Source organism: Sus scrofa, chromosome 14 (genome assembly GCF_000003025.6).
Source record: "Sus scrofa isolate TJ Tabasco breed Duroc chromosome 14, Sscrofa11.1, whole genome shotgun sequence".
Classification (NCBI taxonomy): Eukaryota; Metazoa; Chordata; class Mammalia; order Artiodactyla; family Suidae; genus Sus; species Sus scrofa.
The window spans coordinates 3,294,032-3,582,389 of NC_010456.5; the positions used below are offsets into that span (position 1 = coordinate 3,294,032).

The 288,358-nt window shown below is 40.1% G+C and overlaps 1 protein-coding gene across 4 annotated transcripts; it reads left to right on the forward strand.

The window, feature by feature from the left end:
• On the forward strand, positions 1,299–206,789 carry LOC102166958 (contactin-associated protein-like 3). Of its 4 annotated transcripts, none has more exons than XM_021072822.1 (24): positions 1,303–1,560; positions 37,186–37,296; positions 55,125–55,318; positions 95,544–95,691; positions 109,411–109,614; positions 110,286–110,461; positions 111,985–112,128; positions 116,396–116,657; positions 123,186–123,332; positions 131,374–131,545; positions 142,531–142,637; positions 146,371–146,490; positions 161,162–161,359; positions 164,780–164,936; positions 171,163–171,290; positions 179,551–179,721; positions 180,964–181,182; positions 184,093–184,332; positions 185,336–185,566; positions 187,163–187,296; positions 188,701–188,788; positions 200,027–200,260; positions 200,500–200,571; positions 204,019–206,789. In XM_021072822.1, exons 1-24 carry the CDS (start codon positions 1,476–1,478, stop codon positions 204,210–204,212), a joined length of 3,936 nt encoding a protein of 1,311 aa, XP_020928481.1. In that variant the 5' UTR covers positions 1,303–1,475; the 3' UTR covers positions 204,213–206,789. The 4 variants fall into 4 exon arrangements, with proteins under 4 accessions (XP_020928483.1, XP_020928481.1, XP_020928482.1 ...); XM_021072823.1 differs by having other exon boundaries at positions 1,304–1,560; positions 200,030–200,260; XM_021072824.1 differs by lacking the exon at positions 200,500–200,571 and having other exon boundaries at positions 1,299–1,560.

Consider the following 288,358-nt stretch of genomic DNA (forward strand, 5'->3'; position numbering starts at 1 on the left):
TGTAATCTCTGAGACCTTAGTAAACTATTCCTTTTTTTTTTTTTTTTCCCCTAGACTTGTAGAATAGAATTAAAAACACCTTTTCTGATTTGTTCTCAGGCAGGTGGGGCCCTGCTAAAGGTTAAAGTTCCTTTAATATTCTGATTACTTTGGATGGTGCCAGAATGCCTGAAGCCTGTTCCCAAGTCTCAGCATATTTGTCATGGGTCTGGTCACAGTTTTAGGAGAATATTGAATCCTAGTGATGCCATGTTCATTACTCCTTCATTGACATCTGCTGGTAGACTCTTTAGGAAATAGAGGGCGCCACCAAACTGGCAACTTATTTCAAAGTCATGGATCTTGAAATCCTTCCTCCATATACCATCAAACTTCTATCTGAAAACATGCTCTGAAAACTTTCCTTTCGTTATTTATTTGAGAGGGCTTTTCTTTTATATTCCATCATTTTTCAATAAGTCCCTTTTGGGAATCGCCTTTAAAGAATTTGAATGGAAAGCAACACACATACCATACACAGACATTGATTCAAACTCTTCATCAATTAAATGCATTCCATTTACCTACTTAACCTTAGGTGACTTCTCCTGTGATGATATTTGGAGAAATATTCCTTCTCCCAGGATGCCAGTGTATAATTTTATGTATCTGCTGACAATAACTCTCAAATCTCTTATTATGTAGAAATATACATAAGAAAATGCTGGCATTATAGCAGAAGTGTGGTTGGTTTTTTCAATTAATTTCTTAATTTTTAAATTTTTTCCACTTTTATTGATACATAGTTTGACATATAATACTGTGTAAGTTTAGGATGTGCAATGTGATGATTTAATACACACATATTTTGAAGTGAATTGCATCATAATGTTCTTTAGGGTGTTTTTTTTTTTTAATGTGAATCATTAAACGGGTTGAGAAAACAGAAACAGTCTTTTTAACAATAGTTTTCAATGCATGCAAATATTTTCTTCAAACCTAACTAGTTACTTGGTCTAATTTCTTTTCAACTAAAAAAAAAAAAATGATCACACTTTTCCTAGCATCAGTGCTAATGCCCAAGCATCATCACCGCGGTAAAGCTCGGTCTCCTCACCCGAAAGTTCACTAAACGGCTCATCTGTCGAGAGTGGGAAAACTGCAGGTGAAGGAACTAGGACCGCGGATCCAGAGCGTCCTCCCAGCAACTGCAGGAGCGCAGGGTGACCGCCTTCCCCGATCTGACTCGTACTTCCGCCCGCCACCGCCAGAGGCGCCCGGGCCGCGCGGAGCTCTTAGCGCGGGAACGGGTGGGCGGTTGGTGTGGGGGTGTGGCTGCAGGTTGGGGCTCCCGCCCTGCCGGTTGCGCGGGTTCGCAGAGCGAGGAGGAGGGAGCGCTGGCGACCCTGAGAGGGAGGGATCGGGCAGCCTCCAGCTCGGAGCAGCTGCCTGGACACCTTGGGTTTTGGGGTGGGGGAGCCCAGGAGACTGTGAACATGGACCCTGTCGCGGGAGCCTTTCTCAGGATGCTCGCTCTTTTGTCTGCTCAGCCCTGGAGCACATTAGCAGCAGGCAATACTTGTGAGTACAGCAAATCTTTTAAAACTTACACTAACGACATAGAATTTCGGGGTGTGTGTGTGTTTAATAACTGATTTTTTACAAATGGAATCGCTGGCATGTTTCTGAAAATGAGGCATTTTAAAAACATCGGAAAGTCCCAACGCTTGGGTAGGATGGTTTGGAATGGTTTTTCCACTTGTCAAGTCTAGAATACACAAAGCCTGTTTTGACTTTTTTTTTTTTCCTTTTTGTCTGTGAGCTGAATCCTATGTTGTTTTGAATAGTCATTGAGAAAGCTCAAGTTCTAGTAAAACCTAAAATTAGCATGAGAATATTGATATAGAGACCTGAGAGAGAATAACGTGGGATGAGGAGAGAGGAGCATGCCAATGTGGTCATTTATTTTTTTTTTTTAGTGTAAATGTATTTTGTAGGAATTATGTCAGAAAGGAAGTCGCTGGCTGACCTGGCCGGGTCCTGCATTAGCGTAGATGTTTGCAGTTGGCGCTCTGCGGAATCGCGTACCCAGAACTCAGGCGCTGCCAGCGCGGGCTCGGCAGCAGACCCCAGACGGGTAATCTGGATAGTCCCCAAAATTACGGTGAAGAATAGACCCCTCCAAAGTAGAGAGGGCTTTTGGGAGTTTGGGATTTGCAAATGCAAACTATATATAAAATGGATAAATAATAAGGTCCCACTGTATAGCACAGGGAACTATATTCAATACTCAGTAATAAACCATAATGGAAAATAATATGATAAAGAATATATAGAGCATATATTATATATATCGGAATCACTTTGCTGTAGAGCAGAAAGTAACACAACATTGTTAAATCAACTATCCCTCAATAAAATAAATGTTTAAAAAAGTAGATGGGTTTTGCTTAAAGGAAAAACATAACTTGCCATTCAGATTTATTTGCAAGTGTACCTGCTTGTCTTTTCTGATATGCTGTTGTTTCTGATTTTGTTGGTTCAGTGAGGACAGAATAACCTCTCAATTCTGGGCTAGCACTATGAGTCTGATCTAAAGACGCTAGCCAAGTGGATTAAGCAGACCTCAGGGCATTTTAATTTGGAAATCAGAAAAAAAGTTTTCCCAGTGTTATTTAGATTGAAATCTCCATCACAAGGCTTTTCTTTCCTTGCAGGGTTTTATGAACGTCCCGCCCCCTGCCCCCCTTGCACTCCCTTCCCACTCCATCCCCTTTACGAATTTTTGAAAAATCAGGTTGTAGGGAGTAGGGCAAGCTGGTATGCATTTCAAGAAAGTGTTAGTAGGCATGATTAGGAACTCACCTTGCTGCTGGGTATCCAGATTTGGCTGGTGCAGGGGTGGGGGTGGGGGTGGGAGTAGGTCGGTGGGGGGGACTCTGCCATCACCAGGAAGTTTGTGCTCGAGTGAAAAGCATTTCATACAAATGAAGTAACCCTTTCACACATTCATCCATATATGCCCTGAGGCTGTGATGATTTTGTGTGGTCATAACTTAGTATTAGCTCATTTATTGTGTGAGTGTCACTCCTAAAAATGAGCCTGAGTCTCCTCTAAGCTCATACTGCCCTGTGTTTCAGACACAATTTTTAATTTAGCTTTGTGCACAACTTCCATGAATTAATTGAAATGGGGCATTTACATAAAATCCTTAGGTCCTGCAGTAGAGCATTTGTCACTTTGCTCAGAAGCTAAAAATGGCTAGTACTAAATGGTTTGGTAGTATAAAAGAATTGGAGAATAATTTAACATAGTACACTGAGGTGCAACTGAAAAGTCACTGGAGGTCACTCTTACTTAAAGGAAACGTAGCTCTGAAAATCCTTCCCGTATAAGGGAAGCAGAGTGTTATGCTGCCTTTTTTGTTTCCTTAGTTGTGATTACAGAATATTATCAAGGTAAGTTGTTTTGATATTTCTTTATTTTCTGTTTGTATTTTATTTCCTGAAGTGCCCAGAGCTATCAGGTCCTACACACTGACCGTCCTTTGTAAGAGTCACATGCTCTGAGATGCTCTGTGTCTGAATATCCATGCAGATATTCTTGTCTGAATTGGATGTGTCTTTAAGCTCAGTCAGTCTGGGTCTCTGGCTGACTCTTCAAATGACAATGCTAGTTTTCACTTTTCAGCCTCTATTTAGATCCATTTAGTACTCCTATTAAAAGTTCAGTAAGTTAAAAGTACCTGTGTAGGTATGCATTGCTAAGAACATTTTAGATGCTAGAGTCGAGTCCAAGATCTCCACTAAGATGGCTCTTACAGTTGTCCAAGTGTCAAGTATGTATTTAAATGACTTTGCAGACTGGATGCATAGATGCCACACAAAATGCATTTGAAAATTTCTGGGCAATCTCCTTTGACAGTATCGTTTGCAGCAGTAGAGGTAATGGTGAATGAATCTCATTATGGGCTACATTAGCTAATTTGATCAATTGGGTTTTTCCTTAACTCTTGGCTATTTGGGAGGTGTTTGTTTACATGTGTCTCTGTCTATATAATCAAGGTATTTCAAAGATATATTTGAAACTTATTACTTACGTCAAGGTAGAAGGATTTTTTTTTTTTTTTAGTCCTGCCTCATCATTTGAGAAATTCTAAAGAGGAATTTTGCCAGCAGGATGGATTCAAGGCTATGAGCAAGAAATCATGAATATCAGCATTAATCAACTTTTCTCTGGCTCACCATTTTTTTCCTAAGGAGTATTTTAAGAATTCAAATGATCCTTTCAGATTAGACTTTAAAACTAACAAATATGAAATATTCTTAAGCCCCAATAAGAAAACAATGAGAACTGCACGTAACTTTTAAAAAGATAAAGATCTTTCCCCTCAAAGGATCCAGTGACATTTTTACTAGATTTACAGTTAGTTTTCAATAGTCAATCAGTCAGATGGGGGTTGAGGGGTCCGCCTGGGTGAGGTTCTGACATAAGACATCCTCTCAAGATACAGGACTTGTGTGAACCATTTAACATCTCAGAGATCACACTGGTTTTGACATGAATCTTTGTAATTAATGGAAAATTTTGAGTCTGGAGGCCTCTGCACAAGGAGAGTCATGTTTCTAAATGGCCAAAAGCATAGGCTTTTTTTTTTTTTTTTCTTCTTCTTCTCTATATTCTCTGTCTTTCTGAAGATAAAGCAAGTTGAATGGCCTAGGACCAAAATATGGCCTAGGACCTGATATTGAAAGATTGTGAACCACCACTTGGTTCTCCCTTCTAGAACCCTTTGTATTTAGTCAAGGTGAGAGTGTAATTCTAATGGAGCTGTTCTCTTCGGTGGAACTCAAGAGGAAAGTTAGAATATAGATCCCAGGCTAGTGTCCTGTTGTCTAGAAGTTGTGGAGACAGTGGATGGCTTGCTTACTTGCTACCATGAACCACAAATGAAAGAAGCCAGTAGCTTTCTGCTCTAGGATAATCCCTGTGAACTTACTATTTCTTTACAAAAGTTTCAGGTCTTTGAGGAGGAAGAAGAGATATAATTTGTATAAGAAGTTTTTTTTGTTTGTTTGGTTGGTTTGTTTTAGGGCTGCACCTCTGGCATATAGAGGTTCCCAGGCTAGGGGTTGAGTTGGAGCTGCAGCTGCCGGCCTATGCCACGCCACGGCAACATTGGATCTGAGCCATGTCTGCAACCTATGCCTCAGCCCACAGCAGTGCTGGATCCTTAACCCACTGAACGAGGCCAGGGATGGAATCCCGCTTCCTCATGGATACTAGTTTGGTTCATGACCGGCCAAGCCACAATGGGAACTCCCAAGAGATGTCAGGATTTTGATTGCATATTTAGTGTTGTAAATCTGTCTCCTGGATTGCATGTTCACTCTTTCTTGGTTTAGGAACAACACAATTGGAAGTTAATTTTCCGCTGAATTGTTTTCCTCATATGAGTAAAGTGCAGGCTATGGCTAGTAGCTGCTGTCCTCCCCATCCCCACTCGCCACTGAAAAGAAGGACTGAAGCCTGTGTTAGACATTTCAGCCATCGATGGTGATTATTTGATATAAATGATGACATTTGTAGACCCAGGGATTCAACTGAGTGAGTATGACCCACTCATTCCCACTTGGTTAAATCTCAATACTTGTAATTTTCTCTAGATGCTTCCTTTTGTTTCCTTCCTCTGTCAAAAGTGCAATTCATGTTGCAAGAAAAAAAAAAAAAGATATTTCTGGCCCATGACAGGTGGGGCATAGAGTTTGAATCACTGTTCTAGGAGTGATAGGTCTCTGCCCGTGGTTTGGGGTGCAGATCAAACTCCTTTTATTGACCAACAATGGAAACAAACCCATAACCTCATTTAATACATAATGCTTGATCTAGGCAATACATACCTTACCAGCTCAATTTGAAGATCTGTATTAGATTTGAACCTTCTTTTTCATTGGAGCACTGACTTCCTTATGTGCTAAAGTGTTACTCTGTCATTTTTAATGAAAGCTTATTAGTGTAGTCCTCTACGAGAAATTATCACACAATATTATTCTTCTAAAATAAAAATTATATGCATAGTATTGTATAATAGTGAAACACTTGTGGTATATAAATTATCCTAACCCAATAACATGATTAACCTTAAGGATTTAGTATAAAAATATATGCATGCAAAATGGAGGAACTGAACATTAATGTTACAACCTCTAAGAAGCATAAAATCACATGAATTTATTTAAGTGAATGTCTAATAGTGTGTTTATTATATGTCTCTTCTCAAGTATTTTGTTTTTCAAAAAATCTTGTCATTTCGTTAAGTGGTGTGGTGATCATTTCATAGTATATACTGATATCAAATCATGTTACATAAATGAAACTAGTATAGTGTTATATGTCAATTAGATGTCAATAAAAATTAATAGAAAAAAAATATTGTCATTTCAATGGACACAGATTTTGTAATTGTTTGCTAAGTATCATTAGTATACTTTATTGCTAAGTGAGCACATAATCAAACTCAAGTAATGCCATTTGAGCTAAGACAATATGGTCCATAAAGAATTTTTCACTTTGGTTAATATGGACTAAAATCCTGCTGATGTTTTCATTGATTCAGGCTTCTCTTTGCCTCAATAGTGTGTTTTGTGTTTGTCTAGAGTAAGTTCTGTCCTCAGGATTGTCCCCGTGAATCTGTTATTTCTTTATGAATTTTCAGATCTTTGGAGGTGAATAAGGGATATATAATCTGAATAAGAAAATGTCAGAAAAAAAAATGAAACTCCCTTTGTAGCTTAGCGGGTTAAGGACTCAGCAATGTCCCTGTGAGGATGAAGATTCAACCCCTGGCCTTACACAGTGGCATTGGTACCAGCTGTGGTGTAGGTTGCAGGTGTGGCTTGGATCTGGTGTTGCTGTGGCTGTGGTGTAGGCTGCAGCTGCAGCTCCTATTTGACCCCTAGCCTGGGACCTTCCATATGTCATGGATGTGTCTGTAGAAAGAAAAAAAGAAAAGAAAAAAGAAAATGTCAGTATTTCGGTTGCATATGTAGGTTGAATTATTTATGTCTGCCTATTTCTGAAAGGCATTAGACCATATGTAATATGTTCCTGGTTTAGGAAGGAAGCCTGTCAGAGGATGTGCCCCTGGAGCAGGTGCACGAACCGGGGAATCCATTCGTGATGCAGGGAAATGTGTTGGAGAAAAAATGAGCATAGAACATAGAGAGAAGTGCTTTAATAAGCACTGGAACTTGGACTTTCTGGAAAGACCCTTCAACAGACTAGTAAACAGACCTTTTAAAAAAGTCATATTTGAAATCACCTATATGTTAATAAAACACAAATAAATTAATTAAAAGTCTATTTTTAAAAATTTTGAGAACAGTTAAACCTCAAAAAAATCATATCTGAATAAACTTCCCAGCAATACTGAGGTCAGAGTATTTTTGAAAACTTAGAGAAAATGACATTTCTTTGTCCAAAAAAACTTATAAAGTCCAAGTGACTACCAACACACAGTGACAGGCAAGGATAGAGCTGGGTTTTGGGGGCCCTGAAACGTGTGCAATTTGGGGAGACTCTTTATGCAAATAGATAAACAAAATGATTCTAAAGACACATTATCGGTGACCCTCCCAACCCTGAAAGTGTGTTCTGGGGAGAAGACTGGAGCTCAACAAAATATGCTTCTTGGAGCTTATTTGGGGGAAAAATAATCATTCAAAAGTACTAAATAAAAGGACATGTTCACTAACCACAATCTCAATTAACTGAGCAAATTTTAAGTTGAATTTTTTCCATTAAATCAAAATCAGAATTTGAATATAACAGTATAAACGAACTCAAACAATTTGGAATGAATAGAGCCTGGGTGTACCTGTAATTCTAATTCTAATCCTGAAAAAACAAATATGAACTTAACCTCTGGATCCTCTCCCCATTTTCTTAGAGCCTTTGAAGGCTTGGCTTCAACATGCAAAGTTCTTTGGAATAGCTCCTGAAATTCCCTCACTCCACCTGCCACCTGTGGCCTGCCGGGATGCTGATCACTTTAGGCGCCTGTTGCTTCACATTGAATAACTTTTAAAAACTATATTATTTAGGTTTGCCTGTTTCTGAAAGGTATTAGACCATATGTAACATGTTCCTTCCAAATATCATACCTGTTTTTTCCAGTTCGAGTTCTATGGCGTAAGGCTAAATTCTATGTGCTAAGACAACTCGTAAGTACTGCAAAACAAGGGTATGACAGTGTGACCTTTTGACACTGGGCAGGAACATTGATGACTTGGCCCATATGATCTAGAATACGCCCAAGTCTGACTTGGTCTTTAACTATTTTATTAGCGTTTAGACACTGAAATTGACCTTTTTTTTTTTTTTTTTTCCCAGATTGCCTGGTAGGACATTGGTCAGTTTTTATGTGAAGTAGCAATCTCCTTCTAATGTTCTTTTATAAATGCTTGTCAATTCCTGGTTTCTCAAAATGCTCTTTTACTAGGTCAGCATTAATGAGTTTATAAATCTTTGGCATGCATTTGTTCCATATGTGTATTTTGTTTTCCACTTTTTGAAAATAATGCTTTGAAACAAAGATTGCACCTAACTGGTAGGAATACACATAAGGTTGTGTGATAATGTAAGTGCTTAGTTTGGTTGTTGCTTTACAGTAAATTTCCTTTCTGGCTCACTGGAAACTTTACTTTTCAACAAAACAGGGAGTCTGGTTCTCATTCAAAAGGAAAAATATCCCCCTTAGTTTCTACAAATGGGTATTTTCCATGTACTGGTATGAAGTATAATTGAAGCATAAAACATTTGATGTTTTAAGTAGTTTAAAATTAGAAATTGTATACTTTTTATTTAAACACATACCTATTTGATGGATTGATTAAAAAAGAAGCTCCTTCCAAGATTGTTAATTACAAATAAAAAAATGATATTTCTTATTTGGATTACAGCTTTTTTTTTTTTTTTTTTGTCTTTTTAGGGCTGCACCTGCAGCATATGGAAGTTCCAAGGCTAGAGGTTGAATCGGAGCTGCAGCTGCCTGCCAATGCCTCAGCCACAGCAAGGTCAGATCTGAGCTGCTTCTTCGACCTATACCTCAGTTCACGGCAACGCTGGATCCTTAACCCACTGAGCGAGACCAGGGTTTGTGCCGGCATCCTCATGGATACTGGTCAGGATCTTAACCTGCTGAGCCGCAACCAGAACTCTTGCAGTTTTTATTGTTTTTTACTCCATAGTACTTCAGGATAAGATACTTCTGGAGGGTGTGTCCGTTATAGGTGACTCGTAGAAAGAAACATAAACAAAGTTTGTTTTTTTTAAACTGGCAATTGTGGTATTTTCAGATGGTTCATTTTAGGGTTATGGTAAATGGTAAATCAGATATTTACATTTACATGTTCCTAAGTTTTATTAAGATGTGCCTTTCAGGTACCGTATCACTTGTGGTTCCTTTGCTTGCATTAGTGGTTGTCCCCTGTGGAGAAGGAGTTTTTATGTCCCATGTACGCTGGACCGCTGTGGAAGGACAGGGCTGGTGAGCCTTGTTTAGAATCTGTGGCAGTTTCAATAGCCTCGGTAGCCACTTAACGCTGTGGCTTAGACCTAAGGGACATGCTGCATTCAGTATCAGTTCATTACTTGGGGTGTTCAAGACCCAGTGGAAGATTTCTCCGGAGCTTAGGAACAAGCAGTGAATTTACTGCTTGGATGAGTGCAAGAATGCCTTGATGTCTTGAGACATAAAATCAGGTACCTCCTGCAGTTCTCAAGGTTGTAATTCGTTGTTTACTTTCACGTATACAAATCCTCAGGCAACCAAAGGGCTTGATAAAGTTAAGCTCAATGTACTATTTTGAGGAGTTTGAGGAGGGGTGAATTGGTAGGAGAGGTGGCAGAATCATCATTGTTTGTGTGCACATATGTTGTGTCCCTGGCTGGTTGGGCATCGAGAGTCGCTGAATGAATGAAAAACCATTGTCTACAGTTAGAAGAGAGGCATGTACTGGATTAGGTGACAATCCAGTTATGTGGGATTGAGCTTTTTCGTCTTTGCTACTATGCAAAATGGATATTCTCTAGTTTGGATTTCTGGGCATTTGAGCAATCAAGAAATACAAGGACACCTGCGCTGACCCCAGTTGAACCCCAGTGGAAACTCCTGCCGTGGCAGGCCTGAGGTGATTTTTTGTTCTAGGGTATTGGTATGCAGCCACCATCAGAACCGGCAACACTTAACCTGCCTCTGAGGCCTTTCCAGGTTCTGGTTCCTGTTAATATAGTACTTAGGAATGGCTGGTAGGATTTTGATTTAAAGGTCAGTAGATATAATAAAGGGAATCCAATTAGCATGAGAAAATAATTCAGTAATTTGATTCAGGTCAAGGAAACCATTTTAATCAAAACTTCTATTATGGAAGAAAATATTTTAAGAACTGTTAACTGTTTTAAGGTCTCAGATTTGGCTGACTTAATAAAAACAATATGTCTATAGACATCTGTTCAAATCTTTGGAGATTATCGAAATTAAGTATCTGTCATATAGCTTTATATTTGCTGTGTCTTTGATGTTTAGACACTTGAGAACAAGGACATTGCTATATTAAAAGTATTCCCATCGTGACGCAGTGGAAACGAATCTGACTAGGAACCATGAGGTTGCGGGTTCGATCCCTGGCCTCGCTCATTGGGTTAAGGATGGAGCGTTGCCGTGAGCTGTGGTGTAGGTCGCAGGTGCAGCTTGGATCCTGCGTTGCTATGGCTGTAGCGTAGGCTGGCGGCAGTAGCTCCGATTCCACCCCTAGCCTAGGAACCTCTGTATACCATGGGCACGGCCCTAAAAAGCAAAAAACAAAAGCAAAAAAGTAATACAACATACAGAGAAAATATAAATAGCTTTGTAATGTCACCGAGCTAGTGAGCTGCTCCATGTGTTTCTTGGGCTTCTCTGCAATGTTGTTTGTGTTGATTCATGGAAGTTCTGATGAGAAAATCTGTGAGCCTTGACATTTCAGAGCACATCCTTTTCTATCGTGTGCAAGGGGTTAAAAAGGGGGGGGGTGCTGAAGGAGGATGTGTTGAATAGAATTGAGTTGAAGTATATTTAAGAGAGTTTAAAGGAGCAAACACCAAATTACTCTTTGCTTTCTTAAAGTTACAAGGAACATTTCTGAAAACATTATTTTCAGGCATAGAACACAGTAGCATGGACAGATCTCAGTCACATACCTATTAAAGAAAGTCAAATGGTCTATTTTGAACAAGGTTAAGAAACACATTATTGATTTTCCAGATTGTGAGAATGTTTTCGATCATAATAATTTATTATTCTTTGTTATGATGAACTACGGATCTACTGTCAGAAACCCATAAACCTGATCTTTGGGAGATTTGCATCACTGTGGTGTGGCAGCCCTTGTTCTTCTTATAGGTGATAGGATTCACTTGTTGGAAGACAGGCTGCGTGTTTGGCGAGAAAAGGATCCTTTTCCTCATGAATATTGTTGCAAGGTGAAGCAAGCAGAGTGGGAAGGCGAGCGTCATTTTAATATGAGAAGGACATGTGTGACTATTCATCATACTCCCAGTTCTCGAGGGATGAAGCTGGGTTGCTCCGCCACCCAAGCCTTCCCTCCCCAACCCTCCAGCATCCACAGACCCAGAAAATCCATGAGCATCTTCCTCCGTTTTCTTGACTGGACGATGACTTGACTGTGATGCTGGTTTTTTTTTGTTTTTGTCTTTTTAGGGCTGCACCCGTGGCATATGGAGATCCCCAGGCTAGGGGTCGAATCAGAGCTGTAGCCACTGGCCTGCACGACAGCCACAGCAATGCAGGATCTGAGCCGTGTCTGCAACCTGCACCACAGCTCATGGTAACGGCAGATCCTTGACCCACTAAGCGAGGCCAGGGATCGAACCTGCGTCCTCATGGATGCCAGTCAGATTTGTTTCCGTTGAGTCACGATGGGAACTCCTTGACTGTGATGCTGAATGACCGCAAGGATTTGGCCGACCAGGGAGGTGCCCTTCCTCCTTCTCTGTGTCCTGCGGGCTCCATCCCCTCTGAGGTCTTCCACTGTCAGTCCCTTTCCCAGGTGTAGGAGGGATGAAGTGGGAGGATGGCAGTGAGAATGAAGAAAGGACCCTGCACCCAAAGAACAGGACTTAATGGTTCTTTGAGTATATGTGGAGTAATAAGAAATGTTTTATTTTTTATTTATTTATTTATTTGTCTTTTTGCCATTTCTAGGGCTGCTCCCGCGCACATGGAGGTTCCCAGGCTAGGGGTCAAAGTGGAGCTGTAGCCACCTGCCTGCGCCAGAGCCACAGCAACCCGGGATCCGAGCCTCGTCTGCAACCTACACCACAGCTCACGGCAACGCCGGATCCTCAACTCACTGAGCAAGGCCAGGGATCGAACCCACAACCTCATGGTTCCCAGTCGGATTCGTTAACCACTGCGCCACGACGGGAACTCCTGGAATAACAAATGTTAAAGAGTGTCAATGATTGGAGTGTTGGCAAGGGACTTAAATAAAAGGAGAAATTGTCGGTTCACAGCATTTCATTTCAGGCAAGGTTGGATCCAGTGAGGCAACGCCATCCGGGTCAGCTTCTCTTCATCATTCAGCTCTGTCTTCCTTGCGTTGGCTTAATGCCCTGATAACAATCTGCCTGGCAGCTCCATGACCAAGGTCAACCTGTCCAGTCACAGTAACAGAGAAAATGCTTTCCTCTGTTTGGACTTTGGCTTTTATCAACCTGAAGCATGAAGCACAACCTTATTTGTTTATTCCCTCATGCTGAGCTCTAAGAAAGCAGACATTTCCTTTTTCTTTTTTCTTGTTTTTCCAACCCTTAATCCCCAGGGCACAGGTGTGGTTCTGGCAGATGCTGTATTCTAATTTTTAAAATTTTTTTCTTGGTTTTAGGGCAGCACCGTCAGGATATGGAGGTTCCCAGGCTAGGGGTCCAATCAGAGCTACAGCTGCCGGCCTACACCACAGCTACAGCAATGCAGGATCTGAGCCATGTCTGTGAACTACACCACAGCTCACAGCAACGCTGGATCCTTAACCCACTGAGGGATGCAAGGGATCGAACCCGCCACCTCATGGCTCCTAGCCGGATTCGTTTCCACTGTACCACGACGGGAACTCCCAGGTGGTGTGTTCTTAAGACATATTTGTTGGGTAAGAAAAAAAGTGGATGATTCTCTTTCCCAAAACATCCAGCAAGATCCCCAGATCTGACTTTCACTATGTCAGCTGTGTTGTGACTGTTCTTACCCAGCAACTGTGATGGGGGTAGGGTGTGGCCTTCTCCAGACCAGGGGTGGAGCCAGGAAGTGATTGCAGCTTGATCCTTGACTGGGTGCTCCGTCTGCATCACGTGGACAAGAAAGCAAGATGCACCATCCACTTAGGTAATTAGTTTAACATCTATTATGAAAAGTACTAGCTTTCAGGCTCTCATCTGCTTCATATAACAGATGGTTGGTTACGTGTCTTTCTCCTTAATTAGATTTTAAACTTCCTGAAAACAGAATCATGCTTCTTTGTCCCTGCAGTGCTCTGTCGATGGTACTTAGTAAATACCAAATAAATGAAGGAATTAATATATTTGAAATACGTTATCTTGAAAGTATTTGGAGGACCTGTGGTGTCCCACTGGGCATTTTATAATCATTTTTTTAGGTGGCCTAATAAAAAGGGTTTTCACGTGAGTGTCCTTCCTTGAACTCTCTCCCAGCCAGCTGATTTGTTCGTGGAAGGATCTATTGACTGATTTGGAATGTTTTATTTTACTTCAGTAACAAAACACCTGACATCATTTCTGTCCCAAGGCTTTAATAAAAATCATGGTGCCTATTCTAAAGAATTGCTAGGAAGCTGTGAGGGAGAGGTTGAAAACACTAGGTGTCATAGGACTAACAAAGACCAACAAACTGCAAAGAGGAGGCCTTCCTGTAGGTGTTATTAGATAAGATGACCGTATCTGGGGAGATCTCAATCAAGTTTGATCTGAGCCAGGCTCCACATTCAGGGTCCGAAATAGAGGTGCCTGGAACCAGGATGTAATTGACATTTTCCACAAGCCAGTTGATGCTTGAAGCAACATCTAGTCCAGGTGGGGAAGGCTGGCTGCACCTCCGGGCAGAGGATATGCAGGTGGACAAGTGGCCATTGCACACTGGCGCAGGTGTCCAGTTCTTTCTCTGGACCCATGAGGCTAAATTCATTTGGGTCAGAGCCCCCTCTGGGAGTGGTAGCCATGGACTCTGTGTCTAGGAACCTGCAAGGTCAAGACGAAACTCCTGTTGTGCCCTCAGACCTGACTGCCTCTGCCTCCCTCCCTGCCCCCGTCTCCCCAGGCTGGGGGATTTGTGAGTCTGTTTGTGGTTGGTCATAATTGTCAACCAAACCCATCATCATCTTTGGGAATTTTTCTGACTAACTCGCTCAAGGGCATGACAACATGCACATGCTATCACTTAAAGAATATCTCTATTTTCAAATGAAATTTTTTTTCTCTTTTAGAATTATGCAGAAGGGACCCAGTGGAGGTACATATATGAAGATGATTCCAACAGCACTCTTTCAAATAGCATAAAGCCATAAAATTCAACTAAATGTGCTAATGTAATGAATCACACTTTCAGACAGGCAGTGGAGTGGCTGTGAGAGGGGTGTTTGGGTTGGAATTCTGCTTCTATAGTTAGTGCCGGCTGTGTGATCTGGGGTAATTTCCTTAACTTTTTGTGTCTCAGGTTCCTCATCTCTAAAAATATAAATAATAACCACAACCCATCTCACAGACCTGTTATGAAGATTAATTCATATATGTAAATAATGCCTGGAATATAGTAAGTCCTCAGTGAATTTTAGCCAATATCATTACTCCTGTTAACCTCAAGTGTAAAATCAGAAATGCCACTTTGGTCCATGACTTTGGGGCAGACTAACCAGATAAGCAATTTTAGGGAAAGGCATTTATACTGGCTATTTCCAATATCCAAAGTGTCATTTCTAATAGTGTGAGATTAAGACAGTATTACAAAATAAGAACATTAAAAGAAGCCTGTGGTGCAGGATGGATACTCTAACAGTACATTGACGTGTTTTGGCTTTCTGTAATATCGTATGTTCTGAATTATAAAGATTTTCAGATTTAGGTGTTTGGATTAACTTGTGATCAGCACCTTTAAGTTCTTTCAGTTTTATATACTTTTCCATTAACTGAGAAGGACTCCCCAGATCAAGACCATATGCCTCTGAAACATATATTTCTTGTTATCTGGCTGTTTTTTTATGGAGTCTTCTAAGACGTATAGTATCTGACCATCAATACAGATTGTCAGATATTTTTGTTTGTTTTTTGTTTTGCCCTTTTTTTAGGGCCACAGTGGTGGCATGTGGAAGTTCCCAGGCTAGGGGTCTAATTGGAGCTGCAGCTGCCAGCCTACACTACAACCACAACAATGCAGGATCAGAGCCACATCTGCAACCTACACCACAGCTCATGGCAATGCTGGATCCTTAACCCACTGAGCGGGGCCAGGATTGAACCTGCGTCTTCGTGGATACTAGTCAGATTCATAAGGTGACACAAATATGAAAGCTCATGTGCTGAATTAAATGAATGGAAAACAATAATCAAAAAAAAAAGCCACACCTAGAAATATGGGCACATTTTAAACCACCAAAAATAATGATATTAACTGATTTGCTGTAAAGAAATGGAAATAGTTTGACTTCAGCAGAGCAGTAATACGAGAAGTAAAAAGAAATGTAGGAATCAAGTTCTGAAGGAAAATAACTTTTTAACTAGAAACTATTATCTAAATCTAAATAACACCTGTGTGGAGAGGATCAAGAGGGAGCATAAAACCCCTCTTTGAGAAATAAGTAAAATTTAACCTTAGACATTGTTTAAAAATTGAGATTAAGTATTGTGTTACAAATAGGATGATCAGTAGAAGATAAATGTGTTATTTGGTATGCTGTTCAAAAATCATGAAACTAATTTTCCTCTTCAAAAAAAAGTCATCTTTTCTATTTCATGTTTTAATATGATTGCATATTTATTTATTCAGTGCTTTTTCATCTGATATTGAGAGTATTCTTGGTTAAACAAAGAAAGTATGTTTGTACTTTAGAATGGGTGAATGAGTTTATTTATGCATGTGGATTTTTTTTTTTTTTTAGCGTAATCTACTTTTTTTTTATGGTCTGCGGGACCTTATCCATCGTAGCTGTAAATCATGATGAATAGGCCCTGGGTGGATTGCTGTGGCACAATTTAATTCATGCTTTTAACATCTTACTAATATACTTAGAATGTTTCAACCATTATCGTTGCTGATTGATAACTGAAACCAGCATTTTTCTGTGAGTGATTAAACATTTGGCTATTTCTCAGATTTTTAAATAGAATGCAATTGGATTTTATAATGCATTTTCCATAAAAATAGAAATTCCTTTGAGATTAGCAGATTTGTATCTTTTTTTTTTTTTTTTTGGCTGCACTAGAAGCATGCGAAGTTCCTGGGCCAGGGATCAAACCCGAGCCATATAGCAGCGACACATGCTGCTGCAGTGACAATGCTGGATCCTTACCTGTTGTGCCACAAGGGAACTCCAGATTGTATATTTCATAAATTAATTTTAAGTTCTAAGTTTCATATAATGCTTATATGTAGTCTTTTATATGGTATAGATATATTCAGGTTTATGAAAGAAAAGAATTTCCATACCTGATATAATTCAGAAAATTCTGTGAATTTTGAATTTCTATGTGCTATTGAATTAAAACATTTTGCCTTCTGTTTGACATGAGTATAGTATACCAGCACAGCTTGAAAGGTTAATAGAGATAAACATATAAGAAGACACCCTTTTCAGATAAATTTTTAAAGAAATGTTGAGTTGCACCTTTCCAAAAGAATACCCAATGGATGTTTTATCTTTATACATGTATCTAACGTGATATCTAAGGATGCACTGCTTTATTCGATAGTAATCTGATTCTGCATTTACTTGATAAATGTATGTACACACAACTTCCTAAAATGATTGAATTTTCCACTTGTGTAACAGCAGTGGGCTATACTTTTGAATAAACATGAACAATTAAACAAAATGATTTTTTTTATGGAAATTTTTTGGGCAGAGAGATGAGTTTTCAGTGAACTGTCGCTATTTAAATTTAAATAATTTTGAAGTAAACATTACATTGACAGTACTGTATTATGACAGTATACCTCAGTGGCTTAAACCAGAGAATATTTATTAGGAATTAATTGCATTAAACCTTTAAGTGTCATTTGAATCCAAATTCTATAATATAAAAAAAATTCTCCCCTATCTGTTTTGTGTACATTCTTGGAACTCTACAAAGAAATTACTGTCTTGTTACTCCCCCTTCCAATAAAATGAGAAAAATAGTATTTTATGAAGGGGTCTTTTACAAATACTTGTGGTTTGAATAGATTGATGGTGCTTGCTGCCATTAGTTGAGGACATCTTTTTGACAAATGTTGCCTGTTGAAATTCTTGGAGAAAAGAAGGAAGAGAAGAAGGACTAAGATGAGAGAGTGGGAGGAGGGTGCGGGTAGAGGAACAGAGGGACGAATATACAAATTACACAACAAAGCACGTGAATGAATTTTTTATTAGTAGTCAGAGAAGCTTTTTGAAACCCCCAATTGTTTTTTTTTTTTTTTTTTTTTTTTTTGCTTTTTAGGGCCACACCCATGGCATGTGGAGGTTCCTGGGCTAGAGGTCAAATTGGAGCTGCAGCTGCTGGCCTATGCCACAGCCACAGCAACGCCAGATGGGAGCTGCCTCTGCGACCTACACCACAGTTCATGGCAATGCTGGGTCCCTGACCCACCAAGCGAGGCCAGGAATTGAACTCGCATCTTTCCAATGCACCACAGTAGGAACTCCTCAGCTGATTATTCGAAGCACCAAATACACATTTTTTTTCGCAAAAATGTGTATTCTGTTTTCTCATTCTACTATAAGGCAGTGAATTGTTAGCTTTGGAATATGTTAGTTATTTAACTTTTTTTCTGATGAAAATGCCTGAATTGAAATTCTTCTGTGGTGCAGCTGATTAAGGATCCAGCATTGTCACTGCAGTGGCTTGCATTGCTGCTGTGGTGTGGGTCCAGTCCCTGGCCTGGGAACTTCCACATGCCACACGCACAGCCAAAAAAAAAAAAAAAAAAAAAAGGAAAATGCCCAAATTACCAAATATCATGTAAAAAATTCTTGTATAACCTAAGTTTTGTCTTTAAAAAGTTAACAAGTGTTATAATATTTATGAATCAAATACGATAGTATAGGATTTTTTTTTAGTTAAATTGTGTAAATTTTTAAAGTCACATGGACTTTTAGAAGAAACATTCCTATAAATTCAAATGAACATCTAAACCCTTTCATCACAAGTTTTTAAAAAAATTGTGCAGCAGTTTTAAATTGTTCCACAGTCATATAATACAGAGGGAAATACATAATTTTGTCTCCAATTTTCAGGAGAGAAAATTAAGAAACTCGCAGGATAAAAAATGCATCTAAAGTTTTAAGATAGACTATTTATTCACTGAAGAAATACTTCTTAAGCACTTGCTCCGTGAAGCAGCTTATATAGAAGCAACATTTATGGAAGGAACTATGTGATTTATGATTATAGTATTTTAGTATTTTAGTAGTTCATGTGAACAGTATATGAACAGAAAAATATAAAATTGCATACTTTTTTATTGAATGCATTAGACATGCAACCTTGTGTATGTTTAAGGTGTACAATGTGTTATTTTGATACATTTATATATTATGATTGCTAAAGCAGTGATATTCCATTACATAATTCTATAATTACAGTTTTATTGTCTATCTTCATTATAGTATTCATTAGGTCGTTATGGTTTATTTACTACTTGTTACAAGTTTGTATCGATAAGCACCATCACTCTTACTCCTGTCCCCACCCTCTAGTAACTATCAGTTTATAGTTTTACAGGTTTAACTTTTTTAGATTTTGCATATAGTGACATCATATACTACTTGTCTTTTTCTGTCTGATAATCTCTTAGCATAATCTTGGAGCAAATGGGAGGATAGCTTCCTTTCTCATGGCCAAATAATATTCCACTGTGTATATGTACCACATATGTTTTATCCATTCATCCATCGATGGTCTTTTGGGCTGTTTCTATATCTCGGCTACTGTGATAAACATGGGAGTGCATGTATTTGTCGAAATCCTATGTTCATTTTCTTTGGGTATCTACTCAGAAGTGGAATTACTGGATTATACAGTAGATCTACTTTTAATTTTTTGATGAACTTCCATAGTGTTGGAATAATTTGCATTCTCACCAACAGTGTGTAAGGGTTCCCTTTACACCAAATCCTCACCAGCATCTGTTGTTCCCTGTCTTCCTAATGACAGCCATTCTAACAGGTGTGAGGTGATGTATCATTGTGATTTTGATTTGTAGTTGCCTATGATTACTGATATTGAACATCTTTTTATGTGTCTTTTGGCCATTTTGATGTCCTTTTTTGGGGAAATGTCTGTTTACTCCTTCTTTCCATTTTTTTAACAAGATCGTTTTTTGTTGTTGAGTTGACTGATTTCTTTATGTATTTTTGTTATTAACCACTTATTCAGTATACCGTATGCAAAAATTTTCTCCCATTCTGTCTGTTCTCTTTTCATTTTGTTGACTAATTCTCTTTTTAAAAGAAATCTTGGGAGTTCCTGTTGTGGCTCAGCAGTTAATGAACCTGACTAGCATCCATGAGGATGTGGGTTCGATCCCTGGCCTCACTCATTGGGTTAAGGATCCGGCCTTGCTGTGAGCTGTGGTGTAGGTCGCAGACGTGGCTCGGATCCTGTGTTGCTATGGCTGTGGCGTAGGCCGGCGGCCACAGCTCCGATTTGACCCCTAGCCTGGGAACCTCCATAAGCTACAGGTGCGGCCCTAAAAGACAAAAAAATATATATATATATTAATAAATTTTGTTGGAGTAGAGTGGACTTGGAAAGTTGTGTTAGTTTCAGGTGTACGTCAGAGTAAATCAGTTGTACATATACATAGATCCATTACTTTTCAGATTCTTTCCCCATATAGGTTATTACACTGCACTGAATAGTGTAACAAGGACTTACTACATAGCACAGGGTCATTCTGTCTTTTTATGTGTAGAAGGTTCTGAGTTTGATGTAGTCCTATGTATTGATTTTTTTTTTCTTTTGTTGTTTTGGCATCATGCCCCTAACATTATTGCCAAGACCAATATAGTAAACTTCTTCCCTAACATTTTCATTGAGGATTTTTTTTTAAAAAACTTTTACAGCTGCACCTGCAGCATATGGAAGTTCCCAGGCTAGGGGTTGAATTGGAGCTGTAGCTGCAGGCCTACACAAGAGCTATAGCAATGCTGGATCCGAGCCCTATCTGTGATCTACGTCCCAGCTTGCAGCAATGCTGGATCCTTAACCCACTGAGTGAGGCCAGGGATTGAACCTGCAACCTCATGGTTCCTAGTTGGATTCTTTAACCACTGAGCCACAATGGGAACTCCATAGTGCTTTAGATATTTTAGCAGTATTAATTCTTTGGATCTATGAACATTTGTGTCTTCAATATCTTTGATTTTGTTTATGTCTTTCCATTTGCTTGTGCCTTCTTTCATTTATTTCAGCAGTGGGGTAGTTTTAATTGTACAGATCTTTCACTTCCTTGGTTAAATTTATTCCTAGGTATTTTTTTGGTTTTGATGCTATGGTGAATGGGATGGTTTTCTTTCTTTCTCATATACATCATCATTAGTGTAAAAGAATGAAACTTATTTCTGTATTTTGACTTTTTATCCTGCCATTTTACAAATTTGTTGATTAATTTCTACAATTTTTTCTTGCTGATTCTTTGGGACTTTCTATATATTGATCATTTCATTATCAAATAATGACATTTTCTTCATTTCTGATTTGGATTTTGCCTAATTCGACTTGCCTAATTACGCTAGCTAATACTTTCAGTACTATATTTAATAAGACTAGTGAAGTGGGCATTCTTGCCTTGTTCCTGATCTCAGAGGAAACACTTTCTATTTATCTCCACTGAGTATAATTTTGCCATAGGTGTGTCATATATGGCCTTCTATAGTCAGTCTGTTAAGGATTTTTATCATGAAAGGATGTTGTTTTATGTCAAATGCCTTTTCTTTCTCTATTGAAACGATTATGTGATCTTCCTTTTATTGATGTGATGTATTGTATTTATTGATGTGCATATGTTGGGCCATTATTGCTTATGTCTTAGGGATAATTCTACTTGGTCCTTGTGAATAATTCTTTTAGTGTGCTCTTGAATTTAGTTTGCAGGTACATTTGAGAATGTTTGCATCTGTGTTCACTGGGGACATTGCTCTATAGTTTACTTTTCTTGTGCTGTCCTTTTCTGGTTTTGGTATCATACAGCGATTTTGGAAGTGTTTTCTTCTCCGCAATATTTTGAAAAGGTTTGAGGAGAATTGGTGCTACTTCTTTAAATATTTAATAGGCTTCTTCAGGGAAGTCATCTGGTCCTATAGTTTTCTGTGTTGAGATTTTTAAATTGCTATTTCAATCTCTTTACTCATTGGTCTTTTCATATTTTCTGTTTCTTCCTGATTCAGCCGTGGTAGGTTGTGTGTTTCTAGAAATGTATCCCTTTCCTTTAGGTTGTCTAATTCATTGGCATGTAGCTGTTCAGAGTAATATGATTCTATACATTTCTGTAATACCACTTGTAATATCTTCTCTTTCATTTAGAAATTTTATTTATTTGACTTTTTTCATAGTATAGCTAAAGGTTTTTCAATGTTTATCTTTTTGCATAAGCAGCTTCTAGTTTCTTTGATCCTTTCTGTTGTTTTTCTAGTTTCTGTTTTATTTTCATACCTAAACTCACTGTTTCCTTTGTTCTGCTAGCTTTGGGCTTAAGTTTTTCTTTTTTTTTTCTAATCCCTTGAGGTATAAAGTTAGGCCATTTATTTGGGTTTTTCTAATTTCGTAATGTGTTTATTGCTATAAACTTTTCTATTAGAACTACTTTTGCTGCATGCCATAATATAGTTTTGAGATATTTTTTACTAATTTTATGATTTCTTCTTTGACCCAGTGGTTGTTTAGAAGTGTGTTGTTAAGTTTCTACATATTTGTAAATATTCCCATTTTCCTCTGGTTGTGGATTTCTAGTTTCATATCACTGCAGTCAGTTATCAGAGGATAATTGGTATGATTCCAGTCGTCTTGAGTTTTCTAAGATTTGTTTCGTGACTTATCATATGATCTAGCCTGAGGAATGAGTATTCTGCCACTGTCGGATAGAACCATCTATGTATGTCTATTAACTCCATTTGTCCCAGGGTCTGGTTCAAGTCCAGTGTTTCTTTGTTGATTTTCTGTCAGGATGATCTATCCATTACTGATAGGGGGATATTGAGGTCCCCTGCAATTATGCTCTTATTGTCTCTTTCTCTCTTAATATCTGTTATTAAATATTTATACATTTCAGTGCTCAGGTTTGGGGAACATTGATATTTATTATTGTTATATCTTCATGATGTATTGGCTCCTTTATCATTGTATCATAACCTTTTTTGTCTCTTCTTACCTGTTTTGGTTTGAAGTCTCTTTTGTCTGATACTAGTATGGCTATGCCCACCTTCTTTTCATCTCTATTTGCTTGGAATATCATCTTCCATCTTTTCACATTGGGCCTATATGTGTTTAGAACTGAAACGAGCCTCTTGTAAGGAGCATATGGTTGAGCCTTGTTTTTTTCAGCCATTCATCCACTCTGCCTTTTGATTGGTGAGTTCAATCTGTTTACATTTAGGGTGGTGATTGATACATAAGAATTTACCCCTGCCATTTTACCTTTGGCCTCCTGATTATTCTGTTGCTCCATTGTTTCTTTTTTCTGCTGTTTCTGTCTGCTTCTGTAAGTTGGTGGTTTTCAGTGGTGATTTGCTCACCACCCCCCCTTTGGAATGTTTATGTCTCTGTTCTGGATTTTTGCTTTGTGGTTAACATGAGGTTTACATAAAATACTCCATAGATAAAATAGCCCCTTTTTTGCTGATGCATTCATCTATAAAAGCTTCTTTTTACTCCTCCCCTTTTATATTTTTAATGTCAGAAATTGTCCCTTTTTATACTGAGTTTTCATTACCAAATTGTGGTATCTATAGCCATTTTTAATGCTCTTTTCCTTTAATCTTTATATTGTACTTAAGGGTTTGGTATATTGTTCTAATTTTTTAAAACAATATTCTAATTCCTTGTAAGACAGGTATAGTGGTGGTAAACTGTCTCAGCTTCAGTTTGTCTTGGAAAAGCTTTATTTCTCCTTCATATCTGAAGAATAACTTTTGGATAGAGTATTGCTGGAAATCTAATGGGGGTACCTTTGTAGGTTGATACCTTTTCTTCCTGACTGCCTTTAAAATTGTTTATTTATATTTGACTTTTGACAGCTTCATTAAAATGTGTCTTGCAGAAGGTCTTTTTGTGATGAGATAACAAGATATTCTAACACCTTCATGAATTTGTATATTCAGTCCTTTCCCAGGTGTGGGAATTTCTCAGGTATTATTTCTTATTATTTATTTTATCACTTCGTATTATTTATAAACTCTGCCCTCGTCCTCCTCTCTTCTTCTTCTGGAATTCTCATCATTCTTCTGCTGGCCTTTTCAAAAGAATCAGACAGTTCTCATATGGTTTTCTTTCTAAAAATCTCAGTCCTCTCTCCTCTTCCACCTGAGTTATTTCTATACTTCTGTCCTTGAGCTCGCTAATTCTCTCTTCCATCCGATCTGCTCTATTTTCAGTGCATTGTTATACATTCATTATTTCATTTATTGAGTTCTTCAGCTCCAGAATTTCTGTCTGGTTCTTTTTGAGATTTTTTAATCTCTTTCTTTGAATATCTTTCTTTAATCTGTTTCTTATTTTTATTTTTAAGATTATTATATTGCCTTTCTGAGTTTTCTTGTAGCTTATTGTATTTCTTCCTAAAAGTTATTTTAAAATTCTTTATCAGTTAGATTATAATATTCCATGCCTGTGAGTTTGGCTGCTGGAAAATTGTCATTTTCTTTTTGTGATACTGTATTATCATGACTTTTCATGGTGTTTGATGAAAAGTGCCTCTGCTGACACATTTGGAGTAAGCAACATTTTTTAAAATATAACTGAGTATTCAACAGGTTGGTAGGTAGGAGCCTTCCTTTTATTTTCCAGAAGGTGGCGCTCTGGCATAAGTTTTTGGTTTCTCTTACCAGAATTGGCTATTGCCAATTAAAAAAAAAACAAAAAAAAAGCGAAGGGTGTTTGGAAGGAGGTATGTATTTAGCACTTGTGGCTTTGTGGGTGCCCCTGGCCTGGTAGAGATATCCTCTGGGGTGGAGCCCCAGAGGTCCTTGGGTGGTCCTCTTGTCTCCGGGGACAGACAGCAGGAGACACTTCCCTTCAGTTCCCTTTGTCTATTTACACTTCCTTTCCCTCTTCCCATTCACAGCAATGTCCCCTCAAAGAGAAATTAGTTCCTCCATTTGGGGCACACATGGCTAAGCAGACTTCCACTCGCTGCTTTCAGCCTCCACTTCCTCTGCCAGAAAGGTCGTGCTGCCTTGCTTCCAGAACAGCCAGCTCCTTTTCACCTCCTGCCACCAGTTCTGCCACCACTTCCCTCGTTCTGCTACCTACTCCATGATCCAGTCCTACTTTTGGTACACCGATGGATGTCTTAGATGTCCTGTTGTGCAAAAATCCTTTTTTAAAAAATTATGGTTATGGATGTTGTATAGAGTCATTGTAAAGCAAAGGAGAAAGAAGAAAGGAATGACTCATACCACCATGATGCTGACGTCACTCCAAAATTGTTTTCTTGATTGCTCTGTGACTATTTTAACACTTGAGTAGAGCTGTGGATTATTAGATTTGGTCCCTTAAATGGATACTTCAGATTTGTATGCAAGCAAGGCAGTTCCCCAGTTAATGATCAATGGATAGTTAAAATCTTTTAAAATTAAACATTTAAAGTGATAGCAATACTTATCTGAGTCAACAGCTGAGCTTTCCAAGTGCATCTTTCCAGAGACTAGCTTAATAGGGTTTCAGATTGTTGAAAGTATGTCAACATGCTCCAGTTATGGTTTAAATAACAACCACAGAACAAAATACAGATACCAGGGCTGCTCATGTGAAAACTGCTGTTTCATACGCACTCTTGGTGGCCACGGTGAGGGTCTCTCCTCACACAGTCCGGGTTGGCAAAGATCCGACAGCTTCTGTGGTATACATTTACTTCTCTGAAGAACAGAGTGCGTCTGGCTTAAATACACAAATATCATTAATTGTATCTCAAATAGGAGTCCCCGTCGTGACGCAGCAGAAATGAATCCGACTAGGAACCATGAGGTTGCAGGTTTGATCCCTGGCCTCGCTCAGTGGGTTAAGGATCTGGCGTTGCTGTGAGCTATGGTATAGGTTGCAGACGAGGCTCTGATCTGGTGTTGCTGTGGCTGGGGTGTAGGCCGCTGGCTATAGCTCCGATTGGAGCCCTGGCCTGGGAACCTCCATATTCCACGGGTGCAGCCCTAAAAAGACAAAAAAAAAAAGAAAAAAAAATGTATCTCAAATGGTTTGCTCCAAGTCAGACTCTCACGATATCAGCATTTTGGGGACAGGGATGGGCATCAGTATCCCTGTGTCCTTGGGTATCAGTGTCTGAAAAACCGCAGTGTCTATTTCTTCCTTGAATTGTATTGCACAGACATATATAATCTTGATAAATCCAGAGAGGTTACTTTCTTCTAATGCAGACATGTTCTAACCTTTCCATTTATGAATTCTTTCTGAAAAAATATCTGAGTGGGGTGGATCGTTGACTTTTACTGCCATGCCCTGTGGAAGCAGAAACAAGGGTGGGTGTCTTCTGAAATGAATGCTTCATGGGCAATCCCTTCCTTTTAGTGAGAACCCCCTCTTCTCTATCTGTATCTTCCTGGTCCCACGATCACATTCCTACCCCACACCCAGCCTGGAAATGAAGATTGCATGATTTTTCTGTTAGGTCGAACTTGGCTGTTTCAGTGTTTTAAGCTCAATATATGTTAGGGTGGAAATGTAACTTAGATATGGAGATTTAAGAAAGTTGCTCTTAGACTTGTGATTAATTTAATTCTACAAACACTCACCAAATGCCTACCATGTGCCAGGCACTGTGATAGACGTTGAAGAAGACAGTGGTTCTTCTCCTTCTTCTTCTTTCTCTTTCTTCTTCTTTTTAATGTGCCGATCCTCTAAGAGAAGCAGGATGATTCATTAAACTGGCACTAGTTGTAATTTTAGAACCACTCCCGTAATTGGGAATCTATTCTTTTTGCTGCATATAAATTTTTCAGTGGCTATGGGTGAGTAATACCTGGGCGAATTCAAATTTGCCTTTCAAACAGGTTTAAATCCTTGTCTCCTTAGAGTGCTGAAGCAGAACTACCCATGAAAAAAAATGAAACTGTTCTCCCCTAAATATTCGATTCCTCTGCATGATGGTAGAGTCACACAATCTTGCACAATTTTAAACCCATGAAGGAATGGACTTGATTCTTTCAGTCATCAGGCCAAGAGCTAAATTTCACAAATAGGCTCCTAAGCAGATACCTGGGAAAGAAAAACAACTGAAAGGTTATCTCCTTATTTAAATCATAGCCTTTATTTTTAAGCAAATTCTCAGGGTTGTTGATAAAGAGAAAGCCTCTCTCCCTTTAAAAAAATAAAATAAAATTTTTTTTAGAGCGGTTTTAGGTTTACTTTAAAATTGGACAGAAAGTACAGCGATTTCCCATGTATGCCCTCCCTTTACACATGCTTAACCTCCTCTATTACCAGTATCCTTCACCGGACTGATGTATTTTTTTACGGCTGACACATGATAATCACCCAAAATCCATAGTTTATGATTCACTCTTGGTGTTGTACATTCTGTAGGTTTGGATGAATGTATAATGACATGTATCCAGCATTATATTATTATACGGAGTAGCTGTACTGCTCTAAAAATCCCCAAGCTCCTCCCATTCATTCCCCTCTTCCACCTAAACACTGGTAACCACTGATCTTGTTAATGGCTCTATAATTTTGCTTTTTCCAAAATGCCATATAACTAGAATCATATCTATGCAGCCTTTTAAGATTGGCTTCTTTCACTCCGTAATATACATTGAAGTTTCTTCTGTGTTTTTTCATGGCTTGATGGATCATTTATTGTTATGACTAATATTCCACTATATGGATGTACCCCAGTTTATCCATTCCCTACTAATGCCTTGGTTGCTTGCAGGTGTTGGGAATTTAATAAATAAAGCTTCTATAAACATTTTTGTGCATGTTTTTGGTAGACATACGTTTTCAACCCTTTTGGGTAAATACTAAAGAGCAGGTTGTTGGATTGTATGTTTAGTTTTGTATCTTCCGAAAAGGCTGCACCATTTTGCATTCCCACCAGCAATAGGTGAGAGTTTTTCCTGCTTCACAACCTCATCAGCATTTGGTGTTACTACTGTTCCAGATTTGAGCTGTTTTCCTTGGTGCGTATTGCTATCTCATTTTTGTTTTTGCATTTCTTTGGATCCATATAGTGTGGAATATCTTTCCATACGTTTATTTGTCCTCTGTATATTTTGGGTGAGGTGTCTGTTAAAGTCACCTTTGGACCATTTTTTTTTAATATTTTTTTTTATTTTCCCACTGTACAGCAAGGGGGTCAGGTTATCCTTACACGTATACATTACAATTACATTTTTCCCCCACCCTTTCTTCTGTTGCAACATGAGTATCTAGACATAGTTTTCAATGCTATTCAGCAGGATCTCCTTGTAAATCTATTCTAAGCCCTGGCCTGGGAACCTCCATAATGGACCATTTTTAAAAAAATGGAGTTGCGTTCTTATTGTTGAGTCCAAGATTTCTTTGTGTGTTTTGGATAATAAGTCCATTATCAAATGTGTCTTTGGCAAATATTTTCTCACGATGTGTGGCTTGTGTTTTTATTCTCTTGACATTGCCTTTGGCAGAGAAGACATTTTTAATTTTAGTAAATTTGGGTCATTAATTCTTTTCCTCATGGGTTGTTAACACCAAATGTAAATTCATCTAGATTTTCTCCTATAGCATCAAGGAGTTTTATAGTTTTGTGCTTTACATTTAGATCTGTGATCCATTTCAAACTAATTTTTGCGATGGGTGTCTAGATTCATGTTTTTGTTTATGGAAGTCCGTTTGTTCAAGCACCATTTGTTGAAAGGATTGTCTTTGCTCTACTATATTGCTTTTGCTCCTTTGTCAAAGATCAGCTGATTGTATGTGTGTAGGTCTCCTTCTGGACTTTCTCTGCTGTTTCACTGATTTGTCAGTTCCTTTTTCAGTACTACATTGTCTTGATTACTGAAGTTTTACAGCAAGTCTTGAAATTAGGTAGTGTAGTTCCTACAGTTTTGTTCTTCTTCAATAATGTGTTGGCTATTCTGGGTCTTTTGCCTCTTCACTTAAACTTTAGAATCAGTCTGTTGATATCAACAACATAACTTGCTGGAACTTTGGTATTGCCGTGAATCTATAGATCAAATTGGGAAAAACTGAAATCTTGACAATATCAAGTATAACTATCCAACATGGAGTCTCTCCCCAATTATTTAGTTCTTCTGATGATTTCACTCATCAGAGTTTTGTAGTTTTCCATGTATAGATCTTATACATTTTTTGTTAGATTTATACTTAAGTATTTCATATTTTAGGTGCTAATGTAGATGGTATTGTTTTAAATCTCTAATTCCACTTGTTCATTGTTGGTACATAGAAAAACAGTTGATTTTTGTATATTAACCTTATGTCCTGTAACTTTGCTATAATCACCTATTACTTTAATGAGTTTATTCTATTCTTTCAGATTTTTTACTTAGATAATCTTGTCATTTATGAACAAAGAAAGATTTTTTTTCCTTCCCAGTATGTACCTCTTTTATTTCCTTTTCTTGACTAATTTCATTAACTAATACTTCCAGAAGGATATGGAAAATGAGTGGTGAGAGGGGAAGTCTTTGCCTAGTTCTTGATCTTAACCGGGAAGGCCTCTGTTTTCTCACTGTTAAGTGTGGTGTTAGCTACAAGTTTTTTTGTAGCTATTCTTCATTAAGCTGAGGAAGTTCACTTCTACTCTTAATTTAATAAGAGGTTTTTCTTTATTATGATGGGGTGTTGGATTTTGTCAGATGCTTCTCTACATCTGTTGATATGATCAAATGATCTTTTGTCTTTAGCTTGTTGATGTGATGGAAAACATACATTGATTTTTTTTTCAGTGTTGAACCAGCCTTGCATACTTGGGACAAATTCCTCTTATTTGCAACATAGAATTCTATTTATACATTGATGGATTTGATTGCTAATTTGTTGAGGATTTTGCATTTATGTTCATGAGAGATATTGGTCTGTAGGTTTCTTGTAATATCTGTGACTGGTTTGAGTATTACGGTAATGTTGGCCTTGTAGAATGAGTTAGAAAACATTTCCTATGCTTCTATCCTCTAAAATGGGTTATAGAGGCATGGCATGATTTCTTTCTTAAATGTCTGATGGAATTCACCAGTGAAGCCATCTGAACTTAGTGCTTTCCGTTTTGGAAGGTTATTATTATATTATTAAAATAATTATTTGGGTTATTGATTCAAATTCTTTAATAGATATAGATTGTATTTTTCAAGGAATTGGTCCATTTCATCTGGATTGCCAGGTTTGTATTGAATTATTCATATTATTCCTTTTTTATCCTGTTACTGTCCATAGGATCTGTAGTGATGTCCTCTCTTTCATTTCAGGTATTAATAATTTATAGTCTCTCTCTCTCTCTCTTTTTTTTTTTTTCCCAAGCTAGCCTGGCTAAAGGCTTATCAGTTTTACTGATCTTTTCAAAGAATCAAATTTTGGTTTCATTTATTTTTCTCCATTGCTTTCCTGTTTTCAAATTCATTGATTTCAGCTCTGAGAGGAAGGCTTTTCAAAAACTGATTTTTTGTATCTGAGTTGCAGATTTTCTGAGAGATCAAAACCAGATCATTAGGCAGACAACTTTTTTTTTTTTTTTTTTGATTAAAAGTATTTGCCTAGCTAAATATTCTCTGCTACTTGGGTGTCAGAATTTGGAATGTACTATTTTAAGATTTAAATTTTTCTCAAAAAAAGTGTAAGGCGGAGTTCCCATCGTGGCTCAGTAGTTAATGAATCTGACTAGGAACGATGAGGTTGCGGGATCGGCCCCTGGCCTCACGTAGTGGGTTAAGGATCCAGCATTGCGGTGAGCTGTGGTGTAAGTCACAGACACGGCTCGGATACCAAGTTGCTATGGCTCTGGTGTAGGCTGGTGGCTACAGCTCCAATTGGACCTCTAGCCTGGGAACCTCCATATGCTGTGGGTATGGCCCTAGAAAAGACAAAAAGACCAAAAAAAGAAAAAGAAGAAGTGTAAGGCATTTTATAAATGCTGTGATCAAAAAGGAAACACTAACAGTATGAAACCACTTGGCTAAATGAAACCAGAAATATAATTTAATTATAAGAACAATGAATGTTTTGAATATATATACCACTAAAATTGAAGACAAACTGTACTTATAGTGTTACCATTTGATTTAGAGTGAGAAGTGAAGCCTTCACCATTGAAGAATAATTTTACAGTCAACATTCAGGTCTAGATCTATGTGTTAAAAGAAGCCTAAGAGTAGGGAGTTCCTGCTGTGGCTTAGTAGAAACCAATCCAACTAGTATCTATGAGGAGTGGGTTCGATCCCTAGCCTTGCCCAGTGGGTTAAGGATCTGGCATTGTCATGAGCTCTGGTGTGGATCACAGACATGGCTTGGATCCTGCGTTGGTGTGGCTGTGGTATAGGTTGACAGCTGTACCTCTGATTCGACCTCTAGCCTGGGAACTTCCACAGGCCATGGGTGCAACCCTAAAAAACGGAAATAAAAATAAAAATAAATAAATAAATGAATAAATAAAAGAAGCCTAAGAGTAGAGATAAAAGTGCTTTCCTTTGGATTCTGCTAATGCCTAGGCATAAACTCTATGGTTGTGTGAATTAAATAAATTAGCCTGAAATGTGGTCTTTCTGATTTTGTTTTGGCAAAGATACAACTGTGTTCTACTACTAGAATGCATCTTATTGGAAGAACAAGAAATTAGAAATCGCCTCTGCTGTCCACTAGGCCATACATAGCCTATCAGGCTGGGTATTGAGGGTCATGAAATTAAATGACTGGGTCTAGTGCAGTTGTTCAAGCTCATGGCATGCACAGCGGTGCCGAGTGTAGACATGGGGCAATAGTGTATATGAACACACCGGGACCCTGCCGTAGCACACATTTTCTGGAGCAAGTGGGCAGTAGCAGATGAGATGGAGCTGGAGAATTATGCAAGAGTCCCTAGAATGTCCTATATGCCAGGATCATGAGCTTAGAATGGCCTGTAGATGCCAGGGGGTCACCACCACCTGTCCACTGTATGTGTAGCTGGGGTCTAGAAACTGGCAAGTGCCTCCAGAACAGTTGACCAAGTTCAGAACTGGAGTCCAAAGTGGTGAAGACATTGCTTGGGAATCTGTACGAAGAAGGAACTCCACTTATGTGGTGTGAGCTCATGCCTTGGGAATAGCAAGGGGATGACACTGTTGTTTATCAAGTTCTCAGAGGCCTTGATGGACCACCAGGAACAGTGGCTATTGGAGCTACAGGCTAGCTCCAGCCCTCACTCCTCTTGATGGGGAAATGATTCCTAGGTGGCTTTAGGTCCTGTGAGTCCACTTCTGAATCTTGCTGGTCCAGAGGCTGAGGGGCCTTGCTGTGGGCCTTGAACATCACAACAATTTGGGCCCTCAAGCTGCCCACTTGGGAGGAGCAAGTAGCACCAGGAGTTCAGCTCCAGGGAAGTTTATACCACACGCTCCTTTCCATTCCAGGGACTGGAGTTCATCATGGCATGTTGAGGGGTGAACAACCAGCAACAAACAAGCACACATTTTCTGCGTGGAGGCATTTTTAATCTAGTTCAGAACATAATGCATACCACTTATATACAGCTGGGTATAAACTGGATTTGAAAGTTCTGAAGGAACAAAGAACAAATGTGTTACCAATGTGCTGTAGTAATCCAAAGAGGTCTGTCTGGAACTTTATTTGTGGAGAGGGGTAGATTTTAGTAGTTTTAAGAGGAGGTCAAGAGTCTGGAAAACGCTCAGATAGTGTTAGTTAGATTAAGAGGATTAAGCCAACTATGTGTTGCTCAACTGTGGGACTTCCGAATTTCTAATATTTTACCCGGAGGAAAAAATATATATATGTATATAACTTTAAAAAAATAGAAGCTGACATATTGTAATATTGTTCTATAATTTCAGTATAACGCTGCTCTGTTGGCAAGACAGACAATAAGCTATTGATTAAAATGACTTTACCATAGGAACAGATACTGAGCCAAGGTTTGAGTATTTCATAAATATGAATTTATTATATGAGCATGCACCCAAGGATGTTCTAGCACTCTGGTCTGAATCATATATAAATCATGAACAATTATGGTGTGTTTGTTTTTTCTGTAAAACACATTACAATGGATCATGGGTTTCCCTTTAGAATTTCTAAGCTTCTCTAAGAACCTAACCTTGAATGCATTTGAACTTCTAAAGGAGTTAAGTGCATTTCAAAATTGAGATTATTTCATAGACTCATTTCATATTAATATAAGTGGTTATTACAAAGAGACATAAAATTGTCTTAGCCTATTTAACTGTAATGTTAGTTATTCTCATTTGTGAATTCTTATAAGCTTATTACTTGTACTCATTTTCCTAAGTGGTAGGTAGTTGCTCTTTTCAATTGGTTTGCCATCTCATTGGTTAAAAACAGTTTTATTTCTAAATAATTCTGATAGCTTAAAGCATTAAGTATCTGGTATTTATCAGATTATTGATAAGAATAATAGTGGAAATCAAATGTTTAGTAATGCTGTGAGAAAAAAATTAAATTGAGTCTTAACAATTTTGAATTCAGGGATCATAGTATAAAACATAGACATTGCATAATGCCCTTTGCAGCAACATGGATGCAACTAGAGATTCTCATACTGAGTCAGAAAGAGAAAGACAAATGCCATGTAGTATCGCTTATAGGTGGAATTTAAAATATGGCATAAACGAACCTATCTACAAAACAGCAGACTCAGACAGAGAACAGACTTGTGGTTGCCGAGGGGGGTCGGGGAGGGAGCGGGGTAAACTGGGAGTCTGGGGTTAGTCGATGCAAACCATTACCTTTAAAACAGATAAGCAATGAGATCCTACTGTATAGCACAGGGAACTCTATCCAATCTCCTTGGATAGACCATAAGGGAAGATAGCGTGAGAAAAAGAATGTATATATATATATATATATATATGCATGACTGGGTCACGTTGCTGTGCAGCAGAAATTAGTACAACATTGTAAATCAACTGTACTTTAAAAAAATAGACATTTCCATTTGAAAATAATGGTTAGTGGAGATTTTGGATGACATCTACGTCTTCACCCTGCAGAATGTAGTTTAGTTAGAAACACAGTGAATGCACGGAAAACACTGTCCAAATACAGAGCCACTCCCCTCCAAGCCTTGTGGGATGTGGTCACCTCGTTTTTGACCACACACATTCTCAGATTTGACTGTGTGGAAGTAAATTGGAACAACTGTTTTTGAAGCCTCCAAGTTAGGGTTATAAAGAAAAGTATCCTTGAAAAAAGCTTTTATGAAATTGTTCCTTAAAAGAAAAGCGTACAATATAAAAGCTATTACTTCCTAGTCTTTTTTTTTTTTTTTAAGACCAAGATTCATCGGCTTTCTTTGGAAAAGCTAATAAAAAAGGAGCCTACAGTTTGGAACTTTGAATGCTGCCTTCTATGTCTCTCTATGGGGAAAATGTCCTCATAGAACATATATATATAAATTTTTTTTTTTTCTTTTTAGGGCTGTACCTGTGGCCTCTGGAAGTTCCTAGGCTAGGGGTTGAATCGGAGCTGCATATGGAAGTTCCCAGGGTATGGGTTGAATTGGAGCTGCAGCTGCCAGCCTACACCACAGCCACAGCAAAGCCAGATTTGAGCCAGGTCTTTGACACCTTTGACACACCACAGCTGCATCCCCCACCCACTGAGAGAGGCCGGGGATCAAACCCACATCCTCATGGATACTAGTTGGATTCTCTTCTGCTGTGTCACAGTGGGAATTCCTTTATAGAAGATTTTGAGGACACTCATGTGATGACTTGTTTTACCAGAGTGAAAGTGTTGAAAGCAAACCCTTTGACTCCTCATAGAAATCCTGTTAATTGTGAGACCCCTTTGTACAGTTTTGTGATACAACTGTGTGATGTCCCCATTGTACAGATGAGATAACTGAGGCTTAGGGAGGGTAGGTGATATCCCAAGAGCAGGCAACTTGGTGAATGCTATATCCACCCGCAACCTGGCTCCAGAATCTGTGTTTGATCCTCCTTCATTTCCAGCCCTGTAAGGAAAGCCCCCCAAAATGGTGAGAGCAAAGGTGTGAGCAGAGAGGACTCAGCGGGGAGTGTCTGCGGAGACTTGGAAAGAGAGCCAGGCTGGGGTGGAGGCTGGGAAAGGATCAGGCTTCCCAAGTTGAACAGCTGGTGGAGATAATCTTGACTTGCCCTCACCTAGCTGTGCTACTCCGGGGGTTAAGTTAGAGTCTAACTACATGGGAAAGATGCAGGCCCTGTCTGCTCAGCAGGCTCTTGCCTCCGAGAAATTGTCATTTTGACACTCGAGTTGGTGCAGTTAATGGACTGTGGATAAACCTTTTCTTCTGGAGTTTTCTGAAATGCTAAGAATGCCCCAGTACTATCTCAGCAGCTTTGTACTTGCAGTGCATACTTTCACTGCGGGTGCTTCTTTGCTCTTGTGCCACAGACCCCTCTGGCACATGGCTGAAGCCTGTGACTCCTTTTCAGGGGCTTGTACATGCCTAAAATGCATACATCAGGCTGCAAAGTAGAAGTTATATTGAAATGCTATATCAGTATATGAGAAATTGGGAGTTCCTGTCATGGCGCAGCGGAAATGAATCTGACTAGGAACCATGAGGTTTCGGGTTCCATCCCTGGCCTTGCTCAATGGGTTAAGGATCCAGCATTGACATGAGCTGTGGCGTAGGTCACAGATGCGGCTTGGATCTGATGTTGCTGTGGCTGCGGTGTAGGCCAGCAGCTATAGCTCCAATAGGACCCCTAGCCTGGGAACCTTCATATGCCATGAGTGTGGCCCTAAAAAGCAAAATATATATATATATATATGTATTAGAAATTGTAATGTAATGTCATCTTAGTTTTTCAGCACATTAAGTAACAAGATCTAGTGGTGAGTTTAATAAATAATATTATAAGTAAAGAGGATCATAAAAGATATTCCTAGATATCTGTGACAACAAAGATTGCTATCAAAGTATCTTCAATTTATGTTGGTAACAAATGCAAAAGAACTACTGAGTATGGTATAGTTTGTCTCTATTCATGATGGAAGAATATGCTGAATTTTAGCAAGAGGTTAGTGAGAATGAAGATGTAATTTTTTTCTCCTCCTCTCAACAGACCCCCTAAATCTTATCTGTACCCCATGTTAAGAACTCCAAGCCAGAGTTCCCATTGTGGTGCAGCGGAAATGAATCGGACTAGGAACCATGAGGTTGCAGGTTTAATCCCTGGCCTCTCTCAGTGGGTTAAGGATCTGGCATTGCTGTGAGCTCTGGTGTAGGTTGAAGATGTGGCTTGGATCCCTCATTGCTGTGGCTCTGGACGGTGGCTACAGCTCCTGTTGGACCCCTAGCCTGGGAACTTCCGTATGCTGAGGGTGTGGCCCTAAAAAGCAAAAAAAAAATTACAATAAAATAAATTAAGAAGAACTTTGAGCCATGTGGTTCACTGCTTCAAGTTCTATGACAAACCCTCCTGGGCTTTTGACTGGACTTCTAATGAATCTTTGGATCAAACTAGGGAAAACCTATACCTTAAAACACTGTTCTTCCTATTTGCTGTTATTCTGGTCTGAATTTATGTAATTTTCCTTTAATGTCTTTCAATAAAAGTTTAATAATTATTTCCATAAATGTCTTATAAATTTTTGACTCATTCTTAGATACTTTATATGCTTTGTTGCTATTTGCTATTCTATTTAATTTATTTTCTAACTATGGATAAGTTTAGAAATATAATCAGCTTTTGTATGATGGACTATTAAGTTATTTCCAAATTTCTACCTATATAATCATATCATCTGGAAATGTTAACAGTTGCTTTTGTTCTCCACATTTTGTGCTTTTAATTTTAAATTAACTTTCAGTGCCAAGTTCAATAGACATAGTGGTGCCCTTACAGTGTTCTCTCTGATTTTCAAGGACATACTTTTCATATTTTCCCATTGAGGAGTGATGTGCTGAAACCAATTTTTAGCATCTAGCCAGAGCCAGTCATTAACTTTTCATGAATTTTGCATGAAAACCGAGTCATTATTTAAAATTAAATTATATTACAATTAAAGCATTATTAAGTAATCAAGTTAAAAACATGAATAATAAACTCTGAAAACTCACCAGTCCCTACTTTATGTTATGGTGTCTTAAGGTTTTTAAGGTTGTTTACATATCTTATTTGTGTGGTGAAAGTATAATGATGCGATGTGTCCCTGTCTCTTTGCAACTTCATAGTCAATGGCATCATGTCGATAGCTTTACATTGGTCACAATGTGAATATTTATGCCATGAGAAGTGGCAAATGCTACCAGTCAGGGTTTTTATTTTTCTTAAAGCCTGCTGTTCAACATTTACCTGGGCAAACTGATGTTTGCTACAGGCTGTAGCATTTTCCTAGCCTGTTAATGAAAAAGAAGGGAAATAAGGAAGAAAAGGAGGGAGGGTTCGAGGGAAATAAGAAGGAAAGGCAAGAAAAAGGGAAGGAAGAGGAGACGAGAGAAGAAGACAGAAAAGCTTTAATCAGTATATTAACCTTAACGGTGATATTTTTCCCCCCAGATAACTGTGATGCCCCTCTGGCATCTGCCTTGCCCCGGACTTCCTTCAGCAGCTCCTCAGAGCTGTCCAGCAGCCATGGCCCTGGCTTTGCCAGTCTTAATCGCAGAGATGGTGAGTCTGCAACTGTCTTCTTCTAAATCCGTCATGATTCTTTCACAGAGAGAATTATTTCCATTCTTAGTTCATATTCATTCTTAGAGCTCAAAAATTAATTATATGGAATTTATTGAAGTTGAAGAAAGCAGCAGGTTCATCATGTCATCCTTTGCTAGCTTTCCTCTGGCTTAGCATCGGTTTTTTTTTGTTTGCTTTGGTATCTTCCATCTTTATTAATGGCCAGCAAATGATCATCAGTGAGATTTATGAGAAGGGGATTATTGGAGTCTAAATTATTTCCAATGTTGTCACCCCTTTTTAGTTTTAGAACAGGCTAGAGAAGGGTGACTAGTCAAGTGTGCTGTTTATGAATTAACTAGAACAACACATGAAGGAGCCAGGGTTGCAGCCGCTGGAAAGACTGGACAGGACACTGCATGACGTCTGTTGAGACGTGAAGGTGCCGAGGGGTATGATGGAAAAATGATGCCATCTGGAAGGAGACCAGGTGAAGGCTGCTACTGAAAATAAAGACTCCCTTCCTGTCAATGGGAAGGGAGTTAATGACTTAGCTTTTGGAGAGATATTAATCCGTACTTGCTACTGGAGGGAGTGTGGTTGAGTAAATTACCTTTTCTCTTGCACAAATAATAGGTCGATGGATTAAAGATGTGAATACATACACTGCGAATGTTTCACTACTTTTTAAAGGGATAGATGAATTTTTTATGAAAGATTAATTCTGAAAGTAAACATTAAAATTAACCGTGTTCGGAGTTCCTGTCGTGGCTCAGTGGTTAACGAGCCCGACTAGTATCCATGAGGGTGCGGGTTCAATCCCTGCCCCCTCTCAGTGGGGTAAGGATCCAGCGTTGCCCTGAGCTGTGGTGTGGGTCGCAGATGCGGCTCGGATCCCGCATAGGGCGGTGGCTACAGCTTGGATTCGACCCCTAGCCTGGGAACCTCCATATGCTGCCAGTGGGACCCTAAAATAGACCCCCCCCAAAAAAAAATCAACTGTGGAAACCTAGCAAGTGATCCAATAGATCAGTAGCAAAGAGTAAGGACACAAGAGTGGAAATTCAGTGAGCTCAGGGTGGGAGTGTATGTCCATTAATTGTCCACCTTCATGGTGTTTTCTCAGGAAGAAGCATTTCATGGCCAGATATTTACTTCTCAAAGCACGCATAATAATCCTTTTTAGCATCTCAGTGAAAATATATTCACTGAAACCAGATTTCAGTGAGATTAATTAAATTATCAAATTACCCATTTTTGGTCTGATGGTTACTCTAATATCAGCTTAACATCTAAACTTTCCAGTGGTTGCCCTGAAATGGTAAAAACTCAATAAGCACCATATTCAATCAGTTTGAAGAAGCCCCAGGGGCTTGTGTGCTGTGTTTCTAATTTGCATGTGCAGAATATCTTTATGAGTCAAACCTCCAGTGCTGTCAGGATGGTGGCACTGGGAAGTTTATAAACATTAGAAGGGAAAATCCTGAAGTTTAAGATGAACTTATTTCCATTATATTTAATTAAAAATTAATAGCTCAGAATAGGATAAGCCTTCATCATAAAATGGTAAGTATAAAGTGTATCCTTTATAGTCAAACTAGTCTATTTGCAAATTTGTATTAACTATTTTAAGAGAGTGAAAATCAATGGATGAGATTTTTTTTTTAAAGGTTGTTGACTGTATATAGTGCTCATTTCACTAAATCTTCCTACGTATTCCTACCTGATTTCAGTCCCATTTCTAATACTTGCTTTAGAAAGTACAATTTATCAATACTCCTTCTGAAGGATTATCTATGTGCCTTTTCTCCTAAAAGAAGCATCCCAGAGCCTTTCCTGACATTTCTTTTGCCTTGGTAAAGGCTGGAGAACATATTAGTTCACTGTTGGAGTTCCCATCGTGGTGCAGTGGTTACGAATCCGACTAGGAACCACGAGGAAGCGGGATTCCATCCCTGGCCTCGCTCAGTGGGTTAAGGATCTGGCATTCCCATAAGCTGTGGTGTAGGTCGCAGACACTGCTCAGATCCTGAGTTGCTGTGGCTCTGGTGTAGGCTGGCAGCCACAGCTCCAATTTGACCCCTAGCCCAGGAACCTCCATATGCCACAGGTGCAGCCCTAAAAAGACAAAAGACAAAAAAAAAAGTATTAGTTCACTTTAGGTTACATTATTATCGTATCAAAAGTGCATAGTACAAAGTATGGATGAGTGTAATGATGACAATTCTTTATATATAGTAACTTTAGCCTTTTTGAATACTTTGTGTATGATCTAGTGATGAAAATCATGTTAGACTCCCTGATTATATGGTTAAAATTTCCTTGGTCCATGCTATGGTATTTGAAGGTCTTAAAGAAGGTGCTATTTTACTTTCCTGGTTTCTTATTTTGCCCAGAAGTCACTGAGCTTCCAAAACTTTCATTAAGAATTGGAAATGTCCCATTGTAGCTCAGGGGGTTGAGGACATGACGTTGTCTCTATGAGGATGTAAGTTCAATCTCCGGCCTTGTTCAGAGGGTTGAGGATCTGATATTGCTGCAAGCTGTGGTGTAGTTTGCAGATGTGGCTTGGAACTGATGTTGCTATGGCTGTGGCTGTGGCTTAGCCCTCAGCTGTGGCTCTATTTAGATTCCTGGCCTGGGTTTCCATATGCTGCCAGTGTGGCTGTAAAAAGAAACAAAACAAAGCAAAACAAAACAAAACAAAAGACTTAGTTAGAAGTGTCTCAGATATCACAGCTGCTTCTGTGAATTTTATACGCAATAGCTGATCACTGCATCTATCTGATACCTAAAGGTGGTAAGAAAATTGTCTATACAAAATTTGTCGTGTATGTATGTATATATATTTGTGTATATATGTATTATATATATATATATATTTGAGCCACTTTATAAACCCTCAAAGCCAAATAATTCAAAATTTAAGGCATTTTATGATTTGAAAGTACTTCACTGATTTAACACATGGCAAATATTAATTGGTAAGAATATATGGCACATTTCATGTTTTCTATTTTCTGTGTTTTTTACTTCTGCATTTTATTTGTATATTTATTTTGTTTTCTATTAATTTATGAAAAGTAGTAAAGTATTTCTTAGGAAAGACTGCCATAAAGAGATCTATGAAGGCTATGGAGAGGGATGGGCAGAGAAGTCAGGGGAGATCCAGGTGTTTCTAGGGACAGGCAGAGTCCAAGTGGAGAAATGGGGCCCAGGAGATTTGAAAACCATGATTCCTGAGAGTGTCACCACCTGTTTGTCGATGTTTTCTGTGAAGTCCCTAATGGAAGTGTAGGTTATTGTAGAGATGGCAATGGGTCAATTCATTACTCAATATTGGACGAAGAGCTTCTGGTGTTTGCTTTTGAAATCTCTAGTCTGGTTCCTCTAGCATTTCCATTTTGAAGTCTGAGTTTGGGTTCGAGATAATACATTTAACGAAGTGTCCATATGGACGTCATACACCTTACCTTTTTATACCAGCAAACATAAACTGCTAGAAATGCCTGAATGAGTAATTTTTCAAAATGGATAGATTTTAAAGAGTAAAAACACTGACACATACATTTATTCATATACCTGCTCAAGAAAATTGATACCGTTAGACGAACGTACATTTCTTGAAACTTTACATCTTTGCAGTCAAATTGGATTTGACTATTCATATTGGCTGATTTTGTTTCCATCAATATTAAATTGATTTTTTTTCAAATTACAAGTCACCTAATATTTCTCTTACAAAATCAAGATTGCTGAAATCTGATTGTTCTAAAGAAGAACATGCTATAAAAATGACTTTGTTTTTGTTTTTTTCATCTCAAAAATCTCCTGAAGAAATATCCAGTTTCTCCCTAAAGGTATGTGGAAGCCCTTCTCATCACTATGCAATTCTGAAATAGTTGTCTAACAAATTCTACTCTGTTCCTTTTCAAAGTAATTCACTTTTTATATCATGCATAATATACACAAATGTTCACGAACGTTATCTATTTCACAGCATGTATCCTTGGCAAACACCAGGATGTCTTTCTTTACTTCACTTTTTTTTTTCTGCTTTTTAGGGCCATACCTGCGGCATATGGAGGTTCCCAGGCTAGGGGTGTAATTGGAGCTGTAGCCACAGGCCTATACCACAGCCGCAGCAACGCAGGATCCAAGCCACGTCTGTGACCTACACCACAGCTCATGGCAATGCTGTATCCTTTAACCCACTGAACAAGTCCAGAGATCAAACCAGCACCCCCATGGATACTAGTTGGTTTCATTACCGCTGAGCCACAACAAGAAGTCCCTTACTTCACTTTTTAGTAAATATTATTGGCATCCCTCTGGGGATGTGTTTTGTTCCATCACCTCATAGTGCTTTCCAGGATTACCCATACAATGCAATTGCCTTGCCTCTTCTAGGGATATTCCCTTTTTCCTGTTTGGGGCCACTGATGAAAGATGTACCCAGTGAGGTGACCTTCAGTCCTACCAAAGGGTGAGATTCAATTAGCAACCTTTTACGAGGCACCTCGCATCATGCATGATACATGGATCCTATGTTAAAATCAAAGCACTCAGGAGTCCTGAACTGCTGTTTTAACTTGTGACACAGTTGCTGGTCCAGGAAGACCATAGCCAATGACAAAGGCCAGTGGATCCTCTCAGTGAGCCCTATGGTCAGCTGCTCCACCTTTGCTCTGAAAATGAATATGGAGCTTCCTGGACTAGGGGCTGCTGGGAAGGTGGTAGTTCAGGGATTCCTTGTTCTCTCTGTCCTGTGATCTTTGCAGTGGCATCTTTCCTTGTTGTCATGTTTCCTCCAAGGAAGTCCAGTGAAGCAAGTTTTTTTCTGACACATAATAGTGTGACACTTTTCTGGGGATGAATGCTTCCCCCCAAAACAAAACAAAACCTCCTTTGAGAGTAGTATTTGCATTGTGTGATGCTTAGACCTCATCCTTTCTGGGTTCTCATTGTACTACTCTATTTTCTATAACAGGTCACCTGTGCATATCTCTTTTTAATCCAAGGCTCTCACAGCACGCTTACAAATTACAATGAATTCAGCTACATAATATCCCTAAAGAAAATGTAAGTTTTATCATCCCACAGCATTTTTTTTTTGTTTTTTCACAGAGGCTTCTGGCTGAATGAGCATTCACCTTTGGATGGATAATTTAGTTCTCACAGTTTTGTTTCTGAGCCTCTCACCTTTGCATTTCCTGACATGATCCAACATTATATTTAATTAAAAAGAGGAAGGAGCTATTGCCTTAGGGACGGAGCCACATGTGTGTGGGAAGTGGTGGGGGCAGATGTGGGTGGGGTACCTGGCCTACCCTTTCTGGGTACCATCTCCCTCCACTGTTCTCTCCACATCAGAGGGAGGGGCTGCTTATTCTGACTGGCCTCAAGGATGATCTGGAATCACTTCTCTTCTGAATAACTCAGGGGGCCTCCAAAAGATGCACAAGGAGGCTTTTATAGAATTAGACCAGATCTCCGAGCTCTACCTCTTGTCAACAGGAAGATTGCAAGGGATATGAACAAATAAGCTGAGTCATACATTTTATTCAGTCATAAATGAGGTATTTACTGCATGTTCAGATTGTTTATAGGCTTTTGCTGGACAATTCTGATTGTTACTTCTAAGGTGGGAAATGAATGAAATCATCTTATCGACTTGTCTGTACAGAACTTGAAACACATGAGAACTGAAAAGCCCAAGATCAACTCAGATCTGAATGCCTCTCTACTGCATGTTTCTTTAAAGCTTGGTCAGGAGTGTATATGAGGGAAGCAGAACAAAATGCACAGTACCACTGGATGTTTGTTTATTTTATGCGGAAAGAGCTGCAGAGATGAACGTTCAATGCCAAGGGCATTAAAAGTTGTCCCTGGGGATGCTGTACACAGGACATCAGGGAGTCACAAGTAAACAGTCACAAGGTGCTTCCACTCCTCCCCCGCCCCGACCTGATATTACCCGCATTTAAGGCAAATCACAAATTAACCGTAATACACTTACTTTTCATTTAATTTTGAATTGTCTGTTTATAAAGGCATTATAAGGCATTTAGTAGAGGAATCTGTTTTGCAATGAGGCAGTTGTGTGTGATTTTTTTTTTTTTTTCCCTTATGGATGCACTTTTGGGAAAACTGCCTTTTCTCTTTCTCAGGCTACTAGCAGATTGCAGGAAGCGGAGCAGAAAGGGAATCAGAGGTTACCTAGATAGGTCCAGAGATGGGATTTCTGCATTTTTTGTTTGTTTGTTTGTCTTTTTAGGACCGAATCCATGGCATATGGAGGTTCCCAGGCTAAGGGTCGAATTGGAGCTGCATGACCTACACCACAGCCACAACAACGCCAGATCCAAGCCACGTCTGCGACCTACATACACCACAGCTCACGGCAATGTCGGATCCTTAACCCATTGAGCAAGGCCAGCGATCGAACCCATATCCTCATGGATACAAATTGGGTTCCTTACCACTGTGCCACGGCGGGAACTCCCCACATTTTTTACATCCTGATATCCAGAAATGATATATGCAAATCATTGGAATTACTTCGTAAGAAGTCAGATCTTGAGCAAATGCTCAAATTCCCCTTGGCATCATAGATGGGGTTTTGACAAAGATGTCAATGTGTACGGCCCAGAGATCTCTGAGCTCAATGGTCAGGGAACATCCCCAGGGCTTGCCCGCCCACTGGTCCCCTTTCCTGGGAACGTCCTACAGAGAGAAAGAACGATGAGCACCTGCTTCTCTCACCCTCCCCCACTCACCCAGCCCCACCTGGAATCTGTAAGGCATCTTCTGTGAGTTAAGATGCATTTAAGTGAGAAAAGAAACACACACCGCTTGATGAGATCCCATTTGAGACAATGTAAGAAAGATTTTGGAAGGAAACTTCCCTTGGTGACACTTTCAATTTAGCCATTTATTTTCTTGACATACAGATGCCTTGGAGATGGGTGGGTCTATTCACTTCAAATTAACCCACCTGTCTTTGCTTCCTCGGTATCTTTCTGCTGTGGAGCTTGTTGAAACTTGAAGAAGGCATGAGCTGGTTTTCCTTTTCACCTCAGGGTAATTTCCCTCTCTGCACCAAGCTGATGACACTGTTTATGACAGTGAGTGCCCTGTGGCCACCAGAAGCAGGAGTCATTGTCAGCTTGATCAGTGGCCAGAGTAATTAAGGCCCCAGCTGAGAGTTTCCTGTTCAACCTTTCCTCTCCCCAAGGACACGAGTCCCTGCCTGTGTCTGAGCCTATAAAGGTGGGGGAAGCAATCACCCAGGAATAACCAGAGACAGAAACCTTCCAAGATATCTGCCAATATGTTGGTTATTGATAAGCCAACAATACTGAATAACTGATAAATCACATGGATATGTTCATAAACGGAGCAGAGAATGAAAAGGTCATTAAGCTTTAATAAAATATCCTTCCTAGAACCTAAAATGATAGTTTTTTCCCTTGTTTGCAAAGCAGAGACTAGAATGCCTGTCCCACTTACTGGCTCGAGGAGGAATTGTGAGGTCACCCTTGGAACATGTGGGATGGTGGTCAGTGCATCACATGCTTATGGCAAGTTTTGGATTTATGCATTTTCTCTCCTTTAGTATAAAGTGGCAGGCAACAGGGCAATCAGTAATGCAATCACTGCTGATAAAAGAAACTTTCACATATTGAAATGTAGGGAATCATTGCAGCACCATATACAATAGCCATGACATGGCGACAACCTAAATGTCCATCACAGAGGAGTGGATCCAGAAGACGTGGTCCGTATACACAATGGAATATTACTCAGCCATTAAATGGAAAGAAATAACAGCATTTGCAGCAACATGGATGGACCTAGAAATTATCATGCTAGGTGAAGTCAGTCAGATGGTGAGACACCAACATCAAATTCTGTCACTTACATGTGGAATCTAAAAAAGGGCACAATGAACTTCTTTGCAGAACAGATACTGACTCACAGACTGAAAAATTTATGGCTTCCAAATGAGACAGGTTGGGGGGTAGGGGGATGCACTGAGGGTTTGGGATGGAAATGCTATAAAATTGGGTTTTGATGATCATTGTACAACTATGAATGTAATAAAATTCATTGAGTAATTAAAAAAAAGTCATTCCAGCTTATCCATGAGTTAACTTGCATTTTGTATTAACTAAAAAAGCCTGTTTGTGGCTTATCAAATATGCATTGTCCAGCCACTTTAATTATTAAAGAGAAGGGCAAATTGACCAGAAATAAAGAATGACCCTGTTAAAAATAAAGATTAAATGCCTCTCTTCCTGGGACGCCAATGCCTGTTCTCCTTTGATGATAAGACTAAGACTCCCTTCCTAGGTACCAAGGCCATGCTGACTCGACGTGTATGTGCTGCACGTTTTTTTGTTTTTGTTTTTGTTTTTGTTTTTAAACTTGAAGAAATGTATCCTTGACAGAAATAAAACTGCACTGAAAACCCTGCCTCTCTGGAGCAGCTTCTCAGAGCAATTGGGCAGCAGGCTTCCAGGATCGTCCTCAGTTTGGCCCCAGTAAAACTCCTTTCTGTTCTTATTACTGATTGTTTATTGATTATTTTCATTGACACTGCAAAGCCTTGGTGTGATCCCTCTTTCACAATGACTGTTGACCATTTAGGGGAGGAAAAGAACTAGATACTCTAATATATCTTGTTGCATTCTCATTGCAGCCTTAAAGCAAAGCATACCTTTGCTTAGGAGTGGGAGAGATGTTTTGTGTTCAGTGTTCTAAGCTCTGGAACTTGTTCTATGCAAGTTGGACCCTCTGGATTATAGTTTTCCTTTGTATAAAGTGTGACAGTTTCTTCAGCTAAGGGGTTGAGGCAGAAGAGGGGAGGGTGACAGTGGAGAACCACCATCTATCGTGTGGGCAGTAGCAGAACTGGGTTAGGGTGGGGGTAGGGGGAGGCAAGTGACTTTCTTGTGGTTAGCTGTTAAGCACTGGAGCCTCCTGAATAGTAATCACAAACCTCTGGACTCTATTTCAGGGGGTGTGGTTCCCACATGGAGTTTACTGAAGATTTGCCAGCATTTAATAATGTGGGCTGATCGGTTTAAGAACCACTGCTCTGTGCTGCTGGCTCGTGGGGCAGCTATACTCAAGCACACACTCAAGCGCATCCAGTGTAAGGTTGCTGTATTTTGTTTTGTTTTTCATGACAGACCAGTAGTCTCTCTTACTGGTCACTAAACAGTCCTCAGGTTGTGCATGTGTATTTCCCACTCTTTCCAGTCCTTAGAAAAAGAAGCATATACCTGGGTGGACTCGGTGCAGGAGCAAATTTGCAGTAACTCATATCATTGCCCTGCAGGGGTCTGGGGATTACCCTGTGGCTGTGTTATCCTGCTGAAATGAATTGCCCTGTAGCCCAGGGGATTCTGAAGTTTCATTACTTTATCAGAGTACCTACTTAATCAAATAGCTTAATTTGCATACAAGTTGCACCTCCTCACCACAGGTAAGGAATGTGAAATATTCAAGGTCGATTACCTGCAGATGGTAGAGGCTGGTTGACAGAGATGTAGTTGCATCTGTGGGAGAGGCTGGTTCCAAGACAACGTGTTGGAAACTCGCTGATACTTTTTTACTCTGTTGTGCTTCTGTACATATGGGGCCCCACGTTAAAGATACCTCTTGGCTTCAAGAGAGATGAAAAATAAGAGAAAGAATCAACTGGAACACGAGGTTCAAATGGCAATAAATAATCATCTATCAATTATCACCTTAAATGTCAATGGACTGAATGCCCCAATCAAAAGACACAGAGTGGCTGAGTGGATAAAAAGGCAAAAACCTTCAATATGCTGCCTACAAGAAACTCACCTTAGGACAAAAGATACATATAGATTGAAAGTGAAAGGGTGGGGAAAAATATTTCACGCCAATAGACATGACAGAAAAGCAGGAGTCACAACGCTCATATCAGACAAAATAGACTTTAAAACAAAAGACATAAAGAAAGACAAAGAAGGACACTATTTAATGATTAAGGGATCCATCTAAGGAGAGGATGTTACTATCATCAACATATATGCCCCAAACATAGGAGCACCCAGATACATACAACAAATATTAACAGACATAAAGGGAGATATTGATGAGAATACAATCATATTAGGAGACCTTAATACCCCCCTCACATCAATGGACAGATCCTCCAGACAGAAAACCAATAAAGCAACAGAGATCCTAAAGGAAACAATAGAAAAGTTAGACTTCATTGATATCTTCAGGACACTACATCCAAAAAAAGCAGAATACACATTCTTCTCAAATGCTCATGGAACATTCTCAAGAATCGACCACATATTGGGACACAAAGCGAATCTCAATAAATTTAGGAGCGTAGAAATTATCTCAAGTATCTTCTCTGACCACAATGCCATGAAATTAGAAACAACCATGGGAAAAGAAATGAGAAAAAAACCTACTACATGGAGACTCAACAACATGCTACTAAAAAACCAATGGGTCAATGAGGAAATCAAGAAGGAAATTAAAAACTACCTTGAAACAAATGATAATGAAGACACAACCTCTCAAAATCTATGGGATGCTGCGAAAGCAGTGCTCAGAGGGAAATTTATAGCAATCCAGGCCTTTCTCAAAAAAGAAGAAAGATCCCAAATTGACAACTTAACCCTCCACCTAAACGAATTAGAAAAAGAAGAACAAAAAAGTCCTAAAGTCAGCAGAAGGAAGGAAATTATAAAGATCAAAGAAGAAATCAATAAAATAGAGACTCAAAAAACAATAGAGAAAATTAATAAAACCAAGAGCTGGTTCTTTGAAAAGGTGCACAAAATTGACAAACCCCTGGCCAGACTCACTAAAAAGAGGAGAGAAAGAACCCAAATCACCAAAATTATAAATGAAAAAGGAGAAATCACAACGGATACAGCAGAAATACAAAAAACCAGAAGAGAATACTATGAACAACTGTATGGCAACAAGTTTGACAATCTGGAAGAAATGGACAATTTTCTAGAATCTTACAGCCTGCCAAAACTGAATCAAGCAGAAACAGACCAACTGAACAGACCGATCACTAGAAATGAAATTGAAGAGGTCATAAAATCACTCCCTACAAATAAAAGTCCAGGACCAGATGGCTTCACAGGTGAATTCTATCAAACATATAAAGAGGAATTGGTGCCCATCCTCCTTAAACTCTTTCAAAAGGTTGAAGAAGAAGGAATACTCCCAAAGACATTCTATGAGGCCACCATCACCCTCATTCCAAAACCAGACAGAGATACCACCAAAAAAGAAAACTATCGGCCAATATCATTGATGAATATAGATGCAAAAATTCTCAACAAAATCTTAGCCAACCAAATCCAACAACATACCAAAAAAATTATACACCATGACCAGGTTGGGTTCATCCCAGGTTCACAAGGATGGTTCAACATACGCAAATCAATCAGCATCATACACCACATTAACAAAAGAAAAGTCAAAAATCATATGATCATCTCAATAGATGCAGAAAAAGCATTTGACAAAGTCCAATATCCATTCATGATCAAGACCCTCGCCAAAGTGGGTATAGAGGGAACATTCCTGAATATAATCAAAGCCATTTATGATAAACCCACAGCAAATATAATCCTCAATGGGGAAAAACTGAAAGCCTTCTCACTCAAATCTGGAACAAGACAGGGATGCCCACTCTCACCACTGCTCTTCAACATCGTTTTGGAAGTCTTAGCCACAGCAATTAGACAAACAAAAGAAATCAAAGGCATCCATATGGGAAGAGAAGAGATCAAACTGTCACTGTATGCAGATGACATGATACTATACCTAGAAAACCCTAAGGACTCAACCCCAAAACTCCTTGAACTGATTAATAAATTCAGCAAAGTGGCAGGATATAAGATTAACATTCAGAAGTCAGTTGCATTTCTGTATACCAGCAATGAAACGTTAGAAAAGGAATACAAAAAAATGATACCTTTTAAAATTGTACCACACAAAATCAAATACCTCGGAATACACCTGACCAAAGAGGTAAAGGACCTATGTGCCGAGAACTATAAAACTTTAATCAAAGAAACCAAAGAAGATGTAAAGAAATGGAAAGATATTCCATGTTCCTGGATTGGAAAAATCAATATTGTGAAAATGGCCATACTACCCAAAGCAATCTACAGATTCAATGCAATCCCTATCAAATGACCCATGACATTGTTCACAGAACTAGAACAAACAATCCAAACATTTATATGGAACAACAAAAGACCCAGAATCGCCAAAGCAATCCTGAGAAACAAAAACCAAGCAGGAGGCATAACTCTCCCAGACCTCAAGAAATACTACAAAGCCACAGTCATCAAAACAGTGTGGTACTGGTACCAAAACAGACAGACAGACCAATGGAACAGAATAGAGAATCTGGAAATAAACCCTGACACCTATGGTCAATTAATCTTTGACAAGGGAGGCAAGAACATAAAATGGGAAAAGGAAAGTCTATTCAGCAAGCATTGCTGGGAAACCTGGACAGCTGCATGCAAAGCAATGAAACTAGAACACACCCTCACACCATGCACAAAAATAAACTCCAAATGGCTGAAAGACTTAAATATACGACAGGACACCATCCAACTCCTAGAGGAAAACATAGGCAAAACACTCTCTGACATCAACATCATGAATATTTTCTCAGGTCAGTCTCCCAAAGCAATAGAAATTAGAGCACAAATAAACCCATGGGACCTCATCAAACTGAAAAGCTTTTGCACAGCAAAGGAAACCCAAAAGAAAACAAAAAGACAACTTACAGAATGGGAGAAAATAGTTTCAAATGATGCAACTGACAAGGGCTTAATCTCTAGAATATATAAGCAACTTATACAACTCAACAGCAAAAAAGCCAATCAAGCAATGGAAAAATGGGCATAAGACCTGAATGGACATTTCTCCAAAGAAGATATACAGGTGGCCAACAAACACATGAAAAAATGCTCAACATCGCTGATTATAAGAGAAATGCAAATCAAAACTACCATGAGATCCCACCTCACACCAGTCAGAATGGCCATCATTAGTAAAGCCACAAATAACAAGTGCTGGAGGGGCTGTGGAGAAAAGGGAACCCTCCTGCACTGTTGGTGGGAATGTAAACTGGTACAGCCACTATGGAGAACAGTTTGGAGATACCTTAGAAATCTATACATAGAACTTCCATATGACCCTGCAATCCCACTCTTGGGCATCTATCCAGACAAAGCTCTACTTACAAGAGACACATGCACCCGCATGTTCATTGCAGCACTATTCACAATAGCCAGGACATGGAAACAATCCAAATGTCCATCGACAGATGATTGGATTCGGAAGAGGTGGTATATATACACAATGGAATACTACTCAGCCATAAAAAAGAATGACATCATGCCATTTGCAGCAACATGGATGGAACTAGAGAATCTCATACTGAGTGAAATGAGCCAGAAAGACAAAGGCAAATACCATATGATATCACTTATAACTGGAATCTAATATCCAGCACAAATGAACATCTCCTCAGAAAAGAAAATCATGGACTTGGAGAAGAGACTTGTGGCTGCCTGATGGGACGGGGAGGGAGTGGGAGGGAGTGGGAGGGATCGGGAGCTTGGGCTTATCAGACATAACCTAGAATAGATTTACAAGGAGATCCTGCTGAATAGCATTGAGAACTATGTCTAGATACTCATGTCGCAACAGAAGAAAGGGTGGGGGAAAAATGTAATTGTAATGTATACATGTAAGGATAACCTGACCCCCTTGCTGTACAGTGGGAAAATTAAAAAAAAAAAATAAGAGAAAGATAGTGAAATGTAAAAAAAAAAAAAAAAAAAAAAAAGTGCTTCATCAGTACATTCTTTAGAACTTTACTCCTAATGAATATGAGCCAGAATATAGGGTGTTTAGCAGTTTCTCAGAGGTTTAAACTGATTCATATAAAATTTAAAATGTTGACCCTCTACATTTAAATGATCAGCTAAATGCCAACACCTAATTTTTGAGTGCTTTTGGCAATGATGTAAATTACAAGCAGTTGCAGAGTAATGTTACTTGGGACCCTTAGCTAGAACACAGAAGAATTTCCCACTCAGCAAACATTAGGTGGGACCTTTACACAAATCAGTAGAAGTAGGCAGGAGGGTGTTGAAGGATGACCCACATTGTTATTAAGGATGAAGAAAGACTGAGAATCTGTCGTGGGTTGGACGATGCCAAGACACGATGACTAAATGTGGGATCTTGGGTAGAATCCTGGAACAGAAAAAAAGGAGTTACTGGAAAAACTTGAGGCATCCAAAGTTTGTCATTTTGTTATCTTAACATTGTACCAGTGTTAATATCCTGGTTTTGATCAAAGTACCATGATGATGTCTGATACTAAGATTCGAAGACATTGGGTAAAAAGTTGATAGAAATTTTCCAGTGCCTACATGGCCAAACCACTTCTTTTAAGATAAAGCCTGCCAAGGCCTGATGATGGTGTAGTTTTTCCTGAGAGCCTGACACTGTTAAGTAGTGATTTTTCCCTGAGAAGCCAGACCTACTCCCTTCTAATCAAACTCAGGGTGGTATTTTAGCAACCAAATCTTTCTGTAGTATATACCTGCTCTATCCATATCCCCAATTCCTACAAGGCAGTTCAAGTCCCCCCAGTCCTTGAAATGAAGACGTCTTTTGAAATACCTGGGAGTTCCCATCATGGCGCAGTGGTTAGCGAATCCGACTAGGAACCAAGAGGTTGCGGGTTCAATCCCTGGCCTTGCTCAGTGGGTTAAGGATCCGGCATTGCTGTGAGCTGCGGTGTGGGTCGTAGACGAGGCTTGGATCCCACGTGGCTGTGGCTGTGGTGTAGGCCGGTGGCTGCAGCTCCGATTCGACCCCTAGCCTGGGAACCTCCATATGCCGAGGGAACGGCCCAAGAAATGGCAAAAAGACAAAAAATAAAATAAAAAAAAAAATACCTGGCAGTTTTACCCAACTCTATTTTTGATATAAAAATTTCCAAGTATTTTTTTTAGTAAGGGTGATTTATTATACTTAGAACTAAATGTAATTTAACCATAGTGAGCACTTCTAATATAAAATCTCAAATAAGAAAAAGTAGACAGGAATTCCCTATTCCCTCTTTGCAAGTCTTGGAATTTGAAAATTATTTCAAAATAAAAAGTTAAGAAAATACTTTGCTGAACAATCAAATTGTAGCATATTTAAGATTCTGCATCAAAGAAAAAATATTGTGTTGGTGGTACCTTGAGAGGAGAATTTGGAATAGTTGCACAGAGGTATCCCGCAGGAAATGAGGAACTCTTAGAAAGAATCTGGCTTTTAAAGAAATTGTAAGCTTTAGATTTTAAAGGTTATACATGTAGTGCAATTAATGCAGGACATAGTGAAGCAACAGATGTGCCCACTTGCTAGTGACACCTCCATACCCTGATATAAATGCCTCACTCCCACTTCCCTTCCAGCTAACTTGTAACCGCGTCACACACCTCCTGACATCTACTTGGTCATAATCGCTTTAGTAAACAGAGTGTGGATTTCAATAATAGCTCCTAATAAGAAAGTAATAAATCTTGTCTAAATTATTAGACCTTATTATGAGAGCCTCATATTGATAGGGATGGAGTAGGCACAGGTGGTTGTAGAAGTCCCAGTAAAGGATTATAGATAGAGAAAGAAATCTAGGGGACTTTGGGAGATCACTGTAAGTTAATAAATTGCTCAAAAAAGCCATCAAGAAGTTCCCATCGTGGTTCAGTGGTTAACGAATCCGACTAGGAACCGTGAGGTTGCGGGTTCGATCCCCGGCCTCGCTCAGTGGGTTAAGATCCAGTGTTGCCGTGAGCTGTGGTTAGGTTGCAGATGCGGCTCGGATCCCATGTTGCTGTGGCTCTGGTGTAGGCTGCTGGCTACAGCTCTGATTAGACCCCTAGCCTGGGAACCTCCACATGCTGCAGGGGGGAGCGGGGGGGGGGGGGGGGGGAAGCCATCAGAACCAGGCAGGCTTGCGGGACTAGTGGAGGTGTGAGAATTGCCTCAGGTCCTTGGGTGGGGGATGGGTGAGGCCTACATTCAGATTCAGACCCAGGGCAGGAGTGTGAGGACCTCCCTTCTGCGGATTTGAATACACTCCTCACCAGATCCCAAGGAGGAGCTGCTGCTCCCAGAAAGGAAGAGGCAGGCTTTTCCAGATCCCACTCCCCTTGGAGGATAAACCCTTAGCCCACTAGATCCTCAGGGCAGAGCTTCCTTGCCTGCCCGCTTGCATCTCTCACAAATGCCCTACCCTAATAAATCTATTTCTTGCCTCTCACTTTGTCTCTTGCTGAATTCCTTCTGCACAGAGACATGAAGAACCTGAACCTCAGTGAGTCCAGACTCAGGGTGAGTGATTCCAATTTAAAACCTTGGGTTCAAGTCCCAGTCTGGGTTTAAGCTGGGTTTGAGTCCCAGCACATGGGTTCAAGTCCCCAACTGGGTCTAGGCTGGGTTTAGTCCATTAGTGCTGTCAGTTTCAATATTAGGTGTCAGAACAATGGGGAAAATTTTTTAAACTAGTTTTTTCATGTTAGGGATTGTTTACATGGCACTATTTTTTCTAGACATGGCTAATTAGCCAAATATCAGCTCCGCAATGCATTCCAAACTTATTTCCAATTTTTATACTGCATACTAATGTAAATTCAGAAAATGTAATATGACATCTAAATTCAAATTCAAAATGCATGTTTCTATTAATCTGTAAGAGCAAAACATAACAATAAACACTCTCAGGTATCCCTAATTCTTTCATTTCTCACAGGCACTGGATAAAAGAAAGCACAGTAATTTCTACTCTGCACCTGTTGTCTTGAATACTTGAGAAACTCCTTACCAGTCAGTTTCCCTTTGTTCTCTCTCACCGCCATCCCCGTCACACACTGCCCTTTTATTATTTTTTTTGCATAATTTTTTTTGGCTTTTTTGTTTTTGTTGTTTTAGTTTTTAAGGCTGCACACATGGCATATGGAAGTTCCCAGGCTAGGGGTTGAATCCGAGCTACAGCTGCAAGTCTACACCATAGCTACAGCGACATGGGATCTGCAGCCTATACCACCTTTCATGGCAACGCTGGATCCCTGACCCAGTAAATGACAACAGGGATTGAACCCGCATCCTCATGGATACTAGATTCATTTCCACTGCACCACAACGGAAACTCCCCTACTGCCCTGTTACAACTGTCCCTCCCTCCACAAAAATCACTTCCACCTCCACCACTCCCACAGTGCATTTCAAATTAGTCTGAAATATCTGCTTCTTCTATGTGTCTCTAAGCAGCTTGAGTGTAGAACTATGCCATAGCCATCTTTGGTATTCCAGCATTCAGCACTGTATTTCCAGAATTAAGGTTTTCTAGTTGAATATTTTCCTTTATGTATAGCAAAGGGAAAGTCAGCTATAAAGCCAATAAAGATATTAGTTCCAAGCACTGATGCGATAGCACTTTCTCTTAGTGGGACCCCTGGACACTAAACAGTCAAGAGATATGAGCTAAGAAACAAAATAGTTAATATAGGCTTCATCCATTTATGCTTGACCTGTGTTTTTATTTTGTATGTGTGTATGTGTGTGCATGTATATGTGTCTGTGATTATGAGGCATTATGTAATGCTAAGTGTGAAACTGATTTTCATAGTTTTTTTTAATGGTCTCATTCTTACAGGTTAATACAGATTGCAAAGATTTCTCTCTCTTTATTGTTTTTCTTATTTCTATTCACTGTAAAGGAGCTGGTGGCTGGTCTCCACTTGTATCAAACAAATACCAGTGGCTGCAGATTGACCTTGGAGAGAGGATGGAGGTCACAGCTGTGGCCACCCAGGGAGGATATGGGAGCTCTGACTGGGTGACCAGCTACCTTCTGATGTTCAGCGATGGTGGGAGGAACTGGAAGCAATATCGGCGAGAGGAGAGCATCTGGGTATGTGCATTGATTGAAAAGATATCTGTCAGAGTATGAATGATGCCTGTTGCTACATGTTACTACAAATTTATCAGATCAAGTATGAAAATAGAGCCTCCTAAATTACTTGAAAATGTTTCCATCAAATGTGAGCCCCATGCAATATTCCAGAATATACTGTCCATGTATAATTTTTGAAAGGAGTAAAAAACAAGTTTTATATAATGTAGTGAGATATTGAAAATGTCTTCCCATTATTCCTTTCAATGAGGAGTAAATAAGTCACATACAAACTACTTTATTTGTGTTTAATAACAAACACAGAGGTTTGTATTGCCTCAGCATTTTTTAGTAAAACAAATTCATTTTCTCTAGGGCCTCCGACAGAGTGAAATTTCTGAAGGACCCTGAACATTTAGAAATAGATGTAATAGACAGTCTTTCTATAGAGGACTCAATGAGGCATGCGTTGAGTTCTTGCTCCACAAGGAACTTGGGTACCATGGCACCTCTTGTAATTCATGGGCCATAGGTCCCTAGGATCTTTTGGAATCAGAACTACTTTAAATTAATTTACGTCAGTGACATAGTTTCTGCTTCTGATTACACATCCATGTTCCTTTTAGGGGAATTACATTTTGTTGGTTTCACTTTTTGGATATTTAAATATATGCACTCCAGTATAGAGTTAGCATTTCATGTTATTTAAAGATCATGGTCTGCTGTGAATGAGAAACTCTAAGAGTAGAGTGTTGTAAAGATCTGTACAGGGTTTGCAGCTGGCTGATGGGACAGCTAGTGGAGGAGGTGGCCTGGAGACTTGTCAGGTGGAGAAGAAATTACTTTGTTCTTGTTATTAGATGGCTGCCAGGAGCTGGGGGAAGGGAGGAATGGACCGTGAGTGTTGTTTAAGGGAGACCGAGCGTCAGTTTGAGAAGTTGAAAGTTCTGGAGTTCCCCTTCTGGCTCAGCGGAAACAAATCCGACTAAGAACCATGAGGTTGCCGGTTCGCATCCCTGGCCTGGCTCAGTGGGTTAAGGATCCGGTGTTGCCGTGAGCTGTGGTGTAGGTCACAGATGCGGCTCGGATCCCGCGTTGCTGTTGCTGTAGCATAGGCCGGTGGCTACAACTCCTATCAGACCCCTAGCCTGGGAAACTCCATATGCTGTGGGTGTGGCCCTAAAAAGCAAACAAACAAACAAAAGAGAAGTTGAAAGTTCTGAAGATGGAGAGTAGTGACGGTTGCACAACAATGTGAATGTTGATGTTATAGAATTGTACACTTAAAAATGGCTAAAGGGGTAAACTTCATGTTACGTGTATTTTATCAAAATAAAAAAATATACAGTATATCTTCCATTTAATTTAGGCTAAGGATGTGTGTAATTAAATTTTTTTTCTTAATTGTCATTATAAGAGGAAAAGAGTCAGCTAAAAAATGGTAATGTTTTAGCACATAGAATGCCTATAAGGGAGTTCCCGTCGTGGCGCAGTGGTTGGCGAATCCGACTAGGAACCATGAGGTTGCGGGTTCGGTCCCTGCCCTTGCTCAGTGGGTTAACAATCCGGCGTTGCCGTGAGCTGTGGTGTAGGTTGCAGACATGACTCGGATCCAGCAGTGTTGCTGTGGCTCTGGCGTAGGCTGGCAGCTACAGCTCCGATTCAACCCCTAGCCTGGGAACCTCCATATGCCACGGCCCAAGAAATGGCAAAAAGACAAAAAAAAAAAAAAAAAAAAAAAAAAAGAATGCCTTTTTATAAGGCAACAGAGTGATAGTATTCTTTGGGTAAACAAATTGTTCTTATTTGAATCTCCTTAGAACTCTGTTACTTACTATAACTTAATAGATTGTGGTCCACTTATTATTATTACTATTAATCTCTGGAGCTTTTATCAGTTTGTCAATAAATGTTGATGTAAATTGAATCAAGAAGAACTAGTTAGTTACCTCATGCTAATTGAACAAAATGGGAGGGAACTTGCGAGTGATTTTAGGGCTGGCTGACACAGTTTCCAAAAAAGCGGTTGCCCTGCTGTGCTCAGAAGTAGATATTAATGTTGTGCGTATTTGAAGAACACCAAGTCCAAGTCAGGGTGGGGAGTTCCTGTCGTGGTGCAGCGGAAACGAATCCAACTAGGAACCATGAGGTTGCGGGTTCGATCCTTGACCTCGCTCAGAGGGTTTAAGGATCTGGCGTTGCTGTGAGCTGTGGTATAGGTCGCAGACGTGGCTCCAGTCCTGCATTGCTGTGGCTGTGGTGTAAGCAACTGTAGTAGCTGTGATTCGACCCCTAGCCTGGGAACCTGCATGTGCTGTGGCTGCGGCCCTAAAAAAAGCAAAGAAAGAAAGAAAGAAAGAGCAGCATTACTTAAGAAAAAGTAAGTTGAAGTTTAACGATGCATCTACTTATATAAAGAAACTTTGTTCAGGGGGGAAATAGTGTTTTGCAAAATAAGGTAACTAACGGTTAATTCCTGCTTATTCTTAGCTTTATATGTTTGCTCCCTTTGACTCCATTGGATTGAGAACTGCTTTTAAGCAGGTTGGAGGGAAACCATATCTAAGCATCACCTTCTGACAGTTTGTTCAAGGTTTAGAGCCCTGGGGAAGTAGTGTTAAGAACTGTGGCGTTATTAACCCTAGACCATGCTTGCGAGGACAGAAGCCCCCTCAAGCCTGTCCATCTTATCATACAGTAAAGACTGGTGAAATAGTCTGCTTCCCATTCTCCCGAGTGGGCTTAAATAGAGACTCTGCCTTCCCTGCCTGCATCCCCAACACTTCACGGTGCCTGAGTTTGAGCAGAAAATTGGTAAATATCTGCCGAATTAATGACTGAGTGGGATCTACTTTCTGGCAGGATGTTTTTTTTTTTGAGCTCCCTGCTCTGTGCTTCTCTGTAGCCCTTGGTCTCAGCTAAGTGGTCCTTGAAGGTCCCATATAGGTGTTTTCTTTCTCTCTTATTTTTGAGTTCCTTGCCCTTTGGCTGCAGGACACCCTCTTTCTCCCTGACATCACCAACCTGGTGGTGTGAAGCCTAGGTGACTTCTCATTGTTATCAATAAATATCAACCAAGTGGTTAACGTTAGTCCTTTTGTAAGAACTGTAATATTTCCTGAATCTATACACTCTGCATTCATTAGGGTTTTATTCTTTATATTGAAAACTCATCAGGAGTTCCCACTGTGGCACAGAGGGTTAAGAATCCGACTACAGCAGCTTGAGGCACTGTGGAGGTGTGGGTTCCATTCCATCCCCAGCCTGGTGCAGTGGGTTAAAGCGTCCAGCATTGCCTCAGCTGCAGCGTAGGTCTCAGGGTCTCAGCTGTGGCTTGGATTCAGTCCCATATGCTGTGGGTGTGGCCACTGGAAAAAAATAAAAAAAACTTCATCAGAACTCTAATTCAGAAGTTATATCTCTTGTGAATTTTAGATGGGAGTTGTTATTCAGAATGCCTTGACAACTTAGAATTTAAGTGGATTTTTCCTCCAATGCAGGCCCTTTGTGTGAAAAAGGGCCTTATCTTATTTTCTAAGATAAGCTGGCATAATAAATCTGAGAAAAATAAAAGAAATTACTTGAAATAAATGTAAGTTCTAGCATGAATAATTCTATTTAATAGATTTCTTTTGGCTTGAAAAAATATGTACCAGTCAGTCCTTAAATGAAAATAAAATAGGCACGGTAAATCTTTTGAAACTTTGTTCTTCTTTGGGTAATTTCCAACCTAGAAAACCAAGTAGACTAATTAATGAGACTAATTAATATTGTATTGAAAGGTTCACAACAACCTCCTGGAATTCTAAGAGAGCAACAAAGGTGATCCCAAAGATGTGTGTGGGATGAAAGAAAAGACAAGGAAATATTGGAAGCCTGAGGGTTAGGTTGGGGTTGTGTGTTATATCTGCACTGATTTATTTATTTAAGAGAAGGAATGGATGCACAGATGGCATAACATTTACCTTGTTAAATCTAGATTGTCTGTCCATGTGTATCTGTTTTTTTTTTTGCGGGGGGGGGCGGGGACATGCTTGAATTATTGCAGAATAAAAAAAAACGTAATAAAGAATATTGGATTCAGATTTAAAACAACTGTGGTCACTTGGTATGAATAGAAAGATCGTAGGTGACTGAGTGTAGTTTCAAAGTAAAGAGGGATCAGAACAGTGTCAAATCATAATAAGAAAACCAGACTCAGAGATAAGGAGGAGGGTTTGAATGTAAGGAAGCAGAGACTCTGCTAAGTGTGAAGCTCTTTAAGGACGGGGAGTGGAGTGGAAGGAGCAGAAATTTATTTGACAGAGATTCTTGCTAATTCCGTCATTTAAATATCTGTTGGTTTTATTTCAGGTCGAGGTTCATACATTTATTGCTCATGAGTTGATGACTCCACAGAGCCAAGCCCCACATCATGTAGGAGTTTGTAGAGAAGGGCGTGCAGGGTCTGCCTTGGCTGGCTGAATCATATGCTCTCCAGGCTCATCGATTTCAAGTTTGGCTCTGAAATTGGTTGCTTTTGAGCAGAATGGGAGAAACGCTCCAGTGATTCTGTATCGATCTCCTCTATGTAGCTGGCCTTGTTGGGGACACGGCCCTCTCCCTTCTAACCATCCACCTCATCATGCCAAGTGCATTGATTCCCTTGAGGCGGCGACTTTGTACCATGGACAAATTGTTGATGGAACTTACCATTGTGGACCACAATTGGATTTTGTGTTCGCGTCTCCCCTTCCTGGGCTCTGAGAGCCATTAGGTCAGGATAGATCTCCCCAGAGTGCCAGCCCTGTTCCAATTTCTCCAAAGGAGTTGTTAGATTTAGTTAAAGAAAAGATGCTCTTCTCAGACCTCAAACTGGATGGGGAGTTGAGTTAAAGCTTAGGCAACCACGGGATGCTGCTTGTGTGATGGGAAGCTTTGAGCACCAAGTCTAAATGCACCAAGAGGAATGTTTTACAAGGATGATGCCCTATTGAACCCAAGGGAGAGGTGATCCCATTTGCCCTTCATTGCAGGTCTCAGTGACAGCAGAGATAACCATTGGATTTAATCTGTAGAAAACTCTAAGAGCAGCTGAAAAGGTTGAGGCAGAAAAGTGAATGAGTCTTCTGAGCTGCAACCACAAAGTAACTGATGGGATCCTGGAGGCCCAAGAGCCGGTAACAGTTGCCTCTGGCCAGGGGTCCCTGCTTTCAGAGGGTGTTGGGACATCCTTTCTTTCATCTGTTGAACCTTCCCCAACCCGAAAAACTTCACTCAAATCCCCTTCGCTCTGTACAAAAATTGCCTAGACACTCCCTTCTTTTTCTACTCCTAGGGCTTTTCATTTTCATCTCTCACATACTACTTCTCTTTTTCTAAATTTATTCATCTCTTGCCTATTTCACATCAATTCTGGAGTCAGCAACTATGGCTTGATTATCCCTATATCCTCTGTACCTACTTCATTGCTTTGCAAAAGTAATGATTTTGCTCATTTGAATTGCCATGTGTTATCACTTTGGGAGGGAGGGATGTGGTGGCAAGTGGAATTTTAAATATATAGCAAGATAAATAACATATTACAAATTGCGTCCTTTCTTTCTTTGTTTCTTTCTTTCTTTGTTTCTTTGTTTCTTTGTTTCTTTCTTTGTTTCTTTGTTTCTTTCTTTCCTTTTTTTTTTTTTTTTAGGGTTGCACCTGCAGCATATAGAGGTTCGCAGGCTAGGGGTCAAATCAGAGTTGCAGCTTCTGGCCTACACCACAGCCACAGCAACATGGGATCCAAGCCACATCTGCGACCTATGCTGCAGCTCATGGCAATGCCAGATCCTTAACCCACAGAGGGAAGCCAGTGGTCAGTTTGTTATGCACTAAGCCACAATGGGAACTCCCAATTTGTTTCTTTTTAAAAAAATTTTTTATTGAAGTATAGTTGATTTACAGTGTTGTGATAATTTCCGCTGTACAACAAATGGTTCAGTTATACATGTACACACATCTGTGCTTTTTCAGATTCTTTTCTCATATAGATTATCACAAAATACTGGGTAGAGTTCCCTGTGCTATACCGGTTGGCCAGTCATTCCATATACTACCGTGTACATATGCCAGTCCCAAACTCCCAGTCCCAAACTCCCCTCCTTGGATTAACTTCTATTAATTCATAGCTACCATGTTTAGGGGTATTCTCTGTGCCAAGCATAGTGTCAGGCATGTTATCGCCAATCTTCATTACAGCCCTGGAGCAGACATCATCACCCTTGAAACTGAGGAAAGTAACTTTTGGACTATCAGGCTAATAAACAGTATCTGGGAGCTGAGATTTTAATCCAGCTCTGAGGTTCCAAAACCTTTCTTCTTTGTTGTTTAATTTTCTTACTTCCAACTACATGGCCCTATTCTAACACTATTTGTTCCCTCAGAATAACATTTCATACTTTTATTGCTGTGCTTTTTATTCATCCCAAACTATCCTTCTCCATGCTCCTATACATTGCAACTTTACTTTTCATAGAATGAGGTGGTATTATTAGAAACATATGGAAATTAGGATATATTTTATGGAAAAGGTACATCTTAAACAGTAATAGGAACAGCATATGGCAGAGTTGTGGGGGAAACAGCTTTATAAGCAGATTTTTTATTTATTTACACAAAAATATTCTTTTTTTTTTTTTTTTGTCTTTTTTGACATTTCTTGGGCTGCTCCCGTGGCATATGGAGGTTCCCAGGCTAGGGGTCGAATCGGAGCTATAGCCGCCGGCCTACGCCAGAGCTACAGCAACTCGGGATCCGAGCTGCATTTGTGACCTACACCACAGCTCATGGCAACACCAGATCCTTAACTCACTGAGCAAGGCCAGGGATCAAACCCGCAACCTCATGGTTCCTAGTAGGATTCGTTAACCACTGCACCACGATGGGAACTCCAAAAAATTATTCTTTTTTTTAAAGCAGGACAAGTAAATGATGGAAAAATTAAATTCTTACAAAAAAGGTGCTCAGGCAACACATTCATTGGAAAGACATGTTGCTGAATCATGTTTCATGTTTCAGGATGGTGGAAAGCAGGGCACCTCGGGAAGTGTCCACACCAGGAAGGAGCTGATGGAAATTCTTCCTAGTGATTGCAATGCAGACAGCCCAGCTTCATAGAATGCTATTATGGTAATAGTGGGTCTTATAGGGAATGGGAGTCAAACTCTGCATATTCCACAACCAGCACATATAATGTAAATATACAGAGTGCACAACTATGGAGTGTCCTTCAGGCTTTTCAGGGGTAATTTACTGCATCTACGGTTTTGACATAAAAGGTTCAAGTGGTCTGGGGCCAGCCTAATTGGGGTCTTGAGAAAATGGCCCACAGTAGAGGTGGAGTGTTAGCACACCACTGTGTGCACAGCCCTTGATAACTCCTATGGTTTATGCACTGTGCATTTCCCTGCCACTTGCAGTGAGAACAATTTTCTGTCTTTGATGCAGACCACATTTTATAAATTTGCATAGACAAAAACGATCATGAATTTAAAAAATTTGCAAAAGAGGATGACAAGATTTGAGTATATTTTTAAAGAATATTAATATCACAGTCTCAAAACTCTGAGCGGATGAGAATTTTTGATCAGCAAACCTCAAACTTTCAGAGCAGTTAAGGCACGTTAAGGCACAAGTTGAGAAGCTGGATGCCATCCAAGCATATTTAAAGATCTCAGACTGAGAGATATATTGGTTTAGACCAGGGCACTTCTCTTTAAAGGCACAGATAATAAATATTTTCGGTTTTGTAGACCACTCAGTCTGCTGTGACTACTCAACTCTGCTATTGTGTGAAAAGTAGCCACAGGTAATATGCAAATGAACCAGTGTGCCAGGGTTCCAATAAAACTATTTACAAAGGCACACAGCCATTTGGTTTAATCCTTTTTGTATCTATTTAAGTTGTGATGTAAGGATCCAGTATGAAAAATGCAAATTAGAGCATCAGTGTGATACAGTGTAACCTCTCACCCTTGAACTCCACAAAAACGTTTGTTAATACTCTTGCCTAGGACAGTGCTTTTCAGATTATGTCCTCGAAAAACTTACTTTCTTTTTGTTTTAAATTTATGCAGTTAATTTGATGACTCTCAGAATAAAACATAAATATTGCAATCTGATCTATGATATTATTACATACCACTTAGCATAAAGCCAAAGTTAAGAAGAGAATCGATTTAAAGAAAAATGTTAGGAGTTCCTTGTGGCACAGTGGGTTGAGGATCTAGCATTTTCACTGCAGTGGCTTAGATTGCTGCTGTGGTGCTGTTTCGATTCCTGACCCAGGATCTTCTACTTGCTGTGGGTACAGCCCAAAAGAAAAGAAAAAGAAGAAAAAATTAAGCCAATGAGTACTGAGTGCTTAATGCCAGGCTCTATTCCATATGCTTTATACGTATTTATTAAACATCCTCATAACAGCCCAGCTTACTGATAAGGCAAAAAGAGTTCAAGTTCACTAGCCTCAGATCTAGCTGGTGAGAGGTGTCCCAAGGATTTGAACCCCAGCAGTCTTGAACCACCTCACCACAGTAGAGGGGATTCATGTTGGAGATGAACGAAATGACACAGGATGGAAAGCAGGTACTTTCAGGTAGTGTTAATAGGAGCAAAAAATGGCACGAGGTCTTGGAAGATGATTTCTATAAAAGTAAGTAAAAGTGTTCAAAAGCATCCATCATTTGGAGCTCTGTAGATGGCAATCCGAAAGGAGCAAGGCTTTTAAGTCCCCTCACTGTATGGTCTACACCAAGTAGCAATTCCACTTGTAGGAATTAGTCCCACAGGAACCCTCAGAGGTGCACAGAACGTGCCTGTACAGAAATTAAGCGCATCGCTTCTGGTCATGGTCCAGTTTTCTACCCATAGATAAATGCATGAGTAAATCAGGATACTCTCCATTTTATGCAGTATTCTATGGAATTCATTCCTTTGAAAACGATTAAGTTAATTCATTAATCTGTTTGAGGTCACACTGGTTTAAAACATTTAAGTTTCATGTGTACAGCATTATCCAATACATTTACTAATAATGAGCTTTAAGAAACATTTTTACAGCAATAGAAGTGATGTATGTATTGAGTTTCCATTAACAATTTCCAAGATGAACATGTACATATAGGTGCATGTAAATATATAGAGACAATTTCTGGAAGTATACACAATAAATTATTAATTGCATTTCCCCCCTCTGGGTAAAGATATGCAATGAATGTGCAATGAATGCTATTTTTAAATTACATGCATGTGTTGCTGTTCAACTAAATACCAGGTTTTAAAAGGATTAAAGAAAAAAAAAAGAAATTCAAAAGTTTTTAAAATTGTGGTAAAAGGCATAACATTGCATTTACCATCCTTACCATTCTTAAGTGTACAGTTCAGTAGTGTTAAGTACATTCATGTTATTACAGAATAGATCTCTAGAACTTTCTTGTCTTCTAAAACAAACTCAAGCCCACTAAACACAAATTTCCTTCCTCACTCCTCCAGCTCTTGGCAACCACCTCTCTACTATCTATCTGTCTCAATGATTTTTGACTGTGTGTGTGTGTGTGTGTGTGTGTGTGTGTGTGTGTGTGTTTAGGCCCCCATGGCATATGGAGGTTCCTGGGCTAGGGGTCTATTTGGAACTATAGCTGCCAACCTACACCACAGCCACAGCAATGTCGGATCTGAGCTGCCTGTGCGATCTGCGTCACAGCTCATAGCAACGCTGGGTCTTTAACCCACTGAGCGAAGCCAGGGATCAAACCTGTGTCTTCATGGATACTAGTCAGGGTCGTTTCTGCTGAGCCACACTGGGAACTCCAATGTTGACTATTTTAAATACTTCATATTAGTGGAATCATACAGCATTTGCCATGTAGTGATGGTTTATTTTATATAGCATAACGTCCTCGAGGTTTATCCATATTATATAGCACATGACAAAATTTCCTCCTTTCTAGAGCTACATAATATTGTATTGCACATATATTCCAGATTTTGTTTATCTAGAGCTGTGGTCTGAATATTTATATGCCACCAGAATGCATATGTTGAAATACTAACCCCTTAAGGTGATAGTATTAGTAGGTGGGGCTTTGGGGAAATGCCTGTGTCTTCCACTAAGAAAGGGCTTCGTGGTTTATAAAGAGGCTCCAGGGAGATCTTCACCCCCTTCCAGCATATGAGGATGCAACGAAACTCTGAGACCCACAAGGGCCCCCCCCAACCTTATTGGGACCCTGATCTCAGCCTTTCAACCTCCAGAACTGTGAGCAATACATTTCTGTTGTTCATACCACCCAGTCTGCCGTGTCTGTAACGCCAGCTTGAATGGATGAAGATGTCTAGTTAGTCATCTCTGGATACCTGGGTTGTTTCCATCTCTTGTCTGTTGTGAATAATTGCTGTGATAAGCATCGGTGTACAAATATCTATTCACGATCTTGCTTTCAACTGTTTTGGACATATACCCAAAAGTGGAATTGCTGGAACTTACGGCAATTCCATTTTTGCTTTTTTTGAGGAATCTTCATATTGTTTTTGATCGTGGCTGCACCATTTTACATTTCCAGTTTTTCTTCGTCTTCACCTATATGGTGTTTTTATTTGTTCCTGTACACACTGAAGTACCCTTAAGTTATGTGGGGAGACACAATCCACATGGACCATGAGTGACTGTGTTCTCTTGATGAGTAGGCTAAAAATGCAAGACTCTGGCTGCATTTTATCTAGGCCACTCTCAGCGTGCGTTTGAGAAATGGCAACCCTAAGAGATGATGGGCCGCCTCTCCCAGATAAGGAACAGGTTTGCATCTTCTCACTGTAAGAGCAGTGAATCCCCCGAGATTGGTGCTCTTATTCTCTAGAGCATCCCACTGAAAGCAGTATCATCTATCCTGGATCCTTTGGATCACCTGTAACACTTAGGGAGGCTCGTGGGAAACTGACCCACTATTTACTAAGCCATATCTGCCGTGTGAATCGCTTCCAAGATGGTGCCATTGTTACTGAAAGCAAGTTCATGTGCCAGACAAACAATGAGGCCAAACGATACTGAAACACTGGAGTCTAGAGCAGAGAAAGGTGTACTGCAGAGCCATGCAAGGAGTCAGGGGACTTAGGCTCTCCAAACCCCAAACTCCTTGAAGTGTTTCACAAAGCGTTTTTAAAGGCAAGGTGACAGAGGGGTGTGGTTGGTTGTTGCAAACTTCTTAGTGTAGTGTTCCTTTGTTCTTGCAGCTGTCCACGTAGGTCAGGTCATGATGTTCCTGTAAACCTCTAACAAGATAAAAGTTATTCTCTGTTCTGCAACTTTTGATCTCTATATGAATGTAAAAGTGTTATACCCTAAAAGGTCAGAGCCTTGAGAATGGACTATCCTGTATATTTCAGGCTATAGGCAACATTCTTAACTGGAAACAATAGCAATAGAAGACAAAGGTTAAAGTAAAAGAAACATCTCATATAGTCAGATTTGTTTTCCTTATTACACCGTTTCCCAGATGTTCTTCTGCATGACTACGAACTAAGTGTGGTGTTACTCAGTCTCTCCATGCTAGTATTTGGAATGCTTTCAGTTATTGTCTTCTTTTACATGCTGCTTTTATGGTGATCTTTTCCCCCAAATTATACCTTTGATATTAATTATGTCAAATGTAAGCTCTATATGCTAGTTGTTAGAAATGGTGCTATGTATACTGCCTTTTTTTAAACATAAAAATATTAAAATATGCTAATTACTTATTTGAGATTTTCAGCTCAAATGGGGATTTAGACTTCAATTTCCTTCAGGTAATTAAGTTTCCATTTCCACAGTGAACATACTCCTAATATGTACTTATAGATGATACAGCTAAGTACGATTTCAATTGAAGGAAATTGAGTATAAAAGGACATGTGGTCTCTGGAATTATATCACAGAAGTTTGTGTTCATGGTCAGGAGTGCATGCTGGGAAAACACCTATAGGGTGGGCTCCAGACCTGAAGCACATGACTCTTCCTGCCATATACTTCTGATTATCTTGAGCAATGCTTGAACCTTTTTGCTTATTTTATTGGCATAATCCACCTTTCACTGTGTCCCTGAGGAGGGATCAGTTAAGAGCTAAGGAAGACAAGTTTTGAAAAAGAGTCCAAAGTCAGGGCATTTTTCTCGAAGGGGCTGTGAGCAAGAAGGAAGAGGGGCAGGTAATGGAAGTAGGGGAACTTAGCCTCACACCACATCTATGGCCAAAAGAGAGACATTCAAAATAAATCACGTTAGATGCGCCTTAGGCAAATGGAGCTTATTGGGATTTGAACTCCTGTCTTCTCTTTTGTGTTTTTTAATGTTCTTCATCATTCAACCTGAGTGGCTTCTCTTCCTTTCAGAGCTTTGACTATTTTAATGATTCAAGATCTTTCTTTTTTAAAAAGAGAGAGAAGAGAAAAATTACATGAGCAATCAAAAGAGATCCTTGGGGAGCTCTTGTGTATGCTGCTGCAAAAGCTTTATTAGCTAAAGTTCCCGCTGAGGGAAAATTCAGACATAGGAAAATCTCCTATATACTATGAGAAAATGTGAGTTACCAAAAAATATCCTTAGATCGGAATGCAAAATTACTGTGGCAATACTTTTTCATCTGTACATCTCCAAATGATAATAAGTGAAATGGTTAATGAATTACATTGCCTATGAGTTTTCTGTCCTTAGATTTAGTCAATTAATTAATTAATCCATTATTTAAGGAACCTGACAGTATTATCCAGGGTCTTTTGAAAAACCTGCCTGTCAAACACTTCTGGGCACCTTTAAACAGAAAGGATTAGGTCTATCCCTGTATTTGTTTCTTAGGGTTGCTAGAAAATGGGTAGCTTAAAATGACAGAACTTTTATTTTCTCATATTTTGGAGGCTAGAAGTCCAAAATCGATGTCTTGGCGGGGCCATGGGCGGGGCACGGATCTCTGGAGAATCTCTTCCTGGTTGTTCTCTTAACCCGTTGCTGTCAGGAATTCTTGGAGTTCTTTGGCTTATAGGTGATCACTCCTGTCTCTGCCTCAGTCACCCCATGATGTTCTTCCTCCATGTCTCTTTCCCCTTCCCTCCGTGTGTGTCTCTCCTCTTAAAAAGGTCCAGGTTATATTGAATTAGGGCCCACCCTCATGACCTCATCTTAACTTTATGACATCTGCAAGGACCAGATTTCCAAATAAACTCCCATTCACAGGTTCTGGAGTTAGACTCCAACACAGCTCAACTTGACAGTGGCTGGGAAGGACAGAGGTAGTCAAATGATGTTTATGGAAAAGGAAAATAGGCAGTTTCTCCTTTGGGTTGTTGTGCACACTTTTTTTTTTTTTTTTTTTTTTTTTTTGTAAGGGAGGAAGAGGATTAATCTGGAATTGACAAGAAACTGATAAGGAACAGGAAATCCGACTAGGAACCATGAGGATGTGGGTTTGATCCCTGGCCTCGCTCAGTGGGTTAAGGGTCTGGCATTACCGTGAGCTGTGGTGTAGGTTGCAGACAGGGCTCAGGTCGTGTGTCGCTGTGGCTGTAGTGTAGGCTGGTAGCTGTAGCTCCGAGTAGACCCCTAGCCTGGGAACCTCCATATGTCGTGAGTACGGCCCTAAAAAGCAAAAAAAAAAAAAAGCAAAAAGAAAGAAAGAAAGAAAAAAAAGGAAGGAAGGAAGGAAGAAGGAAAGAAGGAAAGAAAGAAAGAAAGAAAGAAAGGAAGGAAGGAAGGAAGGAAGGAAGGAAGGAAGGAAGGAAGGAAGGAAAGAAAGAAAGACAAGAAATGCTTTTGGACCCCTTGGGAAATAGTACGGGAAAAATGAGCAAAGGCCATCTTCAAGGTGTGGGATCTAGAAAGGGAGGCTGCAGTTTGAATCGAGGTAAAGAACAGAGGCTGGTAGCTCCCATTTACTGAGTGTTTACTGTGAGCCAGGCATGGTTTTAAGCATTTCAGGCGCATCATATCATGTTACTCTTTCTCAAAGAGTGTCTTCATTTTTCAGACAAAGACACTGAAGTTCAGAGTTAGACACTGGTCAATTTCTATCTTTCTCTGAAATATTCTAAGATATGATTGAAGTAGCCCTTTGTTTTCCTTTTCATCATCATCGTCATCATTATTATTAATTACCTCTAATGAGGTAGATTCCCAGGGCATACAGAAGAAAGTGTGAGAGGACGGGTAGGAGGAAAACATGACAACATGATTGTGTTCTTGGTGTGGCAGTGGCAAATCTGGGTCACCTGAGGATTGGGTTTAAGAGGTGAGAGTGTGCCCAAGGACAGTGGTCAGAAAAGGTGTGGCGAATTGTTGACCTCAGGATCCTGAGTGGAACTCTGTATGATGTGGTTTTCCTGCTGTCTGTTCTTAGGGATCTGTCATCTTTGTCCAGGGTTCCACAGAGAAACAAAGATCCTGGATTTGGTGCCTCTGTGAATTCTGTCTCCTACTGGGAGTGAGATCTAGCCTAGGCACAGATGTTCCTGCTCACTTTAAAAGCCAGGGATGAGGAGTTTGATGTTGAACAAAACACATTCCTTGCCTCTTAAAGGGATGTGGACGTGCTCAGCTCAGGACCTGGGGCATCTTGGTACAGGGAAATGAGATGCAGAACAAATCTTTTCTGCACTCTTGTCTGGAGACAACCTCTCTGAGCATCCCCCCCCCCCTTTTTTCCCTCGGAGTCTTTGTCTTTTATTGGTCCTTTCACTCTGAAGCCCCAGTCATAGGAAGCCCTCAGGATGCATCAGGATGCATTATTCCCTAAATCAGTGTGAACCCAATGCCTGGTCCTAAAGAACTACCCTAGACAAAGAGTCACCCAGGGAAGGGAAGGAAGGATGAAAAGAGAATGCAGATGGGAGGCCCACAGGGAAGGGTCCTGGCTCAGCTGTCACCTGTGGGTTAGAAGCAAGTTAACTTGATAGCTCAGGCCTCACATTATCTGTCTCCTGGTTGGAGCCTGGAGCACTCAAATTGACTGGATTGAGTTCTCTCTATTAATAAGTTTCTAGGTTATTTTCAAATTTCATTTTAATTTATTTTCTCATTTATGCTTATTTCGCAGTCGAGCTCATTTGGGTTTTGCTTTCTGCTTTTTTCTCTGAATTTCTACTTTATTACTTTCAAGTAATACTTTTTTTTTTTTTTTTTTCTCCAGGCACCACTTTCTTCTTGTTCATGCCATTTTATGTCGTTTGCTGAGGCCTGATTTTGTTGCTCTCACACCTACTTTGTTTATTTGGCAGCTCCCTGAGATGATCTGTTTACTACACTGCATTCCCTAAAAAATTGTGGGGAGGCTGCCGAACAGACAATCTTCCAGCAGTCATTCTGTTGCCCATTTTCAGTGCGAAGCAGTTTCACTTAGATCTGGCTGGTTGTAGCTGGGTAATGTAATCATCCAAATCAAAGTAGTGGGAGGATGTGGATGCTTTTATTTCCATTGCGTCATGGGTATGTTACTGTCCATCTTTCATCTTTTTTTTTTTTTCAAAACTTTTAAAACTTTGTTGAAATGTTGTTAATTCACAAACTTGTGATAATTTCTGCTGTACAACAAAGTGATTCAGTCACACATGTACACACATCCATTCTCTTTCACATTCTTTTTCCACTTAGATGATCACAGAATATTGGGTAGAGGTCTCTGTGTTATATCGCAGGTCCTGCTTGGCCAATCATTCCATATATCTCAGTGTGCATACGCCAGCCCCAAACCCCCAGTCCATCCCTTCCTCCCCCACTACCTGTCCCCTTTGGTAACCAGAAATTTTTCAAAGTTTCTGAGTCTCTTTCTGTTCTTCAGATAGCTTCATTTGTATCCTTTTTTAGGTTTCGCATATAAGTCATATCGTATGATGTTTGTCTTTCACTGTCTGACTTCACTTAGTATGATAATGTCTGGGTCCATCGATGTTGCTGCAAATGGCATTGTTTCATTCTTTTTTGTGGCTGGTACGTATATATATTCCACATCTTCTTTCTCCATTCCTCTGTCCATGGACATTTAGGTTGCTTCCATGTCTTGGGTGTTGTAAATAGTGCCACAGTGAACATTGGGGTGCAGATATCTTTTGGAATTATGGTTTTCTCTGTATCAAAATGTATTTTAAATGTCTTCTAAGCAGCTCTTGATTTGGATTAATGATTCAGAGTTTATTACCTTAAGATAAAAAAGGTGTTAGTGCTGCTACCAGCCAGATAAGATAGTGGGCATTTTGAGACTCTTACTGGGTGAGGTAGGTGATGAATACATTGCCTGGTAAGAAATGAGAAATTATGCCATGTGTCATGCCACTGTGTGACTCCAAATGAGGTGTCATGGCAATGAGTTTTGTGTCACTGGCATGAAATTGGGGAAGAGGGAGGCAGCAGTCACCCCAAGGGTCTAGGAAATGTGCACCAGGACTGGGATGAGTGGAGTTCCCCATTACCATGGGTGTTTAAATGCAATAAACGTTGTGTTTCTCAGTTGAAATCAGTTGGGGTCTCACTGACAACATTTGCATGAATGAAAATGCACCTTTTATTTTGTTTACATCTTTCTTGTTATAAACTATACATAACAATTGCCCATTTTAAGTATTTTAAGTGGCATTAGGTACATTCACATTACTGTGTCATTATCACCACCACTATCCATCTTCAGAATTTTTTAAGAGAGGTAAAATAACTAATATTTACTGAAAGTATGTGTGAGGCTTTTTTTCATAGTTTTTAAACATTACCCTCCATTTACATTTATTACAAAATATTGGCTGTATTCTCCACATTGTACAATACATCCTTGTGGATTATCTTACACCCAATAGTTTGTACCTCCCACCACCCCCCCAGCCCTATATTGCCCTTCCCACTGGTAATCCCTAGTTTGTTCTCTATATCTGTGAGCCTGCTTTTTTTTTTTTGTTTGTTGTTATTTTTACTAGTCTGTTGTATGTTTTAGGTTCCACATATAAGTGATATCATACAGTGTTTGTCTTTCTCTGTCCAACATGTTTCATTTAGCACAATGTTCTCCAAGTCTATCCACCAGAACTTTTTTCATCTTCCCAAAATGAAACTTGCTGGCCATCAAGAACTACTCCCTAATTCCTCTCTTTCTCCAGACTCTGACAATCACCATTTTACTTTCCATCTTTGTAAATTTGACTGCTCTAGATACCTCATGTAAGTGGCATCATAAAATTTTTGTCTCTTTGTAACTAGCTTATTTCACTTAATGTAATGTCTTTACAGTTCATCCATGCTACGGTGTGTTTCAGAATTTCTTCATTTTAGCAGAATATTCCATTGTATGTATATACCAGATTTTTAAAAATCCATTCATCTGGAGTTCCCGTCATGGCGCAGTGGTTAATGAATCCGACTGGGAACCATGAGGTTGCGGGTTCGATCCCTGGCCTTGCTCAGTGGGTTAAGGATCTGGCGTTGCTGTGAGCTGTGGTGTAGGTTACAGATGCGGCTCGGATCCCATGTTGCTGTGGCTCTGGCGTAGGCCGGTGGCTACAGCTCTAATTAGACCCCTAGCCTGGGAACCTCCACATGCCGTGGGAATAGCCCTAGAAAAGGCAAAAAACAAAACAAAACAAACAAAAAAAATCCATTCATCTGTTAGTAGATATTTGGATTGTTTACACCTTTTGCTGGGGTGGATGATGTTGCTGTGACCATGAGTGTACAAATATCTCCCTGAGACCTTACTTTCTATTTTTTGGGGGGTATATATACAGAAATGAAATTGCGGGGCCCTGAAGAGGATGATTCCGGAGGCTGTCAGTGGGGAACAGAGGAGAAGGGCAAGAGACAATTTTAGTTTAATTGGAGAAATTGGAGTTCCCATCGTGGCTCAGTGGGTTATGCACTTGTCTAGTATCCGTGAGGATGCACGTTGGATCCCTGGGCACACTCAGTGTGTTAAGGATCCAGTGTTGCCTTGAGCTGTGGTGTAGGTCACAGACACTGCTCAGATTTAGCATTGCTGTGGCTGTGGCTTAGGCCGGCAGCTGCAACTCTGATTTGACTCCTAGCCTGGGAACCTCCATATGCTGCAGGTGCAGCCCTAAAAAAAAAAAAAAAAAAAAAAAAAGAAAAGAAAAGAAAAAGAAAAAAGGAAAAGGGCCTTTTAAACTGCATGTGGCTAGTATCACTTTTTACAGAGAATCAGTTGCTCTTGTGTAACTGGAGATGCTTCCCCTCAAATACAGCTCTACTCTCTCTTCTGAGGGTGGTGTCAATCTCTCCAGATGTTGCTGAAAATGGAACACCACATGCCTGGACACCCCACAAAAATTAAAGGCTACCGACAATATTCTCAGGCCAATACTTGCTTAGGAAGTGACAGAAGTATTGAAATATAAAAACATGCCAGTTTCTAAGGTAGCCTCCAATCCGTACAGGAAATATGTGTCCAAACAGGATTTGGTTTCATAAAAATTATCACAGTTGAAAACCATTGTTGACTCCATGCTCCCTTTAATGACTTCATCAAATGTCTCCCCGTTGACCCACCCACCCTTGTCTTATCCGGCGTCCCTCTGTCATTGTCTCTGTAAATTCCCAAGCTCTTCCCTGCTCCAGTGTCTGCTCCCTCTAGGCTCATTTCTGGAGACCTACACTCAGCAATTTCTATCAGAGGTTTCCTGAGGGCCACCTAGATGTGATCCTAACAAACTGGGCTGAGTGATGCCACCTCATGGCTTCCACGAAATGACACATTCCTGTGGGTAAAGTCCTACCAGCCCAATGGCCCTAATAAGCACCAGCACAGAGGCTACTGGCAATTGCTGGGAAGAGCCCACAGGGAGCTGGCCCAGAGCAACCTCTCAGGGACCCAAGAGAGATTCCTGAGGAAGGGAAGGCAGGGCTGTCCCCAGAGGAGGGACAGTTCACCTCTCTGACCTCAGGCTGGAGAAGGACGAGGACTCAGGACCTGGGAAGGCTCTGCAGGGCACCCGCCCTCCTCCTTAAGAGCCTTGATGAGCTGTGTTCTTGCAAAGAGTGAGGCCCTGCTCACTGTCCCTCCCTTGGAGAACAGAGTCACTGCTCCTGAGAATTCTACCCCTACCCTGATTGCACTGTGACTGCTTAGAAAGGAGGGAAAACCAAACCAAATCTGACTGTGCCCCAGGAGAGAGATGAACCTGCATGTGTATGTAGCACCAGCCAAGGATCTGTCTCATTCCAAATGAAGTAATCTCTATTTTTCTCATTACTCTTTATTAATTTTCTTCATTTCTGATAGTCTATAACAATAGATTGCTATTCTGTGTTCTGAAGCAAATCTGCCAGCCTTCCTCCCACCTCTGGTGTCATCTTACCCCAGAGAAGGTGGGCACATCCCCCCCCAAACCCCCCTGGGTACCCCCTTGCCTGGGGGCTGAGTCTCCCTTCCTTAGTTTGACACTGCAAGGGGCCCTGGCCCAGCTCCCCACACTCTTCTCTTCCCGCCATCCTATTTCTTGAACTGCAGCCAAGTTCCATCCAGCATCCTCCTTGTCCTTCCACGTCCTGGTCTTTGCCTGGAGTTCACTCTACCGGAAATGCCCCTCCTCTCATGGCAACAGTTTCAATTCCTTGTTATTAAAATTTCAAATCGGAGTTCCCGTCGTGGCGCAGTGGTTAACGATTCCGACTAGGAACCATGAGGTTGCGGGTTCGATCCCTGCCCTTGCTCAGTGGGTTAAGGATCCGGCATTGCCGTGAGCTGTGGTGTAGGTTGCAGACGCGGCTCGGATCCTGCGTTGCTGTGGCTCTGACGTAGGCTGGTGGCTACAGCTCCGATTGGACCCCTAGCCTGGGAATCTCCATATGCCGCGGGAGCGGCCCAAGACCAAGAAATAGGAAAAAGACCAAAAAAAAAAAAAAAAAAAATTTCAAATCTACTGCTCCTCCTCCTCTGAGCGGTGCCCCATTACCCAGCAAAGAAATGTATTTGTTGCAGTTCCCTGTAGAACCCCATCAGTCCAGGAGCCTCCTGGTGCTAGCTTTGGTCCCTGTGTCACCAGCCTGAGTGTCCCTGAATGCACAGCTCCATCCCATTGGTCTCTGTCTTGGCTGATTCCAGTCAGTCTTCCTAAATTCTGTGAGCGAAGTATTTACTACATTTCCAGGTATAAACAGCTGCCACCTCAGGAGATAACTTTCTTAAAAGAAGTGATTCACGGTGTATAAAGCAGGTTATAGTTTCACCATTTGTTGAGGGGGCAGATACAGACTTTTTCCTCATTATTCCTAATACCAAATCCCAGAGTAATGTTTAAAGGCAAGGACCACTATGCAATTTTGCAGAATATAAGTTTTTAATTCACAAAACCATTCATTCTAGGACTGAAAAGTTGTCTATGAGATAAGCATATGGTTAATACATCCACAGGCAATTTTTTACAGCCCCCAGGATAATATGATATGCTTTGGGTGCAGGTTGAAATTGAAGCTGCATTGATTTCTGAACTGCTGATACTATGATATAAAAGTATCATAGTTCTGTAGCTCATCTAATTTAGTAAAGTGAGATTTAAAAATCACATTCAAGTAAAGGCCACACTAACTCTTTTCATATTAATAAAAACAATAATAGTGGGAAGGATGATTGTCCTTTTAGTAACACACACCAAAATTATATATATATGTTGAATTACATTCACTTGGCACAAAAATGTGTCTTTTTTAAATGATTTTTATTTTTTTCCATTATAACTAGTTTACAGTGTTCTCTCAATTTTCTTCTGTACAGGAAGGTGACCCAGTTACACACACATGTATACATTCTTTTTTTCCCACATTATCATGCTTCACCATAAGTGACCAGACATAGTGTCCAGTGATATACAGCAAGATCTCATTGCTAATCCACTCCAAAGGCAAAAATCTGCAACTATTAAAAATGTCTCTTCAGGGTTCCCGTCGTGGCGCAGTGGTTAACGAATCCTACCAGGAACCATGAGGTTGTGGGTTCAATCCCTGGCCTCGCTCAGTGGGTTAAGGATCCAGCACTGCCATGAGCTGTGGTGTAGGTTGCAGATACAGCTCGGATCTGGCGTTGCTGTGGCTGTGGTGTAGGCCGGTGGCTACAGCTTCAATTAGGCCCCTAGCCTGGGTACAGCCCTTGAAAAGACAAAAAAAAAGTCTCTTAAAAAGATAAATTGTAAGCACTAAACAATCTGAGCGACATGTGCACAGTTTTAAGGGCATATCCACCTGTGCATGAATGACATCTCTGACATCGTGTAATTCATGTTTTACCAAATTATTTAATATGTTAAAAGAATGTAGAGACAGGATAAGGATGGCTTCTTCTGCCTAAATCACTTGTTGTGCAGAGTCCTCACTCTAGTGCGTTTTACACAATAGGATTTTATTAGTCATAAACTATGGCTGATGGTCATAAGCGCGAAGGTCAATGGGGGGATTAAAATAAAGACGGGGCCTGAGAAACCGAGTTATTATGAGCCAAGGTCCAGGAAATGGGATCTCTTATAGCTTATTAGATATATCTAGGAGCCAACAGAACCTTCTAGAAAGTCTGTGGAGGAACTCATATGGCTTTCCCAAACTGCATGTAGTTGGAATTAAAATTCCGTTTGCTGTCAGGATCATTGTGTTCTAACTGGGGGAGTAAGTCTTCCTTGTCAGGTCTGTAAAGATCACTGCAGTATTTCTGCGAAAGAAATGAAAGGGTTTATTACACTCATAGGTCCTAGACAGGGAGACAGGGCCCACCTCACCAGGTGGTGGCCACCTAGCAGGTGGGGAGCTGAGAGAGAGGGAGGACCTCTGGACAAGTCTGGGTGAAGCACAAAGGCTTTAGGAGATTTCATGGTTTCATGGAATGCCTAGGTCAAGGTCAGGGGAAGACAAAAGGACATCTTGTGGGCAGGAACCAGCCTGAGCACACTGGTGCACCTGGTGCCTTGGGTGGGAGCTTGCGGGGATGTTGAGACCACAGAAAAATAGGAAGTTTAAAAAATGTATAGTCCAGTCATCTTAACCCTTTATTCTTATTTTCAACCTTATTTTCCTTCCCCAAGTGAAAGAAACAAGACTTTATTATTGATCAGTAAAGTTCCAAAATATACAGTGCAACCTTCTCTGGAAGTTAAGGAGAGGAAATTGGTCCTTTTTTGTTTTTGGGGGGGAGTGTGTGGAAGTTCCCGGACCAGGGATGGAACCAGTGCCACATCAGTGACAACACCAGATCCTTAACCTGCTGAACCACCAGGGGACTCCCAAAAATTGGCTTCTTATTTGTTAATGGTGATGCGACATTGAAACACTGGCCATCCCGCTGCGGTTTCCATGGTGTCCTCTGGGCTCTGTACCTGGTACTTCCAAATTCATTAGTGCATTTTTTTTTTCCTGGTCTTTTGAGGACTGCACCTGTGGCATATGGAGGCTCCCAGGCTAGGGGTCCAATCGGAGCTACAGCTGCTGACCTACACCACAGCTCACGGCAGCTCTGGATCCTCAACCCACTGAGCAATGCCAGGGATCGAACCTGAAACCCCATGGCTCCCAGTCAGATCCGCCTCCACTGCGCCACAACAGAAACTCTCCACATGTATTATTATTTAAAGGAAAAGAACAATTCAGTTCCCTTGTGGTGCAGGCAGTGGGTTAAGAATCCAATGTGGTCACTGTAGCAGCTTAGGTTTCTCCTGTGGCACAGGTTCCATCACTGACCTGGGAAGTTCCTCAAGCAAGGGGTAGGACAAAAAAAGAAAAAAAGAAAAGAGGAGTTCCCGTCGTGGGTCAGTGGTTAACGAATCCAACTAGGAACCATGAGGTTGCGGGTTCGATCCCTGGCCTCGCTCAGTGGGTTAAGGATCCGGCATTGCCATGTGCCGTGGTGTAGGTCACAGATTCGGCTCGGATCCCGAGTGGCTGTGGCTCTGGCGTAGGCCGGCAGCTGAAGCTCCGATTAGCTCTGATTTCTAGCCTGGAAACCTCCATATGCCATGGGTGTGGCCCTAGAAAAGACAAAAAGACCAAAAAAGAAAAAAATCTCATCTTTCAAGTCTGGTTCCTTCTGTCACTGTTTTCATTCTCTCTCACCTCATCCTACAAACCCTTGGCCATGGGATTCTTGTATGGTTTTTCATCATACATAAAACACTCACAATCTTCCCTCCGTGGTGAGGGTAGTCAGAGCAACTCTATCACCTCTTATTTTGCACAGAAAAGTGAAAGTTTAAAGAAATAATAATAAAAAAAAGTTGGAACCGCAATAGGTCAGGAACTCTAAGTTAGTTCTTCTGTCTTAAAAAAAAAGGTTTGATTTTCTCCACAAACCCATCGCAGCCTCACTAAGTTTATATGTTTGACACACGTGGACAGAAGGCCCTTAGGACCTCAGTGTCCTAGCATCCAGCACTGCCTCTGGGGAAGAAGCCTGGGGGCAGCAGTGCTAAGGGTTTTCACTGCCCTCAGGGTCCCTCATGACTCCCCTTAGCTGAGGGAGGGCCCTGTGGGCATCTCCTATGGTCCCCAGGGCTGTCGTAATGGGCCCAGCTTAGAAGCCAGGACACAGACCCCAAGGGGCCTGTGAATTGCCTGCCAGTGCATGGAGGATGACAGGGCAGGCTGAGGAATGGGACAGGCAGAGCACACACAGAAGCAGCAAGGTCAGCTGCTCCTCTGTGCTTAATTGAACCTTCTAGAAACAGGCATGGAACCGAAAATGCCATCCTGATTATCAGGACACCTACCACAGTTACGTCACTTTCAGTATTCCCATAGTTTTTTTTTTTTTTTTTTTCTTTTTCTTTTTCCACACCTGCAGCATATGGAAGTTTCCAGGCTAGGGGTGGAATCAGAGCTGCAGCTGCTAGCCTATGCCACAGCCACAGCAACACCAGATCTGAGCTGTGTCTGAGGCCATATTCCTACACTACCAAAGTGCGTATTTTAAATGAAAAGGAGTAGTCAAAGTATTTTTCTTAAAATCACCTAATAAGCAGATATTAAAAAAATCTTGAAGAAAAATAGCCCAGGATAGAAACATAATAGAGACTGAACACATTCATGAATTTATCTGCCTCCTAACAAGCCCAACTTGTGAAGTGTGGAGCATTTTATATGTTAGAGGCGTAATTATAAATCGCTAAAATACCCACTTGATCACACTGCAGTACATTTTTATTGCTTTACTTGAATGCTCACTTAAGATTTTTCTCTGAAATGTACTCAGAGCAGAGACAGTTATACAATAAAAGTGAGGAATTGTCAGAGCACAGCACTATCTTAGAAATAGTCCATGTAGAAACCACTTACCCTGGCACAGTCTTTCCACATGCTTTATGTTCTGCCCAGAGAACCAGCCCAGGGCAGAATAGTTAGGCAGTCAAAGAAAGTGTTCTGTCATTTCCCTCTTATTGGCTCCGACATCGTTTCCCCCCATCTTTCTGCATCAGTTACTGTCAGGTAAGAAGAAAGGAGGTGAAAATGTAAGCTCTCCTAGGAAAGTTCTGCCTCCTTCTTCCATCCTCTGCAAAGCCTTAGATGGTGCCTGCTGGCAACAGTGGTTCAATAATATTATTGGATGAGTAAATGGATGAGAGAACCTGACTTAAAAGAATGCCACACAAGGGTAGTTCTATTTCAGAAAGACACTTCTTAAGACTGAAAAGTCTTTGAGAATCACAGCAAGTCAATATTTCAGTAGCCCCTTAGACACAACAGGGGAGGAGTAGAAGGGGTATGTTGAGAGACACTGACCATTTCTGGTATATTTCAAATAATATCTCGTAGTTTGCCCCATGATTATAAATTTGATGCAGTTCATCATGTAAATCTTTATAGTTCATCTTCTGTAGAGCTTTATTCATGTCCGTTAGGCTGTAGAAATCAGGTGCCTTGTTTCAGCTGTTAATTCTGCTATCTTGTTTTTCTAGGATTTTCATGCATGAGATAAATCTTTGCTTTTATTTATATGTAAAGAATATATTATATTACATTATGGTATATTATATTTGCCTTTCTGAAATTTTTGTACTAAGACTCGTGATAAAAACATGGGAAGGCCTATTATACTAAAATGGGGAATTCTCTTTGAAAACTTCAGTCAAATGCCTATGAAATAATAACAAAGAGAAGTGATAACAAGCGATTTTCTTTACAAACCAGGAAGTGTCCATGAACTCTCCTTTGCATTTGAACCAATCAGATTGGTTGGATTCATATTTAAGAGAGTGTGATGGTGCCATTGAGAAAATTAAGTGAGATGATCTAATAAGCAAAGTGCTGGGCTCTGGGCTCCATTGGTGGGAAGCACTCCACCAACACATGACATCAGTATCAGTGTTAGTTCATGAATAATTTGATCACGTGTTTTTTTTGTTGTTGTTGTTTTTTGTTTTTTTTTTTTCCCTCTCTCTTGGTTGTATCTAAAGCTAGCACAAAAATTTGGTCAGTTAATGTAAATGTCACTAAATTTTGGAAACTTAGGATCTTTTGCTGCCTCGTGGTAAAATACCATCTGATACTAATTGGAAAGATACATTGAAAAACATCTCTTTCATACAGTTAAGAAGTAATTAATTAGTGGTGTGCAAAACTTTGATGTAGAACTGCTACCCCCAGGAATCCCTATTTCAGAATTCCTCAAATAAGGTCAAACTCCCAGCTCCCTCCTATGTACCACTGTGTTCATGTTATTGTAACATGGTTTGTCAATCTCATGGTTTGGAAGGAAATTAGAATGGAAGAAACAAACATGTAGGAAGATGCAATGCAGCTTAAGTGGAACTGGTTTAAAGAAAGTGACCCTGTAATACTAGCCTATTAAAAACTCCCTCAGAAACCTCTGACATCCCCAACATCAAATGTGCATGATATGATGGCTGTTCGTTATCTAAATACAGGGAGTGCCATCCTACTCACATGCTCTCTCCTCATCTTTATTTTTATTCCCCCACTCTTCCCAGATCAGAAGCTGCAAGTCATTAGAGAACCAAAAGTGCAGCCCCTCTGGAAAAGGGTAACACCCCCCCCCAAATGTTTGGTTAGATGGTATTAGCCATCAGATCTGGACAGACCTACAGTCCTTGGCATTTACAAGCCTATTGTGTCCTCAGTCTTTCTGTGGCCGTGGTTGTTATTTGAAAGTGTGGAAATGCAGGAGAGATCTCCTGTTAGCACGAAAGGTTCACCTGTGGCAGGTGGAAAGGAGGGATGCTGTGTTAAGAGCTTACTCTGTAAAGTTCTGATGGGGGTCATTTGTGTCCTATAGAACACATCTCCAGGCTGCCTTCTGCTCTGGGGTCTTTGCCTCTGGTAGTTCTTGACTGGTCCTGTATCGGGGCCCCCAAGGCCCCCAGGCTCCATGATTCACTAGGAGGACTCACAGGACTCAGCATAGGGCTGTACTTACAGTTGTGATTTATTACAGTGAAACAATATAAAGCACAGTCAACAAAGGAAAAGGCACATGGAGCAGCGTCTGGAGGAAACAGGAGAAAGCGCCCAAGAGTCCTGTCCCAGTGGAGTCACAAAGACACGCTTATGTCTACCAGCCATGAGGACACCCTGTGTGAAATGCTGCCAGCCAGGGAAGCTGGCCTGAGCTGAGGTTTCCAGGGTCTGTGTGGGGGCACTCTCATATGGACATCCTCTCCTGGCACATATCAAAATCCTGGATTCCAGAAAGAAAGCAAATGTTAAGCACCAAACCCATTGTTTGTACAAATAGCTTAGGCAACAATGAGCCACTCTTATCATTCCTGGGGATAGTGAGAGCCCTTCCAGAATCCAGGTTCCTAGACACCAGCCAAGGGCCAGCCTGTTCAGTAGACCTTGCTCTGGATGGCATCTCAGGCCTGTTATGTTCTCACTGTTCTAAACAGGCCCATGGATTTCTCTTTTGTTTCTGATTCCTTTTTTTTTTTTTTCTACATTTATTTATTTATTTATTTTTAAATTTTTTTATTTTCCCACTGTACAGCAAGGGGGTCAGGTTATCCTTACATGTATACGTTACAATTACATTTTTTCCCCCTCACCCTTTGTTCTGTTGCAACATGAGTATCTAGACAAAGTTCTCAATGCTATTCTGCAGGATCTCCTTATAAATCTATTCTAAGTTGTGTCTGATAAGCCCAAGCTCCCGACCCCTCCCACTCCCTCCCCCTCCCATCAGGCAGCCACAAGTCTTTTCTCCAAGTTTCCTCAGTCTTTCCTACCTTGTAGTTTTCCTTCAATCTCATAGTCGAGTATTTAAATACAATGGTCTGGTTTAACACCCTTAGTTTCTTACATGAAAACGTTGGCATGGTTCTGTGAAGAGTTGGACAGCTAAGAAATGGGCATTTCCTGGCCAGGCATTCTGTCTGCCACATTTCAAAAACAAGTGATGTCCAGCACTGGGAAATTATCCTGAGTCTTTAAGAGTGATGAGCTTGTAGATGGCATCTCTGAACCGGCCCTGTCCATGGAGGCAGAGCAAGGAGCCTGCACTAGAGAGAATAGAAAGGCCTAGATATGGCCAACTGGCTCTGAAAATTGAGTCAATTCACAAGTGTCTTTCAAGCACGGACTGTGTGTAATGTGGTCAGCAATGGTCAGTTAAGGGAGTTCCCGTCATGGCTCAGCAGTTAACGAACCCGACTAGTATCCATGCGGACATGGGTTTGATTGACCCCTGGCCTCATTCAGTGGGTTGAGGATCAGGCATTGCTGCGAACTGTGGTGTAGGTGGCAGACGTGGCTCAGATCCCATATTGCTGTGGTTGTGGTGTAGGCTGGCAGCTACGACTCCAATACAACCCTAGCCTGGGAACTTCCATATACCACAAGTGTGGCCCTAAAAAAACAAAAAACAAAAAACAGTTGTCAGTTAATGAGGAGGCACCCTTCTGGTCCTTCTCAATACATGCTGTTCCTGGAATTCAACTGGCAGACGCATTTAAACTGGAAGAATTCCTGACCTGCAACAGTGCTGCTGACTGCCTTCTACTTGCCAGAATTAGAGAGGTCTGGGGTGGTCTCGGAAGAAATTTCAACCTCTCTGGAAATAAGGCAGACTTCGACCGTGGTGACTAATAAGGCACTGACACGGCACCTGAACTCTGTGAGAGCCTGAGTCTAAAGAATTGTGGCTCCTTAGAACCATAAGGCCCTCACTGACCAGAGTCACGCAGCCAGACCACCACAGGCCCATCTGGAAGCTAAGATTATTATTTTGCTCAGGCTTCCATAACAAAATACCACAGGTGGGTGGCTTAAACCATAGAAGTCTGGAGTTCCTGTTGTGGCACAGTGGGTTAAGAACCCAACTAGTATCCATGAAAATGTGGGTTCAATCCCTGGCCTTCCTCAGTGGGTAAATATCTGGTTTTGCTGAAAGCTGCGACATAGGTCGCAGATGCAGCCTGGATCCTATTTGCTGTGGCAGCTGCAGCTCCGATTTGACCCCATAGCCCAGGAAGTTCCGTATGCCACAGGTGTGGCCCTAAAACAACAACAACAACAACAACACCCCAAACCCCGTAATAATAGAAATCTATTGTCTCCCAGTTCTGGTGGCTAGAAATCCAGATCAAGGGGTTGGCAGGGTTGGTGCCTTCCGAGGCCTCCCTCCCTGGCTTGCAGACGGCTGCCTTCTCGCTGTGTCTTTGCATGGTCCTTCCTCTGTGTTCACACATCCCGGTGCCTCTCTGTGCCCAGACTTCCTCTTCTAGTAGATGCCCCAGTCAGATTGGATCAGGACCCTCTAAGGGCCTCATTTTACCTTAGTCATCTCTTTAGAGACCTTTTCTTCAAGTACAGACCCATTCTGGGGTACTGGGGACAGGGCTTTAACTTATGAATTTTGAGGGCACGCAGTTCAGCCCGTAACAGTCAGTTAAAGGAATTCTCAACCATCTGAAGTTATTTTAATGTTGGCATTTCAATATTTTGATGTTGGTATATAAACACCTGTAGGTATCACTTTAAGTCAATGGAACTTCTAATCTTGTGTGCAATTTTGTACACATCACCCAATTTATATATTACTGTTTACAACATATACAGGAGGCTGCTGGGTTAGTGCTTTTCTCACTGTCGAGACTCCGAGTTAAGTGCTTTATTTAATTTCTTCAGCTTAATTAATATATTTAATTCCTTGAGGTGGCTAATAGAATATGCACACTACTCAATACTCATTTGAGGCATTTCTTGTAACAGTAACTACACTTCATTTCATTCTTTTGTGATTCTCTTCAAATATTGGAAGCTAATTCATTTTTCAAAAATAAATTCTGTCCATGTATAGAACTACCCATAATTTTATTTGCAGTGTCCTAGCCTTGTTTTCAACAACCATACACTGATTTCAAAATAACGGTCTTGGAGTTCCCGTCATGGCTCAGTGGTTAGCGAATGGGACTAGGAACCATGAGGCTGTGGGTTCAATCCCTGGCTTCGCTCAGTGGGTTAAGGATCCGGTGTTGCCAAGAGCTGTGGTGTAGGTCGCAGACGCGGCTTGGATCTGGCGTTGCTGTGGCTCTGGTGTAGGCCGGTGGCTACAGTTCCGATTAGACCCCTAGCCTGGGAACCTCCATATGCCGGGGGTGCAGCCCTAGAAAAGACAAAAAGAGACCAAAAAAAAAAAAAAAAAAGAATGCGGCAGGACACATTGAAAGGTTTGTCTCTTTTTGTTTTTGACTCATGTGACTTGCTTCCACCAAGGGACCATCAGCCCAAACCGGAAATACTGGTTAAGTGCATACTTTTTCTAAGACCTTGACCACAAGTTGAGATTTTCATGGCAGAATATTTCGCATAAATGCCTGGAAAGCAGATATTTTAAGTGCACTTTAGGTAGATGTTTGCTTATTTTATTTTAATTTTTTTCTTTTTAGGACCACACCTGCGGCATATGAAAGTTCCCAGGCCAGGGGTTGAAATGGAGCTACACCCGCAGGCCTACGCTATAGTTACAGCCACAGCAACGCCAGATCCAAGCCGCTTCTTTGAACTACACCACAGCTTGCAGCAACCCTGGATCCTTAACCCACTGAGTGAGGCCAGGGATTCAAACCTCATCCTCATGGATACTAGTCAGGTTCTTAACTTACTGAGCCTCAGTGGGAACTCGAGATGTTTGCTTATTTTAATCAAGCTAAGGAGAGATTGTTCTTTTACTTTCTGGAACATGTTGAGGAAGACTTCTCTGCACAAGGGAAAACTTTAGAATTCACTTGGTACAAAGCACCCGCTCTGGATATACTAAGGTCTCAAGAGTGCGTGTGACTCACTCCAGGTCACATATTTGGCGTCACAAACCATGTTACTGAGTTTTCAGTCCACTTGATCAAACTAAAGGGAAAGTGGGACACTTTCCTTAATTTTATTCATGTATAAATGTTACAGTATTTGCAGTTCAAGCAAATATTAAAAATAATTTATAAGAACATTTGCTTTAATGCATTTGAGTACAACTTTGTACATGGTCTGATTTGCAGGAAATAATTTTAATGTACTTTTTCATGGTCTGCGAGCCACTGGAAATAATGGGGACAAAATATTATTATTATTTCCACATGACTCGTGAAGCAGCTGAGAGTTGGGGAGATAAGGTGTTTTGTCTAAGACCATTATGGTCCAGCAATGAAAAGGGCCAGACCTTGAACTTGGGGATTCCAGTGCACCCCTTGATCCCAACAACATTTTACCACTTCTCTGAGAGGTGGTAAATGACAATTAACAGTGGGCTTGAGTTATGAATCTCTGATTTCCTAATGGCACAGAGTAGAGACTTCATCTTTATTTTTAATATTGAGACTCGTTTTTATAAGCAGTACCTCGCACATTGTGAAATAAATGCAAGTCTTTATTAAGACACAAATATTTCAAACTTAAAATAATAAATGCATAATAAACCTCTTGAAGGTGATGCAACACAGAATTGTGATGATTCATGTTACACCAGAGATAAGTCACGTTAACCTACACGAGCCTCATGCTGATCCTTTCTGGTGATTGTTTAGATGATGCTAATGTGATTGCTAAACACGCTAAATGGGGACTTGGCAACTGCTCAGAAATGGCATCAATTTCTAAATAAATTATCTTAGAAACGCATTTATAGTGTGTGAGTGGACCCCACTCCACAGACTCCGGTCACTTCCACCTGCAGCTAAAGAACATGCTTGTGGAAACTGAATCACTTTATCAAACAATGTTTGTTCTTCATATGGGATAAAACTTCCAATTATGATGCCCTTAAGCTGTTGAATATTGAGTCCACATCAAACTAAAGTGGTTCTGGGGATCAAGAGTGGGGAGAGTTGTGTTGGTTTGTTTTTTCATTCTGTGATAGATAACAGAGAGGAATGCTATAAAGGAAATGGTTAGGTTATCAGCCTATAAAATTCCTTACACTAACTCATCGAAATGCCAAGATAGAGAGTCTTGTTCCTACTTTATACATAAAAAAATGCTGACTTCCCCAACATCATGTAGGTAACAGGATGGAGACGGATTTTGTGGAAGCTGGTTGTCACTGGTTCTCTCTATATGGGATGACCTTGTTCACTGTGGAAACTTTGATCCTAAAACTAGGGCAGCTGCAGAAGCATCAGTGGCTATAAGGCGTCCATGGAGGACTTTTAAAAAAAAAATTGTAGTTATTTAACCTTTTCATTTTTAAAAATTTTGTTGAAGTATATTCGATTTACAATGTTGTGTTAACTTCAGGTGTACAACACAGTGATTCAGTTATACACATAATATCATTTTTTTTCATATTCTTTTCCATTATGGTTTATCACAAGGTATTGATTATAGTTCCCTGTGCCTGTACAGTAGGACCTTGTTGTTTATCCATTCTATGTATAATAGTTTGTCTCTGCTAGTCACAAACTCCCAATTCTCCCCCACTTCCCTCCTTCTTGGCAACCACAAATCTCTTCTCTATGTCTGTGAGTCGCTTTTGATTCCTAGGTATGTTCATTTTTGTCTTATTTTAGATTCCACACATAAGTGATATGATATGGTATTTGTCTTTCTCTAGCTGACTTATTTCACTTAGTATAATAGTCTCTATAGCCATCCATGTTGCTATAAATGGCATTATTTCATTCTTTTTAATGGCTGAGTAATATTCCATTGTGTATATGTACCACATCTTCTATATCCATTCATCTGTTGTTCAACCTTTAGGTCATTTCTATGTCTTGGCTACATATATAATTGTAATGCTATGAACATAGGGCTGCTGGATCATATGGAAACTCTATTTTTTGTTTTTTTTTTTTTTTTTTTTTTTTTTTTTTTTTTTTTTTTGAGAAACCTCTATACTGGTTTCCATAGTGGCTGCAACAATTTACATTCCCACCAACAACGTGGGAGCATTCCCTTTTCCATGGAGGGCTTTTCTTCCTATTCCTCTGAGCTTCAATTTTTTTTTTTTTTCACTTATTGGAGCAAGGCAAGAGTGGGCCTTTGTTTCTGACATTCTGTGCTTGGCCTGTACACTTATATCTGTTCTGGAAACACCAAAGCAAAATTATATAATCCAAATAATAGATTATTCCATGTTTTTAAAAGATAAACATTAGCATAGTTAAAAAATATGAGATCTTTTCAGTTATAAGCCCCAAATGTCAGAGTGGCATGCTAGGAGAGATCCCTCCTGCACCAAACTCATTTCATTTAATTTCTGTATCCTTAAGGAAATGTATCATTTATTTGTATCCAAAGAAGCTATTGATAGTTCTATATAGAACAAAAATCATGTAATTTCTTTTCATTGATCTTTACTATGGTTTTCTTCATTTCTATTTCATTGATTTCTGCTCTGATCTTTATGATTTCTTTCCTTCTACTAACTTTAGGTCTTGTCTGCTTTAGATGTAAAATTAGCTTGTTTATTTGAGCTTTTTCTTGTTTCCTGAGGTGGGCTTGTATTGCTATAAACTTTCCTCTCTAGCTGCTTTTGATGTAAAATTAGCTTGTTTATTTGAGCTTTTTCTTGTTTCCTGAGGTGGGCTTGTATTGCTATAAACTTTCCTCTTAGAACAGCTTTTGCTGCATCCCATAGGTTTTGAAGTGTTGTATCTTTGTTGTCATTTGCTTCTGGGCATTTTTTAATTTCCTCTTTGATTTCTTCAGTGATCCATTGGTTGTTTAGTAGCACATTGTTGAGTCTTCATGTTTTTGTGTTTTTTGCAGGTTTTTTCTTGCTGTTGACTTCCAGTCTTATAGCATTGTGGTTGGAAAAGATGCTTGATATGACTTCAATTTTCTTAAAGTTACTAAGGTTGGATTTGTAGCCCAGGATGTGATCAATCTTAGAGAATGTTCCATGCACACTTGAGAAGAATGTGTATTCTGTTGCTTTTGGATGGACTGTCCTATAAATATCTATTAAGTCCATCTGGTCTCTTGCTTCATTCAGGGCCTGTGTTTCCTTATTGATTTTCTGTCTGGATGATCTGTCTTTTGTTGTAAGTGGGGTGTTATAGTCCCCCACTATTATTGTGTTATTGTTGATTTGTCCTTTTAAGGTTTTAGCAGTTGCCTTATATATTGTGGTGAGCCTGTGTTGGGTGTGTAGATATTTAAAATTGCTATATCTTCTTCTTGGATTGATCCTTTGATCATTATGTAGTGACCTTTCTTGTCCCTTAAAATATTCTTAATTTTAAAGTCTATTTTGTCTGATATGAGTATTGCTACTCCAGCTTTCTTTTGATCCCTGGTTGCATGAAATATTTTCTTCCGTCCTCTCCCTTTCAATTTGTATGTGTCCCTAAAAGTGAAGTGGGTCTCTTGAAGACAGCATATATATGGATCTTGTTTTTGTATCCATTCAGCCAGTCTGTGTCCTTCAGTTGGGGCATTTAGTCCATTAACATTTAAGGTAATTATTGGTATGTATATTCTTATTGCCATTTTATTAATTGCTTTGGATTTGTTTTTGTTGCTCTTTTTTCTTTCTTCTCTTGTTCTCTCTTCTTGTGGTTTGATGACTATCTTTAGTGTTGTATTTGAGTTGATTTTTCTTATTTGTTTGTGTATCAATTGTAGATTTTTGGTTTGCAGTTATTCAGAAGTTTTGATATGAGTCTATATATATATATAAGATTGTTTTAAGTTGTTGGTGTCATAATTGCAAGTGCGTCTCCAGTGTTCTGTATTTGTACCCACCTCTTCAGATGATTTCTGATTTTGGTGGCATAATTGTGCATGGATGATTTCATATCTTTATTGCATATATACCTTTACTGGTGAGCCTCGTCATTTGTGGTATTTTTGTTTCCTGTTGCTGTCTTTTCTTTTCTGCCTAGAGAAGTTCCTTTAGTATTTGTTGTAAGGCTGGTTTCGTGTTGCTGAATTCTCTTAGCTTTTGCTTACCTGTGAAGCTTTTGATTTCTCCTTCAGATCAGAATGAGAGCCTTGCTGGGTAGTCTGCTTGGTTGGAGGTTTTTTTTCCTTTCATCACATGAAGTATATCATGCCACTCCCTTCTGGCCTGCAGAGTTTCTGCTGAAAAATCTGCTGATAACCTTATTGGGGTTCCCTTGTATGTTACTTGTTTCTTTTCCCTAGCTGCTTTCAAGATTTTCTCTTTGTCTTTAATTTTGGTTAGTTTGATTAATATGTGTTTCAGTGTATTCCTCCTTGGGTTTATTTTATTTGTTACCCGTTGCACTTCCTGGATTTGAGTGAGTGGTTCCTTTTCCATGTTAGGGAAGCTTTCGGCTGTTATCTCTTGGAATATTTTTTCTGTCCCCTTCTCTCTCTCTTCTTCTTCTGGCACCCCTATAATATGGATGTTGGTATATTTAATGTTGTCCCAGAGTTCTCTGAGACTCTCTTCATTTGTTTTCAATCCTTTTTCTCTTTTCTGTTCTGCATCCATAATTTCCACTAATCTGTCCTCCACCTCACTTATTCGTTATTCTGCCTCCCATAATCTGCTGTTAGCTGCTTCTAGTGAATTTTTTATTTCAGTTATTGTATTTTGCATCTCTTCTTGTTTAAGTTTTATATCTTGCATCTCTTTGGTCAGTGTTTCCTGTAAGTTATCCATCTCTGCCTCCAGTTTATTTCCAATGTCTTGCATCAACAATCTAAAGTCTTTTTCCTAGAGGTTAAGAATCTCCTGATCACTTAGCTGATTTTCTGGGGCTTTTCCTTTCTCCCTCATCTGAGATATAGTCCTGTCTTTTCATTTTTATAGGTTTTTGGTGTGGTGATCTTTTACAGATAATAGAGTTGTAGCCTGTCTTACTTCTGGTGTCTGCCCCCCTTGTGGCTGAAGTTGGTATAGGGCTTGCTGTAGGCTTCCTGATGGGAGGGGCTGATGCCTGCCCACTGGTGGGTGGGGCTTTGTCTCTGGATGGGATTAGAGGCAGCTGTGTGCCTGAGGGGTCTTTAGGCAGCCTGTTTACTGAGGGGAGGGGCTGTGATCCCACCTGGATTGTTGTTTGCCCTGGGGCTTCCCAGCACTGATGGGTGGGGCTGGATTTTCCCAAAATGGCCACCTCCAGAGAAAGGCATGCTGATGAATATTCCCTAGAGCTTTGCCTTCAGTGTCCTTCCCTCACAACATACCACATTCACCTCTGTTTTCCCAGGAGGTCCTCTAAGAACTGCAGTCAGGTTTGACCCAGATTCCTATGGAGACTTTGCTTTGCCCTGGGACCCTTAAAAGTCTGTGTGTGCTTTTTAAGAATGGGGTCTCCATTTCCCTTAGTCCCGTGGAGCTCCTGTGCCCAAGTCCCACTGGCCTTCAATGCCAGATACACCAGGGGCTCTTTCTCCCGGTTCCAGATCCCCCTACTTGGGAGTTTGATGTGGGGTTCAGAACTTTCACTCCTGTAGGTGAGTCTCTGTGATTTCCATGTGTAATTTCTTAAAATTAGAATGAATTAAGATAATCGCATATGCGTCCATTTAGGTAGACATATGTGCATATATTCCAAATATTTGAATAAAATTTAAATCACATAGAATGAATGCTTCATTTTATACACAGATCTCAGAGGTTGAAGAGAGTGTCTTTGTCTCCTCTATTCATAGACTGTTAACATCGATTATTCTCCCTTGAAATATTTCTTAAATAGTACTCTGTCTTAAATTCATTTAAACAAAAAGAGAAATTCCTTCTGCTGTAGGGCATTGTCATCATACCGAAGCACAGTTTTCAGTTTATATTTAATAAACAGAGAACTTCAGAAAGAAGCAATACAATATAAGGTAAATAAAACAATTTAAGTATCATTCCTAGGAAATAATTTCATCACATAGTTTATGCTGAGGTTTACAATTTTTGTCAGCCCCATTAAAATAAATAGTAATTTTACTCCTGATATTGGAATTGCAATGAATGTAAGAGCCAGTGTTCCTCTTCTGACTCTTTATCTGGATGTCTTAGCCATTGAACTTGAGATAAAATGTAAAGAATGGAATGCAGAGTCTGACAGGTGCGCTGTCTCTGCCAAATGCATGGACAGTAATCAAAACATCAGCTACAGGATTTCCCATCGTGGCACAGTGGAAACGAATCCGACTAGGAACCACGAGGTTTCGGGTTCGATCCCTGGCTTTGCTCAGTGGGTTAAGGATCCGGCGTTGCTGTGAGCTCTGGTGTAGGTCACAGATGTGGCTTGGACCTGGCATTGCTGTGGCTGTGGTGTGGGCCAGCAGCTGTAGCTCCGATTGGACCCCTAGCCTGGGAGCCTCCATATAGCGCAGGTGTGACCCTAAAATGCCAAAACAAAAACAAAAACAAAAACCCATCACCTACAGCCCACAATCACAGTGGCTGCCATTCCTGGAGCTTTTACTTCCAGGTGGCAGTGGGTGGGTTACTTTTCAGACATTATCTCATTTTATCAGGACTCCAACCTTTAGAGTTTGGTTTTACCCAACTGGTTTTGTAGATGAAGGAACTGTGGCTTGTGGCAGGTAGTAACAGCTTAAGACCATATCCTAGGCAGGGGTGGGGCTGAGAAAATGTTGCTTGTCCCTATATAAGCCTGGGATCAAATATAATGGGGGAGGTGAACATTCTTGAATTCCTCTATGGGGTATGGGGGCAGTGAAAAGAGTTTACGGTTGTTAACCCTTGAAAGAAAGGATGATGCACGGCAAAGATGTCACTTTAATTGAAGAGAAATGATTAAGTGCCTCCATGTTTGCATTTTACTCATTAGCCAAAAAGAAGTTTTACAATGTCTAGGATGTGCACTCTCATTACATTTGAATTTTCCGTTTTCTTAGTTCCATCTGTGTTTTTTTTTTCAGGGCTGCACCCAAGGCATATGGAAGTTCCCAGGCCAGGGGTCACATTGGAGCTGCGGCTGCCAGCCTACACCACAACCACAGCAATGCCAGATCCAAGTCATATCTGTGACCTACACCATAGCTCACGGCAATGCCGGATCCTTAACCCACTGAGCAAGGCCAGGGATCAAACCTGTGTCCTTATGAATACTAGTTGGATTCGTTACACCTGAGCCACAATGGGAACTCCCCATCCCTTTGTACCAAGGAAATGTCCCTGGTCTTGGTTCACAAACTTTTTTTTTCTTTTCTTTCTTTTTTTTTTTTTTGTCTTTTTGCCTTTTCTAGGCTGCTCCTGCGACATATGGAGGTTCCCAGGCTAGGTGTTGAATTGGAGCTGTAGCCACCGGCCTATGCCAGTGCCACAGCAATGCCAGATCCGAGCCGTGTCTGTGACCTGTACCACAGCTCACTGCAATGCCGGATCCTTAACCCACTGAGCAAGGCCAGGAATCGAACCCGCAACCTCATGGTTCCTAGTTGGATTCGTTAACCACTGTGCCACGAGGGGAACTCCTTGGTTCACAGACTTGATTACTAATTTGGCGTGGTTTGCTCTGGTTGTTTCACAGGGCCAAATAACTAGGCAGGTATCATTCTTGGCTGAACTAAGAAAAGTCTTGCTCTTGTGCTGCAGGATTATATCTGGCTGTTTGTATTAACTGCATGTCAGGTAGGTGAGTTTGTCCCTCTAGTGGGAGGGAACATAAGAAGTGTCAGTCCAGCATTCCCTGGTGCCTCAGTGGGTTAAGGATCCAGCACTGTCATGCTACCATAGCACATGTCCGATACCTGGTCCTGGAACTTCCACATGCTGTGGATGTGGCCAAAAGAAGTGTCGGCTCCTTTTGTTCCCTAATTTTATTACTGTTAAGTGGAGGACCTTCATTTATTACTATTAAGTGGAGAACCTTTGACTTCTGGTTAATAAACTTTGTGAGATCAAAGAGTACAGAACTTGAAGGTGACCTAGGCCCAAATAATACTACATTTTATGCGTTGAGTGTGGGTTCCCCAAAATTGGTGGCATTTAACTAGGTTTAACATTTTACAACAGATTTTAAAAGAAACACACATACCTGAGAGCCCTTATTCATTTTCAGAGCATAAACTGGTCACATCCTTGGATGGGGCAGCATTTTCTGTTAAGATGCTCTGTTACAGTTAGGAGCACCTTGCATTGTTATGGCTTCTCTGTAGCATCAACCACCTGGAAAGTTGGTTAAGAAGAATCTGATGAAGAATCAATAAGAAACAGTTTTTAAAAAGGGGTATAGAGTTTCAAATGCAGAAGCTTGACCCTGTGGCACAAGGGCAGAAATTGCTGGTGGAAGTTCTGGTCCATAGGAGGCTACAGCAGGTCCCAAGGATTGGGTGGAGAGGGAGAGGAGCCCTGCATTTGGATGGACTGTGGAGGCAGGGACAAAAGGACTTGTTTACAAATGGGTTGTCAACTCATCCCAAAACTTCCTGGGTATCGATGTATTGTTGTTTACTACGGTTGGCAAGACAGGAGGGGTGAGCGGGGTGTGGATTCGTTAATAAGGGGTAATCAAATTCATTTCCCAACCTTCATTTTCTTTTCCATGTAAAAGTACAGAACACTTCAGTAAACACTGTTAAAAAGAGATTTGCCAAGATGGAGAGGCTGCATAGAATTGCACTCCCTGTGTGTCGGAGCTTGTGCTGGATTTTGTTAATTTTTCTCATATATATAAGTATGACCTTTTAAAAACTGATTAAATCGTTACTAACATAACTATAATCAGTGTGTTACTGCAACATTGTCTACTTTTGGGTTTCTCTACTTGATATTTACATGAAAAAATGAGAAAGAAGTCACTGTCCTTATAACAAGTTCCTTTGCTCTTATGCTGGGCCCTCTTGCATGAAGCCAGATAGTGCAGCTAAGAAAGCACACCTCTCTTTTGTGGCATTTGGTGTTGGTGTGTTTTCCCCAACCACCCCCTAAATGTGATAACTTGGGGCAGTCTGACAATACAAAATGAACACTGGGATTGAAACCCAAAGCCCCAGATCTAGTCCTGGCCATGCTGGATAATAGTTATCCTATTGCTCCAGAGTCTTTTCACATTCTTAGGCTTGAGTTTTGCACTTATAGGTTAAGGCTTTTGAAGTAGAACAATGTCCAGGTTCCTCCTAGCTCTCAAATTCCAGGGTCTAGGATTCTTTTATTTTTTGCTTTTTAGGGCCCCACACGCAGCATATGGAAGTTCCCAAGCTTGGGGTGGAATCAGAGCTATAGCTGCTGGCCTACGCCAAAGCCGCAGCAAGGCGGCTCGATGCGAGCTGCATCTTCGACCTTCAGCACAGCTCAAGGCAACACCAGATCCTTAACCCACTGTGTGAGGCTAGGGATCGAACCTGCGTCATCATGGGTCCTAGTCAGGTTCCTTACCGCTGAGCCACGACAGGAACTCCCAGCTCTAGGATTCTTATTGCAAATCTTACAAGTTACCCTTGTGCTTGAGTGCTGTGGACATGAGGTTGCTTGTGAGTGTCTTGACTGCCTGGAGATTAGGAAGTAAATGATTTAGAGGATGAGTAACTTTCTAAAAGCAAGCCATCAAAAGTAGCAGTTTCTGGATGGTTTAAAGGTGCCATTGAAATTTAAACTACCATGCAAATAAGGAAAATTTAGAGGATGCTGATTAATCTAGGCATTGAAGAGAGGTTGTCACATTCCTCTTAAAGGTTAGCAGACTTTCTCTAAAGCAGGCAGTCATTTGCATATTAACAAAGGGAAGCATTGATCACTCATTAGCGTGTGAGGTGACAAGAAGATGATATTCTTTTTTGAAAGCTTTATTGAAGTATAGTTGATACAAAAGGTTGTGATAATTTCTGCTGTACGACAAAGCGATTCAGTTATACCTGTAACCCACATCCATTCAAATGATGTTCTGCCGATGTATTGACCCCTGTCTCCATTTTTCTCCCAGGGTTTTCCAGGAAACACAAATGCAGACAGTGTGGTGCACTACAGACTCCAGCCTCCCTTTGAAGCCAGGTTTCTGCGCTTCCTCCCCTTAACCTGGAACCCCAAGGGCCGGATTGGGATGCGGATTGAAGTGTACGGATGTGCATACAGTAAGTGGTGTTTAGTCCCCGACCGAAATCAGTGACGGAGTGACGGGTTCTAAACGCCAAATTGAAAACTGAACTTGATTTGTTCAGCCTTTGAAGTATCTCTGTGTGCATGGTGAACTGGCTTTATGGGAAGTTTTGATGTTATTATAGTTATTTTATAGTTGGATTCAAAGATGGGCCTGATCTGAGCCTTGGAATCTTGCATTCTCAGAGGTCAGCAAAGTACCTGTTTTATAGTGGGCCTGTCACAAGATTAACAAAGTTCAGATCAGCAACAGTCATTTATTGTGATGGGTGGTTGTCTTGACACTGGGATGACACTTGTGTTGGGGACACAGGTGATTGCTGGTGTCCCGAGTTCTCCATACTCCAAGAGGGCTCACTTTTCCCTCTATTGCATCACTGTAGAATCTTCTTTCAATCATCATGTATGTATTATTCTTCCCTCTCCTCTCCACTGATGATAAAAGTAAACAACCTTCATGGCTCAGCGGTTAAGGAACCCAACTAGGATCCATGAGGATACAGGTTCGATCCCTGGCCTCGCTCAGTGGGTTAAGCATCTGGTGTTGCCATGAGCTATCGTGTAGGTCGCAGACATGGCTCGGATCCCGAGTTGCTGTGGCTGTGGTGTAGGCTGACAGCTACAGCTCCCATTTGACTCCCAGCCTGGGAACCTCCGTATGCCGCGGGTGCGGCCCTAAAAAGACAAACAAACAAACAAACAACAATGAAAAACCAGGCAGCCAATGTAAGCATAAAACACAAGCATAAAAGCATTAGATGAAATATATGGGGAATCAACTCTTCAGCTGCCTTTTTGATAATTCGAATATGCTAGTATTTATTAACACAAAATGAAAAAAAAATTAAGATAACCTTCTAGAAAACTGGAGAATAAGTTGGATGTGAGCATCTTGGGTTTTTGGTCATAACTTACTCCATACCTGATCGGAGCATTAGCTTTGCAGGGAAGTGTAACAATGAGGTCTTCCTTATACGAGGGTATTGAATGTGTCAGATCTCACCTCCTATAGACATTTTCTCATTTAACTCCCAGACCAACCGAATGAATTCAGTACAGCAGTAACCTCACGGCTTCAGAGAAGGAAGAAACCGAACCTTGGAGAAATTATGTTTGTAAGAGTTACTACATATTGGATCTAGGGCTTAAAACTATTGTTCTTTTTGTCTTAATTTTGTTTTCATAACTGACATACTGTTCAGTCACTCAGTTCTTTATTCCCTCACTTGTCATATATAAATTTATTTATTTGCAGAGCACTGTGTTGAATGTGGGGGAACCTTCTAAAATTATTTATTTCTTTGTCAGGATTTTATGAGAAGTCATAAAATGGTACAAAACAAATATAAAACCGAGTAACAGGAACACAGGAACATGGGGCAAGGGGAATAGAGTGGTTAGTCGGTTGGGTTGGAAAACAAAAGGCAGTCAGTTTTCAAAGTAAAGGGCCTGAGTGATGAGTGAGGAGGCAGGGAGGATGCTTGTAGGAGGGAATGATATATATAAATTGTGGGAGCAGGAATTTAGGGTTCTAATGGGATAGGGATGGCGAGGGTGCAGTGATCTGTTGAATAGCAATACTATCATTTCCTCTTTGGTAACCCTACAGACAGGGGGTGGTTCTAGAGGTGGGGCTCACCCAAGAAACCCATCCCACATTCAGGGTCACCTTCTGCCTTGGTTTCATTCCTCTTCCTAATAGTCCACTTTTGCTCTGTTTCCTAACCCTGCCTTGCCCCCTAGTGTTTATGGGTCCCCAGCACACTTAGCATAGGTGGTGTGGCAAGGCCATCAGTCCTTCCCCCCTTTTCCCTTTGGCCATTTCCTTCCGTCCTTTTGTTTCTGGGATCTGTAGGTATGCTCACTGCTGCAATCGCTAGGATGCCTGATATTTAGAGTTTCTCTTTGATCCCATGAAATTAGCTTTTCCTTCCCCCATTGCTCTGGAAACAACTTCAGGTTTACTGACTTCAAAGCAGAACATGCTCTTTGATGGGGATTTGCCGTTAGCTTGATGTTCTTCGTGAGAAGATATTACTCTGGTTTCTTGGGTTAGAGGTCGGTACCAGGAAGATCAAAGCTGTGTACCTGATCCCCGAAAGGGCCAGTTGGCAGTGCAGCTGTCATGGAACCTGCATGCATCCTAGATTCAACAAACACCAGCTGTTGGGGCACAGGGGGCTCCTAGCATAAAAATGCAAACGGAAAATAATCACCACTATTTGTAAAACAACACAAAATACATCCCTTAATAGTAGTGGCTCTTTTTGTCTTCATTCTTATCATTAATAATTATTCAAGCATAGCACTCTGCATTTTTATTTTTGGCAGTAGCTTAATGTGATATGGTTTATAGCTCAAAATGATCATTATTATCTTTTTTTTTTCCACTTATATTTTCACTGCTCTGTTGATATTGAGAGAATGTCCAAATTGCTTATCTTGGCATATAATATCTCATAGATGCAACTTCTCTTTTCAGTTTCATCTTTTCACATTTCATTTACAATGACATTTGCTATTCCTGTAAACATTGCATATTTTCACAGCTTCCCGGCCTGGGATATACATTTTCACTATCTGAAAAGCCCTTCCCCTATTTCTAGAGGAGAAATGGAGTGCATGGGGTCTCCTTAGCATCCCTGATGACCTGCACCCCAAGGCCAAGTGTCTGCCCCAAGGTTCCTCACATTCCCTTCTTGGCAGTTCCATCCCCCAGTGTCAGCATTCCCTATGGACTTGTTCTAGGCTTTGTATTCCACTCTAAAAAGATCCCTCTTTGATTTTTCATGCACTTTCTCAAGTTTTCAGCATTTACAGCCTGTCTGTTCAATTCTGAGTTGACTTCCTCAACACAGGTCTCTGAAGAGCCATAGACACCTGGATGGTTCTCCCCAGATCTGCCCTTGTTGCTTGAATAAGATGGTTCTCCCCAGATCTGCCCTTGTTGCTTGAATAAGGTCGTCATTCATCTTTTGGGTCCCTTCTAGTCCTTCTTTCCTGCCATCTACGTTGACTCTCCCATGGTCATGCTCAGTGTCAATCTCGAGTGTTCCTCTGTCGTCTCGCACCTTTCTTGTGTTGTTTTAGCTTCATTGTTGTAATGTAACAATATGTTTATCATATTTCTTGTGTCTCGCACCTTTGTTGTGTTGTTTTAGCTTCATTGTTGTAATGTAACAATATATTTATCACTGTGTTCATTTTTTGAATAAGAGAGAAAAGGAAGGAGGGGAAGAAAGGACAAGGGCAGAAAGGAGAGAAGGTATGCATGAATTATTACGAAGGTGGAGGAGATAGGCCCAAAACGGTGAGCCCCATGGGGGTCTGCCCGTCATCCCCCTAGTCCTGCATCAACTCAGGCATTGGAAATCAAGTGGGTTAGGAGGGAAGAGGAGAAGGAAATAGAACATGTAATTGCCTGTTTTAAAATCTTGTATTTACTTTAAAAAAGACATTAACGGTTGCATTGAAAAAAATGTAGATTTTAGATAACAACTTCAACATGTGTCAATATTTATAAGCCTGTTGTCAACCATTTATAGAAATAAAGCCTGTGTATTTTGAAGCATTTAAAGAGAATATTGAGAGAAAAGCATGCAGGTGGAACTTCCTTTCTGTTCAGTATTTTCTACTGTAAGTAGATTTCAGGTCAGAAAATGCATGAATAGGAATGGAAGAACATAGGATGAAAGTGGACGTTGTCACTGTGATGATGAAAAACTCTGGAAGCTAATGTGGTCTTTAGTCATAGGAGAGATTGCTGATCTCTTATCCATTTCAATTATGGAGAAAGTAGAAAATAGTCAAACTAGATTAGAAAAAGTATTAGTTCAATTCAATACCTATTTCCAGAACTTTTATCCCATGCAAGGCTGAGTAAAATGAATAAGGCACAATTTCTGTCCTCCAGGTGCTAAGGGGCCAGTGCAGGTGAGGGCAAATGTCTATTCTTTGTAGACCAGCTAAATTTGAGAATGGGTTTCTTACCTTCAGTTTATATCCAACTATGAATTGAAGGTAGATTTTTATTTAAGGGTAAAAATGATAAATTTCTCTAAACTTTAATAATATAGCCTTGTGGTTTTTTTTTTTTAATATTAAGTAGGAAAATGTTAAAGTTAAGATAATATTAACCCTAAAATCTGGAGTTCCTGTCATGGCGCAGTGGAAACAAATCCGACTAGGAACCATGAGGTTTTGGGTTTGATCCCTGGCCTTGCTCAGTGGGTTAAGGATCTGGCATTGCTGTGAGCTGTGGTGTAGGTCACAGATACCACTCAGATCTGGCGCTGCTGTGGCTGTGGCATAGGCTGGCAGCTGTAGCCTGGATTAGACCCCTACCCTGGGACCCTCCATACGCTGCAGGTGAGGCCCTAAAAAGCAAAAAAAGAAAGATAATATTACCCTAAAATCAGATGAAACAGAACAGTCTCTCATTTTTTGTATATAATAGGCATTTATTTAATGTTATTTTAATGTATTTAATTTCTTTTTTTTTTTTTTGTCTTTTTAGGGCTGCACCCATGGCATATGCAGGTTCCCAGGCTAGGGGTCGAATAGGAGCTACAGCTGCCAGCCTATACCACAGCCACAGCAACTCAGCTGTGATCCAAACCACATCTGCAACCTATACCACAACTCACAGCAATGCCAGATCCCCGACCCACCGAGTGAGGCCAGGGGTAGAACCCAGTATCCTCATGGATACTAGTCAGATTTGTTCCCACTGAGCCACTGGAAACTCCTGCTTCTATGCATTTAAAATGTTATAATTTGTTACCAGAATTTTAAGCCTGAAATGACCTGTGATGTTTGAAAAAAATCTGAGAGGTGGACCATAGGACCAATTATTAGGAAAACAGAAGCAATCTCTTATCAGTAATTACTGCTTTCTCATAAGTACTTAGAACTTAATGAGTCCAAACTGCTCTCCTGACCTGGCTTCACCCCAACCCCTCCAAGCCTACTCTTCCTCTAGTTTTCCCTGTCTTGGTAAATGATTACATCATTTACCAGGAATTTACACTAGAAACGTGGGCTACATGTTTGATACATCTTTGATAGATCCATGTCCCTACACATCTAAAGAATATCAAATTCTAAGTATGCTATCCCCAAATTACACCCTAAGCCATTTCAAATCTCTCCAACTCAACTTACCCATATAATGCAAACCCAGGTTCACCAATGAACTCTTTTCTTTGTATGAGCAGTTTACTTGGCTTAAAATGCTTCTTTCCAAGTTTTTCGCCCAGTCTGTCTACATCCCATCATTCAGGTCATCGATTAAATGTCTCCCTTCAGAGCTGTATTTCCTGATCACTGGTCTAAATTTGGTCCCTATGGTTTCCTCTAAATTTGTTATGTGGCTGGCTGGTCAGTCCAGCCAGCCTTGAATTGCTGCAGTGTTGGCGCTCTTGCTTGTCACTGAGACAGCTATTGTTGACAGTGCCCCTAGGGATGGAACTTTTCCTGTGCTCTGCTTCCCAGCCCTGGTAGAAGTTTGGTGCCAAGGGTTTAGGGGTGGAGCAGCCTCTGGCTAAAAGAACACAGGTTCCCACTCTTCTTATTGAGTTCCAATAGATTTTCTGGAATATATGCTTCTAGATATTCTGTATATTTGTGGTCAGGTTCCAGTGTCCTTGAGGTTTTATTTTTGACTTTTTTCCCCAGTTTTATCATTGCTATTGGGAGGTAGGATTTGCCAGGCATCTCACTTGGCCATTTTAGAAGTCTCACCCTTTCAGTTATTTTTAAAAGGCACTTAAAATCTAGGTAATAATTTCCATATTAAATTCTCGTGTTCTTCATGCTTTTGTATTGATCCATATTTCCACGTATCTTTCTCCTTCTGCCTCATAGACTTTTTTTTTTTTTTTTTTTTTTTTTTGTCTTTTTGCCATTTCTTGGGCCGCTCCCGTGGCATATGGAGGTTCCCAGGCTAGGGGTCCAATGGGAGCTGTAGCCACCCGCCTACACCACAGCCACAGCAACATGGGACCCGAGCCACGTCTGTAACCTACACGACAGCTCACGGCAACGCCGGATCCTTAACTCACTGAGCAAGGCCAGGGATTGAACCCACAACCTCATGGTTCCTAGTTGGATTCGTTAACTCCCTCATAGACTTCTTGTAAACATTGCTTATAGTGTGGATCTGCCAGTGAGAAATTCTTTCAGCTTTTGTATGTCTGAAAAAAGTTCTTTCACCTTCATTTTTGTTAAGTTATTTTCACTCAGTGGAAACTTATAGGGTGACATTTTTTTTTCATATAATACTTTCAAGATGTTGCTCTGCTATTTTTTTTTACTTGTGTTCTTTCTGGTGAGAAATCTGCAGCCATCTGTATCTGTGTTTCTATGAGCATGACATGTCTTTTTTTCCTTACCTGCTTTTGAGCTGTTGAGCTATTTGTTTCTGATGTACTTCAATTTTGTTTTATTCTGTTCTTGTATTTGGAGATTGTTGGGCTATTTGGATTGGTATGTTATAGTTTTCATCAGATTTAGAAAGTTTCAGCCATTGCTTCTTAAAGCATTTTTCTAACTTCCCCCAGCTTTCTTCTGCTTAAGGGACTTTATTGCTATCTATTAGTTAAAGTGTACATTAGGCTACTTGATTTATTTTGTCACACACTTTCCTAAAGTTCTATTTATTTTCCTAAATTATTATTTTTTTCTTTATTTCATTTTGGAATATTTCTGTTGCTATCTTCAAGTTCACTAATCTCTTCTTCTGAGTGTTTAATCTGCCAGTAATCCCATTCAATGTAGACACTGAAATTTTCACTTTTCCTGGTATCTACTTGACTTTTTGAACGTATGGATGACTGTTTATTTTTATTTTTTATTTTTTTTTGTCTTTTTGCCCTTTCTAGGGCTGCTTCCTGTGGCATATGGAGGTTCCCAGGCTAGGGGTCGAATCGGAGCTGTAGCTGCTGGCCTACACCACAGCCACAGCAACGCGGGATCGGAGCCACGTCTGCAACCTACACCATAGCTCACGGCAATGCCAGATCCTTAACCCATTGAGCAAGCCCAGAGATCAAACCTGCAACCTCATGGTTCCTAACCAGATTTGTTAACCACTGCACCACGACGGGAACTCCTGGATGACTGTTATAATAACTACCTTAATGTCTTTCTTTTCTAATTATATTGCCTATGTCAATTCTCTATAAGTTTCAATTTATTTTTTTTCTCTCAAATATGGGTACTACTTCCAACTTTTTTGTATGCCTGGAAATTTTTAACCAGACATTTTGATTTTTACCTTGTTGGATATTTTTATATTCTTATATGCTTGACCTTAGTTCAAGGACACATTGAATTGAAGGGACTTGAACCTTTTAGGTCTTGCTTTTGAAATTTGTTAGCCCATAACAGAGTAGTGTGTAGTCCAGGGATTCCTAGTGAGGTTAGACCCTGCTGAGTACTCTGCCCAAGGTCAGTGAATTATGAAGTTTCCAGCCTGCATGATAAGAATGGGCACTGTTCCCAACCTCATGGGCAAGTTGGCACTATTTCCCTAGTAATCCTTTCAGACAGTTCTTTTCCCAGCCTTGATGAGTTTCCTTATGGCATGTATTGATCAGTTCTTTGCTGAATACTCAAGTGCTGTGTTGCAGGATCCCCAGTGTTCTCTGTTCATCTTTCTTCTTTCCACATTCTGCCTGTGGATTCCAGATGCTTTATTCTCACCAGACTCTTGACTCCATCTCCTCTACTCAGAGAATGTGCTGAATTTTGCCCCAGTTCTTCCTTCTTGCTTAGCAGTGCCCCAGGCCGTGGTGGGGGTCATCTTGTCTCTCCTCTCAGGCATCACTATCCTGAGATATATTATATATTAGATAGATATGTAAAATATATATATATATATAAAATATATATATTTTTGTCTTTTCTAGGGCCGCGCCCGTGACATATGGAGTTTCCCAGGCTAAGAGTCGAATCAGAGCTATAGCCACTGGCCTGTGCCAGAGCCACAGCAGTCAATGCAGGATCTGAGCTGTGTCTGTGACCTACACCACAGCTCATGGTAACACCGGATCCTCAACCCACTGAGCAAGGCCGGGGATTGAACTGCAACCTCGTGGTTCCTAGTTGGATTCATTAACCACTGAGCCATGATGGGAACTCTCTTTTTCTTCTGTTATCTTCCATCGTCTTTTATCACAAGAGTTGGATGTAGTTCCCTGAGTTATATAATAGGATCTCATTACTTGTCCATTCTATTTTTTATTTATTTATTTATTTATTTATTTATTTATTTATTTATCTTTTGTCTTTTTAGGGCCACTCCTGTGGCATATGGAGGTTCCCAGGCTAGGGTTGAATTGGAGCTGTAGCTGTTGGCCTGTGCCACAGCCACAGCAATGCCAGATCTGAGCTGCATCTGCGACCTACACCACAGCTCATGGCAACACAGGATCCTTAACCCACTGAGGAAGGCCAGGGATTGAACCCTTGTCCTCACGGATAACTAGTTGGATTCGTTAAACACTGAGCCATGACGGGAACTCCTGCCTATCCATTCTAAATGTAATAGTTTGCATCCAGTAGCGCCAAACTCCCAGTCCATCCCCTCCCTGAGATGTCAAATATCTTAAAACGTATCGTTTTCTGTTATTTCCTTTTTTGTTGTTGTTGGGTTTTGTTATCGTTGTTTTGTTTTATTTTTGATTGCTTTGAGTGGGACAGTAAATCTGGCCCTTGTTACTCCATCTTGGTCGGAAGCAGACGTTGTAAATGCAGTGTTAACTGTGGTTGCACCTCCTTGCCTTTGCCCTGTGCTCTAATAGTAATGATGTAGCCAGTGTCCACTGAGGGCTTACCGTATTTCAGACACTGCTGTGCACACTGTCCAGATGTTAAATTGTGTAGCACTCATACTAGTGCTGAGAAGGAGAGGCTTCTTTATCCTTTTATAGGTGAGGAACCTGAGGCACAGAGAGGTTAAGTTTTTCTGCTTTGGAACCAGAATTCGAACCCTTACAGGACAACTTCACAGTCCTTTCTCTGAGCTACTCCTCTGTGTTATGAAGGGCTGTTGGTGGGACCAGATCCAGAGGCTGTAAATATATCAGCACAAATTGAGTCTCACTACTAGTGAAAAGGATTTTCTTCCCTAATTGGCAAGTACGTGTGGGGTGTTCTTTAATGATATTGTTAGTGATGCAATTATCAAAGTATAATCTTAGTTAATCAAACTGAGGATTGTAAGTTAAAGTGTCTTAAAATTGGGGAAATACTTCTTACTTTCCACAAAGTATCACATTTACTCTTTCCGGAATATAATTTCTGAAGTCACGATAAGGAAACGATTACTTCCTATTTCAATGAATAATAAGTGACTTCTGTGTCAAATAGAAGTCTGGAATGTTAGCTCCTTGCCTTCCTCTGAAATCATGCACATCATGCTGCATTCTGTTACTGTACAGTCCCATAGTTAATTATTTAAGTAGTTGAATTACGTACGAAATTTTTTTTCATGAAGGTTTCTCATAAAAGATAAATATGATGCTAAGTGCTGATTTAATACATTTTTGGTGTTTTCATTCACATAAATATAGTGCATGATTTGTATTCATTGTGAACTTAAAAATTTTTATTTGCTCTTACAATGGTCCACTAGCAAAAATCTTATGGTGATAGACTGGAGGAAACAAAGTCACCTAAACATTCATGACCAGTAAGTACTGAGACTTGAAAATTGTCTTCTCTGGTCACACCATGATCAACAATAAGTGGGTCAAGGGAGCCGCTGCTTAGTGGAGCTTAAGCTCAAGGGGGACTGCCAGTGGGAGGCGGGGAGACATGGGCTCTCCCCCATTCATACTTGGAGAGCTCACTGCTGCTGACTGACTGAGCAAAGTACTCTCTATCCTAAAATGTGATTATTTTTAAAAAATTTACATTTTATAATCCATTGCTTTTACAAATCATGTTTGAGTATTTAGCACTAAATTAAAAAATATGTTTACTGACTTCCGATTTGTTTTCAAATATTCAGGTTGATGTATGAACATTTATTAGTACATGACATTTTATAAAATGAATTCTCTTTGATGAAGCCTATAATTGAGTTTCCAGTCTAAATAGTCTTGTTATAAATCATATTGTGATTATGTGTATTCTTATTTATGGCGTGGACTTACCTGGAGGGCTTCTTGATTAACAGAGTAGCCCATTTTTGGAACCATGGTCGGTAGCTTTCTGGTACCTATTTGTCAGTTCTGTGTGAAGTGTGTTGGGTGATGGTACGTACAATCATTAGATTACTTGATTCTTTGCATTCTTTCTTTCCAAACACTTTCATCAAGGAGCTGTCTTTCTCCTATTCCTGTCTTAAGCTGTATGCTGTTCCCTTGTCACTGTAGTTTCCTAGCAACCCACAGTAAGACGTTGGGATATTACAGGTACAGTGTGTTTTTTTCATGGTAGTAAAAGTGAGAAAGTGAGGGAAGTACTGTCAGTTCTGGAAGGGCTGGGCCATGTCTATCCTGTTCTGTTTTTTCCCGGCATCCAGCAGAGTGTGTGATATTTAGCAGATGCTATATCAATAGCAACTGAACATGAGCTGTACCTGTGGAATGGCTGGAAATTAGGTTGGCAGTGGGGGAGAGGGAGATGGAAAGAAAATGATCCTTTAATAACAAAAGTGTATTATTATTATTATTGTTACTGTCATTAATTATTTTTGCCAAAGCAGAATCCTTGCCAAAGCAGAATTTGAAGCTATGGAAGATGGTCTGTGTTAAAAACTAATCTTTTATATTCTACACAGAAATATATAGCCAGGAGGTGAAATATTGACCCATTCTTTGCTTTATAAAATACATATCAATAATAGTCACAAAGTGTATTGAGTTATGCAATAGGAAGGTCAACAAAAATAATGAAATTTGTGATTTCCTATATAAAATAGGGTTTTCAATTTTTAAATTAAAGAAGGATTGAAACATGTCTGGTTGTGAGCCCATGCCTGTGGCTCAGTGGTCAGGAACCAGGCACAGTAACCATCCCTGGGTGGTTCTGCAGAGTAGGGGATGGCAAGCTTCTCCTGAAAAGGACCAGCCAACAGATATTTTAGGCTTTGCAGGCACATGGGCTCCCAGCCACCAATTCTTTGTTTTCCAGCTTATTTTTAACAAATCTTTAAAAAATTAGCACATGGGACTGTACCATAACAGGCTGCAGAGTGATGTGGATGATTTCAGATGAAGGGAAGGAGCAGCTTACCATTCTGAACTTCTAAAAGCAATTTCTGAATTTTATCTATGTTGTTTAAGCTCTTACATTGAGCTTAAGCTGTTTTTTCCTTTTTATTTATTTATTTATTGCTTTTTAGGGCCACATCTGCAGCATATGGGGATTCCCAGGCTAGGGATCTAATCGGAGCTGCAGCTGCCAGCCTACATCACAACCACAGCAATGCCAGATCCTTAACCCACTAAGCGAGGCCAGGAATGGAACCTGCAACCTCATGGTTCCTAGTCAGATTTGTTTCTGCTGCACCATGACAGGAACACAAGAGCTTAAGTTTACTGTCATTTAAGATTTTAGTTAAATTCTCAGGACTGTTATAAGATGTATTATTTTTAAAGGGTTCTGCTAATACTCAGTTTGCTCCATATCTATATTATAATTTAGTCGCTTTAGGCTTAAAAAAAAAACTGTCAAAATACATGTGGAATCTGTCTCATAAGATATAATTTGATGACTAACATGTGGTTAGTTGTTCTAGGTACAGTGTTAGTGATCCACTAGAAAGAAAGTCAAAACATTAGGACAAAAGAGTTTTAAAGCCATACTTTTGTGTTGCTATCACCTAATAAATTTTTCACTACTCCATTTTGCCTGAGGGGAATGTTCCAGAAAATATAATTCAGGTGCTTTAGAGCAGTGGTTCTTGAAATATGGTCATAGACCAGCAGCATCAATAAAACTCAGGTCCTTGGTAGCAGTACAGATTCTCAGTTCCCACCCTAACCTGGTTAGACAGAAACTCTGAGAGAGGGGCCCAGCCATTCATGTTTAACAAACTCTCCAGGAGATTCTGATCTCTAGAAGATCAATGTTGCTGTTACAAAGCAGTAGCAGCAACAGGGAAGATGAGGACAAAAGCTGATCCGAATAATCCTGGCAAAATCATTTATGGAAAAAAAATTATTAGCTAACTGCAAAAATAAGCCTTAGTTATTATCATTGCCTTTCAGTGGCATAGTTAAACTGGACTGCAAAAACGTGCACCTAGAAACTTTCATACTATGCGAAGTTAGACAGCGAAAGACAAACATCATATATTATTTATAAGTGAAATCTTAAAAAAAGAATACAAATGAGCTTATTTGCAGAACAGAAACAGACTCACAGACTTTGTAAAACTTACGGTTATCAAAGGGGACAGGTGGGAGGGAGGGATGGACTAGAGGTTTGGGATTGGCATATACATACTGAGGTGTATGGAATGACTGGCCAACAGGGACCTGCTGTATAGCACAGGGAACTCTACCCAGTATTCTGTGGTCATCTATGTGGGAAAAGAATCTGAAAGAGAAAGGATGTGTGTACATGTATAACCGAATCACTTTGTGGTACAGCAGAAATTATCACAACCTTGTAAATCAACTCTACTTCAATAAAACAGAAAAATATTCAAAAAAGTGAACGCATTTAAATTCTTTGTTATCAAGTGGTCATTCGTTTATTGCCATCTCATACTCTAAGGGACATCGTTTGAATTTGACAAAGTTATGTTTTTATCAGGCATGTTTATTTAATTATGCAGCAAAGAATGATTGCTTGCTTATAGGATTTATAGACGGAGTATGGGGTTTATGTATTTTACACAATATCTGTGAATCAAACTTCTGAATTTTCAAAAGGTAGCTACATAAAAGGGGTACTTCTTTTAAGTTGTGAACATGAAGGATTTTCTGTGAACATTTTAGTTAATCTGAATAAAATGCAAGCATACATTAGCCACAACTTTTTGTGAAATTAAATAAACATCTATCATTGGCTTGAAAGACATCATCTTTATACTTTAGCAGCTTTCTCTTGGACCTTCGTTTATGACACAAATATATTATTAAGGCACAATCATTTCCTTTTACTTGTGAGTTTACAGTAGTATTTAGTATATCTGCTGTCTTTACAGGTGTCCTTCACAGCCAGACAAAACTATATTATAGTGACCACTTATGTGAGAATTAAAGTTCAAGATGCTAGTTCAGAAACAATTAAGCCACTTACATTGAGTGACAGTGGCATTTTACCTCTCGCCAGTGTGTGAGAACTATTACCACTTTTCAGAAAAACGGAAATGTTGAATGATTGTTAAATATACAGGGAAATTGGATTCAGGGGAGATTGACTTCACCTTCAACTCCTTTTTTCATTTTTCACAGGATAAAAATAGGCCAATAAAAGATGAGAGCAATTGGAATTAATCCACAGAAATATTTCTAGATGATACTTTTTGGGTAAAGGGTCAGAAAAGGCAAACCGTGGAGTTTAGGTATATGGACTCCCAGTATCAAGGGAAAATGGGCGGTCGTTTTTCTTCCCCCATGTTCAACAAACCAGAGATAGACTGTGTATGCATATGGGTGTGTTGTCATATGCATTTCAATGCACGATTAAGAATATGTTATTCTTAGACCACTTTTTAATGTCTTCCCCTGTAGGATCTGAGATGGTGAATTTTGATGGGAAAAGTTCCTTGTTGTACACATTTCACGAGAAATCCATGAATCCAGACCAAGATGTTATTTCTCTGAAATTTAAAACCAGAGAGAACAATGGTGTCCTGCTGCACAGAGAAGGACAAAATGGCAAACACATCACCCTGGAGTTAGTTAAAGGAAAACTCATCTTATTCCTTAATTCAGGTAAAAAGTGCAAGGTGGTGTTTTTGAAAATACTGTGTAGATGAGAATATCTTTTGGTGATGGCTTTATTTTACAGTTCAGTCACTAATTTAATCCTGAAGCCAGAACGCTTTTGCGAAAGAAAGCAGACCCTATAAATAATTACTCTGAAGACTGGAATTGTCCAGGCAGATGGGACCCTGGTCGCCCTACAGTTGAGGTTTAATAAGCATAGCATGTATGTATCTTGAGCATACGTACACGCTTTTATGTAAAAAGCATGTATACATACATACTTGTGTACATACAAACTTTTGTGTTAAAAAGTCTTATAGCTTGATAATTGTATAACATCAGTGGTCGATGCTTAACAAATAAACTGATAATATAAAGACTAGAGTGGCTTAGTGTAGAGTTTTGAAGTGATCCTATGAATGAGGTCCTAGGAGGAAAGTGATTTCAAGAAAAATGAAAATTCAGTGAGTAATAATAAATAATAAAAAAAAAAGATAGAAGGTGTTACACCAGATCAAAGGAGGATTGTATTTAAGGTTGAGAGAAAAGCAGCTGAACGGGTTTGGGGCTAAAAAGGATGTAAGGAAAGGGTGATTGTGAGAAATGCTGAACCTCATAAGAGAAATCATGACATTGAACCGCATGCAATGGTGCGCTTCTTCTTCCTCTCTTTCCAGGCGATGCTAACCAGCCCTCCCCTGATACCCTCACACTGGGCAGCCTGCTGGATGACCAGCACTGGCATTCCGTCCTCATTGAGCTCCTCAACACAGACGTCAATTTCACTGTGGACATGCACACTCATCATTTCCAGGCGAAGGGAGGGTCCAGTTATTTGGATCTTGATTATGAGGTGTGAAAATGACTTTTTTTTTTTTGGCCGCACCCATGGCATGTGGAAGTTCCTGGGCCAGGGGTCGAACCCGCACCCCAGCAGTGACCTGAGCCGCTGCAGTGCCAACACCAGATCCTTAATCAGCTGAGCCACGGGGAACTCCTGAAAATGACTTTTTAAGTATTACAGATTTTTATCATTTAAATGCAATGTAACCTTCTAGAGAATTTCCCTTTTCTCTTAATTCAGAATTCTGATAAAATACTTCCTGTGGATGCTAGTCATACAGTGGGAGATACATGCTTGCACTATTAAGACAGCCTATCCTTTGCAGATGTTAGTCTTCACATGAGAGTAATAGTCATTAAATTTAGGAAATACGAACTTTTTTTTTTTTTTTTTTTTTTTTTTTGGCATCTGTTCCTAGACCAGAGTTTGAACTTGAGCCACAGCAATGACAACACCAGATCCTTAACCACAAGTCCCCCAGGGAACACCTGGGGAACATTTTATTTATTTATTTTTTTGTCTTTTTAGAGCTATACCCGGCAGCATATGGAAGTTCCCAGGCTAGGGGTCAAATCAGAGCTGCAGCTGCTGACCACAGGCACAGCCACAGCAACGCAGGATCCAAGCCACATCTGCAACCTACACCACAGCTCACGGCAACACCAGATCCTTAACCCACTGAGTGAGGCCAGGGATTGAACCTGTGTTCTCATGGATACTAGTCGGATTCATTACCTTCTGAGCTACGACAGAAACTCCCCTGAGGAACATTTTTAAGTGCATCTGTTTTGCAGTTTTTCTGTATTATATCATGTTTGGCTGTGAATATTACCTGGGAGATTTCTTTGTGTTTTAGGGCAATCCTAAACAGAATTAGCTCTCTAACTTAGAGAATGAATCAGCATATATTCCAACCTGATTTTTTAAGTAAGAAGAGAGCCAAATGCACACAGCTCAGAATAGTGTTTCTTGGGATTTTTAAAAGCCTAACAGTATTTGCTGCATGTTGCCTATTGTGTCTAATCTACACGGAAATGCTACATTTGCTAATTTTGCCAGCAAACCAAATCTCAGCATCCGTTTGGTCTGGGTGTCCTCAGCAGCAGAGACTAGCTGGAGATTCTGGTCTTGAATGATATTCTCAATGGCTTTATTATTCTAACCTACCACAGTCATGGTCAAAATCAGGACTCTACAGTCTGGTTTATAAAGTATAATATTGTCACAGTAGACTGGATTGTCACACAAATCAAGATTTATCGTGAACATAAAGATGCAGTATTCCCCATTAACAGAAATGACAGAGCCATATGAGTAGCAAATTGTAAGAAGAGTATTTAACCTCTTTAGATGTAATAAATAAAGCATTGGTGAATGTGCATTTAAAACCTCATTTGAAATCAACATGATCATGTAAACAAAGCCAAATAGATTTGAAACAATCATCACTATGCCTGCTAATCATATCTGTTTAGGCAGATAATCAGAAAATCATTAAACACTATTATTTATGTCATTTTTTTCTTTCTAAGATCAGCTTTGGAGGGATTCCTGGACATAGAAAATCAGTGGTGTTCCCACGTAAAAACTTTCATGGCTGCTTTGAAAATCTCTATTATAATGGAGTGGATATCATTGATTTGTCCAAGAAACACAAACCACAGATCCTCCTCATGGTAAGAAAGAGTATGTGCAAGTTTAAGAAAAAAGGGACCCGTAATTTGTTTGGTTGATTCAGCTTTAAAATATACGTCCCCTGAGGGCAGGGAAGGTAAAAATCACTTGTGTAGTTATCCCTGACCTCCCTTGGACCAAAATCTGAGGATACTCAAGTCCCTAGTATAAAATGGCATAGTATTTACATATAACCCACATCCTCCTATATGTTTTAAATCAACTCTAGATTACTTATAGTACCTAACACTATGTAAATGCTATGTAAATAGTTGCAGATACAATGCAAATGATATGTGAATAGTTGCTGGTGCAGGGCAAATTCAAGTTTTGCTTTTGGGAACTTTCAGGATTTTTTTTTTTTCCCAAGATATTTTCCTGGTTGGTGGAATACAGGGATGCAGAACTCTGCGAGATGGAGAGCCTACTGTACTTTTTAGTTCGTATTTGGTTTAATTTTTATATAGGTGTGCAAACAGATGAATAATTTCATAAAGATATTAAAGTGTTCTCATAGAAAGTTCTTTTCAACTACAAGGTCTTTTCTCTTCTTCCTTCCCTCTTTCTCCTCTCCACATGGCTTCAGTCCCTCCATTAATCTGGGATGTTGCTAAGCTGGCATTTATCCTTGCTTGTTTGCTTCCATAACAACGGAACCCCCTTTAGATAAGTAGATTCACACTCACACATGTACTTGTGAATATATATGCCTCCACATCTGGCATTGTGTACAAAAATTGAATTGTTTATATAAGCTTTTCTCCATCATGATTGTCTGACTCAGGAATAGCTTGTGGAAATTCTTTTCCATTATCAAGAATAGTTGTGTGTTACAATGTTTCTATCACTTTCCCTTACGAAGGTGTACGACTATTTATCTGGCCATTTCCTACTCAAAGCATCTGCTTTATCTCTACTTTTTTTTATTTTATTTAATTTTTTTTAATTTTTTTTTTTTTTTTTTTTTTTTTGTCTTTTTGCTATTTCTTGGGCCGCTCCCGCGGCATATGGAGGTTCCCAGGCTAGGGGTCCAATCGGAGCTGTAGCCACCGGCCTACGCCAGAGCCACAGTAACGCGGGATCCGAGCCGCGTCTGCAACCTACACCACAGCTCACGGCAACGCCGGATCTTTAACCCACTGAGCAAGGGCAGGGACCGAACCCGCAACCTCATGGTTCCTAGTCGGATTCGTTAACCACTGCGCCATGACGGGAACTCCTACTTTTTTTAAAAAATTCACTATAGGTTAACAGTCGCACATCTATTTTCAGATGCTGGGGGCTTTCATTTTGATGGGATAAAGTTCTAGAAGTAGAATGTCTTGGTCAGCAGTTTTATACAATTTTACATTTTAATGACTGTGTTGGGTTGCTTTCCAAAAAACTGTCACATGATGCTTTCCACCAGGAATCTGTGAGAGAGTCCTTCCATCACATCTCAGCCAGCCACACACATCACACATCTCTTGCTTAGACTTTTGCCAGCTTAATGCATGTAAACTAATATGTCATTGTTACTTCACGGTTCTGTGACTACTGGTGAATTCACATTCTTTTCACCTGTTTCTTATCCAGTTGGACTTGTCCATTCTTATCCTTTTCTTATTTTAATTTTTAAAATTTTTTGTCATAAGAGAGTTTTATATTTGGTAGATAACCCTTTGTCATTCACTGTCCATCTATTTTTTCAGGTTTATCAATTTTTTTTTTTTTTTTTTTTGCTTTTCAGGGCTGCACCTGTGGCATGTGGAATTTCCTAGCCTAGGGGTCAAATTGGAGCTGCAGCTGCTGGCCTGCACCACAGCCATAGCAACGCGAGTCCAAGCTAAGTCTGCGATCTATACCACAGCTCTCAGCATGCTGGATCCTTAACTCACTGAGCAAGGCCAGGGATCGAACCTGCATCCTCATGGACACTAGTCGGGTTCTTAACTCACTGAGCCACGAAGGGAACGCCTATCAATTTTATATTAAACATTACATGATATGTTGACTATATAAAAGTTTTTATATGTATGTTGTCAATATGTGTATATATTGCTTTACAGCTTTGGAATGTCTCTAAAACCTATAACCTATATATGGTCTCATGGATTTTCTGTAAGAATTTTTAGTTTTATTTGTTTATTTATAAATTATTTTTATTTTTTTGTTTTCTCTCTCTATATATGTATATGAGATTTTACTGTATGTAAGAAATACAAAGGGTATTTGTGAATTTAAATATATAAAATTGTAGCCATCCTAAGCATCAAGAATATTTATTTCCCCAAGTATTTTTGCATAGCCGATCTTAATATAATCTCCTTCAGATATTCTACAACAATGAAGCTTATTGCTATATTGATGGTGGATAGCATTTGATAAATATATTGAATTCAATTCAACATACATATCAGATGCCTCTGTCTCGTCATCCTTTCTTTCCCAAACTAAACTACTATCACCTGCACTAAAACAATACCTAAATACCTACCTGCACAAAAACCTAAAACAATGTCATAGGTGCCTGGTCATATTCTCTGACAAAATATTTATGTTTTAATTATGTCTTTGATTGTCTGAAATTTATTCCTTTTTTTTTTTTTTTTGAATTTTTAGGGCCGCACCCATGGCATATGGAGGTTCCCAGGCTAGGGATCTAATCAGAGCTACAGCTGCCGGCCACAGCCACAGCCACAGCAATACCAGATCTGAGCCGCATCTTTGACATACACCACAGCTCATGGCAACGCCGGATCCTTAACCCAGTGAGCGAGGCCAGGGATTGAACCCACAACCTCATGGTTCCTAGTGGAATTCATTTCTGCTGCACCATGACGGGAACTCCTGAAATTTATTCATCTGTCATAGGATTCATTTCTATATTCTGCTTGATAGATATCCATTTGTTCCTACACAATTTTTTTGGCCGCACACAGCAGCACGCGTATGTTCCCAAGCCACTGCAGTGACGATGCCGAATCCTTAACCTGCTGCAGCACAGGAAGACTCCATGTTCCTATGCTATTTAGTAACTAACCCCACCTTTGTCCCACATGGTTGAATCATAACTTTCATTACATACTAACTTTACATATATTGTCAGATCTGTTCCACTTCTATGTCTATCCTTGTATGTATAGCACAGTGACTTGATTACCATGACTTTATAGTATGCTTTGCTCTTTGGTAAGTTGAGTTGCATCTCTCTGTTTTTCTTTGCATGATATATTTTAGAGAGGAAGGGCAGTATTTAGGCATGTATTCTTCCATCTGCAACGTATGAAAAATTTTCAGTCCCAGGAACAATTCTTGTAGAGAGCTTAATTGGAATTACTTCAAGTCCTTCCCATCCAAACACTACGATTAAAGATAGCTTTTTCTAGAGTTCCTGTCTTGGCTCAGTGGTTGACGAATCCGACTAGGAACCATGAGGTTGCGGGTTCGGTCCCTGCACTTGGCTCAGTGGGTTAACGATCCGGCGTTGCCCTGAGCTGTGGTGTAGGTTGCAGATGCGGCTCTCAGATCTGGCATTGCTGTGGCTCTGGCATAGGCTGGCGGCTACAGCTCTGATTAGACCCCTAGCCTGGGGAACCTCCATATACCACGGGTGCGGCCCTAAAATGCAAAAAAAAAAAAAAAAAAGAAGAAAAGAAAAGAAAAGTAAAACAGCCTGCTAAGCAGGTCAGACCTTAGGGTTGGGTGACCCCCACTGTGTGACTTCGTCTATGTGAGCTTCCAAGAAGAGGCCACCCTGCTATGGCATGACCAGCCCGGCCATGTCCTTTTCTTCAGACACAAAGAAGCCCATCTTCCACCTAGAGTAAGATGCACCTGTCACCTGAGTGACACTCTCATAGTCACATTCACATAACCAAGCAAGTACAGGAAAGCTCTTGAAGGAGGTGATCTTTGGTGCTGGCCCTCACATTGGATAACAGCATCAGACACCATCGGGAAGAAAACGACTCTTGTGCTGTGGTATCCCACACCCAGCACAAGGCTTGGGAAGATGTGGCCCAGGACTCCTTTGCACATGCTAAAAAATGGAGAAGACGGACAGTTCCCAAGAGACTCTGAAATGAATTTGCCCTGCTGAACAGTGCTTTGCTTGGAAGGACCTGTTAGATAAATTCGGGTTTAAGGTTGATGGGAAAGCCTAATTTTTAAAGTCCTCCTTTGCTAGACCCTTGCCAAGAAATTTTGCAAGTCTTGGAAAATCTGTTGCCAATGAAATGGAAACATCCCTCTTGTGCCTTCCTAACACCTCTTTCACTGCCTTCACAGGGAAATGTGTCCTTCTCTTGCTCACACCCTCAAACTGTCCCCGTGACTTTCCTGAGCCCCAGGAGTTACTTGGCTCTGCCAGGCACCTCCGGCGAGGACAAAGTGTCTGTCATGTTCCAGTTTCGAACGTGGAACAGAGCAGGGCTGTTGCTGACCAGTCAGTTTCAGGACAGGTCAGGGGCTCTCATCCTTGTTCTTAATGATGGAAAACTCAAGCTGAATCTCTCCCAGCCTGGACATCCAGCGAGGGACGTCACAGCAGGTAATAAACATCCTCCCATCAGTATTTGCCATGACCGTACCTCCTTAATGTAGCCAAAGATTGGCAATCTCTAATATAAATGAACAACGGAATCTGTAAGATATTCATAATCCTACTAGAGGGAACTAGATTCCTTTTTCTTTTGAAATAACGTCAGGCCATTGGTGTGTCAATCAGTGTGACAGATGTTTACCTATAGCGCAGCATAATTATCAAAAAAGTTAAAAAAATAAATGATTATATAGACTTGTGATGGGAAAGGGAGGGAGTGGGAGGGATTGGGAGCTTGGGGTTATCAGATACAACTTAGAATAGATTTACAAGGAGATCCTGCTGAGTAGCATTGAGAACCATGTCTAGATACTCATGTTGCAACAGAGGAAAGGGTGGGGGAAAAACTGTAATTGTAATGTATACATGTAAGGATAACTTGACCTCCTTGCTGTACAGTGGGAAAACAAAATAAAATAAAATAAAAATGATTATAAACTTATGGTTACCAAGGGGGGAAAGGGGAGCGGGAGGGGAAAATTAGGAGTATAGGATTAACAGATACTACTGTTACAAAATAGATAAGCAACAAGGATTTACTGTAGAGCACTGGGAACTATACTTCACATTTTGTAATAGCCTATAAGGGAAAAGAATCTGAAAAAGAATATATATATATGTGTGTGTGTGTGTATATATACACACATACATATTTGTACACACATATATATACATATGTATATGCATGTAAAACTGAATCACTGTTGTATACCCGAAACTGACACAGCATTGTAAATCAACTAAACTTCAATGTAAAGAAAGGAAAAAAAGAAAAAGAGGAAAAAAAGATTATTTATAAGTTTATGGTTAGTAACTAGCAGTAAACTGAAATGCTAGAAGACATCAGCCTAATCCTAAGTAGTCTTGAGAAAAACAGGTTTCTTTGAACACATACTGATTTTCAAAATATTATTATTTTCCCCTCTTCTCAGGGCCAGTGCTCCCTTTGGGGGCTCTTGATTGATTGATTGATTGATAAGGCTTCTTATAACTGGGTGGATGTTCTGCTGTAGTTTTCCGAAAAGATTCTGTTTATTTCTAGACTCAACTTTTCTAGAGTCATGTTATTTTTGAACTTCAGGGATTGCTTTGCATTTGAAACCAATACAAAGTAAAACCTAGGCAGGCTCATGATGAATATAGAAGGAATGTCTTCCTGACCTGTGGTTATTAGTTTCAGACTAAAAAGCTGGGAATGAAGAAGTCCTGTTGTGGCACAGTGGGTTAAGAACCCAACTGCAGTGGCTTGTCTCTCTGTGGAGGTGCAGGCTCGATCCCCAGCCTGGTGCAGTGGGTTAAAGGATCTGTCGTTGCCACTGCTGCTTCTCAGATTCAATCCCTGCCCCAGGAACTTCCATATGCCCAGATATGGCCATAAAATTAAAAAAAAAAAAAAGCTGGTAATGGAAATTAAGTTTTCCTTTCTTTATATAAATAAAAAAATGTCAGCATCAAACGAACTGAGTTGATAGTGTCGACTCAGATTCAGTAAATTGTCTAAATTTTGGTTTGTGTAGCTTTATAATTAACATGTAATATGAACTAAAAGAGAGAGCTTTTTACTGTTGTTTCAATGTGGGTACACACTGCCCTTCCTCCCAACACACACATGTATTAATTGTTGAATTTTTGGTAAGCTGACACCAAAACATTACATAATTTTTTTATTGTTCCAATTTTTAAGATTCTACAGTGTAATGTGGTATTTTTCAGAAGCAAACCAAAGGTAAATTTCTCTTGATCCTTGCTTTAGTAGTCTTTGAAGGAGAATCTTTTATACATTTGAAATAGATGAAAAATAAGCAAGCTGTGTTTCTTTTCATTTTAAATCTTGTATCAAGTACCCAACAATTTATCCAGTTGAAACAAATTTCATTGCATGGCATCGAAAAGATACTTCTTAGCCAATTTCCAGGTTTTAGATAATTATTCCTAATAGTTGCCTCGAGATATTTCTGAAGAAGTGGAGATATGTACCAAAAGTGTATAATCTAGTGCATGTGTGTCTCTAGGGCTGGGCCAAGGGAGGGGGTCGAGGAAAGAGAGGAAAAGTGGAAGCAACGGGGGCGGGGGGCAGGGGGGAGAAAAGGAGTGTGTGTGTTCACTGATGGAGTTCCCTCATTTTTTTTGGACCTTGCTTAAGGCACGCGGAAGTTCCCAGGTCGGGGATCGAACCCACACCACAGTAATGACCTGAGCCATGGCAGTGACAATGCCAGGTCCTCAACCCACTGAGCCACCAGGGAACTCTCGACGTTCTCTTTATGAAAGAAGGGACACAGTTCCACACTTGGCTAAATTGTCTCCACTTCTACAGTCATTATCCTCCGTCATTAGAAGAAATTGAGTTAAGCAAATGAAAGGGGTGTGTAAGAGGACTTCCGTCCCGTGCAAGCTTCCAGATCCGCCCCTGCTCCTTTGATAAGGCTGCTTGTTCTCCTGAAGCCTCAGGGTCCTGATCTTTAAAACGACACTCACATGAGTTATGGGGGAGAACCCAGGGCTATAACGCTTATAAACCCTTAGCACAGCACTGTTAATCCGTTATAACTCACAACTTTTAATTACCAATATTTCATCACTAGTCTGAGAACCATGGCATCCCCCAGACTGAGGCCTTCTGAGGGGCTGGAGAGGTGTGGTAGAACCAGCATCCTCTTCATCGTAGCACGCATCAAAAATACAAAAGCTGGAGTTCTCGTCGTGGCGCAGTGGTTAACGAATCCGACTAGGAACCATGAGGTTGCAGGTTCGGTCCCTGCCCTTGCTCAGTGGGTTAACGATCGGGCGTTGCCGTGAGCTGTGGTGTAGGTTGCAGACGCGGCTCGGATTCCGCGTTGCTGTGGCTCTGGCGTAGGCCGGTGGCTACAGCTCCGATTGGACCCCTAGCCTGGGAACCTCCATATGCCGCGGGAGCAGCCCCAGAAATAGCAACAACAAAAGACAAAAGACAAAAAAAAAAAAAAAAATACAAAAGCTGCTCTCTGGTCTCCACCCATCCTTTGACAATAGGAAACAGGCTGTCCTTTCGTCAGGAGTGGGACAGGTTGAAACCACACTGAAGAAGAACGAAGGATGAGAATTATGATGCAGAGATGTAGAAAATGAATGTAAATGCTCACATCTTATTTTTAAATTAGAATGACAAATTTTACTAAGAACAGTCTTGTATTATATGGAGAATGACATCGATCACCAATTCAAGGAGATATTCTGGAGTGTTTTCTGCAAGTTCTCCCATGCAGTATTTCTGTCTGTAGATAGATAGGTAGGTAGGCAGGTAGAGAGGGGGAGGAAGGGAGAAATTCTTCACCAAATCAAACTAAATACTGTGTTTTAATGTCAGATTTTAAGTGGATGTGGTAATCATTGTGACAGATACACTATGTAACCTTTAAGAGAAACCCTAAATGATAAGGTGGGGAGGACCATTTAAAATTTTTGTTGTTATTGTTCATTCTCTTTAGCTCTAGGATTACAGCACTTCTCTAAAAACTCTACTTTAGGTTCAGTCTCATAATATGTGTTTTAAGTGTCTAAGCTAAATCCTCCATATTTTGGGTCTCAGCTTTTCTCATTATCTTTCATGAACTAGTGTTGAGTCTTTGAAAATGTTCTGGCTTCATAAATATATAAAACACAAAGCAAGAGTCTAGCATTTCTATTATCTGCACATGTGCACAGGGCGAGGAGCTGTAGTAACCTTGTGACGTTAAAACTATCCCCTCCCCGAAAGTGAGAAAGTGTTGGAAAGTATCAAAACTAATGTTTAATAGATGTGAGGAAAACAAAGTTATACTGTTTTTACAGCCGGATCTTTGACCTTCTGGGTCATGTCGGGCACACCCTCAGGTGAATCTTAAGCCCATGTCAAAGTCACTAATGAGAGATCAAGCAGAAAGGAAAAAGCTGGTGTTCCCGTTGTGGCTCAGTGGTAATGAACCTGACTAGTATGCATGAGGATGCAGGTTCGATCCCTGGCCTCTCTCAGTGGGTTAAGGATCCAGTGTTGCTGTGAGCTGTGGTGTAGGTTGCTGACGCAACTTGAATCCAGTGTTACTGTGGCTGTGGTGCAGGCCAGCAGCTGCAGCTCTGATTTGACCCCTGTCCTGGGAACCTCCATATGCTGCAGATGCAGCCCTAAAAAGACAAAAAGGAAGAAGGAAGGAAGGAAGGAAGGAAGGAAGGAGGGAAAGAAAGAAAGGAAAAACCTGGTTTGACAAGCATTTGAGGGACATGGATTTATATGGTCAATTGGACAATAAATACCAAAATATAATATTAAATTAGATAGGACTGGTTAACTTTCTACCAGAAATATGACCATATTTGCTTTGGGGCCAACATTTTCACTGGGCTCTAACGTAACTTCTAATTCCCACAGATTGACTTTGAATCTTACAGAACTGTAAACAGTCTGTATGTTTATCATTTGTAACATACATTACTTAAACATTTCAGGACATTCCTGAAGATGATTAGAGTATAGTAACACAGGCTCACTGGCATGCTCAGGCATGGCATCCCAAAAATCCAGTTGTCAACTCGTTTTTCAATGAGCACAAGTATTTCTTTATGACCCCCTTCCTTGTTAACCAAGATAGTTTCTAAAGATTCCAATTATTCCCCACCTCCCTTAATTGAAACATGCATCTCAGGGGGCTGCTATGAGAATTGCCATGACCTCCTGTGGAGGGGACATGTCCTTTATCTTTGGCCAAATGATACATTGTACCAGTGAAATGAAAGCAGAAGGCACATGTGCCACATCTGAGTAGAAGCTTCAACTTTCTGCCAAGGGCTGTTTTCTCTCAGCTGCGAAACAGAATTGGGGCCATGTATTCATCTTGGTCCTGCTTGAGTAGATGCCTGGAGCACAGAGGACGCTGACCCAGTGGGCCTAGGGCCATAGCAAGAAACAAAGCCTGGCTGTTTACTCATTGAAACGTAGCAGTTATTTGTGTCCATGAAATAACCTGGTAGAAGCTAGCTAACACAGATTTGGTGAGTGGACTGGGACACTTACTGCTTATTGGTTTATCTGCATGACATAGCATTGGGTTTTCATCCAGTAGGAGACCCCACTGGTAAGTCTGGGAGATGCTAGTGTCATGCGCAGTTGGTAGCTGGTCAATAATTCAACCAGTTGACCATTCTCAACCCCATTACTTGAAGAAAAAAATACAGATATTTCACCTCATAGATCAAGAGACCGTGACTACTTTTGAAGGCACCGTTAAGAGTTTTTAAAAATAATAATGTAATGTAACAATAGCTTGGATATACTGTATCCACTTTGGAAAAAACAGAAAATGTAAAAGGGATATAAAATGAATAAAACAACTCCTTTATGAAAAAATTAAGGTTAGTATTTAGTAACATTTTCTGCCACTCTTTTGCCTGTTTATACAATGCTTGTGTATGTACCCCCACACATATACACACTTTAATGCAGTACTTTTCTAACTTTACATTTTGTTTTTTTAATTTTCATGTCTTATTATGACTTCAGTTAGTATTTTTAAAGACTGCCAATATATATTTTTTCTTTTTTTCCCTTGTAGCTGGTTTACAGTGTTGTGTCAATTTTCTACTGTACAGCAAGGTGACCCAGTCACATATACACATATATATTTTTTCTAAATAGTCTACCAAGATTATTATAGATAATGACAATACACAAAAGTAAGAAAATGTTTTTATGTTTATATCTTAGATTTTTGGAAAATACCTCTACCTTTCAACATCTCAAACTCTTAACGAACCACATGAGAATGAATATGCCCAAGGCCATGTTATTGGAAATATTGTATCATTTCATGATTATTGAGGGTCACTCGTAGGCATCTTATTCTATTAAGGCCTTAGGCCTGGAATAACCAATGCTGCATTTCCCAAGGCAGAATGTTTGGGCAATGCACCCTTGTTTCTTCTTTATCCCTTTCATTCTGTTTTCTTTCTTGCTCTTCTCTTCTTTTCTATCTGCACTTTACTAAGTTGAGTGATGAGAAAGTGAAATACACTCCTGGCAAAGTGCTTAGAGGCCGTAATATTCCCAAATGAATGTAACAGCTTTTGTTAGAATCTAAACAAATACCAGACAGGCCAGTCCATTGACTGTGATGGATCAGATGCAAGACCTCTGCAACCAGAAAATTTACAAAACAGTCCCCTCTTCTGTTGCCATGGGTGGCACCTTCCTCTCCTTAAGCATGTCCAGCTTACTGCATGACCTACCTACCTGCTTAGAGGCCCCCAGCCAAGCCCACCTCTATCCTACGCCTCTCTTTGTCTCTCTGTGGTGCATTCTCCATTGTTCAGCCAGCTGAAAGACCTGGGTGGATTTCAGATATGTTCTTGATGGTCTGTGACAGGTGGTCCTAGATATGCATCATATTGGTTTCAAGTATTTGCCCTGTTTAGAGGCATCCGTAGGGCTTATAGAAATCTCTTTTAACCCATTTTGTTTACTTCCAGGTGCCAGGTTAAATGATGGGCAGTGGCATTCTGTGTCCTTAACTGCAAAAGGGAGTCATCTAAGTGTGATGGTGGATGGTGAGGCAGCCTCCATGGCTCACTCCCTACGTGGGCCGATCGAGTCAGGCGACACCTATTATTTGGGGGGTAAGTGAAAGGAACTGGGCTATATTGGCAGTCAAACCATCTTTATCTTTCCAGCTCCTGCCTTTTAACCCATGTTGTTAAATGAAAAAGAGTGATTTTTCTCTTTCAGTTATAGTCATTGGGAATGTTGTATGAACCAAGGTAATACATCATGGTCTAAAATGCAAGTCTACCAAGTGGCCTTCTTTAAAATTACATGCAGTAGGATGGATTTTAAATTTAGCACTTGTTTTCAACTATGGCTGCATGTTACAGCACCTGGAAAGCTTCAAAATGCTGATGCCTGGCTTCATTCCCCAGAAATTCTGATTTAACTGGTCCCAAGGCCTGGACAAAAGGTTTCTCAAATGCTTTTTGAATGATTCTATGTGCAGACAACATTAGGGGTCATTACTCTGTATTTCTTACCTTTAATGCCATACTAGAGGGAATTTTCCTAAAGCCAAATGACCCTTATAACCTTTCCTTCAGATTTTATGTGCCAGTTTTATTGCTGCATGTGGATATTCCTCTGTCAACTTCTCTTCTGCCTGGAGCCTGATTCCTCAAAGTGTGGTCCATGGACCAGTAGCCTCAGCATCACCTGGATGCCTCTTGGAAATGCAGATGCACCACCCCAGACGAGGACACCTAACCCAGAATTTGTATTTCACCAAGACCCCCAGGTGGTCTGCCGCACTTTGAAATTTAAGAACTATTTTATTCCTACTGCCTATGCAGAAGGGCATCATTATAGACAACAGAGGAAGAGATTAATAGCTATTAATATTTCACTCATTGCTTAGTGATAGTTTTTTTTATTATAGTTGACTTACAGGGTTGTGTCAATATCTGCTATACAGAAAAGTGGCCCAGTCATATATATATATATATACACATTCTGTTTCTCATATTATCTTCCATCCTGTGCTACCCCAAGAGATAGGTCCTACTGTACAGCACAGGGAACTATATCCAATCTCTTAGCGATAGATTTTTAATAAAGGCAGCATTAGACCTTCTCCCCAGGACTGTAGTAAATGGATGTTTGCCTGCTTAGCAGATCTTGATTGAGTTCATCCAGGCTCTTTTTCCATCCAGGCTCCTTTCCACTGGGGAGGGGGAACTTCTCAGAGTAATAATCTCCATCCCTGGGGCATTCAAGTGAAAAATCCTGATCCATTGGAAGCTTAGAGCTGTCAATAGTAAGACTTTTTTTTTCTAATTGTGGCTCGAAGCCCTCTCTGATATTATTGCTGTTTTGCATTTTATACTTATTTCTTTCTCAAATACCTTTGGAATCATGGTGGAGATAGCTTGATAGCCCAACAAGAAAGTAAAAAATTCTCCCTTAAAAATCGACCATAAGCACACAAACCATGAATCAAGTTGTTTAATCTTTCACATCCCCAAAGCAACCTTTACTGTGAAAGGTAGAATAGTGCCAGCAGCATTAAAAGATCAGATTGTTTGCTTTCCTTTGCTTGCTAAATGTGACACATTTCTGACCCAGATACTTTCTTAAACCTTTACACTTATGATGGATTTTATAGTCTGGAGAGGAACAAACTCCTTCAAAACTAAATAAAGAATTTATCCAAGAGCTGTAATTTAAAAGGTAAAAGATTTTGAAGCGCTAAAAGAAATAGAAAGAACAATCTGTGTAGTGTTTAATGACACGAAATAAAATACTTGTAATGTTATGTATTAAAAAGCAAAAAAAAATGCTTTTCAAATCACAGAATCATCTTTCTGATTTGAACATTTTACATGCTCAGAATGTGGATGCACAGCTACAGGAGAGGAGGTACTTTCCATAAACATTTACATGCCGATATGATTATGAGTCAGTTGTTCCTATGAAATAGATCATATCTACTCATTTTAAAAAGACTGCTAATGTTTCTTAAAAGAATATATGTCAGTGCATCCTCTCCTTTTCAAAAATAACCACTACAGTACTTTCGAAGCATCTCTTATTCCTCCAGACTCTCATTCCCTCAGTTAAGTATTACCCTGCTACCCTGATTTTTTTTTTCTTTTTTTAATGGCTGCAACTGCACCCTACACTGCAGCATCGGCAGTTCTGTTCCCCACACCTCTGCAGCAACCCGAGCCGCTGCAGTCGGATTCTTAACCCCCTGCACCACCGCAGAAACTCCAGTATTATCCTGCTTTTTATAAACCAGTCTTTGTGCTGCTTTTCTTTATAATCAATCATCTATGGAGGTGACTTTAAACAATAAATTGTCTTGTGTTGGCTTACTTTTAATTTTATAGATAGGACAATACTGCATGCATTCTTCTGTGACATGCTTTTTTTTTTTCGTCCTACATTAGTTTTTGAGATCCAGCCATTTGGATAGGAATAGCTAAAGTTAATTAATTTTCATGGCTATATGGTTTTTGATGCCTATTATATCATGTTTTACTCAACAGTTTCATCATTCCATTTTATGTCGATAGACATTTGGATAGTTCCCATCTTTTTGTTATTATAAAAAGTACTATAAATATTCTTGTGCAGCTGCTAAGAATCATCTTGCCAGTGATTTTTAAATGTTCCTTATGCACAAACTATCAGACTTTTCTAATCTATAAGTCAATCTTGTGAAACAGTAGAACTGTGGTTTGAGTGACATGTTCCAATGATTAAGTTGAATGAATGCTCAAGAACTCACAGTAGTCACATTGGCTGCATAGATAGATCCAGCCTCTGCTCCACTAATATCTATGAAAGGACCCTAGAGATCAGAGGCAATGTGTTGAAAAAGGCATAATAGGCCTTTCTTATGTATTTTCATAAAATTGCATTGATGTGCAAGAAAATTGTCCTGTTAATGTAGTTCCCCATAAGAAACAGTGTCCCTAAGATGAGTGGAATTGCAAAGTTTAAACATCCCATGAGAGAGTGTAATGACTACATTTTTCACTACAGCTTTCCTATTTTTCTAATGCAATTATGTGGTGGCACTGAGTGGCAAAAATAGAGCTTGCAGTCACAGCACATTATTTCTACTAATGTATAAATTTAGAGTGACCCCTCTATGTGTAGCTATAAATATCCAGTTGATTCCTACAGAACAGTTTCAGCCACTGACTCAAACTGACTTAGTCATCTGTACATCTTATACCAACATAACAGCATCTTTTTTTTTTTCCCTAGAGAAAGAGCATATACTCTTTTACAAAGGCAAGTAAAGCCTTTGCCAGACTAAAACAGACAAACAAAAACAGAACACAGTAAGTTAGTGATGGTAAATAAAAAGGTGGATTATTTATACTGAAAGAAAACCAGGAGAGGCAGATCTAAGACATGGACATGGACATTCAATGGACATGAAGTTCTGGTTCTCAATAAATTTACTATAGTCACAAGTTGGCTGGTATTTTTGTTTTGTTCTTTGTTGTAGCTGTTCTTTTTTGTTTGTTTGTCTTTTTAGGGCCACACTGGCAGCATATGGAAGTTCCCAGGCTAGGGGTCGAATCAGACCTGTAGCCGTTGTAGCCACCGGCCTACACCAGAGCCACAACAATGTGGGATCCAAGCCATGACTGTGACCTGCACCACAGCCCACAGCAATGCTGGATCCTTAACCCACTGAGTAAAGGTAGGGATCGAACCTGCAACCTCATGGTTACTAGTCGGATTCATTTCCACTCACCACAGTGGGAACTCCCTATATTCACAAGTGTATGCGCAGGTAGAGAAACTCTTGTTCAGGGCCCTTTTGTCTCCATAATCCGGTGGACTTTCCATCTCTGTTCTGGGTAAAGTAGGATAGGTCAGCTACAGTTCAAGTAGAAGCTCCACCTTGAAAACCCTATATCTAGGCAATTTATTCAATCCAAAGCGTAGCTCATGTCAGTGTTTATTTTTCTTTTTTTTTTTTTTTTGAGGGGGGCCCACATGGGTGGCATGTGGACGTTCCCAGGCTAGGGGTTGAATCTGAGCTGTAGCCTCTGGCCTACACACAGCCACAGCAACGTCACATCTGAGCCACAGCTGTGACCTACACCAGAGCTCACAGCAATGCCAGATCCTTAACCCACCGAGTGAGGCCAGGGATTGAACCCGTGTCCTCATGGATACTAGTCAAATTTTCTGCTGTGCCGCAATGGGAAATCCTGGTTATTTATCTTCTTGACTGGTGTCTCTCTGTACCAGAATATGAATGATGTTGACATGGAAATGAACTTTATCCAAACCATGCTCTGTAGCAATATTTGGACTAGTAAAGTAAGGGATTCTGGGTCATCTAGGAGAAAGCCAATTAAAGATATTTGATATTTTTGAAGGAAAACAAATACCCCATGTACTGAGAGCTCCTTAACTAGTTTTCTTTCCCATTGCTGTTCTTCCTGATGGACATTCAGCTGCAAGTTTTCAATTACCATGATATGGTCAACCGAATTTGTTGTGATGCTTTACCGTGAAAGCAGACTGGCATGTCTTGCTAGTACAGTTAGAGTGACCATATAGTTCATTGTCCAAACCAGAACACTTTGGCAAATGAAGGAGATGATCTCAATGAATATTACAGGACAGGAGGCCTAAGCCAGGGCTCTCTGGCCACCTGGAAATCTCTTATTTTGTTTTGGCCTGGAAGTCTCAGAGCCTGGTTTTCTTACCATGAGAGGAGCCCACCTATAAAATAGCAGTATTTCTTCTCTTTTTTTCTTTTTTTTTTTATTTTATTTTATGGCCGAAACTGTGGCATACAGAAGTTCCTGGGCAGGGATTGAATGAATCTGAGCTGCAGCTGTGCAGTACACTGCAGCTACGTCAATGTGGGATCCTTTAATCCACTACGCTCAGCCAGGGATTGAACCCATGCTTCTGCAGTGACCCAAGCTGCTGCAGTTGGACTCTTAACCCACAGTCCCACACCAAGACCTCCAGGACCTCCAATAGTAGCATTTCTTAAACATCTCATCAGAACTTTGTGATCTAGGTGTTCCTTCTTCCTTTTCTATCTTTTCTTAGTCTGCGCTTTTTTTGTAAATTGGTCTTCCAAGAGCAGTTTCATTATAGTGTATTGTGCACAGATTTTTAGTGCCTGATATTAAGGGTAGTGGAAAGGTAAGCTCTTGATAAATTCCCTTTTATGGAAGGTTTGTACTATTCAATATCACACTCGTGCTGCAGAGCTGGGGAATACTAAATTATGTTCAGGATCCCCTGAGTGTTTTACTGTGAAACATTGGCAGGCCAGGGAGCCTATGACAAGTCTAATGTCTTGTCTGAGGACCCATCTGGTGCACTGACATAAGTGACAGTTTATCTGTCACCCTCAGAGGTACTTCTGAGTCCCTCAATGATGATGGATCTCTTCCATTAATTTAGCATAAGTATTCACTGTCTACTTCACTCTCCGCCTCGAGTCAGGTTGCTGATGAATGGCCCTCTGCCATTTTACCACCAGGGCTTCAGACCATCCCCATGGATAAAGGGGTGTCTCCTAGCCTGAGCTTGTCAGGGGCTGTGGTACCCTTGCTTCCTGACCTCTCAAAACTGGAGAAGGGAGCACTCAGGGGTTCGACCTTGCCTTCTTTAAAGATCCACAATCAGAAAGTTTTCCTTGTGACCACTGGATGTGGTTTTTTTTTTTTGTGCTAACAGATATAGTTAGATACTACATTTTATTTTGGACGAATTTGAGGCTTGTGATCTGAAGAGAAAGAAGAAAACAGAAAAGGAATAATAGTGATTCCATAAAACTATTTCTTGACTTAAAATTTCCTCTGTTTTATCCTGCCATTCTTAGTTACTAAGTTACTGTAAATAGAAGTCACCAATAAGGTGTAAAGATACACCAAGTTTCTTCCAAATATATCCAACCCTTCAGAAATTCTTGTACGAATTAACATTTGTGCATTTTCCCATAAGACAGGACGATGGTTAAGGAAAGCTGTAAAGTTTAACAGTTCTTTATGATATAACATTAAATTTGAAATGTCAAAGTCTCTTTGAGGTTTATTTATGAGATTTCATTGTGCCTTTCATGGTTTCAACCTGATGCAGGGCTTGACTTGTTTTGAATTCTCTCTGTCAGACATACAAAGCATTAAAGCCACAGTCACTGAAAGAAAAGATAAACTAAATGTATTTTATGAAAATCCTTAGGAAGAAAGCTAGCATCCATTAGGCAGGAACAAGAAGAGGCTCTATCTTCTTCAGTTCTTGCTCTTTGAAAGTATACCAGCGATTTCCAGATAAAAGTACGAGAGATGAATGAGAAACGCATAAGCACAATGAGAGAAATCTTGAGTTGATAACATTACTTACTCCATTTGATTAAAAAAAATAAGAATCTTATAAAATCACCTCACACCTCAGGCTGTCAATATTAACACAAGAATTCCTGAATATTTAAATGATTGGAAAATACAACACAAAAAAGATGAATAATTATGACCCTGTATCTAAAAAGTTAAAGCAGTTATGGAAATGATATGAATGAAACACAATTTCATAAGGCAAAGCATAAATAAAATAGGTACCTTTCATGTGAAACATAACATTTACTTGACAGTTTTTTTTGAATTGAAACAATGTTAATTATTAAAAGTGCTGTGCTGCTTTGATATTGGCAGATGAAAATAAAGCATTCGATTTAGTAAATGCTTGGAGCTGGTGTTCTGTGTCGGGCTGTAGGTTGGGTTCCCTAGGAGGCTGCCTCTGCATGGGAGATTTGCATGTGGGTGTTCGGGTGGGGGTAACACTTGTAAACAACACCTGGAGAGTTGAAAGAGCAACTGGGGGAGGCAGAGGAACAAATACAGTTGCAACAGAAGCCTCTGGAAGCAGGGTTGCCCTTCAGGGAGGTCCCAGTTGAGAAAATGGATCTTAGCCACTGTATGGCCATTGCATCCTTGGGCACTTTTGTTGCTGGGGAGAGCTTCAGTCTTGAACAGGAAGGAAGAATGGGGTCTGTGCTTCCTACTACAGATTTCCCCAAGTTGTTGCCTTTTTCAGAAGCATTTCACAATAACTGCATCCTCTCTCCTTAACTTTCGCCTTCCTCTTCTACATTGCTAATCTTGCATTATGCAAATCTAAGAACCTGTGATTCCTTAAGGGACAACTCAGGAGAGGGTGGGACGGCACTGAACCCCCCCCCATCCCGTTTGCTTTGATTTTGATTTCAAAGCCATGTCCTTGCTCAGAATCATTATAAGAACACTGTCATCTTGGAAAGCCCAGGAGGATAAGCTAAAACTACTAAATAGGAATGGTAGCTTGTGATTTATGACAAACCAATTAATGACTGGAGCAGAGTTTGTAAAATTTAATTCATTGTGGAAAATAACCAAAGCCCATTTCTTTTTTAAATAGAATACTCGGGTTGCTAATTTTTCTCCATTCTTGGCAATGCCATATCATATTTGCTAATCTGTGAGTGCTAATGTTGAAAGATATTTGACAAAGTGCCTATTTTTTTTTAATTAGAAAAGCGAATATAAATTGGTATTAGATTTCATAGTCCAGGTATTATCAAATTTGTTTTAAAATGGGCCTGGGCATGCATATACACATGCACATAAAGAACAGGTAGTTACCCTAATTTTGATAAAGGTAGGATATTCAAGCTAGTTCTCAATTTAAAATTATTTTTCCAACACTTTAAATTTAGCCAGTGCTATTCTGCCTGTAACTTTTTTTCTGATCCTACTATCACATGCTCTTATTCATCTAATTTAACATTATGCTAAATGGAGTGATTTCTTGAGTATGCTTTCAAAAAGGAAATCAAACTTTGCTTAAATTAAATGTTCAATAACTGTTGGATTTCACATCTTCCCTTCCTCTCATCTCTCCATAAGCCTGGCTTTCGTTATTGCTTTTACAGTTAAGCAATACTAACAAATTTTGCTCTTGTCAGCTCTCCACTACCCCATCCATGGGTAATATGACCTTCTCAAATGGTATAGAAGTCTAATCCTTTGGTGTCTGCAAATAAGGGAAAGCAGCAATTTTTGCATATGAGAAATACCATGCCATATTTTTGTCATAGCTGTTTTTTTTTTCTCTCCTGTGTGCGTTTCCATGTTCATTCAGGCTGTCCTGACAACAGCTCTGGTCCTGGTTGTGCAAATCCCCTGGGTGGATTTCAAGGCTGCTTGAGGCTCATCTCCATTGGTGACAAAGCGGTGGATCCCATCTCAGTACAGCAGGGGGCGCTGGGGAGTTTCCGTGACCTCCAGATAGACACCTGTGGCCTCACAGACAGGTAGGGTGATCTCATGTCAGCATGCCTGTTATCAGTTTTTTTGACAGTTGATTAAAAACAAATAAGCAGCTGGAAAAGAGCATCTTCTTGCCCCTTCTCCATTCCTGACATCCATTCCATAAGGAAAATTTATATCTACATTGACAACAAAAATGACAAACTTCAAACAATTGCTCTTTCATTTGATATCTTCTTAACAGACACACTGTCATGAATTTTCCTTGTGTGGGCCTCCAAGCTACTCGATTCGTACAGAATACTATTGATGCTGCTATAATTTTTGATGAGTATAAATCCTTTAAAAAGTTGTAAGATTGCACAAAATAGATTAGAATATTCTAAAGACATCATCGAGGACCCAGAAATCAGAATCTTGTGTGGTCAGCTGCATTCACCCCACACTCCCTCTTTTACAGGAAAAATGAAAAATAACTCTTCCTTTGAAAAAGGTTGAGGCTCTGGGGATTTCTAGTGATGTAAACACAATGAATAGTGGATTTATCCAAAGAAGTTATACAGAACCATTTTGCACTGTTGGTGGGAATGTAAATTGGTGAAACCATTATGGAAAATAGTATGGAGGGTCCTCAGAAAAACTAAATATAGAACTACCGTATGACCGAGCAATCCCACTCCTGGGTTTATATCCAGACAAAACTTTCACTCAAAAAGATACACGCACTCCTATGTTCTCAGCAGCTCTGTTTGCAATAGCTAAGACAAGGAAACAACCTAAATGTCCATTGACAGATGAATGGATTAAGAAGATGTGGTACACATACACAATGGAATACTACTCAGCCATAAAAAAGAACAAGATAATGCCATTTGCAGCAACATGGCTGGAACTAGAGATTCTCATACTAAGTGAAATAAGCGAGAAAGAGAAAGACAAATACCATATGATATCCCTCATGTGTGGAATCTAAAATACGACACAAACAAACCTTTCTATAGAATAGAAACAGTCTCACAGACATGGACAGTAGGCTTGTGGTTGCCAAGGGGCAGGGGGGAGAGGGAAGGGAGTAGGTTGGACTGGGAGTTGGAGGTTAATAGATGCAAACTTTTACATTTAGAATAGATAAGCAATGAAGTCCTGCTGTACAACATAGGGAACTTTGTCCAATCACTTGTGATGGAACATGATGAAAGTTAATATGAGAAAGAGAGTATGTATAGATGTATGACTGGGTCACTTTGCTGTACAGCAGAAATTGACAGGACATTTTAAAATCAACTGTAATACATTTTTTTAAGTGGCACTGCAAAAAAAAAAAAAAATAGAGTGGAGAGAATTGAGTTAACACATACTGAGCAATAGCACCAGTTCACTGAGGAAGATAAGAAAGACAAAGCTTTAAAAACAATAGCATATTAAAATTGCTAAGCATTGCAACTTTGCTCCAGTTATCTTCATCATGCTATCTGACTTTTAAGTAATGTTGGCTAAAAGAGATGGCTTAACCATCATATATTCAAGTCATTTTTTTTTTCCTATGCCTGGTATAGCTGACTTCTCTGTGGTATGTGTGCATTCTGTTTGTGTTGAATAAATTTCCACACCCCAGACATCTTCACACATCCATACATGGAGCACCTTTCCCAAGTTCATACTGCGCAGAATACTTTGTGGAGTAAATCTGTTCCAAATTTACCATTAATCGAAATTCCATGCCATGTCCAATTAACTCACAGTTGCAGTGCAGCTTACCAATGCATTAGAAGATCAGCATTCCCACTATGTAAAATATTGACCTGCAAGAACTTGGTTTCTTTAATGCAAATGTCCATGTCCATATGTTCACATTCTGTTCATTTGTAAAGGGGAAAAAAAAAAGGTTCAAAGAATTTAGAGATTACTGTCACTCCTAATTTTCAGATTTTGAAATATTCTTTTGGCATGGAATCTAAAACATCATCTGTAAGTTACACCTGCAGCCACCTCTGGAATCCTGAGTCTTGGTATTGAGAGAAGGTTAAGATGTGCTTTTGCATTGAGAACTATGTCTAGATACTCATGTTGCAACAGAAGAAAGAGTGGGGGAAAAACTGTAATTGCAATGTATACATGTAAGGATAACCTGACCCCCTTGCTATACAGTGGGAAAAGAAAAAAAAAAAAAAGAAAAAAGAAAAAAAAAAAAAGATGTGCTTTTGGAGGCAGAGTGCACCCCTCATGCGTGGAGTGGCTGTTAGTGAGGTGGGAAGGTTGGAGGTCACAGCTCTCTGCCAGTAGCCTGGTTGTCACTTCAGTCATGAAGCTCACAGAAAGTTGTTTTAGTGCCTGGAGAATTCCTCCACAATGTATGTCATAATCACAATACTTATCTTACATAAACATTGCTCCTTTGTGCATAAAGCTTTTTCTAGCCAAAAAAAAAGAAAAGATGTATATGCGTGTATGTCTACAAAATAGAAACAGAAAATTTTTCCACATCACATTTTAAGATTTTCAGGAGTTCCTGTCATGATGCAGCAGAAACAAATCGGACTGGTATCCATGAGGATGCAGGTCCTATCCCTGGCCTCGCTCAGTGGGTTAAGGATCCAGCATTGCCATGAGCTGTGGTGTAGGTCGCAGATGTGGCTTGGATCTGGTCGTTGCTGTGGCTGTGGCATAGGCTGGCAGCTGTAGCTCCAGTTCGACCCCTAACCTGGGGACCTTCATATGCCACATCTGTGACTCTAAAAAGACAGAAAAAAAAAAAAGAAGACTTTCAGATATACATATGCACCAATCTATGGGGACGTCTATGGGGTTCTTTTCTATAAAACTGCGGTTCATGGCAACTCTGTAAGTAGAGATGGAAATAGCTGTTGGCACTTTGGATGGCCTATATAAGTCACTAATTGTAATTTTGTATGGTTCAACATCTAAAGACATGTCCTTACTCTCCAATATTCTTAATACTAAAAATGCTTATTTTTCATCAGCCCTTTAGTCCATATCTACCAATGGTGTGTCCAATGCACCATGAAATAGATTCGCTTAAAAATGCGGCAAAGCAGACAGCCACGCCTGGGCTCTCTTCGGGCACTGTGCACTGTGCCTGGCCACTTGCCCAGCCCACCACTCTGCCTGCCCAGAGCAAGTCCCAGTGAGCTCAGGTGAAGCTGAGATTTATTATTAAAATGCAGCTCGTTTTATAACTTATATCCATCAGGCACAGGAATTAATAATTCATGATACTGCAAATGCTGAAAAGATTTTTGAAATCCGAGGAGTACTTAGGAAACCTTCCTGAGCCACAGGAGGAGTCATGTGTGTGGCAGTCTGTCTCCCCGTGGCTCTGATGATACTTCACAGGGAAGGCGGCCCAGTCCTTTGGCACAAGGCTAGGGCGAGGGGACAGCAAAGAGGAATCATGATTACATTTGGATTTTGGACATCAGGATTTCAGGTTGTATAACTCAGGTTACATAGCCCTTTTCAAATTCCTTTTAGGCTCACATGAATGCCGTCTGGAGCACGCCAAGCTGTGGGCTCTACTAACGGGGTCACTTTTCCCACTTCCACTGCCTTTGCCCCGACATTAATCTTCTAGATGCTAAATAAACCATTGTGCATCATATATCTTTTTAAAAGATATATAGAGATATATACGTGTACAAAATAGATATATGTAGATATATATGTATGTAAAGATATATATATGCAGAAAATAACACATTTAGAAGAAAATTAATTATCACAGAATTCTTGTTTATGAAAACGTCCCAAAACATTTTTAGGTAACCTGTGATATTCTTGATCACGGAACAATTTTCATCTCATTAAATAGTATGGCATCTGTTCAAGTGTGGTTTTAGAGAGTTCCAATGTTTCAAAAAGAAAGACCAGAAGCTGCTTTGTTTAAATGAAGGGTAAAGGGGCCCTTCCTGGGGTCAGGCTACCCTTTCAGCCCCACGGGGTTCTATGCAACACAATTTGAAATACCACCATTCCTGATCCTCTGTGACTTTGCTGTAGACTAGGGCTCCACAGACTCAGAGTCACAAGCCACCAGCCCATCGCTTGCTTTACAAATAACATTTTATTGGGACAGGGCCATTCCCACTGATTTGCGTATGTTCAGTAGTTGTGACAGAGTTATGTCCCGCAGAGTCTAAAATATTATTTTGCTCTTTACAGAAAGTTTGTTCATTCCTGCTATAGCCTAGTAAACAGAGCCAAATGGAAGTTGTGGGGGTTGTGGGATCTTGTGGGAGGGCCACCTAATTTGTGTTGTGACAAGGTGAGAGAAGAAGAGATACCTAAACTGGGCTGAGAGGTGGGTTAGTCATCAAGGGAGAGAGGCTGGGGGTCTAAGGAAAGATCAGCTAATGCCCAAGCCAAAGGGCAGCAATGAATCAGCCCGTCAGACAGGATGGCTGGTGTAGAAATTCTGAGTTTGAGGAGAAGGCGCAGGAGTGGCAAGAGGTGGAATGCCTACCTGGGTGGGGCTCTACACTGCAGAGACATGGCAGCCAACTAGAAGTGTGGGCATTGATTTAAGGTTCTCTGGGGAATCGCTGAAGAGCTGGAGGCGAGGAAGTCACTTGTGTGTTTAAGCAAGACGCTGATCACAAGTGGCAGATGATTTGGGTGTGGGTGGCAGAGAGATAGGGTGATCAGAAGCCGGCAGGCCAGGAAAAGGGCTACTTACCTCATGAGAAATGATGATGGCCTGAACTAGGAAATAGAAACATGTGGATGATTTGTAAGTTAGTAGAATCACAAGGAGACTTGCTGTCTGGCTGTGGTGTAATGGAGAAGGAGGCAGCAGGATAATCCCCAGGTCCTGGCTTGGACATCTAGGTACAGGTTGTATCACTCAATGGAACAGTGATGGAGGAGAAGCACAGTTTTTGGAGGGGTGGGTTCAAGAGGTTCTTTATAAATCTTAAGACATCCTGAGGATCATTGAAGCAAAGAATCTAAAAGTTGAAAAGACCTCACACATACCTCTATTTGAGCTTTTATCTCAAAGCAGGGATCTCTTTTTTTCCCTCATTGTGGAGAAGAAGGTCCTGTTTCTACTTTGTCTTTGGGGAAGAAGACCTTTGCCCATTCACCAATGGTTTGCCACTGTCATCTATAGCAACTGGATTTCTACCTACTAATCTGAGTTTGTCTTTGCTTCTCTGCCTGCACACCCTCTACCACTCATAGCCTTCCATGGACCTGAGGGCTTGCCTGAATCATCTCTCCTCCAGGTTAAAGTCTCTTCTAGCAATATTTTAGAAGTCAGGATATTAAGCACTACCCCAATCCTGTTTGCTTTCCATCAGCTCAGGTCAGCATCTCCCTAAATCTAGAAGGGATCCAGCCCATGCAGGGTGTGTAGGAGCCAGACCCTCCCCTCTCATGGAAACTGGTACAAACTGAACCTGCCTCCTCTCTGTGTAAGCAGAGCCATTGTGCTGGGCTCATGGCTCCCCACCCATCCCAGGTCTTTATGGCAGTAGAACTGGAGTCAAGTTAGGTACGACAGGTACAGATGTGCAGGCAGACACACTCGCAAGGGCACGCTGACCTTTTCATTTTCCTTACTACATCTGCTACCTCCATCTGATCCTTCTTGTCCACACTTGATCCTTCCAGGAAAGGAAGAGGTTTGGGGAAAGGAAGCTGACCTCAAGCATGGTGGAGTCCAGGAAACCACAGCTTTTGAAGAAGAGTTACAAAGGCCGAGAAAGGGGAGACAGCATTCATTAATAGAGGGGCTAGTGGGGTGCAGGTTGGCCTGTCCCATAATCCCATCTCTCTATTTTCCCAAGAAGCCCGCTTGCTAGTTATTGACACACAGTCCAGCTTCTTCCATTCTAACTTGCAGGGCCCAGCAGGGGGATGTTCGTGAGTGTCCTTTTGAAAGAAATTGGGCTTCTTTCCAACATCTCTCTTCCAAATAGCAAAGGCAAAGTAACTGCTATAAACTGGAAGTAACCCACAGTTTCTCATTCCTTTGACTCCTTGAGAGCAAAGGACATTGAGCTCCGGTGGGTAATGGAATAGTAACTCCTGCAAATGCAAAAGGCTTTTGTGTGGCAATATTTAGAGCTTCCACTACATCACGAGAACGGCAGTGTGACTTCGCCAGGACCCAGGCACTTGACTTTAAGTTGATGTTACCTTCTTTTTCTACATTATTGAACAAGTTGGGATGGCCTCCCCAAACTTCTTCCTCAATCTCTATTTTTAGAACTCTGTTCAATGGCCATGTCTGACCTCGCCGTATATAGAGGGTCCGGATGGAGGAGGTTGGATCGTGGCGTGCCTCCCTTAGTTCCTCCTTAATGGGTCCTTAGATGGCCCAGACTCAGGTCCACAGCTTCCATCTTCCCTGCTCCCTTCCTGCGTCTCTGTGGGGACTCTGACTCCCATCCCATCCCATCCCACCTCTCCTTCATAGCTCCTCGGTGGCCCAAGGCCAGGGACGTGGTTGGGGAAAGGATTTTCATGCCAGAGCTGGGAGGGTCACCACCTCCTCATTGTTGTGCATTTTGAAGAATGGACTTGCCCCATCTTCACTCCAAAGTGCTGGATGGCTCCACTTTGCCAGCTCTACAGAGGGACCAACAGTCCCAGAGAAGTCACAGCTTCAGTGTGTCCAGAAGTGAGCTGAGGACCCACCTCTGCTGGGGGGAAGGAAGGGGGAAGGAAGAATGCCTGAGATCAGAGCTCCCACCTCATGGTTTTGCTCTACATTTAACTTCTTGAGCTTGGCTTTGGTACAACTTTGGCAAAAATTCGTGACCAGATATAAGACATGCATAGTAATTACAGAGAGCAACTGAAACCAAGTAGAATTAGTTTAGGTTTAGAAATATGTATGGAGTTAGGAGTTCCCATCATGACTCAGCAGTAGAGAATCTGACTAGTATCCATTAGGATGTGGGTTCAGTCCCTGGCCTTGCTCAGTGGGTTAAGGATCCGGTGTTGCCGTGAGCTACGGTTTAGGTTGCAGACGTGGCTTGGATCCCACGTTGCTATGACTATGGTGTAGGCCGGCAGCTGTAGCTCCAATTCTACCACTAGCCTGGGAACTTCCATATGCTGCAGGTGCGGGCCTAAAAAGCCAAAAAAAGAAAAGAAAAAAATGTATGGAGTCATTTTAGAACTAAATGTTAAGGCTTATGTTGATCTCTGTTATGTTTTATCCTGTCTCGTCCTTCAGTTGTTAATGTAACTTGCTAACTAGGAAGGTTTGGGTACCCCATCCTGTGCATTCACCTAGTAAGCCTCTTCAGAAAGATAAACAAGTTTCTTCCACATATGAACCCCATGGGCACAAACTGATTTTGAAATTCACAGTCTTAAAATTGACAAACTGTTCTGAAATTTGTCAGAGATGAAGAATAAGCCTTTCCAAGAAGAATTTCAAAACATTCTCTTAAATATCCTTTAAAAAAAAAAAAAAAGTAAATGTGTTCACCTATTTCCAGTTCTTACTGACAGCTGAGATTTTCCATATTTTTTTTTCCAAGAAAGCCAAAATAGTTCTTTGGTTACTTCTACCAGAATTTCAGTGTCTGAGAGTATAATTCATGCAGTATTAGAGGAGAAAAATCATCATAACAGAGTCAGATGCTCCCTTTCATCTTTCGTCTTTCCTACTTTTAATGTTGTTTGTTTTACCTTTTCTGATTTGTGGATCAGTCACTGTGGGGGAGCAGGTGGAATGAAAAGGATGTGTAATGTTGCTGTCTGTGCTTCTCTATGTGTTCCCCCTGTGCTGTCTTCTAAGCAAAGATCTTACCATTCCTGTGAATCTCTTTTGTTCTCAATCCAGTTTGTGGTAGTTTTTTATGGCAGTGGTAGAAAACGAATATGGCATTTATATAAAATTAAGTGTAAATTTATGGACTTCTAAATCTACACAAGTACACACACACGTTCTTTCTATGAGATGCGATTTTGAATGAATTTTAGGTTTTTTTATAGATGTGCATGTACTGATTGAGCCCCTTGCAATAACTTTTTTTGTTTTTGTTTTTGTTTTTTTGCCTTTTCTAGGGCCGCTCCTGCGGCATATGGAGGTTCTCAGGCTAGGGGTCTAATCGGAGCTGTAGCCACCGCCCTGTGCCAGAGCCACAGCAATGCAGGATCTGAGCCGCGTCTGCGATGTACACCACAGCTCACAGCAATGCTGGATCCTTAACCCACTGAGCAAGGGCAGGGATCAAACCCGCAACCCCATGGTTCCTAGTCAGATTCGTTAACCAGTGCACCACGACAGGAACTCCTAACATTTTTAATTAATACATTTTATTTTTTTAGAGCAGTTTTAGGTTTGCAGAAAGTGCAGAAAGTTCCCATTTATCTTCTCCCTTCCCTGTTTCGCCAGAAAGTTATCAATTTTTGTGAAAGATGTAAGGTCTACTTCTGTTTTCTTTCTTTATTGCATGTGGAGACCCAATTGTTTTAGCAGTATTTGTTGAAAAGACTGTCCTTTCCCCAGCGAACTGCTTTTACTTCTTTGTCAAAGCTAAGTTGCCTGCATTTGTGTGGATTTGTTTCTAGGCTTTCTATTCTATGCCATTAATCTTTTTTTATTGTGCCAGTGCCACACTGTCTTGAGTACTGTAGCTTCACGTTGAAGTTGGGTAGTGTCAGCCTTTTGATTATTTTTCTTCTTCAATATTTTGCTGGATGTTTTGCCTCTCAATATAAACTTTAGAATCAGCTTGTTGATATCCACAAAGTAACTGCAAGTGGGATTTTGAATGCGATTACCTAGAATCTATAGGTCATATTGGAAAGATCTGAAGTCTTGATAATTTTGAGTCTTACTATCCATGAACATGGAATATCCATACTTCTTTTAATTTTCTTTGGTATTTTTCATCATATAGATCTTGTGTATGTAATTTTTCTCATATAGATCTTGTGTATGTTTTATTAGGTTTATACCTAAATATTCTATTTTAGGGGGTGCTAGTGTAAGAGTTGTGTGTTCCATTTTAAATTTCAACTGTTCATTGTCCATTTATAAGAAATTATCCTGCAGCCTTGTTATCATCACTTATTAGTTCCAGAAGTTTTCTGTTGATTATTTGGGAATTTCTACATAGACAACTAGGTCACCTGGCACAAAAATAGTTTTAATTCTTCTTTCCCAACCTATGTACCTTTTATTTCTTTTCCTGTCTTGTGGCATTAGCTGAGAGTATGTTGTTTGAATAGGAGTGGAGCGCAAATGCTTACTTTGTTCCCATACTTAGGGAAGAACATCTAATTTCTCACCATGATATATAATATTGCTATAGCGTTATATAAGGTTTTCAGGTTTTGTTTTTTTTTTCTTAGATCAAGTTGAGGCAGTTCTTCTCTATTACTAGTTTGCTTAGGGCTTCTTTTAAAATCATGAGTTGGTGTTAGATTTTGGAAAATACTTTTTCTATATCCGTTGCTGTGACCATATGGTTTTCTTCTTTAATTTGTTTATGTGATATGTTAATTAATTTTCAATTTTTTAAAAAATTTTGGAGCAAGCGTCTACATCTGGAATAAATTCTACTTAATTATGTTGTATATATTTTTAATGCCTTTTTGGGTTCAGTTTGATATTATTTTGTTGAGGGTAGCATTTATTTTTGATAAAATTAAGTCACATTCTTTCAGTGAAAATTTTTAATCTCATAAACAAACATTGAAGTTGCTTTTTCAATTTTAATGTGAGATGTAACAGTCCCTATGACACATAAGCTGTTTTTTGATTTACCTGAGTGGTTCTGTCATTTTTGAATAACATGAGAAAAAAACAGCATTTAAGGCCTCAGTCCTAAGTGATCTCTCGCAATCTAATTCCTAAAGACATCATCAGTCTAACCTAAAGTGGATAATATTCAAAACCCCTGACGCTGTGATGGAGTTCCCTTTGTGGCTCAGTGGTTAATGAACCTGACTAGGATCCATGAGGATTTGAGTTCGATCCCTGACCTTGCTCAGTGGGTTAAGGATCCAGTGTTGCTGTGAGCTGTGGTGTAGGTTAGGTTGCAGACATGGCTTGGATCCCACGTTGCTGTGGCTGTGGCGCTGGCCGGCAGCTGTAGCTCCCATTCGACCCCTAGCCTGGGAACTTCCGTATGCTGCAGGTGCATCCCTAAAAAGAAAAAAAGGAAAAAAAAGAAAGATTTTTTTCCTTTTTCCCTCCTTCCTTCCTTCTCTTTAAAAGATTTTTCTTATGCACTAAGTCATCATGGAAATATATTATAATGTGGCGTACATACATGAGTTAGCTTTGGCTGCGCAATAAATTATCCTTAAAACTTACTGGCTACAAACAATTGTTTATTTATCTAGGAATTTTTGTGTGCTGATGAGCTCTCTCATGCATCTGTGGTTGCCTAGGGGGTCGGCTGGCTGCAGGATGATTTACAGTCACTTTGCTCCCTTGTTCTGTGGTTTAAACCAACAGGGGCGGCTAGGTCACATGAACAAGCTCGGATTTCTTCATATGTTGGTGCTTTTAGGAGTCAAAAATCAGCAAGAGAACAAGCACTTTTCTAGCCTCTGCTGTATCAGTTTGCTAATGTCCAATTGATCAAAGCATGTCACACGCCCGACCTAGATTCATGTGGAAAAGTACGCTTACCTCTTGATGGAAACATCTACAGATCACATTGCAAGGACATGGAAGCAAGGATGGGAAATGTACTCTCTGCGGCCATTGCAAGCAGTTTATATCCCTGCTCATGGATGAAGTGAATGGTGCTTTAGTGGTGAAAAAGCAGGCACATTTTCTTATGTAATGAGATGTGTAGAAGATGTATCTGTCACAAATACATGACAATTGGTGGCACCGAATGGATTTCTTAGTCTATGGTTGACATTGTGTTTGGAAATATTGCTGACAAACCCAGCAATGTTTGTTCATGTTGAAGTTTTTCTGGTCAACTCACTGTCATTATCTGTCTTGCATGACAGCATTTTAATATTAAGATGCACACCTCGATCATGACCAAATGTGGGAAGTGGTGATGTGTCTGTCTTCTTCTAGGTGTTTGCCCAGCTATTGTGAACACGGGGGTGAATGTTCCCAATCCTGGGACACCTTCTCCTGTGACTGCGCACACACTGGTTACACGGGCGCAACCTGCCATTCCTGTAAGCCTCACACTTCACTCCTTCTCCTTTATGTTTCAATTTCCATATAGTTCTATTATCCTTTCCATTATTTCGTGTATGTGTGTGTCGCTGAAAAGCAACAGTGAAAAATAATTATTTTAGATACTAATTTTTGTCTGGTTTATTTTTAATTGGTTTTATTTCCAATGATGCTAAGCCTGCTTATAGATATACCTACTATCAAGGAGGTCAGGAAAACATAGCAGGCAAGAGAAAATAAATATAAGAAGTAAAATATAGTCAAAAGTAAAAATTAAATCTAGAATGCATGATTTTACATCTTGTTCTGAGTTGGACCCAATTTTGGCTCTCAAGTCCCATCCACTAAAGTAAAAAAAGACGAGTTACCAGATTCTCGATCTTTATAAAATCAAATAAGAAGAGTCTCAGGAGTTCCCATTGTGGTACAGTGGAAACAAATCCAACCAGCATCCATGAGGATGTGGGTTCCATCCCTGGCCTCGCTCAGTGGATTAAGGATCCGGCATTGCCATGAGCTGTGGTGTGAGTCCCAGACTCAGCTTGGATCTCGAGTTGCTGTGGCTGTGGTGTAGCTGTAGCTCCAATTCAACACTGAGCCCGGAACCTCCATATGCTCCTGATGCAAAAAAAACAACAACAAAAAAAGGAAATTCTTAGTAGGAACACAGGATGGAAGCTAGCACGGTAGGGTTTCTAGACATCAGTGAGAAGCCAGGTAAATGCTCGGGTCTCTTGCAATCTCAGTGTTCTTTGATGATGATGGTGGTGGCGGTGGTGATGGGTAATATACTGGGAACTTACCCCATACCCTCATGATTCTAGTTCTCTGCATGTTTCAACTCCTTTAATCCTCAAAGCAACTCCAGGAGATAAATTTATTATTATCTACATTTTTATACTTGAAGAAGGAGAGAGGCTAAGTCGCTTGCTCAAGGTCACGCTCTTCATCACCTCTCCATGGTGTTTCTTCTGTCTAGAACACCAGCCTCTTTTCCGAAGGATTATTCTCTCAACTTTAAAGCTAACAAACCTTTATTGACCATGAATCCATTAGCTACTAGGTGCTTATGGCAGAGACCCGGGAATGCCCTTGGTTTTCTAATTATTAGCTCTTATTTATGTTTTACTTTTAGTTTTTCCTTATTTGAGTGTCACTACTGACACTTCTGAATCCCTTCTCTTTTAGCTTCCCTCTCTCTGGAAGAGAGAGAGAATGATAGAGCATGATATGAAAATTCACTAATCTCACCATGGTCAGTCCCTCCTATTGGGAGAATACATGTACTTTTAAGAACTCTGCTCCCAGGAGTTCCCAATGTGGTGCAGCGACAATGAATCTGATTAGCACCCAAGAGGATGCAGGTTCAATCCCTGGCCTCACTCAATGGGTTAAGGATCCTGCGTTGCCCTGAGCTGTGATATAGGTCACAGATGCGGCTTGGATCCCGAGTTGCTGTGGCTGTGGTGTAGGCTGGCAGCTGTAGCTCTGATTAGACCCCTAGCCTGGGAACCTCCATATGCTGCAGGTGCAGCCCTAAAAAGACAAAAAAAAAAAAAAAAGAAAGAAAAGAAAAGAAAAATGAACTCTTTTTCCTGTGAATTATTTAATTTTATTTCCGTATAAAGTACGGGAGAAAGACAGCATAGACTGATATAAATCGTCCTTCTGGGAACCAAATCCCAGGGAAGGTGGTGTTGATGTTGGTCTGAGAGCCTTGGATCCTCAGCTCAGGGGTTCTAGAGAGGGTCCCAAAGCCTCTTGGAAGATGGAGGTGATTCATGCCCTAAACACCCATAAGTTCAACCAGAGCAATTCCACCTGCAACTCTGTTTACTACACTATTATGAGGTAAGAATTTGCCAGGACCTTGGCTGGGGCAGCTCTCCATTTGACAAGAGCTGGATGTCTGGGAAACCTCAGGCTAAGTGACTTGGCCAAGTCCCAGTGAGGAACGGGCTGCTCCCTTCCTTAGAGTGCTCTCCTTCACAGTCAACAAGGTGTCTTGTATGAAGAAGTACCTGCTAAATATTAATGATGAAGGAATGTGACTCATGTGTTGTCAGTGACTGTGATCTTAACATCTTTCCAAACAACTCTGATTTTGAAACTAACAGATGTGTGTCAGTTACATGTCTGGTGAGTCCTTCCTTTGTGGCCCATGATTTGGTCTAATAATTGAACTGACTTTATCAGGATTCTTGAACTGGTAAACTACAGGAAGATGAAGATATTGTCAAATCAACAGTAAGTCATCACAAGGCCCTTATTTTTAGGTCTAAGTAAACAATTAACACACCCATACCTTCTTGTTTAACACAAGCTTTCTCCCAGTCATTCCTCCTTTTTCTTATTTCCGAGGCAGTTTCAGCCCCAGTCCAAACACAGCTATTGTTCGCAATTCACATGTATCCCTCTAGACACTTTTCTAGGCAGTTATGAGCATGTTACGTATTTATAGAAATGTAAACATGAGTGGCCAAAAACACAAGCACGGCGGAAAAGCAATCCATATTGTCTATGTGTCCATCAGTATAGATGGTAATAGCCATTGATTTGGGGCCATCTAATTTGACATATTTGACGCTTGGCCGTAGTTAACAAAAGAATGTGTTCCTTTATAACATCTCTGGACAAAAGCATGCCCTTAATCTTCTTGTTCTGTGAGATGAGAGACAAACAGTCCCTTGGCCCCTCTCCGGGTTTTTCATAATCATTTGAAAGTTAGAAATGCAGATAACCCAGTCATTGTGGAAGGGCATAAAGCCATATTTTACTAGGATCACTCCATTTGTGGATTTTTGCCTAACCCCTGCTGGAGTCCATCTGTATAGATGCTAAATCTGATGGTTAGAGTGGCTTAAAGATCTAGTCCAACACTGTGCCAGAATCCAAGTTGCACTTCTGTCTCCACAGCCATTAGCTTTTCAGGTTTCCCAAGGGATTTCCTGTCAAGGCAGCGAGTGACATGCATGTGACACGCTGGCACGACTGTTACTCCCATGATCACTGATTTGAATATACTCTGAATATTAACTGTCCATCATCCACAGATATTAATGACTTGCCTAGTACATAGCAAATATTTATTGTACATATAAAAAAACTCAGTTTTGAATGAGGATGAATTGAAACTACAAAGAGTCATGTCATACATATATATATTTATTTGAATTTAAATTTTCTTGAATAGTTATTTGCCAAGCATTTGAGGTGGTTTCATTTTAAAACAAACTTCAAAACCTGAAGGAAGAAGAGTTGCCGATTTGTGAAATCCATCTCACGGGAAAAAATGCATTTCACATGTATGTTGTCTTAAGTAAACAAAGAGTATCACTACTGAGTAATTTAAAAAATCACGTGATTATTAGATAATCACAGATCATTTAGAAAGATGATGCCAATGTACTTCAGATGCTGCTGAGACATGAAGAAGCAAAGAAAAGAGTTGGACTAGAGTAGATCCAGTTACCAGGATTTTGAAAAGAATCCTGGGTTTCTAGCACCTGCAGGATTCAGATCCACGCGTCCCACAGAGTTACCTCCTACAATCTTTCACTCTGTGCTTCGGAATCTTCACATTCCCCGATCGAAAAGGGGAGCACTCCTCTACAGAAAATGTCCCTGAGACCAATTGCAGAATGAGTGTCACCTGGGGAAGTGTCACTTAATTAACAACGTGGAGGGATTCCCCCCGTCATAGCCCCTGTGTGAGATCTGTGTTCTTTGCAGCTCTCTACGAGCAGTCCTGTGAAGCCCACAGGCACAGAGGAAACTCCTCAGGCCTCTACTACATCGATTCAGACGGAAGTGGCCCACTGGGAGTGTCCCTTGTATATTGCAACATGACAGGTATGCTAATAAACTTTTTTTATGACAGTGAAACTCAGGGAGGTACTTGCTATGTGTGAAACCCAGATGGGGAAAGCAGAGTTTACCTAGTGGCAGCTTTATTTTGATGTGCATTTTGATTATAATGTGATGGCCCAGAAGTATCGAACATTATGTTCTAAAGTAGTTAAGAGGTGGTAATTAAAAGTTATGTTCTTATTTCCTGGAAATGTTCTTTCTTTGTGCAAAGTTAACAATACATCTTTGCTTATTACTCTAAAACAAAAAAAAAGGATAAACTTTATTTCTTAGTTCATGTCAATAAATGCCAAGGGCTGGAGTCCCCACTGTGGGTCGGCGGGTTAAGAACACAACATAGTGTCTGTGAGGATGCAGGTTCCACCCTTGGCCCTGCTCCTTGGGTTAAGGACCTGGTGTTGTCACAAACAGAGCATAGGTCACAGATGTGGCTTGGATATGGCATTGCTGTGGCTGTGGTATAGGCCTCAGCTACAGGTCTGATTCAACCCCTAGCCCTGGGAACTTCCATGTGCCGTAGGTGTGACCCTAAACAAAGAAAAAAGGCCAAGGAGAATATTCACTTTTTAAATTGATGAACACATTCACTTGTATGCTTTTGAATCTTTAATCACATGAGTTTTTCTAGGAGATAATAAATGTTTCTAAAGTGTATACAGTTCAGGTAATGGCATGTTCATGTCCAACTGTATAAATAATATTTCATTTTGCTCGGAAACCCAATGATATATTAAAGAACTTGTTGATGACATCATGTCAAAAAGTATTTCATTCTTTTAAATTTCACGTTTCTGCCTACAAGCATAGGAGCGCAAAAGACCAAAGCACCCACTGTTATGAGTGACAAGTGCTCTGATGGAATCGATACAAACTCTTTATACCTCATCTGTACCTGTATCTATGTGCGTCTGTACCCATAACTTCCTCCATGGTCATGCAATGTTTCACCAATAGAAAGAGAACAAACTTCCTTCAGAAAATTCTCTGTTCTTCTAGCAGTGTCAACATAATCGTTACTACAACAACCAGTCAGAGAGTTTGACTCTGCAAATTCTAAGACAATGTTCAGAAAGAAAACATCCACTGTAGATGGTTCTAAGGGGACTATAATTTAGTTATAATTTGATTTGTCTATAATATTGGCTGCATGTCACTCTAACAGGGCTGTAATTTCCACAAGGAGAGAATTATTTATGGGTAATTTTCTTTTTTCTTCTTCTTTTTTTTTTTTGTCTTTTTAGGGCTGCACTTGTGGCTATGGGTAGATTTATGATAGTGGCTTGTGAGTAGCTTACAATCTTTTTTTTTTTAAGGGCCACAGCATATGGAAGTTCCCAGGCTAGAGGTCAAATCAAAGCTGCAGCTGCCAGACACAGCTCACAGCCACAGCAATGCCAGATCCAAGCCGAGTCCATGACCTACACCACAGCTCATGGCAACGCCAGATCCTCAACCCCACTGAGCGAGGCCAGGGGTTGAACCTGCACCTTCTTGGATCCTCATCGGGTTTGTTAACAGCTGAGCCACAAAGGTACTCCTGTGAGTAGCTTACAATCTTGGGGGCAAGTTTTCTACCTACTATCATTTCATACATGAAACAAAGTTTGAGCATTTCTGCAGTGGTTCATTGTATGGTTTGATCTGAATTCGGCCAAATGTATCATCCAGCCCTCAACTACTCCTGAAGTTGGTATAGAAAATGTAAGAACTTGGAGACTGTTGCACTGGATACAAGTATGGCTGTTTTGGGCTTTGGAGTGAACATTTTACCATATATACTGACCAAAATATTGCAGTGTGATGACAGAGTTAAATACATTGACTTAACTTTCACCAAAAGATGTGTGAAATGGTGATCAATCAGCCAACAGGATCTTTCTAGATATACTGGAATGCGGTATTTTATAACAAAGTATTCAGTTTATGCTTTAATTTGCTTTCATCACCATGACGCAAGTGAAGGCCAAGAACAAAGAAAGCTAACTAAAGATGCTAGCATCCCAGGAGCTCCTGCTGTGGCTCAGAGGGTTATGAGCCCATCCATCATCCATGAGCTTGCAGGTTCAATCCCTGGCCTCGCTCAGTGGGTTAAGGGTCCGCCATCACCATGAGCTGTGGTGTGGGTCACAGATGTGGCTCAGATCCTGCATTGTTGTGGCTTGGGCTGGCAGCTGTAGCTCCAGTTTGACCTCTAGCCTGGGAACTTCTATGTGTTCCATGTGCCACAGGCGCAGGCTTAAAAAAGCAGGAAAATAATAATAATAATATGTTTTCCTTTCATCAGTTAGGTTCTTAATTACCACAGAAGTCTAGGGCAAGATAAGGATTTTTATATACATGTTATCTGGGTTTAATCCTAGGAGCCAATTTCCATATATGCTGAAAAATTCCAAGATTCCTAGAAAGGTGAAAATGATCCCCACTGGCATGTTCCAAGAGATTTCAATGACTAAAGTTCTTTCGTTGATGATTAACTGTTGGCAGGTTTGGTAAGGCCAAGGTCAAGTATATGAAAAGAGATACTTGCTGCCGAGAGAAGTAACTGAGAGCCGACGCAGTTTATGGTTTTAACAAAAGGAAAACATTTTAGTCATCAGAGTGAACACGTGATCTAGGCTTCTCCATGAGGCTTTCGTTGTGCATATTTTATAAAACCCATTTGGAATGTATAACTGTCTCAAAGGCATTTTGTTTCAATACTAATTTGATACAATGGCTAATGTGTTTTGATTCCATGCAGTTTTTGTTACCTTTTCAGAGTGAATCTTGGCACCCCCTCCTAGAGATGCAAAAAACGGTAAAAACAGATGATCAGCTTTTAATTTCAGTTAACTTAGGATAATACCTGATGATATGGAAGCAGATTTTTCATATTTTAGAAATGAGAAAGAGGCTCTAAATAAGGGAGGGAAAAGGCAAAATCTGCTCATTAACCCTCCTGGTCCATTTGTCCATGTGATGGCCTTAACCCCTGTCTGCTGAGGAAGAGAATCATTTCCTTCCCCGGGGTGACCTGAAGAAATGGCTAAGCAAAGGCACAAAAATGAGGATTTGCAAAAACGCTTCTTAGGACATTGAACACACATGCACTCAGTGCCTGCTCTGTGCCAAGCATGGCTGCAGCCACGGTGAAGAGTGAAGCTGAACACCTCCCTCCTCTGGTGGGGAGCCCTTCCCGGGGTGGGGACCCAGACCACTGACAACAGCCCGTTGAACATGTGGCATGTTGGGAGGCTTGAGGGTGCCGTGAGGCATAGCAAAGCAGGGAACAGGGGCACAGACTATGGAAGGGTGGGTTACAATTTTAAATGGAGGGATGAGGAAAGGATTCAATCGCAAGACTACACAGCAGCCAACCACATCAAAGAAGCAGCCCTGAAAAACCCTGAAGTGGAGCCTTCAAACAGAGGGAGGAGGCAAGTTGCAGAAGGCCTGGAGCCATGGGGAGCCAGTTGGACAGACTCGAGCGGAAGGACCAGAAGGTGGCCTTTCCTCAAGTCCTGTAGCTGGAAAGGGGCCAGTCCAGGATGCACGCCATCATGGCACACCAAGAGGAAGCAAGAAGACCAGTTAGGACATTGTTTGGCTAATTGAGCCAAGATGATGGTGGCATGGAGCAGAGTGGGAGCAGAGGAGGAGGGGAGAAAGGTTGAGTTAGAACCAGTGGCCTGGATGTGGGCTGAGAGAAAGAGAGGCATCAGGCAGGGCTCCTGTGTTTGAATCTGAGCCCTGGAAGGAAGGTGGAATTGGAAAGTTCTTGGGGAGGATCATGTCTGAAAGGGAAGACCAAGATTCAAGCTGGGAATATGTGAAATTTGGGCTATTAGCCGTTTAGTTAAGTAGTGAGGAACCCTTGGTTATAAAAAGTATATCTTCTTAAAGCCTGTTGGGAGGGTATATTGTCGTTGGCAATACAAACTCTTAAAAAATCAAATTTGGGGGAGCTTGTGCTGTGGCTCAACGGGTTGAGGACCCACTGTTGTCTCTGTGAGGACGCGAGTTTGATCCCTGGCCTCTCTCAGTGGGTTAAGGATCCATTGTTGCCACAAGCTGCATCATAGTTCACAGATGTGGCTTGGATCTGGTATTGTTATGGCTGTGGCATGTGCCACAGCTGCAGCTTCAATTCGACCCCTGGCCTGGTAACTTTCATATGCCTTGGGTGAGTCCATAAAAAGAAAAAAATACACACACACACACACAAAGTTTGGGTGTATCTTTACACATATAACCTGACCAGCAGGTTTCTGTTTGCTATACTGTCACTAGTGGACACTATCCCACAGCATAGGGCCTCTCCGTGTCCCCACACACGTATCCCCAGAGGGTCAGCTCTGCGTTCTGCAGGCAGATTTTGGGGCAGCATCTCAGGAGAGGCTGTATTTTATTAAACTTCTCTGGAGATTCTTATATGAAGGTTTAGAAACCACTGTCATGAAGCCAAGGATCTTTGATTTTAGTGTGCACAGCCTATGCTACCTTCAAAAAAAATTAAAATGGAAAAGGAGCCGAGGGCATCACAGAATGGAGAATTAAAACCAATGCAGATGTAAAATTTTGGTGCAACTCTTCATTTCACGGTCCAAGCAATTATCCTCTTGTTCCTATTTATATAGGTTGCTGTGGGTGAGGCTTAATGATCCATCACTGAGTTCTTGTGGCTCTGATGCACCCACAAATGCAACAGAAATTGTTCACATATATTAAGATAAAGTGTAAGGCATTAATTCTGTAAATTAAATATCTTCTGAACTCTCTAACTTAATCGCGGAATGTTTTAAGAGCTTTAGAGTGTGTGCGTGTGTGTGTGTGTGTGTGTGTGTGTGTGTGTGTTTAGGGATTCATGAAAAACATTGCTAACAATTTAGTGATTGATTGATGTATAAATTTTTATTATCAAAGAACACTTAATACCTATTCATGTCTTTATATTATGTTGGAAATGAACTAACATGAAGTACAGATTATTGTGTCTCAGTGCCTTTTGGGTAATTAAGTTTTTAGAGAAGTTTATAGTTGCCTCACTCTAAAATAAAACTCCTGAGATTGATATATTCTTGTTCTATGTGAAAAGATAAATGTTCTAATGTTCCAAAATTATTATTATTTTTCGTTCTCTGAATTGTGGGCAATTTATTTTTTTATTTTTTTATAATGATTTTTATTTTTTCCATTATAGCTGATTTACAGTGTTCTTTCTGGCAATTTTCTACTGCACAGCAATGTGACCCAGTCACACATACATGTATACATTCCTTTTTCTCACATTATCCTGCTCCATCACAAGTGACCAGACATAGTTCCCAGTGCTATACAGTAGGATCTCATTGCTTATCCATTCCAAAGGCTATAGTTTGCATCTGTTAACCCCAAACTCTCAGTCCCTCCCACTCTCTCCTCCTCCCTCTTGGCAACCACAAGTCTGTTCTCCATGTCCATTATTTTCTTTTCTGTGGAAAGGTTCATTTTTGCCATTTATTAGATTCTAGATATAAAAGAAATCATATGGTATTTGTCTTTCTCTTTCTGACTTACTTAGTATGAGAGTCTCTGGTTCCAACCATGTTGCTGCGAATGGCATTATTTTGTTCTTTTTTATGACCGAGTCATATTCCACTGTGTGTATATACCACATCTTCCTAATCCAATCATCTATCAATGGACATTTAGGTTGTTTCCGTGTCTTGGCTATTGTGAATAGTGCTGCAGTGGACATACGGGTGCATGTGTCTTTATCAAGGAAAGTTTTGTCTGGGTATATTGCTGGTTCATATGGTAGTTCTATGTACAGATTTCTAAGGTACCTCCATACTGTTCTCCATAGTGGTTGTACCAGCTTATATTGCCACCAACAGTGCAGGAGGGTTCCCTTTTCTCCACACCCCCTCCAGCATTTGTTATTTGTGGACTTATTAATGATGGCCATTGTGACATGTGTGAGGTAGTACATCATAGTAGTTTTGATTTGCATTTCTCTAATAATCAGGGATGTGGAGCATTTTTGTATGTGCTTGTTGGTCATCTGTATATCTTCTTTGGAGAAATATCTATTCAAGTCTTTTGCCCATTTTTCAATTAGATTGTTGGGTTTTTTTGTTGTTCAGTTGTATAAGTTGTTTGTATATTTTAGAGATTAAGCTCTTGTCTATTGCATCATTTGAAACTATTTTCTCCCATTCTGTAAGTTGTCTTTTTGTTTTCTTTTTGGTTTCCTTTGCTGTGTAGAAGCTTGTCAGTTTGATTAGGTCCCATTGGTTTATTTTCGCTTTTGTTTCTGTTCCTTTGGGAGGCTGACCTGAGAAAACATTTGTAAGGTTGATATCAGAGAATGTTTTGCCTGTGGTCTCTTCTAGGAGTTTGATGGTGTCTTGTCTTACATTTCAGTCTTTAAGCCATTTTGAGTTTATTTTTGTGCATGGTGTGAAGGTGTGTTCCAGTTTCATTGATTTACATGCAGCTGTCCTGTTTTCCAAATACCACTTGCTGAAACAACTGTCTTTCCCATTGAATATTCTTGCCTCCTTTGTTGAAGATTAATTGACCGTAGGTGTCTGGGTTTATTTCTGGGTTCTCTATTTTGCTTCATTGGTCTGTCTGTCTGTTTTGGTACCAGTACCACACCGTCTTGATTACTGTGGCTTCATAATATTGCTTGAAGTCTGGGAGAGTTATGCCTCCTGCTTGGTTTTTTGTGTCTCAGAATTGCTTTGGCAATTCTGGGTCTTTTGTGGTTTCATATAAATTTTTGGATTGTTTGTTCTAGTTCTGTGAAAAATGTCATGGGTAATTTGATAGGGATTGAATTGAATCTGTAGGTTGCTTTGGGTAGTATGGTCTTTTTTACAATATTAATTTTTTCAACCCAGGAACATGGAATTTCTTTGCATCCTCTTTAATTTCCTTGATTAATGTTTTATGGTTCTCAGCATATAAGTCTTTCACCTCCTTGGTCAAGTTTATCCCCAGGTATTTGATTTATTGGGGTGCAATTTTAAAAGGTATTGTATTTTTTTATTCCTTTCTAATATTTCACTGTTAATATACAGAAATGTGACTGGTTTCTGAATGTTAATCTTATATTCTGCTACTTTGCTGAATTTGTTGATCAGTTTGAGTAGTTTTTGGGCTGAGTCCTTAGGGTTTTCTATATGTAGTATCATGTCATCTGCATACAGTGACAATTTTACCTCTTCTCTTCCAATTTGGATACCTTTTATTTCTTTTGTCTGATTGCTGTGGCTAGGACTTCCAGTACTATGTTGAATAACCGTGGTGAGAGTGGGCATCCTTGTCTTGTTCCAGATTTTAGTGGGAAGGCTTTCTGCTTTTCTGCATTGAGTATTATATTTGCTGTGGGTTTGTCATACATGGCTTTTATTATGTCAAGGTATGTTCCCTCTATACCCACTTTGGTAAGAGTTTTGATCATGAATGGATGTTGGACTTTGTCAGATGCTTTTTCTGCATCTATTGAGATGATCATGTGGTTTTTGACTTTTCTCTTGTTAATGTTGTGTATGATGTTGATTGATTTGCATACGTTGAACCATCCTTGTGAACCTGGGGTGAATCCTACTTGGTCGTGGTGTGTGATCTGTTTTACATGTTGTTGGATTCTCAACATTGTTGAGATAACGTTCCAAAATTATGATTGAGGTGGAACATTACGTGGATCATGGGACTTACACACATACACAAACAGAATGAAGAGCAGGAATTAAAATATTTCCGTGAGAATTTCCAAGTAATATTAAAGGATTTTTAATAAACTCAAAGTCATAGGGAAAGCAAGGTGCTAAAGACAAAGAACCATACAGGCCAATCCAAAGGCCAACGAATATTTCCAGCAACGTATTTAATCAAAAATTAAAAACATTCAGATGACTCCTAGCAAAAACCCAAGGAATGAACCAGAGTTACAGCTAAATGGTCCCAAAGGTCATATAAGGTCCCCTTTGACAAATCTACTTATTGATAGAGGAAGATCTTAGAGTCCTAATTCTTTTCTCCCAACCTGACATAGGTCCACTATGACAATTTTGCCTTCTATGTGATGCTATGATGCCTGTGGACAATTAAACATTCTCTAATTACAAAACACAAGTACTAACACTTGGAAAAATAGATTGAAAAAATGAAATTCTAAATCAATGGCTAAAATTATATCCTTGATAATAGCCTTCAAACACGCAGTACTAAGACATACTCTGCATGCATTTTAGTACCATTAGTACAGAAACAACCAAAACAAAGACGAAAAGGTAAACCATATTGAATGGACTGCTTGTGAAATTTGTTGCCAGATCTATTCCCTTTCTAAAAAGAAGAAATAGAACATAATTTCTCGAGGACAAAATGAGGAACACCAATGACTTTGCCAGCTGAGACAGATAGGGCTGTTTGTGCCCACCCTAAATGTAGGTTGGTTGTTTTCTATTTTCATAGCTGTGGGCTTCAGAAACTGGCTCTCAGTGCATTGTGAGAATAATTGTCACAGGCAGAAGATGGGTTACAGCCAGAGCAGTGACTCAACTTCCGGTCCATAAACATCACCTGGAGGAGTTTCCGTCCTGGCTCAGAGGTAACAAACCCGACTAATATTCATGAGGATGAAGGTTTGAGCCCTGGCCTTGCTCAGTGGATTAAGAATCCAGCATTGCTGTGGCTGTGGCTGGCAACTACAGCTCCGATTTGACCCCTAGCCTGGGAACCTCCATATGCTGCAGGTGTAGCCCTAAAACGCAAAAAAAAAAAAGGAAAAAAAAAAGAATCACCTGGAGGCTTGATGAACACCCCACTCCACTCAGATCTTGATTTATTGACTCAGCAAATTAATAATCCAGCACTTCTTATTTTCACTGAGTCACTTACCTTTATGCAAACCAAGCAATCATGTTTCTTAAACAACCCTTTTCCCTGCATCACAAATTGTGTAGGGCCTCCAGCACTGTGGTTTAGTAAAGGACAATCAGCCCAACTGTCTTACACATATAACTCATGTCATTTAAAAAAAAAATTTCTCTATAGATGGGTACAGATAGACCCAGACAGGTGTTTTACATTTGTATATTTGCATAGAATTTCTTTCTTTCACTCTGCTCTTGCTAGAATTCCTACCTTGGCGTAATCAAACAGCTCCCTTTTCAGTTATTTACTCGATTCATGCCTTCATTCAATCATTCTACACACTTACTTTGTACTACAAACTTCCAGGCACTATGCTGTGTTTGAGGAATGAAAGGAAAATTAACTGCTTTCATAGACCTTCAGACCAGTGAGGTAGACAGATGTTAATTCAACTAACTGGAAATGTTATGAATATGATATGTTTTGCATTTGCTGTTTTAAGTAGATATCAGCACTTGTTGGAAATGTGTCGGAAAGACAGTGAGTGTGGATCGGAGCGTTTCTTTCATGAACAAATACACAACTGTTGCGACATATATTTTCTTTGCTTAGAAAGAGTTGTGATTTCGTTGTTCTCAGCTTTGCAGTAGAAAAACTGGGATTTGGCAGGAAGCATGACGTCACTGTACATTTACCACGTGTGGCAAGTTTTGTTTGGAACTAATGCTTCTTACAAACAATTCTATAATGTCAAAATGTAGGATTTCTAAGAAAAAAGAAAGAAGAGCTGCTCTTTGATGATTATCATACACCATGAGCCTGCATCTCTTTTATACTGGTTTTTGCCCAGAGGAACCCTTTCTGCCCCCACTGAAGGGACGTTATTCTAGCCAGCTTCCCTCAGCTACTAAAGGCAGTTTTTTATTTTTATTTTTTAAAATTTAATTTACTTTAATTATTTTTTTAAAGCCCGCACCCATGGCATATGGAAGCTCCCAGGCTAGGGGTCGAATCAGAGCTGCAGCTGCCAACCTATACCACAGCAATGCCAGATCCGTGCCGCATCTGTGACCTGCACCACAGCTCACGGCAACACCAGATCCGTAACCCACTAAGTGAGGCCAGGGATTGAACTCACGTCTTCATGGATACTAGTTGGGTTCCTTACCACTGAGCCACAATGGGAACTCCTTAAATGTAGTTTTTTAAACAGGCAGTTCCTGCCATGACTCAGCAGTTTAAGAACCTGACATAGTGTCTGTGAGGATGTGGCTTCCATCCCTGTCCTCACTCAGTGGGTTAAGGATCTGGCATTGCCTCAAGCTGCTGTGTAGGTCACAGATATGGCTAATATCCAGCAGGGTGGCTGTGGTGTAGGCCTGCAGCTGCACTCTGATTTGACCCCTAGCCCTGAAACTTCCATATGTGGCCATAAAAAGAAAACAAAATTAAGGTACATCATGAAAAACCTCAAGGCCCCAGAATTGTGCCAAGAAGGGCTGCCCTTATGAGGACCCTCTCGCAAATATTGATCAGGAAGGACCCACAGGTGTAAGGCCAGGACCAATACCACCTCGGACCCTTCCAGGCCCTGGAGGCCATCTGCCTAGAACTGTCATCTCTCTCCTGCAGTAAAACACATGCACCCAGTCCTCCTTGGCCTTGGCAGACAGATGACAGGGCAGGGCCTGGTGCCTCTGAGTTCCAGGGCAGGGCTAGGTAAGGGCAGACCACCACCTTCCTCAGGGCACCCACTGGACATTCAGAGCAGTGCAGTTGGCCATTACCAACACGATGGGCACAGAAATGTCCGTGACCTACGTCTTTTTTCTTCTGGAGTTTTTCCACTGGAAATGTAGGGGAGGGCTCAGCTGCACGTAGGACACTCCGGGAAGATTATGGACCTCAGCAGCCTGTGAGAACTTCGCCTACTCACAAGGCTCAGCCACTCACACTTGTGTTGCTTAGAAATATGTGGCAGGAGTTCCCGTTATGGCTCAGTGGTAATGAACCCTGCTAGGATCCTTGAGGACTCAGGTTTGATCCCTGGCCCCGCTCCATAAGTTAAGGATCCAGCACTACCACGAGCTCCTCTGTAGGTTGGAGATGCAACTCGGATCCTGTGTTGCTGGGCGCTGTGGTGTAGGTTAGCAGCTGCAGCTCTGACTAGACCCCTAGCCTGGGAACCTCTATCTGCTGCAGGTGCAAAGAAAAAGAAATGTGTGGCAAAGTTACATGGTTTCATGAAGTTGGGCCAGTGAGATTTTCTAGACTTCCATTTTCTTATCTGTGTGATGAGAGAGTTAGGCTGGATGACAGATAACACCAGTTGTGATGGTGTTTCTCTCTGGGTGGTTCACTCGCTGGGAGAAGCTCTGAGAAGGCTGTCTTGGGTCTCTTTTGGACTAGTCAGATCATCTTTGATGATTAAGGAATGGCTGCCAGCATTGACGTTAATCTGCCCTTATTAATCATCGTGCATGCATCTTCTTCACCTGTTATTTATCTGGAGATAGATATGGCAAGTTTAATCATCTGGCATATTGCCTCCCGAGACTTCTGGGAATAAGAACATGCACCTTATTCCCATCAGAAGAAATGGAGGCAGCTGGCTTCATTTCCCAAGAGGCGGTGTCTGGACACAGATTGGACTTCATTTCAGGCATCCGTAGGAGAAGAGATTTTTGCCCTAACTTTCCTCGGGGTCGAGTCCCAGATCATGAGTGATGATGGGTCCACCAACGATGAAGGCATTAGGTTTTTTTTTGTGATGAAGTCTTTTTCCGGTTTTTTACCCCCTCAGAAAGATGGAAATGAGCATAGCAGATATGCTTGCAATTTACATTTACTTGAACGTGTAAAATAAAGGTATTTCTTTTTCCATCCAGCTACCCATTTTCCTATAAAAGACTCCCTGTATAGTTCAGCAGCTGTTACACAGTTTATAGTAAGTCAAGGAAGTGTTGCCCCTTGCAAAGTGGATATAATTTGGCAAAATAAACAGAAACTTGGGGATGTCATGTGATACGGTAAGTCAGCGTCACTTAGAGACTGCTTACCAAACCTTGGCTACAGGTTCATTTTACTGCGCAAGTGATTTCCCTGCTTGTGTGTAGAGGAAAGGCTCCAGTGAGTTGAAGAAATAGGATCTGATGGGGTCTAATTCCATGTTAGTTGAAAAATCCTGTTGAAATCTGTCCACTATTAAAAATAATTTCCTCAGCTCCAAAATCGTGCTTCAGACTAGAGCGAATAATAGCTAAGTATTTTTCCATCATGCTGGTTACTCAAATTCCTGTCTGTCTCCTCCTGCTTGGAAGTTCAGATTATGCTGCATCTCAAAAAGTTCTTTCTCTCTCTCTCTCTCTCTTTTTTTTTTTTTCCTACTTTTTAGGGCTGCTCCTGCAGCCCATTGAAGTTCCCAGGCTAGGTGTTGAATTGAAGCTGCACCTGCCAGCCATAGCCACAGCCACAGCAATGCCAGATCCAAGCCGCATCTGCAACCTACACCTCAAGTCATGGCAACTCCGGATCCTTAACCCACTGAATGAGGCCAGGGATCACACCTGCATTCTCATGGATACTAGTTGGGTTCCTTACTGCTGAGCCACAACGGGAACTCCTCAGAAAGTTCTTTCTTAATCATAGTTTTGAAAGCTATGAAAATGATATCCTGTGGGATATTAGGGAAACATAATGTGTCTTCGTTGGGATCTTCCACATACTATTTCTAAATAGGGCAATCATATAAAGTATTCTTTTTTTCAGAAGTCCAGTTTTGAGGTTCTTTCTAACCTTCCTCTTCTCTCCACTTGAAAAGATTTCTGTTATTACACCTTAGCCATGCAAGCCCATAAATCTATCATACTGACCACTAGCCTACAGGAACTCTTCAGGCACATCATTTTTCTTTGTGCCCTACGTCATGAAAATAAATGTCACAATGGCATTATAATGGATGAACTCCCAAGCCTAACACCATCTTCTGCGTGGCTCCTTTTTACCTGCATTTCATTTGATGGAAGGAGCCCCAAGGGTGAATGGGAGTAGGTAATTACAAAAAATAATCAGGCCCATTTAAGTAATTTTCCATGAAAATGTTGAAATAGAAAATGTCTAGTGAAAACATGATTAAGAGAGGAAAAAAAAAATCTGTGGAATTCAGGTTGCTGTAGGAATATTCACAGCCGTTGCTGCAGGAACCCTCACAACCCCCTGTAGTGAGCAGAGAGAGGCAGGTGATCTGTTAAGTCTTTTTTCCTAATTGAATGTAAAACTGTATTAGTCATGCTGACTCACAGTTTGTTCCTGTTCTTGCTAGTTTTTGCATATTTTATAATTTTTTTTTCTATAGGCTTTGATCCAGAGTTTTTCCTATGACCCTTGGAGGTTTTTTCCCCTGGATCTCTGAGTATCTTTGACAGTTAGAACGTCTCGAGTATGGCTGTTGAATGTGCCCCAGACCCAAATTCCCAGGGCAGGACAGGGGTAGGGCCTTCACAGTGGGTTCCTTGTAGCATTGTTTTGATTTTTGAATATTGCTCGTGTATGAGCTCTTAAAAAAAACTAAAACTAAACTCCACGTGACTATTGCCTGCCCCTGTACTGTGGAAAGTTTATGTGGAGACTGATCGTTTTATCAAATGCACATTACAGAGGAAGAGATGTGACTTGACCTTGTAAGTATAGTTGCATTAAAGCACCTGGAACTCAGCCTTTTAGCCTCTGATGCATGGACATTTTATACTGTGGGAGCTTTTATACCTTCATGGTGGGAGGTGTATTTCGGGGAAGATAGAAACAGTCAAGGTGTTTTTCTTCTGTTATAAACAATGTGCAGTGTGTATTGTTTTTCAAAATCTCTTTAAAAATATAGGTAATCAATGTCACAGAAATATGCAAGAATTTTCCAGCACATATTTGTGTAGCTATGGTTACTGCCAGGAATATAGTCATGCTATTTACTCCAAGGCACTGTGTCTTTTAGTGCTGATCTCTGAATGAGTTGCTAACACATTATTAGTCAATTTTTGTTAAAAATATTTTTCTCTTTCTTTCTGTCTTTCTGTCTTTCCTTTCTTTCTTCTTTTTCGGGCTGCACCCTCCGCATATGGAGGCTCCCAGGCTGGGGTCGAATCAGAGCTGTAGCCACCAGCCTACACCACAGCCACAGCAACTCAGGATCCGAGCCTCCTCTGCAACCTACACCCCAGCTCACGGCAACGCTGGATCCTTAACCCACTGAGTGAGGCCAGAGATGGAACCTGCGTTCTCATGGATGCCAGTCACATTTGCTTCCACTGAGCCACCATGGGAACTCCCCCAAATATTTATTTTCTATTATTTTGCATGATCACGTGAGCCTCTTATTCCTCAAAAATGTCTTTTACACATTCCTTTGATTATCAGAGGAAAAGATACTCCACCAGATTGAGGAATATGCTTATTAAAAAGGTAAATATTTACACAATAACCTTTGGCTTTCTGCTTGTAGTAATGAAAAAATAATAATAACCAAAATGTTCTATTCATAACTTTGTGTATTATACCACAGAATTTAAAAAACTGGCCTCCCGACAACGTTGACTGTAATCATGGTAATGCAAATTTCAGTAAAGAGAATCCCTATTGTTAACATTGTAAGAATTCCACTCATGTCGATTCTAATTTCAAAGAGATATGGTGGCTACAAAAATAAAACCCTTCACTCAAAGAAAAGATGCTTCTGATTTTCCTATTTATGTTTAATGATTCCATCCTCATCACAGTCTCCTTTCTCCCTCTCAACCCCTTTTCTGCCCATAAGACACCACATGGACCTCAGTGCAGCACAATGGCTCCCATTGGGTCAGGGTCAAAAGCTGGAATGGAGAAAGCCCTCGTCCTATGGTTTTCAAGTACACAGCCAGCATGGACCAGCTCCAGGCCATAATTGACCATGCAGACCATTGCCGACAGCAGCTGACTTTCCACTGCAAGAGGTCAAGGCCTTCAACCTCCCACGGTGAGTAGTCAGAGTAATCAGACATCACAAGCTATAGTTGCCACGTGTCACAATGGCCAGGGCCACACATGCATGGGACTCTGTGCCCAGAGTGCCCAGGTCACAATCTGGAAATGACAGAGATACTTTTCTTTTTAGCAAAGAGCAAAGTCAATGTGTTGCTCTTTGCTCAAAGCCCCAGATGAAGTTTCTCTCCACACTCAACCGGGCAACTGAGCAGTAAAAGCCTCCTTTAGAAGCCCCTGGGATGCTCAGTGCTCGTCCGCCATGAAGGGCAGTGACATCTTAATTCTGTTTTATCTTAGGAAAGATCACTAACAACAACGTGGCTTAGTTATCTGGAAGTGATTATTCCCCAAGATTCCTCCTAGACTGAGCACCATTCGTGTCTTGGCTAACTATATATTAGGGAACAATGTTGGTGTCATTGGCTCTTTCATGCAGCATAGCTGCTGAGAGTTTATTTTTCATATCATTTCTACTTTTAAACCTTTCTCTTTTGCTCTTGTATTTTCCTCCTTTGAAATATCTCATCTTGTTGGAATGTGCAACCTCAGTGCCTTCATGAAACCGCTTGGTTTTTCTGGAGGCTGGCCTGACCCTTCTCTGATCAGGCATCTGGGGAATGGAGTGAGCAGAGGGCAGGAGGCAGGTCCTCTGAGTTCAAGCCCCTAGCCTGTCCCTCAGCAGTTATGGGACTTGGGAAATCATTTTATCTTTCCGAGTCTTTAGAGCTAAGGCACTCACCTTGCCAGGTCTTAATTGCACCATGTCTATAAATTGCATGAAATAAATACTACTTATTTGCACCTCTCCAGTTTATTGAATTTGTGGTTAGTGCAAGAGGGTTTAGTACTTACTAATAGTTGATTGCTGCCAAATGGCTCACTGAACTAAAACTGTATGTTCCCAGGAGAATGAGAAAGCTGCCTCCAAGAGAATAAGTTAGTATTATGGGTTGTCTAACCTGGGAAAACAAGGCAAAGTCAGAGTAGTGTTGGAACCAACCACTAACAAAGTCATAAAACAAAACCACCCAGTGAGTCAGGGAGCAAACTCATACATACTAGAATATAGTATATTCCAGAATCTGGACACCACCCAGAGCAGCAAAGGATTCCCCACATGAAGGTCCAGTGTCTGCCTATTGATTTGCATGGGGTTACTCAGTTGTTAGCCCTTCAATATAAATACATAAAGCAGCAGCAGCAACAACCAAAACAAATATTTAATGCAAGTATTTCATTGGGGCTAGGGGAAAAGATGACAAGAGAAAAGACTTTTAAACTTGACAGGCACCCGCTAAAGACACAAAATGAGAGAATTCATTACCGTTACATGCTCTAGTTATTTGCATTTCATATATGCTGCAACTGGAGAATTTTTAGTACAAACTAAATTTAAGCAAATTCAATACAGACCTATATATTTCCAGAAGTGCTTAATTAAAATAGAGATGAGGTAGGCAAAGAATGCAGTCTGATACACCTTAAAGTTGTTGCACCGATTTGCTCAGTATTATCAATAAACACAAATGGGCATGTGGAGCTTTGATGCCGCTCTTGGGTGGAGGGCGTGAAAACAACAAAGCCTTCTCTTGGGTCCCTCATGAGATGGTTGCAGTGCGAAAACAGCACCAAGGGACTCAATATGGGAAACAAGTAGCTTAGGAATTTTATGGGGTAGAGCATTGGTTTTGGTTTCCAAGAGGGCTGGTGGGGGAGCAGTGAGCCCAAGATCTCACTAGGGTCCTGGAACATTTTTCCTTCAGCATCTCTAAGGTGTCTGTTAGACAGCATCAGGGCCCATGATTACAGGTGGCTAAAGATGAAGTTAGACGACAGTAAGCCTTGACTATTTAGTCACCACACTGTGAATGCTTGAGGTCACCGAGGATGGTAGCTGTGGCTGGAGAGGACAGTGAAGCACGGGCTAAAATAATTGAGGAAGTGGAGCCCGGCAGCCTGGTCATCCCTGTTTCTCCTGCTGCTTTTCATTTCAGCCTCGAGTTCTTCTTCATGTTATTCTTAATCATTTCTTATGCAAATTCTCTGAGTTACCCAAAGAATCTTGAATTGAGCCACATGCATTCTGTTCCTTTAACAACCCTTGACGGTTCTTAGTTTATAGAGAAAAAAGGAGGCACGCAGTGGTGCATTTGTGTATAATCTCTTTGTGCTTCAGTCTATGGAAGCACATGTTGAATACTTCCATGTTTAAAATGGAATTTTGAAAAACACCTCTTACGTATCTATTAAATATGAAGCTAAAAAGATCTTCCACCCCCCACCCAGAGATAAGTTTTCAACATATTAAAAAAAAAAAGATGGTCGATATTGATTTCTTGGCATATGTCTCACCCACTGGGCTGCGGTGGGTGGTAATAAACGCAGTCCGTGTCTTTACAAGCTGAGAGGTTGGAGGCAGAAGCCGAAGTCTCATTGAACAGGGAGCCTTAATGAGCAATGGTGGTTGGAAGTTAGGGAGATGCTGTTTCAGATTCTCGGTGGTGACCTGATGGCGACAACTTAAAAGAGTTTGAAAGAGCATGTGACAATGAATAGGGACCTTTTCAGAGCCAAGTGATTTGATGTCACTTCTGTTTCCCCTCCTGCCCCGATTCTCTGTTTCGTAGGGACTGTTTCCCCTCTCCCCTCCCCCGAGTTCCATCTTCTCTGATGACCCCTCCCAGATGTCCTGTAATGCACCAGGGTCTCAGCAGCATCTTTGGCAGACATGAGCAGACCTGCAGAGTTGAGGCAGCCTCTGGCCCGGTCACTTAATTATGTATTGCACTGAGGAGGGAGTTGCGTTCAAGAACTGAGCTGTTGTTGTCTGGGAGTTGTTCCAAATCAAAGACTCAGTTCAGGCCTGAAGAAGGCTTCTCAGTGCCATTTCTTTAGTTTCCAAATGCAGAGCAACCTATTTGGTGTGAGAAAGCAGCATATGTCTCCAAGAAAACTTTTAAGACAGGCTAAGAAGTACCAATGTGTTTATTTTGCATAATAAAATGAAGTTTTTTCAATGGCATTTTAAGATCTCAAAGAGATTTCAGATTCAGTGTATAAATTACTCTGGTTTTTATTTTGATGACAGTTCTTTCTTGAATGCTCTTTCCAAAGAAATTATGTGATTGGAGTCCTCAAGAGAAATATGTAAATATCATGCTTGAATGAGTTAGTTCCTACTTGCTTATTTTCTAATAAAAGAAATATGATGACAAAGTAAGTCTTGACATTAAAATATATATTTTAAACAGCTGGACGTCCTCTTAAAAGTGATCCTATTGCTGAGTTAAAATATGCTCACTTCTAAAATAGTCTCTCTATGTTTTAAACAGAGGGGAGTAAAGGAACTATATTGGGGAGGCAGGCAGTGGGGGGCAAAGTAGGTGTCACCTTTCTCATACTTGTCTTTCAGATGGAACCCCAGTGAGCTGGTGGGTTGGAAGAACCAATGAAACACACACTTACTGGGGAGGTTCTCTGCCTGATGCTCAAAAATGTACTTGTGGATTAGAGGGGAACTGCATTGATTCTCAATATTACTGCAACTGTGATGCTGACCGGAATGAATGGTGATTTCCATATAATTTCCCTGTGCAAACTGTAATTTTTTTTTTTATTGCTTGAACAATGTACCTTAGGCAGACATTGGACACAACAGTAAATAAACGGAATACATTAAAGTATTCCCTAGCAGAGTTCCTGTTGTGGCGCGGCGGAAACGATGAGGAACCATGAGGTTGCAGGTTCGATCCCTGGCCTCACTCAGTGGGTTAAGGATCCGGCGTTGCCGTGAGCTGTGGAGTAGGTTGCAGAAGTGGCTCGGATCTGGCGTTGCTGTGGCTGTGGTGTAGGCCGGCAGCTATAGCTCTGATTAGACCCCTAGCCTGGGAACCTCCATATGCCGTGGGTGTGGCCCTAAAATGACAAAAGACAAAAAGAAAAAAAATAAAGTATTTCCTAGCAAGTAAAAGTATAAACTTTGATGCCTATGACATAATTATTTGGAAGCCTAAACTGTTAGGTAGCTCTTTCTGTTTATCTGTGAATAACTAACCATGTCCATTGTGTTTTTCTAATAAGACAAAACAGGAATACCAGATTAATGTTTCCTATTCATTGAAAGTGAAACATCAGACTTATTACTGTTAATACAGTTAATAAAGCGACCACCCCAAGGCTGATCCAGGCTTGTTTGGTGACCTTCCTAATTTCCAGTTGTTTTCTTAAATAATCACATAGGGGAAACCAGACAATACCTTGAGCCTATGAAAGGGGATACACAGACCTCACCATGCAGCTGGAGGTCTCAGAAGGCTAAAAATCCAAAGAAAAGGTAGATGAGGACACGCCTTCCAGTCAGCACTCTAGAAAAAAATAGCTCCCTGAAAACCCATATCTACAGACTTGCTCTCACACAGATTTGGAGCCCAAATTTCTATAACTGGGATGGTCCTTGAATTACGTTAGCATGCCCAGAGGTTGGCCGCATCAATGGCTCATTGTAGGATTGCTCGAGATTCTTACAGAAGTCCTGCCCTCCCCTGCCTCAACGGATTCTCACAGATAAAATGCCACCGAACATGTATAATCCAGGGTTATACAACACTGGAGGACAGACGTGGGAGGCAGAAGCCACCATGAAGAGCTGCCTAAAAATCTCAGATAATAGATACATTAAAAATGTACGATAAATACGTGAGCTGTTTGAAACATCAAAACTGGAATTGAAACATGAGAAAGCAATCAGATCCTATTAACGAAGGTAATTATGGCTTACAAAAGAATCAAAGAAGTGTTTAGACATGCAAATATTATCCAATGACGACATCATCCAGTTTAAGACTTGTTGGATCAGATATGAGATACATGTGATCAGAAAATTGGTGAAATGGAAAATATGTGTAAATACATGACACAGAAGGTATAAAACAGGGAAAAGCAAAATGGGTGTTTGGAAAGCGGCGACCTGGAGGAGTCATGTGAAAAAGACTGAATGTGTGTCTGATTAACATTTCAGGAGAGAGGAATTGCGGCAATTTAGAAGAGGCAATATTCAGGTAGCTGAGAAATTCCTAGATTTGAGAAAACATTAGAATACCAAACAGGATGAAAACAAGTAATTCCATTTCCGGACACACCATGGTGAAATCAAAGAACACTAAAGAGAATGTTAAAAGCAGCAGAGATACGGAGTTCCCGTCGTGGCACGGTGGTTAACGAATCCGACTAGGAACCATAAGGTTGCGGGTTCGGTCCCTGCCCTTGCTCAGTGGGTTAATGATCTGGCGTTGCCGTGAGCTGTGGTGTAGGTTGCAGACGCGGCTTGGATCCCGAGTTGCTGTGGCTCTGGCATAGGCTGGCAGCTACAGCTCCGATTCGACCCCTAGCTTGGGAACAGCCATATGCTGCGGGAGTGACCCTAGAAAAGGCAAAAAAAGACAAAATAAGTAAATAAATAATAAATAAATAAAAGCAGCAGAGATAAAAGGAAGATCCTTACAAGGAAAGACAGCCAGCCTGATGACCTTCCTAAACTGCATAGAACCCGACCACAGAGGGCAGGACACGCCCCTCACAGTGCAGAAATAAGTAACTGTCAAACTCCCAGTGCTGACCCAGCTGATACTTGAAACAGTAGAATAAAAGGAAGAGCCAAACAAACAGACACTGAAGAAATTTACCACCAGCAGACCCCACAAGAGGGATTTTTGAGGATCGTTTTCAGAACAAAAAAAAGCAATCTTAGAAGAAGGTCTCAGATGCAGGAAGAAATATCAAAAAAAAAAAAAAGAACGATAAACACAGAGGTTCAAACATCACAGAGGTAAATACTAGACACTGATAACATATAACTGTGTGCACTGAGTTGAAACAAGAGAAAAGCTATCAGATTCTATTAGCATGGATGATTGTAGTTTACAAAAAAACTAAAAGAATGTTTAGAAATAAAAGTACTGAAATTTAAAACTTGCTTTGTAAATGTTTATTATAATTATACCATGTAAAGTATATATGTTACAGTGTTAAGTGTAACCTCTAAAGAATAAAAACAAAGCATGTAATTATCAAATCAGTAGAGGGGAGAAAGGAAAAATGGGGTCTCTAAAACTTTGTTAATACAAAAGTGATAGGAAATGAGATTTTAAAAAGAAGAGGAAGCAAAAACAAATATAGCATAAGATAAAAATCTGTGAGTAATCATGCACAATATACATGCCAAAGTATCCATTTAAATCCAGATGTCATATTGAATTAAAACAATTATGTCTTTTTTTGTACACCTCAACATATTGAAAGCAAAATGATAAAATAAATTTATCAGGCAAATGTACACAAAAGTCAGGTAAATTTTAAAGTTTTTAATATAGACAACGATTAGTATTACTATACAATGATAGTTTTTAATTTCACCTGAGAAAACGAACAATCCTAAACTTGTATGTATCTAATAAAAATGACTCAAAATGTATATGGAAAAAAAATTGACAATACTAAAAGAAGAAATTCACAAATCAACCATGATAAGAAGTTTAAACATCTGTTAGTAGTTGGTAAGTCAAGTGAACAAAAATTAGTAAGGATATAGGATATTTTCAAGTGAAATAAATGATTTGTTGAACAAATAAACTTACAGAATACAGTTTTCTCAAGTAAGTACACACACGGTATTTTTGCAAACTGATTTTCCCAATGTTCCATAAACTGAAACTCAAAAAATTTAACAGCAGTTGTTAGCATATGGACAGTTTCTCTGAATACAATGCAATTAGGTTAGAAATGAGTAATAGAAAGTTAAAAATATATATATATATGAGACAATTCAAAACTATAGTTGGAAAGATTGGAACGATTGAAAAGGAAATAAAGATTACATTACCCAGAAAATATGATTGTCAACTAAGAAAACTAAGAAAGTATAGAGAAATATTATTGAAATTAAAGTGTTGTAAAGCTACTTACTGAATATGAGAATAGCTGCTCTTATCAAGACTGTGTTACCATAAGAAAATACTAGAAAAACTAATTTCTAAAGCCTCAGAGTGTAGTACCTTAGAATAAAGATAACAAAAATATGCAAGACTTTTATGGAAAAGACACCATAAAACTTTATTATGAAAATGCAAGAAGACCTAAATAAGTGGAGACCTTGCACTACTGCCACAAATAGGAAAACTAAGTATCTCTCCTCCAAATTATTGTCTTGGATCCACTTAATTCCAAGCACAGGCTAACATTTGTTTATCTTTTTGGATGGTGACACACTGGTTCTAACGTTTATTTGAGAAGGAATAGTTCATGAATAGCTAAGATGATTCTGAAGATAGAAACAAAGTTGAGAGACCTGCCCAGCCAGACACGCAGATGTTTTATGACGCCACAGTTATTCATGCAGAGGGGGTTTGACAAAGGGGTGAGCAAACAGAACAACAAAACCCAATAAAGAGCCTGGGAGTTTTCAAAATACATCATTCTGGGTGATGGAATTTATGTTGTCACCAGTCCCTCTTTCTCCCAAACAATTTTAAAACTTAAAAATGACCCAATATTTCTCTCCTGCAGTTTTCCCAACTCAAAATAGGTAAAGCTCTGTTATACCTCAAAAGTATCTACTGATAAACGACAAACAGAATAATTTCTAGATAATTTGAAACTGGAAACAAAAAAAGATGAATTTGGAAGTTCTCTTACTGAGTGTTTAAAACCGTTGTGAGAAATTTTCATGCCTAGAGATGCAATTTTTGCAAATTTGGTGTGTGTGGGGGGAACTGAGAAGCACGAGGAAAACAGACATAGCTATAAATTAGGCAGTTTTGAATGATTTGGGTGACCATGGTATATAATGTCTTGCATATAGCATGAGCAATTGGGAATGACCTGTACTAATAAAGAATTTTAAAACAAGAATTGTTTCAAATCCTCTCATATTCAGGAAGGTACTTTGCAAGCAACAGAATGAAAAAAGACTTTTATTTTACATTATGTGCGTTATAATTTTTTAAAGTTTTTTTTCAGGGCTCTTGGATGTGTTGTCAATGTTAAGAACAGAATTGAAGTGCAGCTTTTTCCTACATTAAAAAATGGAGCTTTTAAAAGCTACTTTAAAATTCAAAGATTCTCCGTGAAACACTTAGATTTTTCCTCTCAGATTCTACCAAAATAGTAATCACGGGAATTAAAATATTTATTTGTAACATTTACTTGATATTTAATACCAGGATTAATTTGGTATGTTATCCCCACATTTACCACAAAATAAATTTCCAGACTGGCACTGCCCCGTGATGTAGTGGCACCGTCTAGCTTGTGACCACTGTTCCCAGCAAACCCAAGTGTCATATATTTGAGATGATCTGCCTACGTGCTTCCCTCCTCGGGAATCGCAGGGGCTTCACCAGATAAAGCCATGTTGTTTAAATGAGTCTGATTTTTGGAAGCAATCTTATTTTTAAAAATCACTGCTTAAATTTCAGGGTATTTAGTTCATATTTTTCATATCTTACCACATGCACTGCCAGTCACTGTGTTCACATTTTTAAACAAAATTAAAATTTAATAACTTCCCATTTTCTAACTTAAAAGAATATTTTGATGCCTGACAGAATTGGCATGATTAACTATTAAGTGAGGGGGTTTTTTGTTTTGTTTTGTTTGCAGCAATGTCGTTAGGTTGAGCCATGTGAAACAGCTAATTTTTGGACCTGCACAAGTGGCAGTTTCAAATGTTTCAGCTTGTATATACAGGAGTGAAAAGTGGCTTTATAACTGTTAGAAGTTAGAACTTACTAAGTTCTACAAAGAACAATAAATTAGACACAGTATTATTTGTTCATTAACCAGAAATACACATATAATTGAAGTATACAATTAAAACATGAGCAATTTACAGAATGTAGGAAAACCTTCCTACTTTGTCCAGAGAGGATGTTGGTGGTACAACATCCAGCCAACTTACCCACCAGGTCTTGGCTCCTGTTCTAGTCTTTATTGTATTGTTCCCCAAATAATCACTTACATGCTAGTATTACAGTCGTTATTGCTATTATTTATAACATCCACTAAACTTTTGGGGGACGTTGATGGTTGGTTTTGTGTTTCTATCCCCAACACACAGGCTCTGGCATATAGAAGATGTGTGATGAGTTTGTTGAATGAATGGATGGTGACAGAGTCACTGACAAGACACTTTCCCATATGCATGTTCCCACTTGTTAATTTGAGGAGTGTATTGTATCATATCTTCATCATGATTTTGAATCAGTATTTTGTTTGATTTTGATAGTATATTAATGGTTTCATTGAAGAAGGAAATGCTTCATAACCACCGTAGGGATTTCTGAAACTTCAGTAAAAAAAAAAAAACAAGCCTGAGAACTGAAAACCTAAATCTTGTCAGTGAGGTGTTTTGTCTTTTTTCTTTTTCTTTCTTCGTCTTTTTTTTGGAAGGCAGACTGCTCTTGCCAAAGTTCTGCATCTAAGTATTACACAGCGGCTGAATTGGAAAGAGCAGTGACCTGCTTAATTGCATTGATAAGTAATTTCATGTCTGTACCCATGACCATGACTTTGGACTTGCCTTCTTTCTTCTCTGTGGTCACATGGATGAATAATGGTGTCTGGTTCTCAGATGACCTTGTTCAGTTTATTACTCTGTTTGTAAGTGTTCAGAGGAGTCCTTTGATTTCCTTGTTACATATTTATGAATTTAGCTTAATACCTCTTGAAGTGCAATACAAGACTGTTACTATTCTGTGTGTTATTCAGAATAATATTAAGACGGTTGTATTTGTTTTCTAGGACCAGCGACACAGTAATCCTTTCCCGTAAGGAGCACCTACCGGTCACTCAGGTTGTGATGAGAGACACAGGCCGACCACATTCTGAAGTGGCTTATACACTGGGGCCTCTGCTCTGCTCAGGGGACAGTAAGTAGTGGCAAAATGAAATGTCTTGACGCCTACTAACACATGTCAGTATCTTATGAGAAATCTAGGTGCCTGTCTATACTGATGATCTATACTTTATGAGGAACATATTATCGTAATAAAATAAGTCTATATTATTAACGTAATTGAGAAAAAATAAATCACCTTTAGATTGTATGTCTCTTATGTAGCATTTACATTACTGCTGCAAAGATGCATGGAATGATCTGAAATATCTTATCACTTATTCAGCAAAGGTGTAATATTTACCTATTAAGCATAAGGCACTCTGTTGAGTGCTGAGATGCCTGATAATCAGTGCTGTAAGATAATGAGAAAATGAGAAGACAGACCCCATCAAATGTACCCATTCATTAATGCCTTCTCAATATTTACACAGGAAGCCTCAATGCACCTAACCCTACTTACCCTTCCAACTGCTTCTGGATTTCTTGAGTATCTGTCATGTGCCTAAAATAACTGAAATAACATATGTAGGCTGTATTTTTTTTGTTTGTTTTTTGTCTTTTAAGGCCGAACCCTCAGCATATGGACGTTTCCAGGCTAGGGGTCAAATTGGAGCTGTAGCTGCCAGCCTATGCCACAGCCACAGCAATGTGGGATCTGAGCCATGTCTGTGACCTACATTGAAGCTAGAGGCAAGGCTAGATCTTTAACCCACTGCATGAGACCAGGGATCAAACCCGTGTCCTCAAGGATACTAGTGGGGTTCGTTTCCACTGAGCCACAAAAGGAGCTACGGTAGACTCTATTTTTAATTTCCCTCTTTCTAGCTACCCTTGAATATCAGGCCTTCTCCACTGCTCCCCGGAACCTGCTCTTTCCAGGTCACCAATGAGACCTCAGGGTTGCTAAATCCAGTTGTTACTCTCAGATATCATCTGAATTGACCTGTCAGCAACTTTGGATTCCTTGCATGATTCATTCTTCTTTCATTCACTTTCTTTACTTGGTGCCAGCATATCACAAAATTCTGGTTTTCCTCTCCCCCTCTGCCCAGTCTTCCTTCATCTTGTCAGTAGGATAATGTTGCAATTCCTCCAAGACTATTCTCCAGCTTTTCTCCTCCCCGCTCTCCATTGGTGATCTTTCCACACCATCTCATCACTTTAAATCCAACATTGATGGCAATGACTTCCACGTCCATACCTGCACCCAGTCTTTCTGAACTCACCACTCCCTGCATCCAACTGGCTATTCTGTGCTTCTTCATTCCCACTGGCATTTTAAACTCAACTTGTCAGAAAGAAAGAAAGAGAGAGAGAGAGAGAGAGAGAGAGAAGGAAAGAAAGAAAGAAGAAAGAAGAAAGAAAGAAAGAAAGAAAGAAAGAAAGAAAGAAAGAGGAAGAGAAAGAGAGGAGGGAGGGGCGAAGGAAGGAGAAAAAGAAAAAATATTTCCATAACAACCTTTCTCAACTCAGTACATGGCAACTCCATTTTCGCTGTTGCTCCTTAGACTGAAGACATTATGTTCACTCAGAACTTTCTCTCTCTCTCTCTCTTTTAAATATTTGTAGGGCCACACCTGTGGCATATGGACATTCCCAGGCTAAGGGTCGAATCAGAGCTGTAGCCGCTGACCTACGCCACAGCCACAGCAACGCCATATCCGAGCTTCATCTGTGACCTACACCACAGCTCAGGACAGCGCTGGATCCTTAACCCACTGAGCAAAGCCAGGGATCGAACCTGTGTCCTCACGGGTGCTAGTCAGATTTGTTTCTGCTGAGCCATGACGGGAACTCCAGAATTTCTCTTTTCTATCGTAACCTATATCGAATTCATTGGCAAATCTGATTGCTTCTCACTTGAAAAATGGTTCTAGAATTTACCTCCATTATCGCTTTGCCAGGCTTTTTGTTGTGGACCCATCACTGGCCTACCTGCTACCATAGCTGATACTCCACACGGTAGCCAGAGGGGTCACCTCAGCCCTCTGCCTCCAACCTCTTCAGTGGCACTCATCTCAGAGGAGAGGCCAAAGTGCAATGTCCACTAGGGTCACAGTAACCATGCTGCCCTCTAAGCCAGGCAGGACTGAATTGGGTCCTGTAAAACCATAGCCCTCCCTGGGGCCTCATAGGAGGTATTGCGGTATAAGGGGATCCTGGCATTTCTGAAACTTACTATTGAAAAAAGTAAGAGTTTCCTATTTCAGATAGTAAAAATACTGAGAGGTGGACAGTCAAAATGTAGGGAGCCTATGAACGTGCCTTGACTACTGATAACAGTATGCAGAGTTGTTTTTCTCACTCATGACATAAAAATGCAAACCACAGTTCTGTTCCTGGATAAGATGAAGTAGGTACAACCCACCCCATTTCTCTTACTGAATCCACTCCTAAAACCTAGAGAGAATGTGTGAAACAATTATCTCAGGACTCTGGAAAATGAAGAGCAGCAGGGAATAGAAAGCAAAATTCACCATTTGATTTCCCTCCAGCATCTCAGCCACTGGGTCACAGATGGAAAGAAATCCAGGAGAAGCTCTCTATGTCCTGCATGGAGAAGGGAATATGGAACTCCTAACCGTCCAAGAGCACAGGAAACTCTTTTCCCCCTTATCTCTGTTTGCTGAGGTCTCAGTTCCCAGGTAGCCCCATGGCAATAGTGGCAGAGGCTGCCTCTGAAGCCTGCAGGAGCCAGAGCTCTGAGAAAAGAGGTCTTCTGCACTGGACAGGACAGCCCTGGCTCTAAGACAGTGACAGACTCATGTTACTTCTGTTTTCTTTCTCTGTTCACTCATCACTTGGCAACAGACATGGATACAGATGCAGAAGTGCATAAGAGAGCACAATAAAGCAGGCTACATAGAGCCTCAGTTTTCTGGTTGTATTATTGGAAAGGGAGCCCCAGGGAACTGACAAGTACCTGGAAGAGCACAGAGAGGGAAGCCTTCAGGAAAGAGATGTCATAAGTTGTTTATGAAGTCCTGGGTTCACCTCAGAACTATGCATGCCTGGATCTGGTCCTAATTATAGACCAAAGAAGTTGAGAACTGAACTAAGAGGCTGCAGCCCAGAGCTCAGACTGGTCACTGAGTGGTGCAAAGGTGAGGCAGATCTGAATAGTACTGCAGATGCTCAAAAACTGGACAGCCCTCAGAGCCTACAGAAGGCAGGCTGGAATACATCGCCAGATCCTAACCAAGCCAGCTGCCTGCAAAATAAGAAAAATATCAGTATGATCCTTGAATTTAAACAAAGTCCAGAATTTGTTAACATCATATTTTAAATATCTAGGAAATAATCCAAAATTACTTAGCATATAAAGAACCAGCAAAAGCTAAATTTGCATGAGAAAAAGTAATCAACAGCTACCAATGACACAGGGTTAGAATTATCTGATAAAGACTTTAAAACAGGTATTGCACCAAAAAACCCTAACAAGTAATAATAAATGCTTTTGAAACAAATAGAAAAAGGAGAACATTTCAGCAAAGAAATAGGATATATAAAGGAGAGCTAAATGGAAACTTTAGAACTAAGAAGTGCAGTAACAGAAATAAAAAAAATGCACTGGATAGACTAACTGGTAGATCTGAGATGAAACAGTCAATGACCTTGAAGATAAATAGAAATTATCCAGTTTAAGAGAAAGAAAGAAAATTGGAAAAAAAAAAATGAACAGGGCTTCAGGGACCTGTTGGTTAATAATAAAAGATATAACATTCATGTAATTAAATTTCCAGAGGAAGGGAGGGAAGAATGCGGATGTTGAAAAAATATTTGAAAAAATAATGGCTGGAAACTTTATAAGTTTGGCAAAAGAGAGACTTGAGAAGTTGAATGAAACTGAAACAGGATAAACACAAATAAATTCACGTCTAGACATATCATAATCAAACTGCTGAGAACTAAAGACAATGAGAAAAATTTGAAATCAGCCAGAGAAAATAATGATGCACTGCCTATAGGGGAACAAGATTCAAATGACACTGAGTTTCTTGCCAGAAAGATGGAGGCCAGGAGAGAGTAGCTAAGTGCCCAAAGCAAAGAATTGTTAGTCCAGAATTCTATATGCAGCAAAAATGTCCTTTAGGAATCAGTAAAATTCGAAAAAACCTCAAAACTAAAAGCATTCATTGCTAGAAGTCATCCTTTAAAAGAATTTCTAGAGGAAGTTTCTTGGATAGAAAGAAAGTGATATCAGAAGGACATCTGGATTTTCAGAAATAAAAAATCAGCATTAGATAAATGCCAGGGTAAACTTAATAAATTATTTTTCTTTTGAGTTATTTTAAATATATCTGAGGATTGAAAGCAAAAAATACAATGCTATTTCTCAGGGTTTTTGTTTCATGTAGATGTAATCATATGGAAACGACAGTGTAAACAGGAGTAAGTAAAGGGACAAAATTGTTGCCAAGGTCTTTACAAATCACTTCAAGTGGTTAAAACACAGATTCTAAGCAGACTGAGAAAGTTAAGTATATGTAGTAGTCCCTAAAAGAACCAATAGACAAATACAAATAGAATGCTGAAAAAAATGTTGAAATAATCCAAAAAGAGACAGAAAGGGGGGAACAAGAAAAAAAAAAAAAAAGAGAACAAATGAGAAAAAAATAATAAAATGATAGACCTAGTATATCAACATTCATATTTAATATAAGTGATCTAAATTAACCAGTTAAAAGGCAAATTGTTTTGACTCAGCTATATTCTGTGTACAAGAAATTCAAATATAATGACATAATAAAAGAAAATGATGGGGAAAACTATATACTACAAAAACACAAATTTAAGGAAAACTGGACTTTCTATATTAAAAATTTTGCTTGGAAACCAAAAAAAAGAACAATTTTTTTTGTGTGTGTGTTTTTGCCTTTTCTAGGGCTGCACCCGCAGCATATGGAGGTTCCCAGGGTAGAGGTACACCACAGCCAAAGCAACGCAGGATCCTTAACCCCTGAGCAAGGCCAGGGATCAAACCCACAGCTTCATGGTTCTTAGTCTCATTCATTACCACTGAGCCATGATGAGAACTCCAGGAATAAATATTTATAAATATTTTTTAAAGGAACAAGAAGACCTAAGAAAGAATCTTAAATGTTTATGCTAATAACTGAGCTTCAAAAAACACAAAGCAATAATTGACAGGACTGAAGGAAGAAATAGAAAAATCCATAATTATGATTAAAGAGACCAATACTCCTTTCATTAACCTATGGAATTAATAGCAGGAAAATCAGCAAGGACATAGAAGACCTGAACATCACCAGAAACCAACTGAATCTAATGATATTTATAGAATACATACCGACATTAGAATATACTTTCTTTTCAAATATACTTGAATCTTCAACTCAGATACAGTCTGTTCTGTGCCATAAAACAAACTTTAGACGGTATTAAGTAATTTAAATCTTACAAAATCCATTCTCTGACATAACTAAATTAGAAATAAATAGCAAAGATAGCGAGAAAGTTTCCCAGCACTTAAAAATTAAACACCAAGCTGTTAAATTATACCTGAATTAAACACGGTGTCAATAGATAGATAAACTATATTGACACAAATGACAATGAAAATGTACCATTTCAAAGTTGGTGATACGCAGTTATAGCAGTACTTTGAGGGATATTTATACTGATATGAAAGAAAAAAGATCTCAATTCAGTAATATAAGCTTTCACCAAAAGGAATTAGAAATAGAAGAAAAAAATAAACCTAAAGCAAGCAGAAAGAAGGAAATAATAAGGATAAGAATACAAAGCAATTAAATTACAAGCGGAACACGTAAAGATCTATTAAAAACAAAAAAATGATTTTTAAAAAGATTAATAAAACTGATAAACCTCTAACAAAACTATCCAAAAAAAAAAAAAAAAGATAAAAATTACCAATATGAGAAATGAGAGTTAGGGTAACACTAGAGGCTCCTCAGATATCAACAGTATAATAAAGGTACATCATAAACAACTCTATAGATATAACTCTATAACATAGATGTAATGGGCCAATTCCTTGAAAATCACTAACAAACACACAGGATGAAACATACAACTGTTTGTGGATCTAACAGTATTAATGGAATATATTTATAATTAGAAACTTTCTGTAAAAGCAATCTGGACCATGATGGTCTCAATAGTGAACTCTACCAAATACCAAATATCATATCTACACAGTCTCTTTCAGAAAATAGAGAAGGAATTTCTTTCCAGCATTTCAAGGAGATCATTGCTCTGATATCCAAACTAGACCAGAAAAGTTCAAAAAAATGATAAATAGCAGTAATGTTATCACCAACATAGATGCAAAAATCCTAACAAAACTTTAGTAAATAATCCAGGAATATTCAAAAGAAGATATCACCACCAGCTGCAGCTTATCCCAGGATGCAAGGCTGAGTCAGTATTTGGAAAATGATCAATGTACTCTACCGTATGAACAGTCTAAGGAAGAGAGGCAATGCCAGATGCCTTTTCTATATCAATTAATATGAACATTATAATTTGAATTATTATAATAACAGATTCAACATGATAATTTATACCAGAATAACATTTATAATAAAATTGTTAGCAAACTAGGTAAAAAAGGGAAATTCTTCAGCCTAGTAAGATAGTATCTATACAAAACAGCTAGCATCATAATTATTGGTGAAAAACTGAATGTTTTCCCCCAAGATAGGCTATCCAACCTCATCACTTGTATTCAACTATTTTTTTTTTCCTATTCAATAACTTTTATCATGCAGGAAGTCCTAGCCAAGGAAACAATGTAAGAAAGAAAACAAATGCATACAGACTGGAAAGCAAGAAAGTAAACTATTCACAGATATGCATATGGTTATCTACATAGAAAAACCTCAAGGAATGTGTCAAAAACAAAAAAAACTCTACTAGATCTTATAAGTGAGCTCATTAAGATTACAGATATGAGTTCAACACAGGCAAATTAATCATAGATGCTAGCAACGTGCAGTTGAAAACCAAAATTTACAAGACAATATCATTTTCAACCAAAGAATATCATACTTAGGTATATATCTAACAAAAATGTATAAGATCTATAAACCAAAACAATGACTAAATACTGAAGAAAGGAATTTTAAAAATCTAGATAAATGGAGAGATATACTATGTTAATGCATTGGAAGACTCTGGACCACTCAACATAGGAAAAATGTCAGTTCTCCCAAGATGATCGTACTTCACTAAAGAGGAAGAATGACAAATAAACACTATAAAAAATGTTCAACATCACTAGCTATTAGGGAAGGCAAATTATAACTACAATGAGGTACTATTATACACCAATTTGGATTGCTAAAATGAAAAAAAAAATACTAACAATACCAAATGCTAGTGAAGATATGAACCAACTCTATCACTTGTACATTGTTGATGGGAATTAAAAATGATATAGCCAGTCTGGAAAACTGTTTGGCAGTATCTTATGAAATTAAAAATATTCTTACCATATACAGTCCAGGAATTATACTCCCAGGAATTTACCCTAGAAAAATGATAACATATGTTTACCCAAAAATCTTTATGCAAATGTTTGTACAGCTCTATTTATAATTGGCCAAAATCTAGAAACAACTCTAGAGAGTAGAGTTGACAAATGTAGACAAATCATGACACATCCATGTGATGGGATATTACAGAGCAGTAAAAAGGAACAGATGTCAACACACAACAACTTAAATGAATCTCAAAGTTTTTGTTGAGTGAAAGAAGCCGATCTCAAAGGACTGCATACGGCTTGACTCTGTCTATGGGCTATTTGGAAAAGGCAAAACTATATAGGGACAGAGACCAGTTCATGATTGCCAGGACTTCGGGGTGGGTGGATGGTGTGCTATAAGGATATAGCAAGAGGGAATTTGGGGGGGGGGTGATGGAACCATTGTTTATCCTGATTTTGGTGATGGTTACATAAATTCAAGCAAGTATTAAAGTTTATAAAACTGTGTGTTCCCCAGGAATCAATTTCACTCCATGATAATTTAAACAATAATACTGTTTTAAAAAAAAAAAAAAATTGAAGGCCATTTCCAAAGTGAATATCTCTCCACTCAATTGTAGCTATGTCAAGATTTTTCATCTTCAAAGGAATCACTATTTGGACATTTAGGTCACGGTTACCTGTCCAGAAGAAGCTCCAAATGAACGCTTGTATAGATAATGCACTGAATGATTAAAGTGCTAGAAATATAAAATGTAATTGATACTTGCTTTGTTGCATTGTTATTTTTACTGTCTTTTTTTTTTCTTTTTGTAAACAGATTCATTTTGGAATTCAGCTTCCTTCAATACTGAGACGTCATATCTTCATTTCCCTACATTCCGAGGAGAGCTTAGTGCTGACGTGTCTTTCTTTTTTAAGACCACAGCTTCTTCAGGGGTGTTTGTAGAGAACCTGGGGATCACAGACTTCATTAGGCTAGAGCTACGAGGTGAGGGGCTCACTCTGGACCAAGCCACTGGGTACTCAGTAATTAGCAATAACCTCTTTAGTAACCTAATCCCTGATTTATGGCCATGCTTCCTTTGTCAACTGAATTTCTTTATTAAAAGCTAAAAGTCAATGATTTTATTTTTTGTTTGTTTGTTGCTTTTTAGGGCTGCACCTGTGGCATATGGAGGTTCCCAGGCTAGGAGTCTAACTGGAGCTGCAGTTGCTGGCCTGCGCCACAGCCACAGCAACACCAGATCTGAGCCATGTCTGCAACCTACGGCACAGCTCACAACAACACCGGATCCTTAACCCACTGAGCGAGGCCAGGGATCAAACCCAAAACCTGATGGTTCCTATTTGGATTCGTTTCTGCTGTGCTGTGATGGGAACTCCTAAAAGTCAATAATTTTAAATAATTATTTTTAATAGAAAGTTAAACAGTGATTCATGAAATACACACCAGTCTGTCTACACAATTCCTGGCTGTCTTAGTTCTATGTGCAATTATGGTATTAAGCCAAATGGATGAAACAACTGTTTACTAAATCACAAAATTTTGTGTCTTAACTGACTAGTCATATTGCTTTCTTATGTAGGCAAAGCTTAATTTCTTACTGAATCTGAATTTCACATAGTTCTTCTAAAACCGTATAAAAATTTAGAGTTCCTGTTGTGGCTCAGTGGTGACAACTGACTAGTATCCCTGAGGATGTGAGTTCAGTCCCTGGCCTTGCTCACTGGGTTAAGGATCAAGTGTTGCTGTGAGCTGTGGTGTAGGTCACAGACACAGCTCAGATCTGGTGTTGCTATGGCTGTGGCGTAGGCCAGCAGTTGCAGCTCGGATTAGACCCCTAGTCTAGGAAACTCTATATGCCGAAAAAGGAAAAAAAAAAAAAAAAAAAATGAAGATTTAAACCACCTTTAAATAAACTCACTTATAGGTATGAAATCAGGTCAAACATTAGTTTTCTTTCTATAGGTAAATATCTCAACTGCTTAGGGCTTAGCAAGATGAATAGTAAACTCTGGGGAGAAATATGTTAAAATCAGCTTTGCTTTTCTTTCTCCAGATTCAGATTTATTCCCCTGCCCCTAACCACCTCCTAGTGACATTTGTCTGCATTAAATCACGGTCTCCTTTCCTAAGGAGCATGTCATTGTGCTTTTTTTCTGGTCTACTCAAGACTAAATTTTCTCCCCTGTGAATGAACTTGAGCACTTCTTCTGTCTTTATTTCCAGCCCCTGCAGAAGTGACCTTTTCTTTTGATGTGGGGAATGGGCCTTGTGAGGTCACGGTGCCGTCCCCCACTCCCTTTAATGACAATCGGTGGCATCACGTGAAGGCAGAGCGGAACATTAAAGAAGCATCCCTTCAAGTGGATCAGCTCCCCCGCCAGACCCAGCCCGCCCCAGCGGATGGGCATGCCCGCTTGCAGCTCAACAGCCAGCTCTTCGTGGGTGAGTGCTTCTAACTGAGCTGTGCTGTGAGTGCAGAGGTGCACCAAGAGAAATCAAAGTAATGTCATGTGCATCACCGCAAAGTATGATGATAGGGAACAAATTGTGATTGCCAAGGGGAAGGGGGGAGGGAGTGTGATGGACAAGGAGTTTGGGGGGTAGATGCAACTATTACATTTAACGTAGATAAGCAATGAGGTCCTACTGGGCAGCACAGAGAACTATATCCAGTCTCTTGGGATAGAACATGATGGAAGGTATGATGAGAAAAAGAATGCATATATATGACTGGGTCATTATGTTGTACAACAGAAAATGACACTATATAAATCAACTGTACCCTAATAAAAATAAAATATATATATTTTTAAAAAGTAGCGATAATGACAATGGTTGGAGGCAGAGATATTGAAAACTCCATAAAGTGCAATTATGAAGTTTTATTATGTGTAACTTCCACCCAGGCAGGATCAGGTGGATATTGATCCAGAGGCATTTGCAGCTGTGCTTTGAGGCATAGAAAGGGGTGCAGGGGGACTTCAAGGGGTCAAAGCTAAAAATAGAATCTATCAAGTGAGCAGCACATCATGCACTGTGGGGAACTGGGATTTTTTCCTCTCCCAGGAGGATCTGGTGACCATCGGCATCAGCCAAAAGCATTCTTTAGTTTTTCTGTCAGCAGAAGGGGAGGGTAAAAGTTGATTATCTGGCTTTGGTGCATTCCTTGAGAGGAAGGAAAGGGAGTGGGACTGCTGGCCTAAGATGGAGCTGACAAATGGAGTCAGTGTGGTTCAGCCACACAGACACCATGTACCAAGAGTTCAGTTGGTATTAGTATCTTTTCCATCAATTATTGTACCCACTTTACAGATGAGATAATGGAGGCTCAGAGAGATCAAGTGACTTGGCCACAGAAACCCCAACCATAGGGAAATCCAAGCCGTGTTGGACTGATCCCAAAGCTTGCCCTCAATACCATAGACAATTTATGTTTGTTTCACTTCTTATCCATCTACTTATAAGACAATGTGCAAATTTTATCTGCTTCTCTTATTTTACTTCTCAGTGTAGATAGAGAACCAGCCTTGTAATTATGACAAGATCCTCCAGTGTCCCCTCAAAAGCAGATCATAGCCGACCAGGGGGGTAAAGGTAGCCTTATGTGACTCTGCGCAGCAGGACTTTCCCCAGCCCAGCACCTGGTTCCTTTCCGTCCTGATCTCCACCCTGTGCTGCTCTCTTATTGCAAATGCCATGTTTAGAACCAGGGCTGGCTCATTTTTCCCACTCTCTGTTCTTTAAAGCTTTGGATAGTAGGAATCTCTCCTCTAATTTACTTGTTTATTCTTTATTATTGTTTGTTTTTCCCAAAGGGAGGAATAAGTTTTGCTACATTACTTTTTAAACAACTCTATTCTAATTTGGAAACTAAGATTAACAAAGTAGCTCTCACTTGGTCTTTTCTCACTTATTTTAAAGTAAATAAGGACACGGTCCAATTAAAAACTGATATAAATCACAAATTAGCACACGCTTTGCTTTGCCAAGAGATACCTACAGCAGTGCCCAGGGACTAATGTTCAGTGAATTTAAGCGTGCGCGTGCGTGTGTGTGTGTGTGTGTGTGTGTCTCTACAGCCCATGGCACCATAAAACCCAGCTTCAGGCACAGCTACTTCTTACTGAGTCGAGGCTTCACTTTACGTTATCGAACTGTGAATCAAATTAAATAATTTTATTTTCTAATTTATAATCCTGAGGATTAATTAGTGGAATTTTTAGGAGCAAAGCATGCGTGGAAATCTACCTGGAAGTAGTGTTCTCACTAAGATAATGTTTCTAAAACCTGAGGAGTAAATTGAAAATTCAGATTTGGCATACCTACCCCAGGCACACTGGATCAGAATCTTTTGGAATGAATCTAAAATCTGTTTTTAGCAAGCACTCCAAGTGACTAATGAGCTCCCATGTTTATTAGGCTCACGTGAAAAATTAGATAGAAAAATAGAGAGGTATATATTATTTAGTTTATGTTATACCACCTGAACTCAGAGCCAGCAGGATGGAGTAAGGAAGGCCTGAGGTCTTAAATTTTGGTTTTACCCCTTCTGCCTTCTCTTTCTTTGTTCTTGCCTCAATTCCTTTTCACAGCTTTATTACTGAGACTTCTTCTAAGTAATAATTAGTATTTTATATATATATATATAAGAATTAGCATTTTATATATATACATGTACAAATATATACACATATGTTATAATTATTCATATATATGTTATAATTATTCATATATGTATTACAATTATTCATGTTATAATTTATATGCATATATATGTAATTTGTATGCATATGTGTTAAATTTCAATACATATATAAATTTATATAAATTTGTAATATATATTATACAAATATATAAATTTGTAATGTATTATACATTAGATGCATATATTATGAAAATATATACACATTCGTTATACATTATATAAAATACATATACACATTTATGTATTTCAAATTTATAATGTATATTACATTGCAAAGATTTTCAACTATAAAGCATTTATCGTGCATGTCCTTGTTTATGAATTTAAACTTTTAAAAGGATCAGTGGTTTTTTATTTTGCTCTTTAAGGAAGGAACAAATGTAAAAAGATGTCTTTTCCAATATAACTGAAAGAAGTATTTTTAGAATAAATATTTATGAAGTTCACCTTAAAAATATTTTTGTTGATGGTTTATTCAGTGTCGTTTGATGATTCTTAACCTTTGACCATAGCTTTTGTTTTCAGGATTATATTCATGAACAGTTCCCTTTTTTGTCGTTATTCGAATTGGCCTTGGTTCGAAGTGGGGAGGAAATGTCAGACTGACACCCAGGATCATGTTGGCATTTGCAGTGTTTGCTTCGTAGGTGGAACAGCCGGCAGACAGAGAGGTTTTCTGGGATGCATGCGGTCTCTGCAGTTGAATGGGCTGGCCCTGGATCTGGAAGAAAGAGCCACGATGACGCCAGGAGTGGAGCCAGGTTGTCCAGGACACTGCAGCAGCTACGGACACCTGTGTCGCAATGGAGGGAGGTGCAGAGAAAAGCACAGAGGGATCACTTGTGACTGCACCTCCTCTGCATATGATGGGCCCTTCTGCGAGAATGGTGAGTGGGACAGAGAGCAGGACACAGAGGAAGTGTGGGACTCTTGAGAACTATGGAGACCGTTTCTGGCATTTGATGCTGGAAAGAGAGGACAAGGGGATTCTCTATAATTCACTGAAATAAAATTGTTTTTGTTCTGAATGCCTCCATTTCACTTGGGAGGAGGTGTGCTTGTTTTCTTGAGAAGTCTTTGCTTCTGTTAGAGCTGATGTCCTCCTCTGTGACTTTCTCAGAGGGTCATCAATGCGACATCTCAAGGAGAGCAATAACTTTTAACTGTATTTTTCCAATGGACATTTAATCTTCTATAAATCTATGATGAGGCCTTTTGGAGACAACAATAAAATACTTTTTAACACTTTTTTTTGGCTGCCCCCGCAGGCATGCATAAGTTCTGACCCAGGGATCGAACTTACACCACAGGAGCAACTGCAGTGACAGTACCAGATCCTTAACCCACTGAGCCACCAGGGAACTCCCAGGGGCAATAATAAAATATGGTTACCCAGTTCTGAGTTACAGGAATATGGAAAGGTTAATTATCTTTTTATGGGTGTGCCTTTTTATGAGCAGCTCAGCAGAAAAGAATTTGACTAGCATCCATGAGGATACAGGTTTGATCCCTGGCCTCCCTCAGTGGGTTAAGGATCCAGCATTGCCGTGAGCTGTGGTGTAGATCGCAGACGCAGCTTGGATCTGGTGTTGCTGTGGCTGTGGCGAAGGCCAGTGGCTATAGCTCCAATTGGACCCCTAGCCTGGGAACCTCCATGTGCCATGGGTGTGGCCCTAAAAAGACAAAAAAAACAAAAACAAAACTTTTTGTTTACACTTTTTTGTTTTTAATCTTAAAATTTTTAATTAAAAAAAAACCAAAGAATACCATTTTTTCTCTTTTGAGATATTGAAAGATTAGAGATGTTCTTTAAATATACATAAAGGTGCATCAAACAAGACACATATGCTTACCTGTTGCTAATACAACAAAATGTGCATGTCATTCCAGAGATTTCTGCCTATTTTGGAACTGGCTCTTCAGTTATCTACAATTTTCAGGAGCATTACAATCACACCTTCGATAAGAACTCCAGCTCCTTTGCAGTCTTATCTCATGAGGATCTGACACTGACTAGAGAGACGGTCACCCTGAGCTTCCGGACCACAGCGACGCCCAGTTTACTGCTCTATGTGAGTTCCTTCCATGAGGAATACCTTTCAGTTATCCTCGCCCCGAATGGTGAGTGTCTTCACCGCAAGAACACGAAGACTGACTTGGAACATTAGGATCTTAATGTGAGGGCCCTTCCAGTGCTAAACTACACACCAGGAAAAACAGTGCATGCTCTATAACTCTCATGTTATTAGGGCTGGTTCATTTTTCATTATAACCCCAAGTGCTTCTCACTCAAGTTAACATTTCAGTGATTAGGAGTTCCCGTCGTGGCGCAGTGGTTAACGAATCCGACTAGGAACCATGAGGCTGCGGGTTCGGTCCCTGGCGTTGCTCAGTGGGTTAACGATCCGGCATTGCCGTGAGCTGTGGTGTAGGTCGCAGACACGGCTCGGATCCTGCGTTGCTGTGGCTCTGGCGTAGGCCGGTGGCTACAGCTCCGATTGGATCCCTAGCCTGGGAACCTCCATATGCCGCGGGAGCGGCTCAAGAAATAGCAACAACAACAACAACAAAAGACAAAAAAAAAAGAAAAAAGAAAAACATTTCAGTGATTAAATTTAGGTGGCTTTCTTCCATAAATGTCTGTTCATTTTATGTGTTTGATGTTCAGCTGGGCTTCTTGTTATCATGAGGGGGTCTTTCCTTCTGCACATGAATAAATTAGTACTTCAGTTCATTTTGAAAGATGATCTCTCAGCTTTTTACATGGCAAATACTTCCTCCTCCTTGGAAGTGAGGAAGTGCATTAAACTATGTAAAAGCCAATTTCATGAGCACAGTCAGTATGATTGTTCTCACCCATCAGTGGTTGGGAAGTCAGTCATGTCCTGTCTGCAGACAAAGAAAAGGGAGATACGAGTTACCTGCCCGTGACCACCAGTTAGGAAACAGAATCAAGGCTTTCCCAGTTGGAAAACAGAACCAAGCTTTAACCTTGTTTCCCAGAGAATCAAGGGAGAAACTTAACTTCTGGAAAAGATTCCTATGATCTCTGACTGATAATCTGGTACAGGTGGTATCAGAGTGACCGGCTAGAGGGTGCATCTTTGAAGGAGAGCAGTGGGTGCCTATGAAGATTTGGATATTGTAGCAGATCGCTTCTCTCCTTTTGCTGCTTCTTGATTATGGCAGAAACATTGGAGAACATTTCTGGTTGTGCAAAAAAAAAGATTACTTATGGGAATATCAGTGATACACTAAAATGCATTAAAATAAATCCCATTAAAAGAAGTTCTGCTTATAGAAACTGAATGTTACTGCAGTATAGCTTGAGGTTTTACCATTTACTAATATGAATACCACATGAATAATTAACTTCCAGCCTAGCTTGGCATTTTCATAAGCTTCACTTAGACTTTGTCCTCTGGTTAAGGAAAATGGAAGAACTTGGAGAACGATCACATGGTCTTGATTTTAAAACTGAGCAATTTGATTCTGAATTTGGCCCCAGAACAGCACATAAATGATTACTAGTCCAGGAAAAGGAACTATTGTTGTGCTCAAGTAAATGTTCCATAGATTCAAATGGTATTAAATTTAAAAAAAATAAATTAAAAAAAACTTAATAATTTTTTAAAAAGTCAGTGCATTTACCTTAGAATCTGTATTGACTGTATAAAGTTCTATTGTAGTTTAAAATGTCATTTTCTTCTTCTTTAGGAAGTTTGCAGATCAGGTATAAGCTTGACAGACACCAAGAACCTGATGTTTTAAACTTTGGTCTTAAAAATCTGGCAGATGGGCAGCTCCATCAGGTGACAATTAACAGAGAAGCAGCAGTGGTCTTTGTCAAGGTAAGCTGGTAAACTCAGCAACAGCAACAGTGATTCAAATTATGATGCTCAGAAAGTATGATCTAGAGCAAAAATTTGATAATAAATTCCAATAAGAGAGATACACATTCAGCACTGTTCTTCCAGGAGTCTTCCTAGGACAGGAAATGTAGTCAAAGTGTTTGTTTTGTTTAGCAATGTTTGTGTGTTTAGCAACCTGTCAACAGTTATTATTAATATTTAACCATTTAAAATACCAAACTGTTCCCATCGTGGTGCAGTGGTTAACGAATCCAACTAGGAACCATGAGGTTGCGGGTTCGATCCCTGGCCTTGCTCAGTGGGTTAAGGATCTGAGGTTGTCGTGACCTGTGGTGTAGGTTGCAGACGCGGCTCAGATCCTGCATTGCTGTGGCTCTGGCATGGGCCGGTGGCTATAGCTCTGATTGGACCCCTAGCCTGGGAACTTCCATATGCCACGGGAACGGCCCTAGAAAAGGCAAAAAGACAAAAAATAAAATAAAATACCAAACTGTCTTCATTGGTTTTGCTTTATTTGGTTGGGAAATATTGTCTAGTTGGTCATAGTGGCTCCTGGAGATATTCCAGTGGGAACCTATTCCCATTGGATAACAAAAGAACAAATGCTACAGAAATGTAAACACAAGGAAAAAGCAAGATCTTGCTTAAAGTGGGAATGCATTTTGAAAAACCTCAGAGTGCTTCAATTATGCATTGTCACTGAGTTTTGAAGAATCATCTTTTATATCTAATCTGTATGAATAATACATTTTTCTGCTCATATTACAAATTCCCTTTCTAAATAAGTAAAAACTTGGAGGTTCAAAATAGCTATTGCATCTCTTTGTGGATTGTACCAATTATAGATACTTAAATCATGAAGACAGATGTAGGGGAAAGGGATGGGCAATGGGTGAAGTGGAATTTGAGATATTATAAAAAATGTTTATAAAACAGTTTTCTTAGGAGTTCCCGTCGTGACTCGGTGGAAACGAATCCGACTAGGAACCATGAGGTTGCAGGTTCGTTTTCTGGCCTCGCTCAGTGGGTTAAGGATCCAGTGTTGCCATGAGCTGTGGTGTAGGTCACAGACGCAGCTTGGATGTGGGGTTGCTGTGGCTGTGGCGTAGGCTGGCAGCTTCACCTCTGATCAGACCCCTAGCCTGGGAACCTCCATATGCCAGAGGGTGCGGCCCTAGAAAGCCAAAAATAATAATAATAATAATAATAATAATAATAGTAATAATAATAATAAAAGGCAGTTTTCTCCTTTAACATTTGTGATAGCATGAACATATAGCTTTTTTTTTTTATCATTTTTCTTGGTTTCCCTTTGATTTCCATCCTCTTATCATCAAAATTGCTCATCATTTTGATGTTTGCATCATGTGGAACATTTAATAGGTGAACCAAAATGCAAGGAGACAAGCCATCCTGTCTTCGGGGACGGAATTCAATGCTGTCAAATCCCTTATATTGGGGACAATTTTAGGTAAGTGGAAAAGGGTCCCCCCACCCCCTCTGCTCCGTGACATGGATCAGGAGTGCCACTCTGCAAACACAGGAAGCATTCATCCTGCTCTAAAAAGCTTCTTGACATATTCATGATTTCCCAGTGAGTGACAATCAAGGTAGAAGCTTGTACTCCTGTCTAAGTGCATATATAATCACGAGTAAGTGTTGCCTGGAGTTGAACAGGGGCGTTCCTTGAAAATGCCTCCACACTTACCCTCTCACTCAGCAATCAAGCATAATGAAACATGACATTTTTCTAACAATTCACAAAAGACAAAATCAAAGCAGACATCAAGTTCACAAATTCTATAGTAATCAGGGGTCAAATGCAGAAATCACTTAATGATAAATCTAGATGTAAATCTAGATTGTTTAAGAAAAGATGAGAGGAGTTCCCGTCGTGGCGCAGTGGTTAACGAATCCGAATAGGAACCATGAGGTTGCGGGTTCGGTCCCTGCCCTTGCTCAGTGGGTTAAGGATCCGGCGTTGCCGTGAGCTGTGGTGTAGGTTGCAGACGCAGCTCGGATCCCGCGTTGCTGTGGCTCTGGCGTAGGTTGGTAGCTACAGCTCCGATTGGACCCCTAGCCTGGGAACCTCCATATGCCACGGGAGCAGCCCAAAGAAATAGCAAAAAGACAAAAAAAAAAAAAAAAAAAAAAAAAAGAAAAGAAAAGATGAGAAAAGGCTGTTTATTTTCTCTTTGCAAAGGAATAAGCTTTGGGCTGTGGCTTGGACTCTCCCTTGCCTGTGGGCTGAGGTGAAATGTGTTTATTGCTCCCAGCTACTCTCAGAAAATCACAGCCTAAATATCCCACAGACATCCTTTCTGGCTGCCAGTTATTCTCCATAAAAATGCCAAAGTAAAAGCATACTTTACTATTTAGACATCAAACTCTCTATGCCTTTTTCCCCCTTGTCACCAAGAATTACATTGAAATAAAAACAAATCGTGAAGGGTGTTTCTTTTTTTTTTTTTTTGATTACATATAAACTGTATGTTTTATTGATATTTAAATGTTATTTAGGAGACATTTTCTTGTGGCACGTTTATTATTCCTGCTCTGGTGCTTGTTGCTCATAGGGCTCCGTTTTGTCCTAAATAATCGATGGAAACTTTATCAGCTGTTCAGTCATTTGTACCTTGAACATTTTGGTTCTTTCTTTCTACCCCATGTATAGATGACATCACCAACTTGAGAGTGCTAGAGAAGGCACATGAATGTTCAAAATGTATCGAGACGCATAGTAACTATTAAAACTATCATGTCTTTAGTTCACTATCATTCAAACAGATGATGGGCAGTGAAATGATAACTTCTTATTTTTCAGACAGAGGAAATGGTATGACTCCTAGTGCCCTCCAAGGGTGCTCTGCTCTCTGGCCCAAGTGATCCTTGGTTTGAGCAGAATGAGAGCTGTACTTCTGTGGAGTGGGTGCAGTCTGTGAGTAGAGGGATGGTTCTAGCTGATCCCTGCTCCGTGGCCAGAATAGATGTCTTTTTGCATTCTTTCCCCAGCCTTGAGATCAGATGTGATCAATAAACAAAAACAAACACAGACCACACACAACTTCACAAGACCAAAGTAGAAAGTTGCCGTCTATAAGTGTGAAATTGACAAAGGGATCTCCTTAAAGACATTTAGCTTCGACTTTATGATCTATAAAGGCATAGGCAATAGATTGTGGAAACTGATTAAATCACTGCATTATATGAAGGGGATTGTTTTAATTAAAAAGTAAAATAATTAATTTTATTATATCGATTTTTAAATTTTCTTTTGAGTTACTCTACAGAGGACAATAGCACGTAATTAAAGATATTAATGTTTTTATTTTAAGAATGATATGTTCAAAAGCATCTCTCTCAGGCCATAAAAATTAAAGTTGAAATTCAGCAATGAAGTTTATAGTCTGAAGCAATTGAATCTAATACAATTATAAATATTCATTTCATCTGTACCTAGAGGTATGTATCTTGATCAAAGACTAATAAAACTTTTCATGTTTTGGATAACTTTATTTTAGGATGGCTTCTGTTCTAGTTCTGCTGCCACTTTCAGATCAGTTACTGAGTGTAAGAGGACTACAACATTCTATTCAGATTTGGGGAGAATAAGGAGAACTTCCCTTTACTAACCTACAGGAAAATAGACCAATAGATTGGCCAAAAAGTAACCTTTAATTTTCCAAAAAGAGTTGTCCCAAACTATAGCAAGTTATCTAGTACCTATTTCTTGTTAGCTATTTTAACTCACTGAGTTATCCATTCATTCCAAAATTTTTGGTGGTGCCTAGAGTTTCCGCTATGGCTCAGTGGGTTGATGATCTGGCATTGTTGTAGCTGTGGCATAGGTCACAGCTCTGGCTCCGATTTGATCCCTAGCCCAGGAACTTCCATGTAATGCAGGTGTGGCCAAAAAAGAAAAAAAAAAATTGGTGGTCCCTCATATGTGCTGAAACTTCATTGGCTACTGTATCTGCCCTCAAAGTATTTGTGCTATAATATAAAATATAAGCAATAAAATAGAGTCCATGAACAATCTAATTAATCATTATTATTATTTATCCCAATGTGCTTTGAAAAAAGTTTCAACATCGTCTTCCAATTAACATGCTCTTATTCTTCCCATTCTTCAATGACCTTATTAATGATGATCACTCAGGTTAAGTTTTTCCAGTTACTATAAAATAATTTCAATGTAATCCCACTTTACATGTAAATATTTAGATTTCTCATGTTCTATGTAGTTTTAACTCTGATAAGGTTTATAGGTCCAAGGTCTGAGAGATTTAAGATATAACCACCAAGGAAAGTTCCCCAATTTTTGCTAACTTTTATTTTTCTAAAGACTTTTCTATAATTGGTAGTCTGTTGGTTTTAGGTTTTGTGCATTTAAAAAAAAATCAAAATAACAAACCCAAAATATGAAAACAAAACAAAAAATCTGTTTTAGAAGTATGCAGACTAAAGATGTTTCTTTCTGCTTGGAGAATACAATGGGTTGAATATAGTTCAAATCAATACAGTCATGTGAATAAATCTTAGTAGGCTAATTATTTGTTTTGGAATAGAAATCCATTAAAGGATTGTATGTTGAAATGAAGCTCCATATATGAGAATTGAGTAGTGAATTATTTATGGAAATTATCTGCTGAGATCTGCATGGAGAGACTAGAATTTTGATATTAAAAACTCCATTGACTTATGTGACATATATTAGTATTTTCTATGCTATGCCTCACTTAGAAGAAATTTACATAGAAGATACAAAAAGTTTATAGAATTTCAGGAATATGAATGTAAATGCAAAAATTCACAACAAAATATTAGCAGATCTAATCCAATGACATATAAAAATTATTATATGCCCTGACCAAGTAAGATTTATCCCAGGAATTTAAAGGTGGTCCAGGTAAAAATCAATGTAATACATCATATTGATGGAATAAAGGTAAGTTGGGAGTTTGGGCTTAGCAGATGCAAACTATTATATATAGGATGGATAAACAACAAGGCCCTACTTAGCAGCACAAAGAACTATATTTAGTATCCTGTGATAAACCATAATGGAAAAGAATATGAAAAAGTATAACTGAATCACTTTGCTGTAGAGCAGAAATTAACACAACATTGTAAATAAGCTATACTTCAATGAAGTTTTTTTAAAAATAGACTAATGGACAAAAACCACATGATCATCCCAGTAGACACAGAAAAAGCATTTGGAAAAAATCTGACATGCATTCATAATAAAAACACTGAACAAATCAGGAATGAAAAGAAACTTCCTCATGTGGAAAAGAGCATCTGCCAAAAACCCAAAGCTAATATCACACTTCATGGTGAAATAATAGAAGTCATCCCCTAAGATCAGCTGCAAGATAAGGATGTCTACTTTCACCATTTTCGTTCAAGATTTTAGAGCAGGTTTAAACTGGAGATGTTAATAAGCAAAGAAAAGAATAAAAAGTATCCAGATTAAAAAAAATAAAGTTACCCATATTTATAAAGGACATGATCTCATAAGATATCCATGAATAAATGCTATTAGATCTAATAAACAGTTTTGGCAAGGATACAAGATGAACGCACAATAATTTATTATATTTACATAAACTAGCAATGAGCAATATGAGAATACATGAAGAATGTATTCTATTTACAAAGTATCAAAAAGAACCAAATACTGCTATAGTAACGTTAACAAGAGAAGTGCAAGACGTACACTGAAAACCACAAAATATTGTGGGCAGCAATTATGGAAGACCTACATAAATGGAAAGACATCTCTGTTCATGGATTGAAAGACTCCATGGTGCTAAGATGGCAATGCTCCCAAAGTTGATCTACAGATTCAGCACAATTCCTATCAAATTCAAATGGCCTTTTTTTTACAAAAATTAACAAGCCGATCTCAAGATGCATATGGAAATGGAACAGGCTCCAAATAGACAAAACAATCTTGAAAAGAAGAGCAAAGTTGGCAGTCTCACCCTTCATGATTTCAAAACTTAGTACAAAGCCCCAGTAAGCAATCATGAATATGTAATATTGGCATAAAGATAGACATAGATTGGAATAGATTGAATAGATTGAGTCAAAATGTAAAGTATATTTATGGTCAGTTGCTTTTTAACACTGGTGTCAGGCCATTCAGTGGAGAAAAAATAATCTCTTCAACAAATGGTGCTGGCCCAATTGGATATCCACAAGCTTAAAAGTCACCACATACAAAAATGGAGGATAGACCTAAATGTGGGAGCTAAAATAAAACTCTTAAAACGAAACATAGGAGTTCCTATTGTGGTGCAGCAGAAACGAATCCAACTGGGAGCCATGAGGTTGCAGGTTCGATCCCTGGCCTTGCTCAGAAGGTTAAGGATCCAGCGTTGCCTTGATCTGTGGTATAGGTCGCAGATGCGGCTCAGATCTGGTGTTGCTGTGGCTGTGGTGTAGGCCATCAGCTGTAGCTCTGATTAGAACCCTAGCCTGGGAACCTCCGTATGTCACAGGTGCAGCCCTAAAAAGACCAAAAAAAAAAAAAAAAAAAAAAAGAAGAAGAAAGAAACAGAATTGAAACTCTTTATGACCATTGATTAGGCAATGGTTTCTTAGAAAATGTTTCTCAAAAGTCTTAGGTTAGATCATGGATTCTCAAAAGCACAAGCAGCAAAGAAAAATAAATTGAACCACATCAAAAATTAAAAGCCTCTGTAATTCAAAGGACACTATGAAGACAGTGAAAAGACAACCCAGAAAATGAGGAAAATATTTGCTAGTTATGTATCTGATAAGGGACATTTATAGAGAATATATAAAGAACTCTTACAACTAAACAATAAAACGAATAACTTAAAAATGGCCAAAGAATCTGAGTAGACATTTCTTCAAAGAAGATACACAAATGACAACCAAGAGAAGATGTTCAAAATCATTATTTATCACGGAATTGCAGATCAAAACCAAAAGATATTTTATATCCAATAGGATGGCTGTGACCAAAAAGAGACAGACAGTAACAAGTGTTATAGAGGATATGGAGAAATTGGAACTCCTGTGAATTGCTGGTGAGAGTGTAAAACTGTTCAGCTGCTCTAGAAAAACAGTTTGGCAGGTCCTTAAAACATTAAACATAGTTACCAAATGACCCGGAAATTCCACCCCTAGATATATACTCAAAAAAATTGAAAATATATATCCTTTAAATCATAGAAAATGTCCAACCATGGAGTCCCAATAAGCAGTACCAATAAATAAATAGGTAAATAATTATGCCACTTCTAAGGAAATCTAAACGCAAGAACTGGGGCGGGGGGTTGCGGGGGAGAAGAAAACATCAACAAATAAAATTTCCCTCATTAAAACAGAGCTCTTAAAGAAGGCAGAAAACAACTAGGATGAAACTTGGCACTCAAGGAAATTTTAACAAAATCACAGACACAAACACAAACTCAGGGAATTAAAATAAATATGACTTCCACAATTTCAGTGGGTGATCCAAAGGAGAGAATTAGAGAATCATCAGTGATTATCCTTAAGTAGCGGCATGGAGTATCATGTAGATGAAATGTCTCAAACCACAGAGCAAAAAGATTACGAGATAGAAATTAGGAGGGAAAAAGGATTTGGAAGTTAGATCTAGGAAACTTAATGCTAATAACTGGAGAAACAAAGATGATAATTACATATTAAATTTTTTTTTCTCTGAGCTAAAGGAAAACCCGAGCTGCAGATTTAAAGCATTCATTAAGGAGTTCCTGTTGTGGCTCATTGGGTTAAGAACACAACACAGTGTCTGTGAGAATGCAGGTTTGATTCCTGGCCTCCCTCAGAGGGTTAAGGATCCGGTGTTGCCACAAGTTGTGGCCTTAGAAGATGCAGCTTGGATCTGGCATTGCCATGGCTGTGGCGTAGGCTGGCAGATGCAGCTCCAATTCAACCCCTAGCCTAGGAACTTCCATGTGCCACTGGTGTAGCCCTCAAAAGAAAAAGAAAAAGCATTCATGGATTCTGATGAGAAAAGAAAGATCTGGGAAAATCACTGAATTACAAAACCAAAGAGGAAAATCTTCCAGACTTTCTAGACAGAAGTTGCTACAACGAAAAATAATGATATTGGCATCAGCATCCTATTTCTCATTTACAACAATAGGATTAAAATGATAGAATGATATATAGTTATACTGCTAAGAAGAATGCTTGCAAGCATTTAATATATAATTAATCTGACAAGGTTAAAAAGACATTTTGGGAATGGATTGAGATTACATATTAACCAAGCATCCCCTCTGAAGAAAGTATTAGAGAATTACTGCAGTGAAAAAATGAGTCAAAACCATGACCTCGGAATGCAAAAATGACAGGAAACTGTGAGCACCAAACTTTTCAATGTATACTTATACCCACACCTATGTGCATAATGTAGTTAGAGCTACACATTAATGATAGACTCTTTGGGTACATACAAAGCCACCCATTCGCATTCACACCCACAAACTCACATCCATGTATAAATATTAAATATAGACTCATGAACTATAAGAAAATATAATGCAATACAATATACTACTGATTTTTCTTTCTTTAGTAATACCGCTATCTACAGACATGAAGATGACCTTTAAAGCTAGGTTATCTTTAAATAATAAATTCCGCAAAATTGGTCTAATTCATTGTGATAAACGTCTGCCCTAGATTCCTTCTATTACCTTTGCTTAGTAGTGTTCATGTCAGACTTTAACAAGGAAAACGAGTATTATCTAGTTCCTTTTTTTTTGCCCAACAGCAAATTTTTTTTGTGTGTGTGGCATTTGTGAGCCAAGAATTTTAAATTATTTTTATTTTTTAAAAGATTTTTATTTTTTCCATTATAGCTGGTTTACAGTGTTCTGTTAATATTCTACTATACAGCAAAGAGACCCAGTCACACACACACACACACACACACACACACACACACACACACACACACACATACATATTCTTTTTCTCACATTATCCTCCATCATGTTCCATCATAAGTGACTGGATATAGTTCCCATACTATACAGCAGGATCTCATTGCTTATCCACTCCAAAGGCAATAGTTTGCATCGATTTAACCCCAAGCTCCCAGTCCATCCCACTCCCTCCCCTCCTGCTTGGCAACCACAAGTCTCCAACAGCCAAAAATTTATTTTACCTTCAATTTTTTCCCCAGTATTTTAGCCTTGCAAAAGTCCTATGTTACCACTGCAGTGTTTCCCATTTTATTTCTTCTTGATATTCTCTCAAGTATACAGGGTGCCTTTCTTTTTTAAAAATTAATTTATTTATTTTTAAAAATGAATTTTATTGGGGGACAGTTGACTCAGAAAGTTGTGTTAGTTCCAGGTGTACAACAAAGTAAATCAATTATACATACACATATATCTGTTCCTTTTCAGATTCTTTTCCCATATAGGTTATTACACAAATGTCTGAATGCAAAATTTAAAAAGTAATGCTGTTTTTAAAGTACGCTTTTAATTGATAATCCTTTAGTTAGGTTGCTTTAAGCTCATTTTTCTTCAGTGTACTTAAGAATCTACCTGAAATTCCTCATGCATAAAGCTCTTTGATGTCTCATATAATCAACTTGGCCAAGATAGGTGTATATGTCAGAAAGATGTTTATTATGATTATAAGAATGCAAATGCATGCCCCCAATTTTAGTTGTTTTAGAGGTCTTTTACATAACAAACATTTACTTTTGCAACTTTGAAACCATGAACAGAATTTTTGTAAGCCCAAGCAACTCCCAACACATGTGGTGAAAATCACAAAGTCAGGCTATTTTTTTCCTGAAGGTAAAGCTCTTTTCCATGTCACAAGAAAGAAGGATATAAAATATTTGGCCTTCAGGAATGACAGGCTGAAATAAAGAGATGAAATTTAGTAGGAAAAAAGTTAATAAGGTTCAAGAAATTCATCCCAAGAGTTCCCGTTGTGGCTCAGTGGAAACAGAGGATGCAGGTTCCATCCCTGGCCTCGCTCAGTGGGTTAAGGACCTGTCATTGCCATGAGCTGTAGTGTAGGTCACAGAATTGGCTTGGATCCTGAATTGCTGTGGCTGTGGCTGTGGCTGTGGCATGGGCCAGCAGCTGCAGCTCTGATTCGACCAGTAGCCTGGGAACCTCCATGTGCTGCGAGTGTCCCCCCTCAAAAAAAAAGACAAAAAAAAAAAGAAATTTACCCCATGAATTTGTAGGGGAGGCAAAACTTGACCTCTCCTCTCTTAGGGTCTTAAATTAACATAAAAAGGATTAATAGGAGAAAAACAGAGATTTTTAAATGTACATGGGAGCCCCTATAGGAAAATAAAAACCCAAGAAGCAGATGGGCCCAAGTATTTATAGTATAGGCTGAACAAAAAGCAGTCGTGAAAAAGTAAGTTAAATGCAGGAGGAAACTTAAGGAAGATAGGGGTTATTTTAACAAAGTTTGTATGTGCAGATTTCTCTGGGCTAGATTCCCCATTTCTGGTCATAAAAATGTATTTTTCCTCCTGGTACAGAGAAGGCAGCTTTTTCATGGGAGTTTTATCTCCTGCTTTCAGGAACAAAATGAGGTCAGTGTCCTTCTTCTCCTTGCTGTTTTTCAAGTAACTAATCCTTCTGGCAAAGTGGCATCCTTGTGGGTGGCATATTTTGCCCCCCTTCAGATAGAAGCTTCAGGGCATGTTGGTTAATTTTAGTGACAATAAGTATGTGTTCAGTTACCGTGACATTCAGCAAAACTCAGTGGCATAAGATGACAGCCAACTATGCATGTGCATTCTTAGTTGGAGCCAATTCGAGTACTCTTTTAACACAAGGTAGGTTCTCTGAATTTCTCAGCTCACACTTTGAGAATGCCACATTTTCAAAAATTTGGGGAGTTCCTGGTGACCTAGCAGTTAAGCATCTGGTATCGTCACTGCTATGGCTTGAGTCACTACTGTGGTGTGGGTTCGATCCCTGGCCTGGGAACTTCCACATGCCGTGCACATGGCCAAAAACATAAAATAAAATAAAATAAAATAAAATTCAGCAGGCACACTGTCCACAGAAGGGTAGTAATGAGACTGAAAGTATTCTTTGGTTACAAAATCTATATTGCATGTATCCTGTGTAACAGACACTAAGCTAAGTGCAGAAGACAGGGATACTGCCCTCTAGGAGCTCTCCATGTGTTGCGTGAGAGAGGCAGATGATCCAAGGAGAGGGACCTTCTGTAACTGAAGCACCAGGCAAATCCTGCTCTAAATCCTCATTCTTTTTTAATTTTTATAACACCACCACCTTTATTTTTCACAGCATCTAGCGTGTATGTACTGGATGATACATGTCCAATCATAACTACTTATTATTATTTAGATTATCAGGAGAGGGAGACAAAAAAGCAGTGCCCCTGAAAAACTCAAACTCAAAAGAAATATAGGTTGTCCTCTAAGAGTTTGACTGCAGCTTCACAACGAACTGGGTCAGAGCAGAGATTCTCAGGGTGGACATAAAGATGGCTATTTTGCCAGCCAGAACACTTATTCCGTGGAAGGCATGTGCATTCATTAAGGAAGAAAGTATAATATCATGATATAATAATGCATATAATATAGTAATAATATAATGACCCTTGTTTACTTGTGAGCATTTATGAGCCTACCCAAAAGGTATTAACATAAGAAAAGAGGCAGTATCCTGGTGAAAAAGGGATTACTACAACCAGCCAGGATCCAAGTCTCCCCTTCTTGAGTGACTTTAATTTACTAAACCATGTTATTAACTTCAAGTAGGAATAAAAGTACCCACAGTGCTATGTTTTGAGCATTAAAAAAATAACCTCTGTAAATCACTTAGCACAATGCCCAGCCTATGGGAGCCATATGGTAAATTCTTGGTAGCTCTTTATGATTGTTAGAAAAAGAGGCAATGAGCCTGTCTACACACAGGGTGAAGTGGGAGGAAGTTTGACAGCAGATGCCAAAGGGGCGTCCTACTGACATGGTTTCCTGCGTGGGGAACATGGAGGCTTCCCTGACTGACACGTTTCAACATCAAATCTACAACTAAGGACCCTGTGTCAGATTTCATGCCCACTGAGCAAATGCACCACAGGATGTTATCATCGCTGAAATGAATGAATTGATGTTTTGCTTTTCTGTGTCAGTTGTTGCTTTTCTTCAGTCTGAATAACCAACCTCTGTCAGTTTGGGGAGAGGGAAGGGATCAAGATGGGGTTGGTGGGGGCAAGCCTCGATTTACGGAACGGGGACAGAGACTATCTTTGTGAAGTGAGGAACAGGGAGGTTGGTCGCTGAGAGGCTCAAAAACGTCAGCCGGACTAAACAGGTAACTGCAGAAGAGGTTCCCAGAACGCTGCTGTTTCCCCCAACCCAGGAGACATTTCACTGTAACCACCTAGATTATTGGCCACAAATCCTGTTAAAAATTGTTTTGAAAAATGCAGTGGCAGAAGATTTCATTCGTCTGTACCCTTGACTGCATCCAAGGAAGCTTAAATTGGCTCACATGCAGAGTGAGCACCTGCAGGGCATCAACCGCAGGTACCAGCTCTGGCTGTCTTTCCTAAGGAAGAGGGAGCTAAGGGTTCGGAAGGAGGTTCAGTTCATCGGTTCACCATTGCCCTGCGGATGGCAGGCTCTTCCTGCATCCTCGTCTGTCACCCCTAACGGTGTGTCCTGCTTCTTTGCCAGCAGAGCCCCCAGGCGCGGACCCGGATACGCTACGGGCCGGCGTGAGCGGCTTCACTGGCTGCCTCTCTGCTGTGCGCTTTGGCCCCGCTGCCCCGCTGAAGGCGGCGCTGCTCCCGGGCGGCCCTGTTCCGGTCACCATCCGAGGACACTTGGCCGTCGCGTCCCGCTGCGCGGAGGGGACAGGGCCGGGAGCCCCAGCGCGGGAAGCCACCCGCCCGCTCGCAGGCGGTGCAGGTGCGTGGCCCTCTGCCCGTGGTCGCGCTCGTCGCCCGCGGTCTTCCACCACTTCTCCATCCACGAGGTTTCCAAACGTCCTCTGTTCGTTCAACCTTTCCATTCCCCGGTCTTTACATTCTGTGCTTTTCGTTTCAAGTTCATTTTTATCCCTGCACTGTCTGCTCTTCTTTCAAATGTTTGTGGATTTCTCAAACGTCCTTCTTTTCTCTCTGTCATTCTCCCTTTTTCTACTGTAGGTCGTTCTGGACCGACAGATGAGGGAGAACCCTTAGTTAATGTGGACAGAAGTGACTCCGCGGTCATCGGAGGTAACAGGGCCACAGAGGACCTCGTCCTTGGCGTTGGTGTCACTGTTAGCAAATCCAAAACCCATCCATGAGAATCCGTGCTGATTGCGAGGTCAATGACAGGCCACATGCGTTTGCTCATGTTCTTGATGTAATTGTACCCAGTTCAGCTCCTTTGAAGATATTAGGAGCAGGAACTGATGGCTCCACTGGCACACTTTTTAAAGGATGATAGCCAAACTGCACAATAATAAGAGGCTTTTCATTTGAAAATGGCCACTAGTATCTCTCAGGATACACACATATTCAAGATGCATTTACTCTACTTCTTCAATTTAAAATAGCCATGGACCTCTCAGCCCATTAGGCCAAAACATTTTGAAAAAAAATTGAAAAGAAAACGTATTGGGAGAAGCACCTAAACATGCAAAATGTTATTTTCCTAAACATAAAGATGTAAAACTGTGTCTGCTATCAGGCTTAACTTATTTATGGATATACATAGATATCCATCCATTAAATAAATCAGTTTTTATATATGTATCTACATGTATATTTGAAGAAGTAAAAGTAGTTGCATCTTAAATATCTGACAGTACGTCCTCTGAAACAAAATTTATCCAGGTCTGGCTCAAAAAGTTAATATTCAATTCTCCCTTCTTATCATTCAAAAAATGTTTTAATTTGTTTAATTAGATTTTTGAAATGTGAGTCATTTGCAAATTCTGTTCGGTGAGTAGCAGTAAACTACTTTCCACTTTTTGGCAGCCCCAAAGGAGGCAATCAGTCCTAGAGCTGGGTGATAGGACTGGGTGTCCACTGTTCACGACCCCTGCAAACTTGCTCATATAGGATCTGTTCATTTCGCCTGAATTCATCCAGACACCCATTTTTTTCCAGGCAATTGGGAAAGTATTCAGACATTTTAAAGTGCTGACCAAACCTATGTGAGAATATTAATGCTTCCATTTTTATTTCAACTGTTTTTATTTTTATAATGAGTAAGGAATATGACCTCCATTTTACAACTCCAAGAACAAAACTCATATGTGTTATTTGTAATGCATATCTAAAAGGAATAACTTTTCTGTTAAAATTTAAATTAACTCTTCATCCTAAATCATTCTAATTTATTTTTAATGAGAAGACTTTGCTATAACATCAAAGCTAAGTGAAAGTAAATCAACTTAAATGTGATTAATATTGACAAAATAGGAATCCAAGTTCAAAATTTTGCAAAATGCCATCATTGGTGCCCTTTAATTAGAGAGAGCAAAGGTAATAATGAAATTGATGATAGCACAAAGATGTGGTCTTTGAAGTTTTATTGCTTTTGCCAAATATCATCAGCAAGATGTACAAAGTAAGTAAATTGCTCCAGTGTCATTCCCCTAAGAAATCTTATTTGGTTCCTAAAACATGGGATGGAGAATGAGAGCCAAAGGTCTTAGGGACAGAATGACTCAGTTTACTGGATCCCACAATTAACTTGAACCTGTCTTCCATCTGTGGTGGCTGGTTGCTACATGGTTTGTCAGCTACCAAGTATGTAGACTTCCAGTATTATTTCAGAAATTGGACTTTTTTCTAACTGCTCATAGACTGCACCCTTATGTAAAATATTTCCTCCATTTAAAAGATTATCCCAACAGGTGGATTTCTCTGTGTTCTGCATTTTGCATTATTATTTTCTCTTCTTGCAAACAAAGGCAGTGTTACAGGAAAGGAGAATTAACTTAAAAATATTCAAACTTGGTAAACCCTACATCACATGGGGTTTCTTGCCAAGGGATCTATATTATAGATGGGCAGATGGATGGCCAGAGAAAAAGACAGATGTGTACATAAAGACACAGGCAAACCAGGAGCACCTGTCAAAAACACATTTACACTGGCACTGCTGATATGAAGGCTCTGGAAGGCATCAGATGCATTATTCAAATTACCTCACTCCCTTCAGATAGGGGGTTATCCTAGGATCCCATCAAACCGCACCAAACAAAAACAAGCTAGAGTTCAAGTGACCAATCACAGAATTCTCTTGTGGCACAGTGGGTTAAGGATCCAGTGTTGTTACTGCAAGGGGCTTGTCACTGCTTTGACAGTCCATCTCTGGCTTGCGGACTTCCACGTGTCACGGGCATAGCCAAAACAAACAAACAAACAAAAAAGTGGATCAGTCATATACAGAAAATCCTGGATGCGCAGGTGGGTCAGTGTAATGGTGATAGTCATCATATAATCAAGTGGCCTGATCACTCCTATTGAGAGTTCCTGCCCTTTGACACCAAAATTGGATATGATATAGCTCTTAAAGCAAAATCCTATAACTCAACACAAAAATAATTAATGTAGCTCTGTTGTTTGTTCCCAAGTGAGATCCAAAATATATTGAAAGTAATGAATGTTCTACCTATGAATATTTAAGAATATTTGCAAAATAATACATATGCTACCTCCTCCCAGTTGAGGAGGAGTCTGGGTTCCTGAAAGCATGTGCTCAGGAATCTCTGTGACCAGTTGTGCTCAACCATGCTTTGAGTTTGTCAGGCTCCATTACACTTGCTTATGTCTGTCCCAGAGCATAATGAAGAACGTCTCATTTCACAATACAAATTTTGATTTACATAGCTCAACAGTGACATGTGTTTGCTAACATTTGTTAATTGGAGATATTACCTATGTCAATCGTCTTAAAACTATACTCACTAGGGACTGCTTCTTTTTGCCTATTTGTTTCAGAATGGGTTAGATATTCATTCTTTGCTAACATGATATAGCTTGAGTAAGCATTTCTATGGCTTAGCCTGACAGTTTCAACCCCCAAGGTGCATTAAAACAAGCTGAGGAGCTTTTAAAATAATGCTGATACCTGGGCCTCCTACCGAGAGAATCTGAATTATTGTCTGCTATCCAGCCCAGGTTAAAGCAGGTCACAAGAGGTTCACACAAGGGTGTGGACCCCACAGAGGCAGCAATCGCTTACGACTTGGTCTCATACAAATACAACCACAGATACAGATACTACGTATCACACATCACTATAAATAACCACAGTATAGAGATACTGTAGTGCAATGATAGACCTGTATTAAAATGTAATAAACTTTTCGTTAAAATGCTCACACGTAAGTATTTAATTATTCTGCGATGGGGCTACACACTTTATACTTTTAAAATAATAAAACCCTGCATGCTCATTAGCATGAAGTGTGGACATGACCTAAGAGGCCCCATTGTGTTTCTGCATTTAAGTGTGAAGGCATTAATTAAGATTCAGTCACGATATGTCTTTAGGATTAAAGAATAAAACTACTGTGTCTCAAGTTTTCTGGATTTAGAAGTAAATTTAAGGTTATAATACCACTTGGTTCCAAATTTTCTGATGATAAATAATGCTCGAGTAAATTCTTGTTAGGCTGACATTTGCAGTTGATAATCTGACTTTGGACTTTCCTTTCTCTCTAGGTGTGATAGCAGTTGTGATATTTATCTTGCTCTGCATTACTGCTATTGCTATACGTGTTTATCAACAGAGATGGCTGTACCAAAAAAATGAGTCAAATATTCCCCAAACTGGAGACAACGCTGAGACTGCTCTGAAAAGTGAGCTCAACATGCAAAGTACAGTGAATGAAAGCCAGAAAGAATATTTCTTCTGATCAGCAGTGGTGGCTTACTTATTACTGTGATGATGATGTGACTTTCTTGCTAAGCCAGGGGCTCCCAGTGGGTGAAACTCCCTTCTCCTCCTTCTGGGAGAAACAGTTGGTGTGCAGCCCTGTGAGCTTGCTCAGCATGGTTGCTGGAGGCTCTGCTCAGTGCTCCTTCTTGATCTATTTATGTAACAGTGACTTAGGTGTGCTCATTAATCACAGTCTGGCAGTTTCTGACTGTTCTGACCTGATCTTCTGAAATTGAAATGTATTTTGCATAATTACTTTGGGATTTAAGTGAGAACAAGGATCTGAGCTACGGCCCCACTCTCTTAAAAATTCAACGTGAAAGTTTATAAAAGTCAAAGTTGGATGCTAATGTTTTATGTTACATGGGAACCTCCGTTATGCTTCCTTTATCAATCTACCACTGGCATTTATAAACCAGGACGTGCTTCTCAGATGACCTTCAGCCACATTTCCATATTCCTGTGAACCAGCGCTCAGTGGCCAAACATGCATTAGAAACCTAAAAAAAAACCCAATTTTTTGCCTGATTGTTTTTTACTATTTGTCTCTTTTAAATCAGTTTTGATATTTTTTAGTGAGGAAATGAGCGTGGAATGTCAGCTATGAAATTCTAGTATGAAGTTCAGTCACAGAAAAGAAAATTCATAGGTGAAAAAATGTGAAAAGGATTTCCATCTGGAATAATTTGCATATTTGTCTTTGTCATTTGTCATTATACTCTTTGTAAATTGTATGACTGATCTCACAAAAATGTCTATTTTCTAACTGCCCATGTATAAACTCCGAATTTAACATTTAAAATGTATCCTCCATCCATATCTGAATGAAATATAATCCTAAATTTATTTCCTGTATATACGGGGGATTAGGTTGCTTTTCTTTGTAGTTCTGTGGGTTTTTTTATCTGACTGTTAAAACAACAAACCTTTGATTTCCTCTGACTGTTCATTTATTAGGAAAGAAGTCCCATTTTGAACTAAATCTCTCCATTTTCATTTCTAAATGTTGAGCTCATCTAGGTGAAACTTCTCTGAGGTACCCTCTCGCCTAGGTACTATTTGGACTATCAGCAGAGGGATGCTTATGCTAAGGGAAGATACAGGTTATGTGATCTGAACTAAATCTGTCATTCCAGTCACAATTTTAGGATCTTGAGATCAGTTTCTCATAGAGAGCACCCAAGATTAACTTGTCCATTTTAAGTAGGGTATATTTGAATATTAGGAGAACAAAAAAAATCATATTAATCATGGAATTGATTCAAGAACTTTTTGTGGCAGTGATCGTTAGGTGATTGCACAGAGTCACCACTTGCTCTGAAAAGCCAATTCCAATAAACATATGCTGCCCTCTCCACATCCCACCTTCCATGTGTCTGCCAGGTACTTGCTTCCACCACAGTGAGACCACTTGGCATTATATGCATTTAGTCTGCCCCTTACCTTTGAGTGTATACCTACTTTGCTAAGTTTTTTTTTTTTTTTCAAAGAATGGGAAAAGATACCCTCTATATTACTTTTTGAAAATTTTTTTTCGTATGGTTTTGTATTCATTTTCTAGAAGGTGTTCCAAATGACCAGGAATTAAGGGACTTAATACAATGCACATTTTCTATCTCACAGTTTCTGTGGGTCTGGAACTGGGCATGGGTTCACTGAGACTTCTGCAAGATTGCTATCTGGTGTCTGCCACGGCCGTGTTCTCATCTGGAAACTCAGCTGGGGAGGGTTTGGCCTCCTTGCTCCCATGATTATTGATAGCCTTCCATTCCTTAGTGCTGGAGGATTTATGGAAGCTTGCTTCTCAAGGCTAGCAGAGGAGAGAGAGAAAAATTCTAGAGCAAGTCTGCTGGCAAGAGGGAATCTTATATAATGTAATGTGATCATGGGCGTGACATCCTGTCATTATTTGCTCTAATCTTTTGGTTGGAAACAATCACAGGTCCCACCTGTATCCAAGGGGAGGGATTATAGAAGGACTTGAGCCAGCAGGCTGAGATCATAGAGGCCACTTTAAAGCCATCTGCTATCATAATGTATCTATACTGTTATTTCTTTAAATGAGTGATGATGAAAAAAAGTTTAGGATCTCAATATAGCAATATATGAAGGACCTACTCAGATAAATGACACATGTAGTTTTTCCCAAAGGTCTGTGCAGTTTGGGGAAAGATTCAACACAAAAGTTATGGGCTCCATTAAATGCGTAACTGAGTGTAAACATCATTGAATCACTGCACCTTTAATAAGTGATCATCTTATGTTCCAAAAGAATGCATCACTTTGGTAGCTAAGATTTTACAGATTTATAGGTAGTGATAGCCACTGCCCTCTGCTCTCTTTTCTAAAGGTAAAATTAAGAATATTTTTACCAAGTCTCAGTGATGCACCATCCACTTTCCCTGACTGATTTGTAAACTTTTCCTGCTGGTTTGTTAATAAAATAACTCTTTGGAATGAAATTAGGAAAATATTTTTAAGAGAAGTTGAATGAAATTTGAATTATGCAATGATATTGGTTTTCCCGTAAAATATTAAAAAATGTGCAAATGTATACATTCTGGATTGGTGTGTAATTACTTTGTCTCTACTGTACGTAGGGGAAATGAATGGTTAATATTATTTATGATGGGATGGTAATTTCCTACAAGTGAAACACAAAGCTGTTGATATTTACTGATTACTCTAAGTTAAAATACCTATAAATACAGACACTTAAAGCTTTGACAGAGAACAATCGTTTATCAGTTATTTGCTGAATGTTTCCTATCTACTTAAAAGTGGATAAACATGATTTTCCCTAGAGAGTTGGGTTTCTAGAGCACTAATTAAATACATATTCCTATTGCAAATAGCATCCTTTTACCAAATAAAAGTTCAAAGATAATAATTCCTCAAGTTTTATTTTCAAAAAGAAAAGAAATAGCATATAATTAACACTCATTATTGGGACGAGCTGTTAGGGATTTCTGTCAACCTCATTAAGCGAACCCTTCCCCCAGCTACCTCCTCAGTATCATTTGATAAGGTGGAAAACCATCTTGGGGCACATAATTTCTTTTTTTTTTTTTATTTTTTTTATTATTTTTTATTGGGTTTTTTTTTAATTTTTTTTTAATTTTTTTTTTTTTGTCTTTTTGGTATTTCTTGGGCCGCTCCCACGGCATATGGAGGTTCCCAGGCTAGGGGTCTAACCTACGCCAGAGGCACAGCAACGCGGGATCCGAGCCGCATCTGCGACCTACACCACAGCTTACGGCACTGCTGGATCGTTAACCCACTGAGCAAGGGCAGGGACCGAACCCGCAACCTCATGGTTCCTAGTCGGATTCGTTAACCACTGCGCCACGACAGGAACTCCAATTTCTGTTTGTCTAAATAACCACTACTTCTCCATTTTTTTTCACTTTCTTTCATATAGAACATTTGATAGATAATTGGTTTCAATAGATTTTTCAAATAGGAAGTTCAGGGTCCTTGCCTTGAAAGGAGACAAATATGATTGTAGCAGTTTTTCATCTAGTAGAAATTAGATCAGACTATGCAATTGGATTATCAAACTGTTCTTTAAACAAAGGGGATGAAATGCACATAGGTTAAAAGCATGTTTATTGGGTTGCTTAATCTACTGTTTGGCAAATCACATATTAAAAATGTTTAAGGACAGAGTTCCTGCTGTGGCTCAGCAGTAAGGAACCTGACTAGTATCCATGAGGACAAGAATTTTACCCCCGGTCCCCCGCTTAGTGGGTTAAGGAACCGGTGTTGCTGTGAGCTGTGGTGTAGGCTGGTAGCTACAGCTCTGATTCAACCCCTTTTCTGGGAACTTCCATATGCTGTGGGTGGGGTCCTAAAAAGACAAAAAAATTAAAATTAAAAAAATTAAAAACGGGGTGGCTCAACAGTAATGAACCTGACTGGTATCCATGAGGATGCAGGTTCCATCCCTGGCCTTGCTCAGTGGATTAAGGCTCTGGCATTGCCTTGAGCTGTGGTGCAGGCTGCACATGGGTTTTAGATCTGGCTTTGCTGTGGCTGTGGCTTAGGCTGATGGCTACAGCTCCTATTCGACACCTAGCCTGGGAATTTCCATATGCTGCAGATGTGGCCTTTTAAAAAAAGACATAAATAAATAAATAAAATGTTTAAGGAGTCCCTTAATTTTTTTTTTTTTTTTTTTTTTTGTCTTTTTGCCTTCTCTAGGGCCACTCCTGCGGCACATACAGGTTCCCAGGCTAGGGGCTGAATCGTGAATGTAGCTGCCGGCCTATACCACAGCCACAGCAACACCAGATCCTCAACCCACTGAGCGAGGTCAGGGATTGAACCTGCGTCCTCATGGATCCTAGTCAGATTCATTTCCACTGAGCCACATCGGCAACTCCTCCCTTAAATGTTGAAGGAGTGCCTTCAATGATTCCTGGCGGTCTCATTTCCTTTTTCCAAGTCTGGATCCTGATGAGTGGCAATGTGGAAGAAAGAATGAAAAAGGAAGTGATAGACATGAAATAGGCTGCACATAAAGTGGAGAGGGAAGGGGGTTGGTATACATGTACCCACAGCCCCACCAGAGCCTAGGGACACATTTCCAGGTTGAGGGACATTAGCAGATTTTGTGCACCTTGGGAATAACTTACTACTTCAGCTGAATAAGAAATGTTATTATTGATACATCTTTGGGCTACCTAAACCTGTTTATGACTATCACTACTTTTTGAGAGAATGAAGTATTCATAGCCACTGGTTTAGCAAGTTTAAGTTCAGAAAAAAAAAAATCACATTTTTATTTTTAAAAAAATTCTTAATCTCAGAATCACAGAGATTGTCTATTGGCAGGAGCACTAAATATCCCGCCATCCAGTCGTTTCCCTATATAGGCCTTCTAAGTGAGTCTGAGTTGCTTCTCCACTGTTTATTAGTTAAATTTAATAGATAAGTCAGATTGCTTGAGCCTTGTTTTTCTACACAAGTCCTCATGGGTGCAGCTCCTGCTAAAGTTACTGCTGAACGTTTCATCAGAATATCAGCTACTAATATGTGGTGTGAGTAGAAGTTTGGGTGGTGTTTTAGGAAGGTAGGCATGTGTTACCAAGATGTGTGGCAGGATTTATCATACATAAATCATATTGCTGGGAAAATAAACTAAAAGTGCTGCTTCCTATGAAACCTGCCACAGAATTATCAGGAATGCAATACATTTGCTTTTCTTTGATTACGACTGAAAAATGATACATATTCACTTTATTGTGTCATTATTTGTGGTAAAAGGATGAGAGGCTGGATTCAGAGTTTATCATTTACCGTGTAAATACAAATGCTCCTAAACTGGCCCTTAGATTTGAAAAACAAAATTAGGAGTTTGGGATTAACATAAACACGGTACGATACATATAACAGATCACAACAAGGCTCTGCTGTACGGCACAGGGAGAGACACTCAATATTTTATAATAACCTATAAGGGAAAATAATCTGAAAAAAATATGAATAACTGAATCACTTTGCACCTGAAACTAATACACCTGAAACTAATACAACAATGTGAATCCACTATTCCGCAATAAAAAATACTTGAAAAAGATGAAATTTTATAATCTACCTAACATTTAAGAAATTTCTTAAAATAGTACTTTGCTTCACTAATATATATATATTTTAGGGCCACATCCAGGGCAAATGGAGTTTCCCAGGCTAGGGGTTGAATCAGAGCTACATTTGCCATCTTTCCCACAGCCACAGTAACGTGGGATCTGAGCCGCCTCTGCGACCTACACCACAGCTCACAGCAAGGCCGGATCCTTAACCCACAGAGCAAGGCCAGGGGTTGAACCTGAAACCTCCTGATTACTAGTAGGATTCTTTTCTGCTGCACCACAAGGGGAACTCCTGCCTCACTAATCTTTGACTTTAATTCTTAAACAAACCAGTGAGATAAGATACATGTAATTATCCCCTTCTTTACAGATCAGACACCTGCAGCACAGCACAGCGGCCTTGGTGGTTTAGATAAGTGTCATAATGATAATTACTGACAGACACAGTGGAATGCAAGTCCAGACATGTCCAACAGTTGACTTGTTCCCATTTTCGGCAGTAAGAAATATAATCTATGGCTACATTTCGCTTTTGTTTCAATCTTTGAAGATATGATTTATATGTTCAAAAAATACAGAATTCAAATTCTCCTGCCTAGGAAAACACACACACACACACACTCACACACATAGACACATGCACACACACACACATACACACACACATACCGTTATATGTACTGGTGCCAGACTTGTATTTTGAATGTTTCCTAGAATGTTAATGTGTATATAGAAATACTGTTGTTTTCTTTAATGCTCAATATTTTAAGCATGTATGAATCTGTCAAATGGAATTTTTCTGAACATCTACATACTTCCACAATATACAAATTAGCTTGGAAATGTTAGCTTTATACATAAATTTACTTTTAAAAAGTTAGCTTTATAAATACACTCAGGCTGACTAAAATCATCATCAAATTACCTTAAAATTTATTAGCTAGAATGCTTAATATGTCAGTTTCTCCTGAATTTTTTGAAACAGTCTTAAAAACAGAAAAAAGAACACTCATATTAGGAAGTTGGTTACAAAACTTTTTGTAAAGTTTTTGCCCAACTTATTACAAAACCATCAGTAATGTGATTTATGTTTATTTGTGTTTTCAATGTTTCTACTTTGCCAAGATTACAGCAATACTTATCCTCATACTTCTAGAGAATTTAACAATTTGCTCCACCTAGAATAAAAGTACAACCTCTCAGACCAGCCAGGGGCCAAGCTTTCAGCCGCCAGCCAAGAAATCTTGGCCGGGACATGAACAGGCTTCATCTTCCATGTTCCGTGAATAGACTATGAATTCATTATTTTGCCATGCTATTTGACTTGATATCTACTTGGATATTTTATGTGATTTTTGTGTTTTGGGGACAGAAGTTACTCTTTTAAAAAACTCACCATAATTCCATTTATTCAGTCGTTTTCCCCATTTACACATAAGCCTATAAGAATTCCCTAAATACAGAGACAAACTAAATTAAGCAGAAAATTCATTTATAAGTAATCTAATTCTAATTAGAATTATTTCTAAAATAATTTTGAATAACAACTGTACTTTATCTCCATTACATTAAGCTTTCACTTAATGGATCTTCGCAGTCTCAACTTGTTTCAAAGATCTATAATTACTATGATAATTGGTATTCTCTCTTGGCTGATCAAATTGAGTCAAATGGAGTCATCTGACTCCCTTGTTCTTCCAGAATTATTCCAGACTTTTTTTTCTTTTAAACAATTCTTTCTTTCTGTTAGGAACTTGATGTTCCCTAACATCTTGCTTTTCTCTGTTTGAAGATGTGACATTAGCTACCCTCAAGGAGTCCTCTTTCCATTTAGTAAAGGATTGGGAATACAAATAGAAACAGCAGGGTACGAGAGATTATCTCTCATGCATTCTGCTGGAAAGGGGGATTATGAAGCCACTTTATATAGACAAGGTTGGAAAGAATCCTAGAAGGTAAGGAATTCAAAGTAATAGTCTCAGTTTAAGTCTAACTATGCTCATACATTTTTCTAACCAAAAGCTAACTCAGCCAATCCATGTGAAGGGCTTAGCACAGCCCTTAGCCCACAGTACGTGCTATTCTAATTTACTGCTTCGGTTGAGTCAATTGATGCTTTGAGGATCTCATATAGATTAAGTAAGATGAAATGGAAATTAAAATCATTATTTGGCAATTTTTCCAAATAAGCTGTCGATGCAAAATATTTTAGGCCCCATGGAGAAATTGCATCCACTGAAAGTAACTAGTTAATAGCCATTTTATCTCCATGCTGGGCACATTTGGGCCATGATACCTATGAGTATAGAGAAGTAATAGAAGTACCAGATGTGGTTCTTCACATGAGGAGAAGCTCAGTTAAAGGAGCAGGAACATGTGAGGGTCCCCTGTTGGCCTCCCACATCCTGGGGCTATACATCAGGATCACATTTTTAAGCTGCATGATTATAGAAGCACCAGCCTTTCTCTTCCATGCAAATGCATGTATGTATTCAACCTAGAATTCTATACTCAGAAGATTTTGAAAAAGGAGGGCAAGGTAGAGATATTTTGTATAAACAAAAAAATGAGCAAATCTGTCCCATTGAGTCTCATTAAGGAAATTTCAAAGCAGCACTGCCCAGTAGAAATGTCTATGAGGACAGAAAAGTAATTACCAGCCACATGTGGCTTTTGAGCACGTGATATGTGGCTACTCTGACTGAGGGACTGAATTTTACTTTTGTTTAATGTTATTTACTTTAAATTTAACTAATCTCATTTGGTGGCACCAAAGGATGTGTAACATGCACAATGAAGGCATTCCTAGCAATTGGAGGGTGTGAGATGCAAGAAGGAATGAAGTGCACAAGAGTTTAATATGTGGATAAACTGAAGTAAGATTTTTTTTTTTTTCGTCTCTTGTCCTTTTAGGGCTGCACCCGCAGCATATGGAGGTTCCCAGGCTAGGGGTCTAATTGGAGCTGTTTCTGCCAGCCTATACCACAGCCACAACGCCACCAGATCCAAGCCATGTCTGTGACCTACACCACAGCTCATGGCAACACCGGATCCTTAACCCACTGAGCGAGGCCAGGGATCGAACCCACAACCTCATGGTTCCTAGTCGGTTTTGTTTCCACTGCCCTACTATGGGAACTCCCTGGAGTAAGGATTGAATAGACATAATAATAACAATAATACTGATGTTCTCATAGGATTTTTAAAAAGACTGAATAACATATGTCAATAAGATGGTGAATCAGAGTTCCTGTTGTGGCTTAGTAGGTTAAGAACCCAACGCTGTCTCTGGAAGGATGTGGGTTTGATCCCTGGTCTCAGTGGGTTAAGGATCCAGCTTTACCATAAGCTGGGGCATAGGTAGCAGGTGCAGCTCATACCTGGTGTTGCCATGACTGTGGCATAGCCCTGCAGTGGTAGTTCTGACTTGACTTCTAGCTCAGGAATTTCATATGCTGCAGATGCAGCCCTAAGAAGAAAAATATAAAAGATGGTGAATCTATTAATATTCAGATAAGCTATTAATATTAATAACATGGTAATTACACACGGTTCAACCTAATTTGTTCTAGGTTCAAATATTGTTACGGAGGAGAGTAAGGGCGTGATTGAAAAAGAGATACTCTGATTTGGAAGACCCATAGTGGAGTTCCTGCTGTGACACAATGAGATGGGCAGCATCTTGGGAGCGCTAGGACACAGTTTCGATCCCCCGGTACAGTGGGTTAAGGATCTGGCATTGCCGCAGCTGTGACATAAGTTGCAACTATGGCTTGGATCTGATCCCTGGCCTGGGAACTCCATATCCCACAGAGCAGCTAAAAAAATAAAAATAAAAAAAATTAGAAGACCAGCAGTGAGGCAAAAGAGCACAGGTGGGAGAAAATTATCTCAATATTCTGGATTGAGCCCTTTGTATTTAAGTGTAGACAGGTGGCCACTAACAACTCTAACTATCCAGCAATTCTTTTTTTAAGGCCTTAAAGGGCTCAGGAGCCGAGAGTCACCCATGGCATTTCTGCAAAGGCTATCTGAGTCTCTCTGCCCACCTGAGCATTGGGTGTTACAGAGTGCTTAGGGCTGTGTGACCCTTCCTCTTAGATAAAATGTCCCAAGCACGAGGAGGACCCAAGACATCAGTAGTCAAACATCTTTTCACAAAAATTCTAAGTCCTGGTGGATTCAGTTTCTATACTTATTCAAAGAACAATTATTTCCAATGTAACACAAAGTATTTCAGGGCAAAGAAGCATATTCATGACAGTGAAGCCAGACAAAAATAATTTAAGACAGGTTTAGATGGAAGCTTGTTGAAGGCTGTACCCAAGGAAAGGTTGCTGAATCTTATCAGTGCTTTTTTTTTGCAACCACTGAGATGATCATGTGATTTTTGTCCTTCATCCTGATAATATATATTATACTAATTGATTTTCATATGTTAAATCATTCTGGTGTTCCAGGAATAACATTTCCCTGGTCAAGGTGTTTAATCCTCTGAATATACTGTTGAATTCCGGTTGCTCATATTTTGTTGAGGGTCATCAGGGATATTTGTCTGTAATTTTCTTTTCTGGTAGTTTCTTTCTTTGGCTTTGGTATCACACTAACGCTGGCCTTGTGGATTGAGCTTGGAAGTGTTCCCTCCTGTCGATTTTTTGAAAGAGTTTCAAAAGGATTAGTGGTAATTCTTCTTTAATTGTTTGGTAGAATTCTCCAACGATGCCATCTGGTCCTGAGCTTTTCTTGTTTGAGAGGTTTTTGATTACTGATTTAGTCTCCTTACTAGTTATTGGTCTGTGTAGAATCTCTAGTTCATCATGATTCAGTCTTGGTAAATTATGACTTCTAGGAATCACTCCACTTCTTCTATGTTACCCAGTTTGTTGGCGTGCAACTTTTTGTAGTATCCTCTTATATTCCTTTTTATGTTTGGCATTGGTTGCGATGTTCTCGCTTTCATTTCTGATTTTATTTATTTGAGGCCTCTGGTTTTTTTCCTTAATCTAGCTAAAAATGCGTCAAATTTCTTAATCTTTTCAAAAGCTTGGTGTCATTGCAAAATTCTGTCATATGTTACAACATGGATAAATCTTGAGGACATTATGCTAAATGATATAAGCCAGTCACAAAAAGACGAACACTGTATTCTTGCATGTATATGAGGTATCAAAAGTATTCAAATACGTAGAAACCGAAATCAGAATAGTGGCTACCATGGGCTTGGGGGGAGCGACATAGGGAGTTGTTTGATGGGTACCGAGTTTCAATTTTGCAAGATGAAAAGTTTTGGATATCTGTTTCCCAACAAGGTGAATATACATAACACTACTGAATCTAAGTGGGACACATAAAAATGGTTATGATAGGAAATTTTGTGTTGTGTGGGGTTTTTTTTTTTTACTACAATTAAAACACACACACACACACACACACACACACACACACACACACATACAGAAATGAAAGCCTGTTCTTTCTAGCCAAAGGGCCCAGAAAGGGGCAGCCTACAAACTAAAAAACTTTTAGACAATAACTGTTCTACTCCAGACATCATCACAGAAAACCCGCAGTCTCATTTTCACACATGCTATCAAAGGTCAAATGGGGATCCTAGACTTCCATCCTCATCGAGCTATAATGAATTACCCCATTGTATACTTACTACCATCACTATATCCAAGAAGGAGGGTGAAGCATTCAGGATTCTTATCTCCACCACACGGTGTCATGGAAAGCACATGGGGGACCGGATTTTCACCATCACCAAGCAGCAATAATGTGTCTCTACAGGGGTAATGGAAGAAGAGCCAGGTTGACAGGACTTTTCCTACGTGCCTGTGGTAACAAGGTCAACCTTCCCTCCTAGCAGTGTCGTTGGAGGCCATAGAGGGGAAGTTACAGGACACTTCTCTCTGTCCCAGCCAGGGAGTTATCATAGAGACCCTCGTGCTGAGTCAAAACACCTTTCCCTACCTACAAATAACAAGGATCTCTTATGGGGGGTCAAATGAGGCCAAGTGGTAGCACTTCTACCCCACTGGCAGAACTCAGCTAGTATTCTCCAATTCCTCTACAGGACCAGTGTTAAAAAAGCTAAAATAGGAGGTATAACGAAGATCCAGATTCTTATAATACAGTACCCAAAATATTCAGTTTCAGTACAAAATCATTCATCATACCAAGAATGAGGGAAGAACCCAAATAATGATAAAAAAACAATCAATAGATCCCAAGACCAAAGTGGCAGAGATGTTAGAATTATCTGACAAAGATGTCAAATTAGCTATCATTTTTCCCCCTTTTTTATTACTCAATGAATTTATTACATTTATAGTTGTACAATGATCATCACAACCCAATTTTATAGGAATTCCACCCCACAACCCAAGCACATCCCCCCACCCCCTAACCTGTCTCCTTTGGAAATCATTAGTTTTTCAAAGTCTGTGAGTCAGTATCTGTTCTGAAAGAAGTTCATTGCGTCCTTTTTTCAGATTTCACATATCAGTGAAAGCATTTGATTGTTGGTGTCTCTTTTTCTGACTGACTTCACTTAGCATGACAATTTCTAGGTCCATCCATGTTGCTAAAAATGCCGGTATTTCGTTCCTTTTAATGGCTGAGTAATATTCCATTGTGTATATGTACCACATCTTCTGGATCCACTCCTCTGTCAATGGACATTTACGTTGTTTCCATGTCTTGGCTATTGAAAATAATGCTGCAATGAACATCGGAGTACAATGTCTTTGAGAGTCGTAGTTTTCTCTGGATAGATGCCCAGAGTGGGACTGCTGGGTCAAATGGTAGTTCTATTTTTAGTTTCCTGAGGGATCTCCATACTGCTTTCCACAGTGGTTGCACCAATTTACAATCCCACCAACAGTGTACTAGGGTTCCTTTTTCTCTACACCCTCTCCAGCACTTACTGTTTGCAGACTTTTTGATGATGGCCATTCTGGCTGGTGTAAGGTGGTATCTCATGGTGGTTTTGATTTGCATTTCCCTAATAATAAGTGATGTTGAACATCTTTTCATGTGTTTTTTGCCCATCTGTATGTCTTCTTTGGCGAACTGTCTGTTTAGATGTTCTGCCCATTTTTTGATGGAGTTTTTTTTTTTGGTATGGAGCTATAGAAGATGTTTATAAATTTTGGAGATGAATCCCTTGTCAGCTGATTCACTTGCAAAGATGTTCTCCCATTCTGTGGATTGTCTTTTCGTTTTGTTTAGGGTTTCCTTTGCTGTGCAGAAACTTTTAAGTTTGATTAGGTCCCATTTGTTTATTTTTGTTTTTATGGTCAATACTCTAAGAGGTGGATCTGAGAAGATGTTGCTGTTGTTTATGTCAGAGAGGGTTTGGCCTATGTTTTCCTCTAGGAGTTTGATAGTGTCTCATCTTATATCTAGGTCTTTCATCCATTTTGAGTTGATTTTTGTGTATGGTGTTAGGGAGTGTTCTAATTTCATTCTTTTCCATGTGGCTGTCCAGTTTGCCCAGCACCACTTTTTGAACAAGCTGTCCTTTCTCCATTGTATATCCTTGCCTCCTTGGTCATAGATGAGTTGGCTGTAGGTGCGTGGGTTTAATTCTGGGCTGTCTATCCTGTTCCACTGATCTATATTTCTGTCTTTGTGCCAGTACCATGCAGTTTTGATGAGTGTTGTTTTGTAGTAGAGTCTGAAGTCAGGGAGCCTGATTCCTCCAGCTCCATTTTTCTTTTTCAGGATGTCTTTGGCTATTCTGGGTCTTTTGTGCTTCCAAACAAACTTGAAAATATTTTGTTCAAGTTCTGTGAAAAATGTCCTTGGTAATTGGATAGGGATTGCATTGAATCTGTAGATTGCCTTGGGTAGTATAGTCATTTTGATCATATTAACTCTTCCAATGCACGAGCATGGTGTATCTTTCCATCTATTTGTGTCATCTTTGATTTCTTTCATCAGTGTCTTATAGTTTTCAGAGTACAGGTCTTTTGTCTCTTTGGGTAGGTATTTTATTCTTTTGGATGTGATGGTAAATGGGATTGCTACCCTAATTTCTCTTTCTGATCTTTCATTATTAGTATATAGAAATACAGTCAATTTCTGTGTATTAATTTTGTATCCTGTGACTTTGCCAAATTCATGGATGAGCTCTAACAGTTTTCTGGTAGAGTCTTTAGGATTCTCTAGGTATAGTATCATGTCATCTGCAAATAGTGATAGTTTTACTTCTTCCTTTCCAATTTGGATTCCTCTTATCTCTTTTACTTCTCTGATTGCCATGGCTAGGACTTCCAAAACTATGTTAAATAGTAGTGGCAAGAGCAGACATCCTTGTCTTGTTCCTGATCTCAGTGGGAATTCCTTCAGCTTTTCATCATTGAGTATGATGTTCACTGTGGGTTTGTCATATATGGCCTTTATTGTGTTGAGATAGGTTCCCTCTATACCCACTTTTGGAAGGGTTTTTAATCAGAAATAAGTGTTGGATTTTGTCAAAGGCTTTTTCTGCATCTATTGAGAGGATCATACGGTTTTTATTCTTCAGGTTGTTAATGTGGTGTATCACACTGATGGATTTGCGGATATTGAAGAACACCTGCATCCCTGGGATAAATCCCACTTGATCATGATGTACAATCCTTTTAATGTATTGTTGGATGCAGTTTGCTAGTATTTTGTTAAGGATTTTTGTATCTATGTCCATCAGTGAAATTGGCCTGTAGTTTTCCTTTTTTGTGGTATCTTTGTCTGGTTTTGGTATCAGGGTGATGGTGGCCTCGTAAAATGAGTTTGGGAGTATCCCTTCCTCTGCAATTTTTTGGAATAGTTTGAGAAGGAGAGGTGTTAGCTCTTCTCTAAATGTTTGATAGAATTTGCCTGTGAAGCTATCTGGTCCTGGACTTTTGTTTGTTGGAAGCATTTTAATCCCAGTTTCCATTTCAGTTCTTGTGATGGGTCCATTCATCTTTTCTATTTCATCTTGGTTTCGTCTTGGAAGATTGTACTTCTCTAAAAATTTGTCCATTTCTTCTAGGTTTTCCATTTTATTGGCATATAGTTGCATATAGTAGTCTCTTATGATCCTTTGTATTTCTGTGATGTCCATTGTTACTTCTCCTTTTTCATTTCTAATTTTATTGATTTAAGTCCTCTCTTTTTTTGCTTGATAATTCTGGCTAAGGGTTTATCAATGTTGTTGATCTTTTCAAAGAACTAACTTTTTGTTTCATTGATCTTTTCTATGGTTTTCATTGTTTCTATTTCACTGATTTCTGCTCTGATCTTTATGATGTCTTTCTTTCTACTAACTTTAGGTCTTGTCTGTTCTCTCTCTCGAGCTGCTTTAGATGTAAAGTTAGCTTGTTTATTTGGGCTTTTTCTTGTTTCCTGAGGTGGGCTTGTATTGCTCTAAACTCTCCTCTTAGAACAGCTTTTGCTGCATCCCATAGGTTTTGGAGTGTCATATCTTTGTTGTCATTTGCTTCTAGGTATTTTTTAATTTCCTCTTTGATTTCTTCAGTGATCCATTGGTTGTTTAGTAGCATGTTGTTGAGTCTCCACATGTTTGTGTTTTTTGCAGTTTTCTTCTTGTTGAATTCCAGTCATATAGTGTTGAGATCAGAAAAGATGCTCGATATGATTTCAATTTTTTTAAAGTTACCGAGGTTTGATTTGTAACCCAGGATGTGATCAATCTTAGAGAATGTTCCATGTGCACTTGAGAAGAATGTGTATTCTGTTGCTTTTGGATGGAATGTCCTATAAATATCTATTAAGTCCATCTGGTTTAATGCTTCATTCAGGGCCTGTGTTTCCTTATTGATTTTCTGTCTGGATGATCTGTCCATTGCTGTAATTGTAGCTCCTGTGCACAAGCCCCACTGGCCTTCAATGCCAGCTGCTCTGGTGGCTCTTTCTCCCAGTGCTAGATCCCCTCGGGAGTTTGATGTGGGGCTCAGAACCCTCACTCCTATTAGCGAGTCTCTGTGAAATGGTTACTTTCCAGTCCGTAGGGTTTCCCACCCAGGAGGTGGGGGGTTGCTTATATGGCATAATTGCCCCTCCTACCTCTTGATGTGGCCTCCTCTTTTTCTTCTGGAATAGAATATCTTTTTGAAAGTTTCCATTTCATTTGGTTGAAGATTGCTCAGCATTCGGTTGTAAATTTTGTTGTTTTTAGGGAGAAGTTGAGCTTCAATCCTTCTATACTACCATCTTAATCACGTCTCTCAAGTCAGCTATCATTAAAAAGCTTCAATAAGCAGTTTTGAACAAATAAATTTAATTATTCTATGCCTATGTGTAAATCTTTTAGCGTTTATTCTATTTGGAGTTTGTTAAGCTTCTTGGATTTATAGATTTTTTTAAATAAAATTTAATGCGTGTTTAGTCATTATTTCTTTAATAATTTTTTTCTGTGCCTTTTTTTTCTCTTGCTAGAATTCTTATTACACAAAGATTGGTATACTTAATGGGATCCCAAATCTCTTTGAGGCTCTGTTCATTTTCATTCATTCTTTCTTCTTTCAGCTCCTTAGACTGAATAATCTCACTTGACCTATCTTTTTTTTTTTTTTTTTTTGGTCTTTTTGCCATTTCTTGAGGTTCCCAGGCCAGGGGTCAAATCGGAGCTGTAGCTGCCAGCCTACGCCAGAGCCACAGCAATGTGGGATCCGAGCTGCGTCTGCAACCTACACCACAGCTCACAGCAACGCCAGATCATTAACCCGCTGAGCAAGGCCAGGGATCGAACCCGCAACCTTATGGTTCCTAGTTGGATTCCTTAACCACTGTGCCATGATGGGGACTCCTCACTTGACCTATCTTTAAATTCAATAATTCTTTCTGCTTCTGGTTCAAATCCATTATTAAATTTTTCTAGTGAGTTATTAATTGTAGTGAGAATTTCCATTCATTATTATTTATAATTTGTCTCCTTATTGAGGTCTCAGTTTTTTGAGACATTATCATAATTTCCTTCAATCCTTTAGATGTGGTTTGCTTGGTTTATATTCTTTGGATATATTTATAATAGCTGATTGAAAATTTCTATCTATTAGTTCCAACAACTAGGTCATATCAGGAGACTTTCTGTTGCTGATTGTTTACCGGTTTATTTACACATCCCATAACTTTTTGTTTTAAACTCAACTTGTAAGTAATATTTTGTAATGAGTCTAGTATCAGACCCTTTATTAGTCCCTAAATTTCTTATTGGTGCAAGGTTTCTGTTATTATTGTTATTGTTTCTCTCATTAATGCTTATTTATCTAGATACTTTTCTGGGCTAATTATCCAGATTCTATAGTCCCTGGACTGTGTGGCTACTGAGTTCTCATCTCACTTTTTAAAAGTTTTTGGGAGTTCCTATCATGGCTCAGCAGTTAACAAACACAATTAGCATCCATGAGGATGTGAGGGTTTGATCCTTGGCGTCGCTCAGTGGGTTAAGGATCTGGTGTTGCCATGAGCTGTGGTGTAGATCACATATGTGGCTTGGATCTATTATTGCTGTGGCCATGGAGTAGGCCAGTGGCTACAGCTCCAATTGGACCCCTAGCCTGGGAACTTCCATATGCCATGGGTGTGGTCCTATTAGATTCCTTGGGGCATCTTCTGGTTAGTATAATTTATTGGTCAGTCAAAGATATGCAAGATTTCCTGAAATTCCTTATTTGTATGTGTTCCACTCTTTGCCAAGGGTATCTATGTGAGAAGGCTTATCTTCAAACTTCAAGTAGCTTACAAGGCTGCCTCAGCTTTCACATCCTGGTTGTGCAGTGTCTCAATGTCAAGTGACTGTTTTTTCTCCTTTTCCAGGTCTCTAATGAGCATGCAGATAGTATTGTACCTATAACCACCTTTTTAGATACCCAGGAATATATGGCATTTTTAATAGTTCTTATTAGTATCTTCTTTTCCAGAACTTCCTTTAAAAGTTCTTTTAAACCTTTAGGCTTTTGTAGGCCTCAACCAAATGATGGACTTCAGCAGCTGCAATATTTCTAAAAGATTATTCTAGTTTTGGAAATATGCTGAGGATAGGACATATTCTCCTTTACTTCCCTCTCCTTTTTGATCTAAGCTCTGACTTTAACCAAATAATCTCAAAAGCCTAGACATAGAGATTTTCCATAAAGTTGAACATTTGGAGAAAAAATTTAATTGTGCCTTTGAGGATGTTCTAAATGAAGCTCCATAGATCAATCCTCTCCATTGGCTGTGAGACTGTGAATGACTATCATGGCACTGAGCTGGGGAGAGGGAATGGGGAGGATGGGAGTTAAAACCTTCCAAATACCATTATCTTACCCAAGGGTAGTGGTTTCTGTTGGATAGGCAGTTTTCAGTTTGTTCCGAGCCTTGGTTAATGTTCAGAGTTCAAAAATAGTTGAATTTAAATAGCTGGCTGGTATCTTGCGATTTTGTTCCTGGGTGAGCCGTTTGCCAAAGTCCTCAGTCTAGTGCTTAGGAAACGTGGATTCCACTGTGTTTTGTGGTTGGACGGGGTCAGTAATCCTCCTGCAGTACTTTCCCAAGCTGCTTTGGTTCTGGTTTCTGACCATTTGTGATCTTGATAAAAATGCTCTGCCACTACCATTGAAAAGATTGATGTTTTCCTAATTAATAGGGAAAGTGCATTTCCTCTGTTGGGTTTAATTTTGTGATATCTTTGGCCTTTCGTATTACCTGTTATTTAATATCAACTGGCATCTGATTCAGCACAGATTATATATTAGGGTTACTCCTGATCTTTACTCTAGGAACGATTCATGTTCTCGTTCAAAGAATATTTTTAGAGGTAAATGAGCAGAGTCTGTGAAATAGAATTCATTACTTTATACCCTCAAGCACATATCTTAATAAATTTGTATTTGGTGGGAGTTCAATTCTTGAAGAACTATATGGAGAAACAGAAATAGGCAACTATAGTTCATTGTAGTAGTAGAATAAAGAGATAGTTTTAGGCTGAATGAAGGATGCAGACAAAATACAGTGGAACATAGCTTGAATTCAAGGCATTACAGCAGGTATGATTTTTTAAAAATAGCAATAATTCTATGCATTCATAACATATCGATCCAGGTTAGTGGCTATTAAAACCCCAGGTTGCTGACAGATCCCTATGGTGTCCAGGGTGGGCTTTCCAGGGCATGATCTGGAAGGATCCTATGCTCACCAAACTACTGAGAACCCATATGACAATAATGTTGCTTAAGAGATATGGAAACCATCTGAAATGAAGCACAGGAGGATGAGCAGAAATGTGGAAAAAGAACCAGAAAGCAGACCAAGAAGCTTGACAACCTCCAATAATTACTTCCGTCTTTATTTATACAATTCTTTTTTTATAATTTTTATTTTTTCCATCATAGCTGATTTACAATGTTCTGTCCTATTGGACCCTTTATGAAAAAACATTTTGGCCTCCATTTGTGCCTTCTTTCATTTAATTAACGAACTAAACAAACAAAAACTTTTTTTGAATGGCTGCACCTGCAGCATATGGATGTTCTTGGGCCAAGGGTCAAATCAGAGCTACAGCTGCTGGCCTACACCACAGCTGCAGCAACAGCAGATCTGAGCAGCATCTGCAACCTATGCCACAGCTTGTGGCAAGGCCAGATCCTTAACCTACTGAGCAAGGCCCGAGATCGAACCCACATCCTCACGGATACTACGTTGGGTTCTTGGTGTGCTGAGCCATAATTGGGAACTCCTTAAACAGAATTGTTAAGGCATGTTTATTTTATATGGTTATGAGAGTCAGGATTTTCTCCTTTTGGGAAAATGATCTTTAATAACTACCAGGAGGAGTGATGTCACCAAGATGGATACAGAGGTCATTCCTGACTTTACTCCCTCTTTGCAAGAAGATCAGCTAACAACGATTCATGAGCAAGATATGACTGAGGGAATCCTAGAACCTGGGAATGCAGCTGAAGCACCCCCTGCCCTGCAACACAGAAATCAGGGCAGACCATGTTAGAAAGTTAAGAGGGGAGTTCCCTTCATGGCGCAGTGGTTAACGAACCTGATTAGGAACCATGAGGTTGCAGGTTCGATCCCTGGCCTTGCTCAGGAGGTTAAGGATCTGGCATTGCAAGACAAAAAAAAAAAAAAAAGAAATTTAAGAGGAACACTGCCTGCATTTTCCCTCACAGGACAGGGCAGCACCCCTAGAGGGGTGTTTTCTTCTGAGCCTGTTTTTCCTCTAATGGAAAATCAAAGCCTGGGACAGATAACCAGCACCCCCAGGATTATGGGTTGCTCCCCGGGAGTCCTTACCCTGGTCTCTGGAATAGCAGGGCATCTGTAGCACTCAACCACCAGGACTCTCCCTATGACAGAAAAGGAGGGGAGGGGTTTACAACAACCAGCACATGGATCTTGGTCAACTGAGTCCATATCTTCAGTGGCCAAGTAGTAATCCCAGCAAATGGCTTTGCTGATCTGCAGGACCAACATGGTGGCAGGCTCTGGCCAGAGAACTCATGCGGGTGTGGATCTGCCTGCTTTGTGTCCTCAAACTAGGGTTTTTTTCTTTTTTTTGTCAGCCCTGGAGCTTGGTTTGCTCCTACCCAAGCAAGAAGCTGAGTCATAGCCCCAGGGCAGAGATTCTCCTCACTCCATCTGGCCAGAGAGCTGGTGAAAGCCCTTGGAAGCTGTGCAAACAGCAATGCAAAAGCCAAGAGGTGGGCAGGCAATGATGATCGCCCTCAGAACAAACCAGTACTAGGCATGGAGGGTTCTCCTGTTTGGAGCCTTTACTCTTTGGGGAGAACCTTTGCAATAGAATTATTCTCCAATTTGTTGCCTACCTGGGGTTATGGATCTCAACTTATTGTGTATCTGCCCCTCTTACCCATCTGGTTGTAGCTCCTTCTTTCTATGGTTTCTTTCTACTAGTCTTCAGGTTGTTCTCATGGATAATTTTTTGTAAATAGTTGTAGTTTTGCTGTGCCCATGGAAGGAGATGAGCTCAGGGTCTTCCTACTGTGTTGTCTTGTGCTCTCCGCTCCTTCTGCAATATCATCTTTGATGCAGTAAATAAAATACACTTTTTGTTGTTGGTAGACTCATTCTTTATGTCGGTATAACAAAGTTTAAAGTGTTTCCTTATTAGTCAGGCTTCAAAAAATGTTGGAATTTATGAATTAATGAGGTTTTTTTTTATAGTTTCTGTTTAGTGCTATTTTTTACTTACAGAGCACTATAAAATTTGAATTATTTGGGTCAGGGAAAGCAGTAGCTAAACAATAAACTCAGATTTAGGAGATAATATATACATTTCTAAATAGCATAACTGCCCTTGTTAGCTATTGGACTGGGTCATGAGTTATGGAATGCACTCAATTGGCTATGTTAATTACAGCTTGGCCTACTTTACTTTCTAATGAATGATTTGTATTCCAACATCTTAAATTCTTTCTCTACTCCTGGAGTGTGGGTTGTAAAGGACTGTAATTTCTAATTAAGCTCCCAAATATTAGCCATTCTTATAAATAATTTATAGTATGCCTATTGAATGCAATCTGGATTAATGAGACTTTTTAGGAAAACTCTTGCAACACTTGAATAATATTATTACCAGTCATCAGAAATCTGGGTTAGGCCAAGAGAAGCTAAACTGTTAGCGACAACACTCACATGATCAGCAGGTCCAGGGCAGCTGATGAAATCCCTGGAAGTTTCCACAGCATAAAAGGCAGCACAGTGATGAATGTGACCTAGAGGGCACCTCCATCCAGAATTTGCAGCATGGTTGTGATAGGGATGGAGTAGGCAGAGGTAGTTGTAGAAGTCACAATAAAGGATCTTAGATAGAGAGGGAAACCTAGGGGATGTTGGGAGATCACTGTAAGTTAATAAATTGCTGCAAAATCCATCAGAACCAGGCAGACTTAAATGACTAGTGGAGAAATAAGAATTGCCTGGGGTTGTTGGGGGTGGGGGATGGGTGAGGCCTGCGTTCAGATTCAGACCCAGGGCAGAGTGTGAGGACCACCCTTCTGCCGATTTGAATACACACCTTACCAGACACCAAGGAGGAGCTGCTGCTCCCAGAAAGGAAGAGGCAGGCTTTTCCAGATCCCACTCCCCTTGGAGGATAAACCCTTAGCCCACTGGATCCTCGGGGCAGAGCTTCCTTGCCTGCCCTGCTTGCATCACTCACAAATGCCCTACCCTAATAAATCTATTTCTTGCCTCTCACTTTGTCTCTCGCTGAATTCCTTCTGCACAGAGACATGAAGAACCTGAACCTCAGTGAGTCCAGACACAGGGTGAGTGATTCTAATTTAAAACCTTGGGATCAAGTTCCAATCTGGATTTAGGCTGGGTTTGAGTCCCAGCACATGGGTTCAAGTTCCAACCTTGGTTTTGGCTGGGTTCGAGTCCCAGCATGTAGGTTCAAGTCCCAGGCTGTGTTTTGGCTAGATTCCAGCCATTAGTGCTGTCAGTGTCAGTTGCAGTGGATCAGTGGGTGATACAGCAAGTTCTTGAGATGAATAGAGCTCATTGCAACTTTTATCACCCTGGTCAAGAGTTTCTTGGAACTACATTGTTGAAGGCAGTGGAGTAGTGAAACCATGTTAATATAGGCAGTAAGTGGGCTGGGTAAATAGTCTTGGTTTTCAGGTGCAGTGCTTCCTAAGAAGTCATATGTCAGAGAAGTGAAAGCAAGCCTTATTATGGCTATGTCCGACCTCTATCAACAGGGTTTCCAGGCAGACTAATAACTAGGAGAAAGGATTCTTGGGGAAACAGTTTCCCTTCAGCACAGCAAGGAACCCTGGCCATCTGTCTTATAATCACTTAGTGGCAACTCTGTAGGGGGTTTAGGGACCATGTCTTCCCATTATCTGCATCAGCCCTCTCCAGCATATCAATCTTATGAGGCTCTGGGCAAATGTATCTTCAGTACCTCTCTAGTCAATTTGATATCCAGTCCTTGATTAAAATATATAAATGTATAACCAGAGATTATCAGATATATGCAGAAAATATGAAAGGGAAATACAAAGGTAGGGGGAAAAAAAACCCCAAATTCCCTAAGGAAAGATCAATAATTGAAGCAACACAGAGAATTGTGTTATTAAAAATTCTAATGCGTGTCCCCAAATTGATTCAAGGAACTATGGCATCTATAAAACCCTTACCATACAAGATACGAAAAAATGAAAATAATTAGAAATTAAAATTGCACTTGGAAAATATTTTTCTTTTTATTTACTTTTTAATATTTTTCTTCTTTCTTTCTTTCTTTCTTTCTTTCTTTCTTTTTCTTTTTCTTTTTAGGGCCACACCCAAGGCATTTGGAGGTTCCCAGGCTAGGGGTCCAATTGGAGCCGTAGCCACCAGCCTACACCACAACCACAGCAATGCAGGATCTGAGCCACGTCTGCGACCTACACCACCCCAGCCAGAGCAACCCACTGAGTGAGGCCAGAGATCGAACCCGAAACCTCATGGTTCCTAGTCAGATTCGTTTCCACTGAGCCACAATGGAAACTCCAAATATTTTATTTTTTCTATTATAGTTGATTTACAAAGTCCTGTCAATTTCTGATGTACAGCAAAGTGACCTAGTTATGTGTGTGTGTGTGTGTGTGTGTGTGTGTACATTCCATTTCTCAGGAAAAAAACTTTAACATGAATTCACTAATTAACATGGAAGATAAAGTTGAGTCAATTGCCTAAGTCCTCTCATTTTCAAAAAAAAAAAAAACAATAAAAGGTCAAACTGGAAAATATGAGACCGATATAAGAGGTGCCAACTAAGGCGTGACACTAGCCAGCCGGCTCTACAAGGATGAGTCATTATCACCTGCAGTCACTGACCTTCAGTACATCGGGAAAGGAGTTCAGGATGAAGATCAGGGATGAGGCACTGTGCTCTGGGAAAAGTGGCAGAATAGGCCTTTGATATTTTCAGGAGAACATTTTATGAGCCCAGTTCCTTGCAGCTTCCTATACTTAGCAAAACACTAAGCTCTTTAACTAAGATACCTGTGACCTGTGACTAGCAGCAAACTTCTACAGAGATGTGTGCTTGATGGCACATACCCCCTTCTCCAAAACCATACCTAGGCTGACCTCCCCCTTATCCCTTTGGAGCCGTTCTGCAGTTATCTGAGAGGCTGTCTCCTGGGATATTGTCCTCAGGAAATCCTGCAATTAAACTGAAACTCACAGCTCTCATGTTGTGTGTTTGTATTTCAGTCAATAGCAATGACAATGTTGAACCTAGCAAAGATTTATACTCTGGATACCCATAAAGTTGAGGAATTCCCACTCTTTTTGTGCACTGAGACATTGTGCTAACCACAAATGACCCTCTACCCTTCCCTATCTCCTCCCAGAGGAATGAATAGAAACATTCCCACATCTGATTGTTGTTGTCTTGATATCCCAACATCCTCATAAAATTTCGAAACAACAAAGGTACTTAAAGATGAGCAGGGCCCTCCGTCGAAAGTGCCTTTAAAAGAACAACAACAACAACAAAAAGCAATAATATACAGCGGAAAATGGGGTGGAGAGGCTGAATGATTTTGATGATGTGTTGAAGTCACCATAACCTTTGTCAACAACAGAAAAACAATAACAATTACCAACTCCAGAGGAAAAAAAATCTGAAAAAGAAAATAGTGGTCCAAATTAAAATGAAGCATAATTTTGAGTAAGTAGTAGAAGATGAGAAAATCCAATTTACTTTAGTGCTAGAAGCATTTTTCTCCGAGTAGCCTAGAAATCATGACCATGGATTGACATAGAAGCATTTGATGACGTTCTATAGCAAAGAAGGCTTACCTGCAGCTGTAATACTAATAAATTGGTTTAGATCAGAAAAAAAAAAAATTTACCCTATGCTTATAAAATAGGTTTTAAAGACTTTAACTAAAATCTAAGATATAGCTGAAAGAAATTGGAATGTATGGAGAGATAAAAAGAGAAGAAAGGAATTATAAGTGTTCTTTTCCATCTCGTGTTCTGGGACGCCAGAGGATTAGAGGTGAGAAAAACAGATATATTCATTATCTAAAGTTATAAAAAATAAACAGTTTTAATGTGCAGTAAGGAATTTGGCTTCTCTCAAAGAGAGGTATGGTGTTCCTTCCCAGCTAACCCCCTTTTGGGGGGAGGGGAGGGCTGGTCCCCAGACACTTGGGAGGTCCCCAGCCAGGGATCGAACCTGAGCCACGGTGGTGCTGCAGTGACAACTCTGGATCCTTAACCTGCTGCACCTCAAGAGAACTCCCCACCTCACCTCTAAACCCTAATACTTTACTGAGTGATGAGAGCATTTTTGTTATTCATGGTGGCCTCCTGGAGCCACATTTGATAGTTTTTCTAACAAAGTGATTCGGGGGTGTGTCCCTTGGGCTCTGTCTAAATTCTTGGACAGACTTGGCAATCTAGAAAATCACGGCCTTATCCTTCAGTTTGGTTAAGTCTGGCTAATAAAGTAAAAAGAAAATAGGGAGTTCCCATTCTGGCTCAGGGGGTCAAAAACCCGAATAGTATCCATGAAGATTTGGGTTTGATCCCTGGCCTCTCTCAGTGGGTTAAGGATCTGGTGCTGCCACAAGCTAGGCCACAGAGGAGCCTCGGATCCTGCATTGCTGTGGTGGTGGCATAGGCTGGCAGCTATGGCTCCAATTCGACCCCTAGCCTGGGATCGGCCATATGCCACATGTGCAGCCCTAAAAAGACCAAAAAAAAAAAAAAAAAAAAAAAAGAAAAAGAACTAAAATATCAAACATTAGGAGAGATTAAATACCATCTAAAGAAAAAAAAAAAAAGCATGAAATAGTGAAAGAAACAAATTATTTTAAGCTATATGTGTAATCATTAGTAGACCTAAACAGTATATGATAAACATGGTTTGGTTGTGGAAAACAAATTTGTGTGCTTGATGCACAGTGAGGCCAAACAAACCACTATATTGCAAAGGCCACGCAAGGAGAACAAGGTGCTCCTTGTGAAACTGATCCCCCATTTCTTTTTTTCTTTTTTCTTTTTTTGTCTTTTTGCTATTTCTTGGGCCGCTCCCGCGGCATATGGAGGTTCCCAGGCTAGGGGTAGAATCGGAGCTGTAGCCACCGGCCTACCCAGAGCCACAGCAACGCGGGATCCGAGCCGCGTCTGCAACCTACACCACAGCTCACGGCAACGCTCGATCCTTAACCCAATGAGCAAGGCCAGGGACCGAACCCGCAACCTCATGGTTCCTAGTCGGATTCGTTAACCACTGCGCCACGACGGGAACTCCACCCCCCCCCCCAATTTCTTATTCTTAGCAAATGGGCCTCATTCAGCCACCATGACCTTCCCTGAGTTCCTAGGGACAGACAGGATCAGACAGTTGCTGATCTTGGAAGGAAGAAACAGTCAAGCAACAATAGCACAGCCTTGGGGCAGCATCCTGGTTCCCTCTCAAGGGATATACATAATAATATAGGTGAAACTGACGGTATTAAAGACCTGAACCTAGCCAGAACACACACTGGGACTTGAACCCAAGTGCTGGGACTCAAACCCAGCCTAAATCCAGATTGGAACTTGATCCCAAGGTTTTAAATTAGAATCACTCACCCTGAGTCTGGACTCACTGAGGTTCAGGTTCTTCATGTCTCTGTGCAGAAGGAATTCAGCGAGAGACAAAGTGAGAGGCAAGAAATAGATTTATTAGGGTAGGGCATTTGTGAGAGATGCAAGCGGGCAGGCAAGGAAGCTCTGCCCCGAGGATCCAGTGGGCTAAGGGTTTATCCTCCAAGGGGAGTGGGATCTGGAAAAGCCCGCTCTTCCTTTCTGGGAGCAGCAGCTCCTCCTTGGGATCTGGTGAGGAGTGTATTCAAATCAGTAGAAGGGTGGTTCTCACACTCTGCCCTGGGTCTGATCTGAATGTAGGCCTCACCCCACCCCCACCCAAGGACCTGAGGCAATTCTCACACCTCCACTAGTCCCGCAAGCCTGCCTGGTTCTGATGGCTTTTGGAGCAATTTATTACTACCTCTGCCTACTCCATCCCTATCACAGGCATCTTACACACCTAAGAGGAAAGTTATATTCTTTATGCTTCTTTTAGAAATGAATACTTTATTTATTTATTTATTTATTTATTTTCTTTTCTAGGGCTGGGAACATATGGAGGTTCCCAGGCTTGGGGTCCAATTGGAGCTGTAGCCACCGACCTACACCACAGCCCCAGGCAATGCCAGATCCTCAACCCACTGAGCAAGGCCAGGGATCGAACCTGCAACCTCGTGGTTTCTAGTTGGATTCGTTAACCACTGAGCCACAACGAGAACTCCTAGAAATGAATACTTTAAAATTGAACAGCTTAGAGTCCTTCCTTGTCCTTCTCCCTGCGTTGATTTCACCCTAAACACAATCACCCTTAAGCTAAACATTAGGCACCTTGAGTATAATTGCCTGTGGGTTAAAGATTATTAGCACATGATGTTTTTCAGGAACTTTCCTCGTTTGTTATAATCTCTGATCACTACGCCCTCTTCACAAGTACGGTTCTTTTAGGCAACAACCCAGAAGACCCCTGTCATGAACATACAGAGATCTCCTGACTCCAGCTTCGATGACTAAGACTCCCCCAAAGAAAGAAGAATGCATATTTGCCCCAATGCTGATTCTTATCCCGAAAACCTGTTTTTCTCCTTTGTGCTATAAAACTCCTCCTGATTCTTTCTAATGGGGGGCACAGTCTTTAGGGCATTAGCCTGCTGTGACCCTCCCTTGCCTGGCAAAGCAGTAAAGCTATTTTTTTCTCTTTCACCCAAAACTCTTGTCTCTGTGTTTCAATTCGGCACCGGCGGACAGAGGCCCAATTCAGGCAGCACTTGCTCAAAGGACTTGAACAAACTTCCAACTGGTCTGGGGAGAGTTTCTCTGGACACAATTTGGGGGGAAGGCTGCAGGGTCTGTGACGTTCTTCTGATTGGCTGGTAGTGAGGCAACAGGGCTGTGAACACAACTGTGAAGTTACCATCCTCCAATGGTTTGGGCTTTAGTTTCTTTGAACAACTTGAAGATATTGTTGTGCGTATTCCTTGAGGGGGAAGCAGGTCTCTGCTTTATCACTGCGCTATTGTTTCTTGATGCTCCTCCTTTGTTTCTGCATTCCATCCCTTCCCTATCATGTCTGACTCTGCCCTTTGGAACTCAGGGAAGGCCTTTGAAGCCTTTCTCCTTCAAAGAAATGGGGGACACAGAAAGGCTTTTGTACCCCGACGTTTTCTCCAAGGTCCTGCTCAGTGTCAGTTTTAAAGGGCAATCTTCAAAAAAAGCAAAAAAGGCAAAATCATGTATCTTGTAAAAACACAAAATAAATATGTGTTAGAATAAAGTAGGACGATGTGACGACTTGTGCAAAGGAGAATTCCAAAATGAACATTTTATGCGTTAGGAATATTGAAATAAATATTCTAGTGGAGGCGAAACTGGCTTTTCCATTTTAGGGAAGAAAAAAAATAATAATTTTCCTTCCACTCTTCTAGGTTCTTGCCTGAAATCTCCTCCCACCCACCTTCACCCCACCGCCCCCACAAAAAAATTAAAAAATAAAGCCAGAAATTTAAAAATATGTGTACACATGGTTGATATCCAGGACAGGTAACTTCCCAACATGGTCCAAGCCACCACCTAAAATGTCATCTTCAACTAAAGGTAGAAAAATGATGTTGGGGAGGGGAGGCCAATTAGGGAGGTTTTCTGGAAAAGCAGAGTAAATGAGGGCAGGGTTGTCATGCAGATTTAAGTCCTAGCCTTCTCCCAGGGTAAGAGTTTCTGGAGATTTAGTCATTTCCTCTTAGAGAAAAGATCTTCTTTATAAACGTAAACACCTTTTACAAAGGGGTAACTTTCACTCAGTTTTCAGAGCTTTTCTTATGTCTGCAGTTTCTTGAAAATAAGCAGCTCAAAATAAAACTTACGCCAAAGAGGGATATTTGGGGGTGCTATATTTTGTTCCCCTTCACTGCGATGTGGCAATCCATTGAACCTCCACCTTAAAAAGTTTATTTGCATGTCTATAGACAAGAATAATTTAGCATTGTGATAATATCTAAAACTTTCAGAATTGTTAAATAGCTGAGTGGCAATAAAAGGGTCAGAGTAAGCACAGGATCAGTCACATTGCCTGGAAGGCTGAGCTCTCAACAACTCATAATTTTCCAATGAAGCACAAATTTTTACCATAATGGGTACATCTGGCTGGAAAAACTGAGAGTAGAAAATTATGACTTTGGGGAATTCCTCTTCATTATAAGCATAGTAGTTCTAGTTATTTTTATTTTATTTTATTTTATTTTTATGTGTTATTGTGAAAAAATCTGGTATGAAAAACCTTAATGCAAAAAAAAAAAAAAAAAAAAAAGGAGTTCCCATCTTGGCTCAGCAGTAACAAAACCTACTAGCATTCATGAGGATTCTGGTTCAATCCCCGGCCTGGCTCAGTGGTTTAAGGATCCAGCATTGACTTGAGCTGTGGTGTAGGTCGAAGACGTGCCTCAGATTTGGTGTTGCTGTGGCTGTGGTGTAGCTGGCATCTACAGCTCCGATTTGTCTCCTAGCCTAGGAACTTCCATATGTGGCAGGTACAGCCCTAAAAAAAACAAAGAACAAAACAAAAAAAAAGGAAATAGAAATAAAATAAAGGAAACCTTATCTCAGTCATTGCAGCTTAAAGGTTTAATGCAGAAATGGGTAAACTTAATTTCTACTAGCCCCCTAGATTGTATTTTTCATAACTATGACTTAAGCAATTATGAAAAGAGGTAAAACCCTAAACAAAACAAGGCATCTTCTTTCTATTTTTCGTGCATTCTGGCTTCATGTCCATCTCTTTATCACACCAAAGAATTGTGTTTGTGAGCTTTATTTAAACTGTAATTAAACAACCCAGTTGATGCAAAGAAAAAACAAACCTCTCCCAAAGCAGTGACAACCTTGCAGCTGAGCTCTAGAATTTTCATTATAAATGGTGAAGAAACAGCAAAAAGACTGGCTAGAACAATTACAGGAGCTTAAATTAATTTCCCAATGCTTTTTTCTATTCTAATATTCCTCTCCAGACCACAGATGAATATTCTGTACTTGAGATAACACATGAACAGTTTTGAATATTGCCTGGCAAGACATTTTGTAAAGTATAATGAGCAGTCCAGATTACTAAAAAAAATTTTGTTTAAAAAAGCACTATGGGAGCTTAAGTCTAAATATAGCATTGGAAGTGGAGTCCAGTGAGCCCAACAAATGGTTTATTGCCATCTGCTCATGGTATGGCTGCTTCTCTTGTACCTGAAGAGATTTTTTTCACCAGGATCCTGGATTGCCACTCCGTGTTCCATTAAAAACACAACAGACTCAAGGAGTTCTCATCGTGGCTCAGTGGTTAATGAATCCGACTAGGAACCATGAGGTTGCGGGTTCGATCCCTGGCCTAGCTCAGTGGATTAAGGATCCGGCATTGCCGTGAGCTGTGGTGTGGGTCGCAGACGTGGCTCAGATCCCACGTTGCTGCGGCGTTGCTGCGGCTGTGGCATAGGCCGGCAGCTACAGCTCTGCTTCGACCCCTAGCCTGGGAACGGCCCAAGAAATGGCAAAAAGACAAAAAACAAAAACAAACAAACAAACAAAAAACCATTACAGACTCAAAATGGAGTTGCTTATGCTAAGCCCCATCTCACTAAACCAAGACTTAGCTTAATTACAGTTTTAGCTCTCCCAAAAAGGGAATCTTAAGCCAATCAATCAGGAACTGCCTAGCCAGCACTAGTTAGGTCATCTGCCTCACAGCCCTCTGCCAGCCCCTAAAGAAAATAACCTTGCAATAGCCAACCTGCTTTTTTGTCTATTATAAATTCTTTGCTTCCACTTTCTTCTGCCTTTAAAAGTCTTCTATTGTGTACCGCTCTTGGGAGCACCTCTCTGTCTGCTAAACTGGATGCTGCCCGATTCAAATTGATATTTGCACAAATAAAGTTTTAAATGTTTTAATATGCCTCAGTTCAGTTAAACTGAGTTTGACTCAACTTAAAATTGCAACAGTTAACACTGAGGTTGGCAGCTGGGAAGGACACTGTAGTTTCACAGTTTAACTTTGCCATCAACAGGTCCAGAGACAGATTCGCCTGGATGCTAGGGAAGCTTGCGCTTTAGGCTCCCATGTGTGCCAACCTGTTCCAAGGCTTGCACCTACATCTCTGTTGTCTGCCTCACAGAGGACCTCAAACTGCTTAAGCTTCTGGCTCTATAAAACTAGGATCTGCCTCAGCTGTAGCCCAGCTAGAAAAAGTCACAATCATGTTAGGGAACCAATGACTGAAACAGCCCACCTCGACCAGCCACGATAATAATGGCTTGCTTGAGTTATCTCACAACAGGAAATCCTGATAAGAAACACAGTGCTGCCTCAAAAAAAAAATAAAATAAATAAAATAACCAGGAGAATTCAGGAGGGGCCAACAGGAGGGAAGAGACACCAGCCCATAATTTGTCCTGCCAACCTCCCAGAAACCCTCCTGCTGGAATCCATCTAGACTGAGATGCGTGCATTACTGGGCAAGACCCTGAGTCGGGCCAGATATGAGCATGAGCAGGATGATCAGCCAGAGATAACCTGAAAGCTAGCCTCATTACCGTAAAACCTGACACTGTGGGCCGGGGGGCAGAGCAGTTCTCCTGGTTTCCTTTACCCTGCTGCTCTCCATCAGAGCACCCCTTCCCGATTCGGGCTTTTGCTTTGCCAGTATGTTCATCTCCTTAGATAGTTCATTGCAGAGTGTTAGACAAGAGCTCACTCTCACGCTCACCCCGGAAAGCACCCGCCCCCTTCCAGCAATAGTCCCAGTAATTGCCCCCTCCCATTTGTTCCATTCTCGGAGCAAAAGTTTCTCTTCTCGACTTCCTTCTTCTTTTCATCTTCTTTTACCTCCATTAGATAGAACAGGCCAATGGCAATTGTCTCTTTACTTTTAGTGCAGGAACCAAAAGATTTAAGAAAGCAGAGTTCTGGATTCTCCATCCTATGTGTATTCAATCACTCAGAAAAATTTATTTAGCACTGCCTTAGCATGTGGTAAGCATTAACAATGCCAAGGTAAATAGACATGGCCCCAGACAGCACAGAGGAAAGCCATCTGGTAAAGAGAAGCAGACACCTGAACAAGTCTCTTAAACTCCTCTCAGATTCATCACCTCAGTGAGAACAACAAAAAGCTATTTATTCAGTGCTTGCTTGTGCAAGAAGGTCAGCCACCCACACTCGTGCTTGGCAGAGACTCAAAGTCAGCAGAAGAATGGAAACTCTCTCTCTCTCTTTTTTTTTTTTTTTTTTGGCCTTTTTGTCTTTTCTAGGGCCACACCCGTGGCATATAAAGGTTCCCAGGCTAGGGGTCTAATTGGAGCTGTAGCTGCCGGCCTACTCCACAGCTCACGGCAATGCCGAATCCTTAACCCACTGAGCGAGGCCAGAGATCCAACCCGCAACCTCATGGTTCCGAGTCGGATTCGTTAACCGCTGAGCCACAACGGGAACTCTGAAACTCTTTAGAGTAGGAAAAAAATCAAAAGTTTCAGGGATTCCCTGGTGGCCTAGTAGTTGGGGATTCAACATTCTCACTGACGTGGCTCTGGTTTGATCCCTGGCCCAGGAATTTTTGCTTGCCCTGGATGCAGCTGAAAAAAAAAGCTCCAGGCAAAATGTGAAAAATGAGTAAAATGAAACCTCAATTAAAATAAAGTTGGAGGAGTTCCCGTCATGGCGCAGTGGTTAACGAATCCGACTAGGAACCATGAGGTTGCGGGTTCGGTCCCTGCCCTTGCTCAGTGGGTTAAGGATCCGGCGTTTCCATGAGCTGTGGTGTAGGTTGCAGACACGGCTCGGATCCTGCGTTGCTGTGGCTCTGGCGTAGGCCGGTGGCTACAGCTCCGATTCGACCCCTAGCCTGGGAACCTCCATATGCCGCAGGCGTGGCCCAAGAAATAGCAAAAAAGACAAAAATAAATAAATAAATAAATAAAGTTGGAGACCAAAAGGGAGAGCTCTCACACCCTACAATGAAGTAGAGCCCAACAGGAGGAAGAAATACTTCCTCTTCTTGCCTTGCAAGAGCTCAGCCAGTGAAAGAGGGTCACACCTCAGCCACCAGACCTTGAACTCTCAATTTCTCCAATGCACTCTGTTTACTATAGCCCTCCCAACTTCCTTTCCCCCTCTATAAAAGAGTTCTCTTCTTCATTTTTGTTGGGGACTTGCATATGGCTTGCAATTGTTGCAAACCCAAACTGCAACTCTTTGTTGATCCTAAGTTGTTTTTTTTTTTTTTTTCCTGGAAAAATAACTGGAAGTTGGTTTGTCATAGATAAACATTTTGGTGGCCCATACAGGAATCCAGAGAAGACCCTCAAAGACTCCAAGGCCAGTGAGCAAATAAGTGCTGTACCCACATTGAGCCTTTTTCCTGGATCCAAGCTTCTGCCCTCTGCATTTTGCAGCTCTCTGGGTTTTATTTGGGATGTTTTAATGGTTTTTTTTTTTTTTTTTTTCTCCTCTCTGGTTAAGGCCCTACTCTATCTGTGAGCACTCATTTGGTACTTTGACCTTATTTTTGAAATCGGGTCATTCCAACCGGACCTGCCTAGCTTTCAGGCCATTCTTTTCGGAATATGAGCTATTCCTCCAGGAGCTGGCTGGAGTTCAATCCACTCCTTTGGGAACAGGGGCTATTCTCTTGAACTGTGCCAGTTCAGCCTTAGGGCCAGTTCCCTTTGGAACAGGGGCTATTTGATTGGAACCGTGCTGAGCAGTTTCAGCCTGGCTCCTCTGGGATCAGACTGTTCCCTTGAAAACTGACTGGTATTAGGCCTGAAGGCTTTTGGGGCTATTTGAGCTGTTTAGGCTGCTTGAAAATTATTCTCTTACTCTAGAGAAAAAAACTTCTGAAAAGTGAAATTCTAGTAATATAAATAGTTTGAGGGTGTGCCCCCTTCAGGGATCGTGACCAATTTTTATATTTGAAATTCATAGTCCTTCTTCCCATCCATCTCTAACGAAATGGGCCAGCCTAACCAAAGGTGATTTAGAATATCAAAGGCCTTTGGGAGGAACTTCTGAAGTCCCTAAACTTACTTTTTTAAAAAACCAAATTGAATAACCTTAGCTCTCAAATTTCCCAAACTGAATGGAATGCCGGTTTCAATGCCTTCAAAAAAGCCTTTCAAAAGTTATCAAGCCTAAATTGGCCTCTCTGCAAAATAAGATTTTAAGATTACATATAATTAAAGATAAAATGGCTTCTGAAGCCTTCTGCTCCTCTTCCTCGATGTCTTTGTCTAAGGCTCTCCTCCAGCACCATTTGTTTTGTTTTGTTTTTTTCGTTTCTTTTTTTGGCCACACCCTTGGCATGTGGAAATTCCCAGGCCAGGGATGAACCTGTGCCACAGCAGCGCGACTCAAGTTGTTGAAGTGGGGATTTCCCGTCGTGGCTCAGCGGAAACGAATCTGACTCGTATCCATGAAGACACAGGTTCGATCCCTGGCCTCGTTCAGTGGGTTAAGGATCCAGTGTTGCTGTGAGCTGTGGTGTAGGTCGCAGATGCTGCTTGGATCCCACGTTACTGCGGCTGTGGCTTAGGTTGGCAGCTGTAGCTCAGATTCGACTACTGGCCTGGGAACTTCCATATGCCACAGTTGCAGTCCTAAAAAAGCAAAAAAAAAAAAAAAAAAGTCGTTGCCGTGACAATGCTGGATCCTCAACCCACTGCACCACAAAGGAATGCCCATCAGACTTTTCTCTGAAACTCTCCCTACTCCCTTTCCCTCAGCTTCTCAGGATCTGTTCTTTTAACATTAAGTAATAACTTGGCTTCTCATATCAGATGATCATAGGCTTATCATAAAGGCCAGGCTCAGCATTCAATGAAAACTGATAATTGGCAAAATTCTGAAAGTTGTCTAGAATTACAACCAGAAGACCAGCTTGATAACATATTATATGATCCGGCTTGGGCAGCGCAGTTTGGCAGCCAATCTCTCTCTTGGCCCAAAAGGTTGTTTCCCCAACTGATAACTTTAACAGACTGGCTCTGGAAGCCCAATTGGCCTTGGAAAAGGAAAAACAATATTGGAAATTCAATAATTGTTGGTTTGATTAAAAAAGAAAGAAAGAAAGAAAAAAGCTCTGGTTCCAGCCAAAAAACAACTTAGTCGTACCAGAGACTCTATGTCCACTCCTCACCACTGCACGTGCATTAAACCATTGGTCTAGTGATAAATTGATGGCATTTGTGAATCTACCTTGGTAGGGAAACATTACCAAGGCCAGAATAAATGCCTATCTCACTTGTTCCACTTGTCCAAAATACAACCCAGGGAAAACTGTACTGCTCTCAGATATTTTAAACTGCTTAATGAACCATTAGACCCCTAGAAATTTGGCAGATGGATATCATACAACTTCTCTTTTGTGGCTATAAATATCTATTGTCTGTATGTTTTCTTTTTTTATTTGTTTGTTTTTGTTTTAGGTCTTTTTAGGGCCTTACCTGAGGCATATGGAAGTTCCCAGGCTAGGGGTTGAATTGGAGCTGCAGCTGCCAGGCTATGCCACAGCCTTAGCAATACCAGATCCAAGCCACATCTTTGACCTACACCGCAGCTCAAAGCAACGCCAGATCCTTTACCCACTGAGCAAGGCCAGGGATTGAACCTGTGTGCACATGGATACTGTTCGGGTTTGTTACCATTGAGCCACAACTGGAACTCCTTGCTTTCACGCTAGAGTGCAGCCTTCCCTTGCAGACAGTCTACTGCCTCTTCTGTAGCTAAAGTCCTTTTGGAAAAGACTATCCCTGCCTGAGGAACACCACTTAAACTTCTGAGTGATCAAGGAACTCATTGTACTGGCCAGGTGCTTTAACAAGTCTGTGCTATTTGGCAGGTTTTGCAACACTTCCACTGTGCTTCTCATTCTCCATTCTCTGGTTTAGTTGAACACACTAATGGCATTATTAAGACTCAATTGCCAATTGAGCCAAAGGCCCTCCAAATACCTTGGCCAGAAGCATTGTTGTTGGATCTTCTAATCTCAGATCCACCCATTATGGAACTCACAAACTCTCACCTTTGAGATAGTCACAGGACAACCAATGCCCTTGGCTTCTGTTTCTTTAGACTCATAATTGATAAAAAGAAGAGATGCTCCATTATTGCAAAGGCCAATTGCCTCTGTTAAAAATAACCATGTTTTGGTAGAGCAATCTTTTCACAGGGTGATTTCAGAAGGTGACGTCCTTAAGCATCATACCTTGCAACCTAGATATTTTGTCCATTGGAAAAGACACCTCCAAAAAGACCCTATTCCAACCTCTTGTTGGAAAGATCCCTCTCAGGTATCGCTAACCAACCCTTTGCTACCAAACTCCAGGGACTAGACACTTGGTTTCATATGACACACCTAAAGAAAGCATCAAACACTGTACATCATCCGGTGACCTGAAAGTAAACATTTCCCAGAATTGGAGCAGATGGCATTTGAGGAGACCACTTTCCCAAGATATCCAGACCAGGTCTGGTGGATGTTAATGTGCCAAACCACTGATGATGACATAAAGCTTCAGATGATCTCTGATGTCCATGATCTTGGTAATGAAAGAATTTTAGAAAATAAATACCTGAGAGTTTTCGCTTCTCCCTCTCCTTGTTACTCTAATGTAACCCCAACAGATTTCCTACCTGTGTACTTTCCCTCCAGCTCAGGAACGTTCCTTCGTTTCACGTAGGGACAACAAGCTGCTGAAATTAGAAAGCCTGTGACAACTGCCAATCTGTGTCTTTGAGCTCTTTTTCTTGCATTCCAAATATAAGTGAGAGCATATGGTATTTGACGTTCTCTGTCAGATTTACTTCACTTAGCCTAAGACGTCAAGATCTACTCCTGTTATTACACATGGAGAGATTTCATTCTTTTTATGGTTGGAAAATATTCTATTTAATAGATTTACATGCTATCTATATGACTATATAGGAATATATATATATATATTACATCACATTTTTTTGTCCATTCATCCGCTGATGAACACTTAGATTACTTCCATATCTTGGCTTTTTTTTTTTTTTTTTTTTTTTGCCTTTTCTTGGGCTGCTCCCAAGGAATATGGAGGTTCCCAGACTAGGGGTGTAATTGGAGCTGTAGCCGCTGGCCTACACCACAGCCACAGCAACATGGGATCCGAGCCGTGTCTGCAACCTACACCACAGCTCACGGCAACGCCGGATCCTTAACCCACTGAGCAAGGCCAGGAATTGAACCTGCACCCTCATGGTTCCTAGTCAGATTCGTTAAGCACTATGCCACAATGGGAACTCCGTATCTTGGCTATTGTTAATAATACTGCAATTAATATAGGGGTGTAGATATCTGTTCTGTTTTTTTGTGTGTGTTTTCGTCTTTTTGTCTTCTAGGGCTGCACCTGTAGCATATGCAGGTTCCCAGCCTAGGGGTCTAATCGGAGCTGTAGCGGCCAGTCTACACCACAGCCACAGCAACGTCAGATCTGAGCCATGTCTGTGACCTACACCACAGCTCAAGGCAACCCGGGATCCTTAACCCACTGAGCGAGGCTGGGGATCGAACCCAAATCCTTATGGATACTAGTCAGGTTGGTTAACTACTGAGCCATGAAGGGAACTCCTGGGTGTAGATATCTTTTTGAGTTAGTGTTCTCATTTTCTTCAGATAAACACCCAGAAGTAGAATTGCTAGGTCATACGGTGGTTCTGGTCTTCATCTTTGAGAAACCTCCAAACTATTTTCCATAGTAGCTGATACCAATTTACATTCCCAGCAACGTGCACAAGTGTTCTCTTTTCCCCACATCCTCACCAATACTTATTATCTCTTATCTTTTTTTGTTGTTGTTTTCTTTTTGCCTTTTTGCCTTTTCTAGGGCCGCTCCCATGGCATATGGAGGTTCCCAGGCTAGGGGTCTAATCAGAGCTGTAGCCACCAGCCTACACCAGAGCCACTGCAACGCAGGATCCGAGCCGCGTCTGCGACCTACACCACAGCTCATGGCAATGCCAGATCCTTAACCCACGAGCAAGGGCAGGGATGGAACCTGCAACCTCATGGTTCCTAGTCGGATTCGTTAACCACTGCGCCACGACAGGAACTCCTATCTCTTGCCTTTTTGATGACAGCTATTCTAATAGATGTGGGGTTACTCTCACTGCAGTTTTGAATTCCCTTGACGACTAATGACGTTGAGCATCCTTTCATCTACTTGCTGACCATTTATATGTCTTCTTCGGAAAGAAGTCTATTCAGATCACTTTTTAATCAGATTGTTTGGGTATTCTTGCTATTGAGTTGTATGAGTGAATGTGCATTTCTTTGAAAGACCTTTATATTTGTATTTCTGACATGGCTTTTTAAAAAACATATTTACTTGAGTGATATTTTTCTTAGGAATCGAATCACCTCTTTAAGCAGCCAATGTGATTTGTTTATATTAACATGATGATTAATAGTTACAAGAGCAAGCTGTCAGGAAAATTGTAAATGACTTTGAATTGGGTGTCCTGACAGTACCTCCTTTGGAGTTATCTCCTTCTTTCATTCTTTTGAGCTATTATGCCCTCTGGGCCTTATAGATAACTTATAGCAATGCAAATGATTCTTGTTCATAGACACCCAAGTGAATTGTCTGGTAGAAATGCCATCGATTTTCCTTCCCTTCCTGTAGAGGCACCAGTTTTACAATTACTGAGCAAATTCCTTTCAGCATTCTTAATATTCCTTACATTGTCTGCTCTTTAGTTCTTTTTCCAATTGGTTATTATATCTCGCTGGCTCCCTTATTAATTAATGAACTAAATAAAGTCTCTGCCACGTGCTCATTTTGTATTTCTAGGAGAACAATGTTTTACGTTTTTATAAAAAAATAATTACCCTGGAACAAAGGAAATGATCATATATAGGAGATAAAGGACTTCCTCTTAGATATAATGACTTCCTAAGTTGGTGTATTCTCTCGATATAAACTCTAGTTGTGAGTCCTTACAGTTATAGGTAAACAAAAGTGGCTGTGTTCATCAATCAATGTATAAAAATATACTTGTGCATAACTGGACAGATTTGTTTCAGAAAAGAGGATAAAGAGTATTTGTTGCACATCAATAAAGCCAATGTAGTGTATAAATATTGAAATGGCCAAGAAAAAACCTATATCCAAATGCCTTTTGAGATCAACCATGTTTGTTGAACAACACCGTGTAATTTCTATTTATAGCACAGTTGTTTCATTTAATGAAATTCAAATTAAACTTCAGGATATGCTTCAAGCCTTTTTTGTTGTTGTTGTTTTAGGGCCACACCTGCGGCATAGAGAGTTCCCAGGCCAGGGGCCTACACCACAGCCTCAGCAACGCAGGATCTGAGCCATGTCTGTGACCTACATCACAGTTCAAGACAACGCTGGATTCTTAACCCACTGAACGAGGCCAGGGACTGAACCTGCGTCCTCATAGATACTGTTGAGCCACGACAGGAACTCCTGCTTCAAGGCTTTAATATTTTTATAAATTCAAGATAAGGAAAATAAATTTTGTCCTTTTTTTAGTGCCACTCATTTGTTTTGATGAATTTTCATTTTAATTTGAAATGACTTTTTTTTTTTTTTTGTCTTTTTGCCTTTTCTAGGGCCGCTCCCATGGCATATGGAGATTCCCAGGCTAGGGGTCTAATCGGAGCCATAGCCACCGGCCTACGCCAGAGCCACAGCAACACGGGATCCAAGCTGCATCTTTGACCTACACCACAGCTCACGGCAACGCTGGATCCTTGACCCACTGAGCAAGGCCAGGGATCAAACCCGCAACCTCATGGTTCCTAGTCGGATTTGTTAACCACTGCACCACAACGGGAACTCCTGAAATGACTCATTTTAAATAGATGTTAAATGCATGTGACTATATGCTGTTTTATGAAGCCAGTATAAATATTGATGCATATTCTAAATTAGGGAATAATAAGGAAGGAGAAAATTTCAGATTTTTGATTAAAAACTTCTTAGTAACTGTTTTTCTGTGGATGATGTAAAAATAAATATTTATCCTGCGGTTAAGATCTTTTTCTATGTAGACTATTTCATTTCACATAACATGTTTGAAAATCGCCATGTCTTAAAATAACATGGCAATTATTAAACATGAACATATATGAGAATAAATTTCAGATGATTCTAACTCAATGTAAGTGAGACTGAATATATTTAAGAATTCAGATATAACTAAGATGGGGTTGATTATACCCTTGAATAAAAAATAAGTAAATAGGAGTTCCTATTGTGGCACAGAGGAAACAAATCCGACTGGGAACCATGAGGTTTCAGGTTCTGTCCGTGGCCTCATTCAGTGGGTTAAGGATCCGGCATTGCTGTGAGCTGTCGTGTAAGTCGCAGAGGTGGCTCGGAACTGATGTTGCTGTGGCTGTGGTGTAGGCTGGCAGCTGCAGCTCCAACTGGGCCCCTAGCCTGGGAACCTCCACATGCATTGGGTCTGGCCCTAAAAAGCAAAATACATACATATGTACATACATGCATATGTGGTGCAAAAAAAAAAAAAAAGTGAAGTGTTACTACTGGTTGACTTGACACGGGACATAAACACACAGAATCAGTCTTGTCACCATATATTACTGATCACTTTTATTACTATGATATTAACCATACTTTATAAGCATGGAACCAATTTGCAGTGAAAATGATCATTTGCATGTATAATTATATTTTTCAAGAAAGCATTGATCTTAGGTTGAGCCACTAATTGCTTAACAATTGTGTGATACTGTGCACACTTCCTCCAATTTGATGTGGTGATAACAACTTTCACATAGTTGTTGGAAAGTACAGTGTGGGAGTACAGGATATCCACTTAATTATTTTTATGTTTTTTCAAAACATCTTCAGAATTTAATTATATAACAATAAAGATAAATAACTCTTCTTGAATTTTTTTTTTCAAATTCCGAGAAGCATCCTGGAAAGAAAAACAAGTAAAAAGGAAAATGTCAGAGTTCCCATTACGGCTCAGTGAGCTAAGAACCAAACAGTGTCTGTGAGGATGCGGGTTTGATCCTTCAGTGGGCTGAGGATCTGGTGTTACTGTGAGCTGCAGCATAGGTCACAGGTGTGGCCTGGATCTAGTGTTGCTGTGTCTGTGGTGTAAACTGGCAGCTGCAGCTCTGATTTGACCCTTAGCCTGGCAACATCCATATGCCACAGGTATGCCCCTAAGGAAAAAGAATAAAAGATCAAGGTCTTTAATTTTAAAAAATGCCTCTGCTTTTTTCTGATGACCTGTGGGGTAGAAAAGACTTTACTTCCAACTCAGCAGATAATCTGAATGAAAGCTATTTGATGTTTAATGTAATTTAATCATCTCAATTTAATTAAATGTTATAGCCCAGGCTTGGAAGGAAATAGGGCAATTGTAAAATTTAACAATAGGAACTCCAAGAAGGTAGTAATTCAGGTTCTACCTTAAACTTTTCTTACGTTTTGAGGAATATGTGGTATCTTAGTGGCATCAGGTATACAGTGAAGTCCCTAAACGAACTCATATTACTTTACTTGTCTAAAACTGATGTGTCATCTCAGCCTCCACAAGTTAGGTAAACAGAAAATCCAAAGTTAGCAACTTTGTGCAGGTTGGATTAAAAAGTGTAAAAGTATTGGAGTTCCCATCGTGGCTCAGTGGTTAACGAATCCGACTAGGAACCATGAGGTTGCGGGTTCGATCTCTGGCCTTGCTCATTGGGTTGAGGGTCTGGCGTTGCCATGAGCTGTGGTGTAGGTCGAGGAGGCGGCTCGGATCCCGAGTTGCTGTGGTTGTGGTGTCAGCCGGCGGCTCCAGCTTGGATTCGACCCCTGGCCTGGGAACCTCCATGTGCCCTGGGGGCGGCTCAAGAAATGGCAAAAAGACAAAAAAAAAAAAAAAAAAAAAAAGTGTGAAAGTATAAATGTACACCTGTCCTACAAAGGAGTGTCTGACCCAAAGGATCATGATCCTTATTATGCAAGAGGTATACGTCCCTGGAATATCTGCCCTTTAGCACAGTTGTGCACTGGAGGGGCAAAGACTAAAGCATCAGACCAGATGTACATTTCAAGCTAGAACAAAATGTGTTCAACCCTAGTTCATGGACATCAGGACGTGTTTTTGTATATTCAACTGATACATCCATAAGAATGAGGAAAGCTGAAACTGAAGGAAAAGCGTAGCATTATATTTGTTCATCTTTACATGAATGTTTATTAAATATTTACCAGATAATAGACTTGAGTATCCCGTCAATAAGGAAGATGGTAGGTGACAAGATCAGAGGTTTTTATGCTGTGACCTTAAAGTTCACAGTAGGGAGAACAGATTTTATCATCACTGACATTGTTAGCAATGGAAGAGTTTTCAGAAGAGAAGTAAAGTGTGTTGATTTTTAATAATCTAAAGCAAGAGTGATAAGACTGAATTTCCACATGTGCAAAATTAACTTTTCAGAAAAAATTTAAAAGAAAAAACAAATGTTTTCTAAACATTTTAGAGAAAAAACAATGTGACTAGCAGTGGCTAGAAGCTTTCACCAGCTCTCAAGACATACACCAACATAATTTAAAATTATTAAAACTTTTAATGTACAAATAAAACTGAACAATAAGTAAAGAAAACACCATGGTAACATAACCTTATGGTATTGGGTGGGGAAAGATTCATGAATTAGGATCCCAATGCGCTGGTTAAACAGAATAAAAAAATGTAATTAGAATTGCAGCTCCTATTTAGTGAAAGGCATGCTGAACCAACATAAAGGTGTCAGATCAAGAGAACTTGTTCCATAACGAAAACTAGTACCTGATTAATACAAAGAATTCCTACACATTAACCAGAAAAATCCAAAAGATGCATAACATATAAATAGGCATTTTATAGAAGGGCGCACTCAAGAGAAAATTAAGCATATGAAACATGACCAAAGTTACAAATAATCATCCCCATCTTAATGGAAATAAAAGTGTAATTAATGCCAAATAATGTTACACGTTGGTAAGAACGTGGGGCGGTAAGGACTGTCATTCATGGCTGATGAATCTATGAACTCGTCCAGCCTCTCTGGACAGGTTATCAGTTGGTCAGGTTCTCTGAGTACTTAACAACTCCGCTATCCCAAAATCTCACAGCTGAGTATAGAAGCCCAGCATTTATGTCTCAAGGCCCACAGAAGACATAACAAAGATTTTCATCACTCCCTTCTTTTTTTGCAGAGAAGCCTTGGGCCAACTCAATAGCAGAGTTAATAAGTAAAATAGGTTCTGCAGAGAATAAAGAAGAAATGATAATTGCTAGTAAGTACGCAATGTTTAATATAGAGTGGGCACTGCATATATGTATATTATTAGTATATTATGTATATGCATCTTACATATATTACAATATTATAATACATGTGTACATTATAATACATGTACATGTAACAATCCTGTATTAGCTCATTAATAACACTGTATTACAAATCTTCCTGTGTTATAAGGAGAGACACACTGGTACAGAGAGGTTAAATGAATTGTCACCACCACTGAACTGGCCAGGAAGGGAGCCCAGGTGGGCCCCTCAACACTCTGGCATGCCACCAAGTATAGCTGAAGGAATAATTATAGGCATGAAATAATAAGCAAATGAACCCTAAAAACGCAATCCAAAAACTTTTTTTTTAATGAGGCTTGTATACAACTCAGTGCTTTTCAAAACACGTGCACAAAACAACACACGCTTCAAAAGTAAATTTACGTCTAAATAAGCACAAGAATGGGGATGGGTGAGGAGAAAGAAAACATAGAAAGAAAATGCCATGGTAAAAAAAAATAAAAATAAATAAATAAATAAATAAAATGCCATGGTAACGCGGTGTAGAGTGACGGGAGTTCACCCTGACCAGGGCAGAGGCTCAGATGATCAGTTTCCAGGCCCACAGGTGATCATAACATTGTCAGCCTCCACCAGGAAGGTTGACAATGTTATGATCTGAGCAGTTGATGGCAGTGGTTGTCAGGCGACCCTGCTTCTTAGAGGCCCCATCATGGTGAGCCTTGAGGAAGACAATGCTGAGGTCCATGACTGCCTGTGTCTGTGGAGAAGATGCATGTGCACCACGGCTGGGGCTGTCTCCCCGCCTGCTGGACCTCTGGACTGTGGGGCCAGTGAGGACCCCGAGATATGGAGGGTACCTATCCCTGCTGCACATCCTTTCAGAGAGATATCTGTAGGGGAGGGACCACTGCGAAAAAGGGCATTAGGTCATTCAAAAGAAGAGAAAGCTACAGCAATACACCAAGATGATAGGCTCCGAGGAGGCATCTTTCACAAGTGAGTCATGCTGAGTAGAGGCTTTGCTGTGGAAAGCTTCTGAAGGGCACTGCGGATGACCCTTACCCACTTTGCCTTGCCTTGTGTTGGTCACTCTGTTGGAAGGAGAATAACGCAGGCCAGCAGTATATTGATCTTGGTTCAAGGTGGCACTAGCCGACAGAGTTTCATTTCGTACCTTTGACAAAGATGACTATGTACATCCAAAGTGAATCTCTATGTGTCCATCATCGATCGATCGATCGATCGATCGATCTATCTATCTATCTATCTATCTATCTATCTATCTATCCTATAATCCTCTCTCTCATCTGTTGAATGGAAACTGCAGAAATTTCAATAATTTCATATTTAGCAACTTCATTAGGATCACAGAAAAAAAAAATGAACATTTCTTCCTAACCTCTCAAAATCCAAATAATCAAAAATTCATACTCTAGATATATTTATGTCAATACCCTGCTATAAATACAAGGCATATAATGAAATTTGCATGTCTTTTGTTGCCCTGTCATTCCGTTTGTCATGTATTTCTGCAGACGTTTGTATTATTTTGAAATATAGCTGCATTTAAATTTACACAAAACAGGGCGTTCCCATCGTGGCGCAGTGGAAACAAATCCGACTAGGAACTATGAGGTTGCAGGTTCCGTCTTTGGCTTCATTCAGGGGGTTAAGGATCCGGCATTGCTGTGGCGGTGGTGTAGGCTGGCAGCTGCAGCTCTGATTGGACCCCTAGCCTGGGAACCTCTACAATGTCATGGGTGTGGACCTAAAAAGCAAAAAATAAAAAATATAAAAATAAAATAAATTTACACAAAACATTCTCCTTGCTTTATACCTAAGACCCTATCTCACTCATAGTGATGAAAGAAGTATGCTGGGGAAAATGTCTGCTTCCTAATGTTTAGGATGTTCCTTGCATACTAATGTTTTAGGTATGTTTCTCATTCTCTAATGATTGTTCCATGGGAATTAATACCTAATTAATTTTTCTTCGTGAATAAGCAAAAATAAAGAATTTGTTATGGATAAAAGCATTTTTTTCTATTGGGTTCTGGGTTGATTTATTCTGAAGATTTGTAACTCATAACCAATTACTTATAATCTAGGTTATAACTTTAATTAGAAAGTAATTTGATGTATTGGAAACTTAGTTCCAGAAAAATGAAAATATGGAAAATTCAGAAATGCCAAATGCCAACTTACCAACACCTGTTTCCTTAAATTCATATTCCTGCACCTGGAGATATTATAGAATAAAGTCAATTCTCTGTGTCAACATTCATAATACATTTAATATCAGGATCTGATATGAAACTTAAACCCTCACTTTTTTTTTAAATTCAAGAGTTGTTTAAGGAAAGAACCTGGGCTTTCATACTGGATAAATAGACAACTGTTATGTTCAATTTTAGATAAGCATCTTTAGTGTCCTATAACACACATTTTTGGATTAAGTTTTTGAACTTTGTGAAAAACAAATAATCTTAGAAAGACATTACCATGATGTGCTCAATGTCCCCTGAAGGCATGCTCTGATTTTCTAGTTTGGCAGTGATGTTTAAAGGAATTGCATTAACATGGACCAGACTGGTTGCCTGGAGAAAAGGATTTAGATGTGCTATGAAAAATGGACTTTGCATGATGAATTTTCTGGTTTGATAAGCAAAGCGGTATGAGTATATCACTCTAATATAAAACTAAGTGATTTGAAATAAGGCAAACATATCACTTAATTTACCAGTGTAAATGATAACACATACATTGTATAAATAGATATCAGAGCGCTGGCTTCCTGCCTGGTGCCTGATGGTCAGGATTTGGAATAGATACACTATTTCTTTTTTTCTGTTTAGTTAAGACCTTGCTTTCTCAGATTGCCTCTTTCATTAAGTCTTACAGCCAACACCCAGCTCAGCTAACCTCTTACCTCTACAGAATTTGTACACGTGCCCTAACCCAGAGGCACCTCTGAGAGCTATTCATGGCCAATGGACCACCAGTTCACTGTGCTCTGGGGCTGGGTTTTGTGCCTCTCCAGAACCCTCCGTTTGCATCTCAGTCTCATGGGCCACCTTCTAGTCTTCAGTCACTCTCCGTCCCTTCCTCTACAAGAACGATGCTCTGTTAACTTTTCGGTTTAAAATTCTCCACCAACTGCCATCCATTCACGCCTCTCCAGGATTAAAGCCTCCTGATCCCTCAGATCTTGGCTTAGCAGCCATGTCTCAGAGAAGCCTTCCCTAACCCTTCAGCCCTGTGCCTTCATAAAAGCATCCTATAGATGCTTGCTCCTTTCTGCCAACTGGAGGGTTTCAGTTCCCTGGCACTATGACTTACATCAGCCTGTCTAAATGAAAAATCCATGAATCAACGAACAGGTATCTTCTCTAGATTTCTGTAGGCATGTAAGAGAAATGACAAGGCCAGTATGAGGTCTTCTATCTTCTAATGTGGGGACAGATATAATTGCCAATAATAATAATGAGTCCTGAGATGTTGCCTAAATATCCTAGGTGTTGTTCTCAACACATTAGGTATTTCAGTTTGCTTATCTTGATAATAATTCTATGGGGTGGGCTATTGTTTTATATTTGTTTCCTATTTTTATAAATGAGGACCCAGAGGCAGAGGGAAATTAAATACACTGTCCAAGATGTGTCAGTTAAGTAGGCACTGTATCTTATTTGGTATGATCAAACTTTTCCCTGGGGAAGTATTTTATTTGCTATTATATAGAAAAAAATTGGAGTTCCTGTCGTGGCTCAGTGGTTAACCAATCCGACTAGGAACCATGAGGTTGCAGGTTCAACCCCTGGCCTCATTCAGTGGGTTAAGGATCTGGTGTTGCAGTGAGCTGTGGTGTAAGTTGCAGACGAGGCTTGGATCTGGTGTTGCTGTGGCTGTGGTGTAGGCTGGCGGCTACAGCTCTGATTCAACCCCTAGCCTGGGAACTTCCATATGCCACAGGTGTGGCTCTAAGAAGCAAAAATAAATAAATAGATAGATAGATAGATAGATAGATAAATACAAATTTTAAAAATGTGCCTGATAACGCATTTGCTGACTTTGGTCTTTTGGCTCAGAGTAAGCTGGTGGGGACATATTGTGAAATGAGGCAATGATGGGCTCATCCAAAGAAACTGATTTCTTTTCTTTTTCTTTTCTTTCTTTCTTATTATTTTTATTTATTTATTTATTTTTTAGGGCTGCACCCACAGCATACGGAGGTTCCCAAGCTAGGGGTCGAATCGGAGCTACATCTACCAGCCTATACCACAGCCACAGCCACGTAGGATCTCAGCTGAGTTTGCAGCCTACACTACAGCTCACAGCAATGCTGGATCCTTCATCATTGAGGAAGGTCAGGAATCGAACCTGTGTCTTCATGGATACTAGTCGGGTTTGTTAACCGCTGAGCCATGACAGGAATGTCCCAGGGAAATTGGTTTCTGCTCTTCTATCTAATGCTGTCAGGAGAGGGGAGGACAGGCCTTTGGGATGGAATCTTACATTGGGCAGCAGCCAAGGACAGATGCTGTTGGGAAGAACTGGCCATGATCTTTAGAAGAATAAGAACACAGGGAAGTTCGTGTTTCTGTCTTTCTAGTCTCACCCAAAGCATCCTTTTCCTAACTGGCCTGTTCTTTTGATGCCAGCTTCTCTCTCCATTTTCCACTTCAAAGGGTTTAGAACCCTGGGTGAGAGGAGGAGTTTGTCTATCATATGAGCTAGAAGACATGTGGACACTACTTTGAGATTTATCCCTTTTTCCATTCAGTAACAAAGTAAATATTTCTGCCAAGAAGGTTATGCCTTCTTTTTGTCGTCATGCTCTATATTACGTCCCCATGACATATTTATTTTATTACTGAAACTTTGCAACTTTGACCACTTTTACTCATTTTCCTACCACCCCAGCTCCTGCTTCTAGCTACAAGCAATCATTTTTGTTGTTGTTGTTGTTGTTTTGTTTAGTTTACCTTTTTTTTCCCTTAGGGCTGAACCCATGGCACACGGAGGTTCCCAGGCCAGGGATCAAATTGGAACTACAGCTGCCAGCCTACACCACAGCCACAGCAATGCTGTATCTGAGCTGCCTCTGCGACCTACACCACAGCTCATGGCAACGCCAGATCGCCAAGCCACTGATCGAGGCCAGGGATGGAACCTGCATCCTCATGGATACTAATTGGATTTGTTTCCACTGCATCACAACGGGAACTCCTAGTTTACTTTTAGATTGCACACATAAGTGAGATAAAACAGTATTTGTCTTTCTCTGTCTGCTTATTTTACTTAGCAAAATGTCCTCGAGGCCTGTTTATCCTGTTGTAAATGGCAAGAATTCATCCTTTTTTATGGACAAGTAACATTTCCTTGTATGTCTATGCCACATTTCTTCATCCATTCATCCATCCACAGATAGGTTGTTTCCATATCGTGGCTATTGTGAATAACGATAATGCAATTAACGTGGGGTTAGAAATCTCCTGCTGAGCTAGTGTTTTGGTTTTCACCAGATAAAATACCTAGAAGTGAAATTGCTGGATCATATGGTAGTTTTGTTTTTAATTTTTTTTTCTTTTGTCTTTTACCTTTCCTAGGGCCACTCCCGCTTTTTAGGGCCACTCCCGAGGAATATGGAGTTCCCAGGCTAGGGGTCTAATCGGAGCTGTAGCCACCGGCCTACACCAGAGCCACAGCAACACGGGATTGAGCTGCGTCTGCGACCCACACCACAGCTCATGGCAACACCGGATCCTTAACCCACTGAGCAAGGGTAGGGATCGAACCCACAACCTCATGGTTCCTAGTCGGATTCGTTAACCACTGCGCCGCGATGGGAACTCCTGTTTTTAATTTTTTAAGGGACCTCCGTACTGTTTGCTGTTTGCCATTGTGGCTACACAAATTTATATTCCCACCGAAAGCGCACAAGTGTTCCCTTTTTCTTCACATCCTTGCTAATACTTGTTATTTGTGATCTTTTTGATGATATCCATTCTACCATGCCTTTTAAAAATCGTCTTTTCTATTCCTTTTTTATTATACTTATTAGTTACACAATCCTAGCACAATATGATTGCAGGCTTTAATCCGGTTAGTTTTGAGAGGCAGAGATGGACAGAATAATGACATTACTAAAGACTCAGAGTCAAAGCGCTCTGGAGATTCAGAGCTCTGAGCTGCTGATGAACAAGCTCACAGCCCACAGGCTCCAGCCTTAGTGTGGGTTTTTCTTCACTATGGGGGGAATTAGAAAATGGTGGTGTGAGTGATAAATTCTGTCCAGGCATAGCTTTTAAATTCTTTGCCCAACGAAGTATTTGCAGACTTAACCTAAAAACTGGGACTCTCTGCCTTTCTTGAATAGGCACTGATTCTAAATCCTAAGTACAATGCCCCCACTTCGTTCTCCCTTTTGCTCAAAGGTTATCCTACCATTAAGTTTTCCCCAACTGTCTTTTGAAACCACGGCAAGCTCAGCCCAGCGCTGTCGTCCCCCATGGCCCTCCCCTGTGCACCTGTAGACATCTGACATTTCTTGTGTGTCTACTCACCATCCAGCTTCTCCCCTGGAAGGTTCGCTCCAAGGCAGCAAGAATTTTATTTCGATTAGTGTTTACCCAACATCTCGATAGTGACTGACTTATGGTAATCACTCAGTGAATATCATATTTATTTGATGAATAAATATGGCTTAGTTTTATTATTTTATATTTATCATTATTATTATTTGCCTTTTTTTTTATCTTTTGTCTTTTTAGGGCTGCACCCGCAGCATATGGAGGTTCCCAGGCTAGGGGTCATATTGGATCTACAGCCTCTGGCCTACACCACAGTCACAGGAACACCAGATCCGAGCTTCATCTGCACCACAGCTCATGGCAATGCTGGATCCTTAACCCACTGAGCCAGGCCAGGGATTGAACCTGCATCCTCATGGGTGCTAGTCAGATTCATTTCCACTGAGCCACAATGGGAACTCCAATTTTATATTTATTATTAAATATGATAATCCTATTTATTTGATAACTAAATAAACATTTCTCAAGGCCAACAATGCACTGTTCTGAGCAGTGACTCCCCTCTTTACAGAAAATAGACTACCCTGTTTGCCACAGTTCCATGATGTCTCCAAAATTGAGGCCAAGTAGATTCAAAGGCCATGTTATCTCATTGCTTATTTATCTTGTGTCCTGAAAAGTCCACAGGAGGGAGGGTTGGCAAAAGGGTGAGAGGGTTGGGGTGAGCATTGCTTAGTTTTTCATGTTAGTTCCATGGAAAATAGAACACAATGATTTATACTCAATTGCGGCTAGGTCACTAGGTGTTAGAAAAATCCTGACACTGTTAGACTAAAACTTATTTAATGACAATTGTTGTTCTTTTAATATATTCCTGAATCAGATTTGCCAATATTTTATTTAAACTTTTTGTATCTGCATCTATAAAAACTGGAAAGTTCTACATTTTTGTACTCTCTTTTTAGAATTGATGTCAAATAAAGGTATCGAATTAGTATTTTTTTAGTATTGGTATCAAATTAAATCTAATTGGAAATTTATTTATTCAATCAATATTGAATGACGTTTATGGAACACTAGTGTTCCAAAATTTAGGGCAAATATTTTGAAAAAATTATGTTAGCAGTATATATTACATGTATAATTTTATAGATAAATATATATGTATATAGTATGTACATATATACAGTATGTATATTTATTATAATATATAGTATATAAAATATATATTCTAAAACATGTAGTAAAATCAAACTTTGAAACCATCGTCTATCTTAACTTTGATTATTCTAGTATAAGTTTATCAATGAAAATACATTTGTTTCTATACAATACTTCAGCTGAATTACATTTGGCAGCTGTATCCATCAATAGAAATTTATTTATGAACAACAGATCTATCATTATGTAACTAAATGATTAATTTGAATCAGAGCATATTTGCTGTCACTGAATCACTTAACATTTGACCTGTTGTCAACTCTAGTGATGATTTATAGCTGATTTAACTCAATGAATGTTTATTCTGGGGAATGAATAGCCCTATGTATATTCTGATTTTAGCAAAATATAAGGAACACATTGTATTAGGATAGTTTCTAAGGCTAAACATACAGATCATGGGCAATTAGGTTTCTCTGATACATTTTTTCTAGATGTTTCAAATGTGATAGAATAAAGGGCTTATTGAAAATATCTGATTCTTCAAATCCAATTGTCAAATAGCCTTTTCCCTGATAACAGAACTTCTTTCGTATTTTTCCTTAAATTATTTCTCAAGCAATTTCCCTCTTACACTTTGCCTTACAGTCAGTTATGAGGTATGTCAAGGCAAGCGAATATTTGAGAGATAAATATTCAGTGTGGATTTTTAAAAAGACTCCATTATAATTCTGATCCTTTACACTGGCATTCATTGAACAATAACCTTTTTATCTTGTGAGTACAGCCCATCACAAACTTCATGGAAGTTATGGAAAATAGCTCATTTTATTTCAGGGGGATTTTGACAGTGTGTGTTAGCTGAGTCTGTGTGGTGGATCTGCTTGATGTTTGCACGGTTAGTATTATTAGATGGACTAGAGTTGCAATACTGCCTAAAATCCCAGCACAATGCATTTGGAAGTAGAGTGACTGACAGCTGCTACAGCACAGATACTCTCTGAGAGGAGTAGGCATTTAAGCTATTAGTTACCACTGACTTATCCATTCAGTTTATTTTATGTCATTAGCATGTTAATTATTTTACGATGATCCAGGAAAATGGGGCCCAGAAATTCTGAAATGAAGGGAGGCAACGGCTCTGTGGCCAGAAGCAGATCTAGGTGGAGCCTTTCACATGGGGCCTCGAGGCTGTGGCACTGGTCACTGGCCATCGACGTGGGAGGGTTGAACCTCAGTAAACTGAAACGTAGAGAAGGTTAAAGGAAGAGGGAGAGAGAGGCACCATTTATATCTAGAAGGACCCTCAGTGTGTTCAATACATCAACTTACACAAGCACACATCACACTGGGCAGTTAGGAAAGTGACGGCTTAGTGGTGGGAATTGTCTTAACACACATTGTTTTTTTTATTTATTTTTTTTATTTTTTTTATTTTCCCACTGTACAGCAAGGGGGTCAGGTTATCCTTACATGTATACATTACAATTACAGTTTTCCCCCAGCCTTTCTTCTGTTGCAACATGAGTATCTAGACATAGTTCTCAATGCTACTCAGCAGGATCTCCTTGTAAATCTATTCTAAGTTGTGTCTGATAAGCCCAAGCTCCCGATCCCTCCCACTCCCTCCCCCTCCCATCAGGCAGCCACAAGTCTCTTCTCCAAGTCCATGATTTTCTTTTCTGAGGAGATGTTCATTTGTGCTGGATATTAGATTCCAGTTATAAGTGATATCATATGGTATTTGTCTTTGTCTTTCTGGCTCATTTCACTCAGTATGAGATTCTCTAGCTCCATCCATGTTGCTGCAAATGGCATTATGTCATTATTTTTTATGGCTGAGTAGTATTCCATTGTGTATATTTACCACATCTTCCGAATCCAATCCTCTGTCGATGGACATTTGGGTTGTTTCCATGTCTTGGCTATTGTGAATAGTGCTGCAATGAACATGCGGGTACACGTGTCTCTTTTAGGTAGAGTTTTGTCCGGATAACACACATTGTTATTCTACGCTTGGGTCTGAAATAGTCAGTGTTAAGTACATGACGCAATCAGAACATGGATAGTTGTCCTAGACATTTCCTGCACAGTAAACTCATGGGAACCAATGATGTGACTACATCTCTGCAGCACACCTGTCCTTCTGCTGTATGTGGTGCTAAGTAAGGTGCTCAGGCTTAGGGGGTGGAATCCTGTCTACTCAGCACCAGTACTCATTCATCCCACTGGGTCATCTGCACACACAAAAGCCCTCAAACACAGTGAACAAGTGACAGGATGGAGGAGGTCCCCGAGGTCACAGAACTGAGTCAGATGAGGTGTTTGCAAAGTAAGCAGGGAGGAATACATGGGCATTTACATTAGCTGCAGGTAACATATTAAAAATGGAAATTATGGGAGTTCCAATCCCAGCTCAGTGGAAACAACCCCTATGACTAGTATCCAAGAGGATGTGGGTTCAATCCCTGGCCTCGCCCAGTGGGATAAGGATCTGGAGCTGCCTTGAGCTGTGGTGTAGGTTGCAGATGTGGCTCGAATCCCAGCATTGCTGTGGCTGTGGTGTAGGCCGGTGGCTATAGCTCCAATTTGACCCTTAGCCTGGGAAACTTGATATGCTGCATGTGAGGCACTAAAAAAAAATGAAACAAAACAAAAAAACCCTGAAGGATGTCACCCTGTAGGCTGGACATGCATGTCCGACAAGCTCAAAGCCACAGGGGGGAAAAAAAAGGAATTTCATTTTGTTATGTTTCATTAACTAACTCCTATCATATTCTTTCATCAAAAAAGTTGACTTTTGTAGCTGTTACTGTGGCAATTAAGAATCTGACCACAGAGGCTTGGGTCACTGCAGAGATGTGGGTTCAATTCCTGGCCTGGCTCAGTGGGTTAAAGGATCCAGTGTTGCTGCAGCTGTGGTGTAGGTTGTAGCTGCAGTTCAGACTCAGTCCCTGGCCTTGGAACTTCCATATGCCATGGGTGAGGCCATAAAAAAAAGAGTTTATTTTTAAGAGAGTATGTCATTGTTACTAGAATGCACCCATTGTGTGCAGGTAGGTCCTGAACACCTACAATAGCACCTGGCCTATCATAGGCCTTGTATACATATTTTGTAGGTAGAGGTGGAGGACGAAAAGAAAGGAAGAAAAGGAAGGAGGGAAGGAGGACAGGAGAGAGAGAGTGAGAAGAACATTTTTGAATATATGTTTATATATATTTGCACTAAGAATAGAAAATCAAGAGAACTAAACTTCATCTAGTTGGAATTATAACATCATAAAATGTACATTTAGGAGTTCCTGTTGTGGCTCAGCGGTTAATGAACCCAACTAGTAACCATGAAGACGTGGGTTCGATCCCTGGCCTTGCTCAGTGGATTAAGGATCCAGTGTTGCTGTGAGCTGTGGTGTAGGTTGTAGGTGTGGCTCGGATCCCGCTTGGCTGTGGCATAGGCTGGCAGCTACAACTCTGATTTGACCCCTAGCCTGGTAACCTCCATATGTTGTGGGTGAGGCCCTAAACAGACAAAAATAAAATAAAATAAATAAAATAAAATGTACATTGATTTTATCTACACATTAACAATACACAGCTGGCAGTATCTGGTTTGACTAAAATATATATTTAACACTTTAGATTTAATTATATATCAAAATTAGGGAGAAAATTTTATTCTGAATCCCAAAAAACAACTGCATTATATTCCATAAAAAATAAAAATTTTTGTAATTAGTGGAAACCAATGTCATGTACCAACAGTCATGAACAAAGTAACTAGCTTGGAAGTCACTCTATATCACTGCTTCTCAACAGGACTTTCCACGATGATGGAAATGTTTTTGATCTATGTTGTTGAACATGATCCTGGCTAGTGAGCACTTGAACTGTGACTCGTGCGGCCAGATAACTGAGTCTATGTTACATTTAAATGTCGGTAGTAACATGTAGCTAGTGCTTAAGGTATTCGATAACACAGCTCTAGATATTGACCAGCGTAACTCTAGATGATTAATGTATCTTAATAATTACTATGCTCACCCTTAAAAAATCCTCTTTGGTTTTTACTCTAAAGGTGGCTTCTACAATTCCTCTTCCTGGTGTTTCATTGTGTAACTCCCTTCCCCACTTAAGTGAGATGGGGGCATGTGACTTGCTTCTGATGGAATGTGGTAAAGGTGACGGGAATATGTGATTACTGATATGATTCCACGGCATATGATGCAAACCATCTCACTAATAGACTCACACTCTCTCCCCTGCTGTTTTTGATGAAGCAGGCAGTTTCGCTGGAGAACCCATATGCCAAGGAACAGAAGCAACCTCCAGCCAAGGCCTTACACCTGACAGTCAGCCAGAAACTGGGGCTCTTAATTCCTATAACTGCAAGGAATGAATTCTGCCAACGAATTGAGAGAGCCCAAAAGAGGAGCCTTCCCCAGTCCAGAATTCAGGTGAGACAACATGCCTGGCCCACATCTTCACTGCAGCCTCGCAGAGGGCCTCGCTAAGCTGTGCTCAGACCCCTGCCAAACAGAAACCATGAAATGAAAAAAAAAAAAAAAAAAAAAAAGCGTTGTTTTAAGCCTATACATTTGCAGCAATTTGTTACTCAGGAATAGATAATGAATACAAATGTCCTTCAATACATTAATTTAGGAGACAAGAAATCTTTAGTGTAACAAATCTTTCCCTGATTATTGCTGTAGCTTGTGCTAACACAGTGCATAATCTGTTGCTAATAGATAAATTTTCTGTAAGTCTGTTAGTTCTGTTGGGTCTTTCCATTTATATTTTTGCCTGTGCTTTTGGAAGAGGGTGAGTTTGCAAACTCTTATCCTAATGTTTCGATTTTTGACAGAGCAGCTGTCAGCCTTGGCTTTGACTGAGGCCAAAAACAAAACACTCCAGTCATACCCCCTCATTGCTGTTGTCATGCCCTGTGCTCTGTGTCTGTTAGTCTGAAGCAACTTCAAAACCCATTTGAAAGATTCCAAACTAGCGGAGCCTTTTAAACAGAACTCGAACTGAAATAAATGATGTTTTCTTCGAGACACTATCTAAAACATTTGTGATTTAAAAAGTCATAAGCCAGACGGTTAAAAAAAAAACTTCTACAGTTCTCGTTGTGGCTCAGCAGACACAGAGTCTGTAATGATGCAGGTTCAAACGCTGGTCTCGCTCAGTGGGTTAAGGATCCAACATTGCTGTAACAGATGTGGCTCAGATCTGGTGTGGCTGTGGCTGGGGCATAGGCCTGCAGCTGCAGCTCCAATTCAACCTCTCGCCTGGGAACTTCCATATGCCACAGGAGCACCCATAAAAAAGAAAAAAAAATTTCATATTAAAGTTAAAGATATTTCGGATATTCTTTATAGTTTATTTTATCAAATTGACTTTTTTATTTTTTGTTTATGTATTTATTTATTTATTTTTGCTTTTCAAATGGACTTTTTTAGGGAAAAAATATATAAATATAATCCACTCAATCTTTTACTGAAAAATCATTCATATGCGTTATTTGGGTTCTTGTCACTGAAACAAATCTTCACGACTGAATTCGGTTTTTGAAAATTCAGCTGTCAAACTGAACTGTCAAAGCAGTTTAGGCGTGCAGGCAACTTCACATTCTGCTCTTCCTTGAACTGGCAGCGAGAATGCTGAATGTCCAGCCCACAACAATGGAGTCAAGCTGTCCCCAGCAAAACTGGCTCCATTAGTGTTTCCTGTGTAGTTATAATGTGTGACAGTATCCCACATTTCTGGTCCCTCGCATTGAAGGAAGCTTATCAGACCTTCCTGAGCAATCCAAAGCCAGCTCATATCCTGATCCCTTTGCATTTCACCCATCACCAATTTCCACTTTTTTCCTACTTTTTTTTTTTTTTTTTTTTAAGAAAGAAGTGATGTAGGTATAACTCAAGAATCAGATGAGTGAAAGATATTTTAAAGAAGTGTGCAGCCAGCCAGCTGTAAATAGAGGAAGTAACGGCAGGGTGTCCGTAAGCCAGAGAATTATTTAGAGATTACTAGGAAGGAGTAAAGTACGGTGCAGTTTTAGAAATTCATTCGTTAAGTCTCAGAAGCTCTAAGTGGCAATGAAATACTTTTCTATCTTCAGTTATTAACTATTAAGAACTTCAGTTATTAATTCAAATCATGTCTTGGAATGACGACTGTGTAACATCTACTAGCTCACTCTGTATTGAGGACGAACAGGCAGAGATTTAGGACAAACGAAGTTACAACCACTTGTGTATGAAATGCACATGCTTCTTATATTGAGAAGAAAAAAATGGCAGGATTTCAGAGACAACTAAGCGATCACGCTTCTACAAACCTTACAGTTCTTCTCTATCAGGATTTGCTCTTTTATTTCCTGAAATTCCACAAAAACTTTTACCCCCAAATTTTTACCAGCGAGATTTCTCTTCCAGACGTGCTCTTCTCTGGCTGCCTGGATAATTTAGTCTGAGCTACCTTCAGAGAAAATCCCTTGACTATTGAAGTATTTTTCCTTGATAACAGTTGGCATAACTTACTCTGTCTTTTAAGGTTTTAATTGCACACTTTCTTTTTCCATTTTCTCTCCTTTCTTAGCATGTCAGTTTATTTTTTCCTTATTTTAGTGAATGGTACTTTTTTTTAGAATTTAAAATATACATTTAGAGCTAATGCAAATGCACTCACAAATAACACTTATACCATAGTGTGAGTACCTTATAACAAAAACGTAATCTTAACTCCTGCCTCCCATCCCTTGTATCCTTGCTTTTATTTATTTCACTTATATAAATGTGTGTGTGTGTGTGTGTGTGTGTATCCATAAACATACAAATTTGAACATCCCATTGGCATTACTATTTTGAATAAACTGGTATCTGTTTGATCAGTTAGGAGAAAGAACACCATAATTTTTACTTTCATTTATTCCTTATTCTTCAATGGTCTTTATTTTATTTACTTATTTATTTTGTCTTTTGCTTTTTTAGGGCCGCACCCATGGCATATGGAGGTTCCCAGCCTAGGGGTCTAATTGGAGCTCTAGCTGCTGGTCTACACCACAGCCACAACAACGCCACAGCCACGGCAACACCGGATCCTTAACCCACTGAGCGAGGCCAGGGATAGAGCTCACAACCTCATGGTTCCAAGTCGGTTTCGTTTCTGCTGTGCCATGACAGGAACTCCTAAATAATTTCTTTTAATATTTTTTTCAAGGCAGGTCTACTCACAACAAATTCCCTCAATTTTTGTTGGTCTGGAAAAAGGCTTTGTTACTTCCTTCACTTTTTTTTTCTTTTTTTTTTTAATTTCCTTCACTGTTAAAGGATTATTTCACTGGGTCAAGAGTTCTTATAGGTTGGTGGTTTTATTCTCTTAGTGGTTTTATTCACTCCATTTTCTTCTTGTTTGCATGGATTCTGAGGAGAAGTTGGATATATTTCTTATCTTTGTTCCTCTATAGGTAAGGTGATTGTGTCCCCTCTAGCTTCTTGCAGGATTTTTGCTTTATCTTTTATTTTCTGAAGTTTGAAAATGATATACCTAGGTATCAGGGTTTTTTTTGGCATTTATCTCTCTCTCCAATCTTGGGCCAGCAGTCTGCCCCATGTCCTCCTCTCACAGATCCAAGAAGAGTTTTTGATTTTGTAGTTTGTCCAGACTTTTATTTGTTGTTAGGATGGAGTGGTGGCTTCCAAGCTTTATTTATTTATTTATTTTTTTGGCTATTTCTTGGGCCGCTCCCGAGGCATATGGAGGTTCCCAGGCTAGGGGTCGAATCGGAGCTGTAGCCACCGGCCTACGCCAGAGCCACAGCAACGCGGGATCCGAGCCTCGTCTGCAACTACACCACAGCTCACGGCAACGCCGGATCCTTAACCCACTGAGCAAGGGCAGGGACCGAACCCGCAACCTCATGGTTCCTAGTCGAATTCGTTAACCACTGCACCACGACGGGAACTCCGCTTCCAAGCTTTAGATGTGGACCAGTGTGATTACATTTTAATGTCTGAATTATCAAGGAGAATAGAGAGTGATCTGTTTTCAGCTCTGTTGCTATAATCTCTTGTCCATAACTGCTGTTTGTTAAATTTTTTTTTTTTTTTTTGTCTTTTGTGTTTTTGTTGTTGTTGTTGCTATTTCTTGGGCCGCTCCCGTGGCATATGGAGGTTCCCAGGCTAGGGGTCCAAGCGGAGCTGTAGCCACCGGCCTACGCCAGAGCCACAGCAACGCGGGATCCCAGCCGCGTCTGCAACCTACACCACAGCTCACGGCAACGCCGGATCCTTAACCCACTGAGCAAGGCCAGGGACCGAACCCGCAACCTCATGGTTCCTAGTCGAATTCGTTAACCACTGCACCACGACGGGAACTCCTAAATATTTGTTAAATGAGCAACCAGCTGCTAATCAGTTATTCAGGTCAACCAGTTAAAGTCACCATGAGCCTCGGTAGCTGCAGGAAAAGTCCAGGGAATGAGGGAAATTTGATTCTGCTCAGAATTTGGATAATGTGTTGTTTCTTATTCTGTAACTTATTATTGATTTTGAAATAATGACTGATTTTTTTTTTTTTTTGACTGCACTCATGGCATATGGAAGTTCCCCGGCTAGGGATTAAACCTGAGCTGCAGCTGATAGCTATGCAACAGCTGTGGTGACGCCAGATCCTTAATCCACTGCACTGGGCTGGAGATCAAACCCTTGCTTCTGAAGCGACTCGAGCCACTGCAATTGGATTCTTAACCCACTGTGCCACAGTGGGAACTCCATAACTACTTTTAAGTACCTAAACAGAAAATAAATTTAAATACTATGAAAGCACTTTGAGATGTGATGATACTTATTGAATCCAGCACAAAAAGTTTAAAAACCTTACTCGTTGACTTTGGAAATAAGAGAATTGTCTAATTTGGAGAAAAATTCTGGTACGCATAGTTTGAAATATATAAAATTTTAATCAAGTCACAATATGTTACCGTTATTCTACTATACAAACAAGAACATAATATCCTCAGAAATATTATGGCTATTCTTTATGGTGTTCTTTTCCAAATTCACCCCAGGTTTTAATAAAATTATACTTTTTATTGTGTTGTAGTATGTAAATCAATCTCCCTTTTAAAGAGGCAGGGAGTTTTTTTCCTGTAATGCCCCACCACCTCCAAAGTGGTCCAGCATAGTCTCTGCTCTCCAAGAGCGCAAGGATCCATCCCTGTTCCTTCCTGGGTTCTATATAGGTAAACGTGTGAGGGGACACTGGACAGTCTCCAGTCTTGGACTTCCAACAATGAGAAAATAAATTCCTATTTTCCAAGCGAAATAAAATTTAAAAAAAAGTAAAATGAGAAAAGAACTTGAATAGATATATTTCCAAAAACGTATAAGTAGACAGCAGCCCAGGCAAAGATGCTCATCATCACTAATCAACTGGTATATGACCTTACACTTGTTAGAATGACTAACAGGAAGACAGAAATAACAAGCATTGGCTAAGATGTGGAGAAAAGAAAATGCTGTGCCTTGTTGGTGGGAATGTAAATTGGTACCGCCAGGGTGGAAAACAATATGGAGGTTTGTTAAAAAGAGAATTATCATATGATCCAGCAATTCCACTTCTGGATACTTATCTGCAGAAAACAAAAACACTAATTCAAAAAGATAGATGCTTCCCAAAGCTCATAGCAGCATTACTCAAGATAGCCAAGTTATGGGAGAAACTTTAGTGTTCATCAATAGATAATAAAAATGGATAAAGAAAAGGTGATACAGGAGTTGCCTTGTAGTGCAGAAAGTTAAGGATCTGGCACTGTCACTCCAGCAGCCTGGGTCACTGTTGTGGTGCAGGTTCCACATGCCTCAGGTGTGGCCAAAGAAAAATAAAAAGGAAAATGTAGTATATGTACATATATATGTGTATATACTCATACATAATAAACTTAGCATGAATGAAATCTTGCCTTGTATGTCAACATGGATGGATCTTGAGGGTATCAGGCTGAGTGAAATAAGTCAAAGAAAAATACCACATGACCTCACTTACATAAGGAATCTAAAAAAACAAAACGAGTTCCCGTCTTGGCTCAGGGGAAATTAATCCGACTAGTATCCATGAGGACTTAGGTTTGATCCCTGGCTTCACTCAGGGGGTTAAAGATCTGGCATTGCCGTGAGCTGTGGTGTAGGCTGGCAGCTAGGGCTCCAATTCAACCCCTAGCTTGGGAACCTCCAGGTGCTGTGGGTGTGGCCCTAAAAAGACAAAATAAAATAAAAATAAAAATAATTAAAAAACAAAACAGAAACAGACTGGTAGATAGTGAACAAACTAGTGGTTGTTGGAGCAATAGGAATGGGTGGGATGGTTGAAATAGGTGAAAAGTATTGAGAGGCTTAAGCATTCAGCTATAAAATACATAAGTCACAAGTGTGTAATGTCCAGCATAGAGAATAAAGTCAATAATATTATATACTTTTTTTTTTAACTCTTTAGGGCCACACTCGTGGCATGTGGAAGTTTCCAGGCTAGGGATCTAATTGGAGCTATAGCTGCCAGCCACAGCCACAGCCACAGCCACAGCCACAGCCACAGCAGTGCGGGATCCGAGCCATATCTATAAACTACACCACAGCTCACAGCAACACCAGATCCTTAACCCACTGAGTGGGGCCAGGGATTGAAACTGAATCCTCATGGGGTCTAGTCAGGTTCGTTTTTGCTGAGCCACAATGGGAACTCCCAATAATATTATAATATTATAACTTTGGATGGTAACAGAGGGCTTATGGTGGTGATCTTTCCATCATGTGTGAAAAGATAAAATCACCATGCTCTACGATGAAACAAATATAATCTTGTATATCAATTACACTTCAATAAAAATGAGATTGAATTAAATTTAAAAAATAGAGGCATGTGTTTGTGTTTAAAGGCCTTCTCTGGCCTTATTTGGTTAAAAAAATTGGCAGTGCTCTGTTTCTTTTGTGTATGTGTGTCCTGTCTACTTATGTGTGTGGGTGTGTTTTATGACCTCTGAAATTTAAAGTCTGATGTAGGCAATGATTCCATGCATTTAATTCTCAATATACCTAGAAGTTTCATTGCTTCCATAAAGTTTTATGGAAAATTCTCATAACTAAAAGTACATTTGTTTGCCTGTACTCATACACCTCTCGTCAGACTGACACTGGCAGCTGTGCTCTATGGCACATAACTTGCTCTTCCCAATCACCCATGTGACACTGCTGGGAAGCAACTCTGTGCTTGCTATTTTTTGCACAAAATCTTGGCCCTGCCTTCAGATTCTCAGAGGCCTCTCATGCCCGGGTCTGAGTCCTGTCTGGTATTCACCTCTTATAAGAGCCAGCTGAGTCTGTCTCTGAATAGGGCCACCTGATGAGTCACATGGGTCCCTCCACCATGCGAAGTTCTCTTCAGGGCCCTTGACTCTGAACTCACTTTTGTTGTTGTTGTTGAACAAAATTAAAGTTGACTGAAGAAAAATGATGGTTCAGGATTGGTCTCCAGAAGTCTTAATGCCTCACTTTCTCTAGATCTACTTATTTATTTTTTTTATTTAGCTGGATAAAGTGTGAGCCTAAATGCCACTTTTATCAGAATGAAGTAAACAAGGTATAAACCACACTTTTGCCCCAGCAGAGATCAGCTTTTTTTTCCTCTTTTTACAGATGCACCTGCTGGAAGTTCCCCAACTAGGGAATCAGAGCCGCAGCTGCAGGCATGGTGCATAGCCATGGCAACACTGGATCTGAGCCACATCTGCAACCATGTCTCAGCTTTTGGCAACACCAGATCCTTAACCCACTGAGTGAGGCCAGTGATCAAACCGCCATGCTCAAAGAACGCTACGTCAGGTTCTTAACCCGCTGAGCCACAGGGGAAACTCTGAGAAGAGCTTTTTCTGAAACACACTTTTGCATTATTATCATCATTTACCTTTGAGGGGTTTTTCAAGGAGCAACTCCATGAATACACCTTGCTGTTTAAAATATTGCTTGACATCATCCTCAGGGTCTCCTCTGTGAGGTCTTTGTGGACAGTATTTATTTGAGAACAAACCAAGAACCTGGTACCACATCTGGGGATCCGATCACCTCATAGGTCAGCCTAGTGGCTAGGACCCCTTCCTCTTTGCACTGAATCCTAGAAAACGGAAAGATAAATTAATAGGCTACTTCCGTAGCTGTCATAGACCAGGTTTATAGATCTGCCTTACCTTTGTCAGACTGTCATCACTTAGGTGGGGTTTGATGTCACGGTTATTTAAATCTGAAGCAGAGTATGCATAAGAATACATTTAAAAGATGTCTGTCTACCATGGGTGGTATGAAAAAGCACTGTACGAAAAGGCCTAAACAATTCCTTAAAAAGGAGCATATAAAGGCTGAAATAGGAAGGAGGCAGCTGTAGAGTCTTAGTTAAGGAGAGAGAGATTTTTAAAGAATTGAACCATAGGGAGTTCCTGTCGTGGCTCAGTGGTTAACGAATCCGACTAGGAACCATGAGGTTGCCTGTTCGATCCCTGGCCTTGCTCAGTGGGTTGGGGATCCAGCGTTGCTGTGAGCTGTGGTGTAGACTGCAGACGCGGCTCGGATCCTACGTTGCTGTGGCTCTGGTGTAGGCCGGAGGCTACAGCTTGGATTAGACCCCTAGCCTGGAAACCTCCAGGTGCCAAAGGAGCGGCCCTAGAAAAGGCAAAAAAATTGCAAAAAAAGACAAAGAAAAAGAATTGAACCATAAACATCAAATATTTCCAATACAGGGCATGACAAATTTTTATAAAATATAATGGTACTAGAGAAAGGAAATAAGAATTTTACCATAATATCTTTTCTGCTTCTACTCTGATAATTTATCTAGTGAATGGAAATTTTATTGAAAGACAATATTGTGTTTTTTAAAAATGTATTTAATGGACTGTTCTCTTCTGGTAGATAGTTTTTTGTTGTTGTTTTTGTCTTTTGTCCTTTTTTTAGGGCCACATGAAGTTTCCCAGGCTAGGGGTCTAATTGGAGCTGTGACTGCCGGCCTAAGCTATAGCCACAGCAACTCCAGATCCGAGCCAAGTTTGCGACCTACACCACAGCTCATGGCAACTCGGGGTCCTTAACCCACTGAGTGAGGCCAGGGATCGAACCCAAAATCTCATGGTTCCTAGTTGGATTCGTTTCCACTGCACCATGATGGGAACTCCAGGTAGGTAGTTTTTAAAACACCCTCCTGACACTTCCCCTGGACTTTCTACCTCATCACAGTCTGTAGGGCAGAAGAATCTGTGCATCAGCAGTGTCCTAATCAAGTCACTGCAAGACTTCACCTCCCTGGATCCTAGAACAAATGAGTCCTGCATTGGAAATAGAAAGAAGGAGGGGGAGGGAGTAGGGTGGAATGGGAGCTTGGGGTTAATAGATGCAAACGATTGCCTTTGGAATGGATAAGCAATGAGGTCCTGCTGGGTAGCACTGGGAACTAAGTCTAGTCACTTACGATGGAGCATGAGAATGTGCGAAAATACAATGTGTACATGTATGTGTAACTGGGTCACCATGCTGTACAGTAGAAAAAAAACTGTATTGGGAAAAATAACAATTAAAAAAAAAACCCCAAATTTGAAAGATTACGCATCCCTCAGTAGACTGGACAGGACTCTCCTGAGAACTAATTTATTCTCTGAGGGGAAGCGAGGGCTTTAGAATCACACTGTCTTAGAGAAGTACTACCACAGAGAATATACTTTCCGTGGAATCGGGCTCTGGAAAACACCTCCCTCCCTGTAACTGAGACCTGTTCCACGAGCTGGGCTTCTACACCTTTCAGGCAAGGTGCTCCCAATGTACAAATTCCTGAAAATAGAGTTGGGATATTTTTCAAAGAAAATTAAGAGCTCCTCTTTTGTTTTACAATGTACATGTAAATTGATATTCCATAGTGATGTGGTAGAAATATTCCTGAATCGTGCTTTAATGAGTTTCAGAGAAGACTGTCTATATTTTGCCTTTATTGAAACTGACAGGATGGAGAGAGACCAAATGAATTGAATTATTTTATCATGGCCAGATGCACGGGGGCATCTTTTACATCTAGCTCCTCTAAGATATTTAATAGAAAATACAGATATAAATATACGTAATTCGAATAGATTTAATAAAGCTTTATGAAATACTTGGACTTTGTGTTAGTAAAAGTGTCAGTCATGAAAGATTTAAAAATCTCATGGCCAGGGGAAACATTGCAATTTATGAAAACTTAGTTTGAGCTGTAAACATGAGTCCCCAGATGTAAATGCCAAAAGACAGTTGCAACTTAATTAATATGAGTCAGAGGAAGGAAAGTTTGGAACAGGTGCTTGCGTCCCCTTCTTGGCCATTTAATGCAAATAAAATCCTCGCTTAGAGCAATTGTCACACTAAAAGTTTTGATCCTTAAATCAAGAATTGCTTTACAATTGCTTTATTTGTTCTCTTCTTGAATCATAAATTTTACACGTAAAGTTTGTAATTGTTGCATCAAATAAACGCTAGAATGAAAAAATCATTTGAGATTGAATAACCATTGATATTACTTTGAACAATCTGATATAGGCTTGTTGTCAATACATTTTTTTTTCAGGGGACTGAGTTGAAATTTTTATATGCATCTGTTTATTTCAGTGGATTCAATTTGTAAGTTGGGTCTTCCTTGTACACCCTCGGGTGCTATAACACTAACTTGCCTTTTTTTTTTTTTTTTTTTTTTTTTTTTGCTTTTTTTAGGGCTGCACCCTCAGCATATGGAGCTTCTCAGGCCAGGGGTTGAATGGGAGCTGTAGCTGCAGGCTTACTTCAGAGCCACAGCAATGCCAGATCTGAGCTGCATCTGAGACCTACACCACAGCTCACGGCAATGCCGGATCCTTAACCCACTGAGCAAGGCTGGGGATTGAACCTGCATCCTGGGATTTGTTTCCATGGAGCCACAGTGGGAACTCCCCTACTTGCCATTCTGGCCATAGGACACAGCCTGCTCAATCCCTCACATCTCAGTTTTATAGAAAGGCAAGAAAAACAATGTTCCTAAGGTCAGGCCATGTAACCTCTGGCATCACCAAGTTCAAGAAGATTAGGTAGGCTCCACCAGTTCACAAATTTTATATAAATTGGCTATTACTGCAGCAATAAACCACCCCAGAACTCAATGGCTTAAAACAGCCCTCCCTATTACGTCCCCAGCTATGAAGCTGGGGATTAGCTGATCTCACCTGAGTCTGGCCCATTTCTGTGGGTCTCACTTTAATGGGCTTGTTTTCTGGCTTTAGCCTCTTGTAAATACTTCTGCTATCAGTTATTTCCAGGATTGAAGAAAGTGAAGGTGGTGATGCCACAACAGATGGAATGGACAAGCAGTGAGATCCTGCTGTAGAGCCCTGGGAACTATGTCTAGTCATTTATGATTATGATAATGTGAGCAAAAAGAATGTATACATATATGTGTAACTGGGTGACCTTGCTGTGTAGATTCATAAAGTCTTTTAATACCTCCCTGGTTTCTTCCCTTCCCCATTAGCACAGTCCACACCTGTTGCTTAGGCTTGGTGTGTGCATTGGGGTATGGGTGTTGGGGTCCTGCCCCTGCTTCAACTGAGTCCTTTGTACCTTCTGGCAACAGCTTCCAGTGGGCACTAGAAATTCGTCAATACTTCAGTTGTCAGCACAATTACAGATTTGGTCCCTCTGTCCATTGTTACTGCTATTTTTTTTTAATTTTTAATTTTTTAAAAAAATTTTAGAGCCACACATGCAGCATATAGAAGTTCTCAAGCTAGGGGTTGAATTAGATCTGCAACTGCCAGCCTATGCCATAGCCACAGCAACAGAGGAGCTGAGCTATGTCTGTGACCTACACCACAGCTCACAGCAATGCCACATCCTTAACCCACTGAGCGAGACTAGGGGTCAAACCCACATCCTTATGGATACTAGTGAAGTTCATTACTGCTAAGCCACAATGGGAATTCCATTACTTCCTTTCAATAGGACTTTGGGAGGAAAATGAGAAAATAAACACATGCACATTCATGTTTCATTCACCGTTTTAAATCAAAAAGCCAAGACTGAACTTCAAAAAGTAAGTGCATTGCTAAGCATCTGGATTAATAATTTTTAAAATTACGACAATTGGTACCTTTGTACCTAAGCTTTCAAACAATGTTTTTATTAGGTCACATCAGTTATTTCTGCTTTCATATTAATTTGATCAAAAATGGATTTTAAATTATTTATAATAGTCTCCACATTTCTTGCTTGATCAAATTAGAAGTTTAATAAACTTTTCATACAAAGACTTTCTGCTAAAAGTTTTTGTGTGTGTGAAAAATGATGGAGATAATAAACAATTTAAAAGAGTTTCCAATTCATAAAAGCACATGGAAGAAAGTAGATCCCTATGTAGTATTTAAAGCATTGCCTCCATGCTTCCACCTTTATAACATCTTCTTTAGTCCACTGGGAAACATACCAAGGTTTAATGTCTTTCTAACTCTGTTGCTAATATAACATTCTCTCCCAATTCAAATCACAAAGTCTATTTCAGTATCTCTTCACACATTAATAACTTTACCCAGTTTTAGAAAATGCTTTGCATGGTGTATACACACACACAAACACACACACTTTAAAATGAGTAACAATTACATTATTCAGCAATTTGTTGAGGTTACTGGCAATATAGTCAATGACTCTCTTTATAAAATATACTTTTACTGGTCATCAATGGTATTTTATTCTTAGAAAACATGCTATGAACATATTCTGGGAGTTCCCGTCATGGTGCAGTGGTTAACGAATCCGACTAGGAACCATGAGGCTGCGGGTTCAATCCCTGGCCCACTCAGTGGTTAAGGATCCAGCGTTGCCATGAGCTGCAGTGTAGGTCGCAAACGTGGCTCGGATCCCGCATTGCTGTGGCTCTGGTGTAGGCTGGTGTCTACAGCTCTGATTCGACCCCTAGCCTGGGAACCTCCATGCGGCCCTAGAAAAGGCAAAAAAGACAAAAAAAAAAAAAAAAAAAAAAAAGAACATGTTCTGTTATACGCAACATAAATCTATAGAGAATTGCTATAATGGAAAAAATGGAAATCGTTATAAAAAATAAAAATAAAGTTTAAAAAAGGGAATTGATGGCACTTTAATTCTTTAAATGTAATGCTGTATTTTGGAATTTTTTTTCTCAAAATCATCCTCTGTTTCTCTTTTTAAGGTCTTAACTGCTATCCACTGCTTCCAGTGGTGGTCTTATTCCAGAGATTTTGTTTGTTTGTTTAATTATGATCATTTATCTTTGTATGCCTGTGTTTAACAGCGACATACCCTGGATTGATGGGAATATTAAGATGAGATTTCACTACTCAGGGGAAGTTGAATTGTATGAACATCTTCTGCTCCAAGGACCGGAGCAGAATTATGAGTGTGTCCACCTGCCCTCCCCGATAGGGAGACTGACAGTTCTGGGTTCGTATGTTGTAACCAGTCCTTTTGCTAAGTATTCATCACCCAGGGCCTTATTTATTTTTCATGATGACACCCTAGGGAGAAGAAATACAAGTTGTGGAGCAGAAAGGAGATGAAGTGGCTTTAAAACCTATGCCTGTCTGATTCAAATGCTGGTATCTTCTAAAATAATCTTTTTTTTAGTAACATGTGTTGCAAAGACAAACTTTATATTATTAATATAATAATAATATAACTTTATAGTATTTGTCACTTTGTGGGCATACAATCCTCTTAGGTTCAATATTGACATATTTCCTTTATATTCATTTTGATCAAAAGTACAAACACCCATGTGAGTGATGGCACAAATGGGTGGGTTGCCTCCTCTGTCCTTTGAGGCTGTGGGCACAGTGACAGACTCTGAGCCTGAGCCTGGAGAGTAGGTTAATGTGAATGTGGGGGTCCTCACGGCTACTTGAAGTTAGAAAGTATTTCCCGGAGTTCCCGTCGTGGCTCAGTGGTTAACGAATCCGACTGGAACCATGAGGTTGAGGGTTCGATCCCTGGCCTTGCTCAGTGGGTTAAGGATCTGGCGTTGCCGTGAGCTGTGGTGTAAGTTGAAGACGTGGCTCGGATCTTGCATTGCTGTGGCTGTGGCCTAGGCTGGCAGCTACAGCTCCGATTAGACCCATAGCCTGGGAACCTCCATGTGCTGCGACTGCCGCCACAGAAAAGAAAAAAAAAGGTATTCTCAAATCCTTTCTTCTCCTCCAAGTCTGAAATTAACTTATAATAATTAAGTTATGTTGTGCATGTTGGATGAGTGTAGGTCCTTTCTGCTCTAACGCCTGCCTTAGGAATAACTCAGAAATAGGCTCCAGTGGAGCTGAGCTGAACTCGCAGGTCAAAAAATCAAGATGCCCAGGAGCTGCCTTTCCAAAAGATAATAACTACCAGTGTTAGCCACCAGTGCTCAGAGAGAAAAATCTTCTCACACAGAATTTTGCTGAGTCTTATTCAACCTCTGCTACCAGTTCCTGGGTATCTCTGACCCAGGACGTTGGAGAGAATCTTTTTTTGCACTAAATTGAGCTGCCCTCTTGGCTTCTAATGGGACTGAGAAGCAGATAATAGAGGATGTCTGAGGGTTTTGCTGTTATAACCTCCTTCTAACCACCCCAAATGTGTTTCTGCAGCTTTCCTTCTCCTAGGTGAGCAGCTGTCAACCATGGTCTCCCAACCCCCTTCACATTTCTTGGTACATCATTTCCATTGAAGATTTAGGTGTTAAATTACGCAGGAGATTATCTAGCGATACTTGTTATTTGAAAAGAAAAGCCGAATTGCTCCCTTAAGTCGGGGGCTCACTTCTCACCTCCAGTTGCAGATGCTGCTGAGAGTTTCTTACTGAGTCTTTCCTTGATATGTACTGACTATTAGGGCGAGCATCTCTGTGCCTTCTCTGCCTTGGCGTTCTTCTACCCATGCTGAAGACTCCTTATTATGTAAAACAGAACGGTGTCTGGCCAAATATTTGAGAGGAACACATTAAACCTTTTACCCCCCATTTTTACCTTTAAAAAGTCATAGCTGCAGTTCAGAGACCAAATTCCAGAATTCACTTAGGACAAGGTGGGTTAAACTCTGAGATGAGCTTTTTTGAGGAAAAGTGTTGCATGGGACAATCACCTGGAGCAAATGATGTCGTCATAGGAATTCTCCTGGAGGTTGGGGCCAGAAGTGGGCAGAGGAGTGTGTAACACACTGACTTCTGAGGGGGCTCAGTGCTCTGCCATCTGGGGGTGCGACTTTGGAAGGAAGAGGCAGGTACTGAGGGCAAGGCTTGAGCAAGAGAAGCATCATGGAGACAAAGAAGCTGTTCACGGCACCCAGGAGATGACTTTGATTGACAGATGAAAAGAACACAAGAAGTCACAGAAACCATCTTAAGTACAGAATTCCTTGTTTAAAAGAGTCAGAGGATGGGAGTTCCCTGGTGGCTTGGCAGTTAAAGATCCAGCATTGTCTCTATTCTGGCTTGGGTCCTGCTGTGGCTTGGGTTCCATCCTTGGCCCGGGAGCATCCTCATGCCACCAGTGTGGCCAAAAAGAAAAAAGAAAAAAGAGTCAGAGGATGAAAATGGAGATCTAGAAAGAGTCAGTTTGGTAACAAAAATTCTACTGCAATCCTTGGAAGTTCTGACAAAAAGGTAAGATCTGTACTATAAATAACATTACTATATTAAATATAAATATTATGAATGTTTTTCTCACATAAATAACTTTTTTGGAGAAATTTATAAAGTGATAATGTATGAGATACATTATAAATACATTATAAAATAGATACATTATAAAAAATAGGTATCATTTCTTTAAACATATACAAAATATGAGCTAATTATAAAGAAGTACGATCTACTTCTTGGGAAATTTAGAGAAGAAATGAGAAAAGATACTGGCCCAGAGAAAGGGATACAGTTGAATTTTAGGTGAACAGGATGTGACTAAAGATGACAAAGATGAAAGCTTAATCAGAAGTGGTTTGCGTACACTGTGACAACAGCGAAAATGACAAGAACAGAAATACCAAATGTCAGAAGCATGCACTGTCATCTTGAGCCCAAATAGCGGATACCATTTGTGTTATATTTACCAATATTGTCATCTGATCTTAAAGGTAAAGGTTTTTTTATTTTGTTTTGTTTTGTTTTGTTTTTTCGCTTTTCAGGCTGCATCTGCAGCACATAGAAGTTCCCAGGCTAGGAGTTGAATCAGAGTTGCACCTGCCAGCCAACACCACAGCCACAGCAGTGCCAGATCCAAGCTGCATCTGTAACTTACACCACAGCTCATGGCAACGCCAGATCCTTAACCCACTGAGTGAGGCCAGGGATTCAACCTGCATCCTCATGGATACTGGTCAGATTCATTTCCACTGAGCCACGATGGGAAAACCATCTCCATCAGTTCTTTACAAGACTTTTCCACTTGGAGCTTCCTGATTGACATGAGGGATCGTCTGTATTCAGGTCTAGACAGAGCGTGATGATTACCTATAGTTAAACCTCTTCCATACACCATGCTTTCTTACATCTTTAGTTCCTACTTTGTATAAGATTTTGAAAGACGAAGATTTTCAACACTGCAGCCTAAAATTTGCTTACAAACTTTATGAATTTCTTCAATTATGTCAAATATCGATGTATAAGAATAGTGTTATTACCCTGGAAATATCTTTCAACTGTATCATTTAGGAAATTTCTATAGCATCACACAGAAATGCAGCCCTGAGGGTTAGAGAGGGTTGAGCTCACATTCCTTCTCAGCCGTGGAGAAGTCCTTTGGAATATGGCACCATCTTTCCTTTATCACTGGCTAATAAAGCTCCCCCGCTCTGGTTGCAGGGAACATGGGCTGCTTTGCTATCCTGTGTTTGTGTCTGTGTGTGTGAAGGTGGAAGCCTTTGGTGTTAGTTTTCGTTTCCAGTGGTTTTCATAGCAGCATGAAATCTTTTATCTCTTTATCTCCAGTCTCCTAGCTCTGAGAAGCTGGTTTTGTTCAGGTATTATTTATTTCTCACACACACACAAAGTACAGCTAGGGCATGTAAGAGAGATTCAAATTAACATCTGTGTATGCTCTTACCTTACTCCTCTTTCTTTATGTGCCTTTCCTCCCACACCCACCAGTGTCCTTTTCAATCTTTAGAATATGGATTTCTTTTTCTTTTCTTTTCTTTTTTTTTTTTTTTTTTCTTTTTGCCATTTCTTGGGCCGCTCCCACGGCATATGGAGGTTCCCAGGCTAGGGGTCGAATCAGAGCTGTAGCCGCCGGCCTACGCCAGAGCCACAGCAACGCGGGATCCGAGCCGTGTCTGCAACCTACACCACAGCTCATGGCAACGCCGGATCGTCAACCCACTGAGCAAGGGCAAGGATCGAACCCGCAACCACATGGTTCTAGACGGATTCGTTAACCACTGCGCCACGAAGGAAACTCCTGGATTTCTTTTCTTTTTTTTTTTTTTTTTTTTTTTTTTTTTTTTTTTTGTCTTTTCTAGGGCCGCTCCTGCGGCATATGGAGGTTCCCAGGCTAGGGTTCAAATCGGAGCTATAGCCACTGGCCTATGCCAGAGCCACAGCAACTCGGGATCCGAGCTGCCTCCTCGACTTACACCACAGCTCACAGCAACACCGGATCCTTAACCCACTGAGCAAGGCCAGGATCAAACCCGCAACCTCATGGTTCCTAGTGGGATTCATTAACCACTGTGCCACGATGGGAACTCCTAGAATATAGATTTCAAATGAATGGGTCCCCCAGTTCAGACATCACCAGAGGAGGATGAGATAATGTTGCCATGAAAAACAATCTGTCTTTGGTTTCTTCCAGCGTAACTTGGAGGTAACTGCCAACATAACAGCACTATATGAATTATGTGATAAGCTTACCAATGAGCACAATTACCTTTCATGAGAAAGAAGGGTTGATTTTGCAGTGGGTCAATTTGCTTTCCAGCACTGTGCTGTTCAAAGACCTGCCCCATAGCCATCAGGAAGGCCTTGGTTTCCGGGTGCATCCTCCTCAAATACCATTTCTAAGTCCTGATAGATGGCTGGGGGGATGCTCAGGGGATCTTAAAAATCCATGGAAGATGACAAACCCACCTTCTGCCTACTGAGGATGACCACTGTGGAGAAAGGGTCAGTCTCCTCTTTCTCCCCTCTGCATTGGTGTTTAACTGCTGAGTCATGGGCCATGAACAGCCAACGTAAGTGTGGTCTTGGTGCCATAATGGTGGTGGACGAGCAGGGTGGCAGCTGAACTGTCAGTCACTTTGCTCCCCACCGAATATCTGAGCGGCTGCCACATCCTCAAACCCTTCCTCCCCACTGTCCTGTTCTCATCTCCCATCATAGATTAGATTTGCTGGTCCAGGACTCATCTAAAATGGACTTGTGGGAATTCCCATTGTGGCTCAGCTGTAACGACCCTACTGGTACCCATGAGGATGCGGGTTCGATCCCCGGCCTAGCTCAGTGGATTAAGGATCTGGCATTGTCATGCACTTTGGTGCAGCTTTGCAGATGTGGCTTGGATCTGGCTTTGCTGTGGTTGTGATGTAGGCCGGCAGCTGAAGGTCCGTTTCAACCCCTGGCCTGGGAACTCCATATGCTGCAGGTGTGGCTTAAAAAGACAGTAAATAAATAAATAAATAAATAAATTAATTAATTAATTAAATGGACTCATGCATCAGGCTCCTTTTTCTCAGGATAATATTTTTGAGATTCATCCATGTTGCTACCAGTGCCAGTTGTTTTTCCTTCCTCTTTATGGATGAATGGGTTTTCATTAAATGGATATACTACAGTTTATTCATTCTTCTATTTATAGAGATCTAGACTGTGTCCCACTTTGGTGAGTGATACTGCTACGAATAGTCAAAGTCTAGATCTCCACTGCAAGAACTAAGCTTGGTATAGGTGTTTGCTTCAAGTCTTGATGTTTTCAGGTTTAATTAAAATAACCATATCTGTGGTGTCAGCTTTCTGAACCAAACAAGCACAAGGCTTTATTGATAAGTGGCATCAGTGAGTTGCCCAAATAGATCAGTCTAGCTGGAAAGGCTCTGCTTTCCTGTGTAAAGGCTTCTCATTTTGTGCCTTGTCTGCAGAAGTGAAGCCAAAGCCCATTAAGAACACATAAATTAATGCAGTTCACAGAGCAAGCTGAACAATAAGAAAAGGAACAAAGCTGCAGTTTTGGTCTGAGTTATACACATGACTCCCTCAGAAGCAGATAAAAAAGCAGAAGAGCTATTATAAAGCCTTGCAAATCTGAATCCCCGATTTTAGGAAAAATCATTGAGGAAAACTATTCTATGGCTGCCAAAACATTCCGTTCTAACCTTATTCTCCTTTTGTAAGAAAAATATAACAGTCTTGCCACTAATTGTCTCCTACTCTATTGTGCTCATGGGTTGGGATCAATAGTCACATCTGTATTTTACCCCCCAATTTTATCAATCAAATGGAGAATGTCTCTAAGCATTGAACAGGTTGCTTATGATGTTTTAAGTATTTAATTTTGCCAGTAATGGATATGTATAATCTTTTCTATTTTCCCATGTATATTTACTACTTGCCTGAAACATCCTGGGCATCATGAAGGAAAGTTTGGGGAGTATGTCCTGTACATGAACAGAGTCGTGGCCACTTTTAAACTCCAGGCACTAATTTTATGTTGATTTTCCTGACCTCTCACATTATCACAGCTTGAATGTCCCAATGTTTAATTAGCATCCAGCACTTTTCCTTCCTAGTAACTTTCACAGTGACAGTTCAGTAGTGGCTAGTCCTCAATGGATTGTGGTTATCTTCATGCCTAGACTGGAAGTTCCACAAGGATGGGTAGGGACATTTCTTTCTGGTTTATCAGCACATCCCCAAGACCAAGTGCAAAACTGAGTACAGAGTAGGGGGTCTGTACATATTTGTTGAATTAGTGAATGAAATCAAGTGATAATTTATTTTTAATTTTTTAAAATTTTACTGCTGCACTCACAGCATATGGAAGTTCCCAGGCCATGGATTGAAACCAAGCTGCAGCTGTGACCCCAGCTGAATCCTTTAACCCACTAAGCTGGGCTAGGGTTCGAACTCACACCTTCACAGCAACCCAAGCCACTGCAGTCGGATTCTTAACCAAGGAGGGAACGCCAAAAGATGATTTCTTAACTAAACAGATCAACAAATCAGAGAGTACAGTAACACGATGCCTTCTGATCAGTCCATCTTTGCTTGGAGCACTTTCTAGGTAAATGAATTAGTGGAGCATGAAAGAACAATAAGAAAATTGCCTGTGTCAGGAACTATTGGCTGAATTCAACTGTGATGGCTCTTCGTGGTGTGAAGAGATTATTGCAGGGCCTCCCTGTGGAGAAGTAATAGGAGTCAAGAATTGGGAAGAGACCAATATGGGTCAGTCACTGGCTATCCACTGACTGTGGGAGAGACCATGCTAGATTCCTCAACCCCTTTAGACTTGGGCTAAGCCCTCTGCAAAATGGGGTCATAGCAGTCCTTGTGTCACAGAGTGAACCCTGAGGAACTGCTATGGTAAAGTCTCTAAGGAAGGGGTGGCCCATGCGAAACAGGCTTACTGTTATTTTTGGAAGATGATTCCACAGATCTTGAAGAGGTGAGTGAGGGATTTTGACACTTGCAATTACAGGTATAAGTCAAAATACACCCAGGAAACCCCACATCTTATTGATATCATTAGTTACCTATTTTTTTTAAACCTTTCCAACAACTTTAATTTTTTTCTTTAGGAATCTAAAAGAGATGACTTAATATTCTTGACTCTGGAGTTCTCACTGTGGCTCAGCAGGTTAAGAACTCAATGCTATCTCCACAAGGATGTGGGTTCGGTCCCTGGCCTTGCTCAGTGGGATAAGGATCTGGTGTTGCCAACAAGCTGCAGCATAGTTTGCAGATGCAGCTCAGATCTGGTGTTGCTGCTGCAGTGGTGTAGGCTAGTAGCTGCACCTCTGATTCGACCTCTAGTCTGGTAACTTCTATATGCCACAGGTGCAGCCTTTGAAAAAAAAAAAATTATTGACTTCAATTTCATCCGATTCTTCCAGAGGAGCAACTATTACCTAGAAACACATTTTAGCTTTTAAAGCCACTCAGCTCTTTTGGGTCACTAGAGTGTTCTTTCTTGTACTTTAGCGATAATTTGTCAAATTGGTCCCAAGTACTTTAAAAAGCTTGCAATCTAAACACTAGATTTATGCCTTTCATTCTAGATCCTCTCCCATAATTAACTCCACACATTACTTTTATGTGTCAAATTGTAACTGTTGTTTTAGAGGCAAAATTTACAACGTGAGTTCCCATTTGTAGATGACAGTGGTACTTAAAAGAAAGGCTGTAGGAAATGTTAATATTAAGGACTTACGTTAACCTATAAATTTTAAAAAATCACAAACATCTGTCATTGACATTTATTTTTAGAAACTAAAAATAAAGCCATAGCCTGTATTTAATTCAGTAGGTGTTTTTTTGCAATATTTTTGTTGCAATTATCTCATACATATTAAAAAGAGTATGGAGTTCCAGCCATGGTACAGTGGAAACAAATCCGACTAGGAACCATGAGGTGGCGTGTTCGATCCCTAGCCTCGCTTAGTGGGTTAAGGATCCTGTGTTGCCGTGAAATGTGGTATAGGTTGCAGACACAGCTTGGATTTGATGTTGTTGTGACTGTGGCCAGCGGCTGCAGCTCGGATTGAACCCCTAGCCTGGGAACCTCCATATGCTGCAGGTCTGGCCCTAAAAAAAGACAAAAATAAAATAAAATAAAATAAATAAAATAAAATAAAAAGGGCATAATACCCAGTAATTAATTATAAGAGCTGTAGTGAGAATGGAATGAAAATGAATCTACATGGAAAATAATATAAAAAGAATGTATATTTATATATGTATGACTGAGTCACTTTGCTGTGCAGCAGAAATTTTCACATTGTAAATCAACTACACTTTAACTTCAAAAAAATGAACATGCAGTTGGTATGTGTGTGTTTTAGGGAATAGAGATGAAAGACATAAATAAGCTACTTTGAAGGAATTCCCAAATATTTGATTTAAATTAAAATTATGATATAGATGTGAAACATTGCTCAAATAAATGTCTAGATAATATGAAATTAATTCCAGTTATGTATTATTGTCCAAATCAAGTGTAGCTCTCTCTTTAGTTTTATTTTCTAATGTATCAATACTTGCCTTTTGGAGTTCCCTGGTGGTCTAGTGGTTAAGAATTCAGCTTTGTCATGCTGTGGCTCAGGTTTGATTCCTGGCCTGGGAACTTCCACATGCTGCAGAACTGGCCAGAAAAAAAGAAAAAGAAAAGAAAAAGAAAGAAAGAAAAGTGTTTTTTCCCAGTGATAGATTAAAGCATAGTGTGACTTTGAATAAACTCATCGTTATTTCCATAAATAATCATTATATATATGCATTGGGCAGTTGAATAAATAATTCTGTGTAAGTCAGAGCTAAAGAGAGAAAAAGAAATGTTAAGAAGTTTTACTCCTAGTGTCCCCATTGTGGTGCAGTGGAAATGAATCCGACTGGTATCTATGAGGCTGCTGATTCTATCCCTGGCCTTGCTCGGTGGGTTAAGGATCCAGCATTGCTGTGAGCTGTGCTGTAGGCTGGCAGCTGTAGCTCCGATTTGACCCCTAGCCTGGGAATTTCCATATGCTGTGGAAGCAAAAAGAAAAAAGAAAAAAAGTGTTATTCCTAAATTGTCAAATATATGAAAACAAGAGTTTGGTGAGATATGCTCTAAGAACAACTGGGAAGTTTGCAAGTCTGCCTATGGAGTTGACTTGATTACCATTCTTGTAGGCAGGTTGTCAAAAGAACAGTGTATTTAAAGGAAAGCAGTTTCAACTCCAAAAAGGGGCTCATTTATTTATGCTGAGAATTTGTGTGAACTGAGGTGCACAAATATCATCACACTCCTCTGAGGGGTGATAATGGCAGACCCTTTCTTGCCGTTCAAGCTGGCATCAAGGAAGATCAGCAGATCTGCTCTGTGGCCTCTGTGGCACAGGGAGGGGCAAATCAGGATTCAGGAAGCATCTTTAAATGTGAAAAATAGAGGCTGCCCAGCCAAGAAACATGTGCGTGTGTGACAGAGAGGAAAAAAAGACAGGAGGATAAAGAGAACTGTTTGATATTTAATCAATAGCAATCCATAATACTTCTTAAAATTAATAGTAAAATTGCAGGTGCCTCTGAGTTGGCAGGTGCATGAAAGAAAGAAGCTGCACCTTTATAAGGAGAATGCTTGATGCCCACTGCATTTCTACAGCCACAGTGGCTGCCTTTTTCCTAATGGATATAACCTCAGAAAATAACACAGTATTGATTTTGTTTAATTTTGTTCTGTTTATTTAATCTCCAGAACAACAACTAAAATCAACTCTGTATCCTAGGCACATATGTTCTCGCGTATCTTGACTAGGAGCCTCTATATATCTTCTCCGTGGCTTCTGTGTTATAGCTGTGTCTGCATGACTCCATTTGCTCTGAGGCACATACACTCCTTTTAATTTTCTGTCCTTGCTTGTGTATAAAATTTTAATCTTCAATAAAGATTCTTATCACCAAAACGGAGATGCCACCGTGGTGAAGTGACATGGTATTTCTCAAGTCTGGGGAGAGTCTGCAGTAGAGCTGCTAATTGCGTTTTAATTTCTATATTCCTTCTTTATCGCTGCATGATAAATCACCCCCAAATTTAGAGTCTTAAAACAACAATCATTGATTATCTCACAGTTGTAGGGACCAGGAATCTGGCTTCGCTAAATGCCATGGGCTTAGCAGCTCTCAAGTGCTTCAGTGCTATTGGCCTTACTGCAATCATTTCAAGGATGACAGAGCTAAAGAATTCATGTCTACTCATCCTGCATGTGGTTTGACAGCCTCAGAAGATCCACTTACAAGATCATTCCCAGGGCTGCCTTACAGCATGGCAGCTGGTCTCCCCAAAGGCCAGCCACCCAAGAGAGAGCGAAAGAAGGTTCAAAGTCTCAGTCTTAGAATGAAACATGAAAAGTGGTGTCCCTTGGCTGCTACTGCATCGCATGTTTTATAAGTGAGTCAGTGCAGCACACACTCAAGGAGGGGATCCTACAAGGGCATGGGAACTGAGAGGTGGGCATGATTGGGGCCATATGGAGACTGCCTGCCACAATTCCCATTTACTCTCCTCATTGATTTTACAGTTAATTGTGAATCTAGTTTTGACTACTAATGTTTTCCAATCTCTATTATGTTTTGTGAGACTAGATAGAAGAATTAATTGACTAATTTGAGGAGAGAAAATTTCCTAGAGGTAGACAAATTTTCAGGGCAGTAAAATTCCTCAGGGTGATTGTAGCAGGAATAAGACAAAAACTATATCAAGCACATTCTTTCTGTTTTTTGTTTTGGTTTATGTTTTGGGTTTTCCTTTTTGTCCAGAAAAAAACTTTGCTATGTTTATATATCTTATCTACAACTACATTCACATTAGCTAGAAAATCATCAACACGCTCTTAAATTGTATTTTCAGTCCTTTCTATAGATGGCTAAGCACATAGAGTTTAGTCTGAAAGGCAATGTGGAAAATCGAGCTTCTGTGGGTTATTTTTATTTCAGGAAGGGAAATCAGTAACTACACTGTAAAGAGAGAATAAGATAAATCTTAACAGACTTTCCCCCACAACAACCCTTCTCATGCTAGCAAATTTACATAAAAATTTGAGATTTGAAGTTGGTAGAGCCAAGTCGAAATCTTGGTTCTGATGCTCGTTAGTTATGTGACCTTGAACAAGACATTTTCAACTCAGTCAAGATTCATTTGTCACAATGCCTGTCCAGGACTCGATGTATAAAACTAGGGAAGCAACTATAGTTGATCCAATGGATGAAATCACCTCAACCACAGACTATTTTTAAAAAAGATCGGATTGCTTGATGTGAACAACAGAAGTGTCTCCAGAGCAGCACAAGAAACTAATTGGAACAATATAGACTAGACACCTCGCAAGGTCAATGGGAAGGCTAGTGCTTAGGTATAGGAAAAAGGCAAGAATCAGGAACACTGAGCTGCTAGGACCATGGTCAATGTTCCCTTCCACGGACAACCTAATTGTGCAGAGGTCTAGACAGGGAGTGTAGCAGGGGCCACTGCATCAGCCTTGATGCCTGCTGGATGCTTAACCCCCATGTCCCCCAACCCCTGCATGAATTCTAAATGGTCTGTGATCTTCTTGTTTCAAAAGCATCAACTGACAGAGCTCAGGGGCAGGGGGCAGGAAGAGCTCAGGTCTCCCTTGCAGATTCTGGGGTCCACACAACTTTGGGGTTAGCAAGCAGAGGAGGGCCGTTCGGAAAATACACAACAACAGAAAATAAAATTCCAACCTGCTATCCCAGAAAATAAAATTCCACCCTGCTATCCCAGGGGGAAAAGAACAAATAAACAGTAACATTTTAAATTAAATCCTGATAAACTGTAAAAAGAGCACAGTCTCATTAATGATCTTCATATGCCTGAAGCCAGAATGCGTAAATGGAAGGAGCTGGTCAGGAATAGAAACCAAAAAAGGAGTCTAAGGAACAGGAATTGGCAGTTTGTCCAGCTCTGTCCTGGGAGGACACGAGTGGATTCTCAACCCTTGGGCATGGGTGGCCCCTTCCTGCAGCTGGAGGTGCTTTGAGACCACTGGAGGGAAAACCATCCAAACAAGCCCCCCTCTACCTGTGTCCGTGCCCACCAAGCAAGCATGCAAGGACAGCACTGGGTCAAGGTCAGATGTGTGCACTGTGGGGACTTGCTGACGGAGTAACTGAAGTGCCCTATAAACTTTGTCTTATGCTGCTCTGAAAATTGCCACGTTGGATTTCTGTGCCTGGTGTTAATTACCATGGTCTCCTGAATACTGCGGAATGCAAGCTCTAAATTTGAGGATAATTAGACATGCCTGCAGTAACTCCAGAGGAACTGGAAAATGCGGCAGAGAGGAGATGATATGTTTATTTCATAATGTCTGTCAAAAAGTTCACAAATGAGCTTGTAAGAAAATCCTGGGTTTAGTTCCATGCAAATTCCGTAAATGTTAACTTTTTCATACTTAAGCATATCATTTAGTTCTATTTTCTGTCCCACTCTCTTCCCCACCCCTACACCACACACACCCACACCCACACACATACACACACACACACACCCCACACAGTGTACAGCATACACACAAACACACACCCCACACATATTCATCCTCCATTCCCTCCTTGACTAGAATATTCTAAACACAGTAACAGTGAATTGGTTTGCTTTTCTGAACTGACCCTAAGATTCATGGTTTCTATTGTTTTCTGTGTTTACTTCCAGCTGAAAGGAATCCTGTCCGTCTGTCTCCTCAGGAGAAGGAGGGCCTGTGGAAATGATGGGGCAAGCTGTTCCCAGGCCTCCATATACCCAGAAGCCCATCCAGTTCCTGGGCCGTTGGAGGCATCCGTGAGGGTCTGTCCGAAAGATCCCCGAGCAAAGGATGGGTATGTCTGCTGGAGGAGCCCTGGCTGCCTCCTGAACTGGCTTCTCTGACAAGGACGCAGGAGCCATTTCCCATGGTTGCACTCAGACTTAACGTAGGAAACAACCTTTCTGAAAGTTGAATTTCAGGGTCTGAGCAGATGACGAATTTCAGTGAGCTCATTTCATCAGCTACTCTGCTGCCAGGGTCCTTCCTAAAAAGACCCAGGTGGATGGATGGCTTTTCCCTAGGAAATATTTTAGGCTCCCCCTTGTATTAAAAGAAAGTCATCAATGCCAAGGATTGACGGACTCTCCCTCTCTTTCTCTTGATTTTGCTGTTAGCAGATGACCAACTTGTTAAAAAAAAAATCTACAGACAGGCCAGATGACCAGCACAACCAACCTTACATTCTTATCTCCCCCCACAGCCTTTTTTTCCTAAGGCAGAAAAAACATCAAGACATCAGCTGCAAGGGTTGCATCCATCTAATGTAAAATCTTGTGAATTGCAGGTGACCACAAGGACCAGAAGGTAGAGGACGAAGAGAAAGGAAAGGCAGGAGGTAACACAAAGTGACTTAACGCTATTCCTTAACCTAGAAGACGAGATGATGGACTCATTACATGATTGAAAAAATCCCACCGAGTTATAGCCACGTTTGTCATTCTCTGTGAAAATCATTACATTTTTCAGGCTAGTATATAATTCCGTCTATTAAGAAAAAAAATAATAATTCAAGCTTTACTTTTAGAGCCTAAGGAAACTTTGCCCAGGATATATTACACTGTGTTTTCATTTTCACTAGCAGAGAGATCAGAAGACACAGTCGATTTAAATTGAAATATATGTATTTATGCTTTTTTAGGTTGGCAAACTAACATCTCACTGCAACTCTAGTCTTTTTAGTACAGCATTATCTTAATGTGTGTGCATCAGAAAAACTTTTGAGCATCATCTTCTACACTTTCATAAGGCTGTATTTCAATAAAAATTATTTCTAAAATATCAGTGCATATGATTTACATGAAATTAGTGAGAAATGCATTATGCTTTATAACCTAAAAGAAAATGTTTCCTCTTATGACTTCAATAAAATATTTTCTGGATATTTTGGAGACTTATTTGCAAGCATTTAGAATAAGATGACTGATATGTGGTTATATAAAATTTAGTTCAAAATAGTTTTCGAAATGTTAGACACTAACTGAGTAAAAAACTCTGCCAGCTAAAAACTGTCTGCACCCATTGGGTAATTTTAACTACTTATAAATTCTAGGAGTTCCCACTGTGTCACATTGGGTTAAGGATCCAGCATTACCTCAGCTGTGCATAGGTTGCAGCCGTGGCTTGGATTTTTCCCTGGCTCAGGAACTTCCATATGCTGCAGGTGCAGCGCTTAAAAAAAAATTCTGAAATAGAGATTATGCATCTAATTAAATCAGAAATTTATTCCCAGATACCATCTGAAAGTTGAATATAATTTATACCCGCTTTTAGGTATGACATATTTAATATCCCATGAGTTAGCTCCTAATCATTATTTGCATAAAATTTTATGACTATCTGGCTACTTAATATGCTCAAGATTGTACATTGGAAAACTATTTCTATTTTTCTACATATTATTGGAAGCAAAATATATTTGACTCTTTTAAGTTAATATTTTATAAATATAGGGAAAGCTGCTGTGCTAGGCTTTCATGATGAAACCACTGTCTTACATCATACATATCAACTAAATATTCTTTGCTTCTCAGGGCAAATCACAATGAAATAGGTCATCTTCAATCAAAGTTAATACAACCACTGTTTGTCTTTGCAAAGTAAATCCAATACATATCTGCAGAATTTAGGAAGTGTTTTTAAAAACATAACTTTGAAACAAGTTACCACACAATACATTTATATTGTAATTGATTTGCATACATACATAGTAGGTGGTATTTTTATTTTATAATTCTATTTTAAGGATGTTTTACTTTGAAGCTATAGCTAGAAAAGAAAAAAGATGGAAAGGCAAAAAGAGACAGGAAGGAAGGATAGATGGAATTAAGAGAAAGAAGTCAGCTTTGTAAAAAAAAAAAGAGTCTTTGATTATAATAAACAATTACCTCACTTACTCTTTGATTCTTATTCTCCCACAAACATAGGTTGAAATTCACTCTGATGTTGTAAAAATGCCGGGCAGTGCTAAACTCACCCAGAAACTATTCCCGCATGTGGTATGAAGCAGACCCCAGGCTATTTGTTTTCCATGTGGAGCCTGGAGGTAACACATGGGTGAAGACAATGACCATACGTTGACTTCTTCTTTGGCATATAATCATATTATCGATTTACCAAATGCCATTTTTGGTGTCAATTGATCACTTCTTATGTGCAATAAATATGATTAATCATGAAATTTTAAAACTTTTCTCACTTTGTGCATGAAAATAACCAAAGTTATTTGACTCTAAACAAGTGATCAATAGCAGAACAAACTGGGTTAATGCGTCTCCTGGTATGAAGCACCAAGCAGGACACAGCACCATCCTGGATAATGTGAATCTGATCATGAAGAGACCTCAGTCAGTGAGGCACATTCTACAAAATGATCGGCCTGTAAACATTACTGACAACAAGGTCAAGAAAGGAAAATAAAAGTTGAGGGAAAAAAAGGTAATGTATTGGGGGAATTAAAAAAAAAAAAAAAAGCCAAGGGACTATTCTTAAGTAAAGGGAAGTAAAATGGTAATGACCATCCCAGGGAGATCTTTTAAAAAGTATCAGGAGTTCCCATCGTGGGGCAGCGGAAACTAATTCGCCTA

Coding starts and splice junctions, on each gene's coding strand:
- LOC102166958 (XM_021072822.1), top strand. CDS start 1,476: ATGGACCCTGTCGCGGGAGCCTTTCTCAGGATGCTCGCTCTTTTGTCT. Junction 112,129..116,395: donor AACCACAGATCCTCCTCATG/GTAAGAAAGAGT, acceptor CTGCCTTCACAG/GGAAATGTGTCCTTCTCTTG. Junction 200,261..200,499: donor CCCGCTCGCAGGCGGTGCAG/GTGCGTGGCCCT, acceptor TTTCTACTGTAG/GTCGTTCTGGACCGACAGAT.